Here is a 280,087-nt window from a genome sequence, read left to right as displayed (position 1 = left end):
TTTGGCAACAAAACAGGTTTTATATTTTTTTAAAATTGTTTCCCTTATACGTGACTTTACCGAAAGAAGCAAGAATATAGGTGTTAAGATGTTAAAACACCAAACTGAAACCTTTTACAAGGAATCATGTCTGCATTAACCACAATGCTTGTGGTCAGAATGCAACCAAAACATACTCTGATTATACTTGCATTATCCTTGAAACTGATTGGTCCACACCAGAGACAGCTTTCTTTTGAGCCTCGTCTCAAACGGTGTTCATTAAGAAAAACCTCGTCATGTTATTGGCCTTCCCGTGACAGTGATATCACTGTCTTATCTACCAACGATAGGCATTTATAAACAATACGACACAAAACAACAAAGCAATCAAATTCTGTTCGTTGCATAATGCTTCGTTTGCTGCACCTGCTGTCATTGATGTTGTTTCCTCTGAGAGTGTGTAAGCCGTGAGCTGCTGCTATATTTGCACACTGCAACCTCTCGTTTGTGACATCGTCATCACAGCCATGGGTGCCTTTTTCACTGCCAAACGGCGTGGCAAAAATGCGAAGTTCGTCACATAGAACAGGGATGGGGAACCTTTTTTTCTGCCAAGGGCCATTTGGATATTTATGACATCATTCCCGGGCCATACAAAAATGATCAACTTAAAAATGAGCCTGTTATATTTGTTCAAACATTTAATTAACTCGCCCCTAATGTGATGGCTGGAACTGCTTCTCTTTGGTGAGGCGTGTGATGATGTTAGCTGGTATTGATGATGTTGTTGCTACTCGCAACTGCTTTTCCAGGTTTGCTCTACCTAGATTTATTGAATTTCGAGTCCCGTCTGCGGTTGCCTTGGCAGGGCCACAACAAATGATTTCGCGGGCCCTATACGGCCCGCGGGCCGGACGTTCCCCACCCCTGGGGGAGGGGGGGGGGACGTCCGGCCCGAGACCTCCCCGAGGCAAACATTTGGCTGTGGCGTTGCAGCGGTTACGAATGTGAACAACTTAAAATGTTACGTTCATTAGGAAATTCACGTTGAAAGAATCATCACATTTTTAATTGTTTTTAATAAACGCAACAAAATAATTTACAGAAATGTATGTTTCATTAGAAAAATGTTTTATCATCCCCATCTGCTTGGTGGAGCGGCGCGCCACCGCCCCCTAGTGGACGAACCGCGCCTGGACTATTCATTACTTCACTATCATTCCGTGCATCAATCCGAACCGTGATAGGCAAGGACCCGTGCCGTGCTGGCACGGCTCGGCAGGACTAGGCACGTGTAGCCGTTCCCGCCCTGTGCCTCTTCTCCTCCCGCGAATCCCAACGAGGGGAACAGGTCGGCTAAATAAACAGCAATAAATTTAATAAAGAGCCGAGATGATGAGTCGGTTACTACGCGTTGTGCACCAGGAGTTTGTGAAACGGCGACTGCGTGTCTGCAATAGCGATCATAAACACCCTCCCACGTCACGTTCACAGCATCTCAATGTCTCTGTTAATTGGATTGAGCGCCAGTGTTAATATTCTAGACCCAATTATTATGAGTATTTTATATATTGAAATCAACTTTAACATCAATGTCTTAATTGTGCATACCTTCATTACAACCATCAACAAGTCAATTAACAGGCAATTAACATGACAGAGTTCCTGTCAATATATTCACATTCAAGTAATATAAATTTTACAGTTGTATATTACTACTGTCTTAGCCAGGCAAAAGTTTTCGATAAATATAATTAACCTGATATGATTTTTTAAGATTTGTATCTACGATCAGACACGAACAACTACTCCAATAATGTGTAATTTTCCAGAAGAAAATAAACTGTTGACGACTTTATTAAACTTCTTATATTTAAAGACGTATCCATCAGAAACTGCTCAATTTAATGATTCTGTTCTTTTTTTTATTAGAAAGGACAAACATTTATGATCTTAATACTCTATGAGGGGAAGCTTCTATCTTTTACCGTTTTCGAATTATTCAGATTTGAACTTAATCTGTGAATTTTTCGTTCAAATCCGCTTTAGGGGCCGTCCATAAATGACGTCACGCACCTAGGGGGGGCGTCACAAAAAGTCAGACCCCCCCTCAAATATGACGTCACAAAGCTCTGCCCCCCCGCCCCAAAAATAAAACATGCTTCAAATCGCTTTAAACTATTGTCATTGTAGTGCGTATTTAATGTGGCGCTGCACTCTGATGTTGTAGGAGAAAACATTTATTAAAAAGTCTATTTAATTAAGTAGAACGTGTTGTCTATATTTATTTAAAGTTGCGCATTATGACGTGACGTCACATTTCTAAACTCACCCCCCCTCGTCACACATCGTCACAAATGTCTGACCCCCCCCACCCCTAGGTGCATGACGTCATTTATGAACGGCCCCTTAATCCGAAATATATATTTAAAAAATTTAAAGATAGAACAATGGTTCTCACATTATTTGTATTTGCTGTTTAATGCTCTATCAAACGAAAACAACCCGTATTCTTATTTTTTGAAAGGTTTCTGAATGACGCACAAATATTTTCATGGGGCACTTAAAATCGAGATTTGGATTTTCAGATGTTTCCTGTTTGTGTCCAAATTTCAGCTTTCTACCTTGTCGGAAAGCAGCATCGAGGTTTTGGAGACGTACATACAGATTCAAGTATTTATTACCTACTTTAATCACCCAGAAATGTCTGTCCGTCCCGTGCGTGACGTCACTCCACATGAGGCCCACCCCCCCGCCTGACGTCACTCCACATGAGGCCCACCCCCCCGCCTGACGTCACTCCACATGAGGCCCACTCCCCTTCATTAATATTCATGAGTGGATGGATTTTTACACTAACGCAAAGGAAGGTCGAGCTGAATTAAATAATTTATTTCGCAAAATCGCCTCAAATATGACGTTTCTTTACAGAAAGTGACGGTATAAAATGAATCTACGCAGCACAGTGCTACATCCGTGCGTGACGTCACTGCAAAAAAGCCCCCTCCCCCCCGTCATTAATATTCATGCCCGCGTGTAAATTCACACTAACGCACAAGGTCGCTCACTCCACATGCTGCACTCCTCCCTTCATTAATAATCATGAGCGGGTGACGTCACTCCACATGCCGCACCCCTCCACAATAACCATGAGGGGGTGACGTCACTCCAGAAGGCCGCACCCCTCCACAATAACCATGAGGGGGTGACGTCACTCCACATGCCGCACCCCTCCACAATAACCATGAGGGGGTGACGTCACTCTACATGCCGCACCCCTCCACAATAACCATTAGTGGGTGACGTCACTCCACTACAACCCCCCCTCCCTCCCTCAATAATCAAGAGCTGAACAATTTTCCTACTTAATATTTCACATTTACTGCAACATACACCCGTACTAGGACGGCACAAAAAAGCGAGTTTTGTTACATAGATTGGAGCTAATTTAGCGAAGCAGCTCACCAGCCCAGACCTCAATCGGGGGGCGTGTCCCCCGTTACCTCGCTGAGCACGTGGTGGCTTCGCGGTCCAATCGCTGAACCACCGTTGCCTTCTCTTAGAATAAAAAAAACACTCACCTGGCCACCCGCAGCGATACGAGATGGTCTCCTAGGTTCGCACACGCTGCGGAGTGCACACTTATTACGCGCGGTTGATCTCTGGTGAGCTCACAACCGGCTCCACGCGACGCGGCTCGATACGGCTCGGCACGGCACGGCACGGCTCGCTTCCCCGGGGTCGTGGAGACGCCGCTTGGGCCGCGAAGGGAAACCCCCGTAATCTGGCAACCGCGCGCCGAGCCAGCGTCGCCTCGACAAACCTGGCTCCCCGCCGCTTAGACACAATGCCGCTGAGCCGCGACACGAGCGCGTGGGGCGGCGAGGTGGAGGCGGAGAAGCAGAGAGAGGGCAAGAAGGAAGATGACTTTGCGAGGTGAGGAGAGGGAGGCGGTATGCGTCGTGCTCGCAGCCCGGTGCGGCGATCGCGTGCCCGGGCCCGGTGTTTAGGCGAGGCCGAGGCTTCGGTCTGGCCTTGACCCCGGGTTCCCGAACATTGAAACAGAGCGAAACGTAACGAGAAGCGTGAGCTGCAACGAGAAGTGATGGGGAACTTTGGCAACCCACAGTGTGGCTCTACGAGCCTCGGTGACTCCCGATATATAGGATCCCATATAAACTACAGAGTTACTCCGGAATATAGGATCCCATATAAACTACAGAGTAACTCCGGAATATAGGATCCCATATAAACTACAGAGTAACTCCAGAATGTAGGATCCCATATAAACTACAGAGTAACTCCGGAATATAGGATCCCATATAAACTACAGAGTAACTCCAGAATGTAGGATCCCATATAAACTACAGAGTTACTCCGGAATATAGGATCCCATATAAACTACAGAGTTACTCCGGAATATAGGATCCCATATAAACTACAGAGTGACTCCGGAATATAGGATCCCATATAAACTACAGAGTTACTCCGGAATATAGGATCCCATATAAACTACAGTGACTCCGGAATATAGGATCCCATATAAACTACAGAGTGACTCCGGAATATAGGATCCCATATAAACTACAGAGTGACTCCGGAATATAGGATCCCATATAAACTACAGTGACTCCGGAATATAGGATCCCATATAAACTACAGAGTGACTCCGGAATATAGGATCCCATATAAACTACAGTGACTCCGGAATATAGGATCCCATATAAACTACAGAGTAACTCCGGAATATAGGATCCCATATAAACTACAGAGTGACTCCGGAATATAGGATCCCATATAAACTACAGTGACTCCGGAATATAGGATCCCATATAAACTACAGTGACTCCGGAATATAGGATCCCATATAAACTACAGAGGGACTCCGGAATATAGGATCCCATATAAACTACAGAGTAACTCCGGAATATAGGATCCCATATAAACTGCAGAGTGACTCCGGAATATAGGATCCCATATAAACTACAGTGACTCCGGAATATAGGATCCCATATAAACTACAGAGTGACTCCGGAATATAGGATCCCATATAAACTACAGAGTTACTCCGGAATATAGGATCCCATATAAACTACAGTGACTCCGGAATGTAGGATCCCATATAAACTACAGTGACTCCGGAATATAGGATCCCATATAAACTACAGTGACTCCGGAATATAGGATCCCATATAAACTACAGAGTGGCTCAATGAGCAGCTGTGACTCTGGGATGTTGAGTGCTTGGCATCGCCACGGAGTAACAGACACTCGCGCACATTTTAAATCTAAAAGTTATACAGAACGACGCTTAAATCTGTACATCTGAAGGGGTTTTTAGTGGCGTGTAGTACAGTATTTCACTTCCTCGGTGATTCAGGGAATTTTGATTTGGTGTCTTGGTTTCATGAAATGAGTGGTGCTGTTTGTCTTCATTATACTGTTTCGTTCCATCTCGTGTGGCCACATTTGACTCTTCCTTCATCCCAAGTGCAACGTTAGCCCAACAATTTTCACCAACTTAAAATAATTACTGCGAGCGAAAGATTTGATACATGTACGTACGTGGGTGGAGCGTAACTAGAATCTAGGACAACGTTTAACCTGATGTCACCGAGTCTGGGGCATGAGTACGGAACAGGCCATAAATTCTATATGGGTGTTTTTATCTGTTGTATGGTCTTTGAGCCTTGTACTTTTGAACATCATAGGTATGTAAAAACAAACCATGTATATCTACGTCCCAGCACTTGTAAACAGTGGTATAACACATCTTAGACGTGAAATTTAAACACTTCTCTGCTTTTAATGTCACCATTATTTATAGTCCCACGATTCATAACCAAATGGGAAGGGTAATTTAATCAGACGAAGCTACATGCAATCTGGAAATGACTAAGAATATCAAACAACTGATTTTGTTGGCATTAGCCACGCCCCTGAGTGTAGGAGTGGGGATTGCATATTAGGGGATTCCCACAGACAGACCTTTGCAGCAGTGAGCACGGGTCACTATATACTGTTTCGTACTGATCTCCATATATATAAAAGGCAAAGTTGTGAATGTGTCTGTTCAAAATGTTTAGCGTACTTCCCGACATGCAACAAACTTGACATTTGCCATGTGGGTACTTTCCAGAATTTACACCATGCAATAATTATAAAAATACACTTTTTTTGGGGGGGGGGAGGGGGGGAGCCCAACAATGTATATATTTTTGCACGGCAAGTGAGCTGTGACGTCAAATCTGTCACGTGACCCGCGAATGTGGAAGCGTAACGCATTGTAGTGTAGTGGTTAGCGCGCCGCGCTACGAACCCGGCGACCCGAGTTCGATTCCCACTCACGGCCACCACCGGTGACGATTATTTGAACCGGTCCTGGGCCTCCCCTAGATCGACTCGGCCTCAAACGAGTAACTGGTGTGGTGTGTGAACATCGCCACTGGGGAGACAAAGGCGGCCGGACGTGATGAATCCAAGTCCCGGGCGAAGCCGGGTAGTAAAGCTAGTTAGTTATAAAATGAATGAAATCGGTCTGCAGACTTTCAGTCGGGAAGTGTTTGCTCAGATTTATTTTGATGGTGACTCAAGACAAGGCGACCACAGTGCAATTCTTCAGGCACTGCTGATAACAGACAAACACCGAGTGCTTTTTGTATGCATTTTTGCATGTTTTTGTTACCTTTTTGGGCGTTCAGCAGATAACACATTCCCCCCTGCGTACAAACCACTGCCCGTGAAAGAGTACAGTTTGTAATGTACATGGGTCAGCAACCAAAATAACAAGTAGAGATATTTTCTTTAATTTCGTTAGAAAAAAAAAACCTCCACTTCTCGTTAATTCTCGTTGTATACTCTTTGTTGTAAAAATGTCAGGTTCTCCAGACGTCTGAACAGGCTCTCATGTCATGACGCGTTCATTGCATCAGCCGTTCGTGCTTGTTTGACTCCCTGCTCTCTTCAATTCTAGGCTCGAGACCTTCCTTTTGTTCCTGTGCCTATGATCGAGACTGCGTTGTCACAATTAATGCAGCACAGAGCAATGCACGAGTTGTGTGCTAAGCGCAACACAGCATGCTCCCTGCGCGCGCGTAAACCGTGGCGCGTGTGCGTGTGTATGAACATATGCACGTGTGTGCTCGCCGGATTCAGCCAGGAGCGCTGGCAGCTGCTGAGCCGGTTGAAGTCGACGGTGGAGGTGCTGGTGGGCGTAGGCCATGCCGGCGTGTGGACGTGCTACGGCGGGCTGGAGCACCTCACGGCAGCCATGCACGCCATCCTCGTGCACGGCCTGCATGCCGCCAAGGTGGGGACACCTGCCGAGGGCTGAGTCCTGGGCTCAAGGTGGAGAGACGTGGAGAGACGTGGAGAGACGTGGAGAGGGGTGGAGAGAGTCACTGAGATGCACTTGCTTCGTTTCTACCCTACACGTGGTTTTAGTGAACATGTGCCATAGCTGAGCAGCACCTTTTAACAAAGCATATCGAGTGAAATTACCTGCCGAGCACCTGTTCATTTGTTGACATATAGTGGCATATGATAATATTTTGTATAGAGTATATTAATATTTATGTCAAAAACTAAAAAACAGATTCTATTCTTGTAAATGGCAATACGTCCAAGAACCTGAATGCCATTGTCAAAGTCTTCTAGCCATGGGAAGCCTTCAGGAAAAAAGTTTGTGTTGTTTGGCAATTCTTCCTTTGAGGCAGTGCAGACTCCAGTGATTGATATGGATGGAAGATGGCATTTTTCTCGTGGTGGCTCCCCTGTTACACGTTTTTGTGTCTCCTTAAACACAACTTATCAGAGTGGAACAAAGCGGACGTCCAAAATAAACACCTCATTTGAGACAACAAGCATCGCGTCTTCTGCCTCTGACATTCCTCGAAGACATTGGTAGAACTATTTACCATAAAAGGCACCAATAGACTAATGCGCACATCTTCTTTATGAATGAAAAATTAAAGACAGGCCACAGTAGTATGACTGGCCATGCAACCCAAACTGTTTAACTTATAGTAAATCACTGTAACCTGCGGTCCTTCAATGGAGGAGAAATAGCAAAACGATACGAACCCGCTCTCCTGAAGCCCTCTCGTCGTGGCTGGCAAAACTCGACGTTGGCATTTAGCTTCCGAACATTGCAATGCACAAGAATAGAATCTAAGGCGAAATGGATGTCACTAATTTGAACAAAACAGATGAACAGAATGCATACTGATGTGACTGATTTATGAAAATACCTCTCTTTCGGGGGGAGACTTAAAGCAGCTGAAGGTGTAACAGAGGCCGGTTTTGCGCTTGTGTCGTTTGTGCTCTTCAGTGTCGGCCCTCATCCGATGTGCAGTACTGGCCATTCATCCTGAGCCTGCAAAGCGTGGCACCCCAAGTGTGTCCCTGCATCGTCCAGGACTCTGCAATTGTGAGTGAAACCTTTCTGGCATCCTCTGCATTGTAATAAAGTTAACTTGCGATGCGTCGCCGCACAGTATTCGCTCTCGCTCTCCCGAGAGAGAGAGAGGGCAACGCAGAGGCGCGAGGAGGATTAACAGATACGTGGGAAAAGTGGACAAGCGGTGAGCCAGTGCCAATTCCCCCCCACCCTCCCCTCAAGCTCTGCAGTCCTCTATATATATATGGTGTTGTTGGCCAATTAACTTTCTCCTATTCCAATGACGTATGCGTACGTCACCCAGCTTTCTTCCAATTCCGTTCCGATGGCGTACACGTACGTACACCTCCTTCATCACGGAATCGGAATAAAAGCTAAAATTAAATAACTTTGTCGGTTCCGAGGCTCCCACAAGCACATGCGGTAGGGCGTGCTGCATGCAACCGTTGATTTAAAAAAAAATTATATAAGAAATGAGAGTTTGCTTGAAGTAATTTCGAGCGAAGTAGCATTTCCCAGGAACACATCCTCTACATATAGCAGGGGATTCCTGTGTTACCCATAATCCTGCATGACAGCGCATCTGAGCAAGACATACTTGTAACTCGCTGACATGTCCCTCCTGGACATTTGTGAAAAAGAGCTTCGTAACTCATAGGATTCCTCCAGGATAAATAAAGATGATGATATTTCGCATCATACGCAAAAGGTACACTGAGCCAGAAAGGGACCGGTTGAGTTCTGATGTGAGTCGTGCGTGGAGCCAACCCGGCTGAATTGTAAAACACTTTTAACAGCTGAGATTGACTCTTTAAGGTGCAGACTACTGTTTTCACTCAAATTTGAGGTCATCAGCAGAACATATTCTGCTTATCCATTACGTATTAACATAGCTACCACTCTTCACCCATTACCTGTTGAAGTTAAAGTATGACTATGTAGTGATTTATTGATCCGTTGATTATAGTCGGTAATTTTTTTAATTGAGGTTTTGAGCCAGGCTGGTCAAGATTGGGCAAGGACATAGCCTCACTACTTTTCATCCAGGAGAACACAAACCGAGAGCTTTCCTGACTTATTGCTATTACAGCAAACAATGACACATATTTAAGACCGCGTAATAAAAATAAAAAAAAAAACACTAAGAAGTAGAGAAATAATTAAACGAACATTTAAAATGTTTTATATCTTATCCCATAATGTTGGTATTGCCCAGGACAATACATACGCTCACAATTCTACAATCAAATCGCGTATTCAACAATCAGTTACCTTCAGTTTATGCAAATTATGTAAATACTACTGAATATGTGTAGGCTAATTTAGTGAATGAAACGACACAAACCAGATGAAACAAATGCCATACAATAGAAATTGAATGAGAAAAAAAGATACAAGATGAACTGATTCTTTAGTCAAGTTGTGACCATGAATCGTGACGATCGTCTCACAGAAGGGTGAGTCGGTGCATGTCTAACGGTCTGGTTAAAACACGCAGTCAGTGAGAGCGCCCGGCGTGTAAAAAATGTGCAACCTTCGTCAGCGTGGCAAGACGCTGTCCGGCAAAGCGACACTCGAATGTGACGTAGATGCAGTGGGCGAGTGGATACTGCATGGCACCGCGTTACCAGTTCACGTGATATTTTTTTTTTTCATATAAACGAGCAGAGAGGCACGCTGAATGCGACCTTGCATGCCTGGCGTGAGCAGGGCGGGGCGCTGGAGGAAGTGGCGGCGCCTCCTGGCACGGTGACGTCAGGGAGTGGGAGCTCCTCCCCCGGTGCTCGCTGGCTCAGGGAGAGCCTGGAGAGGCTAGGCCTCGCGTCGCAACTACGGCCACTGCTCGCAAACAGGGCCCACGTCCTTGCCTTTTACTCCGGTCAGTGTCTTGTGTCGGCAATACTGAGAGCTCTTAGCCATTGTGTGTACTCAACCGTGCTAATCGCAGGTGCGGGGGAACGACAACAAATTTAACACAAAAAGCAGTTCTGAAGACAGGAGTCTTCAAGAGAGATACCTTGAAAGTGCATAGCTCCAGTGGTTTCCTAATATCGGACGGAAGAGTGTTCCAGATGGCTGCAGAAGCGCATCTGAAAGCGTGCGAAGCAGTGGCTGTCTTTGATGGCTATTTAAATGCCATGCAATTGGATCATCATCATCATCATCCTCTTCATTGTCAGCCATGATAAGTCCACTGCTGTATGAAGGATTCCCCAAGCACAGAGTCCGTGCTATGTAACAATTCTCCCAGCTCCCCGCCCTCTATTCAGTGATTCATCGTGTGCTGTGTAGGTGTTGTGTGGTGAGGTGTATTGAGCGGCCGGGTTTATTGTGTGGTGCGCTGTGTTGTGTAAGTGTTATGTGGTGAGGCACACGTGGAGGTGAGTTGCATGGTGAGGTGTATTGCATGGTGAGGTGCATTGCGTGATGAAGCATGGTGAGGTGTGTTGCGTGGTAAGGTGTGTTGCGTGATGAAGCATGGTGAGGTGTGTTGCGTTATGAAGCATGGTGAGGTGTGTTGCGTGGTGAGGTGTCTTGCATTAGCGCTGTGCAGCGGTGCCGATTGAGTCATCTGTCCGCAGAGTCGGCGTTTGTGCTGAGCGACGTGCACGTCACCGCCATGCTGCATTGCCTGGACGCGCTGGAACAAAACAGCATGGACCTGCTCACTGAAATCAGCACCGCGCTGGTGAGAGACACGCAGCCGAGTTTTCGGTATTTTTCTGAAAAAAATATCTACGCGGAACATTTCTAGCTATAAGTTCCGGCCCGACAAAAATGGCCAATCTCTTCCATACAGAGGAACACGAGGGTTGGTCATCAGTCACGTGATGGCATGCCCTCCGTGCCTCAGCTGTGGCCAGGTCGCTTCTGAAAAAAAGAAGTTACTGCCTCAGTGGGCCTTACCTTAGTGATATAAACTAAATCAACCGCGCAACAAAACTAAATAGTTTATCTTACTACGTAGGCTTTCTCGACCAATATCCATAATAGAGTTTATTTTGGGTTAGATCGCGTAAATATATAATTGTGTCGTTAAAACCCGCCACCACCCGACACAGCCAACTAGTAAGGGTTGTCACGTAAACAGAACGTCGCCAATTCGTCACTAGTACAGCACTAACCGGTGTGTTGGAGAGCCAAGCCACAACATTTACAAACTGAGTACGACGTTTCGCCAGTAATTACAACTAACTTCATCAGGCGACAGACAGATTGGTGGCGAAGTCTGTTTCGTTCCTTATATAGAGGCGTAGATGTTGGTGACCACGCTTCTGCGCTCTTGTGCAAAGTTGTGGCGGTGGGGGGGGGGATTACTGAGTCAAGTACATGATGTATGTGCATTATGCGAGCCCTTTAATCTTGTCCTTCCTGTCTATTGTGTGTATTAAAACTGCCGTACCAACGGTAATCCCTATTGAAGTATGCTGCTTTTTATAGGCATGCATTTAAATAATGTACTATTTGATGATTCGCTTCCACGCAGCACTCATGGCTTTCATAATGCACATGCATAATGTACGTTGACTCGGTAATTTCCCCCCACTTTGCACAAGAGCGCAGAAGCGTTGTCAACACATCTACGCCTCTATGTAAGGAACGAAACAGTTACACTTCTCCACAAATCTGTCTGTCGCCTGATGAAGCTAGTTGTAATTACTGGCGAAACGTCGTACTCAGTTTGTAAATGTTGTGGCTTGGCTCTCCAACACACCGGCGTGCTGTACTAGTGACGAATTGGCCACGTTCTGTTTACCTGACAACCCTTTCTAGTTGGCTGTGTCGGGTGGTGGCGGGTTTTAACAACACATTTATATGTTTACGTGATCTAACCCAAAAACTAAATATTTTAGTTTTATTTGTATATTTTTAAGTGATTTTTTTTTACTACCTTTCCTATACTTTGCAGTCCTATTGTGTTTTTGTATTATTTGTTGTTGTAACGTTACAGCTCATCGGATTCCCATCAATAAATATTCTGATTCTAAATCTGATCAGCTGTGCAAGGGGAGCGTGGGTCTGGTGGCGAAAGGGAGCCGCCACTCCGGTGCCGCCCTCTCGGGCAGAGCCATACCATTGGCTGTTGGCGGAACTCCTGTGGCCGCCAGGCGGAGGAGCCGGAGCCTCGCGGTGTCTCCGGGTGCGGGGCGTGGGGCCGGCCCGGGTGACGCGCGCCCGCGCCGCCACACCCTAACTCATGCGGTGCACGGCATTGCCGCCACCACCGGCACCACCAGCACCACCACCGGCACGACCGCCGCCAGCCTGACCGTCGCACCTCCTTCAGCCGGTGGTGAGCTTCACGGCTGGCTTCTAGCAGCAGCTTCAGATCACTCTGTTGGGATTACGCACGTCATCACCCACTAGTGGTAGATGAATATCCCCAGGTCACTCTGCAAATCAGACTCATCGTGGTCTCTTCCTGAACGCAGCTAACATGAGTGTGTGGGTGTATGAGGAGGGGCGTGGTGGTGCAGCGGTTAGCACGCTGCGCTATGAACCCGGCGACCCAAGTTCGATTCCCGTTCACGACCAACACCAGTGACCATTATCTTAACCGGTCCTGGGCCTCCTGTAAGTCGACTCGGCCTCAAATGAGTACCTGGTGTGGTGTGTAAACATCACCACTAGGGAGACAAAGGTCGCCGGGCGTGATGCTGGCCACCCACCCTCTCGTGTACCGTGCCGACCTTAGGGCTCTACGGGGGACCTTGTTTTGGGGTGGGAGTGGTAGGCTTGTGGTAAGCGCATTGCGCTATAAATCCGGTGATCCGAGTTTGATTCCTGCTCACGGTGCAAGTTCCTTTGTCTAGTGCCGCGCCAGAAGCAGGTTCATTCTTTTTAATAAAAAGTTGAAAGCATCATTCATCTACAATGTTTTTATATTCACATTTGGGATGCATGCAGTGATGGAAATGGAAAATGAGAATCGCCGGAATGGAAACTATTTGTCCCGAGGCTCACGTTCGCTTCTGTTTCCCCTCTGCGGAGACGTCGCAGTTTCGGAATAGGAACAGTCCCAGAACGTGCCGGTGTGATACGAGTGCAAGTTTGTTGTTCTGAGAAGTGCCGGTATGGTGTCGCTGTCGTATACCGGCTCATTTCCACCACTGGGTACTTGTATATGTCACTTGAAAATAAGGGATGTTTGCTGTTAAACAATTTGAGACACCAGAGGCCCCTAAGTAACTGGGGATTCGTTCATTGAAGAATAGCAGTGACAGACACTGGAAGGATGCACTGCACGATCTGCTTTAACTCTTTTATTAAAGCATTTCATACTTAAATTCGAAATAAATTTCGAATTTGAATCCTCGCACCCTTCACGTCACGCACGAGCTTCAATCGGTTCCTACCTCCGATTAGCACGGTTGGCTACGTACTCTGCGAAAGAAGTTCTACATACAGTAAAACCTTGGATTGCGAGTAACTTGGTCTGCGAGTGTTTTGCAAGACGAGCAAAAATGTTAAATAAATATTAATTTGATAAACGAGCGAGGGTCTTGCAATACGAGTAATACGTATATGCTCTGTCTGCCGAGCGTCACGTGCTCACAACTGATATACGAGTGCTTTGATATACGAATGCTTTCGATTACAAACACGTTTCCGGAACGAATTATGCTCGCAATCCAAGGTTTTACTGTACATACATACTGCACATGTTCAGGGGTTAAATGCCGATGGCGATGTCTGCTAGCCTTGTAAGGAATGAGATGGATCCACATTTAATCAGATGCTGAAGGTTGAGACTGGTCCAGAGTTTGCCTGCGTGAACAAGTTAACAAATCGGGAATAAAAAAGAAAAAATTCCCTGCAGCCAAAGGCTAAAAAGTGTAGCACTGTGTCGGTGTGTTGATTGGTCTCCATCGCGTCGAACTGGTGGAGGAGGTGGGGTTGGGGAGACGGAGGAGTGACCTCTAGCTGATCGTAGAGACGGGGCCAGCTTGGAGCCGGCGACACCTGCTCGTGGGAGCGCACGCAGGGCGAGGATAGGTCACGTGGTCATTTGTCTTGCAGGCGCGGAACTCGAGGGGGACCCGCGCGGCGACGCTCAGGGAGCACCAGCGGGCGAGCGGCACGTGGGGACGCGCCCCGTGGGAAACTCGCTGTGTGCCGGCACCGGCGCGGAGCAGGAGATGAGCTGGCTGGAGATGTCGCACTCTCCCATTGGAGGCGGAGATGGCGCCACCGCCGCTGCCCCCTGTTCGTCCACGCCAGCGGATCCACGCACCGCGGGCTCTGCCCCCTTCAGCGCCGCGTCCTCCCCCAGGGACGCAGACGACGGGCCGGAGTACTTCGCCGTCGGAGGCTCGAGCCGCGGCCGTTCCTGCTCATCCTCCTCTTCCTCGTCGTCGTCCTCAACGTCCACGTCGTCCTCGCTGGCCTCGCTGCCCTCGCAGGCCTCGCTCCCCATCGCCGTCAACAGCGGTGCCGCGGCGGCGGCTGCGGAGGCCCGGCGGCAGCAGCAGCAGCAGCAGCAGGAGGGGATGCAGCCGTGGAGGAAGGGAAAGCAGCACAAGCGCTCGCAGTCGGACGTGGGGCCCGCACGGGACCACCGCCACGGTGAGCGCACGCACGGCCACTCGGAGACACGGCCGCAAGGGGACACGGCCGCACGGGGACACGGCCACTCGGAGACACGGCCACTCGGCTCACACCGCCACTCGGAGACACAGCCACTCGGCTCACACCGCCACTCGGAGACACGGCCACACGGGGACACGGCCGCACGGGGACACGACCGCTCGGAGACACGGCCACACGGGGACACGACCGCTCGGAGACACGGCCACATGGGGACACGGCCGCAAGGAGACACGGCCGCACGGGGACACGGCCACTCGGAGACACGGCCGCACGGGGACATGGCCGCAAGGGGACACAGCCACACGAAGACACCGCCACTCGGCTCACACGGCCGCACGGGGACACGGTCACTCGGCTCACTTGCCAGCTATTGTGTTCCTGCACCCACGGTTGTAATTTTCGACCTGTGGCTCACATGTATCTTTTTCCTTCATGCTGACGAAAGGCGGATTTTGGAAAATCCCTGCAATAGTTGAAGATCCCTATGAAGGTTTGATGTTCAAAGTATTCCTTAGCCATCATGATGTTTTGCATATATAATATATTGATACCTGTATGCTCATTTCAACATAATAACCACTCGTTTATTTCCACTGAAATCAAAGCACATATTCTGCTATTTTCTTATAGTATTAATAATGATTTACAGCAGGACCACATACATGCTGAAGAACATTGGTACCCAGAGTGTTAGCTAGCTTTACATCTTTACTTGTATTTAGGAAATGGGATGGATTTACCATAGCTGGCGATCAGAGTCAGATGTTGCCCGATCTATGCAATCTAGATCTGGATGCAGATATGGATCCGGTATCAATAGGAATGATTGCATGGGGATTTTGAAGGGCCTGCTCCATATAAGTGCGAAATATCATGAGTTTGCCGATTTGTGCATCATACAGTTGCACACATTTGTACAAACCCTCATACCCGACTCACAGGAAACCCAAGCTGCATGCATTTATGTTTAACTTCTTCCACACCTTACGTAGCCAATCGTGCTAATCGGAGGTGCGAAGTGTGGCCCTTGTCTCACGTGTGCCGCTCCACCTGCCTCGCTGCAGACGGAGCGTTCTCCTCCAGCAGGGAGGCGTGCAGCCAGGCGCTGCGCTCCGACACCGCCCCAAGGCCTGCAGGTGGTGCATAGTCCCGCCCGCTCCCACCCGCTCACTCGCCTGCTCCCTCACCTGGCCACTCCATCCAACTTTTCATTATAAAGGTTTTTTTTTTGGCTTAGATCGCGTAAATATAAACGTGTCATTAACCCGCCACCTGGCCACAATTCTGGTAATTCACCTGATAAAGCCGGGAAGGAACAATTGCCCGAGCTTTGCAATCCCCTATATATCAAGGCATTTTCGGTCAATTTATGAGCATTTATACGATTTGATTGTCGCAGCAGATGGGGCATACGGCTGGAGCAGGATGTTGGGGGAAGGCCTGCAGCTTCGCCGGCCGTCGGAGGGACAGTCGCTCCTCAGCTACCTCTCGGAGCAGGACTTTGCGATGTGCGCCGATCTGGAGAAGGTATTCTGGCGCGGGCATCGTCACTGTGTGTGTGCGCGCAACAGGGCCTCGCCTGCACGCGGCCCTTGCAACGGATGCGTGTGGCCGCATCGGGGCTGTCGGCCCGCTTTTTAAAAACGCACCACAAATAATTAGGTGCCGATCTGAATGTAAAAACTCAAGAACTCTCCCAGCCACGAACCGGCTTGGCAGTTGGACCACTTCACACGCAAGGTCAGGGTGAATACACCAGCAGTACTGGGCCAATTTGCGTGGCTGAATGGATGTTTTCTTTATATTACCTTACCACCTTTTACCCTGCATATATTCACCCTGTATAGCAAGCTGAAGTTTGCAACGTTATGAGGTTATTAATCCATTCGATCGCCTCTGTTGAAGGCTTGGTTGGATGTCGGTGATGTTGCCCGCGAATTGGCGGACCAGGGGCCAGTTTTAGATCGTGCGACCCTTGGTCTGTGAATCGGTGATGGGGGCAGCGTGGGATCACGTGACGCGTGGTCTGTGGCGGCGAGGCGGGGGCGTTGATGGCATCCCCACGTCCCTGCGTCTCTCCCCGCTGCAGGAGAACGCGCACTTCAGCATCTCCGAGTCGCTCATCGCCGCCATTGAGCTCATGAAGTGCAACCTGCTGGGCGACCGCGGCTGGGAGCTGGAGGTGGCGGCGTTGGCGGCGAACGAGGCGGAGACTGCGGAGACGGCGGCGGTGGGGGCCGCGTCAGGGCCCGAGTGCCTGGACGAGAGCGACGGCTGGGCGGAGTGCAACGCGGCCGGCGCGGAGCTGAGGGTGGAGGAGGCCGGAGCGGTGGACGCCACCGAACCACTCGAGGGTGAGGGGCCGCCTCGGCGCTCGTGACCCCCTCGGCGCTCGTGACCCCCTCGGCGCTCGTGACCCCATCATCCCCCACGTCCCCTGCACCGACGGTTCGCGGGCAGTGTCGCCAACATCCACCAAGCCCCCACGGAGGCTACTCAATGGCTTAAGCCTTTCGCATTTCGATGACGAACACGTGTACGTTATCGGAACGGTATCGTAAGAAAAAATAAAATACATTCATCGGTCTTCTTTGGTTCTTTCGGTAAAGTCGCGTAGAATGAGAATAAAATAATAAAATAAAATAAGACAATAAAATTCTCACGACGTTTCGGGACAAGGCTCCCACAAGGCCATGCAGGAGGGCGTGTGGAAAAGTTTGGCGCCAGCAATCGTAGCGTGCGTTCATGTCGCTACGGTTCTCTGCGGCGAGTACAACGTCTTTAAAAACAAAGGCGCTACGCATCTCTAAATTAAATTAACGCTTAGCCGCTTGCGCGTTCCGAGATTGAGCGGTGAACGGGACACCACTCGCCCTGCAACTTGCAGATGTCTCGGAACAGGAAATGGTTAATAGCCTCAATATCCACACAAGTAGTGTCGTGAGTTCACCTCGAAACATCTCCCGATTCCTCGTTGCGGTACCGTTGTTTCTGTTTTTATTTCTATTTGCATCAACGCTCTACTTTTTTTCTGTCAGTTTTCCTTTTTCCACTTTGGTGACCCCAGGTCACTTCGCTCTTGCAAACGAGACTCTTCTCACTTGGTCTCATGAGTTCCTCACCTGCTTAAAAAGCAACAAAACTTTAAACTTTTGAACCCGGTGTGTCGCGTGTCAGCCGCCCTGCCGGCAGCCAGCAGCCCCTCGGAAAGTTCGGAGCTCTTCGTGTCCACGGAATCTTGCCTCTCCAGCTGCCAGAGCTGGAAAAACTGCGACACAGAGATGGCAGGTGAGGGACCGCAGCGTCGCATTGCTCCTTACATCCATGGGATCTTTTTGGCAGTCGGTTTAACACTTAGTAGTAGGGCTTTCGCGACCAATATCCACAATAAAGGTTTTGTTTTTTTTGGGTTGGATCACGTAAATATGAACGTGTCGTTAAACCCGCCACCACCCGCGACACAGCCAATTAGTAAGGTTTGTCACGTAAACAACCCGTGCGAATTAGTTACTAGTACAGCACACCGATGGGTGTTGGAGAGTAAACTCACAACGTTTACAATTCGAGTTCACGACGTTTCACTGGTGATTACAACAACCAGCCTCATCAGGCGAAAAATTCCTCCTCCTGTTTTGGTCTGAAATAGGGGAGTCAAGGTGATGTCATCACTGGGGACCAGGTGGACTTTTTGGCAGTATCAAAAATGACGAAAAAAGAATAGGCTTAAACCCTTTCTGGCAAAAAAAACAGGAGGTGTTAAGATGTTCAAACGCCACATAGGTACCTATTGCGAGGCATGAAAAGGTCTGTATTAACCACGCATACTTTTGGCAAAACATGCAAACAAATATGCTCTGATAATATATGCATTGTCTTGGAAACTGATTGGCCTTGTCGTACCTGTGTGAGACAATATACTAAATAGTTTAGTTTTATTTGTGTATATATTTAAATTCACTTGTTTACCTTTCCAATACTTTGCACTACTATCGTGTTTTTGTATTGTTCGTCATTGTAATGTTCTGACCCCGTGCCCTGACTGGAAATCTGTGAAAAAGAGCATTAAAGCTCATCGTATTCCTCCGGTATTCTGATTTTGTAACGCCCGCTGTGGTTTAATCTTCTCCGCAGGGAGCGTGCGGGAGGCGAGCAGTCCCTTGGGCAGCCTAACTTCGTCGCTGCAGAGCTCTGAGTCATTGTGAGTGTTGCCTGCGACCGCCGTCTCCCGGGTTAATGCTGGGATTCTAGTTCCTAGTCCCACATAGCCCCACCCCATCGTGGTGTATGCAGGGGTGCTTCTAACCCAACAAGGGCACTAAGTTAAAATAATTGTTCTTGGATCTTGGGAAGCTAAGCGGTCTTGAGTCTGGTTAATCCTTGGAAAGTTGACCGCGGGGGGATTTGTCAATTGCTGTAGGCATGGGGCTGTGAAATATACACGAGTGTTGTGTGCCACCTCCTCCGTGTGTGTGGGATTTTTTGGGCACTCTAATTTGCTCCTACGACCCAAACAAACGATCTTGAATGGAATTGGCCAAACTCAAATGTTGGAACCCTCCTGAAAAAGAGTCTTGAAACTCGGCGAGGCATTCCCGAGTAAATACTTGCCATTGTCATCATTATTTCTGTGCGTAGAAGATTGCGCGTAAAACAAATGGAACCGTTGCACTTTGTCACTTGACTATATCTACAAGCCTATTGTTGGTCGTGGCTTGGGGGAAGGCCTTCTTCCACGAGTGGGTTGACCCTGGCTGCTGCAGCTGCTGGTGATGGTGATTTTCCGATTTAAAGCTTTCGTGACTGCAAGGATTAATCTTCTTTGGTTCTTTCGGTAAAGTCACGTAGAATGAGAATAAAATAATACATTGATAAAATAAAATAACACATAGGAATAGGTTTTACCCTTTTAACTGGCACAAAAACTGACACCTTTATTCAAGGCCTTTTGGCGTCTTCTGGTCCAACACCAATGGAGACTAGGCTCTAAGAAAAGCTGTCTCGGGTGTGGACCAATCAAATTCAAGGACAGTGCATATTATTATCAGAGTTGTCTTTTTTGTTTGCATTTTGACTGCTTGTGTTGTGGTGATGCCTTGAATAAAGGTGTCAGTTTTTGTGCCAGTTAAAAGGGTAAAACCTATTCCTATATCTTGTTTCTGGCAAAGGAGGTCTCATAATGCTAAAATAACACAATAAAATTCTCACGACGTTTCGGCCACAATTCTCATTCTTATTCTACGTGACTTTACCGAAAGAACCAAAGAAGATGATGGTGATTATTTAAATGAGTATAAATTTCGCACATTTTTGAACACACCATTTACATGCATGGCATGTATCTATTTGAGCGTTGGCTCACGTCCCAATGCACTTTTAAATCATCCACAGCCCGCAGGCGTTGAGCGCAAGTGTGTGTGCACTCGTGTGTGTGTGTGCCTGTGTCTGCGCGGTGATGCAGCGGTGAGCGTGCTTTGCTATGAACCCGGCGACCCGAGTGCGATTCCCGCTCACGCCAACACCAGTAACGATTATATGAACCTTTCCTGGGCCTCCCCTAGGTCGACTAAGCCTCAAATGAGTACCTGGTGCAACGTGTAAACGTTGCCACTAGGGAGACAAAGGTGGCCGGGCCTGGCGTTGGCCACCCACCCCCTGGTGAGCCGTTCCGGCATTCATACGTGCTCGCTAACAACACTTGCCCCTTCAGTCTGTTAAGGCTGTACGGGGGATCTTTGTATTTGTGCCCGCGTGTGCAGGATGTCCCTGAGTGGGCCCCCCAGCTGCTGTGCCAACTCCGCTGAGGCTGTGGCCATGGGGCTGCTGCGGCGATTCCAGGGCATGCAGCTCCCTGCTGCCTCGGAGCTCGACTGGCTGGTCACCGAGGAGGACGCGCCACAGAAGGTCGGCACAGCATTGTGGCCCAGCACTTTGGGACTATGGGGCCCCGGGACTCTGGGACTCTGGGCACGGGACTTTTGGACTCTGGGACACTGGATTCTGGGAACTGGACTCTGGACACTGCACACTGGGACCCTGGGACTCTGGGCATGGGACTCTGGGACTTGGCATGGGACTCTGGGGGGGTCTGGGACTGGGCACGAGCTTTAGAACCCTGGGCATGGGGAACTTTCGTGCCTTACCAGTAAGGCATGAAAGTGTTGCAGAGCACAGGCAGCTGAGAAAACACAGCATGTGACTGCCGTGTGGGCGACAGTTGGTTACGACGCAGGCGCCGTGTTGACGTCTCCACCTATTACTACTGAGATTCCCACGACCGATTTGATCATCTGGGTGCCCTTCAGGATGACTCTCGGCCGTCCACATCCATGGAGAGGCGTGCCGCATGCCTTGGGTCTTGTGGAGCAGCAGGTCGGACAGTGCTCCCGACCGCCGCTTGGCGTTTTCGAACCGAGTCCTCTTTTGTCTTCCGCTCTTCAGTTTTCCTTTCACTGCTTCCTGAAGTACTCTTCTTTTGAGAGGCTGCTCCACCTCGTGACCCGGCCCACAACCATCGCAGTTTCCTCTTTTTGATGGCATTCAGGATGGGCCCTTTTTTTCCTGCTGAAAAGTTCCTCGTCTGCTGCACATTTATCGCTTGTGGTGAACGACGGGGTGTGTTGGTGTGTTAACATTTCGCCGTGGTGGCACCTGGTATACAGGAGGTTGTGGGTTCAATCTCGACCCTGACGCCTGTATATTTGGAGTTTGTGTGTCTCTCGCCCCGTGGTCGTGTGGATTTTTCTCTGGGTCCTCCCGGTTTTTCCCTCCACATTTAGAAACAACGTGCGTTTAGAGTATTTGGCTGTTTTATGTTTCCACATGATAAGCTGCTTCGTTGAGCTATCACTTTCAGATGCACTCCTGTGGCCGTCTGGAACGCTCTTCCATACGAAATTAGAAAGCCACTAGAGCAATGCACGAGATTAAGAACTCTTCTTCAGAACCGCTTTTTGTCTTTAGTTTGTTCTCCTTCCACCGCACCTCCGATTAGCTCGGTTGGCTACGTATGGTGCGTAAGAAGTTCAACGTAAATATCACTTGTGATAGCCAAGCCGATTCTGAAAAAAGAGCTATATAGCTTAGTGTGCCTTACCCGGTGAAATAAAACGTTTTTTTTTAGTTTAGTCTGTTATGTGCGTTCACCACAGCTGCTGCCCATGCCGGGCTCCGTACCGGTTTGCCCGGACGATGGGGAGCACTCGGACGTCTACAAGCTCCGAATTCGAGTGCGCGGCAACCTGGAGTGGGCGCCACCACGCGCGCAGATCATATTCGACATCCACCCCAGCACCAAGTAAGCCCCGGTTGGTCCTCGTTCCACCGAATGCTGGTGGCAAACTGCCCTTCCGCCAGCGGATGACTAAGAGTTTGTGTGACGGTTTATGCTCCTGGACGAGATCAGCGAGATACAATAGCATGTTTATGCCGGTGGTTTAATTCATTTAATGTCTATGGGAAGCGCCCGAAGGCATTCGTGAGTAAGCATTGGCTCACAAACGGATCTCTTGTGTGCCACAGGAAGAAGGTGATCCTGGCCAAGCAGAACAGCAGGTGTGCGGGGTGCGGGACCAAGGTGGATCCAAGTGAGTGGGCGCTGCTCTTGCTGCTGCTGCTGCTGCTGCCATCGCCAAGGCTCGATTATTGCAACTCAATACTCTACGGGACGTCTGGCAAAGACATTACCAAGCTGCAGCTTGTACAAAATTGTCTGGCACGTGTCGTGATGGATACTACAAGATCTGACCAAGTCCTTCCAGTGCTCGCCGAACTGCATTGGCTTTTGGATGCCGAGCGAATACATTATTAGGTCACACTCATCACAGTTACACAAAGTGCTTGCCACAAATGAACCATACTACTTCGCTGATATCGTCAAGGAGCATAAGCCATCACATGAACTCCAGTCATCCTCGCAGCAGCGCCAGTTGACTAGCCATGGAACAAAGACGGTCCCTGGATCGCACGCTTTCAGATGCACTCCTGTGGCCGTCTGGAACGCTCTTCCTTACGAAATTAGGAAGCAACTCGAGCAATGTACTAGATTAAGAACTCTTCTTTAGAACCGCTTTTTGTGTTTAGTTTGTTCTCCTTCCACCGCACCTCCGATTATCACGGTTGGCTACGTACGGTGCGTAAGAAGTTCAACATACATACATACAAACATACAGAAACATTCTCAAGAGCAGCTTCATGAGGGTGGCCAATGACCTGTTTGGGAAACCCTGACCTCACAAACCTTCATGCCTCCCTCCCACCCACCCCCACTTCCCACACCTCCCCCAGGTTATATAAAGCGACTGCGTTACTGCGAGTACCTGGGGAAGCTCTTCTGCCAGTGCTGCCAGTCGGGCTCCGTGGCCGTGGTGCCCGGGCGGCTGCTGCGCCGCTGGGACGCGTCGCGCTACCCCGTGAGCAACTTCGCCCGGGAGCTGCTCGTGCGCATCGGCCACGACCCCCTCTACAACCTCCTGGACATCAACCCCCAGCTCTACCGCAGGGTTAAGGCCCTCACCGTCGTGCAGGTATGCGTCCCCACGCCAGTCCTGCCCGGGCCTCCCCTGCCCTTCCCTCCCATACCCTGTCCTGCTGTCTTATACTCTGCCATGCCCAGCCTTGCTCTCCCTTGCCCTGACTTTCCCTTCCCTGCTCTTTCTTGCCTGCCCCTGCCTTGCCCTGTCCTTCACTTCTCATCCCTGCCCTGGCCTCTCCTGCCCTTCTATTGCCTGCCCTCTCATCCTATGGCCGCCCATGCACCGCCCTGCTAGTTTAGAAGTGAATGGGATTATTTAATTTGCACATAAGTGGTGAGAGCTAAGCGCTAGCAGGGGTGGGATGTTGAAACAGGGTAGGGTTACGCGCGCTCTTCCTGGTCCCCTGTGGAGTGAGATTTACAAACTTCTGTCTGAGCCAGTGTTCTTCACTAATTTTCAGAGGGGGGCCACTTTTACCAATAAGACATCAGCGTGAGGACCCCACCACACATTTGAAACCATTAGGGTCTGACAGCATGATGGGTGTTTTCACGTGTTTGTGTATTGTCGGCGGCCGCACGTCAGCAGCCGCACTAAAGGCCACCAGGGGGCGCTAGTGCCCCGCGGGTCTTGCAGTGAAGAACGCGGCTCTGAGAGAAGACTCTGCGTGCGATTGTGAGAAAAATTGAGAGGCCGTGCTCTGCGATGCAGCCTGAGCGACTCAAACTCCCGGTGCTCAGCACCAAGTCGCCCAGTCCGGTTCCACAGAGTTGACTCTTTGGTGCGATGGTGGCGAATTGTTAACGTCACCTGGTATAGAGGAGGTGGTAGGTTCGAATCCGACCCCGATGCCTGTATGTTTGCATGTTTTCCATGTGGCCGTGTGGATTTTTCTCCGGGTCCTCTGGTTTTTCCCTCTACATTTAAAATCAACATGCGTTTAGAGTATTCGCCTGCTAGAAATTTCCACATAGCCACTCTGTTGAGCGATCATTTCTGATGGCCAGGTCGATTCTGAAAAAGAGCGACGCAGCACAGTGGGCCTTACCTGGTAAAATAAAATAAAAGCTGCCTAGCTTTAGTCATTTAATAGCTTAAAGAGTAACCGATTGACGCTTAAGCAGTTTGGAGTACAGACAGCAGCCTGGGTGGACCGTGCGTGTGCAGCGATGAGATCTTACGAGCGCGTGCCTGCCCCGTTTGTTTTACAGGAGCTGAGGAAGCAGCTGGTCCACCTCAAGCACCTCCTTCAGACGTGCCGGCTTGCAGAGAGGCGAGTGCCTGAATGCTCGATTTAGTTGTCGTTTCAAACGACATTCACGCGTGCTTTGGTAGATCGCTATCTCAAAAATATTTATCCTCTCTCCAAATTTTAAAATAAGAGGATTAGACCATTGAAAGAGTGACGTTTGTAGTGTTGTTGCATCAATGGATTAATGTTATCGGTTCTCTCTCACTCACGTACACAAAGACGCAAACTCGCCCAACATTACACGCAGGCTTTCACACCCAGTAATATTCATTATTAAATTTTTATTTAAAGCTTTCGTGACTGCAGGGATTCATATTCTTGGTTCTATTGGTAAAGTCACGTAGAAGGGAAACAATAAAATAATAAAAATATAAAACAATAAAATTATCACGACGTTTCGACTGCAACACGAGCAATCATCATCAGGTGTGAAAACCACAGCAAGAAAATTAGAAGAAAAAAAAACGCCACTTTTTAAAATTTTCTTGCTGTGGTTTTCACACCTGATGATGATTGCTTGTGTTGCAGTCGAAATGTCGTGATATTGTATTGTTTTATATTTTTATTATTTGATTGTTTCCCTTCTACGTGACTTTACCGAAAGAACCAAGAATATTCATAATTAGTTTATTGTGGCTTAGATCACCGTGTAGGTATAATTTAGTGTACATATTTTAACTATAACCCACCACCTGACAGCCAATCAACTCAAGTTTTCACGTCATGGGCAAACACGCCGATTTGTTTGGTTCATCAGCAAACCAGAGGAAGAGGAGGAAAATCCACTTCAGCAAAACATTTTTTTGCTGTGGTTTTCCCACCTGATGATGATGGCTTGTGTTGCAATCGAAACGTCGTGATTTATTTTATTGTATACCTACGTGACTTTACCGAAAGAACCAAAGAATAAGAGGAGGAAAGTTGAGCAGGCCAACTAAACTTTGGGCAGTTTTGTTGTACTCTACAATGTTCCGCTGCAGATGACGCTCAGCATTGTCACGCATTAACTGCTGACGCGATGAGAGCTGCGTTTCTCTTAACACCTGACGATGCCCGATGTAATTGCGAGCGAAACTTAGTACTAAACTGCCCAAACGTTTGCCCGATTTTTTTACTTTTTACTCCAGTTTGTGGATAAACCAAATCCATCGGCGTGTTTGCCCCTCGATGTGATAAATTGATTTAATTGGTTCTATTTTCAGGTGGTGGAGGGCTATAGTTATACAATTAACATTATTGTATGTACGTATGTTGAGCTTCTTTCGCACCATACATAGGCAACTGTGCTAATCGGAGGTGCGGGGGAAAGACAACAAAATAAACCCAAAAAGCAGTTCTAAAGAAATTAGTTTTTCGATTTACATGATCTAACCTAGGGTTGGCAATCTGCGGCTCCAGAGCCGCATGCGGCTTTTTGAGAACTAGTTCGTGACGTTATTTATTAAAGACCGTCACATATTTACAAATTATTACAACAACAAAAAATCCGAATTTGAAAAAAATGGCTCTTGTTTACTTTGGTTGCCAATCCCCTGATCTCACCCAAAACAAACTCATCCTGAATCACAAAAAAACACCTGTTTAGCCTTTTGTGCTGTTAGTGAGCACCTGCGATGGCTGGCATGACACGTGAGAGCTGCCTTGGGCTTCCATCGCAGAGGTGTTTTGTGTGCTTCTGTGTTTGTGTGTAAACAAAATCACAAGGTGCTGCCGTTGAGTGGCACACAGTCTCTTCTTATTCCCAGCCAAAAGGTCCCATTATTGTTCGTGGTCAGCTGCTCAGATGTTCTTCCTCCTTGTAAAAATCGTTTTATGCCATGAAGATACCGGTGATTCCCATCAAAGAATCGTATTCCATTCCAATAATTCGACCGCAATTCCTAGCTGTAATCAAGTTGGTCAAGCATCCCATCATCATAGGACCACAGAGCTTGGGCAATAGTTTCCGCCGGTTCTGGCCGACCGCCTTCCTTCTTTCGCACCGTACGTAGCCAACCGTGCTAATCGGAGGTGTCATTTCCCGCTCCTCCGTACGAAAACTGCGTGCGTTGCATTTTGAGATACAATTTGCATGAATGTTGCCGCTTCTTAAAAATAGAACAATCATAAAAGAATGAGTGTGTGTGGGAGTGGTAGTGTAGCGGTTAGCGTGCTGCAATACGAACCCAGCGACCCTATTTCAATTCCTGCTCACTTCCAGCACCATTGACGAATATCTGAACCGGTCCTGGGTTTCCCCTAGGTCGACTCAGCCTTAAATGATTCCGTGGTGTGGAGACAAAGGTGGTCGGGCGTGATGCTGGCCACCCACCCCCTCGTGTGCCATGCTGGCCTTCATAGGTGCTACTTGCTAACGGCACTTGCCCCAAGAGTCTGTGAAGCCTACAAGGGGGGTCTTTGTCTTTGGGTTGCAGCATTCTGGAGACTCTGAGCTCCACCGTGCCAGGACACCTGACGGAGGAGGTGGACCTCTACTCCCTGGAGGACTTGCTGGCAGTCAGACGTGGCGAGCTGGCCCCCACCTTGCGCCAGGTGGTCACCCAGACCACGCAGCACGTGCGCGCGTGCCAGGTAAATACAGGAGATCATGCGGTATCCGGCGGCTTAGGGAGGAATGGAGCGCCGGATTTTCAAAAACGCCGGATAATCACTACATCATCATTATTTAAAATAGCTTATGTTTGCACATTCTTGAAAACACGTTTTAAAGTATTTTGTATATATATTTAGCATTTAAATGTAATTAACTCTATGAAATAAATTAACATACAATTATAAATATCCTGCTATAAAAAGTTACTGTATTCACTGTACTGTACTTATCACTCCAATCTCGAAGACTGCCCCAATGGGATGATGATAGAGGGGGGTGTAGAATTGGAGGTGGTTATTCAGAGTCTGAATCCAACTCCCATCAGCTGTGATGGAGGTTCGCCAGGTTGGCCTGGGACCACCGGATAATGTTGGAAGCCGGATAATCGCGTGCTGGATTATGGATGATCTACTGTATGTATGTTGAACTTCTTTTGCACCGTACTTAGCCAACTGTGCTAATCAGAGGTGCGGGGGCTATGCAGCCTGGGCAGCTGAAACTCCCGGTGCTTAGCACTGAGTCGTCCAGTCCGGTTCCACAGAGTTGCCTCTGCGGTGCCACGTTGGCGAGATCTTATCTATCTCGTCTGGTATACAGGATGTCGTGGGTTTGATCCCGACCCTAATGATGCCTGTATATTTGGATTTTGCATGTCTCTGCCCGTGGTCACGTGGATTTATCTCCGGGTCCTCCGGGTTTTCCCTCCACATTTAGAATCGACGTGCGTTCAGAGTATTTGGCTGCTATAAATTTCCACGTGATGTGCTGTCATTTGTGGCCCGGTCGATTCTGAAAAAAAGCTAAATAGCTCAGTGGGCCTTAACTGCTAAAATAGAACGATTTCATAGCTTGTAATCGTGAGCGATCCGCACCGGCGCTGCGCCGCATCATCATCGCGAAGGGGAGCGTCGTGCAGACCGTGTGCACCTGACAAATCTGAGGCTCCGCTACCCATATCCACCCCCGTACCCTTGCCCACCGTGCAGCTCTGCCAGGCCAGAGGCTTCATCTGCGAGTTCTGCCAGAAGGAAGAGGATATCCTGTTCCCGTTTGAGCTGACACGCTGCCAACAGTGTCCGGGTAAGTGTGTGTTTGGTGCTGATCACTACTACGGAACACTCCCTTCATCTGCACGGAACACAATCTCTGGCTCCACTAGCCCACAGTCTCTGGCTCCACCAGCCCACAGTCTCTGGCTCCACTAGCCCACAATCTCTGGCTCCACTAGCCCACAGTCTCTGGCTCCACTAGCCCACAGTCTCTGGCTCCACTAGCCCACAATCTCTGGCTCCACTAGCCCACAGTCTCTGGCTCCACCAGACCACAATCTCTGGCTCCACTAGCCCACAGTCTCTGGCTCCACTAGCCCACAATCTCTGGCTCCACCAGCCCACAGTCTCTGGCTCCACTAGCCCACAATCTCTGGCTCCACTAGCCCACAGTCTCTGGCTCCACCAGCCCAAAGTCTCTGGCTCCACTAGCCCACAATCTCTGGCTCCACTAGCCCACAGTCTCTGGCTCCACTAGCCCACAATCTCTGGCTCCACCAGCCCGCAGTCTCTGGCTCCACTAGCCCACAGTCTCTGGCTCCACTAGCCCACAATCTCTGGCTCCACTAGCCCACAATCTCTGGCTCCACTAGCCCACAGTCTCTGGCTCCACGAGCCCACAATCTCTGGCTCCACTAGCCCACAGTCTCTGGCTCCACTAGCCCACAGTCTCTGGCTCCACCAGGCCACAATCTCTGGCTCCACTAGCCCACAGTCTCTGGCTCCACCAGACCACAATCTCTGGCTCCACCAGACCACAATCTCTGGCTCCACCAGCCCACAGTTTCTGGCTCCACTAGCCCACAGTCTCTGGCTCCACCAGATCACAATCTCTGGCTCCACCAGGCCACCATCTCTGGCTCCACTAGGCCACAATCTCTGGCTCCACTAGCCCACAGTCTCTGGCTCCACCAGCCCCCACAGTCTCTGGCTCCACCAGATCACAATCTCTGGCTCCACCAGACCACAATCTCTGGCGCCACCAGCCCACAGTCTCCGGCTCCCCAGCCTGTGCAGGCGGTGTGGGTGACAGTGGGATGGGACGCTGTGCTGTGTCTCCGCCAGGCTGCCGTGCCTGCTACCACAAGTGCTGTTTCGCGGCCGCCCGGGAGGACTGCCCCCGCTGCAAGCGCATCCTGGCTCGGCGGCAGCGGCTTGCGCAGCCGGACATTGACGGTTGAGCGCGATATGGGGGTAGGGGCAGGGGTGGGGGGGTGCGGGGGGGCATGGGAAGCCAGCATCTCGACTTGAAGACGGAGCCGCCCCTTCACTGTGACCTTTGTTTTGATTAAACCAGGTAAGGCCCACTGAGCTACATAGCTCTTTTTCAGAAGCGACCCATGATAGCTCAATGAAGTGGCTTATTGTGTGTATATTTAAAGCAACCAAATACTCTAAACCAGAGGATCCAGTGAAAAATCAACACGACCACGGGGAGAGAAACATGCAAACTCCTTTTGTGCAGACGTCAGGGTCGGGATTGAACCTACGACCTACGACCTCCGACATACCAGGCCAGGGAAATAACATCTCGTCACGGTGATCGGCCCGGTGTCACTGCGGCGAGTTCGCCATCCTCGTGAGGTCGCCACCTTTGACGTTGTAGCCTCTCTCCACCGCGGTCCTTGTCAGGATGCCACCGAAGAGGTCACAATGCCTCTTCGACGTTGACCCCGTCAGCTTGGTCGCCCTCCCGGGGTCTCCGCCGGCTTGACGCGGCGCCAGAAGAGAAGGGGGGGGACCCCCTGTGGGATGGCGACTACGAGCCCGTCACCGTGATCGACGTCCGCCGCTGTCGCCAATGCCGCCTACTTGATTGCGTGACCTTGCAACCTCTCAAGCGAAGAAACGGATACCAAGGCCCGTCCTAGGGAAATGTCGGGAGTGTGCCGTGCTCGTCCGGCGTGCTGGCACATAACCAGGCATGGCAAATGGTTTACCTCTTGCCCGACGAGAGTGCAATTGCGCTATTGTCGTGTGCCACGACCCCCTCTCTTGGGCACTGCTGCTCAGGCTGCCATTCACCCGCTCGCCACAATGCGTGGGTGGGGGGGGCTGCGGGAAAAAGAAAAAAAAATTCACAAACGTTCCCGGCTACGTCCGCCTTGTACCGTTTGCACGCACGCTGCCTCGCCGATTAAGATTGGAAACAACACTTCGCTTGCCAATTACCATCGTTACAAGGGGGCTGTAAGGGTTGAACGGGGTTTGTCTTTCAGTGTTGGAGTGTTTTGGGTGCTGCGTTTAAATGCAGGTCTTACAGTGTTACAAACCTTGATGGTGAGCTCGGATGTTTTTGATTCATCGCAGGTAGTCTTGCATCGGCCAGCCTCGGCAAGCGATCGCATTACACCAGAAAAAACGTGTTGTCCCGTTGCCATTGCTTATGGGTTCCTTGCTAGCTCGCAGCTTTAATAGTTGCTCGCGTGATCAAGTGTACGATTACGTGACATTTTTCCCTGGTGTCGCTTGAAAGTATTCTAAAATGTTATGTTCTCTGGATTCTAAGATGCTCTGGAGAGAAAGGTGCCACCCCAAACTTGTGCCCGGTGTCAATAAAGTTACACAAATGTGGTCACACACAGACAAAGCTCCGCCGTATAGCCTTAACAGGCTGTTAAGGCAAATGTTACTCGCGAGCACCTACGATGGCCACCATGGCACATGAAGGAGTGGGTGGCCAGCACCATGCCCGGCCACCTTTGTCTCCCTAGTGGCGATGTTTACACATGAGACTAGGTACTCATGTGAGGCTGAGTCGACCTAGGGGAGGCCCAAGACCGATTTCGATGATCATTACCGGTGTTGGTCACGAGCAGAACTTAGAGATGGAAAACACAGCTTCTCATTGCCGAGTTCTGCCATGCTGCCAAAACAAAGGGTGGATAATATAGGTTACTTGGATTAGATTGCGTAATTATAAATGTGTCGCCGTTAAACCCGCCATCACCCGACACGGCCAATTAGCAAGGTTTGACACGTAAACAGAACGTGCCAATTCGTTACTAGTGGAGAGCAAATCCACAACATTTACAATCTGGTACTCAGATGTGTTGCCGTGAAACCCGCCACCAGATTGTAGATGTTGTGGATTTTCTCTCCAGCACACCGGTGTGCTGTACTAGTAACGAATTGGCATTTTATTTTCACGTGACAAACCTTACTAATTGGCTGTGCCGAGTGGTGGCGGGTTTAACGACGTTTATATAGTCACGCGATCTAACCCAAAAAACCCATATTACGGATTATATTGGTCGTGAAAGCCTACGTGTTAAACCAACAATGTGTGGGTTGGGATGTTTTATTGTGAGATCGCGTGAGTCGAGCGGGGATGTCCTCGCTTGTATCGCAGAGATGCCCACGTGGAAGATCACGAGAGAGCGTGCCTCTCGCCGCCAAATGAGCGTCTAAGCGACACGTTACTGCGCGTCAGCGTCCAGGTCCAAATGCAGAACTGTACGCCATATTTGAAAATTATCTGCGGTCACAAAAATGATACCTTGCATTGGTTGCTTAAGCATCATAGATTCTGTTGAGATTGATAGAAAATTCCGTCTACGTGACTTTACCGAAAGAAACAACGAGTATGGATTCCTACAGTCACAAAATCTTCAAATCAAGATTTGTATTGTTGTAAAGGGGACTTTTGAGACAGCATATTTCAACTAAACTAATTTTATTAAACTAGGTAAGGCCCACTGATCTATATAGCTGTTTTTCAGAAGAGGCCTGGACACATGATAACTCAACGAAGTGGCATATCATGTGGACATTTAATAATAAAAATTTATGAAGCGCCCTTAATTGTTCTCGGGGTGCTAACGCTAACGCCCCGAGAACAATTGCCGCCAAATACTAAATGTGAACATGCAAACAAATATTAAGACGATTGAATAACGTACATTTTAAACACAAACAATTCACCTTTTCAGGGAGCTCGCCAAAAAATCTGCTGCATGTTGGAATGCCTGGCAAGGCGATGTGGAAGCGTTCCTGTGGCACCGCAGGGACGCCGTGATGCTGTGACGGATGGATGATGATCTCGTGGCGCGTGGCCGTTGTGAATCGTTCACGCGGAGATTTGATTTTGTTCATCGAAAAGTGTCCATAATCTGCCAATTGCGTGAACCTGAAATTTAGTAAACCGAACGTTCGTAAAATCGAGCGATACCTGTAATTGAACATCTAGGAACGGCTGCCGAATATTTCGTTTTCTATGAGGGTTGCCGATGGCCCATTATCGTGTGCTCACACTTGCACAAGTGGTGGTGTGGTGTTCCACCGATCCATCCAGTAGTGAATAGTAGCTGCGTCCGTCTTCGGTGGCCAGTGAAGCGGCATCGTCATTGACTGAACCTGCCCAATCACAGCTCAGTGGAAGAAAAAGAACTACTGTATTATTTAATGTCTTCCTGTTTAATACATATTGCAAGAATTTGCAATTGTCATATGTGTATATAATGCGGTCTTACATGCTTGTGATTGTTGTATTTATATTTTTTATATAATTTCAAGAAAAAAATATCGATATGTTCTTCTGCCACACACTGTTACATGTTTTTAGTTTGATTATTTATAGTACAATTTAGTTGGTGCTGTTAAGGTACAGACCAGTGGCAATTTTATTTGGGGCTTGAGTACAGAATTACGCAATTCAAAAAATAGCGGAAGTTAGGACTTGTTAAAGCTAGTTCCATAAGGGTGTTAAGACAGTGAATTGTCGTAAATTTCGGAGAGAACTTGGGGGTGGTCAGGACCACCATGCACGTTAATTGTCAAAGTAATACAATAAAACACTAACTAATAACATCGCATAATTAATAACAATGTATATTGATTACATTTAACAACGAATATCCACATAAAATGCTTACATTGGCCATAGACGAGCTGAACCTAACAGAGCTATGATGTCATACCGGCCATGTTGCATGGGTGAATTCATGGTGGCCATATTGCATGGGGGTTTTTGCCTGGCCGATGATTGGCTGGTGCAGCGAGAATGAAGGCAATCCCTAGTAATTGCCGCCACGCCCCTATAAGCTTAGCGATCTCGCTAGGACCTGCATATTTCCTTTGGATTTGTGTCAGCTTCCTCTACGAGCGGTTTGGATATTACTACAGTCGCAGCCTGCCAGATCGCGCACATGTGGTGGTTGGGGAATGACCTCGGAAGAGATCACGAGACTCTTCCTCATTTGGCGTCAATAGGTTGCCTCTCTAGCAACTGTCACCAGTGTCGGTGAGTGTGCAGCATTCTGTAGTTATTGGCTGGTTACTATGTCAGAGCTGGGACAATGAAGCGAAGGCAGAAATATATACACCAAGAACGTGTTGTTTTGCAGTTGACATTTTACTCAGGGAAGCGTCACCGATTCTTCAGGATGTGCGCTATTCGTTATTTCCGTCCGCCTCTGCGTCCAAAGCGATGGAGGAGGTGGAGGCACTATAACTCTCCTAAACTTGATCCAATTTGAACAGAAACTTTCGTATAAAGTTGCGTTGCTATTAGGCAATGGCCCTATTGAAACGGATTAAATTGATAAAATGCTTTCCCAAAAACTTAGAGACAAACCAGAGCAAAAAGCGCTATCCTACGGTGTCCATACTTCGAATTAAAATTAAGTACTTACAAAAACAAACGCATGTTGGAGAGCGTTACGTAACCCATGCGTTTGAATGGTTTTTCAACATTTCTTGCAGAATCAGAAGTATTTAGACTGCAGGGATGAGCTATAAAGCTCTCTTTCACAGATGTCAGCGGGGGCGGGTCACAACGTTCCAACAAACAATACAAATAACACGATAGAAGTTCAAGGTATAGGAAAGGTAATAAATTTACTGAAAGCATTGTGTTTTTTTATTTACCAGCTACAGCCCACAGCTGTTAGCGTCTGTGTACAAGTTATAGCTCTACGAGGTGGCTTATGTGGAAATTTCTTGCAGCCTTCCGGTTTGGGACACTTGACCAGTTCCCTTTTGAAAACTTTGTTTTGGACGTTGTGAACCCGCGTGCACGGCGAGAATTGAAGCAATTGGCGGGACCCCGGGGTCCCATCACTGCCCCGGGGTGGGAAAAACCGCATAGCGACAGGAGTCTTGGTGCCTTACCGACAACAAAAGTAGTGTCAATCGATTGGCCTCGTCGAGAGCTACTCGGGGCACTAAGTTTCGTAAAAAGTTGAAAAATTACATAAACACATTAAATTCACTGCCTGGGGGCGGCGGGCTCGCCTTGGCAAAGAAGCTGAGGATCGACGGCTGACCGGAGGGCGTCGTCGCCGCGCGCGACTGCGGCGGACGCCCCCCGGGGGCTCGCGTTTGGCCGGTGGGGTGGCGCCCATCGTGTCGATCGCCGCATGCTGCTGGCGCTTGTTGGCGCGAGTCTGGGCGGGCGGCGCGTTGCTGTCGGGATCACGACTGGGCGGACTGAAAAATAATAATTATTGACCTGATTTTTGCGGGACCCCACAGGGGGGTCCCGCCAAAATGATTCAATTATCCGATGGAATTCGTGGGGTCACTACTCTACCCGACGTGAGATTGATTACCCAAGGTGATTATGGGAAATAAACGCCTTTGAGTGTTACACTTGACACCCGGAGCACAATCGGACCGTATTTGCTTTCGCGTTTAAAATGTGTGCCTGTGTAGAACTTACTTTTGCACCGTTTGTATCCAACCGTGCAAATCGGAGGTGCAAAATATAATTGGCGCCTCCGCCTCAACACGTACTTGATGCCATAACAGTTGCATTATTAATCCTGCCTAGGGGGCAATGCACGCTTTCTAAGTGCGCGTGCAAGGGTGCGTGTGTTTCGTCCTTGAACAACAAGTAGGCCTGCACGGTGTAATGTGGGCCTACAATATCAGGTTAACTCTTGTTAAGGGGTTGGCCTAAAAAAAAAAAATCTGTACCACCTTAAGTCACTCGTAAATGTTGTTTCTACATGATTGACACAAACCACCTCCCCACACCCAATCAGTCTTGATCAGAGTCTTTCTATCTTGATTTGAAGCTTTCGTGACTGCAGGAATCCATATTCTTTGGTTCTTTCGGTAAAGTCACGTGATCTGTTATTTTTCTACCTACGTGACTTTACCGAAAGAAGCAACGAGTACAGAGTCTTTCTGTTACCGTTACTTGGACCAACAAAAACCCTCTCATCCGTCGCCACTTTCTGTATTTGCGTTTTAACTAATGATCGCGACGATGCGTGCAGTGTGCTGTTTTAACGAAACCCCGGTGTTAAGTGAAATCTCATTCAAATTGCCAATGAAAAGGTTTGGAGGAATTCAACCAAGGAACGATTTTAAGTGATTTACTTTGCTTATATGTGCTTTGTTTACGAATTTGAATCGATTCGGATAGAATCTCTTTTAAAAGGATCGGAGATGTGGGGTTGGCGGTTCGCATGGGGACTGCCCCTCCCCCAGCCGCCGGCTCAAAATACACATTTTTGGTTTCGAGGCGATTAGTATATTTTTTTAATTCATTTAGCGTATATATAGCCATTTGCAAGGTTTTACTTGAGACATTAGCCAAATTCACAATATCCGTGACCTCTGGTCGTGCCAATGTCGTAGCCTTAGTTATTGATTATGCATCGCGAGGCACAAGCTGCTGCTGTTGTGTTTCTCTACTCGGTGGGGGTGGTTGGATTGTCAATGGTGGTTGCTTTAGTTACACTTGTTGACCTGGAAAGCCCTTGAATGTTGCGTTAACACGTTTGGTGATGATCATTTTTTGACCTTCCTTTCCATGAAGAAGGGCAGCATTGGGGTGGGTTGCGTCTCCGTACGAACAGTTCAACACTGCCTAAACGCCAGTGCAATACAAACTCATTATGGAAATGAGGCATTAGTGTTCAGGCTTTGAACACTAATTTATTGAACTACTTTTTGTTTTAAGTTTGTTGTCCTTACTCCTCCGATCAGCACGGTTGGCTATGTACGGTGCGAAGGAAGTTCAACATACATTCAGAATTGTAACTTAACCATATCTGTGTATGTCTGCTATAAATTGTCTGGCAAGGTTGCATATATATGCTTGGTTATTTCGGTAAAGTCACGTAGAAGGGAAACAAAATAATAAAAATATAAAACAATACAATTCTCACGACGTTTCGACTGCAACACAAGCAATCATCATCAGGTGTGAAAACCACAGCTAGAAAATTTGAAAAAAGTGGCGTTTTTTAACGTTAGTACCACGGAGAGCGATTTGACAGTTTGTTCAGATGGACGAGTCCATCTATGTTCGGAAAAGAGGAAGGGGGGAGACGAAAATAATGGATGCGGTCTGAAAGCCACCGTAAGCGTGAACAATCAATTAAGACCCGAAATGGTTTATCAAATCATTCCAATGATTGCTAAGCCAGAATCCATCTTCTCGGTTGCAATTGTCTGTGTTTGTATATGTGGGCACCCTAGTTAATGCTTTCGGGTGTAGTAACCTTAAACAATTACCACGCGCTATCAGTTTCACAGTGGACGTTAAAGATCCCGTGACGTCATTCGCAAAGAGTAGGCCACGGTCCAAAACTTGCCGAAATACACCGCAAGTTACTCAATTGGGATTGTGCACCTCGGGTGAGCGTGGCTGGCTACGTATGGTGCGAAATAAATTCAACAGCAGAGCAATCATTGTGCCCTACTGAGAAGACTTTGCAGGACCCTCCTGAGAACGAGTCCTGAGACTCGGCAATGCTTTCCTGGATAAACGAGCATAGTAATAAAACAACCATGACATTCTTGAACGACCGTTTACATCCCATCCTAGTGGGGAATGTGGCATATGGGGCCATCCATTTAGTGAGTACGCAAAAATATGTCAACTTGACCCCTCCTCCCTGTACGCACGCGAACTCTTTACCCCCCCCCACCTGCGTACGTATGCCAGACGCCCCCCCCCCGCCCCCACCGAATCCTATAGAATGGCCGATATTTAATCCACGCAGAAACGATCAAGGATTCATAATATTAACGTGTTTAAGCAAACATTGTCCACCGCCCGGCTGCATTAAATAATTGTTGCGTACCTTGGGCACTTATTTTGCTCAGCTGCCTGATAGCGAACAGTCAGGGGTATGGTGGCACAAGTGACACCTCTCCCACAGGTCCACCTCTCCCGGTGGTACTTGTTGTCTGACAGCTGAAGAAGCTGAACTGTGGCTCATTTGAAGGCCAATGTCGACAAATTATTATCGAGGCTTCACCCCCCCCCCCCCCGTTTCCTATGCGTACATTGTAAGTAGACCCCCCATACGCAAGCTACGCATTTGGGTTAACTCCCCCTCCATGCGTACGTACTAAATGGATGGCCTCTATCTGGGCATTTCAATTCATGTACCGCGTGTGTATGTTCATTATTTACCAAATTACTTAAAGCTAAGTGAATTCCATAAGAGGTTTTTGGGTTGAATCGCGTAAATATATAAATGTGTCGTTAAAACCCGCCATCACCCGACAGCCAACTAGTAAGGGTTGTCACGTAAACAGAACGTGGCCAATTCGTCACTAGTACAGCACATCGGTGTGTTGGAGAGCCAAGCCACAACATTTACAACCTGATTACGACGTTTCGCCAGTAATTACAACTAACTTCATCAGGCGACAGCCAGATTTGTTGGCTGTGCCTTGCAAGTTGGCTGTGTCGGGTGGTGGCGGGTTTTAACGACACATATTTACGCGATCTAACCCAAAAACCTCTCATGGATGATATTGGTCGCGAAAGCCTACGTGTTAAACTAAGTTAATTCCATTGTTTCCAAGTTCAAAAGATTATGATCCCAATTGTCTCGAATATTTTTTCTCTGGGACCTAATTGAAAAATACCTTTTGAATGTAACTTCTGAATCTTCTCAGTCGACCATGGAATGTGGTGATGTTACTCCGCACACGTGAAGTGCGCTTTGTGGGAATGTGATGTCGTGTTTTCGTTTCTGCTTTTAAATGTTTTGTGCAGGGCCCACCTATGGATCCACGTTATAACCCAGGTGTGCATGGAAGTATTGCCTATGTTGATTTCACAAGTGCATTTTATGATAAAAAAAAAAATATATAACCGTCTCTTGTCGACTGATAATTTTGTTGCCTTCGGAAATGTTTATTTCGTACATGTACAGCCCTTTTATCGGTCCACGACTGAGGTTCTCCCTATGTCGTGCCGGTAATGGGGGGGTTATACTGGTAGGAACCTCCTGGTTACTACACCAGCCCACATGGGATTATTGTGTCCGTCCGTCGTGCATCCAAAAATGGGAGGGGCTGGGTGGAGAGGGGAGGGAGGGGCTGGGTGGGGAGGGGCTGGGTGGGGAGGGTGGGGAGGGGCTGGGTGAGGAGGGGCTGGGTGGGGAGGGTGGGGAGGGGCTGGGTGGGGAGGGGCTGGGTGGGGAGGGTGGGGAGGGGCTGGGTGGGGATGGTGGGGAGGGGCTGGGTGGGGAGGGGCTGGGTGGGGAGGGGCTGGGTGGGGTGGGGAGGGTGGGGAGGGGCTGGGTGGGGAGGGGTGGGGAGGGTGGGGAGGGGCTGGGTGGGGAGGGTGGGGAGGGGCTGGGAGGGGAGGGTGGGGAGGGTGGGGAGGGGCTGGTCACCCCGTGGTGCCCTTATAAAACTCAACGTTTAACCAACTCACGCCGACTTGTGCCCGCCCTCACAGTCGGGCATATTGTGCTGAACGCACCACGTGGTGCCGCCGTTGACCCTGGCCATTGACCGAGCAACCCAACCTTCCTACCAGCTCCCTCCGCAGGAATGTGTTTTGACTTCTTCACCACGATGGTCCAGTACGGGTCGGTTAAGGTGGAGAGCACCGTCGTGGGAGTGTAGTGCACCACAACAATGGATTCTGTTGCACTGCGCTTTATGCACGTATTTTGAACTTCTTTCGCACCGTACCTAGCCTACCGGCCTCATCGGAGGTGCGGATGGAGAAGAAACTAAACACAAAAAGCAGTTCAAAATAAATGAGTTTTCAATCGAATTTTAAAAGGGGCCGTCCGTAAATGACGTCACGCGCCTGTGGGGGGGGGGGGGGGCAGACATTTGTGACGAGAGGGGGGGGGGGGTGAGATATGTGAGGTCACATCAAATGCGCAACTTTAAATAAATATAGAATTGTTATAACACTCCTACAACATCAGAGTGCAGCGTCACATTAAATACACACTACAATGACAATAGTTTAAAGCGATTTGAAGCATGTTTTATTTTCAATATGGAAATGTGTTTTTTTTGGGGGGAGGGGTAGAGCTTTGTGACGTCATATTTGAGGGGTGGTCGGACTTTTTGTGACGCCGTGTGACGAGGGGGGTTCAAAAATCGTCCAAAATCGCGTGACGTCATTTATGGACGGCCCCAAAGTGCATAACATAGCACCAGTGGCTTGCTAATGTCGGTAGGAAGAGCGTTCACCACATATCCTTGCAGTCAATAGGCTACAACACCTGTCATGCGTCGTGTTCACACATCGAGCACTAATCAATCTCAACCCCACATGGTTTGTGAGAACTGGTGACATCGGGCGGTGTTCTGGGTGGAGTTTTCATTGACGAAAAAATGGGCGACTTTATGGAAAAGTCTGTGCGGAGAAGATCGGAAAGATTCGCGTTGGTTGAAGTAACGAGAGGGAGAATGTCAGCGTACTTAATAGTTGGCAGCCAGAAAAGACACGAATACAATGAAATAATCCAATAAATGGTGGAGAAACCCGGGTGGTCGAGAGAGAGAGGAGTGAGACTGGCGTTACCCAGCATGCATAGATGTGTCGCGGATTTATTTGCATAGAAGGAAAGGACAATTTAATGCTATGGATTTTTGTTTGAAAGAGACACTCCCAATATTTTGAGTTTGTACTGAATCAATGTCGTTGAAATTATGCACTCTCAGAAGGCCGCGCGGCTGATGGGTTGCATATGAAATATGTTTTTTTTATGTGAAGGAGACATTGTCCGCTTTTCTATTCTGTTGTGTCAGAATAAGAATATTTATACAGGAGGAATCCGATGAACTATACAGCTCTTTTTCACAGATGTCCAGCCGGGGCAGGTCAGAACGTTACAACTGATTGGCCGTGTCGGGTGGTGGAGGGTTACGACACATTTATAAATAATCGCGATCTAACCCAAAAACCTTTATTATGAATAGAAACAATACAAAAAACGATAGGCGTTAAAAGTATAGGAAAGGTAAACAAATCACTTATATACAAATACAACTATATTTTTAAATCTTACCAGGTAAAGCCCACTGAGCTTTTTTTTTTAAAGTTACTTGGCCACAAATTGTACTCACCGCAGAGAACTGTAGCGACACGACCACCGCACTCTACGATAGCCAGCGCCAAACTGCCACACGCCCTCGCATGACCTTGTGGGAGCCTCTGTACCGATACAGTTATTTAAGTTAAATTTTTCTTCCGATTCCGTTCCAATGATGTACGCGGTATGTTAATTGTGCTTTGTGCACCACTGCTGGTGCAGAGTCTCCAGATACATTGTTTTAATTATAAACAGTCTGAGTGGTGAGTTAATCAACATAGCTGATGAACTCTCCTTCAGGAAGCTCGCTGCCTCCATAGGTGAGCTGCTCACACGCATAATCTGGGCGTGAGCCGCCAACCCCACATCCACCCCCATGACAGTTTCATCTGGATAAGTGGACTTTTTTTGTGTTCCACACCGGGTTATCTTTCTTTCAAAGGAGAATGTTGTACTTCGGTTTCAGAGATTAAGGATTAGGTTAAATGCCCTCCAGCCATAGTTTTTTTTATTGTTAATAAACTAAAGGAAAATGGATTTCAGAATATGACTCAATACCTCTCGCGCCAAACCCGTTCAACCTTACCCACTGGGAGTTGCGAAAGCGACCGGGATGCTGCCACCCCAATCACAGACGATGAAAACGCATGGATGCTATTCCATATTTAGTATCTTAAATCGTTTTTTTTGGCAGGTAAGATCCACTGAGCTACGATATACTGTAGCTCTTTTTCAGAAACAAACTGACAGCTCAACGAAGTGGCTTATCATCATGTGGAAATGTATCGCCAAATACTCTAAAACGCAGGTTAATTCTCTAAATGTGGAGGGGAAAACCCGGAGGAGCCGGAGAAAACAATCTCCCTCAATGACGCTCGTGATTATTTTGAGTTGTGCAAAGTTTGGGGTCGTTCAAAAAAGTTTCAATTTGTATTTTGTGGAGCAAGGTGAGGACTCCAGGATGAGTTTGTAAGAGCGTCCTGGTTCGCCAACATGAATAGAGCAAAATGACAAATACTGATACGCAAATTGCGCAAATGAAACGCATGGAAATCGGTACAAAAACAACCGTCACGTGAGAAATCGAAAATACCGTGCACTAACATCAGGAGAATACGCTTTTGCTATCGAGAGCCGTCTTGCAGAAATTACTTTTGGTGACGCTGCTGCGTTGGCATTGGTGTAACAAGCATGGTTAGCAAAAATAAACCCTCAGCACATTCGTCAATAACACTCCCCTCAGCAGAAAAAAAAACATAAGAGGCGACGTTTCGGGCAGTGGTCCTTCTTCATAGCACACAAATATCGAGGATAGAGTGGATAATTCGAGTTGGCGACGGGCAATTATATACACCGTGGGATCTCATGAGAATTTAAGTTTTCTGTCCAGTAAAGTCACGTGTAGAACGTAAAGAAATTAAATAATAGAGTACGACGTTTCGATTGCAACACAAGCAACCGTCATCAGGTAGAACTACATTTGAGAGAGAGACAAAACACAGACACGGAGACACACAGACAGACACACAAGCAGAGAGAGAGAGACAACAGTTCTACCTGATAACGGTTGCTTGTGTTGCAATCGAAACGTCGTACTCTATTGTTTAATTCATTTTCTTTCCACACGTGACTTTACCGAAAGACCCAAAGAGACTGGATTCCTCAAGTCACGAAAGCTTCACATCAAGTTTTTTTCTGTCCAGTTTTTTTATTGACATTAATAGTTTTACTAATAGCAGCTGTTGAGCAACAGACAAATCCTTCAATACTCACAAGGTATTTTACTCGTAAATAAATACATTTACATTAAAGAATATATATTTAATGTTGCTGGTACATTGCATTTTGGGAAGATTGGTTCTTGTGAGTGCAAGGCTCAGTAATTGCATTTTAGACGTTGATTCTGCACAGTCGGATTAAAACACGTATTATGAAAGACAATGTGTCATTTAGCATGATAAGACGCACACCCAACATTTGCTTTAAAATGCAGGTACAATACAATGCGCATGATAAGCCGGTGATAGCCACACCACTCATGCCCACCGTTCCTATGATCACTGTTACATTGTTTCGATTTAAAGCTTTCGTGACCGCAGGGATTCATCTTCCTAGTTCTTAAAGTCACGTAGAAGGGAAATAATAAAATAATAAAAATAAAACAATGAAATGAAATTCCAACGACGTTTCGGCCACGACACAAGCAGCCGTCCTCAGGTGTTACATTGTTTTTATAGCTTGATTTTTGGTGATTTCGAAAACGTTTTTGTTTAGCCATATTTGTTTGTTGTAGTACAGAGCTAGACTGATGACTTTAATCCAAATTGTCTTATGGTTGTTATTGTTTGATTTGCATCCCACTGGGATTTTTGCACACAGCGCTGACATACGGTGCTTTTTCTGGAAGACTTTGCTGGTTTTTCCTGGATTTTTGTGTTTGCGCGTAGTCACTTTAAGGCGTGTCTTGTTCATGTTTGTGTTTGTTGAGGTTGCACCCGATTCAAGAGCCGAATGGCTCACAGGGCTATACCTAATAAATGAAATCAAAACTGAAATCATAAAATGGAAAAGTCCATCCGAATTCCGTCACTTCCACCACCCCTCGGCTTAACCATGGAATGGGAACGTCCACCCACCCACCCTGCCCAGCCCCCAGCGGGAGTAGCCCCGCCCCTTCTCCTCGCGGTTACCATGGTGACGGGGGGGCTTGGGCCATGGGCGTTTGGGCCGCGGCCATTTTACTAGAGGAAAAGTTGTACGGGGTGTGTGTAGGGGGGGAGATTTGGCTCCTTTAAATTTGCGCACGGTAAACCAATTAGTTGAGTTGTTATTTTTGGCCGGGTCTCTTGAAAAATTAGTTAATATCTCGATGGGCTTTACCTCGTAACATAAAAAGTTTATATTTAGTGAGTTTTGCTTAGCTTTCCTGTACTTTGACACTCATATCGTGTTTTTGTATCGTTCGTTGTAACTTTCTGCCCCGCCCCGTACTGGACATCTGAGAAGAAGAGCTTCATAGCTCATCGGATCCCTCCTGCAAGTCTAAATAACAAAAAACAAACCTCGATTATGACGGCGTACCAACCTCGCCCCCCCCCCCATCCCCTACGTAAGATGGCGGCGAGGAGTCGAGCGCGTGACGTCACCGCCCATCCGTGCAGAGCATTCCTCGCGGGCAAGAGGCGCGGCGGGGCGGCCCTCTCTGGCCCTCCCTCACCCTCCTCCCTCCTCCCTCACCCCTCACCCTCCCACTCCTCCCCCTGTGCTGCTGCTGCTGCGCTCATTCTCGCCGCCTTCAGCGCCACCAGCGCACGGACGAAACAGCCCCGCCAGCAGCAGCAGCGCGCGCTCGTGTGTGTGTGCGCACCCCCTCTCTCAGGTAAAGGCCACCGCGCCGACATCGCTCGCTGGCCTTGCCCAGGGTCGTCGGGGCAGTCGGGGTGCGAGGCTTTGAGGCTCGCGACCCGTTCGTTCATTCGCGACTCGCTCACGATTCGTCGCTGGCAAAACTCGCTCACGGGTCGCTCGCCACCACATTCTGGACGTCTGTGAAAAAGCGCTTCTTAGCTCATCGGATTCTTCCCCCCCCCCACCCCGATAAACACGGGTTCTGGTTCACTCAACCATTCACTCGCCTCTCTCCGCTCTTTCAATCCTCGCTCACGACTCCTCACTGCTCACCACAAATTCACCGCTCACCACTGATTCACTCACCAGTGACTCCAAACTACTCACCATAGTCCCTTGCCCACCCCACCCCTAATTCTTCACGAGCTCATCACCACCATAGTCCACTCTTCTAGTCCCTCGCCACGAATTCCTCACTCACTCAAGCCCTCCCTGCCTACCCCCATGCCCCAGTCCCTCGCTAACGCCCTCCTCAGCCCACCACCATCATAATCACCTGGGTCTGGCTTCCCTCCACCCTCGGGCGTGTGTGCACGCCTCTTCACTCTCGTCACCCTCTTCCATTCTCCCCCTCTTCTCTCTCCCCTTCTCCCCCCGTGCCTGTGCCGTTCTCCGTTTCTTCAGGACCCACGCTCCCTGCCATCCTCCCATCCCCCCCCTTGCCTCCTTCCCCTCTCTCCTTCTTCCCCTCTCTCCTCCTTCCTCTCTCTCCTCCCTCCCCTCTCTTCTCCTCGCTGCTGCTCGGCACCTCCCGCTGTGCGCTCCGCCCTGATCCGTGCTACGCGTGACGCCTCATCCTCATCACATCCTCAGCAGAGCCTCATCACATCCTCAGCAGAGCCTCATCACATCCTCAGCAGAGCCTCATCACATCCTCATCACATCCTCAGCAGAGCCTCATCACATCCTCAGCAGAGCCTCATCACATCCTCAGCAGAGCCTCATCACATCCTCAGCAGAGCCTCAGCAGAGCCTCATCACAACCTCAGCAGAGCCTCATCACATCCTCAGCAGAGCCTCATCACATCCTCAGCAGAGCCTCATCACATCCTCAGCAGAGCCTCATCACATCCTCAGCAGAGCCTCAGCAGAGCCTCATCACATCCTCGGCAGAGCCTCATCACATCCTCAGCAGAGCCTCATCACATCCTCATCACATCCTCGGCAGAGCCTCATCACATCCTCGGCAGAGCCTCATCACATCCTCGGCAGAGCCTCATCACGTCCTCGGCAGAGCCTCATCACGTCCTCGGCAGAGCCTCATCACATCCTCATCACAACCTCATCGCACCCCCCTCCCGGCACCTCCGATTAGCACGTTTGGCTACGTACGATGCAAGAGAAGTTCAACATACTGTACATACTCATCATCATCCTCAGCATTAATAATAAGGACCACGAGTTCAAATCTGGTCCAGGGTGGACTAAAACAGCATCTTCGTATGTCCGATGGTTTGTAAAGCAAACGAACTATAATTCTAATGAGCCAGATGATTGTTGTCAGGAGTAGCGAGCGGAGTGTTGAATCGCTGCGCTGATGACGCCTTCTTCCCCCCAGTATTTGTGAACCTTGGCGATGTTCGTGAGGTCGTTTCATCTTCCACGGTTCCTGTTCTGGCTGGTGATCACATTAGCCGCACAACTGACCGAGACTTATATTTTTGTAATGTTCAATATGTGCATCATCATCCTCATCATTAAGTGTCCGCATCATCCGTTGCCATGGTTTGTTTGCGGATGCGGTTTTAGGGGATTGATTGTGGTCCCATCATAATCTTTCGCGAAAGATCGAATCCGGAGCCTCTTCTGCGTCGGGTCTCTCGCGAGTTTGCGACTCCGCGTGTGTGAGTCGCTCAAATCAACTCGGACGTATTGAGGTCGCGTCGCGCGGGGTGGGATATCAATCAACACGGTTTTAAAACATGTAGTTCCCTGCTCAAAATAACTTGATCTACCGAGGTCGCAACGCCCGTGCCTCCAAAAGATGCATTGTTAATCCGCCTCGACGGCTATTTCCATCTTCTGGTCAAATAATGGATAATAATCAGCGATTGTTCCCCAGACTGCATGAGAAACGTGTAATTACAAACCAGCAGTGGCCGCGTGGCGCAATGTGGACACGGAGCGAATGCTGTTGTTAATTGATCCGAGTCCTCTGCACTGCGGATGAGTCAATGAGATTCATGTTTTTTCAAAGAGTGCTCAGAAACGGCTCTGAAATTCTGCGATCATTGTTATCGAGTTGTGTTGGTCTGTAGCCGAGGTAGGGTTTCGGTTGAGGCGAGGTTTTCATTGTAATGACCAAAGCAGATGCCCGCCACTCGCGCGTGACTCACTGGCGCCTTGCTGCCAGAGCAGCGATGGTGCTTTGGGCGTGGTGCAGAATACAGCTCTGCTGAGCAGCCCTCGGTGATAATAAACGTGGCCACCACCCCACAGGGCTGGGCGTAGTTGGTGTGTCCAGCAGGGAAGAAAGGTGGGGAGGGGGGGGGGCAGCATTTCTATACCAGGGGTTGGCAACCTAAATAACAATAAGTGACATTTTCTTCGAATTGGGTAAAAAATAAAACTAAATATTTCGAGGGCCACAGTGCGTGTGAATACGAGACGGTAACTTAATGAAAAATGTCAAACCATATATATTTTTTTATCACTATTTTAAGAACAGCACATGGTGCACTCATTGGTAATGCCACATTACAAATCATTGTTGGGCTTGTGAGACGTTCACCGTTTATTGAAAATAATTAGGAGGGGGTTTTTTTTACTTTGAAATAATAGTTTTGGGAGCCACGCAGTAGTCCTTGAAGAGCCGCAGGTTTGCTGACCCCTGATCTATTCTGAACACACCTTACAGATGTTAGCCCAGTGGTCCGTGTAGAGCCGGTATCCATGAGGTTGTCGATGGTTGTCGTCTCCATTATTATGTAATTTCATCTCGGCTGTGTGCTACCGCTGTGGGAAGTTTCAAGTTAGTTTTGTTTAACCAGATGAGAACTCAAGGGACGAAGATGAGTCTCATTTGCAAGAGCGACCTGGATCACATGCAGAATGATTGACATGATATACCAGTCGACATGGAGAGACTGGGAATGTGGACTTTCCACCACTGACTCAAGGCCACCAATGTTGCATCCCAGCAAATTGTCGTACTCAAATTGTGAATGTTGTGGGTTGACTCTCCAACACACCGGTGTGCTGCAGTAGTAACTAATTAGCACGTTTTGTTCACGTGACAAATCTTGACTTAAAGCTTTCGTGACTGCAGGAATTCATGTTCTTGGGTCATTCGGTATGAATGGATATATGTGTGTGGTCTGAATGGATATATATCCAGACCACACAATCCGTAAAGCTATCACCCCAACCGTTGGAAAGAAACCATCTGAGGACCCAATCAAAACCATCACCTTGCCATACATTGCAGGGGGCACTAAAAATATTTCCAAAATCATGAGCAAACACAAAATCCAGGTTCGTAGGCTGTGTCTGCGGCAGTAGTTACATTGGGGAAACTAAGCGATATGTCTTGGACCTTGTTCGTGAACATAAGGCACATCTGAAACACGGTAGGACCAATACCTCGGCCATGGCTGATCATTGTTTTAATGCGGTGGGCTCACACGAAATGTATTTCTCGAAGACGAAGGTACTTTGCAAGCCCACTGGCTATCAACAAAGATTAGTTCATGAAGTCATCCATTTGTATAGACACAGATGCAATTTAAACCGAGAAGATGGGTACAAATTGAGCAATCATTGGAAGGACGTTATTAACCAGTTTAAGTCAACCAGCTGTGATGTTTCCATCCCACCTTCCGATGTTAGTAGTTATTTTCGACTGTCTCGTTTGACATTAACGGGTTAAATGTCTCACTAACACAGCCACCGTTGCTCGTTTTCCTCGATGTGGCGGTGGCTCTGCGATCTCACATTGACGTGCTAATCTCTCACAATACAATGGCCACCCCCGCAGCTTCGTCGTCATGGAGGTAGCTCTCCGATCTTACATTTACATGCAAATGTATCACTTTAACATCACTAGCCCCGCCCACTTCGCTTATGACCCTTGGGCTACACCCATTTCAAACCTGACTCAGCAGCTTTCCCGCTATTTCTTTCTCGCCTGATGACGAATGCTTGTGTTGCGATCGAAACGTCGTAGTTTTTTTTGTTATTTTCTTTGAACCTATCTACGTGACTTTACCGAAAGACCCAAGAATGTGACAAATCTTGCTAGTTGGCTGTCGGTGGGTTAACGAAACATTTACACAGTCTAACCCAACAACCTTTTATGATGAATAATATTGGTCGCGAAAGCCTGCATGTTCAACGGAATATAGAAATGTTGACTGTTACATCTAGATTGTGCCATCAGTCTAAGGAAGGCGAACTTGGATGATTTTTTTCGCATCGGCATTATTTATTAAGGTAAACAACGTAAAAAAACTAATTTCATGAAGATAATGTACTACACAGTCACAAGTTATACTTATGCGAGTTATCAGCTGGCTTTCACCTTGTTTAAATACATCATACTTGGGTTTTTATCATGCACCCTTCTCGGATTGTTTTTTAAAGGTTATAATACTAATGATAATAACGTGACTCGATGTAAGAAAATGCTGGAAATTGCTGACAAGGCTGTAAAGGCGAATCGTAGTTTTGATGCTTCTCTGACTTTTGTTTAGTGCAGTACAGTACGTGGGAGGAATACAGTGCCCGGACAATTGTCAATCATACGAGAAAACCTCCCCCCCCCCCATACATAACAAAATAAATAAGCAGATTTGACATGTCCGTCTTTCACAGCCTTCCGGGAGTGCAGGATTTCAGCAGCATTAATTAAGTTTAAGCAAACTCTGGACCTGTTTGAACATGCCATGTCTCATCAGCAGTGCCAGGCTCGCTTGCATCAATGCTGGAGAACTGCCCGATGTGAAAGGCAGAGACCTCCCTCTCTTTACGATGTGGGTCCAAATTGGATACAAATGTCATAATCCATAACTCATTCTGATCATTAGCATCGTTGTGGAAACCTGCTTTCTGTGCTGCCCCCAACAAGCATTTCATTACTCTTTGGTTCTTTCAGTAAAGTCACGTAGGTATAAAATAAAATAAATCACGTTTCGGGCGCAACACAAGCGTCCGTCATCAGGTGGGAAAGCCTTGGTCTGCTGCTGAGGCAGACTGTTTTTAAAGGTTCGAAATGGGTGTAGGCCAAGGGGCATAAAGAAGTGGCCAGGGCTAGTGATGTTAATGTGAGAAATTAGCATGTAACTGTAAGATAGGAAAGCGGCCTCCACAGGTGAGAAGCAGCACGATCATCTTCAATCGTAGGCTAACATTGCAATTGCAATGTTGGAAAATTAAAACTCTCCAGTGTGCGACTGTGGTCATCCAGAACAGGCCGTAACAACGTATAGCGACGCAATGCCGGATCCACAAATATCATCACAGCGATGATACACTCTGCTGCGGTTATCTGGCTTGACCACCAGCATGTGGAATTGGAGTTGTTGCTCTGCATCTATATCAACCATATGAAAGAAGAAGCATTTAATTGCCTGACAGGTGGGTGTCTCGTACGAAATACGCCATCGTAGTGTGGCCCACAAACCCCATTCGTAATAATAAGTCCGATATACAACACGTGCAGCGAGTCGCAGACAAGTCGGAGGCGCTGGGCACGATTCCCAACTTCAGCGTCCGTCGCCGCCACACCTTGCCACGCGCGGTTATGCATTTACCACGGGGGCAGCGCCTGCGGCACGGTTGATTTCCTGTAGCGAGCGCTGCCGTCCTTACACTGTGCGTTCTGTTTTACCGTGAGTGCGGCCGCTGGGTCGGGTGGCACCGAGTGGCGGTGGCACGAAGAAGTGGGAGGGGCGGAGACTGCTCGAGTGGGTCCTTGTAACGCGCAACGTCTCGTCTGGAGAGCGCCCTCGGTGATGTCGCGCGCCCTCGGTGATGTCGCGCGCCCTCGGTGATGTCGCGCGCCCTCGGTGATGTCGCGCGCCCTCGGTGATGTCGCGCGCCCTCGGTGATGTCGCGCGCCCTCGGTGATGTCGCGCGCCCTCGGTGATGTCGCGCGCCCTCGGTGATGTCGCGCGCCGTCGGTGATGTCGCGCGCCCTCGGTGATGTCGCGCGCCCTCGGTGATGTCGCGCGCCCTCGGTGATGTCGCGCGCCCTCGGTGATGTCACGCGCCGTCGGTGATGTCACGCGCCCTCGGTGATGTCTCGCGCCCTCGGTGATGTCACGCGCCCTCGGTGATGTCACGCGCCATCGGTGATGTCACGTGCCCATGTCCTCTGCTGCAGAACTTTGTATGTTTTGGCCAGAATTTCGTCAATCCACTGCTGGGTGAAGGCCTTCCCATGCCATGCCATGTCAGGGCTGGGGGTTGTTTAACCCATACGTCACCTTGCGAGTCAGTGTGCATTGGGCTTCCAGTAATAAACATAATCCCAAACGTAGCATATTATCATACCTATACTCCGAAATGAAAGCTATAAACCTGTTGCCTATCCTCAGCCTAAAACTTAGTCTTAACTTCAGCCTACCCCAATTCCATCATCTTATTGTTTTATATAAAGGCTGTGTGCAAATTTCACTCTTACTATAAACATTACCTCCCTTTAGGGGCTACTGTGGGGCACAAGCACAGGTGAGAAGCAGCACTGTATCATCTTCAATCGTAGGCTAACATTGCAATTGCAATGTTGGAAAAATTAAAACTCTCCAGTGTGCGACTGCGGTCATCCAGAACAGACCGTAACAACGTATAGCGGCGCAATGCCGGACCCACAAATATGAAGGAGATGACATCTCAGCGATGATACTCTGGTGCTCATTATGCGGTTATCTGGCTTGACCACCAGCATGTGGTATTGTAGTTGTTGCTCTGCATCTACATCAACCAGATGAAAGAAGAAAATTGCAATAGTGCTCATTCAGAGGAACTATTTAAAATTCTTCCACGGTGCTTTGAAGACAGCTGCACAATGTGAATTGCTTTATCCAATGGTGTCAATCAAAATCCTGTGATTGGGGTTTTTTTCTGTTGTGAAGAAGGGCATTTGTCCATTGATGTTTCCTGTAATAAGGCTGAATGAACAAGCTTCAAGTGTATTTGTTTGACCAGATGAGATCTCAAGAGATCAGGAAAGTTTCATTTGCAGGAGTGACCTTGGTCACCAAATTGACAAAATCAAATTACATGAAGTACAGCAATTAAGCAAATATAAATCAGCAAAACAAACAACCGTGTCACATGGGAAATTGAAAATACAGCACGAACAAAAATGATTGTTAAGTAATTCATTCTAAATTCCCTTCAGGTAAGTCAGCTCCAGCAGATTATTTGTTGACTGATCGCAGTACAATTAACAAAAAAACTCCATACATTGGTCAATACTAGAACATGTTTCAGGCAAAAATATGTTTTACTTTTAAGGCCACAGCGTTACTGACAAATGTGTTTAGTTTTTGTTTGTTGTGTGTTTGTGCACCACTTGCCAATGCAGCAGCAGCAGCATCACAAAATAATTCCCACAATTTAAAAAAATGTGTTACACAGAAGCATTGAATAGATATCGGATGACTAATATGTTATGTAGTGGCGTGGTGCTTCAACGGAATCTCGTGCCGACTGCACACTCGCTCGGTAGACAGATGTTTTTTATGGTGCAACTTCACCGAATGTCTTTTTTTTACACTTCCCCCAGATGGGCAGGCACCAAATGTTCTTGTGCGTTAAAATATTTTCCACCGAAGAAGAATAGTTTCATAAACTGCTATTTTGAAGGAAAGAAAAACAAACCCTTGAACCGTGTGTCCAAATTAAGGGAACGGAAATCTCGCCATTTCCTCAACTCCTCTACGAAGTCACTGCCAGGGGTTTCTCATGCCGGTTTCCCCACCGTGTCGCTTGACCTTTCCTCGCGCGGTCGCTCGATTGCTTCGCGCGCGCACACGCAACCCATCGGCGCCCCCCTCGCGCCTCTGCGGTGCCACGCTTGGAGCGGTTATGGGGGGCACTATCACTGGAAAAGGGGGGGGGGAGCTTCGTGCTGATGTGGCTGGGTGGCCACAGCAGCTCAACTATTTAAACTTAAAACTAAACCATTTTTTTTATTTTACCAGGTAAGGGCCCACTGAGCTTGTATCGCTCTTATTGAGAAGCAACCAGGCCACAAATGATAGTTCAACGAAGTGGCTTATCATGTGGAAATGTAAACCAGCCAAATACTTTAAACGCATTTTTCTAAATGTGGAGAGAAAAACCGGAGGACCCAGCGAAAAATTAACGTGACCACCTGGAGAACATACAAACTCCAGATGTATAGGCGGTGGGGTCAGGATCGAACCCACGACATCCTGTACACGAGGTCAGGGGGTCAACATCTCGCCACTGTGGCGCCTCCCGACAACACTGACGCCCAGCACCCCACTGACCTCCAAAATATTAATTCCACGCATGCTCATAGGCGATGTAGACTGTTGTAAATTGTCACGTGGCCACCGATGACCGCGCTAAAACCCCCATCGTGTGTATTGCATACGTAAAATAACTTGACCTAATTTTTGTCCGAGGACTCTTATCTAAAAAGCATGGCATGATAAAAAAACATCCTGCGAAAACAGCCGTGTCAAGACTATGTGAGCAATCCATCGGGTGGCTCCATCATCGCCTGTGATGTCATTCTCTCTGGGGGTCGGTCCACGTGGTGATGGCGTCGTTTCACCGCGATCGCGTTCTCTGGAATGGATACTTTTACCTTGTAACCTGACTCTCGCTTGCACAATTGTGATTTATAATCGTGATAAACTAACAGATTAACGATTAGAAACGCGATAAGTGGTTAAACAACATTGAATGAAATAATAGCTTGGTGGAAACACAGCTCTTGATCGTGAGTGTAATGTCGGCGTGACCCAAAGTTGTGAGTTCTCCAACACGCTCCTGTGTGAATATGAAGCCGGCGGAATCCTACACCATTGGGAACACGTGGACAATGTATTTGTCAAGCAACGGATCAAAATTACATGTTATTAAAAATATATTTATACCAAGAGAAGCCCCTGACTTATCAATTTATATTGCAATATTCAATTGAGTTGTTAAAATAATATCTTTTTCATATTACCGGCAATCGCATGAACAAAACCGGTAAAAACTGGTTGCCAGTTTGGCACAAGCATAGAAATGTGGAGAGCAATAAACGTGAATGTGTTTACCTCTTTAACTGAGAAGCGAAGGGAGCCTGCCACAGTGGTGTAAGGGTTGGCCGCGCATGGGACCTGCATGCCAGACGTCGCCGGCTCGACTCCATCTCCCGGCGCGGCGGTTGAAACGACTGGGCAATCCCCTCCCGCCGCCTTTGTCCACCCAGCAGCAAAAACCGGGTTCAGCACAGTTGGTGTGGCTCGTGGGGTGAAGCGTGGGTATGCCCGCCCTCTTCCTACTAAAATACCACTGTGAACGACAACCACTTCCTGACTGTGGGAACTCGTAGTCGGTCCTCGAAACGGTTGCCAGTTCAAGAACCCCGAGTATTTAATCACACGAGGTTAGAAGACGACGCGTAGATCGTGGCGTGCGCGTGTCAAGGTAAAAGCAGGGCTGCTTGACAACACGCACGGTCTAACGCGGGCTCGAGCGGCGCGGATGTCGTGCTTGAGAGCAGAGGCAGGGAAACACTTTTGTGCGTCGCAGATGGGGACACGGGGAGGTGCGCAGACGATGACTGTGCGTGGTGTCAGGCTTGGGGGCAGTGCAGAGTTCGACATTGCACCGAGGCCGGACACAGGCACCTTTAAGGTTAACTTTTTTTTGAAGCGAATTCGATGCCACTGGGGTTGGGTTCATGCACCTTTGTCACAGATGTCGGTGGGTAGTGAGAATGTGGAGCTGGAAGATAAATGTGCATTGAAGTAGTGATTTACCTAATGCAGGGTTTTGTGAGATAGAGGTCAAGAGACGTATTGCATTAGCAGGACAGATTACCGATTGACTATATAGAGTTAAACCACTTTTTTTAAGAGTGTTAAGGTCAACTTTACTTTTAAAAGATGGGTGTTTGGAAAAAAAATGTCTAAGGCCTATTTCCTACAGGGGTCTGAGAAAAGAAATGTAACTCAAGCAAGTGGAAACGATACTTTTGGCCTTTGAGTTCGGGTACGTTTGGAGGATGTTGGGTATTTCGTGGACGGGATATGGTCACTTAAAAGTGCGGAATAGAACTATTTGTGGTGCAGTCTTGGGCACCCTGCAGTCTTAATTGGTAGAGTAATTACACTCATCACTACCTGTTTTTCATTGTCCGTGTAGTGCAGTGCATAACATTGACTAAGTATTAAACGTTGCACAAACGGTTATGTGCAGCCCTTTGTACCCCGGAGCGTTTCATCAAGCCTTAAGCCTTTTTGTGAAAGTCTCCTACATTTGGATGTTTGGCTGCCTTAAAAGAAAAAAATATATGATCGGTGATATTTTGGGCAATAGCCCTTCTCAATAGCACGTGGCATTGCCTGAAGAAGGCCCGCTGCTCAAAAGCGTTGCCAATTATATATATTTTTCTTTTAAGGCAGTGTTGTTGACAAGAGTGAGTTGTTTTGTTAACCGTTTCCGGTTCTGAGATGCTGCACTCGTGAGGGTCTCAGCGTTAATTTTATTTAGAGGTGCAGCGCCGTTGTTTTTAAAGACATTGTACTCACCGCAGAGAACTGTAGCGACACGACCACCGCACTCTACGATAGCCAGTGCCAAACTGCCACGCCCTCTCGCATGACCTTGTGGGAGCCTCTGTACCGATAAAGTTATTTAAGTTAAATTTTTCTTCCAATTCCGTTCCAGTGATGTACTCGGTATGTTAATTGTGCTTTGTGCACCACTGCTGGTGCAGAGTCTCCAGATACATTGTTTTAATTATAAACAGTCTGAGTGGTGAGTTAATCAACATAGCTGATGAACGCTCCTTCAGGAAGCTCGCTGCCTCCATAGGTGGGCTGCTCGCACGCATAATCTGGGCGTGAGCCGCCAACCCCACATCCACCCCCATTACAGTTTCATCTGGATAAGTGGACTTTCTTTGTGTTCCACACCGGGTTATCTGTCTTTCAAAGGAGAATGTTGTACTTCGGTTTCAGAGATTAAGGATTAGGTTAAATGCCCTCCAGCCATAGTTTTTTTTATTGTTAATAAACTAAAGGAAAATGGATTTCAGAATAGATTCAATACCTCTCTCGCCAAACCCGTTCAACCTTAACCCACTGGGAGTTGCGAAAGCGACCGGGATGCTGCCACCCCAATCACAGACAATGAAAACGCATGGATGCTATTCCATATTTAGTATTTTAAATCGTTTTTTTGGCAGGTAAGGCCCACTGAGCTACGATATACTGTAGCTCTTTTTCAGAAACAAACTGGCTATCACAACTGACAGCTCAACGGAAGTGGCTTATCAGGTGGAAATGTATAGCAGTAGCCAAATACTCAATGAGCGCTTGTTGATTCCAGTGGATGCAATGTATCTGCGATGTCGATGGTGGAGCCCCGAGTCTTCTTCTTGCATTGCCATCACCTCTTCCTGGATGACACAGCGTTTCCGCATATATTTCAGTTTTAAGCCGCAGATTTCTTCCCTCTTTTTGCTCACTTCCTTATTTCTCACCTTTGTCTCGTTCAACACGGTTGTCTCTACGAGCCCGAAACCAACTTGGAGCCCGATTTGTGCTGTGACGCACGTCCGCTGCCCGCCTTCGCTTAAGTTACGCGTGCTGCGCTATTGCAGCCACATTCAATAAAACACTTTCGGGTTAAGATTCATAATTAGTTTATTTTAAGTTAGGTCGTTCTGTCAGTTTATCAACTATAGCTCTCAACCACCCAACAACCGAGCCAATCGATTCAAGTTGCCACGTCGTGGGCAAACACGCAGTTTGATTTGAGTGATCGGCAAAACCGGAGATAAGTAGAATAGCAAGCACAATATTTATTGGCACTTTTGTCCTACCAGGTTTTTGCTTGAGGTGCTATCGAGCATCATCAGGTGTTAACAAAAGCTCAGCACTCAATACACACAAAGTGCTTCCCACAAATGAACCACAGTGCCTTGCTGGTCTCGTCACGCAAAGACCGGTCATCCTCACAGCAGCGGTTTATGGCTAGCCACCGAACGAAGATGGTAACTGCATCGTGCGCTGTCAGATCCGCTTCTGCGGCCGTCTGGAACGCTCTTCCGATATCAGGAAGCCACTGGAGCTATGTATTTTTAAATCTCGATTGAAAACTCATGTCTTTAGAACTGCTTTTTGTGTTTAGTTTGTCCTTACCCGCACCTCCCATTGGCTATGTTCAACATCCATACAAAGAAATAGATACAAAGAGCTTCTCAGTCCAGGTTAATTTGTCCCCCCAACAGCAGTGTCACCTGCTGGGCCATTACACTCGATATATTTAGTTTGTGCAGACGCATTATGAGCGGTGTAAAAAGAGCAGATGTGTCTATAGGTGATGGGATTTACAATCACCAAGACATCCGCAACTATTGACACAACACGTATACATATGAGCAATGTTAAACATGCAGTACTGTATTTACTTTGCATGACCTATGTCTCAAACCCGGAGAATGGCGGTGCAGTGGTTAGTATCGCCCGTGCTATGAAACATTTGACATCATGGGTTTGACTGCCGGTCAAAGCTTACCACAAGTGGTGAGTGATATCTGATCCCCTCTTTCTCCAATACACACTGACTAGCATGGTGAAGTATAGTCGAAGGACAACCATGATTGATATGGTATGGAGAGGCCTTCATCCAGCAGTGGATATAAGACAAATGACTGTAAATTATCACGACACATTTTTTTTCTAGTCGGCCAACAGCTTGTTTAAATGCTGTCATTAAATCAAGTCATAATAATATTTACAATATATGTTATCGCGGAGCGAGAGGCTGATGCGTTGCGAACAGATGTTTGCATTTTAATTGAAGGTTGATGTGCTGAGGTTGCAATTGCAAAGTAATCGCAGTGGAGCAAAACGTCAACAAAAATGTTGCAAACATGACGTACAGTGCGACCAGCTACGTTTATGCAATTCGCTTAGCGATCGCCTTGGACCACAGCAATCCATTTCCAGCCCCCATTGCCTCGCGCAGTTTGATGGCGGGTTGAGAGAGAAAAATCTCTTTTGGAGTGCCAAGCTCTGAAATTAAGGGTAAGTGGAAATGAGGTCGGAGAGGTGAGAACGAGCCATGCCACGAGGTGATGTGGCTGATGTGCAGCTGATTGGAAGCCAGTGGAGCTGGAAGTGCAGCACTTTAACGCGCACGTAAAGCCAGAGGATGCGAGTTTGTCCGATAACTCTGTCCACTTTATTCGTCTTCTCGTGCCTTCAGCTGTCTTCGTAACCACAGCCGTACGAGCGGTACGCAGCTGCTGTATTCATTTTATGCCCCATGTATGAAGGGCAATTTCCTGATGTGTTGCCTATTTTATATTTTTACACTTTTAAAGCCACACAGCGTTACTCCAGAGTGTGTTGAGCTGCTTTGGTATTGTCGCTCGTGCACCACTGCCATCGCAGCAGCATTGGCAAATCATTTGTTGTGTCCTCGGATTTATTTCATATCCAGAACACCGAAACCAATTTCCGTCGGCGGCAGGCGCTTCACGTCTCCACTCAGCGTCTCAGGAAGCCACCAAGTGAATTGCAAAACTAGACGTTCCATCGTCAACTTCTCGCGCTGTACAAGAGAACTGAAGATTCACAGTAGAGACAGACTCGACTCTCAAGCATCGATCCGCTCGGCCACCTGTAGCAACGCATTTTGTCAGGTGCTGCACTTTTGCATACTGCGATCGGTCATTGCGATGCTGAATGCGCCATTTCACTTCTTTTTTGCCGAATTGCTCGCTCAAATGCGGGCAAAGAAGTCGCGGGTGGTTTAAATTGAGCGGTGATTTCGAGAGCGATCTGATTTCACAAACTTATCGCTCACATGTAGATTTAATATCAGGAGGTGGAGGAGGTAGAGGTGGAGTCGTCCTTCTGGAGCTCGTGAGTGTGTGTGTGTGATGTCAGATAGCAGCCCTGAAAGTCACTCCGTTGTTGCACCCCACTGCACTCTGGGAGGCACTTCCTCGACAGGTCCCTCATGTCCTGTATCGCCAGCCTTCCCTCGCCCTGTATCGCCAGCCTTCCCTCGCCCTGTAACGCCAGCCTTCCCTCGGCTTGCATCGCCAGCCTTCCCTCGCCCTGTATCGCCAGCCTTCCCTCATGCCCTGTAACGCCAGCCTTCCCTCGGCATGTATCACCAGCCTTCCCTCGCCCTGTATCGCCAGCCTTCCCTCATGCCCTGTATCGCCAGCCTTCCCTCATGCCCTGTAGCGCCAGCCTTCCCTCATGCCCTGTATCGCCAGCCTTCCCTCATGCCCTGTATCGCCAGCCTTCCCTTGCCCTGTATCGCCAGCCTTCCCTCATGCCCTGTATCGCCAGCCTTCCCTCATGCCCTGTATCGCCAGCCTCCCCTCGCTCTGTAGCGCCAGCCTTCCCTCGCTCTGTATCGCCAGCCTTCCCTCGCCCTGTAACGCCAGCCTTCCCTCGGTTTGTATCGCCAACCTTCCCTCACCCCTGTAACGCCAGCCTTCCCTCGCTCTGTATCGCCAGCCTTCCCTCGCCCTGTATCGCCAGCCTTCCCTCATGCCCTGTATCGCCAGCCTTCCCTCATGCCCTGTATCGCCAGCCTTCCCTCGCCCTGTAACGCCAGCCTTCCCTCATGCCCTGTATCGCCAGCCTTCCCTCATGCCCTGTATCGCCAGCCTTCCCTCATGCCCTGTAACGCCAGCCTTCCCTCATGCCCTGTAACGCCAGCCTTCCCTCGCCCTGTAACGCCAGCCTTCCCTCATGCCCTGTATCGCCAGCCTTCCCTCGCCCTGTATCGCCAGCCTTCCCTCGCCCTGTATCGCCAGCCTTCCCTCGCCCTGTATCGCCAGCCTTCCCTCGCCCTGTATCGCCAGCCTTCCCTCGCCCTGTATCGCCAACCTTCCCTCGCCCTGTATCGCCAGCCTTCCCTCGCCCTGTATCGCCAGCCTTCCCTCGCCCTGTATCGCCAGCCTTCCCTCGCCCTGTATCGCCAACCTTCCCTCGCCCTGTATCGCCAGCCTTCCCTCGCCCTGTATCGCCAACCTTCCCTCGCCCTGTATCGCCAGCCTTCCCTCGCCCTGTATCGCCAGCCTTCCCTCGCCCTGTATCGCCAACCTTCCCTCGCCCTGTATCGCCAGCCTTCCCTCGCCCTGTATCGCCAGCCTTCCCTCGCCCTGTATCGCCAGCCTTCCCTCGCCCTGTATCGCCAGCCTTCCCTCGCCCTGTATCGCCAGCCTTCCCTCGCCCTGTATCGCCAGCCTTCCCTCGCCCTGTAACGCCAGCCTTCCCTCGCCCTGTAACGCCAGCCTTCCCTCGCCCTGTATCGCCAGCCTTCCCTCATGCCCTGTATCGCCAGACTTCCCTCGCCCTGTATCGCCAGCCTTCCCTCATGCCCTGTATCGCCAGACTTCCCTCGCCCTGTAACGCCAGCCTTCCCTCGGCTTGCATCGCCAGCCTTCCCTCGCCCTGTATCGCCAGCCTTCCCTCAGCTTGCATCGCCAGCCTTCCCTCATGCCCTGTATCGCCAGCCTTCCCTCATACCCTGTATCGCCAGACTTCCCTCATGCCCTGTATCGCCAGCCTTCCCTCGCTCTGTATCGCCAGCCTTCCCTCGCCCTGTATCGCCAGCCTTCCCTCGCCCTGTATCGCCAGCCTTCCCTCGCCCTGTAACGCCAGCCTTCCCTCGCCCTGTATCGCCAGCCTTCCCTCGCTCTGTATCGCCAGCCTTCCCTCGCCCTGTATCGCCAGCCTTCCCTCGCCCTGTATCGCCAGCCTTCCCTCGCCCTGTAACGCCAGCCTTCCCTCGCCCTGTATCGCCAGCCTTCCCTCGCTCTGTATCGCCAGCCTTCCCTCGCTCTGTATCGCCAGCCTTCCCTCGCCCTGTATCGCCAGCCTTCCCTCGCCCTGTATCGCCAGCCTTCCCTCGCCCTGTAACGCCAGCCTTCCCTCGCCCTGTATCGCCAGCCTTCCCTCGCTCTGTATCGCCAGCCTTCCCTCACCCTGTATCGCCAGCCTTCCCTCGCCCTGTATCGCCAGCCTTCCCTCGCCCTGTATTGCCAGCCTTCCCTCGCCCTGTATCGCCAGCCTTCCCTCATGCCGCGCGGAGTAGTTGACTGCGTGTTGGCAGTCCGACTTGCGGTGCTGAGCCAGGCCCAGTCAAGTGGAATTTCATTGTGATATGACAACTTCTGTGCAGTTACAAACTCGAACTCCAGTAAATCCCCGCAGCGGCTTTTGACTAACCATCAAACAAAGACGGTCACTGCATCGCGTGCTTTCAGATGCACTTTTGCTGCAGTCTGGAACGCTCTTCCGATATTAGGAAGCCACTGGAGCTATCCACTTTTAAATCTAGATTGAAAACTAATTTCTTTAGAACTGCTTTTTGTTTCGTTTTTGTCCTTCCACACCTCAGATTAGCACTGTTGACCACGTAGGGTGTGAAAGAAGTTCGACATACATGACATACAAGCTGCACTTGAGAAGGTTGTTAAATAATGGCTAGCAATATCTGTATTTGAACAAATTATTTGGTGATTCTGCTGCATTGGCAGTGGTGAGAAAAGCAAAAATAACAAACTAACACATTTCTGCGGAGGGAGCTGGTAGGAACGTTGGGTTGCTAGGTCAATGGCCAGGGTCAACGGCGGCACGTGGTGCATCCCGCAAATATGCCTGACTGTGAGGGCGGGCACAAGCCGGCGTGAGTTGGTTAAACGTTGAGTTTTATAAGGGCACCACGGGGTTACCAGCCCCTCCTTACCCAGCCCCACCCCTCCCACCCCCCACCCAGCCCCTCCCCACCCTCCCCACCCAGCCCCTCCCCTCTCCACCCAGCCCCTCCCCACCCAGCCCCTCCCCACCCAGCCCATCCCTCCCCACCCAGCCCCTCCCTCCTCACCCAGCCCCTCTCCACCCTCCCCTCTCCACCCAGCCCCACCCCTCCCATTTTTGGATGCACGACGGACGGACACAATAATCCCCTGTGGGCTGGTGTAGTAACCAGGAGGTTCGTACCAGTAAAAGTTCTCAACACGTTACTCGGTAACACCGTTCGGCCTTAAACATAGGCAACGCTTTACAGCACAGAGTGGAGCCAGAGAGGGAGAATGGGGACAATAAAGTGACTACCTCTCTGGCCTCTCTTTGTGCTCTAAAGAAGGGCCATTGCCTGAAACGTTGTCTGTTCTATATTTATTCTTTTAAGGGCCACGGTGACATTTCACACACATACACACATACACACCCTGGAAATTTCGCTCAATGTGGAAGTCATCGTCCCGCCCTCTACGCAGTCGTTTAGTGGGGTGTTGACACGGGCGGTGCCACATTACCTCATTCGACTGCTCGTCATGCTGCTTCGGTAACTTCAGTGTTATTTATAGGTTTCTGCCGACTTTGATCCCCTTCGTAGAAGCGGAGAAACAAACGCAAACCCCGCCGTTCTACACTTTTAGATGACAATTGCAGGCAGCCGAACAGATAATTGGGAACGGGGAAATGCGCCAAGGGTAATAACGCACCGCCACTGGACTCTCACGAGGGAGCAGTCTTACAGGAGTGGTGCCCACAGATGCCATCGACTCCCTCCGCTGGAGGAAGACTGATGAAGCTGCTGTCATTGCAATCACTTCATTTGTTTAAACCTCCTGCACTTGTTCCCCAAACGTGAGGAAATCGTGTGAAGCAGCAAGTGCCTCTTGTGCGTGATATTAAAATAACGATCATAATTTAATTTCAACTAGTAATGCACCGCAGGGTATTCGCTCGCTTTCGACGAGAGAGAACGACTCGGAGACGCAAGGAACAGCAGACGGCAGTCACGTGGTGAACTGGTGCCAACAATTGCCCACACTCTGCTGCAGTCCTCTACATATTAAGATGTTTTCAACCAATGAATTGAGTGTTTGGTATTAAAATAATGTGGGAGGAAACCAGAGACTGCAGGAGAAAACGCGCGTGGGTGAGGGGGCAACACTCTCTCACCATACAGTAGGCATAGGTGGTATTTTCCATAATAGAGGTTTTTAAACCGTAAGACTTCTCCACAAATGTGGCTGTCGCCAGATGAAGCTAGTTGTAATTACTGGCGAAACGTCGTACTCAGTTTGTAAATGTTGTGGCTTGGCTCTCCAACACACCGGTGTGCTGTACTAGTGACGAATTGGCCACGTTCTGTTCACGTGGCAACCCTTACCAGTTGGCTGTGTCGGGTGGCGGCGGGTTTTAACGACACATTTATATATTTACGCGATCTAACCCAAAAACCTCTATTGTGGAAGATATTGGTCGCGAAAGCCTACGTGTTATATAGGTGGTATTAGTTCACTTTTTTTTTCTGTACTGCCTTCTCCTTGCGGGCCAGGGTGCGGCTCCTCAATGCCCACAGGAAGGGCGTATCGCAAACCATCTGAGTGCGATCCACCAACCCTCGCTGCTGCCTCCGGAGCGCGGGATTCTAGGCAGCCGCGTGCATAGCCACCGACTGCTCAGGAAATTGGAGGCACTGGTGATCCGCACCGATAATGGCCCCACGGCAGTGGAGTTGGTGGTAGCCTTTGTGCAAATTGTCACCGCCGGTCTTTTCGCCAAGCCCAACTAAGCTGCGTTGTATTGTGTGGCTCGCTTTCCTCTCCATTGTACGTACGGCGTACGTTGAACTTCTTCCGCACCGTACGTAGCCACCCGTGCTCATCGGAAAGCTCCACGGCTCGGTGTTGAAAGAAGTGGATGTGATGGTCGCAGATCCGATTATCACGGTGGGGGCAACGTACGGTGCGAAAGGAGATCAACGTACACACAAACACACGTTGCCATTGGGCGAGGAATTTAAATTGTTGCTATAGATTGTAGAGAGCGCCTCTATCACAAAGAGGCTTAGCACGTTTCAATAACACTGTGGCCTTAAAAAAAACATCGTATACAATAGGCAACACTTCGGGAAATGGTCCTCCATAGCACATACAACGAACAGTTCTGTTAAAGTAAACGTTGAAGGGGCAGATTTGAATCATAATTTCATTATATACCGCGTCATTCATGCTAATTGCACCGCACAATGCTGTACATTCATTACCTACTATAATCACCCAGAAATGTCTGTCCGTCCCGCTCGTGGCGTCACTCCACATGAGGCCCACCGCTCTCATTCATATTCATGAGTGCTGCTCTCATTAATATTCATGAGTGGGTGGATTTTTACACAAATGCAGAGGAAGGTCAAGCCGAATTAACCAATTTATTACGCAAAGTCACTTCAAATATGACGTTTCTTTACAGAAAGTGACGGTAAAAAATAAATCTCCGCAGCACAGTGCTACATACGTGCGTGACGTCACTGCAAAAGAGCCCCCCCCCCCCCGCCTTTCATTAATATTCATGCCCGCGTGGAAATTTACACGAGCGCACAAGAAGGTCGCGCACTCCACAAGCCGCACCCCTCTCATTAATAATCATGAGCGGGTGACGTCACTCCACATGGGGCAAGCACCCCCACCCCCCCTCATTAATAATCATGAGCTGAGCAATTTTTCAATTGAATATTTCAGATTTACTTCAATATACACCCATCCTTGGACAGGCAAAGAAGTTAGTCAGAAAATAAGGTCCAAATCCTATTTATAGCAACTACTAGGTAAAATAAAACTCTCAGAAAAATTATAATTAATAAGCAACTCAAGAAATGGCACCAAAACAAATGGCCCAAACAACAAAAAATGTATCACATCAGATAAATTAGTCCATTGAGTCACATTCCAGACCACAATCCCAGGTATGCGCTAAGTTAAGACATCTGGATTTAGGCATTTATTATTTCATGGATTCCTCATGAGCTGGGAGAAGAGTCTGGAGGTTTTAAAAGTGGACACAACCTTCTTTATCCTGTGGCCTTTTGCTGATTCAACAAAGACGAAACTAAACTATTTTTTTTTTATTTTACCAGGTAAGGCCCAATGAGCTGTTTAGCTCTTTTTCCGAAGTGACCTGGACACAAATAATAGCTCAACGAAGTGGCCTATCATGTGGAAATGTCGAGCAGACATATTTTCTAAACACATGTTGATTCTACCCGGAGGAAAATGTACGCGACCATGGGGAGAGAGACACGCAAACTCCAAATATACAGCAGCAGGCGTCAGGGTCAGGATCATCGAACCCACGAGCCTCCTGCATACCAGGCGAGGGAGGTAACATCTCACCACCGTAGTGATTCGTGGATGACACAAGCCGCCAGCAGCCGTAGGCGTGGGGTTCTTCTTTATTGTTCTTAGCGTGCTCTGTTGTGACTAATCAAGCGCTTGATGCCCACGGTGGCGAGATGTTGCCATTTACTGATCAGATTCCCGACTTGGGTGCCTTGCTGTGTAGAGTTTGTTCTCCCCCCTGATGCTCGTGGGCTTTTCCTCCGAATTATCTGGTTGTTTCTTCCCTGCAGCTAAAAAGAACGTGACTGGTGTTGGCCAAACATCCCAATGTAGCAGCAGGACCCTCCTGAAAACAAATATTATTTCAAGCCACACAGAGGCTAAATACAAGTAATAATAATTGTAATTATTTTCGTCATGGGCTCTGGTGTTGAGGTAATTTTTGATGTCCCTGGTCCTTCTTATCAGCCAATCCATCCAGCCCAATCAATGTGTTTAGGCACTAGGGCTGAACGATTTGGGGAAATATTTCATTGAGATTTTTCTGACAGATGTTGCGATTTGATTTGCGATTACGTTTTTTAAAGTCAAGCTTCAGTTCGGTATTCACTGTGTAATAGATGTAAACCATGTGATGGAGCCTTACCACATGATACCATCAACAATATGAACTGCTCTATATATTATAATGCAAGGATGAGAACTTAAAATACATGAATTGCTTCTAACATGTATTTATTAACACATTTATTGAAATAGAACAATCAAACATAGAACAATTGTTCAGTTAAATAAATAAAGTTATAATAATAAAAAATGTAACAATTCCAATAAGAAAGTAATAGGACTTTTCAAATCGCAAACAATCGCAGCCTTTGCGATTTGTAATCGCATTGTTTCAAATTTCGATTTGAAATCGATGAATCGTTCAGCTCTATTAGGCACGCAAAGAGTCCGTTGAGATAGTAGATCGGCTGTCCATAAGAGCATCATACATTGCTGGTTATAATTATGCTGGGAATTTAGAAGCAGGTTCCACCATTTGCTTAGGTTTTATCAAAAGCGAAAATCCTGAGTAAGCTTCAGCAGTTCGTAGCAAAAATATTCAAAACAATCGCATCCATGATGCTGGTGAATACTTGGGACTCTCTCATCCATGATGCTGGTGAACACTTGGGACTCTCTCATCTCTGCGCGATATGTTTGCACCGCCTGGGGTAGCGAGATGTTAACTACCTCGCCTGGTATACAGGAGGTTCATAGGTTCGATTCAGACCCTGACGCCTGCTGCTGTATATTTGGAGTTTGCATACTTCTTTCCCCGTGGTAGCGTGGATTTTTCCCTTACACATTTATAAACGTGCGTTTAGAGTATTTGGCCACTATAAATTTCCACACGATAAGCCAATTCGGTGGAGCTATCATTTGTGTAGCCAGGTTGCTTCTGAAAAAGAGCTATAGAGCTCAGTGGGCCTTACTTGGTAAAATAAAAATAGTTAATTCTTTGTGTCGCCACCGCAGACATAAGGAGGATTGGAGGGATGAGAATCGCAAGGTGAAGTCTTTCACATTTCCAAGTGTCTGTGCGTCGTAGTTGTATGATCCTCGTTCAAGCTGCCCGTTTTGCAAGACATCTTTAATCATTAATGATACCGTCAACTGTGGACACACCTACGCACTGTACGTTGGTAACGCTATATTAGCCATTGTTGTATTCACAGAGACTTGCAACTTATGTAGCATTGTTGGCTACGTTCGGAGAGAAAAAGTCAACGTATATACATAAAAAAGAGATGGTGAAGAGCAATAATTATTTTGCCTTAGGTTTTGGATTCGTTCTTCATTCTTAGCCATCTTGGCTTTAGTGGCCATGGCATTGGATTAAGTTTTGACTCTCGGCTTTAGACATGGTCTTTGAATGTCTAAGCCCCAAACCCTGACTTAGTCCTGAATCCAGCAAATAGTAACATCGATGGGAGAAGTATTTTGTAAATGAGGCTGGATCCTGCCACGAGATGTTTCCACTGTGCTCCACCCGTACGTGCAAGCAATTTCATTACGTGTGCAGGTTGATTTGTAAACGCACAATGGCTTGGCACAGTTTACCCCCTTGAGGGAGAAGCGAATGCAGCCCCTTAAACACTGGCCAAATAAATCACCACAGAGGCTTGCAGTAGGTTGGGGCGTAAATAGACTGACAAGCACCAGTATGCCTGGTTACATAGTGACTGCGCATGGTAGACATTGAATTCACAGACTGCGTGCAGGTTGAGTGAAGTACCTGGGAGGCACACGTTTGTATTGGCTTCTTATTTATACAGATGCCTCATCGGGCACTGTATTCACAGTTAACCTGCACTTTATTCAGACTGGTGCTAGTCTCAACAGAGCTGAGTAAAAACAAACAAAAAATATTTCAAGAGAGAGACGAGGGTCGGAGATATCTCTCAAGCGTGTCCGTCGTCGTACCGGAGCAGTCTGGGCACGCGTGTGACAAACCTGGGCAGGGGGTGATTTGTGCGAATCTAACCGTAAATTCTGTTCGGCGTAAGTTATCGCCGCTCTCTGATGAACGAAATGGATTCTGCTAGGCTGTGGCGCTCGCGATGTGTAAACGCCGGCGCGCCTTCCCAGTCACGCCCTTCCCTTAGGCGATCTCTCTCGCCCTTTCTGCACCGGTGAGTCGTTCAATCCCCTGGCTCCTTCAGACCACTGCATTCCTCCTCTCTCTGTGTACTTGTTCTGGAGTGCCCCCACTTGCATGCCTCATGGCTCTTGCCTGCTACACCGTGACGAGCCGACGCCGGTGGCTCGAACGGCCAACTGTGGCGCCGTTACGCAAAGCCCTTGCCAGAGCAGAGTTACCCAACGTCCGCGTTCAGCCGCTTTTTTTTCATCGAAGTGAGATTGGAGATGGTTATCTGTCGGCAAAGAGGTCTTTTGCAAATGGTGTTAGGTTGACCTTTAACGTCCTCTATGAAGCAGATGGCACGTATTATTATTATGGTAGTACACTACTGCAGAATAGACTTGATTTGAAGCTTTCGTGACTGCAGGAATTACTCTTTGGTTTTTTCGGTAAAGTCACGTATAAATAATAAATAACATAATAGCGTACGACGTTTCGGTTGCAACACAAGCAGCCATCATCAGGTACAGAAGAGCTAAATTATTAGAGGGGAGACACAACCTCATGTATATACAGACACCCAAGTAGGGGGAACTAACACAGATACAACAGGGGACACAGAGTAGCATACCAAACAAACAGGGTTTAGCTAAATTTTGGAAATAAAGAAACACAGACGGTCGGTCAAAACACAATTAACGCATAATCCGGTTGATCACGCTATTTCAACGATTGCTAAATTGCAAGTTAAGTATGAAACTCAGAATACAGACCGCAGAATAACCAAGTCGGTCGCTTGTTTCGAACCGTAAGCCACGGCAACAAGCGGCGAATGCACGACCGTTGTACGTATGTACGTTGAACTTACATAGCCAACCATGCTTATTGGAAGTGTGGGGGGAAGGATGACAAACCAAACACAAAAAAACACTATCCCTGTGATTGTGTGTAGTCGCTGGCGACGGTGAATGTGGCATGAGGAAGGGTCGAGCTCACTCAGGGGAGGTGTCAAGTCTTTGCGTCGATGTTTTTGGATCTGGAGATTTGATTGGGATAATCTCACGTTGTGCACCAACAAAAACAATTGATTCCAGGTCAAGCGGTCAACACATCCAGTACCATTGGTGCCACTGCACCTGGCCACAATTCGCTTTCATCCCAGCCATGGGGACGGCCCCGCCTGTGATCCAGCGCTTCGCCGGCAAGGATCGACGGATCACGGGCATTCATGCAGTGTAGCAGGTGGTTTTGTGAACCCGTCGGTGGGGACCTTTGACTGTTATCTCATGGTATTCGTGGGTTTCCTCCAGATAACTCAATTCCATTCTAACCCTATGGAATTATTTTTCAGGAACTAAATGCCAATGTCGTGGTCTGCTGCTCGTCACGACGAGAGGGCTTCAGCGCAGATAGAGTTGGTGTCGTTTTGCGGTTCCTCTTCCTCCTCCATTGAAGGAGTGCAGACCACGGTGGTTTTATTCAAACAGGTGCGAGTCTCAACAAAGATGAGAAAAACAAGCAAAACAGTGCAAAAGAGAAGCGGGTTGAGATATTCCTCAAGCGTGTTGTCGTGCGAGTGATTATAGCTCCGAGCACTCTGGGCACGCGTATGACAAATGGGCTGGGGGTGATTTGTGCGACTCTATAACCGTAAATCCCACTGGGTTGTCTTTCATTTCATAAGAGACTTCAGTGTTCTCCCAGCTCTAAAACATTAAAATGAGAATGGCCTAAACATCGCCAATGCAGAACCTTCCTGAGAAAGAGTCTTGAGACCACTTTCTTGAGCCCGTCCTGGGTGAATGTGGCATTGTGATTATTAGCCCCTAGCAGTCGATCCCCTTGCCCGGAGAGCCACTCACTCTCTGCTGTGAAGAAGGATCACTGTCCAGAACATCTCCTGTTACATATTTGTTTCCTTTTAGGGCGAGTGTTATTGGCGAGTGAGTTTTTGTCATTTGTACACCTTGGCCAATCGAACACGTATAGCATCATGGACATCATTCCTGTCTTAGAGTTCCCATCGTTTAAGCCCTGCAGTTTACGCATCCACTTTTAAAAAAGAGGTTTATGTAGTCCATAAAAATTCATCCGGAAAACAAACTAACACTCTTGTTTCTTCACCAACTTCTCATAGCACCCCCCTCTACTGCCTTATGCCACTATTATAAAGGCAAGGTTGGGGCTTCATTATAAGCCACGAGGTTTGTGTTTATGTGTAACCATATTATGGGGGGGTGGAGCGGTAGTGCAGTGGTTGGCGCACTACACTATCAACCCGGTGATCCAAGTTCCGTTCCCACTCTCAGACCAACTGTGACGAATATCCGAACCAGTCCTGTCCTCCTCTAGGTCGACTCAACCTTAAATGAGTACCTGGTGCCGTGTCTAAATGTTTGCACAATCCGGCTGGGCGTGGTGCTGGCCACCCACCCCTTGGAGCGCCACGTCGGTCTTCATAGGCGCTCACTCACAGCACTTGCCCCATTAGCCTGTTAAAGGCTATCTGGGGGGGGGACTTTTGCCATTTTTGCGACAAGATTTGAATAACTTTCTTTGACCCAGCACAAGTTTTGGGTGCTTGTTTTTCACGCCTCTGATTAGCACGGTTGGCTACCTACGGTGCGAAAGAAGTTCTACATACATACATTATAATCGGGTGCATCCACATTTTCTCTGCCCACTGGTACCTGCGTTAAAGCTGTAAAGGTCATCCCTTAACACGGCCATGAACTTTGTTTCTGCCATGAACTTTGTTTCTGCCATGAACTTTGTTTCTGCCATGAACTTTGCTGTTGGCAAGCAGTGGTGGCATCATTACGACATAATGATTACGATCTTGACTTCTTGCCTTACTGGATTTCAGTTTGCTGATACTGATGTTTCAATTCCTTTTCCGGTTATTTCTTTGTCCAGCTCTTATGCAAATTATTTTGCCTCTTGTCGCATATTTTCCATTGATTCGTTGAGATTTCTGTAGGCCTTTCCTGTTCAAAAGCCGATTAAACGAACTTTGCTAAACGTCCGTGACGGTCATCTTTTTCTTCGTCTCAATTTTTTTCACACTTCTATGCATATTGAACTTATTTCGCACCGTACGTAGCCAACCTTGCTATCGAAGCTAGGACCGGTTCAGAATTCACTCGCCACTGGTGTCAGCCATGGCTGGAATCGAACTCCGGGCACTGGGTTCACAGCATAACACGCCACGCTAAGGTTTTCCACTTTTGCAAATATTTTAACTTATTTCAATAACTCGGCAGCCATGGTGCCCTATCTGACAACGTCCGTCAGGGCAATTGGACACGGGCCAAGGTCATGTTTTCCAAAGGCCTGTGGTGGAACTCCATTTGTGTTTGCTCATGTGAAAAAATATGTCGTAACAGAGAATAACCTACTCGAGATGACAGGGTAGAAGCATCGTATGATAAGTTCCGTGGTATTTTCCCACAGCATGTTTGTGTACTACACTAATATTTTCTTATTTCAGATAAAAAAACGGCTCAAACGCGAGTAGTCCTCGCCCGCAACATGGTGGTGGCTATGCACGTGGCCTGTAATTCGGCATTCTGGAGGTAGCGAGGGTCGGTAGATCGTACAAATATTCTGAAACTCCCTTCCTGTGGGTGTCAAAGGCGTTATATCCTGGCTTGCCAGGAGGAGGCGGTACAGCAAAATGTGGACGAATATATAATCTGTCTCTTCTGTATGGGAATAGTGTGTTGCCCTCAAACACATGTGAGTTTTGTCCAAGCGCTCTTCAACATGTAAGCACTCAATAATGAGCTGAAAACATGTTAATAGCTTGGGCCAGAGGTGGGAAAAAATTTTGACTTGCGGGCCACAATGGGTTCTAAAATTTGACAGAGGGACCGGGCCAGGAACAGATGGATGGAGCGTTTGCGTGAACTAATATAAATGACGTGTTAAAAATCATTACATGAAAGGATTTGGCCTTTAACAGGTAGCGAAGCATTTAATTGCAAGGCAATTTATCAAATTGCACAAACAGGAACAATACAAAAACATGTAACTCCCGGTCAAAGTGCGCCATCTAATGGGGAAATGGGGGCATTACAGGGGAAAGGTAAAATTTAATTTAATGATTATATTTGGACAAGTTCGGCAGGCCGGATTAAAAAGCCCAATGGGCCGTATACGGCCCGGGAGCCGTACTTTGCCCGTGTCTGGCTTGGGCTATCGTTGATGCCGGCTCACCGCTCGACTGCTGCTGCCAAGCCACTTGTCCGTGGCTCCTCGCACCTCCTAAAGTCTCTCCCTCTTCGTTGGTGAGTGAATGCTGTGCGTGAATAAAAAGTTAAAATTATTATTACTACAATTATGATACGTACCCAAAGCAGTCCTGTTTTTAATTTTTTACGTTGCAACAAAAAACGCGAGCACTGGTTACGACGCGCCCGTGGCCATTAGGAGTTTCCAAACGAGACGACGGGGACCATACTTAGGGGAGAGAGGGTTGGACTCACTGCCCAACCAAGTGGGGCCTCCGTGTGGGGGGGAGGGGGGTTGAAGATTTATATGGGGGAAGAGAGGGGAGGGGAGAGATAACGAACATACTAAGGGAAGAGCAGCAATAGTGGAGGTGCAACCCATCTTGTTAAAAAAAAGAATGTGCTTCAATCACTTCGTGGAATGTACACGCACCGGCAATGTGTCATAGCAGCAGGCATGAGCACGGTTGGCTACGTACGGTGCGAAATAAGTTCAATATGCATACGTACAGGCATGCGTGAGATGCGCAAGTGAGATTGGTTGGGCGCTGGATGTGTGGAGCACGCAAGACGCGCTCGCAACGCACACGCACAGGAGAACCGGACACATGATCGACGTATACACTCACGGGGGTCAGTTGTGAGGGTGCCGCGGTGGCGAGATGTTCGCTCCCTTGCCTGGTATGCATGAGGTTGTGGTTTCGATCCCAAGCTTAACGACGTCTGTATATTTGGAACTTGTGTGTGTGTGTGTCTCTCTCACTGGTTGTGTGAGATTTTCTCCGGGTCCTTCGGTTATTCCCTCCACAATTAGAATCCACAAGACGCATTTAGAGCATTTGGCCGCTATAAATGTCCACATCACGAGACACTTAGTTGAGCCATTGTTTGCGGCCAGGTCGCTTCTGATAAGGAGCTACACGGCTCAGTGATCCTTAACTGTAAAAATTAAAATAGTTAAAATAAAAATAGTTTGTTCGTTTTGGTGAATAGTTAGGACGTGTTACAGCAAATAAAAACGGACTTCATAAGCCGAACCTCGTCTGGATCTTCTTTCACGTGAAAGACAATTGGCCAAACAAATAATCACATCTCCATAATACGTGTTCAACCCAACAATCAGATCTGCTCATGACGAGGAAATCCCATCCTGGCTGAATAACAGTGCAGGTCGGAAAAAAAAAACTATGAAATACACACAACACGCAACATTGTGTAAGAAGCCCGCAGCCATATGTGCGAAACGCCAAAAAACATCAGCATTTGTGGTCCTCTTTTCTCTTCGATCGTCATTATTCAAAATTACTGTGAGCTCATGTGACCGACTGACGGCAGCAGCGGCAGCAGCGATGAAACCAGTCCACAGTTTGTCTATCGCTGCATCACTGCTGCTGACAGTCGCTAACATCTGCTCAAATTTGTTTCGATGGTGACCAAAGATAGGTGGACCACCAGTGAACATCTCCGGGGGAGTGCTGATACTTTTTGCACGATGCATCGAGGTTGTGTGCTTCGTACCCATTTTTATATATATATTTTTTACATTTGGCTGAACACGTGCACGATAAATGTCCAAAGATCCAGTTGACGTGATGATCTTACCGGGTAAATCTAGTCAACCAAAACGATGGTGATGTTGCTGTAGAATGAGGTTAGTTAGTTTTAAAGCGAGTTGGAACTTGGTCGATGATTACCTCCACAGGCATGTTTCTCTGCTACACCCCGTGGTTAGACTGGCTTCCGGATGAATGTTTTGAGCAACTCCCTAGTTGAAGAAATGTAATAATTTGTATCTGTATTTAAAGGTGAAACTGTTGGGGTTGCTGCGTTTTGTAATCTGGTCGAGGGATCTCTGTGACCAGATTTATATCCACTTTATTGACACCGGCACGAGTTAGGGGCTGGTCTTTCTGGAACGTCTTGTAATCTGGATAATGTATCATATTGTATTCGTGACATTTTCCTGTGTACAACCCTTAGCCGGTGGTGACAATTCGACATTCCTTTGGCGGGGGTGACGAGTCTATGCAAAGCACAAACGCTGTTGACTTCCCCACAAAAGTGGCACCTAATTTGATGACCCTGAAAGAATAATGGGCCGAGAAAACCCCCCCCCCCCCCAACCATCACTTGAAGTCTCAACCTTCTTCTCGCGGGCCGCTCGCAGAACCACCCTGGGTACTCTGAAGGGGAACATTCTGCATGTGGCTCACAAATTATGAATGGCGGTGGCGGTAGCACCCGCCGGGTGGTGCAGCTGCCGTTCACGCGAGCGGGCTGGCGGGGGGGCTGGCTGGGTGGGGGCTGGGTGGGCACCGCGGGTGGCCGCTCCGCACGTGGCTCACGCCATCTGTCAGTTGCGTCCGAGCCCTCTGTGATATTCACGAGCCGCTCATCCCAGTTGCTGTGTAACGCCTACGGGGCGGGGTGGGGAGGGGGGGAAATGACACGGCGACATCGCAGTGACATCACGCCTGCCCGCCCTCTCGCGCTAATTAATATTCATGACGTCGTGCCTTTAGCCGTGACAATTGGGGCTCCAAGGCAGGCAGCGCCCAAGACTTAAGAGGAGCCAAAAGACACGGTGGGTGGAACTTATCAGCGTGTTGCTTCGATCCGCTTGGCTGCTTTGTTTTAACTAGTTTTTATAACGTGTTATTACTGTCGTGCGAATAACGTAACACATTGAGACGTTGCTTGTCCAGTAACGCCTTCTGCTCACTGCTCATGCTCTCTGTCTCTCTCTCGCTCTGCATGGGAAAAGGAAATGTACTTTCAGACTCAACGTTAGTCCGCTGTTCCGCAGCATTAGTGGCCATTATCCCCAGGACCCTGCCCTTTTAGACAAAATTTGGTTACAAGATATATCCGTGCGTAACGCTAATGGACGGAAACGGAGTGAGCTTGTACATCAAACGATGGGCAAACCTGAGACGTAGCAGAGGAACACGCAGCGCTGAAGGATGCATCTTGTTTACATCCATTGAACATTGACAGCAAAGCTGCGTTACAAATGATGGCGCCCAAATTTGAAAGGGTTAAAGTGTAATGAACGCGTGCTTAGCCACAGAGAAATGAAAACGTGATTCTTAGTCCGAGTGGTTTGCATTTCAAGAAGCCTTTGGGGTAAGAACATTGGAGTATAATTGGTTGCCATCGCAGCCATTGAAATAAAGTCTTTATTCTTACAAAGTCCGCGTAAGTTCTGGTTGAAGTCGCTCAGGCAGGATCTCTCATCCCTGGTCACGGTTATTTGCTGAACGAGGTGAGAACTCGCAAGACCAGGATTGTCTCATTTGCAAGGGTGACCCAGAGCAATCGTCTGCCAGTAGGGAGCGATTATCGCTCTGTAAGATCTAAATTGATTCGTATGCAGGTACATCTTCACATTTCGAAAAATTGGATCCTGATGCCGCCACACGATGATGGCCTACCTATGCGAATGTCATCAGGGGATCTTTAACGTCTTATGTCAAGCAGATGGTGCATATGATCATTTAAGTCATTACACCCGCAGTATTAATCAGGGTGACCGCTGATTTCGAACCGTGACGCTTTGCAACGGCAGCGAACAGTCTTGATCGGTCTCGTTTTTTTACAGTTTGCTGGTAAATAAACATCACCATCGCGGCATCTGCAGACCTCAGCACATGCGTCAAATAACTCTGCCTTAAGAGGTCGTATATGCATAATGGGTGAAGTTTTTGGGAAATCATCCCTTACAGCGTATGTTTTTTTTCCTTTTAAGGCAGTGTTATTGATGCACGTGAATGTATTGCTATTTGTGCTTGTACACCCACCGCCAACGCAGCAGCAACATCACCAAATAATTTGTTTAATCTGTAGACTTGCGTTGCTGCCAAGCCAGCAATGCAGGGAGTGTGGCCGGCTTTGCCATCAGTGGTCACTCCTACAGCTGTGAGTAAGTGGTGTACTGACCACTTGGGCTGTCAGATCTTATCTTATATAGTACCTTGTTCCAAGGCGCTTTACAGCAATTATACAACTCTACATAATATGGCAGTGGTTGACGTAAAGAGTTGGGTTATTAATAGTGGTGGTGTAGTTGTGGTAACAGGAGAATGCGTGGGAGAGGTTAAGGAGGGGTTGGGGTAGTGATAGGGATTGGGGTAGTGATAAGAGTTGGGATAGTGATGGGGATTGAGGTAGCTATAGTGATTGGGGTTAGGGTCGTGATAGTGATTGGGGTAGTGATAAGGGTTGGGGTAGTGATAGTGGTTGGGGTAGTGATTGGGGTTATGGTCATGATAGTGGTTGGGGTAGTGATAGGGGTTGGGGTAGTGATAGGAGTTGGGATAGTGATAGGGGTTGTGATAGGGATTGAGGTAGCTATAGTGATTGGGGTTAGGGTAGTGATAGGGGTTGGAGTAGTGATAGTGGTTGGGGTAGTGATAGTGGTTGGGTTAGTGATAGAGGTTGGGGTAGTGATAGGGGTTGGGGTAGGGATAGGGGTTGGGGTAGTGATAGTGGTCGGGTTAGTGATAGGGGTTTGGTTAGTGATAGGGGTAGGGGTAGTGATAGTGGTTGGGTTAGTGATAGAGGTTGGGGTAGTGATAGGGGTTGGGTTAGTGATAGGGGTTGGGGTAGTTTTCAGAAGCGACCTGGCCACAAATGATAGGTCAACTTAGTGGCTTATCATTTGGAAACGTATTACAGCAAAATACTCCCAAGATAAATCCACTCAACCACAGGGAGAGAGAGAGAGACAGAATCGAACCCATGTTCCTCCTGCATGCCAGGCGAGGTAGTTGACATCTCACATTGCTCGAAACGGGGCTGGACGATGGCCAAGAATAATAACAGAGTGACAACTGAGGAATGGAACACGTCCAAAGGGTCGTCCACAAAGCAGATGAAGCAATGAAATCGGTTACGTGCAGGTGCTGGGTGCATCGTTACATCAAAAGTTCCTGAGATGCGGCGGTGGCTTGGGGAGGCCTTCATCCAGCAGTGTTCTTAGCACACTGCGCTACAAAATCGGCAGCCCAGTTCAATTCCCACTCACTACCAACAACGTATGTAACTCCCTTGTTTAGTTTAAGTTCAAATTGAATGGAGTGTCCGTGTTGGTGGTGGCGTGCAACCACGAATATAAAACACACCACTCTTGGTAATACTGCCACAGCTCCATTATCTCTAACTGTATGTTTTCCCATTGCTTAAACCGCTTTCACAGGGAATGCGGTCGGTTGGTAATGTTAAGCTAGAGGTGACCGGGTGGCTACAGGAACTGAACTATTCACCCTGTGCCAGCCGGCTTGTGGCGAGCGTTCTGACCGCTGTGCGCCGTTCTTTCCATCTGTTACGTGCGAGGCGGGAGGGTGGCGGCGAATCTGAGCGTCGATTCTCAGCATCAGCCAACATCCGTGACCAATGACATTTTGAACCACCGGACCTGCTTCTGGTTTGACCAACCCACGCTGACCAGCATAGTGAAGTATGGTCAAACAACCCCCCGTGACCGACACGGTGATCGGGAGGTCTTCAATCGTTCTTGACGACCGATGGATAAGAGTGTAACAGTAAGGTCGGGATCCATAGTGACCTCGTGACTATGCTGGTCACTGCGAGTTTGATACGGTGGGTGGCTGTTGCAGTGGGAGTGGCCAGGTTAGGGTCGCTGGGTTCATTTTGTAGCGCACTGAGCACTGCGCCTTTGCTCCATTACACAGTGACTCCGCAAACCACAGCAATGGGGTTGCAGAAATTTGGAGTGTTTGCACAACTTTCCTGCAAATGCGAATCGGAGCCAGCCGACCGGCGTGTTGGGCATCAGGGGTCTTGCTGCGTCGCCCGCTTGGAGTTGCCCTGTCGGCCGTGTGCTGCGGTCGCCCTGAGTCACCGGAACATTTGTTAGGGAGCCTCCATGAACGCGAGCTGGGCAGTCAGCGTGGCCACAGCACCAGCGTCCATGGATCCGTTCACACCGCACCCGCGCTTCCGATCAACACGGTTGGCTACGCACGGTGTGGAAGAAGTTCAACTCGCGTACGTACATTCCATCCGGTAGTTTTCCCGGGGAAGTGACTTCCCAAAGCAATGCCATCTGCTTAATGAACAGCGTCACGGGGTCTCAACTCAACCAGGCTCAGCCGAGTGGCGGCGACTGCGGTGCTCGCTCTGACATCTCGTGACGTTTCTCTCGTGTGCCTTCAGCTCGCCAGTTGGAAACCGCAGCCCGTGCACCAGGACCAGGCTCGGTGTGACTCCTCGTCAGGCTCGGTGTGACTCCTCGTCAGGCTCGGTGTGACTCCTCGTGCCTCCACCGCCACGGCAGCGACGCAACGGTGACTTCATCAAGCAACCACTCGCGCGATTTACCTACGAGTCACACAGCATCCACCTACGATACACAGTGATTCACTCACAGAGCATGAACCTACTATACACAGTGATTCACTCACACGCAGCATGCACCTACTATACACAGCGATTCACTCACACACAGCATCCACCTATATACACAGTGATTCACTCACACACAGTATCCACCTACTATACACAGTGATTCACTCACACACAGCATCCACCTACTATACACAGTGATTCACTCACACACACCATCCACCTACTATACACAGCGATTCACTCACACAGCATGCACCTACGATACACAATGATTCACTCACACAGCATGCACCTACGATACAGTGATTCACTCACACGCAGCATGCACCTACTATACACAGTGATTCACTCACACACACCATCTACCTACTATACACAATGATTCACTCACACAGCATCCGCCTACGATACACAGTGATTCACTCACATGCAGTATCCACCTATATACACAGTGATTCACTCACACGCAGCATCCACCTACTATACAGTGATTCACTCACACACAGCATCCGCCTACGATACACAGTGATTCACTCACACACAGCATCCGCCTTCGATACACAGTGATTCACTCACACACACCATCCACCTACTATACACAGTGATTCACTCACACACTGCATGCACCTACTATACACAATGATTCACTCACAGAGCATCCGCCTACGATACACAGCGATTAACTCGCACAGCATCCACCTACTATACACAGTGATTCACTCACACAGCATGCACCTACTATACACAGTGATTCACTCACACGCAGCATGCACCTACTATACACGGTGATTCACTCGCACAGCATCCGCCTACGATACACAGTGATTCACTCTCACGCAGCATGCACCTACTATACACAGTGATTCACTCACACAGCATCCGCCTACGATACACAGTGATTCACTCTCATGCAGCATGCACCTACTATACACAGTGATTCACTCACACCATTCACCTACTATACACAGTGATTCACTCACACACAGCACCCACCTACTATACACAGTCATTCACTCACACACAGCATCCACCTACTATACACAGTGATTCACTCACACACAGCACCCACCTACTATACATAGTGATTCACTCACACACAGCATCCACCTACTATACACAGTGATTCACTCACACAGCATCCACCTATTATACACAGTCATTCACTTACACACAGCATCCACCTACTATACACAGTGATTCACTCACACATAGCATCCCCTTACTATACACAGTGATTCACTCACACACAGCATCCACCTACTATACACAGTGATTCACTCACACACAGCATCCACCTACTAAGCACAGTGATTCACTCACACAGCATCCACCTACTATACACAGTGATTCACTCACACACAGCATCCACCTACTAAGCACAGTGATTCACTCACACAGCATCCACCTACGATACACAGTGATTCACTCACACAGCATGCACCTGCTATACACAGTGATTCACTCACACACAGCATCCACCTACTAAGCACACATTGATTCACTCACACACAGCATCCACCTACTAAGCACACAGTGATTCACTCACACACAGCATCCACCTACTAAGCACACAGTGATTCACTCACACACAGCATCCACCTACTATACACAGTCATTCACTCACACACAGCATCCACCTACTATACACAGTGATTCACTCACACACAGGACCCACCTACTATACACAGTGATTCACTCACACAGCATCCACCTATTATACACAGTCATTCACTCACACACAGCATCCACCTACTATACACAGTGATTCACTCACACATAGCATCCCCTTACTATACACAGTGATTCACTCACACACAGCATCCACCTACTATACACAGTGATTCACTCACACACAGCATCCACCTACTAAGCACAGTGATTCACTCACACAGCATCTACCTACTATACACAGTGATTCACTCACACACAGCATCCACCTACTAAGCACAGTGATTCACTCACACAGCATCCACCTACGATACACAGTGATTCACTCACACAGCATGCACCTGCTATACACAGTGATTCACTCACACACAGCATCCACCTACTAAGCACACAGTGATTCACTCACACACAGCAGCCACCTACTAAGCACACAGTGATTCACTCACACAGCATCCACCTACTAAGCACACAGTGATTCACTCACACACAGCATCCACCTACTATACACAGTCATTCACTCACACACAGCATCCACCTACTATACACAGTGATTCACTCACACACAGCATCCACCTACTATACACAGTCATTCACTCACACACAGCATCCACCTACTAAGCACAGTGATTCACTCACACACAGCATCCACCTACTAAGCACACAGTGATTCACTCACACACAGCATCCACCTACTATACACAGTGATTCACTCACACACAGCATCCACCTACTAAGCACAGTGATTCACTCACACACAACATCCACCTACTAAGCACACAGTGATTCACTCACACACAGCATCCACCTACTATACACAGTGATTCACTCACACAGCATCCACCTACTATACACAGTGATTCACTCACACACAGCATCCACCTACTATACACAGTGATTCACTCACACACAGCATCCACCTACTATACACAGTGATTCACTCACACACAGCATCCACCTACTATACACAGTGATTCACACACACAGCATCCACCTACTAAGCACAGTGATTCACTCACACACAGCATCCACCTACTATACACAGTGATTCACTCACACACAGCATCCACCTACTATGCACAGTGATTCACTCACACCATTCACCTACTATACACAGTGATTCACTCACACACAGCACCCACCTACTATACACAGTGATTCACTCACACACAGCACCCACCTACTATACACAGTGATTCACTCACACACAGCATCCACCTACTATACACAGTGATTCACTCACACAGCATCCACCTATTATACACAGTCATTCACTCACACACAGCATCCACCTACTAAGCACAAAGTGATTCACTCACACACAGCATCCACCTACTATACACAGTCATTCACTCACACACAGCATCCACCTACTATACACAGTCATTCACTCACACACAGCATCCACCTACTATACACAGTCATTCACTCACACACAGGACCCACCTACTATACACAGTGATTCACTCACACACAGCATTCACCTACTATACACAGTGATTCACTCACACAGCATCCACCTATTATACACAGTCATTCACTCACACACAGCATCCACCTGCTATACACAGTGATTCACTCACACATAGCATCCCCTTACTATACACAGTGATTCACTCACACACAGCATCCACCTACTATACACAGTGATTCACTCACACACAGCATCCACCTACTAAGCACAGTGATTCACTCACACAGCATCCACCTACTATACAACAACAACAACAACCGCCATTCGCCACTAAGTGGCGGTGACGTCACCACGACGCTTGTGCCAGGCTATGTGCACCCTGAGGCCACGTGAAGTGTCGAACGCCCGCTGGCAGGAGGTCACGGGGCAGACCCAGGTGCCACGGGTCGACTGACTGAGATGACTGGCTGATGCACCACCTGTGCCCCCTACTGTGCCAACCTGCTGTGCTTTAGCCACCCGGCGCTCCGCTCGCTGTTGTGAGCGTCGCTCCTCCGCCCTCCGTTGTTGTTGGAGGGCGACTGCCTCCAACTGCCCAGTAGCATCCTTCACGAGCCTCCTCCACAGAGGCCGATCTTGACACCGCTGGTACCAGTCATCGGCAAGTCCACTCAGCTCCACGTCCTCCTGTACCACATCACTCCATCTCTTCTCTAGCCCGTGCCGCGCCCGCTTAGCCCCCTCAATCCGGCCAAACAAAAGCTGTTTCGGCATGCGGTGGCTGGGCATGCGGGCTACATGACCCAGCCATCGCAGCCTTGCCTGCCGGAGGAGCTCACCGATGGGACCCTGCCCAGATCTTTCAAGGATCTGTGAGCTCCTCACACAATCCAGTCTGGTTAAACCCAGGATGGATCGTAGGCAGGTCAGCCTAAATGTTTCTAACCGGCGAAGATGTTCCATTAGGGGGGTCCACGTTTCGCAAGCGTAGAGAAGGGAGGGAATGACCGTGGCCGAGAAGACCTGAAGCTTAGTGCGGAGCGACAGACCAGGTAGCTTCCACACAGCGTTACGCAACCGATGAAAAGATATTGCCGCTCGACTGATTCGGAGTGAGACCTCTGCTGTTAAACTGGAGCCAGTCATAAGCACACTGCCCAGGTATGGGAAACTCTCCACTCTCTCCACAACTGCCCCATCACCGATTGGGAGTTGTGGGGGTGGAGTGTCCGATGGTACAAAATACCCAGGCAGGTGCTTAGTTTTGGTGGGGCTGATGGTAAGGCCCCACCTCTTAGTGGCACGCTCCAGTCTCAGCAGCAGCGTCTGCAACTCCTCCTCTGACTGAGCAGCTATTACCAAGTCATCAGCATACATAACGTGGTTGAGCAATAGGGAGCCATCCCTTGACCGCACCCGGGCATCGATTAGCCTCCCATTATATCTGTACCATATGGAGATTCCCCCGGTACAGCTATTGAAGGCTTCACGAACTACGTGGTCAAAATAGATGTTAAATAATGTGGGAGCCAGAGGACATCCCTGTCGCACCCCAAGGTGTACAGGGAATGGCTCTGACTCCCGGCCACGTAGTTTTACCCGGGCCCGCTCACCATCATGAAGGTCCTTAATGATCGTGAGCAGAGGGTCAGGTACTCCAAAAGCACGAAGAACGACCCAGAGCCCAGGCCTACTGATGGTATCATAGGCCTTGACCAGGTCAATAAAGCAGAGATGTAGGTCTTGTTGGAATTCCCTACACCTCTGCTGTAGCAGACGGACAGAAAATATGGCATCTGTGCAGGACCGCCCTTTCCTGAAACCGCATTGGGGCTCCGCAAGCCTCTCCTCAGCGTGCCTGGCAAGGCGATGCTGAATAATCCTTGCCAGGACCTTTCCCGGCACACTGAGGAGTGAGATGCCCCTGTAGTTGTTACAGTCTGTGCGGTCCCCCTTCTTAAAAAGGGGGACCACCAGGGCATCCTTCCAATCCTGCGGAACCCGTCCAGTGGTCCAGACTGTTGTTATGATGTCATATAGGGCAGTCTGTGCACAAACGCCACCCTCCCTCAGCATTTCGCTTGGGAGATCATCTCTGCCCGCTGCCTTTCCTGGTCTCAGACTCCGGATCGCCTTCAATACTTCCTCAGCAGATGGCACCTCAGCCAGCCACTCACAGGGGGTGACTTCATCCAATATTTGAGGCACCGCAGCCTCAGCAGGGTCATCCTCACTTTGTGCCACGATGTTTTCCTGGCTGTGGGATTTTCCCTCCCCCAGGACCTCACAGAAATGCTCAGCAAATCTGCGAACCTGTTCCTGGGGGTCGGAAATTGGATCACCGTTTTTTCCCCTAATGATGGTAATAGGTGTGGCGCTGCAGGTTACTTTTTTGATGGAGTTAAATAGCGATTTGTGATCACGGGCCACTGAGGCAGACTCCATCTCCTCAGCAACCCGCGACCACCACCCATCCTTGCAGCGCCTCACGGCTCTCCGAACCTCCGAGCGAAGGCTGCGGTAAGCCTCCTCATTCTCTGACGTGGGATTCTGTAGCCGATGACAGTGGGCCTGTCGCTTTTTCTCAACCATCCTGAACAACTCCTCTGTCATCCAGGGTGTCTGGGGAGGTCTGGACCGCGTACCCAAAGCAGCCATTGCAGCTGCATGAGTCACAGTCCTAAACCTCGCCCATTTACCCTCGACATCAGGAGGAGTCGGGGACGATGCCAATCCCAGCCGCAAGCGATGATGAAATTCTCGCTTGCAACTTTCATCAGATAACTGAGACCAGGCCACTTTAGGTTGGAATGGGGTCCTGGGTGTACACCCACCACCGGAGTGGAAGAATGGCAGGCGCATCTTACAGATGACTAGTCGATGGTCAGAGGGCAGATCAGCTCCACGGTAGGTCCTGGTGTCAAGGACATGGGCTCGCATTCGCTGGTCCGTCACTATGTAGTCCAGCAGATGTTCTTGCTTGGACCCGGCATGCATCCATGATGTTGTGTGGATGCGCCGATGCCGGAACAGCGTGTTGGTAATTACAAGCCCATGGGCTGCACAAAAATCTAGCAGCCTCCTACCATTGTTATTGAGCTGATCTGGCCCATGCCCTCCAATCACTCCAGACCAGGTGCCAGTATCATGACCAACTCGGGCATTGAAGTCACCCAACATGATGACTCTATCCCGAGGGGCCACTTTAGCCAGCACCTGTGACAGGAGGTCATAGAAGGCATCTGACTCATCGGCTTTGCCTGCATCCCTCCACGGATGTTCATCTTCGGTGGGGGCATAAGTAACCACGACCACCATTCCTCGCCTCCGGTTGATGGGAAGGCGAGCCCAAAGTAGCCTGGGGCTTACAGCTTCCCACACCTCACCGCCACGCTCCCACGCCCCCTTCATTCTTTTGTTCAAAAGAAGACCCACACCCTGTTGTTTGGCAGTCTGCTGCCCCGAGTAGAGGACTGTCCACCCCTCATGGTGGCAGGAGCCAGAGCCGGTCCACCGGACCTCCTGAATGCCGCATAGATCCAGGCGGTACCGGTCCAGCTCCCGACAGAGGAGTGGCAGCCTCTCCTCTGCAGTGAGCGTTCGAACATTCCACGTGGCCACCCGTAGTGGCTTTTCGTTGTTTCTGGAGTAGCCCCGAGGGTAGGTATTCAATCTCCTGGCTCCGCCAATTGGGGTTTGGCCAGGAGACGTCATAGACGCCTGGCCCCCCGGGGCCTCCGGCACAAGCTTAGTTGTTACATATTTCACTTTAATTCGTGGTTTTGTGGTAATTAATTGAAGGTGGAGGGGTTACCAGCCCCTCGCACCCGTCCAGAGCCCCCGTTTAGCCCCTGTGGTGGACACATATGCCATGAGGGGAGGAGCCAATCAAAATTGGAACTCCCCCCACAGCACTGTCCACGACAGAGTTGCCCGTCCGGCACCGCGAGGAGGTAGGGGGTTGTTTTGCCGGACCCACCTACTATACACAGTGATTCACTCACACACAGCATCCACCTACTAAGCACAGTGATTCACTCACACAGCATCCACCTACGATACACAGTGATTCACTCACACAGCATGCACCTGCTACACACAGTGATTCACTCACACACAGCATCCACCTACTAAGCACACAGTGATTCACTCACACACAGCATCCACCTACTAAGCACACAGTGATTCACTCACACACAGCATCCACCTACTAAGCACAGTGATTCACTCACACACAGCATCCACCTACTATACACAGTCATTCACTCACACACAGCATCCACCTACTATACACAGTGATTCACTCACACACAGCATCCACCTACTATACACAGTCATTCACTCACACACAGCATCCACCTACTATACACAGTGATTCACTCACACAGCATCCACCTACTAAGCACACAGTGATTCACTCACACACAGCATCCACCTACTAAGCACAGTGATTCACTCACACACAGCATCCACCTACTAAGCACACAGTGATTCACTCACACACAGCATCCACCTACTATACACAGTGATTCACTCACACACAGCATCCACCTACTAAGCACAGTGATTCACTCACACACAGCATCCACCTACTAAGCACACAGTGATTCACTCACACACAGCATCCACCTACTATACACAGTGATTCACTCACACAGCATCCACCTACTATACACAGTGATTCACTCACACACAGCATCCACCTACTATACACAGTGATTCACTCACACACAGCATCCACCTACTATACACAGTGATTCACACACACAGCATCCACCTACTAAGCACAGTGATTCACTCACACACAGCATCCACCTACTAAGCACACAGTGATTCACCGCCCAGCAATTTGACAAATTGGCGCTCTTCGATGTCGCCGCTTGATTCGAGCATCAATAATTGTCTCACTTTTGTATCCTCTCCCATTTGCCTCCTTGTATCATTGTACAGTGTTGTAACAACGTAACAGATTGCAAACTGTCGGTTGTTGTGCCAGCGATTAATTGGCTGTTCGTTATATCGTCGGCGCTGCTGTCGCCCGTTGACGAGCGATGGCCCCGCGGGCCATGAGCGTGTGCAGGGAAAGGCGTTTTGATGCGCGGGCACCGAGTGCCACCAGCCCCCTGCCAGCCGTTTTACGCCGTCCTGTTCCCACAATTGAAGCAATTGGCGGGACCCCGGGGTCCCATCACTGCCCCGGGGTGGGAAAAACCGCGTAGCGACACGAGTCTTGTTGCCTTACCGACAACAACAAAACTAGCGGTCAATCGATCGGCCTCGTCGAGAGCTACTCGGGGCACTAAGTTTCGTAAAAAGTTGAAAAATTACATAAACACGTTAAATTCACTGCCTGGGGGGCGGCGGGCTCGCCTTGGCAAAGAAGCTGAGGATCGACGGCTGACCGGAGGGCGTCGTCGCCGCGCGCGACTGCGGCGGACGCCCCCCCGGGGGCTCGCGTTTGGCCGGTGGGGTGGCGCCCATCGTGTCGATCGCCGCCTGCTGCTGCTGCTGGCGCTTGTTGGCGCGAGTCTGGGCGGGCGGCGCGTTGCTGTCGGGATCACGAGTGGGCGGACTGAAAAATAATATAAGAATAGGGTTTTTCCCCTTTTTTCTGGCAACAAAACTGAAACCTTTTTACGAGGATTCATGTTACTGCATTAACCACAATACCTGCAGTCAAAATGCAAACAAAAAACATCCTATGATAATATATGCATTGTCCTTGAAACTGATTGGTCCACACCAAGGGACGGCTTTCTTTTGAGCCTCGACCCAATTGGTGCTCGACCAGATGACGCCAAAAGGCTCAAAAGAAAGCCGTCCCTTGGTGTGGACCAATCAGTTTCAAGGACAATGCATATATTATAATAGTATGTTTTTTGTTTGCATTTTGACTGCAGGTATTGTGGTTAATGCAGACATGAATCCTTGTAAAAAGGTTTCAGTTTTGTTGCCAGAAAAAAAAGGGGAAAAACCCTATTCTTATATTTTGGTACTGGCAAAGGAGGTCTAATGATGAAAAATAAGAATTATTGACCTGATATTTTGCGGGACCCCGGGGTCCCGCCAAATGATTCAGTTGATTGATTGGTACCCCGGTCACGGAGTTAAGCTCACCCCTGGATAAAAATAGTGTCCGAGAAATAAAATATTTAAATGCCTCGGCCGTTTTGTATTATTTGGTACCCTGGGGAACCGCCATGAGGATCAAACGCACGTCATAATTAACTTTTGCATTGCGCTGTGGCAATGATCTGACCAGATGTGTGTCGTTAAGACCCTCCACCACCTGACACAACCAGATTCAAATGTCATGTGTACAAGTGTTTACCATGGCAATTTTGTTATATTTAAGTTCACCGTGGGTAAATTGAAGATGACATTCTCACGATCAAGTTTAGCAATCTGATACGACGTTTCTCTTAAAAAAAAACGATCTAGGTTTCAACATCATCGTAATATATACTTTTCCAAATGTACGAACAATAAATGGCAGTGGTTTAATGTAATAAAGAAATGCTATTGCTGGGAATAGAAAGTCCCAGTGCGGAAAGATCGATGTTGGTTAATGGTGCAAATATAGAACTTGATCAATACTGTGGGAAAAACAAAACCCACTTCCTTTTTTTGTGACCTATAATAGCACAAGCCGCTGTTTGCCTGCAGCTGGATTTCCAAACATCCATGCATCGTCACCATCATCACCGTAGTTAATGTACCTGTAGGGCACCTTCACCAATAAAGCTCAGTCATGGCAATGGTTCGTCACGCGACTTGAACGTCAATGTGTGTACGTACGTGTTGAACTTCTTTCGCACCGTACGTAGCCAACCGCACTTATCGGAGGTGCGGGGGGGGGGGGGAGGACAAAGAAACTAAACACAAAAAGCAGTTCCCAAGAAATGAGTTTTCAATCCAGATGATTTAAAAGAGCGTGGCTTCCATTGTAAGCCTAATATCGGAAGGGAGAGCAATTCAGCGTGGCGCAGAAGCGTATCTGAAAGCGCGCGATGCAGTGACCGTCTTTGTTTGATGGCTAGACACAAGACACTGCTGTGAGGATGATGGAGAGTGTGTGCTGATGGTTTATGGTCCTTAATGAGATCAGAGGTCAATACGGGTAATGGGGATGATGCTTGAAAAGGGAGAGATGTAGAGAGAGGGAGAGACATCTGGAAATTCAATCCACATTTCCCTATAGAACCCTTGAAATGTTATTTATACCACAACTTTGCGGCCTGCACTGTAGTAGCAGGGGTTTGCCCTGCGTTAATGGTGTTAACTGATGCGAGTGCCTCGTAAATTAATAAAACCATTGATGTTTCCTGTATTATGGTCGTGGGAGGAAGCTGGGATGATGATGATGATGATGTACATCTAAATAGCCAAGGCCATAATTGTGTGTAATGGGAAGCCTAATGCCGAGTTGTAAAGTGAATATAAATTTGATGAGCTATGTTCGGGGTTGTGGCAGCGGGGTTGTGGCAGCGGTGCTGTAAATATAAACAAGTGCTGATTACTCTCACCACCACCCCCACACATTCCTGGCGGTCTCTGAAATAATTCTCACCAACGGCTCTATCAGATACAGACGGCATTGATCTTCCCTTAATCTATTGGCCATTCACCCCATCTCGGATCTATAAATCTTCTAGAGATATCTCTTGCACCGTATTTTATGTCGCACCCTCGCTGTGTAGTTGAAGGGCCCAAGATACAACGGAGAAGGCGCAGGGGCGGCAGCATAATGTAGCTTCTTCCGATTGGTGAGAACGTGACATTCAAACTAGGGATGTTAACGTCACTGTTCACACTTTGCCGGTAAGCGACGTTTGGGGACGGTGATTTGGTGCTGCGGCGTTGGCAGCGGTGCACAACCACAGTGAACAAAAAAAAACCTCAACACATTCGTCAATAACACTCTGGCTTTAAAGAACACTGCCACTCTACTACGTATGTGCTGTGAAGAAGGGCCGTTGCATGAAATGTCGCCGATTGTGCTATTGCAGAGTAATAGTTTTTTACCGAAAATTTGATCTGAAAACGGTTACCGGCTTGCCCTGTTTATCGTTTAACATCCGGTAGTTCAAACGCACGATTCGCTCAACCCATTATAATCGTCGCCATCAACCCTCTGGGGTCCTAACACTCATTAGCACCACCGATCCAGGCTGTGGAACTTCGTGGTCTGTCCCTGTTGGGTTGCCGGCAGGGATGACCACTGCTCAACACTTCGCCATTCAACGAACGTGCGGAGGAGCAGTCTGACCTCTCTCTCGTTCGCAGTCATCACCACCGCCGCATGGATGATTGTGTTTGTGGCTCGCGCTGCTGCTGCTGCTGCAGCCGGAGAGAAACGCGTGCTTTTTTGCCACAGAGGAAAAGGGAGGTGCGCGCGAGGGAGGAGTGCAACTCTTACCATTGCCATATAAAGGCAAAAGCAGGGGCAAGTTGAGCCTCCCATCCATTGCCCCCCCCCCCCCTTCATTGAGTCACCTCGTGCCGCGCCCCAGGCTGTGATCTCGCCCAGCTAGAATGGGCACAATCCAGTGAGCCCAGCGGATCACTCCACCGCCGCTTGCTTGTGTTGTTGGCCTCTCCGCTGTGTGCGTGCGTTTCCTTGTTTCACGCGGGCTGCATTCTGAAGTGGGATCAAGCGCAAGGTGGTCATCGGTTCAGACGATTGCTGTGCACGTGTGCGGGTGATGGCGGGCAGATAGAATCGAGATGAAGAATGCAGGTTAACAAGGAACCATTAAATCTTGACTGAAAGCTTTCGTGACTGCAGGAATGACTATTCACACAAGCGATCGAAACGTCGTAGTTTTTTGTTATTTTCTTTGAACCTATCAACGTGACTTTACCGAAAGACCCAAAGAATAAGGAATCATTATCCAGTCACTTCCTCTCCTTCCCTACCACCCCGCCCCCACCCATCCCATTCTTGCGTGCCCTGTAATGCAGGAAAGTGTTAGCGCGCAAAATGAGTGGCCCAGTGGAATTCAAATGTAAACAGGCGCGGCTCTTGCGGAACCTCATGGCACTCCAACAAGCAGCACAACGGCCCTGTGCAATATGATTTCGCGTTAACTAGCACGGCCAGTGCAATTGCGTGGGGTACATGGCCCTGGATGGAGGGTGGCGGGGGGGTGGATGGGGGAGCGATACGTCAGCACTATGCTTGAATCCGGTTCAATGCAGCGGCATGTGGTTGATATTGTCGCGCAGATGTAGCGGTCACTTGATTGCCGTGCGCTTTCCCGCACGCCAGCCAGCAAGACTTTTTCTTTAATATAAAGATGAGCCTGGTTCTGAAGCTTATAGTTTTTTTTAACTAAAACTAGTGTAGGCCTTGCATTACATATGTACATGAAGAGCACTGCGGAATCTTGACGGCATGTAATGAGCCTACCCTCATGGACTCTTAACAAAACTAATGACTCTAATGAACCGGGGCCGTGAAGAAGACCCATTTTACCTATGATGTATTATTTTATTTTAAAGCCACCGTTGTAATGACTCTTTACACTGCTGGGCCTGTCCTCGGCTCATAGCCCTACCCACCAACTCCGCCCATCCTTACCCCCCCCCCCCCTCCCCAGAGAGCATGAGGCCAGAAAACGTGAAACCGGGACAAAAAATCCTAACTTTTGCGAATGCTTTGGGGTGTAGCCGGGACAGCCTTGACTGAAACCGCCGGTATAGTTGCCGTACGCAAAGCAACCCAGATAACGACACCGCCAGATGAGTATATATTTTTTAAATAGATCGCTCTTCCTAAGTCACACGTGTTTGCGACACCGTAATATTTACACACGCATAGAAGGAGAACCAAACTCCCCCCCGCCTCCTCCTCCTCCCGATTTCCCAGGGGGTTGCGATTGTGCTGTCGGTGTCTCGTCGTGAGATGACGAACCTGTGAACGATTGGCGGAGCAGTCCGACAGCCCTCCTGCTGTAGAGCCGTCCACGGACGATCTGCTCCTGGGCTCCCTTCAAGTGACGTCGTGTCTACCCTGGCGAGGAAACTCTTCCCACCGCCCTGCAGCGGAGAGAGATGTTCGTCGCATGACTATATTTTCCCCGTGATATTTTTATTTCTCAGACCTGGAATTTATCCAAATCAAGTGGAGAAAAAAAATGCATATTGTGGGATTTGTTTTTGGAGCAGTCGCCGGCTAAGGCCATCAACGGGCTGCACTTGGGAACTCGGGTTGGTCATGGGCAGCTGGTACCTGGGTTCGAACCTAGACTCTCAACAATGCCAGTTCAGTTCCCAGACCTGAGCCAGCAGGCTACCGTATGTGGGTAACATTCTTAAGACTCGTTCATATTCCATAGGCCTGGTGTTACAACGAGGATTCTTTTACTGTACGTAAAATAACATTCCTGTGATGGGAGGGAGAATTCCATTATAAATTTTACTTTTATATCTTAATTAAAACTCTCTTGTGCTATTTATATTTGAGTGTTTCGTTCCCCATTCTATACAAACGCAGCCATATCAGCTGGCTCAGGAGTGACATGACTATTGTTTTTGTGCTCTGCTTGAGTAGTAAATCGTCTGGCCCCAGTGTGGACGAGTGGATGATTCGTAAACTGCCCGCCCGGCTGCCAAATAACCCCCCTCGGAGCTGGGTATGACTGACACTGAGTCGAAAGACGTTCAATGTACATATAAAGCAGGCTTTTATCGTGCTCTCCGTGTGAAGTCTCGACACTCAACCTTGGAGCACGGTAGATCTTGGTCGGGTAGGGCATGGGGCGCAAACCCAGGGGGTCTCCACACTGCCAACTCACTTTTTCAACAACAACAACCGCCGTTCGCCACTCAATGGCGATGACGTCACCACGGCGCTTATGCCTGCCAGGCTAGGTGCACCTTGAGGGCAAGTGAAGTGTCAAAGGCCAGCTGGTCGGATGTCACGGGACAGTCCGAGATGACTGGCAGATGCACATTCTGGCTGCTCCCCACTCTGCCGACTTCTTCCAACACAGCCACACGTTCACCCATTTCAGCTTCGGCAGCATTACTTTTGTTGCGAGCCAGTGCCCCAGCGCAGCTTTCCGCCGCACAGCGCAAATCGGCGCTCTTTCACCGGTAATCACCGTGACGCCTCGGGACCACCGCGGCGGCGGCGGCGGCGGCACTGCCCCGCACCGCGTGCCGAGCTCGCGGCTCCGCGCGTCATCCCGGCACGGCCGCGTGGCGGCGCCCACTCAGGAGGGTGTCACGTGCCCGCGGCCGGCAAGGGGAGCGCTCTCCGCTGCTATTTCCTGTGGCCGCCCCTTCTCCCGGGCTCCCCAACAACAAAAGGGCTTTTATTCGCGAGGCTGCTGTGGTCCATCACAAGGCCGTCCAGGCAACCCCGCCTTCTCTCCCCCCCCACCCCATCAACCACCTCCGGCTGTGGCTGCTGCCGACGCCACCGCCGCTGTTGAGCTCTGAGACTGGCGGTGAAGAGAGAGAGAGGGGGAGAGAGAGAGGGAGAGAGATTGGCTCCTGTCTCGTTCGCCAACCCGCACTTTGGCTAAGAGCAGCGTTGCACGGCTGGCCGGTAACATATTGCTGTGCGTGTGTGTGTGGGTGTCTTGCTTGTTGGACCGTTGTGCTGTCTGTCTGGCAGAGGTTCTTGCGTTTGTGCTTAGCAGGTGATGTTATAGGATCTAGAGGGGCAGCGTGGGAGTGGTTTTCAACTTGCTTCTGTTTGCGACTGCGTGTAATGATACTACTCCAGCTGTAAATGTTCTCGTTGTACACTTGCTTTTTAGAGTCGTTGTGTGTACGCTTAAAACTGAAACATTATCGAGTTGTTGCTTTTGTTCTTTTAAGTTTAAGCCGTCAGTCTTAACCCCTGCTTTGGCAGCTGTGAGAAAACGACTCGACCTATGGCAGCGGTGGCATGTGTGGTGCGGCATAAGGTACAAGCAATGATGGTTACACGCCGGTCGGCGATGTGCGGTTGGGTTGGTCAGTTCAGCGGCTCTGACAGCCGGTTTCCTGCGACGCTCATCGCCGCTCGCCGCGTCGTATTTCTTGACCAAATGTTTGGGCGAGCATTTCGTTTGGTCTTGGGGGGATGCGTTTCTGGTGCGCGTTCCGTGCGCCATCACTGCCTGCCGATTTCATGCCCTGGAACAAAGAGACTTTGGGAAGAGTGCCACAAATCTGCCGGAGTAGTCCGCGGAGCCAACCGTGTGGATGATCTTGAACCTCTCTCAACCCCTTCCCTGTAAAATTTATTTGAAGATTTGTTTTTGTCAAAGATTGCGAAAGATTATTTACAGCACCCAGTGAGAGAATCCATTGATCCAGGACCAATGATGGTCGATGGTCCAGCGTTGTGCGTCATCAAGAGGGAGCGGTTTGCTGGCCGAAAAGTTAATTGTGGGGTGGGGAAATCTTAACACGTCCACCAAACATGGGCACGTGACAACTCATTTCAAAGGAAATCACGCGTTTTGACGGAGTAACACCACTCCTTTTTAATCACGCTGAAAGTTTGTTAACTTTCAATGGCTTGAAAGTCAGGCAAGCGAGAAAATGGGTAACGCAAGCGGAAACATTTAGGAGGACGTAGGCGAGAGAAACGATCAATGCAAAAAACTCAACACGTTGCTCGTCGACAATTATATGTGGCAAAAAAAAAAACGATTGCCTCGATGTGCCACGAAGAAGGGCCACTGCATGAAACGCCAAAAAATGATACAAAATATTCCTTAGAAGTCCACGCAGTTTTGTTGACGAATTAGTTTTTTATTTGTTCATGGTGCTTGTGCACCGCTGCCAGAGCAACAGTAGCAGCAGCATCCAGCAGTATCACCAGATACATCGACTTTTAATAGTCGGGTAATTGCTGATAGCGAGCACATTTAATGTTTGCTTTATGTGCTACATCTCAGGTTTTTATTTATTATCAAGCCGTGCAGTGACACTTATCTGCAAACCGCATGTAGGCGTGCGGGTGAGTTTTGCGCCACTCTTAATTACGGGCACGCATTGCCGCGATCGGTCAAAGCCGTGCACAGATAGACGCGCTGTTGAACGTTTGTTAACATTCCCTATTGGCTGCCCGGTCTCGCCTTGTGCTCCGTGCATTTCCCAGAGGGATTTGTTTTTGCACGAAAGTGGAAGTTTTACCCAGCCCATCGTTTCTCTCTTAAACCCCCTCGTAGCCTGCGCTCTTTCAACGGAGGAATCGCAAAAGGACACGAAGCCTGTCCCGAAGCCCTCTCTTCGTGGCGAGCAGACCTCGACATTGGCTTTCACCTCCTGAACGTATTGCCCGACGATAGAAAAAGATTATAATTTATGTAAATGTCATAATACTTTATTTATATGACTCATTCCTCAACCCAAATCTATTTCCAGCAAATGTGAGTTGGCCAAATAAATCTGGCCAGGTTCCTCTTTGTTACGTGTGTTCGTTAATGGTTAGGGAAGGCTGGAGAAGATACGTGTCATATACAAGGTGGATGGGGATAACCGTCAAAGGTCGCTGTAGATAGATCGGTTCACAAACCTCAGAATCTTCTTTGGATCTTTCGGTAAAGTCACGTAGAATGAGAATAAAATAATAAATTAATAAAATAAAATTACACAATAAAATTCTCACGACGTTTCGGCCACAACACAAGTAGCCTTCTTCAGGTGAAAGGAACAGACCCGTCGGGGCGACAGAGCTTCAATGAACGTTGTTAAGATTCGTAGCGTCTTTTAAGCTGGTTTAGAGAAGTGAGGCACCTTGACAAAGGGGTTTACATATCAAACAGGAGAATTTAGCATTGAAATAGCCGAGTGATTAGCTTGTGACTGGTCATAGAAATAGCTGTGTTATTTTATTTTATTAATTTATTATTTGATTCTCATTCTACGCGACTTTACCGAAAGAACCAAAGAAGATGAATCCTTGCAGTCACGAAAGCTTTAGATCGAAATTAAACCTCAGACTAATGTAACTTTATTGAGACTGGAGGAGGAATCCGTCCAGCCGGGGTGGGTCAGCGAGTTCCATCAACAAAACGCGATATCAGAGCAAGATAGGAAAAAAAGGTAAGCAAGTCGCCAAAATAAATAGATCACGATAGGTAAAGTATAGCGGTAGACATTGCACAAAGACTGTACATACGTTCCTGCCGATTTGTGAACACCAAGTGGAAGCTTTTCGTGCGGCCATTTCCCAGCCATTTCACTGCCCGGCTTAGCGTTGGATCCTCCTCACAGCAGGCAAAAAACAATTGCTTGCTTGTCCCCTCTGACGTCACAAAGGCACACAGGTGTGTGTGTGTGTGCGTGTGCGCGTGCGTGCGCGCACTGCCTCAACCACGGGGGTGGGGGGCGGGGTGTGGTCTGAGTGAAAGTAAGAAGCACGGCGCAACGAGCTGGTTGAGAAACGGACAGACGACGCTTTGGCGTGCGGCAGACATCGGCATTCGCCGGAGCGATCCGAGGTGGGTCTCTCGTGGTTGAGGCGTTGAGGTTTTAGGGTTGTACCGATCGCGAGCCCACGCGCGGCTCGCGGTCTGAATCCCGGCCTCGTTCCTTCTGTGTGTGCGGGTAAACGCGGCGGTGTTTTGTGTGAAAACGTGGCGTGGGCATACGACGTCACCGTGCGCACGTTTGTGCTCATGCAGGTGATGTTCCGTGTGTACGCCAGGTACGGGAAATGTTTGTGTGTCTGTTAGCATGGGGGAGTGGCTACAAATCCTGCGTTCGATTCCCGCTTGCAGTCAACACCAGTGACGATTATCTGAACCGGTCCTGGGCCTCCCCTTGGTTGACTCAGCCTCAAATTAGTACTTGGTGTGGTGTGTAAACATCGCCACTGGGGAAACAAAGGCGGACGCGCGCGGTGCTGGCCACCCACCCCCCTCGTGTGCCGTGCCGGCCTTCGTAGGTGCTCGCGAACAGCACTTGCCCCAGCGGTCTGTTAGGGCTACACGGGGCATATTTGTATGTCGGTACAGGAAATGTTGTGCGTCTGTTAGGATGGGAGTGTGTGTGGGACGTGCGAGTGTTCGTGCAGTGTCTTGGTGTGTTCGTTGGTGTGGGTTCGTGCGGATGTCTGTGTTCAGGCGTGTTGCATCATGGCGCAGGAATCCAGACAGGCCACAAGGGACGTGGGGGGGGGGTGTGGGGGCCGGGCGTGCTGTGAGTGCGGCTCCTCCTGTTGCTGCTGTTGCTGCTGCTGCTGTTTCCCTCTACTCGTGGCTGTGCCAGCTGTTGTGCTCGGGGAGTGTTTCCCGGGACACTCCCCCCCCACCCACCTCTCTCTCCCTAAGCTTCCCGCTGCTGCTGTTGCTGCTGCGGCGCTGAATCCCGGTAACGTCTTCGTCGGCGAAACCAGCTCACCGAAGTTACAGACTTGACGCTTGCTCGCTCCTCCTGTATCCCAGGGGCCATTCCAACCACACATTTATGGCTGCTATAAATTTAAGAGTATTTGGATGCTGCTATAAATTTAGAGTTATTTGGATGATATGCCACTTTGTTGAGATGTCGTTTTGTGGCCAGGTCGCTTCTGAAAAATATATTTTTTTAGCTCGGCGGGCTCTCGCCTTGTAAAAAATAAAAAAAATGCGGTTCGAATAGCTGGCACCGTTCAGGGCCAGTTTGCTTGCTTGCTTGCTGCTGAGTCACTTTGCAGGGTGTGGACAGTTTGACACAGCCTGGCCACCCGGCGCTGTCTGTAGAGAACGTGTAAATCTCTCCTTCCAGCGCCACCTGCTTGTCAAATACCACGTTAGTCTTGATTCATTCATTTCACTTCGTACTTGTAGAGGAGGGAGGCCTTTTGCTGTCAGTTGGCTAATTGTTATAACCCTTTAGCTAAGTCCTGTTTTTTTTTTGCTGGCCGCTCGACGTTTTGGGCCCTTTAGACGGCAGCTTCAGTCAAGGCAGATTATTCAAGGAAATAGAATTAAGCCAATATGAGCGATTCATGCACACACACACACACGCGCGCGTGTGTTTGCGTGCGTCTGTGCAATAGTCCAATCATTCATGCGCATTATTTAACCAGGTGTGTGTGAGCCCATTGAGGTGGCTGGCGTATGTGAAGTTGCCAAGGAACTTGCCTTTATTATTTTGGGGGACAGCGATGGTCGAAGATGAAAGAACCCGCCGTGAAATACGGCAAAGGTGCAGCAGTCGCGTTTCTCATCGGCCGCATCACCGCATCCAATACTGTGGGTGTCGTAACGTTTGGTTGGCAGTTGTGGCACAGTTACCCTAGGGTAGTATGGCGAATCGTGGTCGACTGCCCAGGGCCCCGCGCGGTGGGGGGCCCCATGTTTCGACGCCACGGTGTCGGATGTAACACTTCCGGTTTAGTTTAAAGGCGTCGGGGGAGGCCAACACGGTGGGATTTGCCACAGGCCCTACCCCCCCCCCATGGGCGGCCTTGGCAAGAAGGGTCTTGATTGGTTCCCAACTTGGATCCCTGCTCTGTGTGGAGTTTGTATGTATGTTGAACTTCTTTCACACCGTACGTAGCCAAGCCGTGCTACGAAGCCAACCTCTGTGTTCTCTCTCTCCCCCCCCCCCCCCCCTGTTCTGCATGAGTTTCTTCTGGGTTCTCCAGTTTTACTCCATTGGGCAAAACCATCCCAATGCTGAAACAATTTGCCACCAAATCACTCGATTAGGATCGCATACAGCAGCAGTAGCAGCAGCAGCACCGTCTACTACGGAGAATAGCTTGGCAGGACCCTCCTGAAAAGAAGTTGAGCGACAGTGAGGCTTTCTTGGGTAAACAGGCAGAGTAATAATAATGATAGCATCATTATTATTATGATGATGCCATCATTATTATGCTGTTAAGCAGCACATGATTTTGGGATTGAAAATCATAAAAAATAATTATTTCTCAAACCCCTTTATGACCCAATCAATAAACAATGTTATTAAATTGGTTACCCTGTCCACCTTGTTTAAAAGATGTTGAGTCGCATGACGCTTTTCGCCTGGTGTGATAGACTATTAGCATACACAGTATAATACACGTAACCCTTCCGTAGTGTTGCCCCAGAGAGGAAATCCAATTTTAGAACAACGCATTCAATTGGGCGTGCCGTCTATGTAATATACAGTATAAATATCTCTCTAGTTGTAATGCTGTTCAATGTCTGCTCAATTTTGTTTGGACGCCTGCTATGATTTTGACGAGTCCTGCCATGTCCAGAAAGTAACAACGCGTTGTCTTTACGATTTTTGGGACTGAATGTGGTGCGATTTTTTTTAATTGCGTCCCCACTGCTGTGGCGTGTCACGAAGGCGAGGATCGGTGGGATAAAGAGACGACACGCCTCTGGGGGTTGTGGCGGAGACGTTGCTCAGCTGACTCGGCCCATCAGCCCTTCGCGGTCAATAAAATAAAGCAGGGCTTTGTGAGGAGGTCAACAGTGGTTATCTTGTGGATAGACTCGCCCTCACGCCGTAGGAACGTGGCATTTCCACCCACTGGCTCAGAGCTGTTAAAATGAAGATGGATGTGCTTGCATTGAACTTTCTTTTGCACCGTGCGTAGCCAACCCCGTTAATCGGAGTTGCGGGGGAAGGACAACAAACTGAACACAACGCAGTTCTGAAGAAATTCGTTTTAAATCTAGATGATGTGAAAGTGCATAGCTCCAGTGAGCTTCCTAACATCGGAAGGTAGAGCGGTCCAGGCGGTCCCACAGAAGTGCATCTGAAAACGCGCAATGCGGCGACCGTCTTTGCTCGAGATGAGCACCAGTGCATCGACGCTCATTTTGAGCAGGAAGTCACTTTGGACTGTGGGAGGGTCACGTGCAGGGCACGAACTTGCAAGCGTGTGTGGGAAGCTCTCTCGCTGCGCGCGTGCGTGTGTGTTTGTGCGTATCATACATTTAGCCTCGGTCGAGGCTTTTCCTCGCATCTTAACCGACAGTATTCGCCTGTCGGCTTCGCTTGGTGTCAGAGGGAGCTTCGTGCTGATGCCAGCATACGCAATACACTTGGGTGGCTCAGCAGGCTCTTGTGTTTGTGCCAATGCTGCAACAGCGTCACTGAGATCATGGTAGCGCTGTTCTAAATGTATATAGCGTCGTCATTCATGCAAATTACAGTCCAAAATACGGCTTCAGTGAACTAAATTTTTAAACGAAGCATATTTTTTTTTATTTTACCAGGAAAGGCCCACAGAGAGATGTATAGCTTTTTTTTTCAGAAGCTACCTGGCCACAAATCATAGTTCAACGAAGTGGCTTATCATCACTTGGAAATTTATAGCAGCCACAAACTCTGAATGCGTGTTGCTTCTAAATGTGGAGGGAAAAACCGGAGGACCTGGAGAACACGCAAACTCCAAATTTACAGGGGTCAGAGTCGGGATTGAACCCACAAACTTCTGTATACCAAATCTTGACTTGAAGCTTTCGTGACTGCAGGAATTCATAATCTTTGGTTCTTTCGGTAAAGTCACGTAGATGGTTCAAAGAAAATAACAAAACTACGACGTTTCGATGACAATACAAACGATGGTCATCAGGAGGAAAGCGGAGGAAAGCTGTTGAATGCAAACTGTGTTATAGGGTGTAGTGCTAGGGTCATAGACGAAGTGGGCGGGGCTAGTGATGTTAATGTGAGAGATTAGCATGTTAATGTGAGAGATTGGCGTGTTAATGTGAGAGATTGGCATGTTAATGTGAGAGATTAGCGTGTTAATGTGAGAGATTGGCGTGTTAATGTGAGAGATTGGCGTGTTAATGTGAGAGATTAGCGTGTTAATGTGAGAGATTAGCGTGTTAATGTGAGAGATTTTAGCGTGTTAATGTGAGAGATTAGCGTGTTAATGTGAGAGATTAGCGTGTTAATGTGAGTGAGTAGCGTGTTAATGTGAGAGATTAGCGTGTTAATGTGAGAGATTAGCGTGTTAATGTGAGAGATTAGCGTGTTAATGTGAGAGATTAGCGTGTTAATGTGAGAGATTAGCGTGTTAATGGGAGATCGCAGAGCCACTGTGACACAGAGATTTGCGTCCGTAGGTGGCCACGTTGGCGCGAGAAATTCAACCTGCTCATGTGAAATCGGAGAGCCGAAACCATGGTGAATTTTTTTTTTTACATCGGAAAGTGGCAGGAAGGTAACATCACAGGCAGTTATGACATGAACTGGTTAATAACGTCCTTCCAATGATTGCTAAGTTTGTATCCATCTTCTTGGTTGAAATTGTGTCTGTGTCTATATATATGGATGGCTTCATGAATGAATCTTTGTTGATAGCCAGTGGGTTTGCAGAGTACCTTCGTCGTAGAGAAATACATTTCGTGTGCCCACCGCATTAAAACAATGTTCAGCCACGGCCGAGGTATTGGTCCTACAGTGTTTCAGATCTGCCTTATGTTGACGAACACGGTCTGAGACATGTCGCTTAGTTTCCCCAATGTAACTACTGCCGCAGACACAGCTTAGTTTGTATGTCAGGGATCACATTTTCTTTGGTTCTTTTGGTAAAGTCACGTAGAATGATAATAAAATAATAAATTGATAAAATAAAATAACACAACGTCGTGAGAATATTATTGTGTTATTTTATTTTATCAATTTATTATTTTATTATCATTCTACGTGACTTTACCGAAAGAACCAAAGAAGATGAATCATTGCAGTCACGAAAGCTTTAAATAGGGATCACATTCTTGACAGATGGGATCAGATCACGAATTTTATGTACTGTGTTAAATCGAACCTGAATCTTGTGTTTGTTCATTATTTTGGAAATATTTTTGGTGACCCCTGCTATGTATGGCAAGGTAATGGTTTGGATTGGGTCCTCAGGTGGTTCTCTCCCAACGGTTGGGGTGATAGCTTTATGGATTGTGTAGTCTGAATGTCCATTCATCTTGAGAGCTTGGTGTATGTGTTCCAGTTCACTGGCTAGGTGATGATGGTCGGAAATGCATCGAGCTCTATGGTGGAGAGTTTTGATGAGGGAATTATTCTGGGATGGATGGTGGTGGGAGTCAGGTTTTAGGTAGGGATTTGTATGGGTGGCTTTTCTGTAGACAGTGTCCCATTGAGCCATCAGGTCTCTTTTCGATTAAAACATCCAAGAATGGTAGCTTGCCATCCTTTTCCACCTCCATGGTGAATTTTATGGCTGGGTGTATGGAATTTATGTGGTTGAGGAATTGGTTCAGAGCTGGTAGGCCATGTGGCCAGATGACGAACGTGTCATATACGTACCTCTTCCACAAGGAAGGACGTAGGGTGGATGTCTGGATGGCATCTGTCTAAATTTTTTCCATTACAATATTGGCTACAACTGGAGATAAGGGAGAACCCATTGGGGTACCTTCAACTTGTTTGTAGAATGTTCCATTCCAGGTCAAGTCAGTGTTGGTGAGGCAGTGTCTCACCAGGGCCGGTACATCAGCATTCAGTCCTTGTTGGACCTAATCTTCAATGATTGCAATGGTGTCAGGCACAGGAACTTTGGTAAACAAAGAGACTCCATCGAAACTAACAAGCAAATCACCTGGAGATAGTGAGATGTCCTTCATTAATGATACTTAGTGAGCTGAGTTAAGTACAGCTGAGGCAGTCTTACCATTGAATGGTTGTAAGGTCTCAAACATAAATCGGGCCGGTTTATAGGTGGGTGAGTCAATGGTGGAGACGATAGGCCGAAGTGGTTTACCTTCTTTATGGATTTTTGGTAAGCCATAAAATCTGGGTGGTCTAGCAGCAGAGGGTTTTAAGGAAAATCGCTTGGTTGGTTCGATTAAACATGTCGAATCGGTAATGATATTGTTGGTTTTCATAACGAGGCTGTTGGTGGGATCTTTTTTTAATTTTGTATATCTACCATCATTAAGTAGGTCCTGAATTTTGTTATTGTTGGTGGGTATGTCCATGATGACTGTGGCCATTGCCCTTGTTTGGCTGAGAGAAGGACTATGTCATCTCTCTTTTTTAATTGAGAAAGCTCAAAGCGCTCATCATTACCGATGTTGCTAATAGGTGTTTTAGTGTTTTTCAGGATTGCAGCGATTTCCAATCTTGCCACGTCTGAAGTAATGTGTCCCAAACCCTTAAGGGCTATGTAAATCTGGGCAATGATATCATCCACTGGGATGTGTTTAGGGGTGACTGCGAAATTCAACCCTTTAGCTAGAACCGATTTTAGGCTGTCTGAAATTGGACTGTTACTCTGATTGATAACAATCTTGTCAACGTCTAACTTTTTAACGTGTGGATCTGGCTTCTTCTTGGAAAGGAGGTTGAACTTGGAAATCAGGTTATCTGTGCATTTAGCTGACATTGAGGTGGCTGAAGAGGCTGTCATCTTATCTACATGTTCCCAATCAGATGTAGACATCTTCTCCGGCAATGTTAACTGTGATTTCAGGAGAGTCTTGTCTAAAATATCTAGTTCAAATCGGAGCAATCTTATTCTCTCTGAGGCTCATCTCTGAGGATTATCTCATCGAGTCACTCACATTTCTGAAGAGATGCCGCGACACTAAGGTAATACTGATCGCCTTTATACTGACATCTGCTGCTCTCACACCTCCTAATGCTAAACGGATCTTGTTCAGGGCCGGCTTAGCCCTGATCTCAGAGAGAGTAAGATTGCTCCGATTTGAACTAGATATTTTAGACAAGCCACCCATACGGATGCCTACCTAAAACCTGATTCCCACCACCATCTATCTCAGAAGAATTCCCTCATCAAAACTCCACCACAGAGCTCAATGCATTTCCGACCATCATCACCGAGCCAGTGAACTGGAACACGTACACCAAGCTCTCGAGATGAATAGATATTCAGTCTACACAATCCATAAAGCTATCACCCCAACCACTGGGAAAGAACCATATGAGGATCCAATCCAAACCATCACCTTTCCATACATAGCAGGGGTCACCATAAATATTTCCAAAATAATGAACAAACCCAAGATCCAGGTTCGATTTAACACAGTACATACAATTCTTGATCTGATCCCATCTATGAAGGATGTGATCCCTGACATACAAACTAAGCTGTGTCTGCGGCAGTAGTTACATTGGGGAAACTAAGCGACATGTTTCAGACCGTGTTCGTCAACATAAGGCAGATCTGAAACACTGTAGGACCAATACCTCGGCCGTGGCTGATCATTGTTTTAATGCGGTGGGCTCACACGAAATGTATTTCTCTAAGACGAAGGTACTCTGCAAACCCACTGGCTATCAACAAAGATTCATTCATGAAGCCATCCATATATATAGACAGACACAATTTTAACCGAGAAGATGGGTTCAAACTTAGAAATCATTGGAAGGACGTTATCAACCAGTTTACGTCATAACTGGCTGTAATGTTCCCTTCCTGCCACCTTCCGATGTACATTTTTTTTTCTCGTAAGCCTCGGCTCTCCGATTTCACATGAGCAGGTTGAATTTCTCGCGCCAACGTGGCCACCTATGGACGCCGATCTCTCCCTCACGGTGGCTCTGCGATCTCACATTAACACGCTAATCTCTCACATTAACACGCTAATCTCTCACATTAACACGCTAATCTCTCACATTAACACGCTAATCTCTCACATTAACACGCCAATCTCTCACATTAACACGCTAATCTCTCACATTAACACGCTAAAATCTCTCACATTAACACGCTAAAATCTCTCACATTAACACGCTAATCTCTCACATTAACATGCTAATCTCTCACATTAACACGCTAATCTCTCACATTAACACGCTAATCTCTCACATTAACACGCTAATCTCTCACATTAACACGCTAATCTCTCACATTAACACGCTAATCTCTCACATTAACACGCTAAAATCTCTCACATTAACATCACTAGCCCCGCCCACTTCGTCTATGACCCTAGTACTACACCCTATAACACAGTCTGCATTCAGCAGCTTTCCTCTGCTTTCCTCCTTATGACGATCGCTTGTGTTGCCATCGAAACGTTGTAGTTTTGTTATTTTCTTTGAACCATCTACGTGACTTTACCGAAAGACCCAAAGATGATGAATTCCTGTATACCAGGCGAGGTCGTTAACATCTGCTGACTGTGGCGACCCCAAATAGAAATTTGTAACGCGCATTTTTTTTGCACGTAGCCACGGGAGACCACCGGTAATGCGGGAAAGCAGCCAGAACCTGCATCAGAAATATCCCAAGCTCTGCGTGTCCTGTATTGGCATGCTTTGCCAACTCCATTTAATGAGCGCTTATGGGGAGGAAACTCTAGTCCCATGTGCGGTCATCTCGTGGAACAGATATGCGAAGGAAGTATATTGATCGTCTTCTTCATTTACTTAAGTGAAATAAAGGATCCGTTTAGGACGGGTCTTTTGTGGTAACATGGCCTAGTGGTTAGCACATGCGTCGTTTGTTTGCAGAAGTTCACGGTTCAAATCCAGCGGCCGCTCTGATTTAAATTGTTACCGCTGGTGTAATAATGTAATGATACCACGCACCGTCCCCTTAACATCGGACATTAAAGATCCCCCCCCCAGACGTCACTCAATTGGGGTTATACGTATCAATCATCGCCCCCTACTGGCACACTAGGTCACGCTTGCAAAATGAGACCATTCGTGGTCTCTTGAGTTCTCACCTGGTTCAACTGAATAAAGTTGAACCGGGGCGAGAGATGGGGGACAGCACGTGGGAGCGACCTATGATGGCCTTATCAAATAACTCATTGTGCAATCACAGCAAGTTATAACCTGCTGGCTTCATCCTCTGGACTCGTCTCCAGTGCAGTCGCCACTGCCATCGCGTGTCGAAACATTCTCGTGAGCACTGCTGTCCACGTGGTTCAATTTCCAGCGCAGTCTGTGGTAACAGTGTGCTGTTCTGCCCGAGTACCGCTTTACACCCGCCTGTACAATCTGGTATGTACTTGCAGAACCAGGAATCTTGATCGAAATCAAAGCAAAATTGCTTCGGGGTCGAACCACCGCGTGAAGTTTTTTCGCGTGAACTTCCTGCCGATGGCAAGCGGAAAAATGCTTGGCGCTGCTCAGGACCACGCAGTTACTCTGGTAGCGACTCCCTCTGCTAGCAGCACGGGCACAAGATACGATGTGGGGAGCAGTAACAGACTCTAGCTCTTCACCCTGACTAGCAGTAACAGACTCTAGCTCTTCACCCATAACACGAGCAGTAACAGACTCTAGCTCTTCACCCTGACTAGCAGTAACAGACTCTAGCTCTTCACCCTGACTAGCAGTAACAGACTCTAGCTCTTCACCCATAACACGAGCAGCAACAGACTCTAGCTCTTCACCCTGACTAGCAGTGGAAAGGGGATTTGGAGAGTGACTGTGGTTAAAAATAGTCATATTTTGATTTAAAGCTTTCGTGACTGCAGTGATTCATATTCTTGGTTCTTTCGGTAAAGTCACGTTGAAGGGAAACAATAAAATATATATAAAACAATACAATTCTCACGACGTTTCGACTGCAACACAAGCAGTCGAAACGTCGTGAGAATTTTATTGTTTTATATATATTTTATTACTTTATTGCTTCCCTTCAACGTGACTTTACCGAAAGAACTGACAGTAATTATGTGTATTTAGTGATTGTATAGTGATTGAGTGTGATGTAGTTTATATATAGTGACCGTGCTTGAGAGTGACTGTGATTGTGTCGTGCAGAGTTAGGGCAGTGAGAGACGGAGCTGCTGTTGTCTCCGGTCACAGTGGTAGCAGCGTCCTTCGCTGCTACCAGAGAAATGCCATCCGTCTGGTTCCAATGCAACTCCACCACAGTGCCGGGCAACAATCGGCAGCAGCAGAGGGAGGCGGTGGGAACTATAAGATCCCCGGGACCTCCCCGTGTTTCGCCGCTGCACTCACGCCCCAAGATGTAACACGGGGGGGGGGGGTGGGAGGGGTATACTCTTCCATTTCTGTGATTATCTGCGAATCCTACTACCAGAATGCACCAGGGTATCTGATAATCTGCCTGTAAGCTGTGGATCCGGTAAATAAACGAGTCCTGGATCTAACGTACCGTCGCTATTGCCAGCTCTCACGGTTGTATAATAATCATAATAATTCAGGATACAAAGCCCCCTTTCATCAAGGATCTCAAAACACTGTACGAGTCACTGCAGTAGACACTCAGCAACAGCAATCACGAATGAAACTAAAAACGAATAAATAGCAGAAATGGTAAATTTAATACGAAAAACTGTTTAACATTTGAACAATTTTTCGATTTAAAGCTTTCGTGACTGCAAGGATTCATCTTCTTTGGTTCTTTCGGTAAAGTCACGTAGAATGAGAATAAAATAATAAAATAAAACAAAATTCTCACGACGTTTCGGCCACAACACAAGTGACCTTCTTCAGGTGAAAGGAACAAACCTGTCGGGACCTGAAGAAGGCCACTTGTGTTGTGGCTGAAACGTCGTGAGAATTTTATTGTTTTATTTTATTATTTTATTCTCATTCTACGTGGTGACTTTACCGAAAGAACCACAGAAGATTTGAACAATTATTTCAACATTCTTACTTCAATGCGTCGGTAATTGGGCGTGACGTCGTCGGATTATCTTTTCGATTTTTGGCTCGTGGTGTGCCCTGAAGGATAGCTACATGGATCTCAAATGACTTCCATGCCCGAAGAGACATCGACCACGTACTGACCAAGCGGCGAGCGCTCTTTAAGCCCTACAGGGTTGATAGGGATGCTGAGGCAGCAGCAGCAGCAGCAGCAAACACTGCCCATTGCCTCGTCACGACAGAAACAATCTTTCTGCCCATGCTGTAAAAACCCAAGGATTTGGAATCCCAAACGACCGGATACGGAGTCACAACGCAACTTGCGCCGGCGGTGTCTGGAGGCTCGCTTTCTTATTGTGCAGCCGTCACCAAGGCGTCTCGCGTGGCGCTCGCTCACTGTCACTACGGCGTTGAGGTTACGTGGACGTCGCTGCGCTGTAGCGTTCTCTTTGCAGCTGCTGTTGCTGCTGCAGACACCACGACCCCTGAGCATAACTCAAGAAGCGGGCCATGGCCAGATGGGACGCCTCGGTGGCTAGGAGATGTTAACCACCTCGCCTGGTATACAGGACGTCGTGGGTTCGATCCCGACCCTGACGCCTGCTGTATGTTTGGAGTTTGCGCGTCTCTCTCTCTCTCCCTGTAGTCGTGTGGATTTTTCGCCGGGCTTTCTCCAGTTTTTCGCTCCACATGCGCTTGAGAGTACAGTAAAACCTTGGATTGCGAGTAACTTGGTCTGCGAGTGTTTTGCAAGACGAGCAAATTTTTTAAATAAATATTAATTTTATAAACGAGCGAGGGTCTTGCAATACGAGCAGTACGTATATGCTCTGTCTGCCGAGCGTCACGTGATCACAACTGATATACGAGTGCTTTGGATTACAAACACGTTTCCGGAACGAATTATGCTCGCAATCCAAGGCTTTACTGTATTTGGGTGATATACATTTCCAGATGATAAGCCACTTTGTTGAACTATCGTTTGTGATAGCCAGGTCACTTCTGAAAAAGAGTTGGGCCTTACCTTACCTGGTAAAATAAAACAATAGTTTCTCAGCAGGTAGGCCGACTGCTCGGTAAGAGCACAGCTGCTCGGCTTATGGGTGCGCTGATTGAATGGCACAAACTCAAAAGACATTTTAAAAGCGAAGTCCAAGGTTGATCTTGAGGCTTAATAAAGTCAGCTCGCGGATGTGTGCATGTATGTTGAACTTCTGTCACACCGTATGTAGCCAACGGCGCTAATCGGAGGTGCGGGTGGAGAGTGGAGTGTCATAATCGTGAGCAAACCGTGCATCATTCCCTATATTTAGAAGAGTTTGGTAAAGTTACATTTCCCATTCTGAATAAAGTCTCAAATTGCTTTCCTTGGGTCATTCTCATCAGTGGGTGTGAGTAGAATTATGAAACTTAAGATAAATTAGAGCAGGTTGCTTAGCTTATTCATTTGTAAGGTCAGACATGTTCAAGGCTACAATGTCGTGCCATCTTTTATGTATTAACATAACATACATATTTTAAACTACATCTGTACCAGTTTTTGTTGGCCTTATCACATTTCTCCTGTTGTCTGGCTCTTCCCAGCTCTATAATCTACCCACTGGTCATGACTGGAGTACAGTATTACCTCGTTCGCGATGGGTACCTACTGGAGATGCTCGTGAATTGCAAATGTAGTCGATCATGATATTGGTCTACGAAATCTTTTATCTCTCATCACATTCTCTCTCATCAATCTCTTTCTCTCCGTCCATGCAGTCGTGTAGAGTTCCAGATGCCATCCGCAGATAGCCAAAACCTGGGATATCAATTTCGCGAATAACTAGGGAATGCTGTAATTGGTTGGCAGTGCAATGAGGAGTCCTCTAATCCGCTAATTGGCCGACCTTACACTACCCCACCCCCATCTAACGGGTGTAAAGCCAGCCGGCTCCACACTTGAACCAAGCCAAGCAGTTGCGCAAACCAAATCGCTCGCACAATCGCTCGCGCAACTTAAATCGCCTGCGAGTAGTTTGGAGAATGTCTCAAATTAAGCGGCGCATTCGGCATCGTTACGACCAATCACAGTTCACGAATGTGCAGCACGTGACGATCGCTTGAGCGTATTGTTGCTTGATAGTCGAGTCTGCATCTGCTGTAAGCAACTGGTTGCGTCATGTACACAACCAGGGGTTACGTAACTGTGTGCTCAGGTGTGGACTTGGTTTATGAAGAGTTTAAATGTAATTATGTAATAATTTACTGTAATATCTTATAACTGTGACTGCATGCTTTAGGTGCACAGTACCCAGCTTGTTATACACGTTCCTCGTGCCTAGAATAGTTTTAATCAGTGCTCATCTTTACTGGAAGATGATCTGAAACATTGGTGAAAACACCACATTCCTCTATGCCAAGGGGCTTCCATTGGACGAACACTCCAATTTCCATCCAATGGGTGCCGCAGCCTCAGCAGCTGATGCTCACGTGTCTGACCTTGGAGGCATGAAGGGGCCAAGTTCACCTTGGCTGACATTTGAATCCCGTAAGATAATTGAGTACATTTTATATTCACCCCATACTTAACAGCGCGCCAGGCTATTACGAAAGAAGGCGATACATTTCGTAGACAGTCGCCGAGTGTGGGTAGGTTTATAGGGGAGGCGATAATCGCCGCATGTAATTTGCGGGCACTTAAAGTTTTATTTATTTATTTGGCAAACCTGTACCACGACTCCGGCACGTGTGCCATACTCTCTTTTGAATTACGTCACGGACAAACCTTTGGGTAGAACAACCCCCAGCGTTAACCAGGGTGGCCGTGGGACTCGAACCATGAACATCGTCTGCAAGAAGCGGCAAAACACGATACCGCTCGGTCAAGTCACCGCCCACGATCTTATTGGTTCTTTTCGTTGCTGGCTTTGCACGTGGCCATTAATCCTGCACTGGAGGCGAGGGTTGTTGGATCGCCACTCAAATGTTGTGAAACTCCCTTCCAGTGGGCGCCGAGGAGTCGTACCCTGGCTCACCAGGAGACGACAGTACAGCAGGAAAGTGGACAGTTTGGTTTGTGTGGGATAATGCTTCCCCGTGCATTGCTTGGGTTTTCTCCGGGTGGTCTGGTTTCAATGCCACGTGTAAACACTCGTGAATCGGTCAATGACGCATTCACGTTCATAGGATCACAGAGTTTGGGCAATTTGTTGGCGCTGGATCACCACATTGGCTGCCGTCCCAATTGTTTGTGTTCTTCGCTATCATCCTGTTATCTGCGATGTAAATAAAAAGGTTCCTCTTTAACCATGGCAGAACTTGGTGACCTTTGCTAAACTCGGCCGCGCACTGCTTGGGTTTTCAGAGCGGCTGTTGTTCGTTTCACGTTTCCCACCAAGTTCATGCGAGACGTTCGTTTTAAAAGCAGTTGCGAGTCCGCGGTGTTGACGGATCTGCCCCACGTTTTGCCGTTAAGCCTCGCACACACATGGTGTTGCGATGCGGGGCGTCGGCGGTCTCACGCTGCACAACCCCCGGCACGGCGTGAACGTCGTCCCGTGGCGCCCGTTGGGTTTGCCCGGTGCTGCAATCTGTGTTCAGCTGCTGTGCTATGGGGTCGGCGTGCGGTTACTGTGGGATCACCGTGGGTCTCTGGCAGACCGGGTCACGGCTTGGGGCACAGCTGTGTGAACTCTATTTTCGTTCAGTGAGAATTCGTACTCCGCCTAATTGGGCCAAAATGTTTTTTTATTTTTTCCGTCGTCTCGGCATTGTCAGCCCTGAGCCGGTGGTGGCAATTCCATTTGTCTATGACAGTGTCCCCAAGTCTCACCAGATGACAACTACTGTAGACTCACCGCCAAGTGGTGCGGCCTCATCGGGCGAGGAATTGCCGATGATTTTGACCATTGCCCAGGATTTAATTTGCGACCAACGATGTCATTAGCCAATTGCTCGGGAGTGTTGGCCTGCACGGACTGTGCTGGATTCAACCATGTCCACGCGCGTTCATTATGTGGGGTTGCTGCCACGTGTTACATTACAGATGCTGTGCAGCAGCTTGGGGTTAGTGATTGGGCACCGCAGTGAGTGGGATCGTGAGTCGATTCAGGAATCCATTCCTTGTTTTGTTTAAAGTTGACAGGTTTTTTTCGTGTAATTTCTCAGGTTTTTCTGCCCTGTTTATACATTCTCGTTTGCTTCGTGAGCCCGAGTGTGGCGTTCGCTTATGAACTGCATATACGGTAAATTGCAGATATTCTAAATAATTTGTTTTCACGCGCGCAACTCACTGCCGTCTATCGTGAGCAAAATTAATAAATGTACGTGAATGAAGCAGCACATCACTAACTTTCCTAATTAGCACCTGCTAGTGATTAATTGCAGCTGTCCCTACGTGAAGTGTTGTATGTATATGACAGCTTTGCATGTTAGCCTGTGTTAGCATGGATAGTTTTACATCAGTGTTAATTAGAATCGGAAGTAATTAGTATTGCGACTTGTCCTGGGTGACCCAGAGTATGGAATGAGTTGCTGGTGTGTCTGTGTGTGTGTGTTACCACACACTTCAGCCCACTGTGCTACAAACCCGGCGACCAGAGTTCGATTCCTGCTCATGGACACCACCAGTGACGATTACCTGAACTGGTCCTAGGCCTCCTTTAGGTCGACTCTGCCTTACATGAGTATCTGGTGCAGTGTGTAAACATCGCCGCTTGGGGAGACAAAGGCGGTCGGGCGGCGTGTTGGCCACCCATCCCCTCGGGGTACCGTTCTGCCCTCGTAGCTGCTCGCTAACGGCACTTGCCCCAACAGTCGGTTGAAGGCTATATAGGAGATCTTTGTCTTTGTTACCACCAGCATGGGGATGCAAATGCTGGCCTACTGCAGCTTTAACCGGCCAGGTGGCTCCATGGTAGACCGAGCGGCCCACAACCAGAAGGTTACGAGTTCAAATCCTGGTTGGAGGTGGGATGACTCGGCTCATCATCTCTCCCGCGTAGTGAGTTCAACGGAGTTGCACACGTACTTTTTGGAGGCAACACATTTATTAAAACCAACGCACAAGATAACAACCTTATTGTGGTGGACTACCAGGCTAGCTACACTAATTACACTGGAACTAGCTGCGACACACCGGACCCTAGCTTGGGTCCCGGTCCACGTGTTGGTGACTCTTGTAGGATGTATAACGTAGATTCTTCAGGATGAACAACGGCAGCCGGTCCCTCTCGGGGACCCGGCTTATATCCTCTGTGGCGGGGCTGGCTCCGCCCTTAGCCACGACCACCTTCTAGAATCCTCGAGCAGGATCTCGACCCTGTCACGTGACCACCCCTAGCCCCCACCTGGGGCCCCTGTGTAGACTTTACCGGTCACGTGTCCTCTAGGGTCAACCAGAGTGCCATGGCCCTTGGGAACCCCATTCCCGTGGCCGACACCCTGACACCCCGTCCTGTAGGGGTCGGCACTGCACGCAGAGCGTGGTGCCATCCAGCGCTGTCGGTCAGAGCTCACCAAGCCCCTCCAGGGCCGGTACTGCACCCACATGTGAGTGGTGGCCGCGATGTCAATACATCGCACGCCGTGCCTCTCGAGAGCCGGCATTACACAGTGACATCCGCGATGTCACTACATATGTACCAATTGGTGCAGAAGTTCATATTGGTTGTCCTATGGATAGACCTCCTGCCCCCTGCCACTCTCCCTGCCGTAGGAATGAGGAATCTCCACTACTGCCTTTTTTTAAGCTGGACCATTTAGTAAACTGTGAACCATATTGTAAATGACTGTGGTCTGTACTCCTTCAACGGAGGAAGAATAGAATAACAACATCAAGTCTGAAGCCCTTTTGTCGTGGCCAGAAGACCCTTACATTGTCTGTATGTTGAACTTCTTTCTGAATGTACGTGGCCAACCTTTCTAATCGGAGGTGCGGGGGGATGGGCCACAAACCATCTAGCTCCTGAACGTATTGCCGCCGTACACAACGACAGAATATAATTTGAGCGGGAAATAACATCGACTTTAAAGGGGCACTCGTGAAACAACCCTGTGGCCCCGGGCTGAACGAGCAATGTCCGTGTCCCGTGTTGGTGCGTGCAGTGCAGAGTAGTGGAGCAGCAGCAGCAGGATGGCGAAGAAGGCAATCATCTCCAAGGACGACTTGGAGGAGCTTCGGGAGGCGTTCTCCAAAGTTGGTGAGTGCGTGCGTGCAATCGCAGCGGGACAGGGTTCAGTCGTGCTGTTCGTCAACGGCGGCTCGGACATGTTAACTACCTCGCCTGGTATACAGGAGGTCGATCCTGACCCCAACGCCTCTATATTTGGAGTTTGTGTGTCTCTGCCCGTGGTCGCATGGATTTCTCTCCGGGTCCTCCGGGCTTTTACCTTCTACGTTTCGAGTCGACGTGCATTTAGAGTATCTGGCTGCTATTTTCTGTTTTACTCGGTAAGGCCCACTGAGCTACGTAGCTCTTTTGTTTGGAAGCGACCTGGCCACAAAAATGATAGCTCAACGAAGTGGCTTATCACGTGGAAATTGATTGCAGCCAAATACTCTAAACGCACGTTGATTCCAAATGCGGAGAGAAAATCCGGATCAACAGGCATCGTCAGGGTCGGCATCGAACCCATGACCTCCTGCATACCAGGCGATATCTCGCCACCGCGGTGCCCCTCATGAGTGAAGAACACTGTTGGGTTCTGTGCCCTAATTACCTGCCCCCGTGCCCCTAGACATGGATGGCAATGGCTACGTCAATGACTATGAGCTGCAGGAGCTCTTCAAGGAGGCCAATCTGCCGCTGCCCGGCTACAAGGTGCGCGAGATCATCACCCACCTCATGTCCGAAAGCGACACCAACCGGGATGGCAAGATCAGCTTCGAGGAGTTTGTGTCGGTAAGGATTCGGCGATGGGGGGGGGGGGTTGGGGAAGGGGGGGTGGGAGGTATGGCTACATTTCGGCGTGATGTAGGTGCAGTAAGGGGTCGTTAAACCCGCCACCCGACACAGCCAATCAGTAATGTTTGTCACGTAAACAAAGATTGGTAATTCGTTACTAGAACAGCACACCGGTGTGTTGGAGAGTAAGCCCACAACATTTACAATTCGAGTTCGCGACGTTTCGTCGGTAATTACAACCAGCCACATCGGGTGACAGCCACCTCACTCTGGCTGTCGCCTGCTAGTTTATTTGCATTTGAGTAAAAGCCAAAGGGCTCCCTTAATGATAATAATAATAATCATAAACACAATTCCTAGCATGCATATTTCGTGTGATGTTCGTTCGGGAGCTCGGGAGGCGCGGAGCCCAAACTCAAATCCCCTCTAAGCCAGGCTGAATAGATGAAGAGACAAAATATATTTGCGAGATGCGAGAGACGCGCTAAGAGCTCACCGGGTCGAGCTTGTGGTAAACCGACCGTCGGGTGACGTCGATGCTGGGGGGTGGGCTGGCGCTCACGCAGGTTCCTGGTGTGTGCCAGGCACTCGCCTGCCGGACAAAGAGGCGGTGCCTCGAGAGGAGGTGAAGAGCCGCACGTAAGCTCCTGTGTCGTGCAGAGCTTGAGTGTCATTTCCTGCCTGGTGTTACCCTGGCACCCTGGCTTCCTCTGCCTACGTGCAAAAAAGACGCTCGCGAGAGAAATTTGACGAACGCAACAACTGCAGGTTTCCCTCGCTCTACGCGGTGGTAGTCGCAGTGGTAGATGCTTAAAAAAAAAAAAGCGCGCACAAAGCGAAATCGCACGAGGAGACAGCTGTGCCTGCTGAGTAGCGTGCACAGTACACGCAGTACACACACACACAGTACGCGCGCAGTACACAAAGTACACACACCATACAGTACACATGCAGAACAAACGGTGCACACACAGTACACACACAGTACACAAGGTACACAATATTGTGCCGCTTCCGACCGCATAGCTGCATGAAGAGTGAATTTAAACGGTAGTAAGATAGTGAGATTTGGGTAGAAATAGGTTCGTCGTATATATGGCCTGTAATCGCACAACCAGAACCTGCATAGAGTGAGGGAAGCCTGTCGTACACTTATAAAATATTATTGGGTCTCAAGTGATGCCTTCTTTGGAAACCAGTTCGTGCCACGATGTTTTTACCCATAACCCAGCTGTGTTTTCTGTTGTGTATTCTACAGTTCGTTGTCCCTGCATGTCTTTTGTCTAAACGCTGCTTGTTCATACACCTTACTCCAGTCACGGGTGAACTCCATCCTGTACCAGCACGATGGTGTTCATCTGTACTGAAGTTCACCGGCATTGATTCATGAGACACTGCGTGTCGAAACCGGTCCAGAGTTTGCTTGTCTTGAAACAATACTGCTGGAAATTGCACTCTCAGAAGGCCGTGGAGCTGAGGGATAGTGTAACAGATACTTCTGTTTTGTATGTGGGCAAACGGACATCTGTGAAAAAGAGCTTCATAGCTCACCGGATTTCTCCAGGATAAATAAAGATTCTGATTCTTGACATTGGAAGGAGGAGTATCGTCCGCTTATCTATTCTGCACCGGAGTATGGAGCCTCTCTCCGGCCACCTGTCAGTCCCAGGCTTAACTTTCGCGACTAAAGCCACGATTTGTTTGTGTGGTGACAACGTGTGCTTTGTGTGAGCTGCTGTGCTGTGTGATTAAACACCTATTTAAGAACAATGTATAACCAATGTGCTATTACAAGGACATAAGCCTCATCGCAGCACATGGCATAAGCTCCATTCCTGTGAACGCCTTTGTGTGAAATGTGTTTTAAATTAATGTACTGTCAATGTTAAAAGTGGAGGCATGTTATGTTCTTATTTTTAAAATGGAAAATAGCACAATTATATTCATTCTATTTGGATGTATGAAAACTTTTTTGAACTCGCCTGCATTTCTACGATCAACGTCATTGCGTGGTTACAGTTGACGGCCACGTGTTTTGTTGTGTTTTATGGACGCTGAGCTTGTGGTCACGCGTTGATTTAGGGTGCCACGGTGGCGAGATGTTAACTACCTTGCCTGCTGTACATGAGGTCGTGGGTTCGATCCTGACCGATGCCTGTGTATTTGGAGTTTACGTGTCTCTCTCCCCGTGGTCACATGGATTTTTCTCTGGGTCCTCCGGTTTTCACTCCATATGCTGCATCAATAAATTTCCACGTGATTAGCCAATTCGTTGAGCTCTCGTTGTGGCCAGGTCGCTTCCAAAATGAGAGCTATACAGCTCAGTGGGCCTTACCCAGAATCCAGTGGGGATTTTTAAACGGAGGGAAAAACAACAGATAACGTGTAACAGGCCAGGATTAATGCACCCTCAAGATTAGTGAACTAAGGAGGGGAGTGTCCGGGCTAGGGGTAACGACCACGAGCAGCGTATCTAAGGGGGAGGGGGGGGGGGGATGAATAATGTAATCAAACAGAACATAACGGTTACCATGTGCAAGACAGGGTGGTGTAGTATCCAGAGTCCACCCCGTCTCCCTTCTCCCCCATTTTTCCAGCTATTCATGCTGGGTGTCTGCCGAATTCAACCCTTCCTCCCCCCCCGTCTGGCCAGATCTTCCACGGGCTGAAGAGCAGCGAGGTGAGCAAGACGTTCCGCCGGGCCATCAACAAGAAGGAGGGCATTTGTGCCATGGGTGGCCTGTCGGAGCTGTCCAGCGCAGGGACGCAGCACTCCTACTCTGGTGCGCTCCTGTCAGCGTCGGTGCTAGACAAAGATCTCCCCTGCCATGTAGCCTCCCAACGGGCTGTTGGAGCGGGTGCGAGTTAGCGAGCAACCTATGATGGCCGCCACGGCGCACGAGGGAGTGGGTGGCCAGCACCACGGCCGGCTGGCGATGTTTAACACACACCGCACCACCACATCAAGTACTCATTCGAGGCTGAGTTTGACCTCGGAGACCATTTCAGATAACCGTCGCCGGTGTTGGCCGTGAAGGGGAATCGTAGTCGCCTTCGCTGGGTTCGTAGCACAGTGCGCTGATCACTGCACGACTGCTGCCCCACAAACAGTGGCCACACTGACGCTGATCACCAGCACGGCTCGCCAGCACAGGTCAAGTTTACGAGCCGCTGCTAGACGTTTCACTCTCCAACTCACTGGTTCTGAATCTGTTCGCTACGCCGCCCCCCCCCCCCCGCCAATGCAACTCATTTTATGATCCGGTCGTGCCTTGTGTAGGTTATTTGACGTCACTTTCAAATTGCTGCGCGCTGTTTGTTATTATGGTATTTGTATTGGTAAAACCCAGGCCTCCCTTGAGTCTTAACACCCAGTAGAATTAATCAAGGAACTGAACATTTCTACACTGTAACGTAAGGACACATCCTGGAAGTGAATTTAGCCAACACCCTTTAAGGACCCTCAAGGGGCCTGTCTTACCACAGCCTCCAGCTGTGCAGAAGACTAGTTTTTAAAATAGATTTATATATTTTACAAGGTAAGGGCCCACTGAGCTTTACAACTCTTTTTCAGAAGCGACCTGGCCACAAATGATAGCTCAACGAGGTAGCTTATCATCGCTTGGAAATTATTAGCGTCAAAATACTCGAAATGCATGTTGATTCAAAATGTGGGGGGAAAAAAAAATCAGAGGACCCGGACAAAGGTCTACACAACCACTTGGAGAGAGAACACACAAACTCTAAATATACATGCGTAAGGGTCGAGATCGAACCCATGACCTCCTGCATACCAGGCGAGGTAGTTAACATCTCGCCACCAAAAGAGCTCGGCTTGGCCAAATGACAGAACGTGAAATATCAAACTCCAAGTCATTTATCATTTTGCACACTCAGTGCGGACGAGGCCAATATGTGAGCCTCGCCAAAGGTGAGATTTGAACCTCGGGTGGCCTCTCCCGCTGGCTTACACCGAGCACCTCCTCCGCCGCGACGCTGGCCGACTGCTCGTGTAACGGAGGCCAGTGTGGGCACCCTGTGTAACCACGCGGCCGCCTCTTGCCGCGCGCTCACTCCGTGCGCTTGTGTGGCGGGCGTACGGTGCAGAGGAAGAGAAGTTTGCGTTTGTGAATTGGATCAACAAGGCCCTGGAGTCGGACCCGGACTGCCGGCACGTGCTGCCAACCAACCCCAACACGGAGGCGCTCTTCCAGGCCATGGGCGACGGCATCGTCCTCTGGTGAGAGCGCCGCAGCACGGCCTGCAGGTGCCGGCCACCAGCACCGCCGTCACGGCCAGTCCTTCTCGCCTGTGGCACCTGCCAGCAGCAGCAGCAGCAGCTGCAAGAACAATATGTTGTTTAACACGTAGGCTTTCGCGACCAATATTATTCACAATAAAGGTTTTTGGGTTAGATCGCGTTATTTATATTGTGACTGATGTACATGTCGATCTTGGTTGCATTTTTGGGATGATCCGGGGGTTTACTTTGGTGCTCTCCTCCCCACTTTGTGGAACTCCCTCCTGCTGGCCCCCCACTTTGTGGAACTCCCTCCTGCTGGAGATTCTCACACGATGTTGAGGGAGGGGGGCACACTGAGCGCCTGCCTCCCCCCCCCCTCCTCCCGTTGGCCACCACGAGTAATAACGAATCAAACGAGGTGTAAACCAAAAAAAAAAGCATTTAATTTATGACGAACGTCGTAGCAAATCTTTGTCAAGCAAGTGATTGTATATCGGGGTACACCTCTATTATTATAATAATTATGTTGATAGCGGTGGCTCAGTCGATGTCCAGCGGAGTGAAGAGTGCCTGTCCTGCTGTGTTCTCCAGTAAGATGATCAACCACTCGGTGCCGGACACCATTGACGAGAGGACCATCAACAAGAAGAAGCTCACTCCGTTCACCATCCAGGTCCGTGTCCTTGGCGACGGGCCGTCGTGCCTCTGTCGTCAGTGCTCTGTGCTCAGTGCGAGTGCTGTGTGCTGTTTGCTGTGTGCTGTTTGCTGTGTGCTGTTTGCTGTGTGCTGTTTGCTGTGTGCTGTTTGCTGTGTGCTGTTTGCTGTGTGCTGTTTGCTGTGTGCTGTTTGCTGTGTGCTGTTTGCTGTGTGCTGTTTGCTGTGTGCTGTTTGCTGTGTGCTGCTGCTACATGCTGGTGTTGTGTGCTGCACACTTTTTTCTATGCGCTGCACTGTCTGCTGCGTGCTTTGTGCTGTGTGCTAGTGCTGTGTGCTTGCTGCTTGTGCTGTGTGCTAGTGCTGTGTACTATGTGCTAGTGCTGTGTACTATGTGCTAGTGCTGTGTACTATGTGCTAGTGCTGTGTGCTTGCTGCTAGTGCTGTGTACTATGTGCTAGTGCTGTGTACTATGTGCTAGTGCTGTGTACTATGTGCTAGTGCTGTGTGCTATGTGCTAGTGCTGTGTACTATGTGCTAGTGCTGTGTACTATGTGCTAGTGCTGTGTACTATGTGCTAGTGCTGTGTACTATGTGCTAGTGCTGTGTACTATGTGCTAGTGCTGTGTACTATGTGCTAGTGCTGTGTACTAGTGCTGTGTGTTATGTGCCATGTGCTAGTGCTGTGTGTTATGTGCCATGTGCTAGTGCTGTGTGCTATGTGCTTGGTGCTAGTGCTGCATACTAGTACTGTGTCCTTGTGCTGAGCGCCATGTACTATGTGATTGGTGCTGTGTGCTGTGTGCTGGTGCTAAGTACTGTGTGCTGGTGCTGTGTGCTCGTGCTGTGTGCTATGTGCCGTGTGCTATGTGCTGGTGCTGCGTGCTATGTGCTGGTGCTGTGTGCTATGTGCCGTGTGCTGTGCGCTGACCGGGAGTCTCTGCGCTGCTGACCGCCGCTCGCCTCGCCCGCAGGAGAACCTGAACCTGGCGCTGAACTCGGCATCGGCGATCGGCTGCCACGTGGTGAACATCGGCGCGGAGGATCTGCGCGAGGGCAAGCCCCACCTGGTACTGGGCCTGCTGTGGCAGATCATCAAGATCGGCCTCTTCGCAGACATCGAGCTCACGCGCAACGAGGGTGAGCCACCTCGCTCAGCCACTCACCTCCACTCACCACTGTCACTCACCACCACTCACTCACAACTCGCTCATCGCTCTCACTCAAGCATAATGAGGGTGAGCCACCTCGCTCACCCACTCTCTCACCCACTCTCTCACCCACTCTCTCACTCACCACTCTCACTCACCACCACTCACAACTCTCACTCACCACCACTCACTCACAACTCACTCATCGCTCTCACTCACGCATAATGAGGGTGAGCCACCTCGCTCACCCACTCACTGCCACTCACCACTCTCACTTTCCACTCTCACCCCTCTAACTCACGCACAGCGAGGGTGAGCCACCTCGCTCACCCACACTCTCACTCACCACTCTCACTCACCCACAACGAGGGTGAGCCACTTGGCTCTACCACTCTCCACTCACTCACAGCGACCCACCCACCCCATTCACTCACCCACCCCACTCGCTCACCCCTCTCACTCACCTTCCCACTCACCCGCAACGGGGGTGAGCCGCCTTGCTCACCTCTCCCACTTGCCACTCCCACTCAACAGCCACTCACCCACCCCACTCACTCACTCACCCCTTACACCCGCCCTCTCGCCCGCCTCTCGTGCCTAACTCACCCACCCCTCTCTCGCCTGTATCAGCCTTAAATGAGTACTGGGTGCGGTGTGTAAACGTCACCACGTGAAAGGCAATGGCAGCCGAGTTTGTTCCTGTCCACAGCGCCGCCTCGTGCGCCGTGCCGATCCTGATAGGTTCTAGATTTAAAGCTTTCGTGACTGCAAGGATCCATACTCTTTGGTTCTATTCGGTAAAGTCACGTAGGTAAAAAATAAAACAACAAAAATCACGTCGTTTCGGCCACAACACCTACGTGACTTTACCGAATAGAACCAAAGAGTATGGATCCTGATAGGTGCTCGCCGACATCACTTGCCCCAAGCATCGCTGTGTGGGCTACACAGGGGCGGAGGGCGCTGCATTTTTGAGCATTTGCCCACCGACGCGTGTCACGCAGCCCTCATCGCTCTGCTGCGTGACGGCGAGAGCCTGGAGGAGCTGATGAAGCTCTCCCCCGAGGAGCTGCTCCTCCGCTGGGTCAACCACCACCTGGAGAATGCCGGCTGGAACAAGATCTCCAACTTCTCCTCGGACATCAAGGTGAGCGTTGGTGCTTGGGTCAGGGGCGGCGGCGCCTCTCTTGGCGCTCTCGCACGGGGCCGCTACCGTCGCCCCGCCGTTAGCCCCTCCTCTGCCCCCCAATTCACGCCGAACGGCAAGGTGTTCTGGGCGCCGCCGCGGTGGGCGAGGCGTTGGCTACCTCACCTGGTGTGCAGGAGGAGGTCGTGGGTTCCATTCCGACCCTGACGTCTGTTGTACATTTGGAGTTTGCGTGTCTCGCTTCCCATGGCCGCGTGGATTTTCGGTTTTAGCCTCCACATTTAGAAACATGCGTTGAGAGTATTTGGCTGCTATAAATTTCCATAAAATAAGCCACTCCCTTGAGCTATCAATTGTGGCCAGGTCACTTCGGAAAAAGAGCTATGTAGCTCGGTGGGCCTTATCTGGTAAAATAAAAACAGTTTTAGTATATATATTTTTTTTAGGGTTGTATTCTCTTGCCAGTCACGTTTCCAAAGTCTGCTGCGTGTATTCTTCTACTTCCTTTACAGCCAATGTCGATGCACAGCGACAACCGCACTGTCCCATTCAGGTGGTCTCAAGCCAGATAGTCGTGTGAGGAACAGCGGCGTGTATTACTGTCATATCCCCTTCGTATTCATGCATTTGGCATTGCATCGTTATATGTTGTTCGGTCTGTTCCGGATGACCCCAGTCAAGCGCCAGAGAGTTTTTAATTTTCCGTTTGTGCATCGGGTATCCACATTTGTCGTGGTTTGTACGAACGCGGTTTAGAGGTGGACCATGAGCTTCGTGGAATTTTAAAACCAGGGATCTTCTGCGTTGGGTCTTTTACGAGGTGTATGTGAGTTCTTTTGAACTCGACTCAGCTCTCCAAGATTCATCGGGGGGGTTGATTTCGCATTGTTGCGGGTGAAGCGCACGGGTCCAAGAGGGGCTTGCGTGACTTCAAGCGATGACGAGGGGCGTTATTGAGGTCCCGATGTCATATTGAACGCGTATCGAGTGGCTGGATAACATTGTGCTCGGTGCTTCTTGTCACGAAGGCCCACAGGGCTCCCGTGCGCCCTCCGCTGCCGCCCTGTGAACTCGGTGGGCAGTTCCCAAAGGGATAACGTCCGCTCGCTGCACGGCGTCAAATATTTATAGGGTGTAAGCCGTGCGCGTGTGTGTGTGCGTTAGCCACGTCTTTTATGGCCAGTTAGTTTTTTTTGCAATTTGCCAGTTAATGCTGCGAAAATGCAACACAAATGTTTTAGCCTTGGACGAACCGACAAAATGTCGTATTGTTTGGTGATGCTGCTGCTGCGATGGCAGTGGTGCGCGAGCACAGTTAACAGCAACAACAAGAACAACAACTCAACATACTCGTCAACAACACATCAACATTACTGTGTGTCCTTAAAAGAAAATCATCTATAATTGGTGACGTTTTGGGCAACGGCCCTTCACGGAAAAAAACAAAAACGGCAGGGCCGTGACTAAAGGCCGTTGATGATTATGTACTTTTTTTTAAGGCCCACAATTATGTTGATGAATGTGTTGAGATAAAAAAAAAACTACACGATAAACTGGTCGTGCAAAGTGAACACGCCATAAAATGAACGCCATTCATTCGCCTGTCACTTAAACAGCTGGGAACCAACCCTGCGCGGGGTGGGGGGGGGGGGGGAAGAGGCGCTCGCTGGCTCACGGAGCGCTCGCTGACTCACGGCGAGCTCTCGGAGCGCTCGCTGGCTCACAGAGTCCTCGCTGACTCACGGCGAGCTCTCGGAGCGCTCGCTGACTCACGGAGCGCTCGCTGGCTCACGGAGCGCTCCCTGACTCTCTGAGCGCTCTCGGAGCGCTCGCTGACTCTCGGAGCGCTCGCTGACTCTCGGAGCGCTTGCTGGCTCTTTGAGTGCTCGCTGGCTCACGGAGCGCTTGCTGGCTCTTTGAGTGCTCTCGGAGCGCTCGCTGGCTCACGGAGCGCTCTCGGAGCGCTTGTTGGCTCACGGAGCGCTCTCGGAGCGTTCGCTGACTCTCTGAGCGCTCGCTGACTCTCTGAGCGCTCGCTGGCTCTCTGAGCGCTCTCGGAGCGCTTGCTGGCTCACGGAGTGCTCGCTGGCTCTCGCCGCGTGCGTGCCCACTCTTGTTTACCCCGTGTGTGCCCGGGGGCCTTCCTGTGCTCACCTCTTCTCCAATTTCCCTCTGCTGCTTTCCCGGGGGACTCTGCCTGGCTCCGAATGCCCAGACGGTGGCTGACTTTTGCAACGCCATCAAGGTACGGCGTGCCGGCCCTGTCGACGGCCGCCCTCCTCCCCCCTGCGTGCGTTTCGCCGTGCCCCCACCCCCCCCCCCCTCAACGTATCGGAATATCGGGCAAACGCCGAGCGTGCATTTTTACACCCAGAAGAACGCTCTCTCGCGTATGGCCTTAACAGGCTTTTGGGACAAGTGCTGTTTCGAGTAGGACTGGTGCACAAGATGGGTGGGTGGCCAGCGCAGCACCACGCCCGGCCACCTTTGTCGCCCTCGTGGCGATGTTTACACACCGCGCCAAGTACACATTAGAGGCCGAGTTGACCTCCGGGAGGCCCGGGACCGGTTCAGATAATCGTTACTGGTGTTGGCCATGAACGGGAATTGGACTCGGGTCGGCAGGTTCGAAGCGCAGCGTAGCGCTGACCGCTACACTGCCGTTCCCATACACACACACATCCCCACACACACATCCCCACGCACACATCCCCACGCACACATCCCCACACACACATCCTCACACACACATCCCCACACACACATCCCCACACACACATCCCCACGCACACATCCCCACGCACACATCCCCACGCACACATCCCCACGCACACATCCCCACACACACATCCCCACACACACATCCCCACACACACATTCCCACACACACATCCCCACACACACATCCCCACACACACATCCCCACACATGCGCGCACATATACACCATCAGACAGAGGCAGCCTATTCAGGGAAACATTGATTAATTATTGATGTCTCGTCAGCCATGCTATCTCTTCAGGAGCGGGTGACAGACATGAATCACTGCTCATCTGTCTTAACACTACTGCACCCTCAGTGTTATCAATCCATTCCTGCCCAAGTCATCTCTCGCCTCCTATTTCCTTGCTGTTAGGTTTTCCTTTAAATTGGTAAGCGGGCAGAAAATGTTCAACAAATATATACTTCTGTGCACCCACAACATGAATATATACAGTACCCACACGACGTACAAATACACAAAGACAAAGAACCCCATATATATATAGCTTTAACAGACTATTAGGGCAAATAACACACACGTGCACATTTTGTACACGGCATGCGTACATGTTATAGACAGCATACACAGCATGTGCACACACCGTGTACACTTGTACATGTACGCACAACACACACCGTATATAACACAACGTCACGTGCAGACACGCACTTTGTAAACGCAAACACACATGCTGTGTACGCACTGCACTAAGTGGTCACCAATTCCTTCACTGTGCTCGCAACCGGTGGGGATTTGCACGTGTGTGTGTGTGTGCCATTATGTAAGCGGACGGATTCAAATTTTTAGGTGACTCAACACCGCTTGACTTCTCGACCCCTTGACCCCCAGGACTCGCGGGCGTACTTCCACCTGCTCAACCAGATTGCGCCGAAGGGGGACAAGGAGGGTCAGCCGCGAGTGGATATCGACTTCTCTGGGTTCAATGTGAGCCCCCTCCCTTCCTCCATCCCCTCCCTCCCCTTCCCCTGCCTCCATCTCTCCCCCTTCCCCTCCCTTCATCCCAGCACCTCGTGTCACCTCGGACTTTACATTTGTGGAGAGCACTTCGCTCCTCGCTCGTTGTTTTGCCCAGGAAAGGTTGGTCACGTCCGTTGGCCGGAGAAACGATTCGTATACGATTCATAAATGTTTTATGGGTCAGATCGCCGTCTAAGTAAAATGTGTGCCATGCGCCCTTCTCCACCCGACATGGCCAATGTAATAAAGTTGCCACGTGTTGCATCTGACTGTGCAGCCCTCCTCCGCTGCCATTGCCGCATTCACTGCCTGACGAAGCTCAGCGCGGTTTGAGTGAAACGCCACCGAAAGTGCGTTGATGTTGAATTCAGCTGCGAAAAGCCCTTAGGCCACTGCCGCCGAGGAGTGCTCTCGGTCGGAATTTTACCAATGCATTGCCGCCTGTTAATAATAAATACCCTTGCAGAACGTGCCAGTCCTGCCCGGGTAGTGGAGGGTTAGCGACAAGCTTTTTGGCACAACATTTAAATTACGTCCTTATGTTGAACTTCTTTTCACACCGTACGTAGTAGTCAGCTATGATGATCGGAGGTGCGGGGGAAGGACAACAAACTGAACAAATGAAAGTATTTAAAACTGCCACGTGTCCTAACTCAGGAATTAAAATGGAATCATTGTACTGGCGTTGAAGAACCTATGTTTTAAGTTACTGTCTCACATTGTCCTCCTTACACACCTTCTTTGGATGCAATTATGTGGCCTATGAATCCCTCTAACAACGTTCAGCCTCCCTTAATGGACTGGTTTACTTTCTCGTTTTAACACACGTGTTATGTTACAGACATCGACTCTCTTTTCTCTCTCTCTCTCTGTCCTTGCCGTTTCATTTCGTTTAATTACATTGCTTCAAGCTCAGTGGGAAACTATTCGGTGGGGAGAAAAAAAAAATTAAATACATTTCCCGTTGGCATTGCATGCACAGCATGATGCGGTGGTGGTCGAGGCTACACCCCTGTGTGTCAGGCGTGGCACGGTGATGTTCGAGGGTACACCCTGTATGTCAGGCGTGGCTCGGTGATGTTCGAGGGTACACCCTGTGTGTCAGGCGTGGCACGGGATAGAGTGTTTCCCCCTTACATGTTTTAGGCTTTCTGTGGGCACTCTGGTTTCCTCTGACATGTATAAACACTCATGCATTGGCTGAAAACATCTTAATGTAGAGAGGACTGCGGAGCTTGGACAATTGTTGTTTTTGAAAGCAATTGAATACTGTGCGTTACAAGTCGACATAATAATTATTAGTATCAGCAGTTAAAATTCTCTCCCCTCTCCTAAACTAGATTTGTAATTTTGATTTAAAGCTTTCGTGACTGCAGGGATTCATATTCTTGGTTCTTTCGGTAAAGTCACGTAGAAGGGAAACAATAAAATAATAAAAAATATAAAACAATAAAATTCTCACGACGTTTCGACTGCAACACAAGCAATCATCATCAGGTGTGAAAATCACAGCAAGAAAATTTGAAAAAAGTGGCGTTTTTTTTTAACGTTAGCACCACGGAGAGCGATTTGGCAGTTATTCAGATGGACGAGTCCATCTATGACCAGGAACACATAGCCAGTGAACTCAAGCACGTACACCAAGCTCTTAAGGCTAATGGTTACTCCGACTACACAATCCGCAAAGCTATCACTCCAACCATGAAGAAGGACCCTCTTGAGGAGCCATTCAAAACCATCACTTTACCCTACATTGCGGGGATCACAAGAAAGATCTCCAAAATCTTGAATAAACACAAGATCCAGGTCCGATTCAACACATTACATAAAATACGTGATCTGGTTCCGTCTATAAAATATGTGATTCCGGACATACAGTACCCTGGCGTCTGCAAACTAAGTTGTCTCTGTGGTAGTAGTTACATTGGAGAAACCAAACGACATGTCTCGGACCGCATCCGTGAACACAAAGCAGACCTAAAACACGGTAGGACCAACACCTCGGCCGTGGCAGATCATTGTTATAATTCAGTAGGCTCACATGACATTGACTTCTCCAAGACAGAGGTTCTCTACAAGCCATCTGGCTACCATGAGAGATTCGTTCATGAGGCTATCCACATATACAAACACAGAGACAATTTCAACCGAGAAGATGGATTCTGGCTTAGCAATCATTGGAAGGATTTGATCAACTATTTCGAGTCTTAATTGATTGTTCACGCTTACGGTGGCTTTCAGACCACATCCATTATTTTCGTCTCCCCCCTCCTCTTTTCCGAACATAGATGGACTCGTCCATCTGAACAAACTATCAAATCTCTCTCCGTGGTGCTAACGTTAAAAATAACCGCCACTTTTTTCAAATTTTCTTGCTGTGGTTTTCACACCTGATGATGATTGCTTGTGTTGCAGTCGAAATGTCGTGAGAATTGTATTGTTTTATATTTTTATTGTTTCCCTTCTACGTGACTTTACCGAAAGAATCAAGAATATAAAGGAACTTTTGTTCAACCACCGGTGACCAGGCTGAGACCTCTGTGAATATCCCAGTGCCTCTTGCTGCACTGTTATGATACCACCAATGTATCATATCGAATGTCCTCGAGTGATATTGAATAATGAATCTTAATGGGCCAGCGTTTAGAAAGACACGTTAAGAGGATTTTGCTGTTATAAATTTACACATGATAAGCCCCACATCATTGGGCTATGATTGGTGGCCAGGTCGCTTCTGAGAAAGAGCAACACAACTTTAGTGGGCCTTACCTTGTAAAGTAAAACATTGTTTAGTTTATCGCCCCAGAAATCCTAACTCCCAGAATTACCCTCAATTAAATGGGGGTCGACTTGGCCAAGAGTTCCCCCTGGTGTTGGTGGAGTGAACGCCGCCCCACAAGGTGGCGCCACACGGAGGTGGCAGCACGGTGGTCGAAGTCATTCCCAGCAGAAACTGTGGCATACCCTAGCAACGTGCAATTTCTACCTCTAGGCTATTAGAGAACCAACAGACAGGTTGATTGAGCCCCTTTCCTTCGGTGAGATTAATTGACGGAACTGTCTCTCTTTGAGATGGTCCGTTACCTTTGCAGCTTCTCACATCCCCGAGCGAGAGAGCTCTTGCAGTATCTCCGTTATCCCTCGCCCGGTTAGTTCGGTTGACAGTAACGTGTGCTAAAAGGGTCCCACCCAAGAAGGCAGTGTTGATGAAAACCGGGATGCACCCAGTCTGTTTTCGGGCAGTCGTTTACCGGCAGTCGTAAAGTGCGTGTGGTTTCCGTGACACAAATTTCCCTCTGTACAGAGCGGCATCTCTGTATGCTCCGTATAAGCAATCGCTCTGAGCAGCGATGCTCCGTTAAGGCTTGCGAATGAGGGTTTTCCCCGCACCCGTCTCGCTGTCGAGACAGATCTCTGACACCCTGTCATCCTTGCACACAAGCACTCACTCGGAGCGGCTAAACGCTTGATTACGGGTGCCCAAGACTTAGCCGGGTCATATCACCGCTGTGACCGCTCGTACCCTGCGCCGCGCTCGTCTCTTGCGACCCCCACCGCAGGACAAGGATGAGCTTCGCCGCGCCGAGAGCATGCTGGTGCAGGCCGACAAGCTCGGCTGCCGGCAGTTCGTCACGCCGGCCGACGTGGTGAGCGGAAACCCCAAGCTGAACCTGGCCTTCGTGGCGAACCTCTTCAACAAGTACCCGGCCCTGCACAAGCCGGCCAACCAGGACATCGACTGGGGCCTGCTGGAAGGTGCACGCTGTGGATTGCTGCCGGGGCCTGCCAGGCTGCGCCGGCGGGGACAGTAGCCAGCCACCGATGACACTCAGCACGGGAACATGCTGAGATCATTGTCTGTGTTCCTCAAATTCCAGGGTTTACACCCACACCATGAGCGGTGCGGGTTTAGTGAGACAAGGCAATTTATTTCCTGGGTCACCCGGATACCTAGCACAACATGATGATGACAGTAGTGATGGTGATGCTGACAGTGATGATAACAGTAATGCTGATGATGACAGTGGTGATGGTGATGCTGACAGTGGTGATGGTGATAACGACAGTGATAATGATATTGATGATGAACTTGGTGATGATGACGATGCACATGACGATGTTAATAATGACGATGATCTTTGTGGTGATGACAGGTGAGAGCCGGGAGGAGCGGACGTTCAGGAATTGGATGAATTCCCTGGGTGTGAACCCCTTTGTCAATCACCTGTACAGGTAGGTAGGTCGGCACTGAGATGCCCCGCTCGTGGCAGTCAAGCCCCCTCCCACGTGGAACTATCCTCACCTTCACACACACACACATACGGACACGTTGCCCCGAGCCTGCACCCACACACATGCAGCAGAAGTCCAATTGTCCACGTTGAAGTGGGGAGACCGGATTGAGCAGAATTTTTTTCCGCTGGAGCAGTGTGCCATGACTTATGGGAGGGATTAGCCGCGTGATTCCATTAGTCCAGGATACATTTACGGATTACGAGCGCTCGAGTTTTTCTAAGACACAAATGGTGCAAATCTGCCAAGATAGGTCGACGTTTAATGGGTTTGGCATTTTTCTTGGGCTTCATATCCGAGTCAACATAAAAAGCCAAAACCCCATTTTCTATACTCAAAAAATGACATTGCCACACCTCGTGTGCAATGTAAACAAATGCAAAATAACATAAATTACAATCTCACCTCCACATTTTCCCTGCAGCTCTACTCCTGCGGCCCTGCTCTTGCAGCTTTGCCTTCAGCCTTCACGCTACGGATCGCGATTTGCGTGCCGTAAATTATGGCAAATGGCCGCGCACCGTCAATAAAAATCCGCAAATAACATTGATTCGTGAATTATTGGAGCGCTGTTATTGCAATTCTGCTGCTGTTTGCTGATGTTTAATAACTTGTTTCCCCATAACCTGCACACGTGTACATATTTACATGCTACCATAGTCGGCACATGCACGTACGCGTGTACATATTCACACACGTACGTTCCAGCCGCGACAGGTGTCACCATTGTGGTTGGGGTGAGTGAGTTCAAGTTTCCAGCTTAGTTTGTGTCACCAGGTGGGAACTCGGAGACCAGGATGCGTCTCGTTTGCAAGCGTGTGACCAGGAAGGATGTTGACCACCCTTGATGTAGCATGGTGGCAAGATGTTAACTACCTCGCCTGGTATACAGGAGGTCGTGGGTTTGATCCTAACCCCCAACACCTGTATATTTGGAGTTTGCGTGTCTCTCTCCTCCCTGTGGTCACATGGATTTTTCTCCGAATCCTTCGTTTTTTTCCCTCCACATTAGAATCAACGTCACGCGTTTAGAGTATTTGTCCGCTATACATTTCCACGTGATAAGCCAATTATCTGCGTTATCATTTGTGATAGCCAGGTCGCTCCCGAATAAAAGCTCCATGACTCAATGGGCCTTACCTGGTAAAATACAAAATTCTAGTTTTAGTTTAGATGCAAGAAAGTGATAAAATCATCGTCACTGAATCCTACCTCGCAGCATCATAATTTTAGGTAAGTTCATGAATAAACTATTATTTAATCGTTAAATATTTAGTTAACGGTGCGTGCGTATGTCTGTGCGTCTCCTCCTCCTCCTCGTGCAGCGACCTCGTCGATGCCCTCGTGATCATCCAGCTGTTCGAGAAAATCAAAACGCGAGTGGACTGGAACAAAGTGAACAAGCCTCCGTACCCCAAGCTGGGCGCCAACATGAAGAAGGTGAAGCGACACGCGCGTGAGATGGCGGGCGGGCGGGCGGGCGGGCGGTACGGTTACTCGGCGTAGGTCACGTTCCAGCCGCCCCCCTCACCTCCCCCAGCTGTTCCCTGCATCGTTCCGATTCGCGGTTGCGATTCTGTTCGAGGATCGTTCGGCCTTTCGGCTCGTTTTGTCTCCTTGTCACTTCTATCCCGCTGGCACAGTTGTGCGCGATCTCCCATCGTTAGCCTCGACGTGACGTCGCCCTGTCATTTGTAGATCGCGCAGATAATTTACACGTAATCCGATCGCACACGCGCACTTCGACGCGTGCATTCTCGGCTCGTGCGATTAAGCCGATGATGGACGGGACGTTTCGTTGACGCAGCCAAGAGGTGCTCTGCACGTCGGTGGGGGGGGGGATCGTGCTCCAGGGAGCACGGAATGCGTGCTGGGAGCGAGAACGGCACTGTGCCACTGAGAACCACAGCGCCCTCGCCCGCCGGCGGTGTTCGTGGTGGCGATGACGATGTATGGAGGGGGGCGGGGGGGCAGCACTCGTAGCGAATGGTGTGTGGCGAGGGAGGTGCGTGTGTGTTGGGGGGGGGGGAGGGAGCTGTGTGGTGTGGGAGCCGTGCGGAGCCCCGGACTGTGTGGTATGGGAGCCGTGCGGCATCCAAGCTGCGTGTGCATGAGCATTGTGCTTTGGTGACGCGGTGTGGCGCTGCCTTCCCAGCTGGAGAACTGCAACTACGCCGTGGAGCTGGGCAAGACGACCAAGTTCTCCCTGGTGGGGATCGGCGGCCAGGACCTTAACGACGGCAACCCGACGCTCACGCTGGCGCTCGTGTGGCAGCTCATGCGCAAGTGAGTGCCGCCCCTTCCTGCACCACCACTGTCCACGGGGCCCGGCGCTAGGAATCGCGGCCGTTGCCGGTCGTCACCTTGCCTGGTATGCAGTAGGTCTTGGGGTCGATCCCGATGTTGACGATGCCTGCCGTATATTTGGAGTTTGCGTGCCTCTCTCCCCGTGGTGGTCGCGTGGATTTTTTTCCCGGGTCCTTCGATTTTCCTCTCCGTATTTAGGATCAACACGCATGTGTAGAGTATTTGACTACTGATATAAATTTCCACGTGATAAGCCACTTTGTTGAGCTATCATTTGTGGCCAGGCCACTTCTTAAAAAGAGCTGTACAGCTCAGTGGGCCTTACCTGGTAAAAATAAAAAAAACTTATTTTACCAGGTGAAGCTTTTTCACTGAACTATGGGGTCTTTTTCAGAGGCGACCTGGCCACACATGGTAGCTCATCACAGTGGCTGATATCATCATCATCATCACACGTGGGAATTTATAGTCATAGACAATTTATCTAAATGCCGCGTGTTGTTTGTAAATGTAGAGGGGGGCAGAACCCGGAGAACAATCCACGCGGGCTCCAAATATATAACCGGCATTGTCAGGGTCTGGGATCGAACCTACGCACTCCTGCGTAGCAGGCAAGACAGATAACATCTTGCCAACGCAGTACCCCATTGAACTCTGTAAAGGTTGATTCTTAATTAATGTTTGAGTTAGGCCACTTAATGTTCTGACCAAATATATAACGTAAATAGGTAGACAGTACGTCTCCTTTAGCTATCCATTGACCCCGCACTGCCTTCTGGGAGTGTGTAACGTCAGCAGCTTTCATTCAAGACAAGCAAAACTCTGGACCGGTTTCGACACAGTGTCTCATCAACAGAGTCCGGTTTTCTTGAATCAATGATGGTGACGAATATGTGGAGACCCATTGCCTGCTGATTTTTTTTGTTATTTTTTTTTCCCCACAACAAAACGATTATTTTGAATTGGGGGACCACATTCATGTCGTGAAACCCTTTGCCACCAAATGGAGCCCAAACCCCAAAGTGAAACCACTATATTCTTCCTGAGCCCGACTCTTGGAATGCGATGCGGGGCACCGTCAGCTGACCTCAACGCACGCCACGGCTGATGGGGAAACGATTACTGTGTGTGCTCGCAGGTACACGATTCAAGTCCTGGAGGACCTGGGTGAGGGAGAGAAGGTAAACGATGAGATCATCGTGAACTGGGTGAACCACACGCTTCGCGACGCCGGGAAGAGCTCCTCCATCGCCAGCTTCAAGGTGCCGCCCACGGCTCTCTCGACCGCCTCTCATCCTTTCAACCTTTTGACCTCGATCTCTTGATCTCTTGGCCTCCCTTCAGACCGGACCTCGCACGCATCTTTCACTGAGAGTCCACGACCAGTTGTGACACACGGTCATGGGGAGCCGTGTCTGCTTGTGTGTGTGTGTACGTTCGGTGGCTGTGGTGTGGAGAGAATACTGGTCCAGCGGTTAGTGCAGCTCTTTGCTAATCCGGTGACCCGAATTCGATTCCCACTCACGGCCAACATCACGTGATATCTGAACTGATCCTGGGCTCTCCCCTTGGTCGACTCGGCCTTAAATGAGTACCTCGTGCAGCGTGTAAACATCGGCACTGGGGAAGCAAAGGTGGCCAGGCGTGGTGTTGGCCAAAATGAATCGAGCGGTGCAGGCACCTAGGAGGGGGAAGACGTGTGTGGACAGGGACACGTGAACACGACGTGCGAGCGCCTCTCGTTACGAGGCACGACGTGCGTGGCTGCGTGGGCCACGAGAGTTTACGAGGTCTCGACAGTTGCAACGCTCGGCTTCACAGCGACCGTTGTGCCGCTACTGCCGCTGCCGCTGCTGCTGCTATGCGCACCGCTCTGCTGGCCTCGGCGAGCTCTGTAAGTGGTTGGCTGTTCCCTGCGGCAGGACAAGAACATCAGCTCCAGCCAGCCCGTGCTGGACCTCATCGACGCCATCCAGCCGGGCTCCATCCGCTACGACCTCGTCAAGGAGGAGCCCTTGACCGACGACGACCGGCTCGACAATGCAAAGTGAGCCTCCCAAAGACAAAGACTCCCCCCCCCCCCCGTATAGCCTTAACAGACCGTTGGGGCAAGTGCTGTTAGCGAGCACCTATGAAGTCCGGCACAGCGCACGAGGGGATGGATAGCCAGTACAACGCCCGGGCCGCCTTTGTCTCCCCAGTGACGATGTTTACACACCGCACCGGGTACTCGTATGAGGCCGAGTCGACCCAGGGGAGGCCCAGGAGCGGTTCAGATAATCGTCACCGGTGTTGGCCATGAGCGGGAATCGAACTTGGGTCGCCGGGTTCGTAGCGCAGCCTAGCGCGAACCGCTAAACCACCGCTCCCCCGCCCATTCCCCCCCTCCAAGCCCCCCCCCACCACCGCTGGTGAGCCTGTGGCGCTTTGCCACCGACACGGTGGCACTGTCAGCGTCTCCATTGTGGAAGCAGCCCCCCCCACCCTCCACCCCAGTCCTCTCTGAGCTGCGTGGTTACGCTGCGGTGGTTACGCTGTGCGTGGTTACGCTGAAATTAAACTCTTGAAATTTTTCCAGGTAAGGCCCATTGAGCGATGTAACTCTTTTTCAGAATCGACCTGGCCACGAGTGATAGCTCAACGCAGTGGCTTATCACGTAGATATTTATGGCAGCCAAAAACTCGTGTTTCTAAATGTGGAGAGAGACACGCAAACTCCACATATGCAGGCGTGAGGGTCAGCATCAAAGCCACGACCTCCTGTATACCAGGCGAGGTAGTTGACATCTCGCCACCGTGGCGAATGCTGCGAAAATCAATTTCCGTGGGCTGTGCCAGGTGAAGGGGCTACAGCAAAAATGTGGGACACCACCTGTTCCGTCTCTGTGGGATAGAGTGTTTCCCCCTCGCACACATGGGTTTTCTCCAGGTGCTCCGGTTTCTTCCCACATGTATGTGGACGCTCATTAATTGGCCGATAGCACCTTGATATTTAGAGGACGGCAGAGCTTGGGCAATTGTTGGTAACGCCGGCTTGCCGGCTGGCTGCCGTTTTCCCGCTTGTCTGCAGTTCCTCCTCTACGGGAGCGAGAAGCGAATACTTTGCAGCACGCTACAAGTTGTTGACCTGTCGTAGTCTCAGTGCTGCGCGAGCGTGCACACTTTGCTCGGAACCTCCGGGGCACAAGTCCAGTCCCGGACGGGGGTCGGCTCGGCGCGTCGCCTCCGCAGGGGTCGATAAGACAGCGAAGTTACTGCCTTGCGCTCAGTCAGCAGAGTTTGTCTTGTGGAGTGCCCGGCCCCTGTCATGGGAACGTGGAAGTTCTAACTGCAACGGTGGGGGGGGTGGGGCACGCGCGTGACTCGCCCGGCAGGTACGCCATCTCGATGGCGCGCAAGATTGGCGCGCGCGTCTACGCGCTGCCCGACGACCTCGTGGAGGTGAAGCCCAAGATGGTGATGACCATGTTCGCCTGCCTCATGGGGCGCGGCATGAAGAAGGTGTGACGCGCCGCAACACCGCAACTGCTGCGCCAGGCCTACGCACATGCACCCACGCGCACGCACGCACGCGCACACACGCACCGCTGCAGCAACCAACGATACAACCGCAACCTGCACCGCATGCAGGCGGACGCGAGAACCACAGCGCACCACAGCGCACGTTGCGCGCCAACGGCATGTCCTCCGCACGCTCCCCGCAATGCTTCACAGCTCGCTACGTCGCGCACGCTGCACGCTCCTCCTGCCACACGCCGTGGCATGGTAAATGCCTCCCTTACCAGTGGTGGCCCATGCCGCACTCGGGCACCGCAGTCGCCAGAGCCGCTCGCAGCTCGTGGAACACCGTGGCACGCACCGTGGCACACCGTGGCACGCACAGTGGCGCACTGGTACAGTGGCAGCCTTGCCACATCATGGCACACCGTGGCGTGATGTGGCAATGTCGTGGTCCACCGTGGCACGCATCTTGCCACGCATCTTGCCATGCTGCGTCACAGCAATGCACGCGGCACGCTTGCCAATCTACTGCAGATCTCGCACCACAGTGGCGCACAAGCATGTAAAACACACACACGTCACACACGCATCGTACACAATCCACACCCGACACGAAGATACGTCGCACATTGCACGGGCACAGTTCACGCACGTGCACATGCAAACTCATCATGTACGCACACACTTGGCACACTTCCACTGCACTCGCTATCGCAGGACACGCGCAGACACCACTCCCGCGGACATCGCTTCCGCAGACATCACGCACATCACTCGCACGCGCACCACCGCGGTCACAGTACGTTGAGGAGGCGTCCTTGGTCCCCTGTGGGGCAGCCGCAGCCTGGGCGGCCAGGCGCACTGGGGGAGGGTCGGAGTTGGGTCGGAACACTTACTGGGGAGCATTCCTCTCATCGTAGAACAGCAACATTCAGAAACGTGCTTTGCAAGCTTCCCCCAGCGGATTAACGTGTACAATACTACGAGCGGAGAAGAGTCGACACTTTTCCCAGCCCCCGGGAGTTCCGTGGACCGGCCCGTCGGTCGGCTTGTTACGTGTGTTTTTTTTCTGCATTTTATGGCAATGTTTATACGTAACCACCCTGGTAAATAATTACAATCAACGACGCGGAGAGAGGAAAGGTGTCGTGAAAATCGGTTGTAAAAGTGGAAATCCTGGGAATGAAATTGCGTCGAGAATTTTGATGTTTGGGGAGGTATGACCCGTGCGTCCTATCATGACCTATGACCTATGCAAGGTAACGAAAAATAAAGTGAGTTTGAATGAAATTGCGACAATTGGGTTTTATGCTGCAAAAATTTACACCAAAGGCGAAAACGACGCTCAGGCGTACGAATTTGTGAATGTGACGACGCGCGACTACGTATTGTCTGTATGTGCAAGGACACGGTACGAGTGAAGCGTGTTAACGTGGGACTGGGGGGGGGGGGAGGGGGGGGGTAAGCTGTGTGTCGGACGATGGGGCCAGGCGACCCTCGGTGGCTGCGTCGTGGCACCGGCACTGCAAAGCCACAAAGGGGCACGCAAGGGAGGAGGGAAATCCCCCCCCCCCTCGGACAACACCGCCGCGACTTGCTCGCCCCGCCAGTCCGACGTGAATCGGAAGTTTTAAACACCCCGGCGGTCGTGCCCGTTGCTGTCGCTGATCGACAATCCTGTCCCCCGCGGTGAGGAAATTTTCCGCCGCGTGAATTCCAACGCGCTTCGGGAAGATCGATCTCGCCCCTCTCTCTCTCTCTCACTCGACAGAATAAATAAATACGTCTCGCTTGGGCCCGCCACCTGGCACTCGCGAGGGCGCCCGTGTTTACACCGCGAAGGAGCTCACCGCTGCCACGCGACGCTCCATATCTGGGGAGCATTTGTGGGAGAGCAGCCTCGTGATTCGTTGGCTTGAGTTGAATACATACAAATTTGATGTCGCCCCCCCCCACCCCCCTTCAAATGACACCTGCAGGGCACCCCCTCCCCCACCGCTGCTCCCGCCGAGTGCTGCGCTGTCCGATGTGAGCGTTCCCATTCATTCGCCAGCACGACCGTCGGCTGTTGGCGACCGTCATTCGTACGCCGTTTGCCAACACGCTGCGACCAGCAACCACTGAACTCCATCTGTGGTGGTGTGGGTGGTGGGGAAGGAGGAGGAGAGGTGGGGGGGGCCCCCCCCCCCCCCCCACCCAGCGCTGGGGGGGCGCTGCTCAATTGTCCCAACACCGATAGGTGCAAAGTTTCTGTGGAGTGTCCGGCACAGGATGGGGTTGGATGGTTGCGAGTCGCAGCGTGTCGGTCACCACCTGCGGCAACCAGTACAGTGTGGCCCTCCTTATTTGCGACGAGGCGATGCCCGTGACCAGCAGATTTCGCGGATATTATTGGCCTACGAAAACCTCTTTTTAATGAATTACCTTAAATAAAGAATCTATTAAAGACATGAACATAAAATGGGTTATAATAAAGTAAATAAAAATCAGTATTTAACGATTAAATGATTGTTTATTAATGAGCTTACCTGAAATTGATGCAGTAACGATGACCTCACCACTTTTGTGCATCTAAACTAAAACTCAACAATATTTTATTTTACCAGGTGTAAGGCCCACTGAGCAATGTTGTAGCTCTTTCTCAGAAACGACCTGGCCACAAATGATAGCTCGACGAAGCGGCTTATCGCGTGGAAATTTATATCAGTCAAATACTCTAAAACGCATCACATTATCTCTCATCACCTTCTCCGTCTCTCTCGATGCAGAAGTCGCGTAAAGTTCCACATGCGATTCGCGGACAGCCAGCTTGAGAATAACGAGGCAATACTGTACTGTAATCTGGTTCGCCCGAAGGCGTTTAGCTCAACGCGACGCGCATTCGGAGATCTGATGCGCTCTAAACGTTCATCCCCCTCTGCCCCCCCCCTCCCTCCCCCATGTGAAACGTGCGCATTGCATCGTCGTGACGAACCCGCGTCGCGTCCCGTGGGTGGAGCCACCGACGCCGCGAGCGGTTGTGCACGCTTTTAAGAGATGCATCGGTGACGGGGGGGGGGAGGGGGGATGGGAGGTGACCTTGGGGACATTTTGGTTACATTTGCCTCCATCCAGAAGCGTGCTGGGGTTTTGTCACCGCGTGTCGGCCGCGATGTACGCCTGGCGGAGCGCACAGAGAGACAGAGAGAGAGAGCAGCGCTCTCCATCCTCCCGACATCGTGTGAACGCTGCCTCCGGCAATATCGGGCGGTCGCGCCCGTTGATTCGTAAGCGCAGCTCCATTGTCGGGGTGGCGGGCGACGGCTACGCTGCTGCTGCTGCTGCTCCACGTGGCTGCCCGTCAACCAGCGCCTCGGAGGCAGCAGCAGCAGCGAGGATTGGTGGATCGCCGCACAAATGACGCATTTCTGTGGGCGTCGAAGAGCCGTACCCTGGCGCGCCAGGAGAAAACAGTACAGCAAGTGTGGACTAATCTCCATCAGTTCCGTCTGTATTGGATAGCGTTGCACCTTCGCACCGCGTGCGTTTCCTCCCACACGTGTAAACGCTCGTTAATTGGTCGAAAAACATCTTAATGTATAGAGGAGCGCAGAGCTTGGGCAATTGTCGGCAGTGCCGGCTCACCGCCTGGCTGGGATTGTGAGATTCACTTTGCATGAACGACGATGCTACATACAAAACTTAACATGAATTAAGAGTTTTACTTTTAAAATGTATCCTGTATTTGGACCCAGTATCTTGCCAATAAACTGTTCATGGGATTCGAATTGTGATGTTCAAAGCAGAGTATGGGACCGCAGTACGAAAACCAAGCTTCTGGTCGTGTTCATGACATTTTTTTGTTTTTCTAGAATGTTGACGTCTTATTGTTTTACAATCATGTTGCCATTGCTAGCTTTGAAGTTAACGTTTTACTTAACAGTACAAGGCTAGACATTGCTATTTTGTTCTTTGAGGTCTTTATATAAATATACTATTAAAAAAAAAACACCCCTTGACAAAGTTCATTGTTTTGCTTGCAAATACAACATTGTGTCTACAGGATGAATGATAACAACCCTTGCTGATGATGGCAGCCTACACTCCTTAAACAGCGGAATAGCAAAGCTACGCAAACTTCAATTCCCGCTCACGACCAACACCGGGCGACGAATATTTGAACCAGTTCTGAGCCCTCTGCAAGGATGGCATGTTTGACTTGGGTGCCACGGTGGCGATGTTAACTACCTTGCCTGGTGTACAGGAGGTCGTGGGTTCGATTCTGACCCTGATGCCTGTATATTTGGATGTTCTCCCTGTGGTTGCGTGGTTTTTTTCTCTGGTCCCTCCGGTTTTTTCCCACAACATTTAGAATCGACATGCGTGCAGAGTATTTGGCTGCTATAAAATTCCACAAGCTATTTGTGGTCAGGCTGCTTATGAAAAAGAGCTATGCAGCTCAGTGGGCCTTACCTGGTAAAATCTTTTTTTGTTTTAAAGACTTGGCGGACAGAATCAACAGCGCGGGCTTCAGAGAACACCCCTCCTGGGAACCGTGTACCCATCGCACAAATCCTTTATTTCCTTAAAATGTCACAGTTCATTCGATTGCTGCACGGGAATTGGCACTTTAAAGATAGACGCACGTTTAAAAGTAACGCGTAACAACCGATGTATTGTGGCAAAACATCCCTGGGCAGTGAACGTAATTATTACCGCTTGAACGTTTCTCTCTCTCTCTCTATGGTGCTGCTGCTGGTCTCCCAACTTGAATGCACGAGCCAACGCGGCATCGACGTCAACCCTGGTGGCACGGATCTCATCATCCTCAGCCGTTATGCCCAAGCGCGTGCGTCGATACGTTCTCCGCTCCCATAATCCCCCATTCCCATAATCCCCCGTTCCCATAATTCTGCACGGCTATCCTGTGTCTTCTTTACTATGGCGGTGGCCTTCTTCATCGTGGTTGTGAGCATCACCGTCGTTGTAGCCGCCCTGCTGGGTGACGATGGCAGCGGCGTTCTGGTGGAGTGGCGGCGGCTCCGTGTTGGGCACGGCTTCCCCGGGGGCGGCCACCTGCCGCACCGTCACGTTGACGCGTGACTCGCGCAGGTAGCGCGCGCACACCTCCCAGTCGGCGGCGCTCACGGCGTCCGGCTCCGTGGCACTCGCCCCGGGGTCGCCCCGGGCCAAGGGATCCGGCTCCGCGTGGCCGCCCGCCTCTCCGCCCGCCTCTCCGCCCGCGGCTTCCCGTGGGCACGAGGGCTCCCGCAGGCACTCCGGGAGCGTGCCGCCCGAGTCGAGGATGCGTGGCACGGCGTGGTAGCGCAGCCGCGACTCCCCCGACATCACCATGACATCGCCGCTGTGCATGAAGATTGGCAGCGCCGGGTCTTCGCGCCGCAGCCCACCGAGCAGGAACACCGCAGAGCAGCCAAAACTACGCGCGGCACGAACACCGCGGTGAAGCACGGTGTACGAGTGAGAGGCGAGCGAGTGTGTGAGTGGGCCTGTGAGCGAATGGGTGAGTGTAAATGGACGTCCGAGTGAGCGTGTGACGGTAAATGAATGGGGGGCGAGCGAACGAATGGGCGTGCGGGTGAGGCGCGTGCCTGAAGGAGACGAGCGGCTGGCTGAGGTCCAGTTCCGACTCGTCCACGTGAGGCCCCAGGGCCGAGTCGGCACGGTAGAAGTTCAAGATGGCCGCCTCGGCACAGAACGTGGGGAAGCCGCAGGCGGCGGCGAGGATCGCGGCCAGCGCGGAGACCTCCACGGGGAGACTCGAGCGGTGGTGCGCAGAGTAGCGCTGCACACACCACACACACACCGCACACACACACCACCCACACACACACCACACATACACACACACCACACACACACCACACACACACACCACACACACACACCACACACACACACCACACGTACACACACACACCACACACACACACACCACACACACACACACACCACACACACACACACACCACACGCACCACACACACACACACCACACACACACACACCACACACACACCACACACACACACACACCACACGTACACACACACACCACACACACACACCACACACACACCACGCACACACCACCCACACACACCACACGTACACACACACACCACACACACACACCACACACACACACCACACACACACCACGCACACACACACACACCACACGTACACACACACACCACACACACACACCACACGTACACACACCACACATACACACACCACACGTACACACACCACGCACACACCACACACACACACCACGCACACACCACACACACACACACCACACACACCACCCACACACACACACACCACCCACACACACACCACACACACACACCACACACACACACACACCACACACACACACCACACGTACACCGCGCACACGCATGCATCGCACGCTTTCAGTTGCGCTTCATGTCTGTCCAGTGCTCGTCGAGCGACATTGGCTTCGGGTTGCCAAACAAATACGTCATAAGGTCGCACTCATGACACACAAAGTGCTTGCCACAATTGAACCACGATACCTCGCTGATCTCGTCAAGGAGCATAAAACCATCGCACTTGGTCAGCGTAGGTTTGTGAAGCGGGAGCCCATGATCCGTTTCGGACATAGCACCACCGATGTTTAGCCGTGGCCGGGAATAGAAGTTCACACACATACAGCAGCGGACACTGCACACACCACGGCACTCACCGTGCTCACATTATTAGAGGCTCGGCAATACCGCGCTTTCACCCTCTACTGGAGTGAGTGGGAGCGAGCGAGTGGATCACTCACTGGAGTGAGTGGGAGTGAGCGAGTGGGGAGGCTGCGGCCCACCTTGGTATCCCAGTTGTAGTGGTACCCCAGCGTGACCCAGCGCAGCTTCTCCAGGAGGCTCCGCGGCTCCCGCGGGCTCTTGCCGGCCCTGGGGGAACGGAACGCAAGGCAGCAAAACGGACAGATCGCTCCGCCACGTGGTGCTCAATCGCAGCTCCTCCACAGAGTTACACCGCGGGGAATGTGACCACCTCCCCCGCCGGCTCCCCGTGGTCACGCCGGTTTGGCCGTAGCTGCCACACAGGGGATCTTCGTTTTTTTGTTGTTGTGGGGAGCTCCCTCACCTGATGCCTGAGGCCCACACGTCGTCGCGCTGCGGATCGTGAGCGTCCAGGTTGCACACGTTGGGCTTCCGCGGGTACAGCTTGAGGCACTGGCGCACCCAGAAGCGCTGGCCGCTCGGCAGGAAGGGGTTTACGATGAAGATGAAACCTGCGGGGTCACGTGTCACGCCCCCGGCTCCGTTTGTAACAATGCCGTGCTTCTCTGCGTAGTCCCCAAACGCAGGCGATCCATGACCAGCATGAACATTCGTAATCGGTTTCTTCGCGGGCTAGATCGCCGTGCAGGTACGATGATGTTTCTTCAACGATAACCCGCCACCACCCGACAGAGCGAACAAAATCAAGTTGCCACCTGGGAAAATATCCCAATTGGTTTGTCTTTACCCCCCTCCAACCCTTCTCTCCCCTCCCCCCGTGGCCCCTCCTCCCGTGCCCCCCGCGGCCCCCGTACCGGGGTATCCGTTGAGGCCGTAGGCCCTCCACTGCGACGCAGGCTGCAGGCCCACTCGCTGGGCCTCATCGTCGAGTGCCGAGGCCTCTAGCCGGGTGCGGTAAACCTGGGGCAGTATCCAGGCACGCACGGACGCACGGTGAGACTCCTGTTGCCATGAGAGACTGCGGGGTTACGGGGATGGCAGAACGGCTCGCAGCACCGGAACGGGTAGGGGGGGCGGGGGTCACGTAAGTGCATCGTCTTAGTTATTACTTTATTTTGAGACAGCTGGCCAGCATTGGTGAATTATTACACAACTGGCAGTAACCGTGACCGGGACGTCGATCCACGTCTGAAAGATTCCCTGGAGGTCTGGACCAACGAGCGGCAGATCCTGCCAGGACGGGTAGCGGTCCCGTGTGAAACTCGGGGCTTAACCGGGACTTTCTGGCCGAGTCACGGAAAATCTCTCTCCCTGCTCCCTCCTCAGGGTCCAGGAGGGGGTTGGGGGTTCAGGGGGGGTGGTTTCCAGAAATGTTTAATCCTGGCGAGACCCTTCTTGATATCAGGGCTCCACGACAACATTCGACCACTGTCGAGTCGTGACACAGCCAACACGTTGGCGTGTCGCATGGTATCGACATTATTGCAACTCGCTACTCTATGGGACGTCTGGCAAAACCATTCCCAGGCTGCAGCGTTCACAAAATTGTCTGGCACGTGCCGTGACGAGTCCTGCAAGATCCGACCGTGTCCGTCCAGTGCTCGCCGAGCTGCAATGACTTCCGGTTGCTGAACGATTAAATTATAAAGTTGCACTCATTACGTACAACGTGCTTGCCACGAATGAACCACAATACCTAGCCGATCTCGTCAAGGACCATAAACCATAATCGCATGAACTCCGGTCATCCTCACAGCAGCGGCTTTTGGCTGGCCATCAAACAAAGACGGTCACTGGATCGCACGCTTTCGGATGCGCTTCTGTGGCCGTCTGGAATGCTCTTCTCTCCGATATCAGGAAGCCACTGGAGCTATACATTTTTTAATCTAGAAAACGTATTTCTTTCGAACTGCTTTATGTTTAGTTTGTTGTCCTTCCCCCACACCTCCGATTAGCGCGGTTGGCTACGGATGGTGCAAAAGAAGTCCTACATACATACATACATCCTGTACAGACACCCATTGGAGTGGCCAGGAGACAGAACAGCAAGTGTGTTCATCACCCATCTGTGTCGACGTTGTTTTTAGTGTTACCATAAATACCGGGGTCCGGCGTGGGGGGGGCCCTCACCGTGTCCGGGTGCCGTGCAGCCTCGCGCAGGTCGAGCACGCCGCCCAGGTCGGGCGCTGGGCAGCGCCGGCGGTAGAACTTGAAGAGTTGCCGCATGGCCTCCTCGCCGGGCTCCACCATCACCGCCGGCACCGCCACTGCGGGGACACGCGCAGTGGCCGTCGTGAGCAACGGAGGGGGGCGGTTGCATGCAGCTGAATCTCCTGGACACCTGCGAACAAGAGCTTGAGAGCTCGGATTCCTCCAGTGTGAAGAAATATTCTGAATCGCGTGTACACAATACTCTTAATGATACACGTGGTGTTCTATCACAGCACAAATTGCACGAGGTCTCAAAGCGCTTGACATGAAGCTTGCTACGTGATAGAGAAAGCCTCGCGTACAAACCGGTGAGTTTTAAGACGCGATTTAAAAATGTAAACACTCAAAGATTTCCAAACATTTCACCAAGGTGTGAAGCTGTTAACTACCTCGCCTGGTATACAGGAGGCCGTGGGTTCGATCCCCACTACGACACCTGCTGTATATTTGGAGTTTGCGTGTCCCTCTCCCCGTGGTCGCGTGCATTTTTCTCCTGGTCCTGCGGTTTTCCCCTCCACATTTAGAATCAACATCACGCGTTTAGAGTATTTGTCTGCTATACATTTCCACATGATGATAAGCCACTTCACTGAGCTATCATTTGTGGCCAGGTCACTTCTGAAAAAGAGCTACATAGCTCAGTAGGCCTTACCTGGCAACCAGGTAGGGTGTTGACTGTTGTGTTAGCCGACTCTCTGTGTTGTATTGCATTATATTTCTAAGTTTACTAGGTTTGTTTTCTCGTTCATTTGCACCTGACGACTGCTTGTGTTGCAATCGAAACGTCGTATGCTATTATTTAAGTTATTATTTTCTCTTTTCTACACATGACTTTACCGAAAGAACCAAAGAGTAATTCCTGCAGTCACGAAAGCTCCAAATCAAGTTTAAGTAGTTTTCACAGTTTGGTTTAACACCACAATCGTGGAGCCTGGTTGCAAAAATCTCCCTCTCCCATAGAACAACAGGGAACCGATTCAGGGAACTGATTCCAAAGGCCAGTGGACTATACAACTTAAGCCATATCGGTGAGATTATTTAGGAGCCAACTCATTCAAGGCATTGAAACGTGAGAAGAAGCATCTTGAAGTCTATTCTGTGATTTACAGAGAGCCAGTGCAGGGAGGAAAATAGTGATATGGTCACATGGTTTCGTCGCGAGCACCTACATCGGCTATATGGAAGAGGTGCTGCTCGCCAACAGCACTTGCCCGATGCAGCCTGTTGCAGGCTACACGGGGTGTAGCGTCTTCGTGCGCGTGCTCGTACTTACCTCCTGGCAGCTTTGTAGCCTTGGCCAATAATGTGCAACAACAATTAGACGTTACCTACAATTTGACGTTGCCCAACTGGTGTGGCTCAGGACACCGTCATCAGCTGCGCGCGTGCGATTGCTGCAGTAGTCGCTGTGCGACCGAGGCAACCAAATCGCAAACGGCCCAAGGTTTAAAGCTTTCGTGACTGCAGGGATTCATATTCTTGGTTCTTTCGGATAAAGTCACGTAGAAGGGAAATAATAAAATAATAAAAATAAAACATAAAATTCTCACGACGTTTCGGCCACAACGCAAGCAGCCGTCCTCAGGTGAAGAACAGAGCTGTCGGAAAGACAGCTTTCGGAAAGACAGCTCTGTTCTTCACCTGAGGACGGCTGCTTGCGTTGTGTCGGAAAGACAGCTCTGTTCTTTACCTGAGGACGGCTGCTTGCGTTGTGGCTGAAACGTCGTGAGAGTTTTATTGCTTTATTTTTATTATTTACCTTCTACGCGACTTTATCCGAAAGAACCAGGAAAACGGCCGAAGGCTCGAGCGGGGGAGTGAGGTGTCGCCCTCGGTGGGCAGAGACGAACCAGATCCGTGGTACGCGAGCGATCCCCGCTAAGGCGGGCGGGGTTTGCAAAGATCTGAGCGTGGACGAGAAGCTTCAGCCCTGCGTGCCAGTGTGATTGGTGTGCCCCGGTGGTGAGATGTTATCTCCCTCTCCTGGTATACGAGGTCGTGGATTTCTATTCCGACCACGACACCTGTATATTTGGGGTTTGCCTGTCTCTCTCTCTCCTGTGGATTTTTCTCCGGGTCCTCTGGTTTTTTTCTCCACATTTAGAAACGTGCGTTCAGAGTATTTGGCTGCTCTACATTTCCACGTGATAAGCCACTTCGTTGAGCCATCATTTGTGGCCAGGTCGTGTCTAAAAAAAGAGCTACATAGCTCAGTGGGTCTTACCCGTTAAAAAAATAAATAGTACAATCGTTTAGTTTAAAGTTCAAATAAATGCCGGAAGAAGATGCGTACGAGTTCAGATGAAGTGGTTCTGGACAGCACTCGAACTGCTGCGCTCTGAACGCACGGCAGACGACTGAGAAGCGTTTCAGCACGCACGCCTGGCAAGAGGTCGCCACAATCGTCACTCGCCGCTGGAAACACCCAGAGGTGGCGGCGTCGGAGGTTACCCGATGCTTTGACTTAACGAGAATATAAAAAAAAACTCAATTCAAATGGACAATATTTTAAGCAGCCATTGTTTTTATTATATTATTATGTCTTTGATGTTTCAGTGCAATCCTCTCACTCAGTTCGACATTTTCAAGCATTCGGTTAGAATGGAAATTAGTTTACACATGCATACATGCCCACAGTGCACACACACACACTGCTGCATTGGAATTGTGCTAAAATTAAATATTGTACCCATGGCACACACCAAAGTATGGAGAGGAGTAGACTCAAGGGGGTGGGGGATGGGAGCGGGAAGAGAGACGAGAAAGAATGGGGAAAATAAGAAAACAAGGAACGGAGAATCAGGAGCAGAGGAACACCGTACAGGAAGAAGAAGAGGAATGACTGGGCCATGTTGTCGGGGATGAGATGATGAGAGGGAAGAGAGGAGCGAGCACAAGTTCTCACAGGGGGCGGGGAGAGGGGAAGGGTTCAGAGTGGGGGTAGCCACACAGAAGTCACGTGATCTACGGGAGGCTTGAGATGAATTATATATACTGAGATATAAAAAAAAAATCGGTTTCTCCTGTTTGAGTGAACAGCGTGTACTACACTGTTTAAGCAACATTTACCAGCTCTACCAAACTTGTTAAATGCATGCGTGGCAGCTGTCGGGCATGTTGTTACGAGGGTTGGCACCGGTCTGTTCCCAACTGTTTCCCAACCCCACCTTTGTTTCCCTAACAGCAAATAGACGCGGCAGCCTGGTGACGGTGCTGCCAACGTGACCCGGGCGTGCAAAACACAACGGAGCGATTAAAAGGCATGGATTGGCTCGCGATTGCACGCGAGCGAAAGGCGGCTATTGTCTTTGCGTTTCTGCCTTGGTTCAAGTGACCCCCCCCCCCGCCCCCCCGCCGCAGCCACTTCATCTCGCCGGCGCTAAATGAGATTCCATTCGAGAATCGAAAGGGCGACCTCTGAATCGTGGCGATGCGTTGAATTGCGTGGGGCAAGGTGGGTGGAACTGTGACAGGCCTAACACGCACCGCTTGCAGTTGAGAATTCACCGCGTACGCCAGAGAACGGTAAAACCAACGCCGATTACTGCATCACGCAGCCTCGAATAACGAACGCACGTGTATAAGGTTTACACCAAGAACCTTCGTAATGATTTGCGCCCGGGAAAAAGTGCTATCGTTCGGGTAAATCCACAAATCAGATCTCTCAATCGAATCTAAATGGCGCGCAATGCAGAATTGTCTCTACTCATACGTGAACAAAAGCAGACCATGAATATAAATGTGTCGCTTGAAACGTTGCGCGTACAATGCACAATGCGCATAAACAAAAGACGAACCTGTCCCAGTGTAGATCAACTGTTAGCCTACGACGGGCGAACGCCACTTAACGCGGCTCGTACGGAGCGAGCGCTGCCCTCTACCGCGCGAAGGCGTCTCGGCGGTAGCTCCGCGGCATCCGCTTCCCGCGGGCCGTTCTGCAAGGCGACCCCGTCGGGTCGCCACCGCTCTGCGAGTGATCCCAGTGGACGCTTCGTCCCGTGGTCGACGCCACGCCAACAGCGCAATCGGGATAACAATTGGCAGGACAAAAATAATAATAACAGTTGAGGACGGACAATGTCTGGCTGTTAAGAAGCTGCGGGGGGGGGGGTGGGTGGGTGGGTGGGGGGGGTTGTGATTCCAGGAACGCCAGGATCACGCTGCGGCCGCCCCTCGCGGACGCTGGAAACCAGACGCTGGCTCTCCGCCAGTCGCGGACGCTAGCGCTCCGCCCCGGCCGCCTCGGCGTTGGCGGTGCCGGCGTCGGGGAGCCGGCACTTGGCGACGAGCGCGGCGAGCCGGCCCTGCTGGCTCAGGCGCTGCGTCTCCGTGCCGCCCCCGATGCAGCGCCCGTTGACGAAGACTTGCGGCACGGTGCGAGCGCCCGTGGCCAGCGCCAGCGCCTGCTGCAGGGCACGGCCGTCGGCGCGCCGGTCCAGCTCCACGGCGAGGTAGCGCGCGCCGATCTCGTCGAACGCCCGCTTGGCCATGGTGCAGTAGGGGCACGCGGTCTTGGAGAAGATGACGACGCAGTTGGAGGCCACCGTGTCCCGCACGTACTCGCCCTCCGCCGTGTCGGGCGGCCGCGTCCACAGCGCGTTCCCCATCCTCGCCGCCCGGGACCGCTGAGCGCAAACGGGCGGCACGACAACGCCGTCCGGCCTTTTAGAGCGGACGCGGCCAACTTCCACAAGCGCGCCCGGGCGCTTGGGTCACACGTTAACTCGCAGCGTCACGACAGCCGCGGCGACGCCGCGCCGCCGCCCGGCGTTCGCTCTCCGAGAGGGAGGAAGCCCGAAGAGGTGGCAGCACAGGGACCACGGACACGAGCGGGAACGGCGGCGGCCTGGTGGGGAGCCATCGCTAACAACTGCCCAAGCTCTGTTGGTCCTCTGTATGTTAAGATGTTTTCAGAAGGTAACCGAAGCACCCGGGGAAAACCCCATGCAGACACGGGGGACAACACTGGATGGACATTTGCTGTACCGCCTTCTCCTTGCAGAGCCAGGGTATGGAAACTCGATGCGCACGGGAAGGGCGCTTCAGGTTTTTGTGTTATCAAACAATCCTCGTTTCCTCCACAGTGCTGGATTGCAGACCAAAGTGCACACCACCACCACCACCACTTCCTGGCTTTGCCACGTCACGTGGCCTGTACGATATTTTACCATTTAAAATTTTTCGCAACTCCCTTGTAGCTGACTGTAGGGCATGGTCCTTCCCTTTATTTTCTTTGGGGAATAAACAAAACGCATCCCAAATTTTTTCAAAAATGTTAATTTTCCCACACTGTACGCACAGAGAAAGGCAAGGCCAACTGAGCTATGCAACTATTTTTTCAGAAGCAACTTGACCACATTATGATAGCCCAATGAAGTGGCTTATCGTGTGGAAATTTATAGCAGCCAAATTTTTATAAACATGTTGATTCTAAATGTAAAGAGAAAAACCGGACGACCTGGAGAAAAATCCACGCGACCATGGGGAGAGACAAGCAAACAGCAAATATACAGCAGCAGGCGTCAGGGTCGGAATCAAACCCACGACCTCCTGCATACCTGGCGAGTTAGTTAACATCTCCTAGCCACTGTGGCCTCTAGGTCAGGGCGCCGAGATGGCACCCCACGGATCCCGTGCTCAACCGGGAGAACCACCAGGCCCTTAGGGGCACGCGAGTTCATGGCCTCAGGCTGGTCATCAATTAATCAAATTAACTCAATTCTGGAACTTGAGGATCAACAAATACCAGTTGAACTGCCACGTGATGAACAATCAGCCGGGTGGCGGTGGTGGCGGTGCACGGGGCTGACTGTAATCCAGGAGGCAGCAGCGAGCTGGGTTGGTGGATCACCGTACACTGATGTTGAGCAACTCCCTTACCGTGGGCATCGAGGAGGTGTCGTACCCTGGGCTCGCCAGGAGGTGGCGGTACGGCAAAACGTGGCCTCCGCCTGTTCCACTTGCATGGGTTAGCGTGTTCTGCTCGCGCGCGTTGGTTTACTCTGGGCGTTCGGGTTTTCTCAAACATGTAAACTTTCATTAAGTGGCCGAATACATCTTTAGAGGACCGCAGAGCTTGGGCAAATGTCGATAGCGCTGGCACCTCCGGCTGATCGACTGCCTTCCCGCCCTTCCGTGATTCCTCCTCGTGCCTCACGAGTCGTTCTCTCTCTACGACAGCGAGCAGATAATGGGCGGCTTCCGCATTACGAGTTGACGTTATTGCTATTCCAACAGCAGGCTGCTTGGGAAAGTGCAGTGGCCCCTTTGCAAATACAAGAGCCAAGCGCTGATCACAGAGGCAGTTTTGTGAGATCTTCTTCCCACGCGGGACATCCCACGCGGGGCATCCCACGCGGGGCATCCCACGCGGGGCATCCCACGCGGACATCCCACAGGGACATCCCACGCGGGACATCCCTCGCGGACATCCCACGCGGACATGCCACACGTCAGGTAACGCGACGCCGTGAGCCATGCCACAGACGGTGCCTGCAGGGCACTCTGGACAGAGGAAGCCGACGGCGTGCGCTGCCCCGACACAAAGTGGTGTTCGTTTTAGCGACCCGGCGGGGATAATGGGGACGAGTCAACCCCCCACCCCAACCCGACTGCGAGCCCTTCACTCTTACCGCCGAGCCACGTGGCTGGTTTTCACCTGCATGGGAGCCCGTGGACAACACCGCAGGGATGAGTTTGCTCTCTCTAATGAAGGTGATGAGTCGGCTCCCTGGCCCACCACAGTCTGAACCGTCCCCACGTGCCCGCTCACAGGCAGCGCACAACGGATCGAAGTACGGCACAGACAATAATGTACGTTGGTATGGCGGGACCACGTTGCGGAGTTTGTGGTCTGTGGCGCACAACCACGGCGGCCAAACCTACAAGCGGTGTGCCGCGGGTTACAGGAGGAAAGAGCCGTGTGGTTCCGTTAATCCGCGACAGATTTGCGGATTAAGAGGGAAATAGGTTGTTTACACTCAAATGGTGGAAATCTGTCAATGGGTCTGCGCAAAAGGCTTATTTTTGCATATTTTCGACTTGATGGTCAAATCTAAAACATGCTAAATTATTTTCTTTCAAACAAATCACATAAGCACGAGTTAGTCAGTGCTTATGTGTAGTGTTGTAAGGACGAGCAGACTTCTTTAGGAGGCACACTCTGTTTATTGTATTATTTCCTTATGCAACGCTTAACACACACAGGGGGATATTCGGTCCCCTCACCCGATACCCTAGGGAGGTACAGCCTCCGTACCTGGCGGGACTCACACGTCTACCGCTAACCTCCTTGATACCTAAGGAGGTACAACCTCCGGACTTGGCGGGACTCACACGTCTACCGCTATCCTAGTCCTCCGGCTAGGACCTAGGGGAGGCTATCTGACCCACCGCTGGCCCGGTGGGTCCTGACCACTGGGTATGCAGAGCCTTAGCCCTTAGAAGGGCTGAAAGGCTGGTCCAGGGTCCTAGCTAGGCTTCAGCCCAGTCTTGTCTTCGTGCAGGGAGAGAACTCTTCGAGGTCCGTTGGGTCACCCGTCTTATACCCCTTCGTGGCCAGGTAGAACCAATCATACATTCCCACGTGGAACCGTCTGATTGGTTCGCACCAAACCCTGGCCACGATCCGTTTCACCTCGACTGACCCCAACCGTTGTACCCAGGGGTAATGCTGCACTGCCCTGGTGGCAACGAAGGTTACACAACAGCGCGTAGTTAACACCTCTACATATGCAAAACAAAAAAATGCTAATTAAAAAAAAACTCACCAGAGCATTTCCCTACAGCTCTCGCTTCTGCAGCTCCGCATGAGGCCTGCACACTAATAATAATGCATAGAAATAGGTTTTACCCTTTTAACTGGCACAAAAACTGACACCTTTATTCAAGGCATCATGTTTGCAATAACCACAAGCAGTCAAAATGCAAACAAAAGAGACAGAGTTGTCTCTTTTGTTTGCATTTTGACTGCTTGTGTTGTGGTTATTGCAAACATGATGCCTTGAATAAAGGTGTCAGTTTTTGTGCCAGTTAAAAGGGTAAAACCTATTTCTATATCTTGTTACTGGCAAAGGAGGTCTCATAATGAAAATAATAAAGCAGTTTGTAACGCGCGCAAATTTGCGGACGGAACGGCCGCAACTCAGGAGGCGTGGAGTCAAGCTCAGGGTCATTCAAAAGCGAGGTTGTGGAGGTGAATTTTTAAGTGTCTCTTGAAGGAGACGATGGAGGTGATGCTGCGAATGTGCAGAGGGATGGCGTTCCAGACTGTTGGGGCAGTCTGGAATGCCATCGCATTCTGCAGCTCCGCAAAACTTTTCCAATCTCCCGCGGTGTGCGGTGCCAGTTCCACACGGACATGCGTGGGAAGTCCGTGCGGTGGTAATAATTGGTGGTTCGCACAGTCGCAAGTTATTGACATTCTGCCGACTGGAACTCTAAACCGTGCCCTTTCCCTTACACGCTCTCAACCGTCCCACACACATGAAACAAGGCCCACTCAGCTACCTGCAGAAGCACTATTTTATTCAATTACAACCGGACTTTCTCGAACCGAGACACAGGCATTGCTCGAGCTGCGTTTTTAACACGGACTTAATTGTTGTCAAGTTGAAAATGTGAAACAACGCCCACAGTCCGAGTACTACTTCGCCTGCACGTAACGGAGCGCCTCATTGATCAATATTGAAACTTTTGCAATGACAAAAGAAAATGAAACATTGCAAACCACCACGACCAGCTTGTGGAATGAAAAGATTTAAAGCTACGTGTAGAGTTCATGTCAAGTAAACAAACCCTGAGGCAGCTCTGTGAAGTGAGAATGACCCGTCTAGACCAGGGGTTGGCAACCAAAACAACAAGGGACATTGTTTTCAAATGCGTTTAAAAAAAACAACCCTAAATAATTTAAGAGTTGCACACGCGGTGAATACGCGAGACGGTGGTCCTTAATAAATGACGTCACGAGGCAGTCCTTGAGGAGCCGCTCTCACCTCTAGAGCCGCAGGCTGCCAAACCCTGCGCTAGGCCCAGCCTTTGGATCACTCCTCTCAGGCACTTCCCCAAGCAAAGGGCTCTCGAACTTCCAGTGCGCACGCCCGCACAAACTCACCACAATGCTCCCAATTAAATGCACGTTTAATAATAATAATTTGAACTTGCACGGTATTCGCGCGCCGCTCTCGTGGAGAGAGAACGATTAGGGGGGGGGCGCGACGAGGAACCACAGTCAGGCGGTGATTGGCAGCCACGCTGTGAGTCGGCGCCGACAACTGTCCAAGCTCTGTGGTCCTCTAACGCGGTGGTGGTTCTCAACCTTGTCGAGCTACTTTACCCCCTTGTTGAATTTATTTTCAAACAAGTAACCCCCTCGCCTGACCCAACACGGTTCTGAGAAATACATTTATGAATAATCAACAGCAATATTTTCACCAATTGTCCATTGGGTGAGGTATCCTAACTAGCTAGGAACTGCAAACGAATAAAAACAAATTCAACAGACACCCCCTGGATGCGCGACGTCATTTGTTCACGCTCACTGGTTACTCTTGGAAACCACATTGTGTACGATCAATGGGTTTATAAAGGTCGTTTTTATTGTTCGAGGTTACCATAGGGATTTAAAATTTATAAGCGTTATTTTATTGGCAGATTCATATATGATTATTCACCAATGACTCTCATGAATGACATAATTTCACACATTTATAAATCACCTCATCACGTACCCCTGGCTATATATTCAGGTGTTATCGGCTAACTAATGAGTGTATACACATTACGTCATTGCAGATCGGCAGTAAGTTGTGACGAACGCAAGACTGCGTTGGTGCTGGAGTGTGGGGCTGGCCTGACCTAGCCAGTGGCAGCTCCGGTCATATAGAGAGGCACACTCATGGGGAAATGCATCTCTTCACTCAAAATTTCTTGCACGTGCCATTGAAAATGTAATTACTCATCCGTCAGTCCCTGCTCTCGATATAGTCTCTTCTCGATCACACAGCCGAAACGCCCCCTTGTCAATTGCGTAAGTGTACACTTTTTACATGATCTGATATTTCAATGCAGTGCTGTGCCGATGGATAAACCGCTACCTACACTTACTCCTCATCTACACTTGGCTCTATGGGTCCCTTGTCATGACTTGAATTCCTGTCCACAATATGAACACAGTAATGTTTGGGCAGAGATTTCTTGCTCCGATCATGATCGGTAGACCCGCCGTGCCTGTGAATAGCATTGCGTACCGATGCTACGCGTAGCTGTGATTATAGGAAAGTGCAGAGGTGCTCGCCAACTTCAGGAAGCTGCCGATCTCCAAAAATGCCAAAAGCTGCAGAATCCTCAATCAGTGGCCACTGCCCACATTCAATTGCAAGCAGAGAACCCGCCGACTTCCTACAGTAATACAAATAAAGACGCTGCAAATGGACAAATGTGACACGGATACGTTGAACGGGGACACTTAACAGTTATATATACGCACAGGTCGAGAAATTAGAATTTATAAAACGGCAGACGCGGTCCGACGCAAATGCTCGAAGTCGTGTTGTGTTTTAACGGTTACTTTCAGATGCTACAGCAAGTCTCTACGGAGAGATGCGCTGACACAACCGGACCCTAAAACTCTGCGAGCCAACCTCATTGGGCAGGAGTGGAGTTGGCGTGTGCGTGGGGCGCTGGGCAATGGCACCTGCGCCAATTAATATCATCATCATCCCGTCATATCTGTATTACAGCACGTCCCATGTAAACCGCCGAGTTAAATCGACTTTACGCAGGCGGACACTTTCCACAACAATGATCCGCGTGAGCTGAAATCAACGAGCATAAATAAAAACCGCTTGCGAGCATTTGTGCGTTGCACCTCGACTCTTCCAGGTTTGTGCACGTGCAGCGGTCCGAGGCTCGGCGATGCCAGAAGCAGCAAGAGGAGACGACGCGTGACCTCTGTGTATCGCGAGCAGCAGCAGCAGCAGTAGCAGGCAAGTCCCTCCCCGCCTCCACCCCCCCCCCGACCCCCAAGCGGCGTAAGAATCCTGACGCGAGCGAGCGTGCTCCCTTCTATGATGCTTCATATGGACCCGCAGGGCGTGCCGGGCCGGTCCCGCGTCCTCGCTCGCCACACCCCGGGGGAGTCTGCCGGCCATAATTCCGCGGATTCCTCCGTCACGCCGTGTGCAACGACTTTGCGGCCGGCGCCGGCGCCGTCACCACCTCGCCCTTCATGAACAGGTCCTTGTCGTAAACGACTCGCACGAGCAGGGAGCAGCTGGGGCACGTGGCGACGTCCTCTCCGTTCTCCAGGTCCTCCTTGCTGATGGCAAAGCGGTCGCCGCATGGGCACGGGTAGTAGTAGGTGTCCGTCTCCTCGTCGAACTCAAAGTCCTCGATCTCCACCTCGTCGTGAAACGTCCCCTCGGGCTCGGCCATCTTGGGTGCGGGCGCGTCAGAAGGAGTCAAGGCGTCTGTTGACCGGGAAGAAACAATTCGGGGTTGAAATTTGCAGCCATCTTCCAAGGGTCTACAAACTCAAGTTGCCCGCGTACGGAACCTTCGTGCAGCGATCGTTTTGACCGGCTGTACGCGTGCCCGCATTGAGGGACTGCGCGGAGGCGGATGGAGCAAAGGGTCATCTCGTACGGGGCAAAGGCACGGTCACAGACGCGCAAATCTGTGGGTAAGAGGGGTCGCGCTCGCAGGTCGCCACAGACAATCTTTTGGCCGAGTTCATCTGTGGCACCACTGTGGCCGTTGCCACGGCCAGATGCCGAGAGTGAGAGCAACGCTACAGGGAACGATAAACACCGGCAGGGGGTTCCCTCTACTCCTCGACCCGGCAAGAGCCGAAGTCTGCCGTGTTCACGTTGGTCGACGTCATGCGCTCCCCAATTCCGTGGCCCTGGTGGCACCTCGCACGGGGGCTCCGTGCGCTCGCGCTCCGCCGCAGGAGACGACGTTCGAGTCCCGCGGAGACACGCGGGGAAGAGAAGCGATACACCAGAGGCGTGCAGACTCCCTCCACGTGCGATTACCATCAAGTGCTTCTCAAAAAACTGTACATCAGTTTTGGATTTGTTTTTCTGTTCCCAGCCATGAGACGCGGACACGACACGGGAGAATTCTCATCTGCCGCCGTGTGTAGGAGGCCGTGCCTCTACCAAAGCTCAGGGCAGAGACCGCTCTTGCAGCAGACCAAGCACTTCTGAATTCCGACCACCATCGACTCCCGACCACCACAATAGTTCGCCCGCAGTGGCTGAACACGTTCGCATGGGACTTGTGTTGTAGACGAATGGCCCAATCGCGGCCATTCGTGAGCGCCCTGCTGCATTTCACAGGCGTATAGGGAACTGTGTGACTCACGATGCGGAATACATGAGGGATGACCAAAGGGCCGCTGGGACTTGTGCATTTAATATATTATATATTTATATAAATATGTACTCTATTTACATACTATATAATATCTTCTTGGTTCTTTCGGTAAAGTCACGTAGAAGGGAAATAATAAGATAACAAAAAATAAAACATAATAAAAATAAAATGCGCTGTGAAGAAGGGGCAGCCTATTATATAGTAGGCTACAGTGCAGAGCAATGCCCCTTCTTCACAGCGCATGGTGAGGCAAGTGAGGTGGTAGTGCCACTGCGCTCCCTCTCTGACCTCTCTATGTGCTGTGAAGAAGGCCCATTGCCCAAAACGTTGCCTATTTGATATATATTTATGTTTAAAGCAAGTGTTTTTTTTGTTTTGTAACAGCACACACAGCTCTACCACTCAGGACTCTTCTCTCGTAGCCACACTCCCAGGTTGTGCCAACTCGGCTGTCACCTGCACCCCCTTTGATGCCGAGTTAATGAGCAGTGGTAAACAACAACAACAATTTAAAATCAGAGTGGGGGCGCTGATTCCTCATGTCGCCCTGGTCACGTGGCTGCAGCGGCGTTTACAACACAACCAGGCCCCTACCGCCTGGCCGTGACGTCGCTGGCTCCCAAGTCGTGTGGTCTGGTGGCCCCCCAATCAAGGCCACTAGTACCCCCCCCTCCCCCCACAGCCCCAAAAACACAACTACGTTTCCGACTGCCACTGTCAATACGGAGGTATTCATTATGTCGATGGCACCAGTCAACACGGCGTTAGCAAGGTTATTTCACGTCGTGTTTTGTCGTCGCACCGTGGAGCTAACGTTATCTCGAGCATATTTTAATATTTCCCTGCACAGTTTCCATGCCGCAGCCACGCCTGAAGGCTTTTGCACTCCGTGCGTCCCACAGGTTAGGTGACGCTGCTTTCGAGTGTGTTTCCATCACTAAGCGCTTACCCTCACTGTGACTTTAGATTTTAAAAAAAATTATCAACTAAACATTTTTTTACATTTTTACCAGGTAAGGCCCACTGAGCTATGTAGCTCTTTTTTAAGAAGCGACCTGGCAATCACAAATTATAACTCAACGAAGTGGCTTATCGTCATGTGGAAATGTATAGCAGCTAAATACTCTAAAACACGCGTGATGCTGTTCTAAATGCGGAGGAAAAAACCGGAGGACCCGGAGAAAAATCCACACGACAACGGGGAGAGAGACACGCAAACTCAAAATATACAGCAGCAGCAGCAGCCGGCGTCAGGGTCGGGATCGAACCCACGACCTCCTGTAGACCAGGCGAGGGAGTTAACATCTCGCGAGATATTCTTAGTTCTTTCGGTAAAGTCACGTTGAAGGGAAACAATAAAATATATATAAAACAATAAAAATTCTCACGACGTTTCGACCATAACACAAACGGTCGTCATCAGGTGTGTCGGTTTGCATACATTTATTTATTTGTAAACGGTGTATTTATTTATTTATAAAAAAACGTTAGCGCCACGCGCAGCGATTTGGCAATTTATTTAGAAGGACTAGTCCATCTATGTTCTGAAAAGAGGAGGGGGGAGACGAAAAATTTAATGTATGCTGTCTGAAAGCCACTGTAAGCGTGAACAATCAATTAAGACCTGAAATGGTTTATCAAGTCTTTCCAATGATTGCTAAGCCAGAATCCATCTTCTCGGTTGAAATTGTGCTTGTATATGTGGATAGCCTCATGAACGAATCTCTCATGGTAGCCAGATGGCTTACAAAGAACCTCTGTCTTGGAAAAGTCAATGTCATGTGAGCCTACTGAATTATAACAATGATCTGCCATGGCCGAGGTGTTGGTCCTACCGTGTTTAAGGTCTGCTTTGTGTTCACGAATGCGGCCCGAGACATGGCGTTTGGTTTCTCCAATGTAACTACTACCACAGAGGCAACTTAGTTTGTAGACACCAGGGTATTGTATGTCCGGAATCACATCTTTTACAGACGGAACCAGATCACGGATTTTATGTAATGTGTTGAAACGGACCTGGATCTTGTGTTTATTCAAGATTTTGGAGATCTTTTTTGTGATCCCCGCAATGTAGGGTAAAGTGATTGTTTTGAAAGGCTCCTCAAGAGGGTCTTTCTTCATGATTTGAGTGATAGCTTTGCAGATTGTATAGTCGGAGTAACCATTAGCCTTAAGAGCTTGGTGTACGTGCTTGAGTTCACTGCCTATGTGTTCCTGGTCGGATATGCATTGGGCTCTATGATACAGAGTCTTGATGAGAGAATTCTTCTGTGATGGATGGTGGTGGGAATCCGGTTTCAGATAAGCATCCGTATGGGTAGCTTACCTGTAGACAGTGTGGCACATTGAACCATCAGGTCTCTTTTTAATTAGGACATCCAAAAAAGGTAGCTTGCCATCTTTTTCGACTTCCATGGTAAATCTGATGGCTGGGTGTATGGAATTGATGTGGTCGAAGAATTGGTCTAGAGCAGGCCGGCCATGTGGCCAGATGACAAAAGTGTCATCCACGTACCTCTTCCATAAGGTTGGGCGCAAAGTGGCAGTCTGGATGGCGTCAGTCTCAAATTTCTCCATGAAAATGTTAGCTATAACCGGAGATAGGGGGGAGCCCATTGGGGTGCCCTCAGTTTGTTTGTAGAAAGTTCCATTCCAAGTGAAGTATGTATTGGTTAAACAGTGTCTCACCAGGGGGGGTACCTCAGTGTTTAGTCCTTGATGAACCAAGTCTTCAATGATTGCGATGGTGTCAGGTACAGGAACCTTGGTGAATAAGGAAACTACATCAAAACTGACAAGCAGGTCGTCTGGGGACAGGGAAATACCCTTGATTGTCGATACCAGGTGAGTAGAATTTTGTACCGCAGAGGTGGTTTTTCCAGTGAAAGGACGCAGGATTTCAGACAAAAAACGAGCCAGTTTGTAGGTGGGGGAGTTGATAGTAGAGACGATGGGACGAAGGGGTGTATCTACTTTATGTATTTTTGGTAAGCCGTATAATCTTGGCCGGCCTGGCAGCAGAAGGTTTCAACGAAAACTGTTTAGATTGATCAATTAATGCGGTTGAATCAGAACTTATTTTGTTGGTTTGTGTGACGAGGCTGTTGGTGGGATCTTTTTATTTTTGTATAACTACCATCGTCGAGTAATTCTTTAATTTTGTTGTTGTATTCTATTTTATCCATGATGACAGTAGCATTGCCCTTGTCAGCTGAGAGGACTACAATATCATCCCTCTTTTTTAATTTATATAATTCAAAACGCTCATCTTTGCTGAGGTTGCTAGCTGGCATCTTAGCGTTTTTGAGGGTTGCAGTGATTTCAGATCTTGCTACGTCTGCAGCAATGTGACCCAGGCCCCTGAGAGCAACGTCTACTTGGGCAATTATATCATTAACTGGTATGTGTTTAGGTGTGACTGCAAAGTTTAGACCTTTAGCTAAAACGGATTTCAGACCATCGGAAATAGAACTGTTACTGCGATTAATTACGACTTTGTTAACGTCTAACTTTACATAAAATCCGTGATCTGGTTCCGTCTGTAAAAGATGTGATTCCGGACATACAATACCCTGGTGTCTACAAACTAAGTTGCCTCTGTGGTAGTAGTTACATTGGAGAAACCAAACGCCATGTCTCGGACCGCATTCGTGAACACAAAGCAGACCTTAAACACGGTAGGACCAACACCTCGGCCGTGGCAGATCATTGTTATAATTCAGTAGGCTCACATGACATTGACTTTTCCAAGACAGAGGTTCTTTGTAAGCCATCTGGCTACCATGAGAGATTCGTTCATGAGGCTATCCACATATACAAGCACAATTTCAACCGAGAAGATGGATTCTGGCTTAGCAATCATTGGAAAGATTTGATAAACCATTTCAGGTCTTAATTGATTGTTCACGCTTACAGTGGCTTTCAGACAGCATACATTAAATTTTTCGTCTCCCCCCTCTTCTTTTCAGAACATAGATGGACTAGTCCTTCTAAATAAACTGCCAAATCGCTGCGCGTGGCGCTAACGTTTTTTTTTATAAATAAATACGTTTAAAAATAAATAAATGTATGCAAACCGACACACCTGATGACGACCGTTTGTGTTATGGTCGAAACGTCGTGAGAATTTTTATTGTTATATATATTTTATTATTTTATTGTTTCCCTTCAACGTGACTTTACCGAAAGAACTAAGAATATGAATTACTGCAGTCACGAAAGCTTTAAATCAAAATCTCGCGAGATGTTCCTGAAGCGCTTCCTCTAATCCAGCGCTAGGGGCAGCAGAGATGGCCTCGCGCACGCACGGAGGCGTCTCTCACGGGAAGGAGTCGGCGATCTCGTGTCCGTAGCTCGCGTCGCAAACTTTTTTTTTGCCGCTGGGAGACAAAAATCCCAGGCATATCGGCTCAGTGCGCAATGGGTCTATCCATGAACCCTGCGCAGTTAAAGCTATGATCAAGTTCAACAGGGGGAAAACCCCGGTGCCGGATCTCGATGCAAATTAATTCCTGCCGCCACCCGAACGCGGATGCCAATTCCCCGACCGGTGGCTACCCGACAGAGTGAGCGGGTTACTGACAAGGCAAATGAGAACGAGTGACAGGGGTGGTTGCTTTCTTTGCTGGAGACCAAACCCGGACATTGTCCGCACAACACCTCGCGTCTATGATTACAGTACAGTCCAGTCTTTTTATAACGAAGCGCAACACGACACGCGGTACCTGATCTGAGTAGGGCACAAACAAATTCCTGCCACCCAAACACAGATGGCACTTTCCAGACAGGTGCCAATACTAATTGGTGGTGGTGGTTTATTTGGCTGGCCAAGACGGTCACGGCATCGCGCGTTTTAGGATTCGCTTCTGCGGCCGTCTGGAACGTTCTTCCTTCCGATTTTCGCAAGCCACCGTAGCTATGCACTTTTACATCGAGATTGAAAACTCATTTATTTAGCACTGCGCTTTGTGTTTAGTTTGCCGTCCTTCCACCGCACCTCCGACTACCACGGTTGGTTACGTACGGCGCGAAAAAGTTCAACATACACACAACCGACCAGGCGAATTAAAGAGCGGGTGAGTGTTAAGGCCGCAAGCTCTCCCACTCACTGTAGGCCACACACGGACACGGTTCAGTCCGCTCGAGGTCTGTCATCAACACTGTGCAGGATCCTGTAATGAAGCTCTCGGCACAGCAGTACCGGTACCAGACCTCGACTCAAACCACCAACTCCCGCTGCCAAACTCGCAGCACGGCCAGTTGGCGCTTTACCGACAGAGGCAGCTATCCCGGCATACGCGCATGGGGATCGTACGGTGCCAAAGAAGTTAAATACAGTACATACCACATACAGTACATACACGCAGAGGTGCCAACTACCGCGAGGTGCCCGCGGGGCCCCACGTGGCGTCCACGCCGAGACGCGGCCACCAGCCGGCAACGAGGCGTCTCGCACGCAGGGTCGGGATGGTGGTGGTGGTGTGGGATGGTGGTGGTGGGGGGGGATGGTGGTGGTGGTGTGGGGTGGTGGTGGTGGTGGGGGAGGGTCGAGATGCGAAGGTCGAGGTGAGGAGATCGACAAGGTGTGAAAGTCGCGGTGAGAACGGCGAGCTATGAAGGCGGAGTCGAAAAGGTGAAGGCCGCGTCGGGGTGAAAGTCGAGGAGAGAAGGTCGAGCCGTGACAGTCAAGGTGAGAACGGCGGGACGAGAGAAGGTGGAGGTAGGAAGGTGGAGGTAGGAAGGTGGAGTCGAGGCGGTGGAGGTGTCGAGGTTGACTCACCGCGAGGACGAGGAGGAGGCGATGGACTCCGCGCGCAAACTCGCTCGGCAACGTCATCCCCAGAGGGCCTCGACTACGGCAAGCGCGGAGCGGTCACCCGCGCGCACTTTTACAAACGCGTTCCGGGGCCGCTCGCAACCGCGCATGCCCATTGGACGACTCGACGACAATAAAAATAATAATCTATCGTTGAATAATATAACTTATATATTCTTGGTTCTTTCGTGTAAAGTCACCACGTAGAAGGGAAACAATAAAATAATAATATATATAAAACAATAAAATTCTCACGACGTTTCGACTGCAACACAAGCAGTCATCATCAGGTGTGAAAACCAACGGCAAGAATCATTTGAAAGAAGTGGCGGTTTAATTTGTATTTAAAGCTTTCGTGACTGCAGTGATTCATATTCTTGGTTCTTTCGGTAAAGTCACGTAGAAGGGAAACAATAAATAATAATATATATATAAAACAATAAAATAATAATATATTACTTCTTCTTTCAAATGTTTCTTGCCGTTGGTTTTTCACACCTGATGATGACTGTTTGCGTTACAGTCGAAACGTCCTGAGAATTTTATTGTTTTATATATATTTTATTATTTTATTGTTTCCCTTCAACGTGACTTTGCCGAAAGAACCAAGAATATGAATCACTGCAGTCACGAAAGCTTTAAATACAAATTTTATATTTCAAGTTTCATTTATTTGGTATAGCCCTGTGAGCCATGCGGCTCTTAAGTCGGGTGCAACCGCAACAAACAAAATTTGAACACAGAACATCTTAAAGCGACAACGCGTAACAGAAACATCCTGGAATAAACCAGCAAATATTCCACACAAAAAAAACGTTAAAATATAACTTAGTTGTCAAATCCTTATCAGTGTCTAGCTTATTACAGACCAATTCAGACCTTATTGGTCATCCCGTGCCCCTTGTAAATCTCAACGTGCATCCTACAAAGTCTCATCATCAAGGGAGAAACACAAATAAGACGCAAAGAATATAAATAAGGGGCCGTCCATAAATGACGTCACGCGATTTTGGACCATTTTTGACCCCCCCCCCATCGTCACACGGCGTCACAAAAAGTCAGACCCGCCCTCAAATATGACGTCACAAAGCTCTCCCCCCCCCCCCCCCCAAAGCATATTTCCATTTTGAAAATAAAACATGCTTCAAATCGCTTTAAACAATTGTCATTGCAGTGCGTATTTAATGTGGCGCTGCACTCTGATGTTGTAGGAGAAAACATTTATTAAAAAGTCTATTTAATTAAGTAGAACGTGTTGTCTATATTTATTTAAAGTTGCGCATTTTGATGTGACGTCACATTTCTCACCCCCCCCCCCTCTCGTCACACATCGTCACAAATGTCTGACCCCCCCCCACCCCGAGGCGCGTGACGTCATTTATGGACGGCCCCTAAGACAGATTTAAAATCGTTGCCCGTATTGAAACGGCTGTACGCCTTATGGACCTGGAAAACATTTTCTTGCTGTGGTCTTCACACCTGATGATGATTGCTTGTGTTGCAGTCGAAACGTCGTGAGAATTTTATTGTTTTATATTTTTATTATTTTATTGTTTCCCTTCCGCGTGACTTTACCGAAAGAACCAAGAATATGGCTATGATATAAATAACGATATAAGCAGACTTGGTGTGTCCGTCTCTACACCTAGACAACAAACTAAGGACTCCTGGCTCTTTCGGTAAAGTCACGTAGTTAGAAAATAAAATAAATCACGACGTTTCGGGCGCAACACAAGCGTCCGTCATCAGGTGTGTTGCGCCCGAAACGTCGTGATTAATTTTTTTATTTTATACCTACGTGACTTAACCGAAAGAACCAAAGAGTATGGATTACTGCAGTCACGAAAGCTTCAAATCAAGATTAATGATTCCTGCTGAAACAACAGATAATCCCACCACGACCTCTCTTGCAGGGCACCACCTCTGGACCAAGTTTCGACATGCTGCTGAAAACGTGCGCTCTCAGAAATGCCGCGAGGTTCTGGAGGAAGTAACACATTGTAATTGTTGGCCTGTACGAGCGCAGCGGATCGCGAGCGACGGAGAACAACATCACCTTGATTTGGAGCTTTCGTGACTGCAGGAATTGCTTTTTGGTTCTTTCGGTAAAGTCGACGTGTAGAAAGAAAATCAATTAATAACAGAATACGACGTTTCCATTCCAACACCACAGGCAGTCGTCATCAGGTAGAACTACATTTGAGAGAGAGAGACAGAACACAGACACGGAGACACACAGACAGACAGACAGACACACAAGTAGAGAGACAACACAGTGACACACAGAGAGAGACACACAACATAGACACTGTCTACCTGATGACGATTGCTTGTGTTGCAATCGAAACGTCGTATTCTATTATTTATTTTATTTCTACGTGACTTCACCGTTTATTTATTTATTGAACGGTGCGATCCACGATTCACTGCCAACGAACCACAGAAACTTCTCCAAGCCGGATCGATGAATTCCCCACCCGCATCCACTCGGCCGCGTGGCTGATGGGATGTGGAGTCCAAAAGTCTCCCGATCATCCAGCAGCGCATAAATAACGGCTGATGCTGATGATGCCACGGTGGCAAGGAGATGTTAACCACCTCGTCTGGTCTACAGGCGGTCGTGGGTTCGATCTCGACCCTGACGCCTGCTGCTGTATATTTGGAGTCTGCGTGTGTCTCTCTCTCTCCCCGTGGTCGCGTGGATTTTTCTCCGGCTCCTCCGGTTTTTTTCCCTTCCACATTTAGAATCAACATCACGCGTTTGGAGTATTTGGCAGCTATAAATGTCCACACGATAAGCCACTTCGTTGAGCTATCGTTTGTGGCCAGGTCGCTTCTGAAAAAGAGCTACATAGCTCAGTGGGCCTTGGTAAAATAAAAAAAAGTAATATTTTCTATCTACGTGACTTTACCGAAAGAACCAAATAATATAAAAAAAGTGTTAATAGTTTAACACCAATGACTGCAGCATCCGGCAGAGGGCGCGACACTCAAAGAAAATAAACACGCGGACACTCCAAAGATGGGCCCCTCTACAGATATATATTTTTTTACAAATTCCATCAGCCACACCGATTTATTATTTCAGCAGGATTGGTGCAACGCAAGCAACATTTTGGACCGGTTTCGACGTTCAGTGAGCTCATCAGCAGTAAGGCTTGTTTAACACACGGGGAGTCGGAGCCGGTGCGCCTTATAAACCTGATGCTGTTATCAAGCCCATATCTTCCTCCCAAAGATCTGCAAAGATGGGTCCATGATCCCACTGGCTTTAATATACCATAAACTAGATTCAGACCTCCTCAGTCCAGCTGTGCTTGGGACTTTCACAAATCTTCACAACCTTCCAGCGCTCATTACCTCCACATAGATGTATCGCAGGCACGTGACACTACAGCCTCTAATTAGCTCGCTCGCTCGCATTAGTTTCATCATTTAGTGTCCAATCGCTTGAAACACCTTAAGTTACTGTTCTTTACTCATTTTCGAAGGGGTAAACTTTCCCCGATAAGACATGATCAGCGTGAGGACCGCCACACATTTGACACTATTGGGGTTTAACAGCAGCATGATGGGGTGTTTCCACTTTTGTATGTTGTCTGGGGCCGCACGAAATGTCACCGGGACCTGCCAGTGGCCCGCGGGCCTTGCAATGAAGAACACTGCCTTAAGTGAAACATCTCCCTGGATTGCTGCTGATTTAAATAGGAGATCAGCTAATCGTGTACTTACTATCGCTCTCTACTGGATTGGCAGACTGATGCCCGATTGCAGGCCTGCGTGCTGACTCACCTCGTGCCGCACAGAGACTGCTGCCACTGGGAGTCCCCTCGGCTAGGCCGCATGCAATCATCGCCCCCGACTCGCAGACTGATGCCCGTTTGGCAGAGCCAGCTTCTCAGTCACCTTGTGCCGCGCAGGGACAGCTGCCACCGGGGGATGCACTTCAATTTGTTTGAGATTAGATGAAATTCGCTTGAAGCGTGTAATGCACTATCAAAAACATATCAACGTTGTAAAGCTGTATTATGTAACTGACCCCATGTCCTTTCTGCAGACATCTGTAACCTCATTCTCAGTCACCGTGCACGGGGGTTGGTGGATCACACCGAGACTGCGTAACCTTCCCGTCGCGAGAAGGAGCCATACCCTGGCTCGCCAGGAGAAAACAGTAAAGCAAACACGGAGGGGCGCTCGTCCCCTCTGTATGATGATGGAGCGTTGCCCACCCAGCGAGTGCGGGATTACTCCGGGCCCTCCGATTTCCTCCCACGTGTAAACCACTCATCGTCAATTGGCCGGTAACACCTTAATGTAAATATATAGGGGACCGCAGAGCTCGGGCAATTGTTGGTTGGCGTTGGCTCACCGCGTGCCTGCCGCGGGTTCTCCTCCCGGCGCCTTCTGAGTCGTCCTCCCTCTCTCGGCGAGAGCGAGCGAATGCCGCACGGCGACAGGATGACATGACTATAACGGTATTATCATTATTATTCTTATTGTCATGATCTACACAGTTCTACTATCAGCACCGCGCGGTGTAACCAAACCCGTTCGCATTGTTCATTGTTCGCGCACGACGGCCGCCGGACACCGCCCGGGTTATTTCTGCGCCGTGTTGAGCGCCGCGCGGCTCTCCGCGGTTATTTCGGTCCGGGCGCGCGCCCTTGATGAGCCATCACAGCAGCGTGCGGGGCGCCACGGATTCATGGCAAGCTGTTAATAATTGCCACGTGTGATATTCCTAACTCTTCTTACTCGACGGGTTGCAACCTAAAAGCGTCGCCAGACTCACTGAGCGCCAGCCCGGCTCTCGTATCCTAAACTAAAAACTAAACTATTTTTTATTCTTTACCAGGTAAAGCCCACTGAGCTATATACTGTAGCTCTTTTTTCAGAAGCGACCTGGCCACAAATGATAGCCCAACGAAGTGGCTTATTATCATGTGGACATTTATAGCAGCCAAACACTCTAAATTCGTGTTTCTAAATGTGGAGGGGAAAACCGGAGGACCCGGAGAAACATCCACGCGACCACGGGAAGAGAGACGCCCAAACTCCAAATATACAGCAGCAGCAGGCGTCAGGGTCGGGATCGAACCCACGACCTCCTGTATACAAGGCGAGGTAGTTAACATCTCCTGACCACCGTGATGATGAGAGAGAGAGAGAGACGCCCAAACTCCAAATATAAAGCAGCAGGGGTCGGGATCGAACCCACGACCTCCTGTATACAAGGCGAGGTAGTTAACATCTCCTGGCCACCGTGATGATGATGAGAGAGACACGCAAACTCCAAATATACAGCAGCAGGCGTCAGGGTCGGGATCGAACCCACGACCTCCTGTATACAAGGCGAGGTAGTTAACATCTCCTGACCACCGTGATGATGATGAGAGAGAGAGACGCCCAAACTCCAAATATACAGCAGCAGGGGTCGGGATCGAACCCACGACCTCCTGTATACAAGGCGAGGTAGTTAACATCTCCTGGCCACCGTGATGATGATGAGAGAGACACGCAAACTCCAAATATACAGCAGCAGGCGTCAGGGTTGGGATCAAACCCACGACCTCCTGTATACCAGGCGAGGGAATTAACATCTGGCCACCGTATCCTCTCCATTGGCCGCCCCTCCCCTAAGCCAGCGGTGGAAATTCCACATTGCGATGCCAATTTTCCACACATGATCGTAGAAGGATGAAGCAACTTAACACACGTTCGTCAACAACGCTGTGGCCTTAAAAGGGAAACATATATATTAGGCGACGTTATAGGCAATGTCCCTTCTTCATGAATGATACGGTACACGGCGGCGTATCCTCATCGCAGTTCTTTGATCCGCCGTGCGATGACTGCAGGCTGATTTTACAGCCTGCAGTGATTACAATTAGCATTGTTTAACGTATTTATGTATTGATTCCCTGTACTGTATATACAGTACAGTATAATCTGATGATTTAGTTTTTTCACCATAGATTTTGCTGCACCTTGAAAATCCAGTTTCTGACCTTGTGCGAAAGCCCTCTGCGACACGCGACCCGAGCCCTAGCTGTCAGTGAACGGATATGATTATTATTATTTGCAGCGAATGAAAATCCAAATGGTTGGTCATCACGGCCACTGCCATCAAACCCCCCAGGCGCTTCACCTTCGCTTCCTTCTCTCAAATCTTTCAGCTGTGGACAATTCCTCTTCACACCACAGAGGTCTGCTCTTAGAGTCTCATCATCATCATCACCACTCCCACGTGGCCTTGGGTCTTCTTTTCCACTTCGTCGCCGGGCGCGACTTCAGTGGCCGTCTCGGTTACCTGCCCTCCCCCTCGTCCACCCTGCACACCACGTGTCCCACCCATCACAACATCATCCTTCTATCCTCAACCTCCCAGTTGCTTACCCTATCATCATCCTCCTCCTCCACCACCCCACGGGACCCACTCACCACAACCTCCTCTTCCTCCTTGCTACAGCTACAATCCTTTCCTGCCACGTTATGTTTTTAACTTTGAAGTTTCCTACCCTATCATCCTCCACCATATGCAGGTGTCCCAGCCATCACAACCTCCTGATTGCATCTGCAATGCAACCGACAAGTTATTTACCCTATCCTCCACCATCCACACCACGTGTCCCACTCATCACAACTTCCTCCTGATGACATCTACAATTTATATCCATTACCTATAAAGTTGTTCTAGTTCTCCATGATACGACTGGCATCCCTCGCGCAGACAAACCTCTCTCGTCGAGAGCGAGGAGTGAACGCTGCGCCGCGCCGCCTTTACAAGTTGACATCATCATTATCACGAGGGGGTTGCTTTGACCATACTTCACCACGCTTGGTCAGCGCGGAGTTTGTAAAGCGGGAGCCAGCGATCCGTTTCGGATATCGCGCCACCGATGTTTAGCCGTGGCCAGGAATTTAAGTCAGGTCACGGGGTTCATCATGAGAGGCAGGCGGCCCGTGAACCACGTGCATCGCACCTCTCCAAATGATCTCGTCAAGGAGCAGAAACCATCAGGCAGACTCCGATAATGCTCGCGGCGGCTTTTGGCTAACCGTAAAACAAAGACGGTCACCACATCGCACAGCTTTCAGATGCGCTTCTGCGGTCATTTGTTGTGACATAGCCACCACCGTGGCGTGTAGCCACCGTGTTTGCGAGCGTGCACACAATTCTCTGGCGCCTGTCGTGACGGGCACTGCAAGATCCGACCGTGCCCGTCCAGCAGCTCGCCGACCCGCATTGGCTTCCGGTTGCCGAACGAATTCGTTGTTCTAAGGTCGCACTCATTACACACAAAGCGCTCGCCTCAAATGAACCACAATACCTCGCTGGTCTCGTCAACGACAATAAACCATCATCACGCGAACTCCGATCATCCTCGCAGCAGCGGCTTTTGGCTGGCCATCGAGCAAAGACGATGGTCACCGCATCGCGCGCTCTCAGATGCGCGCCTGCGACCGTCTGGAACGCTCTTTCGATATTACGAAGGCGCCGAAGCCATGCACTTAGAGAGCTAAATTGAACACTAATTCCTTTAGAAATGTTGTCCTTCTCCCGCACCTCCGATTAGCACGGGCGGCTACGTTCAAGGTACACAGATTCATTGCCCGCTCGACGGTCCTCAACCGTTGGCTCATGCGTTTATATTTATTGTGCCACTAAATTCTATTTGTTGCGGCGAGAATGGTCGCTTATAATAACCGCTTGGCTGGCATGGCAAGGACGCGTGTATGTGTGTGTTGGGTCTTTTTGTACAATTCATTAGCCGTTGCACCCTTGCCCCGTCATGGGAAAGAATGTGTGGGCATCTCAGCTGTTTGGCATAGCGAGAACAAGGGGTTATTTCTGCAGCAGGGCCGGCCACGGGGCGGAGAGGGCAGGGGACGAGGTGGATCCATAATGCTCCGACGTTTGCGGAATCCCGCGTGTTATTTTCGTAGGTGCTAATTTGGTAATGAGCAGCAATAAGTGTCTGTCAGGCGTTTAAATCAACCAGCCCTCCCCACACCCCGGGCGCTATTTGGATCTGATTGTTGAACGAGCTTCACCTTTTACAAGCGAGGCTCAAAACAAACTACTGCTGTGAAGGGGCCGTGTTTGGTGGCTGCGAGCCTGAGACGCGTTTTAAACACCTCTATTGATTATAGAGGTGTTATATCCTTGCTTTCCTGCATTTGTGTTGTGCTGTTCACGTGGCAATGATAACATCTGCCACCGCTCCGTCATACGGGGTGTGGGCCAATGCTTCTTATCGGGTTATTCTATTTATTTTAACAAATCACAGAGGGGTTATTTAATTTATTTTAACTGAACGTTCAAACTAGCTTCCACTAACATCAATGCAGGATACATTAATTATTATGTTTTAATTCATTTAGTATTTAAAACAAATGTCCAGCTGCCTTCTTTAGGATACTTAAAAACAGTAATTTAACTCGTTCGACTTAAATCAAATGTCTTTCTATTTTAAAATATAATCTGAAAGGGACGAAGACACACAGACATTAATAATGATATAGATTCAATATTTACTTAAGGAATAAACAATTTAAATGTTTTAATGCTGGTGTTAAAAAAAAAAAACCTGACTTTGGGGCCACCCTGCTGTATATGCCACCCTGCATATACAGCGCAAAAACAAATTCCGAAATGATTAAAAATATATATTTACCGCTCGATCAGTTCAGTTTGTTGTCTTTGCCCCACACCTCCGATGAGCACGGCTGACGAATCGGGGCGACTGCCCCAGGCCCCGCGTTTTGGGGGGTGGCCCGCGCTTCGACGTCACGGTGTCCGATGTAATACTCCCAGGGTTAGTTTGAAGGCGTTGGGGGTGCCACACCCCCTATGGACGGCCCTCATTACGAAGATCCTACAATGCAAACTATAATCAACATTTTTTTTTAATGAAGGATGTTAAACATTTCACGGACAGACGACATGAGCAATGTAGATTTATTACGGACAGCAGCAGATACACACAAAGAAAATGAATGAGAATAATTCGAGAAAAAGCAGAATTCGATTTCTGGGACACGTGATGAGAAAACAAGAGACTGAATATGCGTGTGGGGTTTGACTGGGAAAATGTTCGGTACTTCAAGAAGCCTCGAAAGACAGTGAATTAAGAAATTGCATGAGCGATTTGAACAAATGGAAACAGCTGCGAGTGTCTGTTGCATATTTCTTGGTGAATATCATGGGCAGAGTTGAATGGAAGGAAGGTGATGATAACCAACGCCTTGAGAAAAGACACGGCACATAGAGAGATCGACTATCATTGCCCATAGACTAACATTGCCCATAGATTAACATTGCCCATAGCCTAACATTGCCCATAGACTAACATTGCCCATAGATTAACATTGCCCATAGACTATCATTGCCCATAGACTAACATTGTCCATAGATTAACATTGCCCATAGCCTAACATTGCTCATAACCTAACATTGCCCATATAAATAATATTGCCCATAGACTAACATTCCCCATAGACTAATTTTGCTCATAAACTAACATTGCTCATCGACTAACATGGATCATATACTAACCTTGCCCATATACTAACATTGCCCAAATAATAACATTGCCCATAGACTAACATGGATCATATACTAACATTTCCCATAGACTAACACGTCCTTGAGTAAATATAATGGATTGAGCTGAATGGAAGCGCACGATCGCCTACGACTTTGCCAAGGGACACGGCTCACGGTTAGAGGCAGGGTTGAGAGGCGGACTGATGCCCGTTTCAAAACACAGCCGCAACTTACCGCCACTTTGTTAATCCACTGCTGGATGAAGGCCTCCCTCCTGCGTGTCGGTCATGGAGGTCGTTTGACCATACGTCACCACGCTGCTCGATGGGCGTCCGTGAAGGGTGTACAGGGATATCTCTGGCCACTATAATTTAATCGCGGTTAGGAATCGAACTCATACGTCTGGGTCGTCACATCTGAACAATGCGGTGGCATGATGAATGAGTGTTAATTGGTGGGTGAAGTCATTCCTGGTGGTTGAGTAACACCAGCTCGCAAGTCGATTTACACCCAATGCCAAGAACAATTAGAATATACTGTTAGGGACAGTCCATAAATTACGTCACGCACCTGGGGGGGGGGGGGGTTTGAGAAATGTGACATCACATCAAAATGTGAAACTTTCAATAAATATAGACAACACGTTTTACTTAATTCAATAGACTTTTTAAATACATTCCTGCGGAGGGGGCTGGTAGGAACGTTGGTTGCTCGGTCAGTGGCCAGGGTCAACGGCGGCACCACGTGGTGTATTCCGCAAATATGCCCGACTGTGAGGGCGGGCACAAGCCGGCGTGAGTAGGTTAAACGTTCAGTTTTAGAAGGGCACCACGGGGTGACCAGCCCCTCCCCACCCAGCCCCACCCCACCCAGCCCCACCCCTCCCACCCCCCACCCAGCCCCACCCTCCTCACCCTCCCCTCCCTACCCAGCCCCTCCCCACCCAGCCCCTCCCTACCTCCACCCAGCCCCACCCCTCCCACGTGGACAGACATCCACAGACATACACAATTAATCCCCTGCCTCCTGTGAATTAATCCCGGTTGGGCTTCCAGTCCACTACGTTTCCTACCAGTATAATTGTTTTCTCCTACAACATCAGAGTGCAGCTCCACATTAAATACGCACTACAATGACAATAGTCTAAAGCGATTTGAAGCATGTTTAATTTTTTGGGGTGGCGGGGGGCAGAGCTTTATGACGTCATTTTTGAGGGGGGGTTGACTTTTTGTGACGTCGTGTGACGAAGGGGGGGGTCAAAAATCGTCCAAAATCGCGTGACGTCATTTATGGACGGCCCCTTAATAGGTGTTCGCTAAGAGCACTTCCGCCAGTGGTCGTGATGCGCCAACGCCCTCCAACGCCTGCCACCACTCCTCATGCCCCCTCCCCCACACCGCCACCACTCCCCATGCGCCCCTCCTTCTCAATCCTCCATAGCTGATTGTGTTCGCACGTGTTCGTGTCCAGCCAAGCGTTCGCGAATTCCCCTTTCACGCGACAGTCCACCCCCCCGTCATTAGCGCCGTTCGTTAATCGCGGCTCCCATTGGCAGTCCTCGGGCACTTTGGCGAGTTACATCAGCGAGCCGCTCGCTCTGAGCACCGACAATGAAACGGAGTCGGTTAACGCTGTCAGTGGTCAGTGGAGCGGTGGTGTAGCGGGTAACGCGCTGCGCTCGCTGCACAACGAATTCGATTCCCGCTCACGGTCACCAACACCAGAGACGATTATCTGAACCGGTCCTGGGCCTCCCCTAGGTCGACTCAGCCTCAAATGAGTACCTGGTGCGGGTGTGTAAACACCGCCACTAAGAAGACAAAGGCGGCCGGGCGTGGTGCTGGCCACCCACCCCCTCGTGTGCCGTGCCGGCCTTCATAGGGTGCTACTACTCGCTAACAGCACTTGCTGCTGCGAGGACAGGCGTGCACAAACAAAAATAACTTAACAATTTTCTTGTTGTGGTTTTCACACCTGATGATGATGATTGCTTGTGTTGCAGTCGAAACGTCGTGAGAATTGTATTGTTTTATATTTTTATTATTTTATCGTTTCCCTTCTACGTGGTGACTTTACCGAAAGAACCAAGAATATGAATCCCTGCAGTCACGAAAGCTTTAAATAAAAATTTAACAATGTCTGTCAACAACACTGTGTGGCCCATAATGAAATACACAATCGGTGACGTTACGGCCAATCACTCTTCTTCATAGCACATAAACAGAGAAGCTAGCGGAGCAGAGTGGATGATAAGAGTTGGAGACTGCGTTTAACACCACGGGGACACGATGAGAATTACAATAGTTTTCTGATGATATGTTTTTCAATGGCCACGTAAATAGTTACACGAATATCTGTTGAGAAACAATATAATCCCCATCAATGATACAAAACAAAAGTATTACGAAGAAAGAAACTAACTTATATCGAATTAAAAAAAATGATCAAATGTCTCTAAGTATTCGCAGTGTCCTCGGGAACCTGCTCATTGTAATAGGCGGCCCAGGCAGAGGGAATTGTGGTTGTAAGAGAACGTTGTTGTGATTGTCAGGTTCTGGGCTTCTATGCGGCCACACCAGAGATCAGATGCTCTGCCAAATCCATCGTCCGCTGAGTTCCTGATTCAAATTATTCCCGAATTGCGAGGTCCGCAATGTAGCGGAGAACGTTGGATTTGTCATTCAAATGGCCTTTGTGGCAATCCTGCAGGTAGCTGAGATTTTCCATTGTATCCATCCAACGCCGATTTTTTTTTGCGTCAATTTAAGGCTCAAAATCGCCTGGAGGACATTTGAACGATTCTGGCAATTGTTGATGATGTCGGTTGTTACTACCAGTCCGTACCCAATTGTTAAATGCGTGTGGATTGCTCTTCAGCCCACCGGGTGTGCTACAGCAATCATCAATTGTCAGTGTTTGTTCACTTGACAACGCTATTGATTTGGCTGTGTTGGGTGGAGGAGGGTGAACGACACACTTTTGAATTTTACTCACGCGGCGAAATAACTCCCCCCGCTTCCCCCCCCAAAAAAAATTAGTTATGAATCTTAACATTGCTCCTCGATGCATGTTAAACTTATCTTCTGTTGTTCAGTAAACGTATTTCAAACTTTGATTTAAAGCTTTCGTGACTGCAGGGATTCATATTCTTGGTTCTTTCGGTAAAGTCACCACGTAGAAGGGAAACAATAAAATAATAAAAATATATTATTTTATTCTACGTGACTTTACCAAAAGAACCAAGAATATATATTTAAAACTGTTTATATGTTCCTTGAGTCCACCTTTGCAGCCATCTGTAACGCCTTAAATAATTTGCTAAAGGTTGAATCTTGTACGTAAGCTTTCACGACCCATATAACGACTCACAATTGGTTGATTCTGGATTACATCGTGCAGGTATGATGTCAATAAAACCTCCCTATGAGTAAAATAAATAAATAAACATCTCTAAATTAATCCCTTTATACCAACACGCTATTGCTGTAGTTTGTCGACCAATCTCGGAATCGTCAAAGCTTCATCTGTTCATGCTCAAGGCTTTATGTCTTCAAACCACTTTTGTAAGAAGAAAACATTTATTATAATAATATTGAGTGCAACTGCACCACACATGCGCTGCGTTATGCGCAACACACGGAGGCTCAGAGGTCGCGATGATTTCAGCCAATGTGGCGGAGTGTGCACGCGCCAGGGACGAAGCTGGAGCACCCTGAAGAAACCCATGTGTGAGGGGGGGGGGGAACCGGAGAAACCCATGAATAAAAGCCACGTATGCGAGGGGGAAACTCTCTATCCCGTACAGACGGAAGAGGAGGAGTCTACAGTCTGCTGCATCGCTTTCTCCAGGCAGAGCCAGGGTGAAGGCTCCTCCTCGACGCGCAAGGGAAGTGAGTTTCGCAACATCTGTGCGGTGATCCACCAACCCCTGCTGCTGCTGCTGCAGACACCACAGTGCAGGATTACAGGCGGCAGTCACGCGCGGTAGCGTAGCCACAACTACCGTCGTTATTACGACCGTACCCACTCCCACTTTAGCCACCAACCACCGTAGCCACCACCACCACCGTAGCCACCACCACCGTAGCCACCACCACCACCGTAGCCACCACTACCGCCTGGCTTAACGGTACCGTGGATGGCCTTGGTAGCTCCCCGTCTGACACCCGCCTGAGAGACTTTCGGCATTGTTCGTGTCTCAGCAACTCAAGGTGCCTTATGTGGCAGCTTTTCTAAAAAAATCGGCGGGCACCCCCAGTGGCAGCTGTCCCTGTACAGCACGAGGTGACTCAGCATTTGGCCTACAAGTGGTCATTGTGTCAGTGGGGGTGGAGGGGACGATTGCTGCTGTGTGGAACGTACGGATGTACATGTATGTACGTTGAACTTCTTTCGCACCGTACGTAGCCAACCGTGCTAATCGCAGGTGCGGGGGAAGGACAACAAACTGAACACAAATACCCCAAATTGAGTACAGCAATTCCTCGTTTAGCGCGGGAGATGCATTCATGGAAATTGCCGCATCAAGGGAGGAATTACTGAGTTACACGATCACATTCGCATGGTAAACTCGGCCTGCAGCCATCTTACGGTGGCACAAAGAACTCGAGATGTGCGTACGCCACTGCGTATTGTATCATCACACATACTGCATTACTCCGCGTACTGTACCATACCGCTCAACCGCGTAGCTCAAGAAAGTAGTTCTACGTCGACTGTTTATAAACCGCGTTATAACGGGACACGTTCCTCGTTACAACGGGCGCTGTGCCAGAAGTGTTCCCTAATAGACGAACAACGTTATAGCGGAAACGCTTTGCGTGAACACGCATTTAGTTGAGTTCTTAGAGTAGTTTTTGCGATGTCATTTGTTTTCCAATTTGGCAAATTTGGACTGTGACGCCGTCACACGATGGCCAATTCGTTTCGAATGGCGCCTGATCCACCACTGTCAGTGAGTCAGGCGGCGCGTAGTGTTTTACCGTGAATACACACACACACCGCGGTATTAACCGGGGCGGGCTGCCAGATTCTAACCACGAACCTCTGCAAGAAAGCGACGGACACGCTCCCGCCAGTGTGGGGGGGAGGGGGGGGTGAGCGGGGGCCAGGTCACCGCCCCGTAACCTGCGTCACGTAGACGTGCTGTGGAGTAGACTCATTGTCGCATATTGTAGAGGTCGTCATCTAGGGTATTAATACGTCATCTAGGGTACTAATACGTCATCTAGGGTATTAATACGTCATCTAGGGTATTAATACGTCATCTAGGGTATTAATTAATACGTCATCTAGGGTATTAATACGTCATCTAGGGTATTCATACGCCATCTAGGGTATAAATACGTCATCTAGGGTATTAATACGTCATCTAGGGTATTAATACGTCATCTAAGGTATTAATACGTCATCTAGGGTATTGATACGTCATCTAGGGTATTCATACGCCATCTAGGGTATGAATTCGTCATCTAGGGTATTAATACGTCATCTAGGGTATTAATACGTCATCTAGGGTATTGATACGTCACCTAGGGTATTAATACGTCATCTAGGGTATAAATACGTCATCTAGGGTTTTAATACGTCACCTAGGGTATTAATACGTCATCTAGGGTATTAATACGTCATCTAGGGTATTAATACGAGTCACGCGGTGCCACCCCTGGGCTGGCAGCGAGCACCACAAGCGCCCCTCCCCCCTCAACCCCCGGAGCGAGGAACGAAAACCCCGAGGGATGAAAGCGGCAAATCCTCTGCGGTTGTTTTCACGAGCAAAACGATTCGGTGGCGATGTCAACAAACGCTCACGAGGAGGAGAAGAGCGACGCGGAAGATGACCCCTCCGCGGGGTCAAGTGAGGGGGGGTGGGCGGAGGGGAGAGGTGGGGGGGGGGTCAGAAGGATGGACGTGATCACAGTCGGCAGGTGTTGCGCGGCTCGCAAGCACCGCTCGCGTTTAATTTTAGGTATTGTTTAAAGTATCACTTACGCGTGGCGGTTACGAGCGTTGAGCGGGCCACGGGGTGACGGTGGGACGGCGGTCCATGGCAATTACCGTGGAATGCCACCGCCGATTGCCTCGTCCTGTGGTCCGTGCGGGCGTGCGGGCGTGGGTGGTGGTGAGTTTGTGTTTCACTGACGTGGCGGGTGGTGCTGTAGCCTGCGGATAAATCGCCTGTAACTCGCCTGAGCTGGGCACACCTCGCACGCTAAGCAAGAGCGAGCCTGGACAATTGCTTGGGTGGGTCACTCACCACCCGGTCACCCACCACCTGGTCACTCACCACCTGGTCACCCACGACCCGGTCACCCACCACCCGGTCACTCACCACCCGGTCACTCACCACCCGGTCACCCACCACCTGGTCACCCACGACCCGGTCACTCACCACCGGTGAATCTTTTCAAGCACAGGTCACCGATAGAAGAGACGATGACCGATGGTCGAGATGAACTAACTTATTTTTATTTTACCAGGCAAGCTCATGGTCCATCCTAAACCGCATCTCGACAAACCATGGCACTCAATGCGGATGACTGACGCACAAATGGAACATTAAAAAAAAACCTCTCCAGCAGTGTGCGACTGTGGTCATGCAGAGCAGACCGTATGACGTACAACGACGCAACGCCCGATCCACAAGTGCGAAGAAGACATCATCACGGCGACTATACACTCCGCTGTTCCTGACGTGGTTATCTGGCATGATCACCTGAATGTGAGATTCTAATTCTAGATTTGAAGCTTTCGTGACTGCAAGGATCCATACTCTTTGGTTCTATTCGGTAAAGTCACGTAGGTAAAAAAATAAAACAACAAAAATCACGACGTTTCGGCCACAACACAAGTGGCCTTCATCAGCATGGTCCCTTCACCTGGTGAAGGCCACTTGTGTTGCGTCCGAAACGTCGTGATTTTTGTTGTTTTATTTTTTACCTACGTGACTTTACCGAATAGAACCAAAGAGTAGAGATTCTAATTGTTGCTCTGCATCTACATCAGCAGCCGTATGGAAGAAGATGAATAAGTGCAACGTGGAATTCCCGTCACTTGCGCCCACGGTCGGCCAGTGGAGCTGAGCGTGTGCGACGTGGCCGCGTGAACAACAAAAACGTTGCTCCTGTTGTTGTTGTTGTTTACGGGGGAGGGAGGTCGCTCTGGCTCGCAGCCTCGGCCCCCAAACCCTGCGGGCAGTCTGAGCCCCGTGGCTCCGGCAGCCAGGGTCACGTCCGTGCTCGCCAACGGTCAATTCGCAGCTGCCGTGCTCGACGTACGACTGAGCAGGGCGGAGTAAATGCTGACTGATGATGACAATCGTCGTTGTTATTATTATTATTACAAACGAGCCTTTTGCCCGTCCAAGGACGGGTGTATCACAGTAAATGTGAAACTTGCAAGCGAAAAGCACAGAGCGAGACGTGATATATTCACTGCATCAATGCGTGTGCAATTTGTAAGGGCGCGGTGACACAGACCTATTTCATGTAAAGGTTATAATCCCTTGTTCATCACGACGTCCTTTTTACTTTGATGTCTCAACAACAGCGTCACGGAGACCACGTGACGTGAGGGTTCTGCCTTTGTAGTGAGGGTTGTCAGTTGACGCCGAGGAGGGGGAAGGATGCGCCTCGCCCCCCCCCCCCCATGTGGAGTGACGTCAGCCGTTAATTATTATTAATGGGGGGGGGGGGGTCCATGTGGAACCTATAATCTTTGGTTCTTTTGGTAAAGTCACGTAGGTATAAAAGTAAATTAATCACGACGTTTCGATCGCAACACAAGCGGTCGTACTCAGCAGTTCCACTGCTGGATTATTATTTTTGTTTCCGCCTGAGGACGACCGCTATTGTGTTGCGATCGAAACGTCGTGAATTGTTTTATTTTATACCCACGTGACTTTTACCGAAAGAACCAAGGAGTATGGATTCCTGCAGTCACGAAAGCTTCAAATCAAGACGTAACCTGTTCATGATTATGAATGAGGGGGGCTGGTCGATGTGGAGTGACGTCACGAGCGTTAAGGACAGACATTCCTGGGTGATTACAGTAGGAATATAGTGTCAACTTGGAACGCTGCTCATTCGATCGCTCTCATCGCGAGCGAGGGAACGCCTCACAAGGGGATCGAGGAGGAACCGCAGACATGCCGGAAAGGCTGCAGCAGCAGCAGCCAGGCGGTGAGCCCGGCGCTACCAATTATTTCCCGAGCTCTGCTGTCCTCTATATATTATGATGTTACGGGCGAATTTTTGATGAGTATCTACGTGTGGGCGAAAACCGGAGCAACCCAGAAAAAAAAGCCACGCATGCGATGGAGCAACCCTCGATCCCGTACAGATGGAACAGGTGCATTCTACATTTTTGCCGTTCCGCTTTCACCTGGCAGAGCCAGGGAATGGTTCCACCTCGACGCCGACGGGAAAGCAGTTTCACAATATTTGTGCGATACACATTTGACTATCAGCCCATCATCACACCACTCTGTGGGGTAATAAAACAGTGGTCGTCCTCTGGATAGACTCGCCCCTACCATACGAGCGTGGAATTTCCACCACTGGGTCGAGGACTGTAAAACGGGTGATGATCACCCAAATCCTCAAAACTCATTTTAACAGGAAACCTCTTAGACCATTTGAGTCTTGATAAATACATAACGTCAGGGTATGACCCAACCACCATCAATATATACTCCACTGCTAGATTATATATTTTTTTCATCCTGAGGACGACCGTTTGTGTTGCGATCGAAACGTCGTGATTTATTTGATTTTCTACCTACGTGACTTTACCGAAAGAACCACAGAGTATGGATTCCTGCAGTGACGAAAGCTTCAGAACACCATCAATATGTTTACAAATGAATCTGTCGCTTCAAATAAGTTTGGCCTGTGATGTGTGTTTTGCTTTTCAAAACCCGTGACACATTGGTATCATGCCCTGAACATTTCGGCCTAGTGGTATCAGTTCGGCCTAGTGTTGACATACGGTGCTATTTCTGGAAGACTTTGCTGTTATTTCCTGGATTTTTCTGTTTGCGCGTAGTCACTTTTCATTTTCACGTTTTTGTTTGTTGCGGTTGCACCCGATTCAAGAGCCGCATGGCTCACAGGGCTATTCCTAATTAATAAACTGAAACTGGTGGTATCAGTTCGGCCTCGTGACGACAATGATCAGCTCAGGGGGGTGTGGTAAACTGTCAGGTGGGCCCCCCCCCCCCAATATTTGATTTGTCCCCCACGGTCGCACCTAGAGGCTATTCTATATCGCGGCTCCACTTGCCCTAATCGCGTCGTCCTTACGCCCACGGTCTCGAACAAATGTGCCGCTGTAAGGACGCTCCGTTTTCGCAAAATGCAGCCACTACATAATTTAACGAAATAAACATTTCAGGAACCGATGTCTACGTGCAATGTTATTTTACTCAAGATTGTCAAGGCAGCCCCAACTCGTAGCTTTGGCCACCAGAGGTGACAAGCCCCCCCCCCCCGCCCGCCTGCCCAAGGCTGCTCGTCATCCTCCAGGTCTCGCTCATTGTTGGTTCGCCACACAAACAATGGTCCCGGTGCGGGCGAAATGAACGAGGACGCAGCAGCAGCAGCGCCCACTAGGCGCTGCTCTTCACCACAAAACTCCCAGAGCTCGAGTTACAAACCACAACCTCAACATATTCGTCAACAACAACCCACACTCTGCGTGTGTGTGGCCTGAGAAAAAATAGTCGACGTTTCGAGCAATGGCCCTTCTTGTTGTTGTTGTTGTTGTTGTTATTTACCCGCCCCTACTGGACATCTGTCAATGAGAGCTTCATAGCTCATCGGACTCCTCGTGCTGTCTAAAACAAAATGTTCTGAGTGATAGCGCGTGAAGAAGGGCTGATTGCTCTCAGCCCGTAGCTTGGCCGGACATCGCCTTAGGGGCCGTCCATAAATGACGTCACGCGATTTTTGACGATTTTTGACCCCTCCCCCTCGTCACACGGCGTCACAAAAAGTCAGACCCCCCCTCAAATATGACGTCACAAAGCTCTGCCCCCCCCCAAACCATATTTCCATTTTGAAAAGAGAACATGCTTCAAATCGCTTTAAACTATTGCCATTGTAGTGCGTATTTAATGTGGCGTTGCACTCTGATGTTGTAGGAGAAAACATTTATTAAAAAGTCAATTGAATTAAGTAGAACGTGTCGTCTATATTTATTTAAAGTTGCGCATTTTGACGTGACGTCACATTTCTCAAACACCCCCCCCCCCTCGTCACACATCGTCACAAATGTCTGACTCCCCCCCCCCCCAGGTGCGTGACGTCATTTATGGACGGCCCCATAACTCGGCCGGACATCGCCTTACCCCCCTCCCCTCCCCCCTGTCTCTATCCCGTCAACTCGTGGCTGTGGTGATTCACGAAGAGGCGCGCCTGGTGGGTGCTCGCACGGCGCCCTTCTCCGGGAGCGGCCCGGACATCGGAATGTTCGTCCCAAATTCCTCTTGGCAAAGAGTTGCCGTGCACGCGGGTAGAGGCGCAGCCCCTGCAATATCCTCGCTCGCACCGCCGCTGACGGAGGTTGCCTCCGCTTCGCGCTGGCCAGATACGATTTTGCGAGATGTTGGAGTGCCCACGCTTTAACCGCATCGCAGCCGGTCGACTGCAGTGCGGTTGGCTACGTACGGTGCGAAGCGATCGTGACTGCTAGGATCCATACTCTTTGGTTCTATTGGGTAAAGTCACGAGGGTTTTCACCTATCTGTTAGAGCTTTTAACAGACAACGGGACAAGAAGTCGCAACTCATCGAGACGCTGACCTTCCTCAAAAGATGCCGCGATCACAAGGCGCTTTGTTTCTTCTCACACAGCTTAAAGGTCGTGATCTAAGCGTGGCTTCTTCCACTCCAGCGCTGTCCTCCAGACAGTCTCGTCCCTTCACCTGATGAAGGCCGCTTGTGTTGTGGCCGAAACGTCGTGATTTTTTTTGTTATTTTATTTTCACCTACGTGACTTTACCCAATAGAACCAAAGAGTACGGGGCGAAGTGAGTTGAACATACATACGTGCGGTATACCTCACTGTCGTGCACCCAATAACATTGAGAAATAAACACGCCTTCAGAGTATTTGGCTGCTGTACATTTCCACGTGATGATAAGCCACTTCGTTTGGCTATACTTTGTGAGAGCCAGGTCGATTCTTTAAAATAGCTACGTAGCTCAGTGGGCCTTAGGGGCCGTCCATAAATGACGTCACGCACCTGGGGGGGGGGGGGGTTGAGAAATGTGACGTCACATCAAAATGCGCAACTTTCAATAAATATAGACAACACGTTCTACTTAATTGAATAGACTTTTAAATAAATGTTTTCTCCTACAACATCAGAGTGCAGCGCCACTTTAAATACGCACTACAATGACAATAGTTTAAAGCAATTTGAAGGATGTTTAAAAAAATTGGGGGGGGGGCAGAGCTGTGACGTCATATTTGAGGGGGGTCTGACTTTTTGTGACGCCGTGTGACGAAGGGGGGGGGGGTCAAAAATCGTCCAAAATCGCGTGACGTCATTTATGGACGGTCCCTTACCTGCTAAAATAAACTAAATGCTCTCCGTGGGGACATCGAAGTGATGGGGCGGGAGAGAGGTGGGTTACTGACTAAGCTTGCTCATGAAACCATCTAGCGCGTCGGGAATTGGAACCGGCGATTCCTCTGCTTTGCAAGCCGACGCGCGTGAACGAGTTCACCGCGGCAGCTTCCGGGACATACTGAGACGCAAATAACCTGCGAAGCAATGCCTCTGCGAGTGTCCGTGTGTGTGTGATTCTAGCGCGCGCGTGTCTGTGTGTGTGAGGAGCGGTGGTGCATCGGTTAGCGCGCAGCGCTTACGAACCCGGCGACCCGAATTTGATTCCCGCTCACGGTCACCAACACCAGTTACGATTATCTGAACCAGTCCTGGGCCTCCCCTAGGTCGACTCAGCCTCAAATGAGTACCTGGTGCGGTGTGTAAACATCGCCACTGGGGGAGACAAAGGCGGTCGGGCGTGGTGCTGGCTCAACCCACCCCATCGTGTGCCGTGCCGGCCTTCATAGGTGCTACTCGCTGACAGCACTTGTCTCAAAAAGTATCTTGAGGCTACACGGGGGATCTTTGTACAAAGCACGTGGCCGATTCTCCGCCGCGGCAATTAGAAACAATGTGATGCCAACGTTTTTAACTTCCACCCCATGTAGTCCACCCAGAAGCACAATTGGGTTCGCGACACTTAGTCTATGGTCGCGTGTGGTAGGGTAAAGTGTGGGCATTCTTGTGTCACGACTGTCACGACGTCTGAAACGGTGCGGAAGAGTAGGCCAAGTATCCCATAGCGATGCACGCGCTCTCTAATAGATGTTGCGCTGTAGTTGTAACCGCCAGCAGTGGCGTGAGAGATATTGCAGGGGCTGAACCTTTGTCTTGTGACCCTTTTGAATGTTGTGGTGTTCATGAAGTTGTACAAATCTGGTTACAAATACAAAGGTCCGACGTATAGCCTGTCACAGACTGTTAGGGCAAGTGCACATATGAAGGCCGGCACGGCACACGAGGGTGGCCAGCACCACGCCTGGCCGGCCGCCTTTGTCTCTCGAGTGGCGATGTTTACATACCACACCAGGTACCCGTTTGAGGCTGAGTCGACTTGGGTGACGCCCAGCACCGGTTCAGACAATCGTCAATGGGTGTTGTTGGTGGCCGTGAGCGGGGAATCGAACGCAGGTGGCCGGGTCAGCAGCGCCACCAAAGATAAAGATCCCCCGTATAGCCTCAACAGACTGTTGGGGCAAGTGCGAGCGTCACCGAACCCACACGCACACACCTGCAGGATTATAAGACGCACCCCAACGCCAAACTCGGTGGTGGGGTGCGTCTTATAATCCATTCGGGGAGGGCGGCACTTGGTGACGCGTCTCGTTTACCGTAGCAGCTGGTCTGAGCAGGGAGACCTGACTCGTTGTTTTACGCGACGAACCTTACCGGCCGTGTCGGGTGGTGGAGGGTTACGACACATTTATACTGACGCGATCTTAACCCAAAAAACCTTATTATGAATACTATTGGTCGCGAAAGTCTACGTGTTAAATCGACTCTTCAATTAACGTTTCTGAATATACCGTACAGGTGTAGTGACATAGAATCGGTCACGTAGCACCATAGCGCTGGCTGCTGGCAGGGGAAGGGGATCTGCAGCTCACAGCAGCCCTGACTAACAACAGGTCACGTGATAGACCAGAGAGGGATCTAGGGGAAGGGTCACGGAAGGGCCCCATCGAGAACCCGCTCGGAGGTTCCAGAAGGGGGCGTGGCCGGGGGCGTGGCCGGGGGCGGAGCCAGGCCACGCTGACAGTATAAAAGAGGGGCCCCTTGAGGGGACCTCAGGGCTGTCGTGTGGAGTGGGGTCCCCATCGTGCTGCTGCTGCAGGAGTCTTCACCGTCGTCTCTGTCTTCACCATCTCGGTGTCACCAGTGAGGCAGTCGACCAGCTGTCCTGGTAGACTGCCTGACTGATTGGGAACCGTAGTCACTAAGTGTTCACTGTCAGGCCGTGTTAGTAAACAGAGTGCCTCCTACTCTTAGTGTCTCTGAGTCAGTCACTACACATACGTATACTGCGTTGGGAATGGTGGCTCAGTGGTCAGAAGCCGGTCACCGCTGGCGTGCACCAGTGGTGAGCGATGCTATCTGAACCGCTCACGGGTCTCTTGCTCGGCTTCACCAACCCGCACTGACCCTCGTGGTGAAGTATGGTCAATCAATGCTCCGCGACTGTTACGGCGTGGAGAGGAAGTCGTCGCCCTGTAGTGGATAGAGAAATTACTTTCTCGTAACTTTCTTACCCCGTGCCCCATACTGGACATTTGTGAAAAGGAGCTTTATAGCTCATCGGATTCTTTCAGTATGAACAAATATTTTGATTCTGACTGTAGATCGGTTTAGCGTTGCACTGTGGAACGAGGGCAGTCAGTGGCGGGTTTTACTTAATCTTCATCACAATGATGCAGATGTGGTGAGATGATGACACTGCCGGGGAGAGAGGCGTCTTGCGGGGTGCAAGCAAGTTTCCTCTTCATTGGGAGTCATCAGAATTACACTTGCGTGCGAGAGGGCCAACGTTCTATCCCCGTACACGTGGAACAAGTGAAGTTCACGGTTCATAGCAATGTCCGGCGAGTCAAAATCTTTGTTTATCCTGGAGAAATCCGATGAACAGATGTGAAGAGGTGTGATGCTCATTTGACTGTCAGCCCATCATCCTTTTGGGGTCGATACAACGAGCACTACTTTGTGGGGAAGCCAACAATGTTGTACTACGGTGAGATTCTCCGCCATAGAGATGCATTGAAGCAACTCTGCGAATTCCGGGTTAATTCAACCGCAGGTCGAGAACCCGTTTTTGTTGTAACGTCACTAGCAGGGAAATAAAAAGATCCCGATGTTTCGGATGACCGGCTTTTTTTGTTGTTCAAGAGACGTTGAGATTGACGCTCAGAGTGTGTGCCGTCTCTCTGCAACTACCACTTTCATTACTACAGCCGCTGTTTCATCATCGCTCTGTCATCTGTGACCCATGCAGTGAGCACGGAGTGATGGCCTGTGGGCTCTGTAGTGATGGTCTGTGGGCTCTGTAGTGAGCCCTGTAGTGAGCCCTGTAGTGAGCTCTGTAGTGATGACCTGTGAGCTCTGTAGTGAGCTCTGTAGTAATGACCTGTGGGCTCTGTAGTGAGCTCTGTAGTGATGACCTGTGGGCTCTGTAGTGAGCTCTGTAGTAATGACCTGTGAGCTCTGTAGTGATGACCTTTGGGCTCTGTAGTGAGCTCTGTAGTGATGACCTGTGAGCTCTGTAGTGATGACCTTTGGGCTCTGTAGTGAGCTCTGTAGTAATGACCTGTGGGCTCTGTAGTGAGCTCTGTAGTGAGCACTGTAGTGATGACCTGTGAGCTCTGTAGTGAGCTCTGTAGTGATGACCTTTGGGCTCTGTAGTGAGCTCTGTAGTAATGACCTGTGGGCTCTGTAGTGAGCTCTGTAGTGAGCTCTGTAGTGATGACCTGTGAGCTCTGTAGTGAGCTCTGTAGTGATGACCTGTGGGCTCTGTAGTGAGCTCTGTAGTGATGACCTGTGGGCTCTGTAGTGAGCTCTGTAGTGAGCTCTGTAGTGATGACCTGTGAGCTCTGTAGTGAGCTCTGTAGTGATGACCTGTGAGCTCTGTAGTGAGCTCTGTAGTGAGCCATGTAGTGAGCTTTGTAGTGATGACCTGTGAGCTCTGTAGTGAGCTCTGTAGTGACCTCTGTAGTGAGCTCTGTAGTGACCTCTGTAGTGAGCTCTGTAGTGAGCTCTTTAGTGATGACCTGTGGGCTCTGTAGTGAGCCCTGTAGTGATGACCTGTGGGCTCTGTAGTGAGCTCTGTAGTGAGCTCTGTAGTGAGCTCTGTAGTGATGACCTGTGGACTCTGTAGTGAGCTCTGTAGTGAGCTCTGTAGTGATGACCTGTGAGCTCTGTAGTGAGCTCTGTAGTGATGACCTGTGAGCTCTGTAGTGAGCTCTGTAGTGAGCTCTGTAGTGATGACCTGTGGGCTCTGTAGTGAGCTCTGTAGTGAGCTCTGTAGTGATGACCTGTGGACTCTGTAGTGAGCTCTGTAGTGAGCTCTGTAGTGATGACCTGTGGACTCTGTAGTGAGCTCTGTAGTGAGCTCTGTAGTGAGCTCTGTAGTGAGCCCTGTAGTGAGCTCTGTAGTGATGACCTGTGGGCTCTGTAGTGAGCCCTGTAGTGAGCTCTGTAGTGAGCTCTGTAGTGATGACCTGTGGGCTCTGTAGTGAACCCCGTAGTGAGCCCCTGGGCTGGCCCGGGGTAGGAATTATGGGCGTCAGGCAGTAGCACGAGTAGAAGATACGCCTATTAATGATCATAATCCTACGTATTGTTATTATTCTTGTAGCCCATACCCTTGAAGCACACCACGCTGAAGTACACCACTCTTCACGCACGTTAACGGCACATACGACCGCATATCCCACCCCACACACAAAGATCCCCCATATAGCCTTTAACAGACTTTAGAGGCAAGTGCTGTTAGAGTGTGCCTGTTAAGGACGTGAGGTACACGAGGAGGTGAGTAGCCAGCATCACGGTCGGCCGCCTTTGTCTCCCTCGTGGCGAAGTTCACACACCGCACCAGGTACTCATTTGGGGCTGAGTCGACCTAGGGGAGGTCCAGGACATATTCAGATGATAGTCACACTGGTGTTTGTGGCCTTGAGCGGGAAATTGAACTCGGTTCGTCGGGTTCGTGGCGCCCTGCCCTGACTACCACACACACACACAACAACAACAACAGCCGCCATTGGCCACTAAGTCGCGCTGATGTTACGACGGCGCTTGTGCTAGGCCAGGTGCACTCCGAGGCCACGTGAAGTGTCGAAGGCTCGCCTCTGGCAGGAAGTCACCGGACAGAGCCAGTTGCCTTGGGTTGTGGACTGACTGAGACGACTGGCAGATGCCGCTCAAACGCCACCGCGTGATGCTGGGGACAACACGAGGCAAGGAAGACGTGGAGCGCCGCCAAATTGTGTCTGTGTCTCCACGTGTGTGGATAGGTCGATTCAGTCGTGCACGAGTTGCTGATGCGGTGTGTGAACATCGCCACGGGGGGAGACAAAGGCGGCGGGGCGTGGTGCTGGCCAACAACCCCCTCATGTGCCGGCCGTGGCTATATAGGTGCTCGCGAGCAGGCACTTGCCCCAAAAGTCTGGTAAAGGCTACACGGGCGATCTTTGTCTTTGTTGTGTGTATGTAAAGGTGGGGGAGCGGTAGCGCAGTGGTCAGCTAAGAACCCGGAGACCCCCAAGTTCGATTCCCTTCTCAAAGAAAAAAACTCCTACCAGCGACGAATAACTGATCCGGTTCTGGGCCTCTCCTATGTCGATTCAGCCTTAAAATGAGTACCTGGTGCGGTGTGTAAACATCAGTATTGGCGAGACAAATGCGGCCACGTCGCTCATCGTGTTCACCTCCGCCATCCAGCTACCGCGCTCGAATTATTAAAAAGGCGCTCGCCAATTTCACTTGACCCAACAGTCTGGTTTTATCTATACGGGGGACCTTTGTATGTGTGTTGAGGCGCCTGGAAAGTCGGTCAAGATGACCCCGCGATCACGCTCTCTCCAGTTGGCAACTACCTTTTCCTGGATTCACCCAACCAGCTATTCATTTTAGGCTGAGCCGACCTAGGGGTGGCCTGGGTTAAACTCAATTACTCCTGGCTATGAGTGGCAAACTGGGTTACTTGTTTTTTGCAATGTGAGTTTTGACTCTGAACAGGCCGCGTAAAGCGAAGCACTTCAACTAATGGGCAGTGGCATTGTGACGACATCATCAGTTCAGGGGGTGAAGCAACCGGCCAGATGCGGCCCCCCAATATTTGAGTCGTCTCTTCGCACGGTCGAAGAGACAACTCAAAGGCTATTTATTATTATTATTCAACATCGCGGATTATCTTGCCTAATCACACCGTCACGGTCTCGAACGTCTACCGCTGTAGGGGCGCTCCGTCTTCGCAAAGTGTCGTTGTTCGTTGACAATGTTGTTTGAAAACATTTCTCATGGGTAGCTTTGGCCACCGGCGGGGGGGGGGGGCAAGGCACCCCCTGGCTGCCCCACGCTCGCTACGCTCCTGCTCATCGAGTACAGTACTTGCATATCCCGAGTACTGTCTCAGAACAAGCGTCCACTCAATCCCCCCCACGCCCTCTCCCCAGTTTCGGGGATCCACTCAGTCCATCATCATCATCGTTCTTCCAGAATCTATCAATCACGTACCACTTAGTGAAACCGTCAGCAAAGTACCATCCAATACAGATAAGGCAATGGATAGATAGATGGATCAACTGGTACCCTCCATGTGAATGTGGAATTTCCACACGCGTGACTCGCGCCTCCGACTCGACGCCGAGAGGCAGAGGGCCCCTTCAAGAAGGCCGCTGACCGACATCCTCCACGACCCCCCTCGAGTAAGATGCTGGGGGTGACTGGGGGGGGGGGGTGTCAACACTTCACCCCACCACAGACGAGGAAGGCGACCGAGCGAGCTGTCGTCCACGTGTTCTGACTGCTGCTGGGTGGACGGAGGCGTGAGGCTGGGGGGGGTGGGGTTGGAGATGCCGTACACACACTTTACCCCACCACCAGCGCAATGTTGAAATAACGCATTGATGCTGCTACTGCTGCTACTGTTGTTGTTGTTGCTGCTACTGCTGCTGCTACTGTTGTTGTTGTTGGTGCTACTGCTGATACTGTTGTTGTTGATGCTGCTACTGCTGCTACTGTTGTTGTTGTTGCTGCTACTGTTGCTGTTGCTGCTGCTACTGCTGCTACTGTTGTTGTTGCTGCTACTGTTGTTGTTGCTGCTACTGCTGATACTGCTGCTACTGTTGTTGTTGCTGCTACTGCTGATACTGCTGCTACTGTTGTTGTTGCTGCTACTGCTGATACTGTTGTTGCTGATATTGCTGCCACGACTGTTGCTGTTACTGCTGCTACTGTTGTTGCTAATACTCCTGCTCGTGTTGCTACTACTGCTGTAACTACTGCTGCTACGACTACTGCTGCTACTGTTGTTGCTGTTACTGCTGTTGCTGTTACTACTGTTGCGACTGCTACCACTGCTGCTACTGCTGCTACTGATACTACTGCTGCTACTGTTGTTGCTGCTACGACTGTTGCTGTTACTACTGCTGCGACTGCTACCACTGCTGCTACTGTTACTTTTACTACTGCTGCTACTGTTACTACAGCTGCTGTTACTGTTACCACTGCTACTACTACTGCTGTTACTGTTACTACTGCTGCTACTGTTACTACTGCTACTGTTACTACTGCTGCGACTGTTGCTACTGGTACTACTGCTGCTACTATTGCTGCTACCACTGCTGCTGCTGCTACTACTACTGCTGCGACTGTTACTACTGCTGCTACTACTACTGCTGCTACTACTACTGCTGCTACTGGTACTACTACTACTGCTGCGACTGTTACTACTGCTGCTACTACTACTGCTGCTACTACTACTGCTGCTACTGTTACTACTGTTACTACTGGTGCTACTGTTACTACTGCTGCTACTACTACTGCTGCTACTACTGCTACTGTTACTACTGCTGCTACTGTTACTACTGCTACTGGTACTACTGCTGCGACTGTTACTACTGCTGCTACTGTTACTACTGCTGCTACTACTACTGCTACTACTGCTGCTACTGTTACTACTGCTGCTACTGTTACTACTGCTGCTACTACTGCTGCTGCTACTACTGCTGCTGCTACTGTTACTACAGCTGCTGTTACTACTGCTGCTGCTGTTACTACTGCTACTACTACTGCTGCTGTTACTACTGCTGCTACTACTACTGCTGCTACTGCTACTACAGCTGCTGTTACTACTGCTACTGTTACTACTGCTGCTAATGTTACTACTGCTGCTACTGTTACTGTTACTACTGCTGCTAATGTTACTACTGCTGCTACTGCTACTACTACTGCTGCTACTGCTACTACTACTGCTACTACAGCTGCTGTTACTACTGCTACTGTTACTACTGCTGCTACTGTTACTACTGCTGCTACTGTTACTGCTACTACTGCTGCTACTGTTGCTGCTACCACTGATGCTGCTCCCGCCCTCTCCGCGGCGTGAGTCCGTGATGAACTCTCCGTGCCCCCCACCTCTCTCTCACCGTAACGCGGCCCAAGCTCAACCCTCAATGTGGAGCTGTCGTCACATCGCAGCCAATTAGCGGCTGAATGGAAGAGGCTGTCCCCCCCACCCACCCACAGCCCAGCACCTCCCTCCTCCTCATCCACCACCACCTCCTCCTGTCGCTGCTGCGATCATTGCACAGAGAGAGAGAACTCATCCCGACACTGCGTGGTCGCGTCCCAGTGAAGTTGCTCGCTCCGTCCCCACTGCTGCCGCTACTCCCTTCCCTCCATCCCTTCCCTCCATCCCTTCCCCTAAATCTCTCAGCAGCACTTCGCGAGTGATTGGCACCACCAGTCGGCACCCCCTCTCCTCTCTCTCTCTGGCAGACAGAGCCGGGCATGGCGACCCAGTCGGCCAAGAGCGTGCATTGCTCCCGGGAGCTCGCGAAGATGTCGGAGGAGAAAAGTAAATTGGCTTCTCCGAGCGGACACTTGAAATCGTCGTACTGCATCGACAGCATCCTGGGAAGACTGCCGGCGCAGAAGGCCGGCTCCGAGGAGATGGGTGGGGGAGGAGGAGCAGGAGCAGGACTCGAGGGAAGATTCTTTGGCGAGCATTGCTCGGAAGGTAAAGATGCTGGTGACATCCGTGCGTAATGTCACTCTGTGTGTGTACAGCCACTGCTGTGTGTAACCATAACGCGTCACTCTGTGTACGGCTAATGCTGTGTGTAACCACGACTCGTCACTCTGTGTGTACAGCCAATGCTGTGTGTAACCATGACTCGTCACTCTGTGTACAGCTAATGCTGTGTGTAACCATAACGCGTCACTCTGTGTACAACCAGTGCTGTGTGTAACCATAACGCGTCACTCTGTGTACAGCCAGTGCTGTGTGTAACCACGACTCGTCACTCTGTGTGTGTACAGCCAGTGCTGTGTGTAACCATGACTCGTCACTCTGTGTACAGCTAATGCTGTGTGTAACCATAACGCGTCACTCTGTGTACAGCCAGTGCTGTGTGTAACCACGACTCGTCACTCTGTGTGTGTACAGCCACTGCTGTGTGTAACCATGACTCGTCACTCTGTGTACAGCTAATGCTGTGTGTAACCATGACTCGTCACTCTGTGTACAGCCAGTGCTGTGTGTAACCATAACGCGTCACTCTGTACAGCCAATGCTGTGTGTACACATGACTCGTCACTCTGTGTGTACAGCCAGTGCTGTGTGTAACCATAACGCGTCACTCTGTGTACAGCCAGTGCTGTGTGTAACCACGACTCGTCACTCTGTGTGTGTACAGCCAGTGCTGTGTGTAACCATGACTCGTCACTCTGTGTACAGCTAATGCTGTGTGTAACCATAACGCGTCACTCTGTGTACAGCCAGTGCTGTGTGTAACCACGACTCGTCACTCTGTGTGTGTACAGCCACTGCTGTGTGTAACCATGACTCGTCACTCTGTGTACAGCTAATGCTGTGTGTAACCATGACTCGTCACTCTGTGTACAGCCAGTGCTGTGTGTAACCATAACGCGTCACTCTGTGTACAACCAGTGCTGTGTGTAACCATAACGCGTCACTGTGTACAGACAGTGCTGTGTGGAACCATAACGCGTCACTCTGCGTACAGAAAGTGCTGTGTGTAACCATAACGCGTCACTGTTTGTGTACAGACAGTGCTGTGTGTAACCATAACGCGTCACTGTGTACAGAAAGTGCTGTGTGTAACCATAACGCGTCACTGTGTACAGAGAGTGATGTGTGTAACCATAACGCGTCACTCTGTGTACAGAAAGTGCTGTGTGTAACCATAACGCGTCACTCTCTGTACAGCCACTGCTGTGTGTAACCATAACGCGTCACTCTTTGTGTACGGAGAGTGCTGTGTGTAACCATAACGCGTCACTCTGTGTACAGCCAGTGCTGTGTGGAACCATAACGCGTCACTCTGTGTACAGCCAATGCTGTGTGGAACCATAACGCGTCACTCTTTGTATACGGAGAGTGCTGTGTGTAACCATAACGCGTCACTCTGTGTACAGCCAATGCTGTGTGGAACCATAACGCGTCACTCTGTGTACAGCCAATGCTGTGTGGAACCATAACGCGTCGTTAACCTGTTGTGTTTGGCAGTGGAGTACGGGTTAACGTTTCGGGCGATGAGCCGTCAGCAGAGAGAGATAGAGAGCAGAGTGGCCGCACAGTGAAAGCGCGATGTTCTAACGATCGTAAAATAACCAATTACTCGCTCTGCTGCTCCCTTCTCTGAAGAAGACTCGGCGACTGAAACGTCGCCCTGTAAGGTAGACAGTTTTACATTACTGCAGTGCTAAGAACGGAGGTTGATGAAACGGAACGGCTTCCCTAGTGTCTTACACATGCCCCTCTCTCTCTCTTTCCGTTTAAACTCGTACTCCGTGATGTCTGTATGTGTTCATATATGTTCACGCGCGAGGCAAGTTGCCTAAAACGTCGGGTTTTCACACTTTAGAAATGAAGAGAGAATAGCACTCATTTTCACTTTAACTCATTCATTCATTTTCACTTCAACTAATTCATTCATTTTCACTGTAACTCATTAATTTTCACTTCAACTCATTCATTCATTTTCACTGTAACTCATTAATTTTCACTTCAACTCATTCATTCATTTTCACTTTAACTCATTCATTCATTTTCACTTCAACTCATTCATTCATTTTCACTTTAACTCATTCATTTATTTTCACTTTAACTCATTCATTAATTTGCACTTCAACTCATTCATTCATTTTCACTTTAACTCATTCATTCATTTTCACTTTAACTCATTCATTTTCACTTCAACTCATTAATTCATTTTCACTTTAACTAATTTATTTTCACTTTAACTCATTCATTCATTTTCACTTAATCTCATTTATTCATTTTCACTTTAACTCATTCATTAATTTTCACTTTAAGTTATTCATTCATTTTCACTTTAACTCATTCATTCATTTTCACTTTAACTCATTCATTTTCACTTTAACTCATTCATTCATTGTCACTTTAACTCATTCATTCATTTTCACTTTAACTCATTAATTAATTTTCACTTTAACTCATTAATTTTCACTTTAACTCATTCATTCATTTTCACTTTAACTCATTAATTTTCACTTTAACTCATTCATTTATTTTCACTTTAACTCATTCATTTTCACTTTAACTCATTCATTCATTTTCACTTTAAGTCATTCATTCATTTTCACTTTAACTCATTCATTCATTTTCACTTTAACTAATTCATTTTCACTTGAACTCATTCATTCATTTTCACTTTAACTCATTCATTCATTTTCACTTCAACTCATTCATTTTCACGTTAACTCATTCATTTTCACTTTAACTCATTCATTCGGAGTGTGACCACTCGAGGGAATGAAACCAGAAAAAAAAATTCACTCTGAGATCGACGTACAAATACAAATATCTCCCGTACAGACCACATCAGCTACTGGGGCAAGTGCTGTTAACGAAACCGATGTAACACGCACTGCGTGTCTGTGTGCCTATATGTACGCACGTCTATGCAGTCTGTGGCTGTGTTTGTCTGCTCCTATTAGTCTGTTATGGCTATAGGATGATATTTGTATATATATATTTGCGTGCGTGTGTATACAGGTCGTGTGTCTGTGCGTTAGTGGGGAGCGGTGGTGCAGCGGTTAGCGCGCTGCGCTACGAACCCAGCGAACCGAGTCGAATCCCGCTCACAACCAACACCGGTGACGGTTATCTGAACCGGTCCTGGGCCTCCCCTTGGTCGACTCAGCCTCAAATCAGTAGCTGTTGCGGCGTGTAAACATCCCCACTGGGGAGACAAAGGCGGCCGGGCGTGGTGCTGGCCACCCAACCCCCTCTTACGCCATGTCTGCCTTCATAGGTGCTCACTAACAGCACTTGCCCCAAAAGTCTGTCAAGACTATACGGTGGGGGCGGGGGGGGTCTTTATCTTTGTTTATTTTGTGTATGCGTGTATGTCTGTGTGTATTTGTCTTATACACGCAGTGTGTTTGTGTATATATGTGTATGTATGTTTGTGTATATATGTGTATGTATGTTTGTGTATATATGTGTATGTATGTTTGTGTATATATGTGTATGTATGTTTGTGTATATATGTGTATGTATGTTTGTGTATATATGTGTATGTATGTTTGTGTATATATGTGTATGTATGTTTGTGTATATATGTGTATGTGCAACACGTCTTGTCTGTTCGTCTTTGCGTGTATGTGCATACACGGTGTGTGTGTGTTATTGTGTGTAGTCTATATGTGTAGTATATGTGTATATTGTGTGTATGTTATTGTGTCAGTAGTCTATGCGTATATTGTGTCATTGTGTTGTGTGGTCTATGTGTATATTGTGTGTATGTTATTGTGTCAGTAGTCTATGTGTTATTGTGTGTGTTATTGTATGTGTGGTCTATGTGTATATTGTGTGTATGTTATTGTGTCAGTAGTCTATGTGTTATTGTGTGTGTGTTATTGTATGTGTGGTCTGTGTATATTGTGTGTATGTTATTGTGTTAGTAGTCTATGTGTTATTGTGTGTGTGTTATTGTATGTGTGGTCTATGTGTATATTGTGTGTATGTTATTGTGTTAGTAGTCTATGTGTTATTGTGTGTGTGTTATTGTATGTGTGGTCTATGTGTATATTGTGTGTATGTTATTGTGTTAGTAGTCTATGTGTTATTGTGTGTGTGTTATTGTATGTGTGATCTATGTGTATATTGTGTGTATGTTATTGTGTTAGTAGTCTATGTGTTATTGTGTGTGTGTTATTGTATGTGTGGTCTATGTGTATATTGTGTGTATGTTATTGTGTTAGTAGTCTATGTGTTATTGTGTGTGTGTTATTGTATGTGTGGTCTATGTGTATATTGTGTGTATCTTATTGTGTGTGTGGTCTATGTGTATATTGTGTATATTATTATGTGTGTGCTCTATGTGTACATTGTGTATATTATTGTGCGTGTGGTCTATGTGTATATTGTGTATAGTATTGTGTGTGGTCTATGTGTATATTGTGTATAGTATTGTGTGTGTGGTCTATGTGTATATTGTGTATATTATTGTGTGTGTGGTCTATATGTGAATATTGTGTATATTATCGTGTGTGTGGTCTGTGTATATTGTGTGTATATTATCGTGTGTGTGGTCTATGTTTATATTGTGTATATTATTGTGTGTGTGGTCTATATGTGTATATTGTGTATATTATTGTGTGTGTGGTCTATATGTGTATATTGTGTATATTATTGTGAGTGTGGTATATGTGTGTATATTGTGTGTATGTTATTGTGTGTGTGGTCTATATGTGTATATTGTGTGTATGTTATTGTGTGTGTGGTCTATATGTGTATATTGTGTATATGTTATTGTGTGTGTGGTCTATATGTGTATATTGTGTATGTTATTGTGTGTGTGGTCTATATGTGTATATTGTGTATGTTATTGTGAGTGTGGTCTATATGTGTATATTGTGTATATTATTGTGAGTGTGGTCTATATGTGTATATTGTGTGTATGTTATTGTGTGTGTGGTTTATGTGTGTATATTGTGTGTATGTTATTGTGTGTGTGGTCTATATGTGTATATTGTGTATATTATTGTGAGTGTGGTCTATATGTGTATATTGTGTATGTTATTGTGAGTGTGGTCTATATGTGTATATTGTGTATATTATTGTGAGTGTGGTCTATATGTGTATATTGTGTGTATGTTATTGTGTGTGCTGTCTTTATGTGTATATTATCCTAACCCTTTGTACAGTCAGAGCAGTTAGCGCGCTGCGCTACGAACCCGGCTTCTCGAGTTTGATTCAACGCCGGTGACGATAATTATCTGAACCGGTCATGGGCCTCCCCAAGGTCGACTCCATCGAGCACCTGGTGCGGTGTGTAAACATCGCTTCTAGGAAGACAAAGGCGGCCGGGCGTGGTGCCGTTCAATTTATCCCATCATGTGCCGTGCCGGCCTTCATAGGTGCTCGCTAACAGCACTTGTTCCAAAAGTATGTTGCGGTTATACGGGGGATAGAAAATAAAATAAATAAAATAAAATGTTATCTAAATTTTATTTTATTATAAAAAAATTCTATCTACGTGACTTTACCGAAAGAACCAAGAATATGAATTCCTGCAGTTATGAAAGTTATTAAGTCAACATTTTAGTCTCATTATTATGTGTGTAAATATGATAACCTTGCCGGGTGGTGGAGGGGTTGACGACAAGTATTCGGCATAGAGCCACCGACACGTGGGCCTACAACAAATACGAACTCATTGGGATGATTTCAGCTCGTTGTGTATTATTATTGTTATTGCTATCGGCTGTTTATCTCAATACCTGCCCAATGATTAAAGCAACACCAGCATCTACGATTAGCGCGGTTAGCTGCATACGGTGTTAAAGAAGTTCACACATTTATAAATAACGCGATCTAACCCAAAAACGTGTATTATGAAGTTCAACATACATACATTTACCTTATTAAGAAATTAGTGGAGTTATATGTTCTTAAGTTTACTTCTCGGTAAAGGCTTTCAATCCAAAGAACGGTAGAATATCATCATGTTTTATTGGATAGATTCATTTGAAACATCGATGCTAAATTCATAACCCGTAAATCAATTAAAACACCAAGGAACCGCATTGGCAGTTACCCAGGCTAACGTTAATAACACATTTGCCACTAATCACTTTTTTTTTATATAACGGAAGATGATGGAGATATACAGAGATACATGCTGTGTTCGGGCCGACGTTTCGTTCAACGCACCTTCTTCAGAGGGCATACAGATGGTAGGGTAGGGATGCACCGCAGAATGACGTGGACTTAAAATCCAATCAATTTCTGTGCACTCTCTGAAAGAAAGGGCCTGTTGGCCAAAACGTCGGCCAACCCGTCTATGTGTAGTTGCTGTGTAAAGGAGTGTTGCTGAGGCTCACGGTGTACGGGCGATTCGCTCGGTGGGGCTTGAATGTGAACAGGGGGCACAGGAAATGCCTTGTCAGCTACTCGGCACGCCGTACACTCAGTGCCGAGTGTTGATATTTGTAGGAGATGTTAACTACCTCGCCCGGTACACAGGATGGTCGTGGGTTCGATTCCGACCCCGACGCCTGCTGCTGTATATTTGGAGTTTGTGTGTCTCTCTCATCATCATCACGGTGGCTAGGAGATGTTAACTACCTCGCCTGGTACACAGGATGGTCGTGGGTTCGATTCCGACCCAGGCGCCTGCTATTGTATATTTGGAGTTTGTGTGTCGCTCTCATCATCACCGTGGCTAGGAGATGTTAACTACCTCGCCTGGTATACAGATGGTCGTGGGTTCGATTCCGACCCAGGCGCCTGCTATTGTATATTTGGAGTTTGTGTGTCTCTCTTATCATCATCACGGTGGCTAGGAGATGTTAACTACCTCGCCTGGTATACAGGATGGTCGTGGGTTCGATTCCGACCCAGGCGCCTGCTATTGTATATTTGGAGTTTGCGTTTCTTTCTCTCTCCTCGTAGTTGCGTGGATTTTTCTCCGGGTCCTCCGTTTTTTTTGCTCCACATTTGGAATCAACATCACGCGTTTAGAGTATTTTAGCTGTTATCCTCGTTATAAGCCACTTCGTTGAGCTATCATTGTGATAGCCAGGTCGATCTTGATTTGAAGCTTTCGTGACTGCAGGAATCCATACTCTCTGGTTATTTCGGTAAAGTCACGTAGGTAGAAAAAAATTATAAAAGAAAACACGACGTTTCGGTCGCAACACAAGCGGCCGAAACGTCGTCTTTTCTTTTATTATTTTTTCTATCTACGTGACTTTACCGAAAGAACCAGAGAGTATAGCCAAGTCGCTTCTGAAAAAAGAGTTACATAGCTCAGTGGGCCTTACCTGGTAAAAAAAAAACCCCGTCGTTTAAGTTTTCGTTTTAATAATGTGGCCCAAATGTGCGTAGTTGGCATCACGCAACTACAGCCGTGAGTGTTCTTTATAGGGCTGTGTCGGGTGGCGGAGGGTTATAACGACACGCCACACAACATTTACCAGATCATTGTACGTGGCGGAGGTGGTGATGGAGGCTTAACCCCCCCCCCCCAAATATAAATAAATAAATACTCGTCCAACTCATCGTTTCAATCTCAGCTTCAAGTGGACATCAATCGCCGGGCTTATTAGAGGCGGGGTTGGGTTGTGCGGTGTGGTGTGCTGTGGATGGTGTGGGGTGGCTTTGTTTGATGTGGTGTGGGATGGTGTGGAGTGGTGTGGTGTGGGGTGGTTTGTGGGTGGTGTGTGGGTGGGTCGGTGGTGTGGTGGTGTGTGGGGTGGTGTGTGGGTGGTGTGGTGGTGTGTGGTGTGGTGTGTGGGTGGTGTGTGGGTGGTGTGTTGGGTGGTGTGTGGGTGGGGTGGTGGTGTGTGGGTGGTGTGTGGGTGGTGTGTGGTGTGGTGTGTGGGTGGTGTGGTGGTGTGTTGGGTGGTGTGTGGGTGGGGTGGTGGTGTGTGGGTGGTGTGTGGGTGGTGTGTGGGTGGTGTGTGTGGGTGGTGTGTGTGGGTGGTGGTGTGTGTGGGTGGTGTGTGGGTGGTGTGTGGGTGGGGTGGTGGGTCGGGAGGCACTGCCGCTGAGTGCGTCTGACAGTGGCGCTGCCTTCCCCTCCGGCTCTTCTCGCACGGAGGCCACGCGCGCCGCTCGCGACGACACTGGCGGATGATGATGATGATGTCACGTCAATGACAATCAAAGGCAATTCATTAAGGACTAATTATTATCAATGTATAATAATTATTATTTACACTTACACGCGCAAAAAAGATGGTGATCCGTGTTCAGTCTCGCCGTGTATAAATCGCGGTTTGCGAGGGTTGTGCCAGGAAGAAGTGGAGGAGTTTGCGCCACTCTTTGGGGACGCGTTCACTCCACTCCCAGTAACAGCCAGGATCTATCCACTGCTGGACGCGCTCACTCCACTCCCAGTAACAGCCAGGGTCTATCCACTGCTGGACGCGTTCACTCCACTCCCAGTAACAGCCAGGGTCTATCCACTGCTGGACGCGTTCACTCCACTCCCAGTAACAGCCAGGATCTATCCACTGCTGGACGCGTTCACTCCACTCCCAGTAACAGCCAGGGTCTATCCACTGCTGGACGCGTTCACTCCACTCCCAGTAACAGCCAGGGTCTATCCACTGCTGGACGCGCTCACTCCACTCCCAGTAACAGCCAGGGTCTATCCATTGCTGGACGCGCTCACTCCACTCCCAGTAACAGCCAGGGTCTATCCACTGCTGGACGCGTTCACTCCACTCCCAGTAACAGCAGCAGCAGCCAGGATCTATCCACTGCTGGACGCGTTCGCTCCGCTCCCAGTAACAGCCAGGGTCTATCCACTGCTGGACGCGCTCACTCCACTCCCAGTAACAGCCAGGGTCTATCCACTGCTGGACGCGTTCACTCCACTCCCAGTAACAGCAGCCAGGGTCTATCCACTGCTGAACGCGCTCACTCCACTCCCAGTAATAGCCAGGGTCTATCCACTGCTGGACGCGTTCACTCTACTCCCAGCAGCAGCCAGGGTCTCTCCACTGCTGAACGCTCTCACTCTGTTGCCATCAGCCGCCAGGGTCTATCCACTGCTGGATGAAGGTCTCTTGCGATGCTACGCTCTCATCTCGCTCGTGTGCACGAGGCTGACCCTCGCCGCTCCATCTCCGCGTCTCCTGCCACCTTGCACCGCTGCCGCTGTTCCATCATCAGCCGTGCGCATCCGACTCCAGACCCATCGGGCTCTTAACTCTTAAACGATTTACTATGTCAGGTTCACACGGACGTGTCCTCTTCGCAACGCTTGTACAATGTTGACTTAATAATTATAAAATAACAACTGAACATTGTTTATGTGCAATGAATTTCCCGAAACGTCGCTTATTATATATGTGTTTTACTTTTAAGGCCGATTTACGGTGTGATTGACAAATGCGTTGAGTGTTGTTGTTGTTGTTCATTGTGCTGTACGTGTGCACCACTGCCGACTCAGCAGTAACACGGTTGGCTACGTACGGTGCGAAAGAAGTTCAACATACATACACGAGTCGTTTAACTTCAAATGTAGACGACAGGGTTAGGCCACGTTATAATCTGCGAAACGTTGTGTCGTTGTGACCCTCCACCACCCAACACAAATTAAGCTCCGCCGTTGATGAGTTGAAGTGCAGTCCTCACAAACAGCCACGTGTGTATCTACACAATCCCCTCGCTCTACGCAAATATAGTGCAACCTATTTATTATCCAAATTTCGCTACGTTATGCGGTTTGAATTCATTCGGCATGCGGCTGTGCCGTCGGACGTGGGACAACAATGTGTACGGTGTGTGTGCGCACTGTGTGTACTGCTTGTATACTGTATGCGTACTGTGTGTGTGTACTGCGCGTGTACTGTGTGTGTACTTTGTACACTGCGCGTGTACTGCGTTTATACTGTGTGTGTACTGTGTATAAAACTGCGTGTGTACTGTGTGTCTGTACTGCGTGTGTACTGTGTATACTGCGTGTGTGGTGTGTGTGTACTGCGTGTGTAACGTGTATACTGTGTGTACTGTGTGTGTAATGTGTGTACTGTGTATACCGCGTGTGTACTGTGTGTAATGTGTGTACTGTGTATACTGCGTGTGTACTGTGTGTATACTGCGTGTGTACTGTGTATACTGCGTGTGTACTGTGTGTATACTGTATATACTGCGTGTGTACTGTGTGTATACTGTGTGTACTGTGTGTAATGTGTATACTGCGTGTGTACTGTGTGTACTGTGTGTGTAATGTGTATACTGTGTGTACTGTGTGTGTAATGTGTATACTGTGTATACTGCGTGTGTACTGTGTGTGTAATGTGTATACTGTGTGTACTGTGTGTGTAATGTGTATACTGTGTATACTGCGTGTGTACTGTGTGTGTAATGTGTATACTGTGTGTACTGCGTGTGTACTGTGTGTGTACTGTGTGTACTGTGTGTGTACTGTGTGTACTGTGTGTGTACTGCGTGTGTACTGTGTGTGTACTGTGTGTGTGTACTGTGTGTGTACTGTGTGTGTACTGTGCGCGCTACTCGGCAAGCAGCTGTCTCCTCGTGCGCTTTCGCTTCGTGCACCCTTTTTTGGAACGCATCTACCACCACCACTACCACCACAACCACCACTACTACCACCACTACTATCACCACCACTACCACCACCACTACCACCACAACCACCACTACTACCACCACCACTACTACCACTACTACCGCGTAGAGCGAGGGGGACACGGGTGGTTGCTAAGTTACTTTGCGATAAATTCGTACTCTAAACTTGTGTACTTTCGTGACAGTTGAATTGCTTTGTCTGTGTCGGGTGGCGGAGGGTCTTGACGACACAACTTTTGGCCAGATCATTACGTGGCCGAACCCAAACTTCTATTGCGAATAACAAAAATAATAATATTAAAGTAGCTGGGATCACGTGCATGATAGGTTTTTACTAATTTGGGATCACGCGTCTGTGTATAACCCTCACTCAGACAGGGCATCTATGGCATTGTGTCTTACCATGCCGGCCTACATATAGGTGCTACTCGCTCACAGCACTTGCCCCACAAGTCTGTTAAGGCTACACGGGGGATCTTTGTGCATGCTCGTGATGATGTAGCGTATAGAACAGTCTATAAACACAGACATATATATGTTTATGTCCGTCCAAAAGTATATGTCAGTTCAATATATGTGTAAATGTCTGTGTGAGTCTGTGTGTATATGTCCACGTGATTCTATCTGTGTACATGTCTATGTGAGTCTATCTGTGTATATGTCCATGTGATTCTATATGTGTATATATGTCTGAGTACAGAACATGTGTGTCTATCTATATGGGTATATATGTATATACATGTGAGTATATGTGCGTCGATTTGTATATGTGAATATTCGTGCGTATGTCTTTGTGTGTATCTTTCTATAGGAGTGTATGTGTATTTATATCTACGTGGATATGTGTGTATACACATGAGTATATGTTCGTATATATGTCAATACATGTGTGTGTATCTTTATATGTCAATACATGTGTGTGTGTCTGTGTGTGTGTATCTTTATATGTCAATACATGTGTGTGTGTCTGTGTGTGTATCTTTATATGTAAATACATGTGTGTGTCTGTGTATCTTTATATGTCAATACATGTGTGTGTGTCTGTGTGTGTATCTTTATATGTAAATACATGTGTGTGTCTGTGTATCTTTATATGTCAATACATGTGTGTGTGTCTGTGTGTGTATCTTTATATGTAAATACATGTGTGTGTGTCTGTGTGTGTATCTTTATATGTAAATACATGTGTGTGTCTGTGTGTGTATCTTTATATGTCAATACATGTGTGTGTCTGTGTGTGTAGCTTTATATGTAAATACATGTGTGTGTATCTTTATATGTAAATACATGTGTGTTTCTGTGTGTATCTTTATATGGTGGGGAGCGGTAGTGTAGCGGTCAGCGCACTGCACTGAACCTGGCGACCCGGGTTCGATTCCTGCTCACGGCCAACAACAGTGACGATTATCTGAACCGGTCCTGGGCCTCCCTTAGGTCGACTCAGCCTCAAATGAGTACTTGGTGCGGTGTGTAAACATCGTCACTAGGGAGACAAAGGCGGTCGGGCGTGGTGCTGGCCACCCACCCCCTCGTGTACCGTTACGGCCTTCATAGGTGCTCGCTAACAGCACATGCCCCTACAGTCTGTTAAGGCTATACGGGGGATCTTTATCTTTATATGTAAATACATGTGTGTGTCTGTGTATCTTTATATGTCAATACATGTGTGTGTCTGTGTGTGTATCTTTATATATCAATATATGCGTGTGGGGAGCGGTGGTTCAGCGGTTCGAGTGCGATGTGTAAACATCATCGCCACTAGGGAGACAAAGGCGGCCTGGCGTGGTGCTGGCCACCCACCCCCCCCCCCCGTGCCTAACAACACTTGCCCCTACAGTCTGCTCGGGCTATATGGGTGATCTTTGTCTCTCTGTATATATGTTTATTAAAATATGCGTGCACGTTTCTCGCGCACGCATGTTTTAAGGAACGAAATCTGGAGGAGAATTTCTCCACAAATCTGTCTGCTGTCCGCCTGATGAAGCTAGTTGTAATTCCGAGCGAAACGTCGCACTCGCATTGTTAATGTTGTGGATTTGCTCTCCAACACACCGGTTAGTGCTGTACTAGCAACGAATTGTCATGTTCTATTTACGTGACAAACCTGTGGTGGCGGGTTTAACGACACATCCATCATATATTTACGCGAACTAACCCAACAACAAAAACCTCTATGATGGATGATATTAGTCGCTAAAGCCAACGGCGTGTTAAACTGATGTTTTTCTTATGTGTACAAGTGAATGTGTGTACGTGTACTTGCGTGTGTATCAGTATACCCAGTGTGTGTACTGTATGTGTGAGTGCACGTGGGCCGCCTTAATAGGTGCTCGCTAACAACACTTGCCCAACAGTTTGTCAAAGGCTATACGGGGGATCTTTGTCTTTGTGTGTGCGTGTGTATATACGTGTGTCTACACGGGTAAATGAGCCTCCCCTAGGTCGACTCGGCCTCAAATGAGTTCCTGGTGCGGTGTGTAAACATCGCCACTGGGGAGACAAAGGCGGCCGGGCGTGGTGTTGGCCACCTACCCCCACGTGCGCCGTTCCGGTCTTACATAGGTGCTCGCTAACCGCACTTGCCCCAACAGTTTGTTACAGGCTACACGCGGGGGTGGTTGTCTTGGCCTTTATACACGTGTGCAGTCTATTACAGATAGGCCTGTTTATTTAACTTACAGTGCTAATCCACGACTGGATGAAACGGCTCCACACATCACCGCTTGACCATACTTCACCAAGCGAGGGTAAAGGGGTGGTGGTGGTGGGGGGGTGAGCAGGACCGGTTCAGATGCCACTTGCTACTGGCGGTAGCCGTTGCCGGGACTCGAACTCACACCGTTACCGTGCTCAGCAGAGCGCAGTGCTGGCAACCGCTGCACCACCGCTCCTCCACACGCATCGGCGTAGTCGCGTTTGCGCGTAACAGCAAGCGTGGATATTTTATAATATAACAATGATAATTATACAGCAATACATCCATGCGCGTCTATTCCATAAAGGAAGTTTTGGTATCAGGAACTTTGAATGTATTACCATTATTTTACACAGAAAGCTAAGAAGAAAAAAATACTCTGAAATAATTAAATAAATCGTGAGACCAACGAAATCCGGCACCAGATCAATTACGTATGTTCGCTATGTTTATTTTGTATTTAAGTTTGTTCTTTTAATACTGTACAGTATAAAATATTGTTATTTTCAACATTCATTGCCTTTGTTTACAACATAAATGGTAACCTACGAAGTGTTAATAGTATGAAACGGTAATGTAGGAAGGCTGGGAACGCATCCTCGAAGTACTAACGTTCAACGCTGTTCCATATACCAAGTTTCAATATACGGACGAAGCTCCGGGAACGCATCTACTTTGAGTTTGTTGTCCTTCCCCGCACCTCCGATTACCGCGGTTGGCTACGTACGGTGCGAAAGAAGTCCAACATACGTACATAATCTACTTCGTATATGGAGGTATAACTGTAATTACGATAATAATTATTCATTATCCAGGAGAGTCCAAGCACTCCCTTTCAGGAGGGTCCTGCCACATTGGTTTGGTTTTTAAAAAAAATATTTTATTTGTGTGCGTTTGTCTATCTGCGCCTAAGCGAGCGCGTGTGTGTGTGTGCGTGCGTTGTGGGGAGCGGTGGCGCAGTGATTAGCGCACTGCGTTGCGAACCCAACGACCATAGTTCGACTCCCGCTCACGACCAACAACAGCGGTGAATATTTAAACCGGTCGACTCACCCTTGAAATTAGTACCTAGTGCATTGTATAAACATTAGCATGGGGGAGACAAAGGCGGCCGGGCGTGGTACTGGCAACCAACCCCATCGTGCGCCGTTCCAGCCTTCATAGCTGCTCACGAACAGCACTTGACCCAACAGCCTGTTAAGGCTATAGAGGGGATCTTTGCCTTTGTACATATTATGAGTACAGACAGGTCGTTTAAACATCGGGATTATATTTATTTACGCAACCGGTAACCGCATGATAAAAACCGTATGGAAACCGGTTACCGGATTGCCATGACATATAGAAACGTCTAGCAAGCAACGTGATGCGTTTAGCTGCTGGGGGTGGGAGTCTCTTCAATCACCCCCCCCACCACTACCACAGGTGTAAGTCGGTCGGCAGGTGGTGGGGCAGAGAGTGGGCACGCCCACCTCTTCCAAGACATCTGGGCAGCGTGGAAGAGTAGGCAGAAGGACCACTCTAGAGCTGCCTCTAAGCGGAGGCGCTTCGACCAGCGGGTTCGTGGACATCTCTGAAACAATGGACATCTGTCAAAAGAGCTTCATGGCTAATCGGATTCCTCCAATATAAATGAATATTCCGATTCTCTTCCTTCAGATTCCGATTGTGAGTGAGCGAACAAGCAATGCAATTGCATGGCTGCGCCTTTATCCTTTAGCCGAGGAACGATGGCAGATGTGAGACGTGGCGCCACGCGGTGGCTTGGGCCCACCGTGCCGTTTGTAGCTTCGCGCGTGCCGATCGGCGCGTTCGTCGATAGAATTCAACTGAAAAAAACGGTTACTGATTAATGACTCTCCGAACCGGTAACCGGTTACCGGTTTTGCCGGCTATCGTTTAACAAAGCCTAGCGTACGAGCGAGTGCATGCGTGTACACGCACGTGCGTGTGGTGTGTAAGCGTACGTCGTGGAGTGTGTCTGTGTGTGTGTGCACGTCTCTGTCATGTTGTGTGTGGTGCAGGGGTTAGCGCGCCGCGCTAAGAACCCGCTTCCTGCTCACGATCAACACCTGCACTGATGATCATCTCAACCGGTCCTGAGCCCCCGTTAGGTCGACTCAGCCTCAAATGAGTACCTGGTGCGGTGTGTCGTAAACATCGCCAGACGGGAGACAAAGGCGACCGGGCGTGGTGTTGGCCACTGACCCCCGTGTAGGCGCTCGCTGACAGTACCTGCCCCAACAGTCTGTTGGGGCTATATATCACTATATGAGTATTCGTGTGTCAATGTGTTTATATTACAATGTGTATATATGTGACTATATATGTGTGTGTGTATACGTCTAAGTGACTATGTGAGTGAGTATATGTGAGTATGTGTGTGTATATATGTCTATATGAGTATATATGTGTGTATGTTTAAGTGTGTATATCTGAGTATTTGTGTGTGTATTTGTGAGTATGTGTATATATGTGTGTACACCGGTGGCATATACGAGCTATGGACAGCGAGATTCGCCATCTATTTATTGGCTTTAGTGTCACACGCTTCGACAAAGCACCCGCAAATTAAGTCACCAACAATATTTCCTATTGTAATTCAGAACACACGCGCATATATATTTAAAATGCCCACTTAAATATGCTCGTAGGCTTATCGTCTAAAGCGAACGTTAAAATTACTTCCTGTCGCATATATTCCTCGTGCCTATTATAACGATAAGCGTCACTGTTTGTGGCACGATTCAGGCGTCTGCACTCTGCATCACTCTCCGTCATTCGCTCGCCGCGGGCTACAGACGCCGTGCGTCTCTATTCTGGCTGCGTAATTGAGTTATTTGTGCGTGCGCGTTTAGATCTGGGGGGGGGGGGGGGTGGAATGTAAGGCGAGAGTGTGCGTGGGGAGCGGTGGCGCAATGGTTAACGCACTGCGCTACGAACACAAGCGCATATCCGAGTTCAGTTTCCGCTCGCTGCCAAATAACAGCGGCGAGTAATTTGAACGGGTCCTGTGGGGGCTCCCCGTAGGTCTACTCGGCCTTAAAAACGAGTACCCGTTGCGATGTGTGAACATACGCACCGGGGAGACAAAGGCGGCCTGGCGTGGTGTTGGCCACCCACCCACCCCCTTCGTGTGCTGTGCGTGCCTTCATAGATGCTCGCTAACGGCACTTGCCCCGACAGTCTGTTAAAAGGCCACACAGGGGAACTTTGCCTTTGCGAAGGGAGGTAACGTTTCTATGACATCGCCACACGTCAATATAAATGCCGAGAATATTAATATGCGGGACAATATTAACCGCAGCAGAGGTTATTATTATTGTTATATTATTGATTTCACGGGTATTTGTGGCTCCTCCTCGCGCTACCAGTCGTCCTCTCTCTCTCTCTCCCCCCCCGGAGAGTGAGCGACTACTGTGTTGCGTTACAACTTGACGTTTATCATTTTTATCTACATTATATAAGCCTCATATCAATTCATTACAACTATCTAAACAATGTTAAAACTATTAAACTTTTTGGTATTTTATTTTAGCAGATAAGGCCCACTGAGCTATGAAGCTCTTTTTCAGAAGCGACCTGGTTAAAGATAGTAGCCCGACGAAGCGGCTTATCACGTGGACATTTATAGGAGCAGCGAAATATTCTGAACGCGTGATGTTGATTCTAAATGCGGAGGGAAAACCGGAGAACCCGGAGAAAAATCCACGCAAACCACGGGCAGATCGAACATTCAAACTCCAAATATACAGCAGGCATCGGGGGTCGGGATTGAACCCTCGACTTCCTTGCATACCTGGTGAGGCATATATAATCTCGCCACCGCGTCGTCTGATATATCAACTTAATAGACATACATGGACATGTGATGCGAAAAAAAGAGACTCAGTATACACGTGGGTCCGACTGGGAACATTCGAGGTACCACAAGATGCCAGGGGAAGACAGCGAATGAAGTCACAGAAGCAATTTAAACAACTGGGATGCAATTGGGAGGAGAGAATCCGATGCAGAGTTTCTGAGTAAATATCACGGACAGAGCTGATTTGAAGGAAGGCAACGATCGCCGACGTCTTGAGAAAGGACACGGCTCATGGAGAGATAGAGACTAACATTGCCCATCGACTACAATTGCCTATAGACTATCACAATCTTTCTTTTGACTGGAGGAATCCAATTAGCGATGGAGCTCTTTCTCACAGATTTCCAGTAGGGGCGGGTCAGCAAGTTTCAACAACAATACTAAAAGAAACAGTTCCCATCGACTAAAATTGCCCATAGACTAACAGTTCCAAAAGACTAACATTGCCCATAGACTAACATTACCCATAGACTGACATTATCCATATACTAACATTGCCCATAGACTAACATTACCCATAGACCAGACACGGGCAAAGTACGGCCCCCGGGCCGTATACGGCCCGTTGGGCTTTTTAATCCGGCCCGCCGAACTTGTCCAAATATTATTATTATTATTAAATTAAATTTTACCTTTCTCCTGTAATGCCCCCATTTCCCCATTAGATGGCGCACTTTGACCGGGAGTGTGGTAATTGGTTTGGGCGCAGGCCTCAGATGTTTTCATGATGTTTGATCAGTCACATTACGACATGTTTTTGTATTGTTCATGTTCGTGCAATTTGTTCAACTGCCTTGCAAATAAATGCTTCGCTACCTGTTGAAGGCCAAATCCTTTCATGTAATGATTTTTACACGTCATTTATGTTAGTTCACACAAACACTCCATCCATCTGTTCCTGGCCCGGCCCCTCTGTCAAATTTTAGAACCCATTGTGGCCCGCGAGTCAAAAAATGTGCCCACCCCTGCCATAGACTGACATTATCCATATACTAACATTGCCCATAGACTAACATTGCCCATAGACTGGTATTGCCCATTGACTTGGTCAAGAGTGAGATACATGAACTAGCCGAGATGTAACTTAGTGCCCAGTCATTGCAGTCCCAAGCAAATTAAGTGAGCTAGCCAGGAGGACGATGGGGCAACGCGCAAACGACGGGCGAGGCAAATCGAGGCTGGGGGCTCGGTGTCGATGCGAGCATCACAAACAATGGGGGCACGCGCCGCAGCGATTAGCCAATCAGGTGGCGAGACATCAACACGTGTGCGCCTGGTGCCTCGGGAGCAACGGTTGAAGGCGCGCTGGGGATAAAAGCGGGACCGCGTGCTGTGCGTGAACTCCATCAATAATTGCTTTGGTTCTTCGTTTACGTTATATCTGTTAATTATTTGCAGTTACAGTAGACTTTTTGAGTGTTCCTGCCCACTCGTAAGATTTCTCGTAAATTTATTAAAGGCCCACGCGTTTCTGCGGCAGTCTGGAACGTTCTTCCTTCCAATATTAGGAAGCCACTGGAGCTATGCACTTTTAAATAATCTAGATTGACAAACTAATGTCTTTAGAACTGATTTTTGTGTTGAGTTTGTTGTTCTTCTCAACTCACTATACGATCATACATGTTAACTCACTCTACGATCACGCATGTCAACTCATTGTATGATCATGCATGTCAACTCACTGTACGATCATGCATATTAACGCAATGTACGGTCATGCATGTTAACTCACTGTATGGTCATGCATGCTAACTTCCTGTTCAGACACGCATGTAACTCACTGTACGGTCATTAATGTCAACTCATTCACTGTAGATCATGCATGTCAACTCACTGCACGGTCATGCATGTCAACTCACTGTAGATCATGCATGTCAACTCACTGTACGATCATGTATGTCAACTCACTGCACGGTCATGCATGTCAACTTATGGGCTATGAAGACGGTCCACTGCCTAAAACGTCACGCGTTACATTATCCATTTTAAAGCCACAGCAGTTTTTACGAATGCCTTTTTTGTGTGGTTGGTTAATCGTGCTTGGTCACCAGCTGTCCACGCAGCAGCGTCACCAATACATCAATGATTGTTATGATAGTCATTGTCGTCATCACGATCCATGGGCAGATAGCCCCCACTGCACATTATCGTCATTTATTTCCACTTTGGGGCCATCCATTTAGTACGTGCGCAAAAATCTGTCAAAACTTGACCCCTCCCCCCCCCCTCCCTGTAAACACGCGTACTTTTTACCCCCCATCCCACTTGAGTACGAACGCCTGACGCACCACCCCCCCTCCCCCCCCGAATCCCATAGAACGGACGATATTTCATCCACGCAGAAATGATCAAGGATTAATAATATTGTAGTGGATTCAACTGAGTCGCAGACGTACTCTTTGGAGGCAACACATTTGTTGATACCAACACAAAGAGGTAACTGCCCCTTTACCAGATAACAACCTACGGTGGTGGACCACCAGGCTAACTACACTAATCACACCGTAATTAGCTACGTAACCACCAGGCTAACTACACTAATTACACTGTAACTAGCTACATAACCACCAGGCTAACTTTTACACTAATTACACCGTAACTAGCTACGTGACCACCAGGCTAACTACACTAATTACACCGTAACTAGCTATGTAACCACCAGGCTAACTACACTAATTACACCGTAACTAGCTACGTGACCACCAGGCTAACTACACTAATTACACCATAACTAGCTACGTCACCACCAGGCTAACTGCACTAATTACACCGTAACTAGCTACGTAACCACCAGGCTAACTACACTAATTACACCATAACTAGCTACGTAACCACCAGGCTAACTACCCTAATCACACCGTAATTAGCTACGTAACTACCAGGCTAACTACACTAATTACACTGTAACTAGCTACGTAACCACCAAGCTAACTACACTAATCACACCGTAATTAGCTACATAATCACCAGGCTACTACGCTAATTACACTCTAACTAGCTACGTAACCACCAGGCTAACTACACTTATCACACCGTAATTAGCTACGTAACCACCAAGGTTAACTACACTAATTACACTGTAACTAGCTACGTAACCACCAGGCTAACTACACTAATCACACCGTAATTAGCTACGTAACCACCAGGGTAACTACACTAATCACACCGTAATTAGCTACGTAACCACCAGGGTAACTACACTAATCACACCGTAATTAGCTACGTAACCACCAGGCTAACTACACTAATTACACTGTAACTAGCTACGTAACCACCAGGCTAACTACACTAATCATACCGTAATTAGCTACGTAACCACCAGGCTAACCGCACTAATTACACCGTAACTAGCTACGTAACCACCCGGCTAACTAAACTAATTACACTGGGAGTAGCTTCAATGGACAGGACCCCGTCTTGGGTCCAGGTTCACGTGTTGGTGACTCTTCTTGGACGTCGAACTTAGATCTTCAAGATGACAACAGCAACGCTGAACTTAGGTCCCTCTGGGGACCCGGCTTATATCCTCACTGGTTGTGGCTGGCCCCACCCTTGGCCACGACCACCTTCTCGAATCCTCGAGCAGGATCTCGCCCAACACGTGACCACCCCTAGCCCCCACATGGGGCCCCTGTGTAGACTTTATCCGTCAAGTGCCTTCCAGGGTCAACCAGAGTGCCTTGACCTACATTAACCCCATTCACGGCCGGTACCCTCACACAGTGACATCTACAATGTCACTACACACGTGATGTCCGTGATGTGAGTACATTGCACGCCGTGCCTTGCTAGAGCCAGCATTACCCAGTGACATCCACAATGTCGCTACATACGTGATATCCGCGATGGAAGTACATCACACGCCGTGCCTCTCTAGGGCTGGCACCACACAGTAACATCCGCGATGTCACTACATCACGCCCCCCCCCCCCCCCTTCATTGCATTCAGCCGTCCCGGCTGTCAACTCCCCCTAAAAATGAACCAAGTGAATAAAAGTGACTTAAATGCTATGTGTGCCCCAACAATAACAATTACCAATTAAATATCCAAGCCCACCTATACAATATATACACTACCTACAAATGTGCATTAAAAACGGGGAAAAGGGTGTAAGTACAGAACAACAACATGAGAAAAAATGCAGTAGACCACGAACGCTCGGAATCCCCGACATCACCAACATCTCCCACCCTCACCGTGTAACAACACCCGCAAGCACAATAAAGGCTAGGTTCAGCCAATAGCCGATAAGGCCTACAAAGTGTGACAACTAACTGACGGTGTGGGAGTGTGTGTGCATGGGGATCACGAAAACCAAAGAGTTTTTGATTGAGCCCTTGTGGCCGGGCCTCCAGGGGAGGTGGGCTCGCTCTCCCTGGAGGTTCTGGGGGGAATATGCAAATGTCCCGTTGAACCTGGCTCATGAAGAGCAGTAGGCCGGGTTTATGGGTTCTCCTCTCCCGAATCCAGTGGAGACGGCACAGGCGGCGGCTTGGGGGACATCAGGCGCGCGGCACCTGAGGATGGGATCACACGACTCCGCTGAGGACCAACCTCAGTGGGCACACACCTCAACTCGCCGGACACATCTGACACTCGGCCCCTGTGGTGTGGAGATGGAACGAACTCGTGCGGAGCAATGAAAGGCTTGAGGCGTGAAGGATGTACAAACCAACTCCGCCGCCCCAAGCGGATCTGGACAAACTGTGGTCGAACGACCCCGAATCACATCAACCGGCCCTCTCCAGGGTTTGAACAATTTGGGCGACGTACCCACCGGTACCTGTGGACAGTGCAAGAAGGATCTGTTTTCAGGTGCCCACTCATGTGCAGAAGCATGGAAACCCCTAAGCCGCTCATTAGCCAATTGGCGCAAATTGGAATATACCTTGGAAGCTTCCCATGCTTCGGAAAGCTTTTGAAGGGTGAAGCGCAAGGAGTCAGAAATTTTAGATTTCGCCTTGTTGAATGTGGCTTGTAACTGAACATCAATCGGGGGGTAGTGTTATCTTCCGTACATAATAAAAAAAACGGTGAGTAGCTGGTGGATGCATGAGGGACCATCCTATATGCAGATAGGACTCTGGGAATATGCACATCCCAGTCGAGTTGGGACTCGCTGACCTGATGGCTCAACATGGAGGTCAGAGTCCTGTGCAGCGGTTCACCCATGCCATCTGTCTGCGGGTGGTACAGTGACATGCGTACTTTATTTGTTCCCAACAAATCGCACACCTCTCACAACAATTTTGAAGAACATTTTTTGCCCTGATCGGTCAGAAGACGTTCGGGAGCACCCTTGTCCATTGAGGAACGCCTGAGTAATCGTCGCCGCCGACTGGTTGGGGAGCGGCCAGGCCACGGGCCATCATGAAAAATATTCGACTCCCACTAGCAAGTACTTATTCCCACGAGGGGTAGTGGGAAATGGACCAATGATGTCCAGAGTAACTCGTTCATTTATCGATTGCAATGGTGGACAACAGGGTTTCGCCGGTGGCTTCCGCTGCACGCACTGCACACACCCCTTTCAACAAATTAGCGACATCCTCAGCCAGGCCAGGCCAGAAAAAGTCCAACTTAAGTGTGGCCAACGTCTTATGCAGACCCAGGTGCATCAGGCGATCGTGTACTGACCAAATGACCTTACCCCGCAGGGCAGTGGGCACAACAATGTTATAACGGCGCAACCCTCCATCCCAATGCATGAGCAATCCGCCTCTAAGAATGACAGAGGCGACACCTTGTTGATCCTCGCCCCCACCAGTCTCTCTGAAACGGCATCACAATTTAAGCAGGGAAGCGTCCTCAACCTGGAGTCGCCCCCATTCTTCGTGGTCCAGCCCTATGACGGCGTCACGCACCACCAAACCCTCGGCCACCTCAGATGTTACAACCTCGGCCGACGCCGCAAGGGGAGGGGGCGAGGGCTCGTTGGGCGGCTTACAGCGCCCGGAGCACCCGCCGCTCGTTGGTAATCACAACAGGGCGTCAGCGTTCGTGCGACGGGAGCCTTTGAGATAGGTAACCTTAAAGGAGTAGTCCTGGAGGACCTCCAACCAGCGTGAAAGTTGTCCAGATGGTTGATCAACACGCAGCGCGTACTGTAGCACTCAACGCCATTGACAACTTGGGACAGAACAGCTCCAATTCTGGTGTTATTAGCGTCTGTTTCAAGGACGAATGGCAAGTAAAAGTCGAGGTAGCGGAGGGGAGGGGCGTTCACCAAGCCATCCCGGAGCGCAACAAATGCGGCCTCCTCCTCATCCCCCCAATAGAATTTATTACCCTTTACCGTCAAGGCATGGAGAGGTTTAGCAATGGTGGCGAACCTGGCGACAAAATGGCGTAAATAGGATGCGAATCCTTTGAAACTGTGCACCTCTCCCACCAACGTGGGGGTCGGCCAAGTTCGAACACACGCAGTTTTGTCTGGGCCAGTCGCAATACCTGATTCACTTACTACGTGGCCAAGATACAGAACCGATTTCTGGAGGAAGTGACACGTCTGTGGTTTCAATTTCAGGTTGGCCGCACGCATTTTGAGAAAGACAGCGCGTAGCCGTTCCAGGTGTTTGACAAACGTACGGCTGAAAACGATAACATTGTTGAGATATAGCAAGCATGAGTCCCACTGGAGACCAGCCAGAACCAGTTCCATTAATTACTGGAACGTAGCCGGCGCGGATTGAAGACCCATCGGAAGCCGATTGAATTCTAACAAGCTTTGTGGTGTACGAAAAGCTGTTTCGGGCTTATGGGCTTTGTCTAGCGGCAACTGCCAGAACCCGGATTGGAGATCAAGTGTGGAAAAGAACCGCGCTCCTGCTAGAGCATCCAGTGAGTCATCCATTCGAGGTAGAGGGTACGCATCAGCAACAGAGACCTTATTAAGCTTACGGAAGTCAACACAAAAGCGCAAGCTACCATCGTGCTTTTTAACAAGTACAATTGGGGCTCCCCATGGGCTGGTGGACGGTGAAATAATGTCGGTAGGGATACTGCCGGATGGGAGCGGCATCACCCGTATCAATGTGATGACTCAAATGCGTAGTGCGGCAAATATCAAATATCCCTTTGCTAAAAACATCCGAAAATTTGCGCAAAAGCGCCATCCATTTCCCCCTCTGGACCTCGGACAATTCCGCATCCTCTGAACAAGGCTTATCCATCCACCCCTCATCAGGATTCTGGTGCGGCCGCGTATTCGAAGCGGCACCCACGTTGCCAAAGATACTTCCCTCATGAAGCAATGGCGACGCATGAGCTAGCACGGTACCTTCCTGGATGACCGACGTGTCTAACCCTGCGTTAATAACCTGAATGAAGGGTTCCTGATTGTTGGATACCAAGGTCTGTGCCCCTATTCACGTCAGTCCACGACTGGCTTTATTAGAAGGTCCCAAAAGGATGCCTCCCCCCATCGCCCCCTGGTCTAGCGGCTTTCGCAATTGTAGGGGGACCAACATTTGCGTGCCGGAGGGAATCTTAACCATCCTACGTGCAAGCGCTTGCACGGTAGCGTTAGCTGTGCATGAGCGAGTGGGAGAAGGCAAGAATGCCATTCGACGGCCGGATGGTAATTCCAGGCACCCTTGGTCAATCAAAATTTTCAGGGGCATCCTTCCCAGAAAATCAGTCCCGAGCAAGCAAGGAACAGCAAGGGACGTTGAAACAAGAACCTGTCCCATCAATTTAACATCCGCAATGCACACCTCCACTGTTATTCTCCAAATAAGGCCCAATGAGCTGCTGTTTGCGGCGAAGCACGGAGCTTCGACAGGGCATAAGGAACGACATTTAGGGGGCAAGATATTATTAATAAACTCTGAAATGATGGTCGCTGAAGCACCGGTGTCAACGAGCATCCTAATTTCCACCCCTTCTATCAATCCAATAACAGCGGGCGAACCTGCGGTCGCGGCCACCACTCGATGGGCCAGCTCCGACCACTGACCCGGTCAGAGCAGCCAGCCGGCCCGATAAAAATCAAAATCCTCCCGCACCGATGCACGACTGGCACGGAAACCGAACACACTAGATAAGTGAGGTGGATTCAGGGGCCGATTGTAGAATGTGTTGCGACTCTTCTTAGGGTGCAGTAGAGCGAAGGAATAGTCGGGCGGATGATGGCGGCGGTCCGGTGAGGCGTCAATCGTGGTACGCGGCAGCCTGACAAGACGTGCCCTGGCAGACCGCACCTGTGCACACGACGGGGCTGCTCCCGGGATGAGGAGATGTCGTCCCCTCACCCGCCTCTGCTCTGGGTCGATGCGCAGGCTGGGATGGGCTCCACATCTTCAGGTGTATCCGACGCCTCATGGGGTGCGGTACATGCCGCCAACCCCTTGTGCCATTGCAAGAGCTATTGAGCCTGAATGCATCTTGCAACCTTGATGGATGAAAGATCGTCGTTGTCTACAGCTGGCAGGACGATGTTGAGGGCCTTAGCCAAACCCAGCAGTCTCTCGAGAACCAACGAGTCGACTCCGTCGTGGTCCATCCTCGGAAAGGTAGCCATCGCTCGCGTCAAAAGTGTGCTACGGAAGGCGAGGGGCATCTCGGTTTCCCCTCTCTTTCGCGTAGCGAACTTGTGGCGCACGTTGGACGGTGGCTCGTAAATTGCCGCCAATTGGTTGAAGGTTTGAGTCAGCGTGGCCCTCTCCGACGGCGGGATGATAAGAAACACCGCCAGGGCATCGTCATAAAGGGTGGCGGGCAGTGCTCTCAGTGCCTCCGCCTCCATCCACCCCGCCAAGTCGGCGTTCGTCATGAACCGCCGCTTCAAGGTCACCCAGTCGCCTCCGGCGGCTGTAAAATCTTTCACAAAGGGAAGTCGTCACCGGAGAAATGGAATGTCCATCGGCGATTTCGACACAGCTTCGGATTTGGCAGGCCTGCGCTCCGCTCTTCCGAGAAGATGGCGGCTGCAAGCGCAGGTTGTGCCACAGAGGTTCCCCCTTGGCGGGAAATGGCAGTGGGAACTTTATCCCCGCATTGCTCCCTTTACCACCACTGGCTCAGCGGGGTGGAGCTCCGTGAGGATGGACGCCGTGGCTAGGAAGAGCTCTGCCAGCGCGGGCGTGTGCTGCCTGGAGCTCCCTCCCCGCCGGTAGTGAGCTGTCGCGTGCCCGGTCGGTGCTCTTCTCCGCCGGCATCGCTTTGCCTCCATCTTCTGGGGTCGCCATCCCCGGGGCTGTTTGCGGGATGTGATCTTCATCTTCGTCGTCCGACATCCTGGTACGTATTCTGCAGCGCGTAGACTAAACGCCTAGCTAAGTAAAATAGCGTTTGGCCACTTCCCACACCAGTTGTAGTGGAGTCAACTGAGTCGCAGACGTACTCTTTGGAGGCAACATATTTATTGATACCAACACAAAGAGGTAATTGCCCTTTCACCAGATAACAACCTATGGTGGTGGACCACCAGGCTAACTACACTAATTACACTGGGAGTAGCTACAACGGACAGCACTCTGGCTTGAGTCCAGGTCCACGTGTTGGTGACTGTTCTCGGATGTAGATCAGAGGTGGGCAAATTTTTTGACTCGCGGGCCACAATGGGTTCTAAAATTTGACAGAGGGGCCGGGCCAGGAACAGATGGATGGAGTGTTTGTGTAAACTAATATAAATGACGTGTAAAAATCATTACATGAAAAGATTTGGCCTTTAACAGGTAGCAAAGCATTTATTTGCAAGGCAATTTAACAAATTGCATGAACATGAACAATACAAAAACATGTCATAACTCCCGGTCAAAGTGCGCCATCTAATGGGGGAAATGGGGGCATTACAGGAGAAGGGGAAAATTTAATTTAATAATAATAATATTTGGACAAGCTCGGGGGGCCGGATTAAAAAGCCCAACGGGCCATATATAGCCCGGGGGCCATACTTTGCCCATGTCTGACGTAGATCGTAGATCTTCAGGATAACAATAGCAACACTGAACCACGGTCCCTCTGGGGACCCGGTTTATATCCTCACTGGTCGTGGCTGGGCCTGTCCTTGGCCATGACCGCCTTCTCAAATCCTCTAGCAGGATCTCGCCCAACACGTGACCACCCTTCGCCCCCACTTGGGGCCCCTGTGTAGACTTTACCCATCACATGCCTTCCACGGTCAACCAGAGTGCCTTGACCTACATTAACCCCATTCACGGCCGGCACCCTCACACCCCCTCCTGTAGGGGACAGCACTGCACGCCGAGCGTGATGTCACTCAGCGTTCTCTATCAGCGCTCACCGAGCCCCTCTAGGGCTGGTACTACACCCACATGTACGGGGTGTCCGCGATGGCAATGCCTCGCTAGAGCCGGCATTACCCAGTGACATCTACGATGTCGCTACATACGTCATGTCCACGATGTAAGTACATCGCACGCCGTACCTCGCTAGAGCCGGCATTACCCAGTGACATCTACGATGTCGCTACATACGTCATGTCCGCGATGTCAATACATCACACGCCGTGCCTCGCTAGAGCCGGCATTACCCAGTGACATCCGTGATGTCACTATGTGGTGCCGTGATGTCACTACAATATGAACGTATTTAAGCAAACAGATAGTCCACCGCCAGACTATCTAACTCATTTGAAGGCCAATGTAGACAAATTATCATTATCGAAGCTTCACCCCCCCCCCTCCGTTTCCTATGCATACGTGCATTGTCAGTAGACCCCCCCCATACGCAAGCGTACGCGTTTGGGTTAACCCCCCCTCCCCCCTCCATGCGTACGTATTCAATGGATGGCCCCTGTCCTCTCTGTCTCGTACTGCCAATCTGCTCAAGTAGTGGCCACATCTTTCTGGCATCAATCTCTCTGTGTAGTCGTCAAGCTGTTCTCTGTGAGGTCTTCCTCTCTTTCTGGTTCCTTACATTTTTCCCGACAACGCACTTTTTAACAATCCTGTTGTTGACCACACTACATAGTGCCAGTTTCCTTCTAATCACTGCCCTCATCATCACCAGGTTTGTCTTCTTCTGTGTGAAACCTTTTTCTTACTTCTACGTTGGTCATTCTTTGGGTCCAACTGCAATAGTTATTGTAGTTATTGTTACGTGGCAATGGGAGCATTCGAGTGCAGCCTTGTCAACTGCGTAATGCGGCCGAGTACCACGGTGGCGAGATGTTTACTACCTTGCCTGGTATGCAAGAGGTCGTGGGTTCGATATCGACCTTGAAGCCTGCTGTCTATTTGTAGTTTGTTTGTCTCTCCTTCTGGCTTTTCTCTCCACATTTAGAATCATTATCACGCGTTTAGACTATCTGGCTGCTATGAATTGGCACGCGATAAGCCACTTCGTTGCGCTATTATTTGTGGCCAGGTTGCTTTGAAAAAGAGCCAAACAGCTCAGTGGGCCTTCACTGGTAATAAAAAAAGGTTATTTTTAGTTTAGTTATCACACAACACACGCAGGGTTGAGCGTCACCACCAACTCTCGTGAAAGTCGTGTGAGGCTGCTCTCCTACTCCCTTACATATGACGGGCAGATCTCTGATTGGTGATTTTGTCGTGTGTCCGATATTATTATAGAGGCGCCACAGTGGCAAGATGTTTACTACCTCACCTGGTATGCAGGATATCGTGGGTTCGATCCTGATCCTAACGCCTGATGTATATTTGGAGTTTGCATGTTCTTTCTCTCTCCCCCGTGGTCGCGTGGAGTTTTCCTCCACGTTTAGAATCAACATGCATTCAGAGCGGTGTTTTTCATTGCACGGCCCGCGGGTCACTGGCGGGCCCTGGTGGCCTATAGTGCGACAATACCCCCCTCATCATCATAGTCATCGTGCTGCTGTCAAACCACCAATGGTTTCAAACGTGTGGCAGCCCTCGCATTGGTGTCTTATCGACGAAAGTTGCCACTCTCTGAAAATTTGTGAAGAACACTGTCCTAGAGTATTTGGCTGCTATGCATTTCCACGTGATGATAACCCACTTCGTTTGGCCATGATTTATGGCCAGTTGCGCTTCTGAAAAAAGAGTTACATAGCTTAGTGGGGCCTTATCTGGTCAAATAAAAATAGTGTAATTCGTTTTAGTTGCATTGTACTACAGCGCCCCGTGTCCCCCTTGACAGGGCCTTCAGCTAAGGATGCCACCACCATCCACGCGCTCTCCATCCACGTCAAGTCGCAGAGGCACTGCGAGCAGGAGGCGTTCGGCAAGGCGAAGCTGAGAGACGTCGTCGAGCAGACGAGGGACGCGGCCGCGATGCCGGCCGAGCTGCCCCTTGCCCTCGGCCAGACGCCACGGGCCCACCCCGGGCGCGCCAAGCCGTACGGCCACGCCGCCGGGGCGGGCGCCGCATTCCCCAAGCACAGCGGCGACAAGCGCGGCCAGGGCGCGCCGCCGGAACTTCTCGGCGGCGTGAACCAGGAGGAGGAGGAGGAGGAGATGGCAAGGAAAGGATGCGAGCTGGCCAAGGAGGAGCGCGACCCCTATGCGGTGGAGGCGGCGGCGGCGGCGGCCACGTCGCTGGATGCGGACGAGGCGGAGGAGGGCGAGGCGAAGTGCGCCAAGGAGCGGGACGAGGGCCACGCGCTGTCGGCTGGCAGCGACGGCGAGGAAGGGCTCATGAAGCGCAAGCAGCGGCGCTACCGGACCACATTCACGAGCTACCAGCTCGAGGAGCTGGAGCGCGCCTTCCAGAAGACGCACTACCCCGACGTGTTCACCAGGTACGGTGGGGCTCATCGTGCCATTGTTTGGGCAGAGCACTGTCTTGCCTGGTATACAGGAGCGCGTGAGATTTATCCTGACCCTGACGCCTGCTGTATATTTGTCGTTTGCTGGTCTCTGTCTCTCTCTCTGGCCCCATAGTTGCATGGATTTTTCTCCGGATCCTCCGGTTTTCCCTCTTCATTTAGGATCGACGTGCGTTTAGAGTATTTGGCCGCCATACATTTCCACGTGACAAGCCACTTCGTTGAGCCATCATGCATGGCCAGGTCGCTTCTGGAAAAGAGCTACACAGCTCGGTGGGCCTTACCTGGTGAAATAAAAATAGTTTATAGTTTAGATATTGTGTAGTGCCCCCCCCCTCCCTTACCTGCCCCCTGCTTCGTCCTTCTGGCCCACGTGGTTCTCTGTTGATGCGTGATGCGCAGCGAACGCGCTATCACACGCTGAGTAGCAAACGAACTGAGCAAGGCAGTGGCGGTCGGGCAGTGGCGGTCGAGCAGTGGCGTCGAATCATCAAACTCGCCACGCCTGGTCACGGCTATTGCCTTATAGCCAGATGGCATACGTTATAACATCACACTCATTACACACAAAGCGCTTGCTGCAAATGAACCACAACACCTCGCTGATCTCGTCAAGGAGCATAAACCACCATCACGCGAACACCGGTCATCCTCGCAGCAGCGGCGTTTGGCTGGCCATCAAACGAAGGCGATGGTCACCGCATCGCGCGCTTTCAGATGCGCTTCTGCGCTCTTCCAATATCAGGAAGCCACTGGAGCTATGCACTTTTAAATCATCATTTAGATTTCTTGAGAACTGATTTTTGTGTTTAGTTTGTTGTCCTTCCCCGCGCCTCCGATTAGCACGGTTGGCTACATACGGTGCGAAAAAAGTTAAACATACAGATAAATGCATCTTGTTAGCTGATGTTTCAGGCAGGGGCCGTCCTTAAGAGCAGAGAAGTTGCGTTGTTTTAGTATTAAATGTGAGTGTTATTGTTGATGACGACACGGTAGTTTGTACGCACAGCGTTGTTGAAGCAAATTCGCGTAGGTTTTCCGTTCAATCAATGAATGTTGATTTTGTTACAAGTGTAGTGAGTCCAACTGAGTCGCAGAAGTTTCTCTTTAGAGGCAACACATTTATTGTAACATCAACACGTTAACACAAAGGGGTAACTGCCCCTTCACCGGATACAGCCTTGGGTGGTGACCACCCAGCTAACTACTCTATACGTAGGAGTTACAGCTACGACGGGTCAGACCCTCGCTCGGGTCCCTGACCACGTGTTGATGCCTCGTAGGATGTAGAGCTTCCAGCGTGTAGACGTGGAGCTTCCAACTTGTAGAACGAAGTGACCCCGGTCCCTCTCAGAGACCCACCTTATATCCTCCCGGATCGGGGCCAGGTCCGCCCTCGGCCCCGCCCGCCTTCTCGAGCGTTCTAGCTCCCTCTCGATCCCCCTCGAGAGCTCCCCCTGGACACGTGATCACCCCCTAACCCCCCCCCCCCACCTGGGGCCTTCTCTGTGGACACTCTAAATTACGTGTCAACAGGGTCAACCAGAGTGCCATGGCCCGGGGCAACCCTGCCCCTGGGCTGACACTCTCCTACTCCCCCCTGGTGGGAGCCCGCACTCCACGCTATGCGTGGTGCCCGCGCTATCCCAGCGCTCACCAAGCCCCGCTAGGGCTGGTACTACAGCCGCCCACGGGGTGTACGCGTTGACGGTGCATTGCACGCCATGCTGCGCTAGAGCCGGCCTCGCATAGCAACTCACCCAGTGCTGTCTGCGACGTAGGTACATCGCACGCCACGGCCCCTCCATACAGTGACATCCTCGATGTCGCTACATCACCCCCCTCCACCTTCGTAGCATTCAGTCGTCCCAGCTGCAAGTCCCCCCTCCAAACAAGCTATTTATTGAAATGCAAGAAAAACATAGTGTGCCTCAACAATACCCCAACTGACAGCGTGGGAGCGTGTGTGCAAGGGGATCACGAAAACGAGTCTTTGAGCAAGTGCGTGATGCTGGGCCCCCAGGGGAGGTGGGCTCGCTCACCCTGGAGGTCCCGGGGGGAATGATTTAATTTTACGCAGTGTTCTGTTCTAGCGCATGGTGGTGCAGCAATACTTTCAGAAGCTTGATGCCAATATCGAGGTCTGCTGCTCAACCCCGACAAGAGGGGCTTCAGGAGGTGGAGTTGGTGTCATTTTGCTGTTCCTCTCCCTCCTTCGTTGAAGGAGCGCAGACCACAGTGGGTTTGCTATATGGCCCACTAGCGGGAAGTACTCGGCGTTGCCCGGCCGAAAAAGACACACACCCATGGACTTACACACAGACATGGACCCACAAACACATGGACACACACACATGGATTCACACACACACACACACATAGACTCACACACACATCGACAGACACACACATATATGCACTTACACACACACATATTGAGTAGCGCACACACATCGACTTACACACGCACATAGAGCCACACATACATCCACTTACACGCAGACATATCGACGTACACACACAGCGACTCACACACACACATCGACTTACACACATACATGGACTTAGACGCGCACATTATTATTAATTATTAAATATTAGTTGTCTACACACACCACGCACACACATTGACTAACACACACACATTGACTGACACACACACACACATCGAATCACGCACACACACAGCGACTTGCACACACACACATCGACTTATACACACACGCACGGACGTACACATACACACATCGATGCACACGCAAACACATCGACTTACATACACACCCACATCTAATGACACACATACATATCGACTGACGCACACACACATCGGCTTGCACACACACATCGACTTATACACACACATCGACTTGCACACACACATACATAGACTCACTCATACATCGACCGACACACACATATGGACTTACACATACATATCGACAAAGAAACACACACATGGACTTACACACACATGGACCCACGTGCACACATGGACTTATACACACACACATCGGCTCACACACACACATCGACTTTCACACACACGTACACAGAGACTCACGCACACACATCGATCTACACACACAAACATCGACTTACACACACACATATGGACTTACACACACACACATCGATGCGCACACACATGGACTCACACACACACGTGGACTTATGCACACACACATCGACTCACACACACATGGACTTACACACACACATCGACTTACACACACACACCTTGCCTTACACACACACAGACATCGACCCACACACACAGACATCGACCCACACACACAAACACATCGACTTACACACACACAAATACATCGACCCACACAGACACATATCGACTTACACACACACACACACATATGGACTTACACACACATCGATTCACACATACATCGACCCACACACACACACATCGACTTGCACACACATGCATCGATCTACACACACAAACATCGACTTACACACACACATATGGACTTACACACACACACACATCGATGCGCACACACATGGACTCACACACACACGTGGACTTATACACACACATGGACTTACACATACACATCGACTCGCACACACATATACATCAACTCATGCACACACATGGACTCACACACACACATCGACTACACACGCACATATCGACGTACAGACACACAGTGACACACACACATCGACTTACACACACACACACATGGACTTCAGCACACACATATGTAGTGTTCACCACGCGGGTAACAGTGAACGTAACTCGGGTTCTATAGTAGGTGATGTGGCTCACTGTGCGAGTAGCGAGTTAACTCGAGATGAAGACCCGGAGACGACGAGACGCGGGACCCAGGCTTGATTCCACCGACGAATGAAGAACGTGACTGCCCCTTGATGCTCCTGGGCGTGGCCTCGCTCCGCCTTCGGCCACGCCCCCTTCGAGACCTTTCCCGAAGGATCCCGACCGAGCATCACGTGCCCCGCTCAGGCTACCACGTCCTCACTTGCCCTCTCTCTCAGCCCATCATCAGGACTATGCCCCCTAGAGCTGGCTGACATGCCGTACTTACTCTGGTGCTAGAGAGAGGCTCCAGGACGCACAGTTGCACCACTGTAACAGTAGCTGGCGCGAACACCCTAGTGACACCATTTATGTCACCACATACAGAGTCACACACACATCGACCTACACACACACATATGGACTCTCACACACACACATATCGACACACACACACATCAACTGACACACATTGCGACGTACACACACGCATACACATCGACTGACACACATGGACCCACACATACAGACACATCGACTAACACCACAAACACATCGACTTAAACACGCACATACATAGACTAACACGCACATGGAACTACGCACACACACATCGACTGACACACACACATGGACTCATACACACATTGACGCACACACACGCACGGACTCGCACAGACACAACGCACACACATATATGTGTAGGGGTGCTATGGGGAATAAACACATGGCACGGGAAGGTGTGGTTCACCCACACCTTGGTGGCTACAACAACGTCCGCTAAGGCTCCAGTGGGTATAAAGTGCGGGGAGCCAGGGAGCTCGGGGCAGAGTGTGGGGCCCGAGGCTGAAGCAACCAGTGAAGAAAGAAGGCCAGCTAGGTGAGACCCTGGGACTCCTGTGACCGCTGCCCTTTTCAGGGCCGGCACAGCAAGCCAGTGGTGCGGCCCCAGAGCCCCAGAGTCAGAGTCCTTCTAAGGGCCGGTCTGGTCGGCGGGGTGCCGAGATCTGTGCCTAACCAGGGCCGGATCCGATAGCCTCCCTTAGAGCCCTACCAGGAGGAAACGGGGCGCCTAGAGCTTAGGCTAGAGGGCCTGGGGTGTGTTCCTGAGTTATACGGGTGGAGGGGACGCTACCCCTTCTAGTGTAACCCTTGTTAAGGTTTAAATAAATAGTGCTGCTTCTATTCTGCCGTCTCCGTGTCCTGGAACCCACTACATATGGACTCACACGCACAAATGGACGTACACACGCACACTCTAACTTTTATAAAGACTAAATAAGTTTGTAAATAATAGTTTTCTATGTACGTGACTTAAGCGAAAGAAGCAAGGGAGAGGGGAAATGCACGCGTGTATAATAAGTAATCAGGAGCGACCATGAGGGTGTTCATTTTGGTGCAAACATTTTCCGCGAGCAAGAGCGGAAAAATGAAAGTCAACGAATACAAAATGAACCGAAGCTACCTGTAACTATGAGCAGATGCGCACCAATCAAGCGTCATTGACATAACGTCACTGCTCAACCCCCGTACTGATGGGGCAAGTGTAAATATGATAGAATGAAGACGTAATAGCAGTGAGTATAGTTATTGGTCTGCCCCTGTGCAGCAAGTGATATTACGTGGCTGGTTATGCATCAAGAGTACAGAAAAAAGGCTATTCTTCCCCTCAAACCTGTTTTTTGTGAGCAGGACAGTGTTATTTATAAATGTACCTATTTTAAAAGAGAAAACTTGTGCATAAGTGTGATGGCCCCACATAACGACGTGGTCACTAAAGCAAAGATAGTGGTAGTCGGGGAGAAAAAGCATGCTACTTAGGGTGAAACATTGCTTAATCCCTGTCATTAAATGAAACCTATGAAAGGCAATTTGTAATGAGTAATCAGTCAGGGTAATAAAAGTTTGGAGGGAGCTGTAAATCTGTGTATGTGTGTTACCTTGCGCAGTGTCCACACGAAAGAGAATCCCCCCTCACCCCCACCGAACGCGTGTCAGTTGGGAGGGTCGAGCACTTGATAGCTAATACATAAAAAAACAGCACTAAATCGCTAATTACACTACTTTAAAGGTGACGGACGCGAAATCGGAATAGCGCTGGCTTAGCACGGGGCTTATGGCGTGGTACCTGGATACTTTTTTAAACGTATACCCCATGGTTTGCAAGCCAAATCCTTCGCAAGTTTCGGCCACACACAGACACACCGATAGACAAAAAAATCCTTTTATAGGTAAGATAATGTGGGTTGCATAGTCACAGTCAGACTATGGCTTGTCTTCAATGTATCTTTATGGGTCTCAATGTGTCTCTATGTATCCCTATGGATATCTATGCTTCTGTATGGGTCTCTATGGGTTGACTACACACTTCATAGTTTGGGTTGCATAGCCACAATCACTCTAGCGGGCATCATCATGTATTTAATGTTCCATGTGTAGTGTCTTAAAAAAATACTCACACCGACACGTTGTAACAGGTCACCTGCTTACACTTTATTCACCTGTTCTTGCACCAGTTGTAGGCACTCACATAACTATGTTTAACTTCTCCCCACTCTTATCTACAGTACCTTCCACCTCACTTATCCTGCACTCGGCAGCTCTGCTCTCAGCGACTCCGCACACAGCGTCTCTGCACACAGCGTCTCCGCACTCAGTGACTCCACACTTAGCATCTCCACACACTGAGACTTCGCACACAGCGTCTCTGCACTCAGCGTCTCTGCACACAGCGTCTCCACACACAGTGTCTCCGCACACAGCGTCTCCACACACAGCGTCTCCACACACAGCGTCTTCACACTCAGCGTCTCCACACACAGCGTCTCCGCACACAGCGTCTTCGCACATAGCGTCTCCACACACAACGTCTCCGCACACTGCGTCTCCGCACACAACATCTCCGCACACAGCGTCTCCGCACACTGCGTCTTCACACACAGCGTCTCTCACACTCAGCGTCTTCGCACTCAGCGACTCCACACACAGCGTCTCCGCACACAGCGTCTTCGCACACAGCGTCTCCACACTCAGCGACTCTGCACACAGCGTCTCTCACACTCAGCGTCTCCACACACAGTGTCTCTGCACACAGCGTCCCCGCACACAGCGTCTCCGCACACAGCGTCTCCGCACACAGCGTCTTCACACACAGCGTCTCTCACACTCAGCGTCTTCGCACTCAGCGACTCCACACACAGCGTCTCCGCACACAGCGTCTTCGCACACAGCGTCTCCGCACTCAGCGACTCTGCACACAGCGTCTCCCACACTCAGCGTCTCCACACACAGTGTCTCCGCACACAGCGTCCCCGCACACAGCGTCTCCGCACACAGCGTCTTCGCACACAGCGTCTCCACACACAGCGTCTCTCACACACAGCGACTCCGCACACAGCAACTCTACATCTCCACCGCTGCCCTCACCTATGGTCCCTCAGACCCGCTCACTCGTCTGCCCCGGGCGGGGGGATCAGCCAACACCCGCCCGGCGACGGCGTGAGGGTTAAGGTCCCGTTGACGGCTGGAGCGTCAGCGGCGAGATGTCTTCACTCTTCATCCCCGGCAACAACAACTTCCCCTCCGCTCCCGCACGCACCCTTATATCCCTCTGCTAATTATCCGAGACCTCTCGTGTGTCTCTTTCAGCTCTCGCCAGGCCGGCGCCTGTTGGCCCATCAATCAACACTTATCTCCCGTCACCCTGGCAACACCTCCGGTCTCAATGTGCACAATTGGTCGACCCCGTTTGCAGCTGCTTCGCCCCTTAACAACTGGCGGTTGGTCCGTGCAACCCTCATGTTGCACACGAGCAACCTGTTTGCCCTCAGTTGCCCTCGGTTAACTGTGCGCACCGCGTATTTCACTCCTCTACACATGTATGAAGGAGACCGTGGTAGTGCACGCTTTAGTTGGCGCGTTATTAGCCATGCTGCTATATGACACGTTCGTAAGCATGCAACACGCCGCGTTATTAACCACGCTATATGACATGTTAGTAACCATGCTACACACCGCGTTCGTAACCACGCTATATGATGCTTCAGTAACTATGCTATACTACGCGTTCGTAACCACGCAATACGACGCGTTAGTAACCAAGCTAAATGATACGTTATTAACCACGCTATACGACGCTTCAGTAACCATGCTATACTACGCCTAGTAACCACGTTATGTGACGCGTTAGTAACTGCACGATACGACACGTTAGTAACCACACTATACAATGCGTTAGTAACTATGCTATATGATGCCTTAGTAACCACGCTATATGATGCATTAGTAATCACGCTATATGATGCATTAGTAATCACGCTATGCGATGCGTTAGTAACCACGCTATACGAAGCGTTGGTAACCACACTATACAATGCATTAGTAACCACACTATACAATGCGTTAGTAACTATGCTATGCGATGCGTTAGTAACCACGCTATACGATGCATTAGTAATCACGCTATATGATGCATTAGTAACCACGCTATACGATGCATTAGTAACCACGCTATACGATGCATTAGTAATCACGCTATACAATGCGTTAGTAACCACGCTATACGATGCATTAGTAATCACGCTATATGATGCATTAGAAATCACGCTATACGATGCATTAGTAACCACGTGATACGATGCATTAGTAATCACGCTATACGATGCATTAGTAATCACGCTATACGATGCATTAGTAATCACGCTATACGATGCATTAGTAATCACGCTATACGATGCATTAGTAATCACGCTATACGATGCATTAGTAATCACGCTATACGACGCGTTAGTAACCAAGCTATATGATGCATTAGTAATCACGCTATACGATGCATTAGTAACCACGTGATACGATGCATTAGTAATCACGCTATACGATGCATTAGTAATCACGTGATACGATGCATTAGTAATCACGCTATACGACGCGTTAGTAACCAAACTCTATGATGCATTAGTAATCACGCTATACGATGCATTAGTAATCACGCCATACGATGCGTTAGTAACCAAGCTATACGATGCATTAGTAATCACGCTATACGATGCTTTAGTAACCACGTGATACGATGCATTAGTAATCACGCTATACGATGCGTTAGTAATCACGCTATATGATGCATTAGTAACCACACTATATGATGCGTTAGTAATCACGCTATATGATGCATTAGTAACCACACTATATGATGCGTTAGTAATCACGTTATACGATGCGTTGGTAACTATGCGATGCGTTAGTAACTATGCTATACAATGCGTTAGTAACTATGCTATACGATGCATTAGTAACTATGCTATACAATGCCTTAGTAACCACGCTATACGATGCGTTAGTAACTATGCCTTGCGATGCCTTAGTAACTATGCTATGCGATGCGTTAGTAACTATGCTATGCGATGCGTTAGTAATCACGCTATACGATGCGTTAGTAACTATGCTATGCGATGCGTTAGTAACTATGCTATACAATGCGTTAGTAACTATGCTATGCGATGCTTTAGTAACTATGCTATGCGATGCCTTAGTAACTATGCTATGCGATGCCTTAGTAACTATGCTATGCGATGCCTTAGTAACTATGCTATGCGATGCGTTAGTAATCACGCTATGCGATGCGTTAGTAACTATGCTATGCGATGCGTTAGTAATCACGCTATGCTATGCGTTAGTAACTATGCTATGCGATGCGTTAGTAATCACGCTATGCGATGCCTTAGTAATCACGCTATACGATGCGTTAGTAACTATGCTATGCGATGCGTTAGTAATTATGCTATGCGATGCCTTAGCAACTATGCTATGCGATGCGTTAGTAACTATGCTATGCGATGCGTTAGTAACTATGCTATACGATGCGTTAGTAACTATGCTATGCGATGCCTTAGTAACTATGCTATGCGATGCGTTAGTAACTATGCGATGCCTTAGTAACTATGCTATGCGATGCCTTAGTAACTATGCTATGCCATGCGTTAGTAATCATGCTATGCGATACGTTAGTAACTATGCGATGCGTTAGTAATCACGCTATGCGATGCATTAGTAACTATGCTATGCGATGCGTTAGTAATCACGCTATACGATGCGTTAGTAATCACGCTATGCGATGCATTAGTAATCACGCTATGCGATGCCTTAGTAATCACGCTATACGATGCGTTAGTAACTATGCTATGCTATGCGATGCGTTAGTAACTATGCTCTGCGATGCCTTAGTAACTATGCTATACGATGCGTTAGTAACTATGCTATACGATACATTAGTAACCACGTGATACGATGCATTAGTAATCACGCTATACGATGCATTAGTAATCACGCTATACGATGCATTAGTAATCACGTTATACGATGCATTAGTAATCACGCTATATGAAGCGTTAGTAACCACGCTATATGAAGCGATGCGTTAGTAACTATGCTATACAATGCGTTAGTAACTATGCTATGCGATGCTTTAGTAACTATGCTATGCGATGCCTTAGTAACTATGCTATGCGATGCCTTAGTAACTATGCTATGCGATGCCTTAGTAACTATGCTATGCGATGCGTTAGTAATCACGCTATGCGATGCGTTAGTAACTATGCTATGCGATGCGTTAGTAATCACGCTATGCTATGCGTTAGTAACTATGCTATGCGATGCGTTAGTAATCACGCTATGCGATGCCTTAGTAATCACGCTATACGATGCGTTAGTAACTATGCTATGCGATGCGTTAGTAATTATGCTATGCGATGCCTTAGCAACTATGCTATGCGTTAGTAACTATGCTATGCGATGCGTTAGTAACTATGCTATACGATGCGTTAGTAACTATGCTATGCGATGCCTTAGTAACTATGCTATGCGATGCGTTAGTAACTATGCGATGCCTTAGTAACTATGCTATGCGATGCCTTAGTAACTATGCTATGCCATGCGTTAGTAATCATGCTATGCGATACGTTAGTAACTATGCGATGCGTTAGTAATCACGCTATGCGATGCATTAGTAACTATGCTATGCGATGCGTTAGTAATCACGCTATACGATGCGTTAGTAATCACGCTATGCGATGCATTAGTAATCACGCTATGCGATGCCTTAGTAATCACGCTATACGATGCGTTAGTAACTATGCTATGCTATGCGATGCGTTAGTAACTATGCTCTGCGATGCCTTAGTAACTATGCTATACGATGCGTTAGTAACTATGTTATACGATACATTAGTAACCACGTGATACGATGCATTAGTAATCACGCTATACGATGCATTAGTAATCACGCTATACGATGCATTAGTAATCACGTTATACGATGCATTAGTAATCACGCTATATGAAGCGTTAGTAACCACGCTATATGAAGCGTTAGTAACTATGATATACGATGCATTAGTAACCACGCTATACAATGCATTAGTAATCACGCTATGCGATGCGTTAGTAATCACGCTATACGATGCGTTAGTAATCACGCTATACGATGCATTAGTAATCACGCTATACGATGCATTAGTAATCACGCTATACGATGCGTTAGTAACCACGCTATACGATGCATTAGTAATCACGCTATACGATCCATTAGTAATCACGCTATACGATGCGTTAGTAATCAAGCTATACGATGCATTAGCAATCACGCTATACGATGCATTAGTAATCATGCTATACGATGCATTAGTAATCACGCTATACAATGCATTAGTAATCACGCTATACGATGCATTAGTAATCACGCTGTACGATGCGTTAGTAATCAAGCTATACGATGCATTAGTAATCACGCTATACGATGCATTAGTAATCACGCTATATGATGCATTAGTAACCACGCTATGCGATGCATTAGTAACCACGCTATACAATGCGTTAGTAATCACGCTATACGATGCATTAGTAATCACGCTATACGATGCATTAGTAACCAAGCTATACGATGCATTAGTAATCACGCTATACGATGCATTAGTAATCACGCTATACGATGCATTAGTAATCACGCTATACGATGCATTAGTAATCACGCTATATGAAGCGTTAGTAACTATGATATACGATGCATTAGTAATCACGCTATACGATGCATTAGTAATCACGCTATACGATGCATTAGTAATCACGCTATACGAAGCGTTAGTAGCTATGATATACGATGCATTAGTAATCACGCTATACGATGCATTAGTAATCACGCTATACGAAGCGTTAGTAACTATGATATACGATGCATTAGTAATCACGCTATACGATGAATTAGTAATCACACTATACGATGCATTAGTAATCACGCTATACGATGCATTAGTAATCACGCTATACGATGCATTAGTAATCACGCTATATGATGCATTAGTAATCACGCTATACGAAGCGTTAGTATCTATGATATACGATGCATTAGTAATCACGCTATACGATGCATTAGTAATCACGCTATACGATGCATTAGTAATCACGCTATACGATGCGTTAGTAATCAAGCTATACGATGCATTAGTAATCACGCTATACGATGCATTAGTAATCACGCTATATGATGCATCAGTAACCACGCTATACGATGGATTAGTAACCATGCTATACAATGCGTTAGTAATCACGCTATATGATGCATTAGTAATCACGCTATACGATGCATTAGTAACCAAGCTATATGATGCATTAGTAATCACGCTATACGATGCATTAATCACGCTATACGATGCATTAGTAATCACGCTATACGATGCATTAGTAATCACGCTTTACGAAGCGTTAGTAGCTATGATATACGATGCATTAGTAATCACGCTATACGATGCATTAGTAATCACGCTATATGAAGCGTTAGTAACTATGATATACGATGCATTAGTAATCACGCTATACGATGCATTAGTAATCAAGCTATACGATGCATTAGTAATCACGCAATATGATGCATTAGTAATCACGCTATACGATGCATTAGTAACCACGCTATACGATGCATTAGTAATCACGCTATACGAAGCGTTAGTAACTATGATATACGATGCATTAGTAATCACGCTATACGATGCATTAGTAATCACGCTATACGATGCATTAGTAACCACGCTATACGATGCATTAGTAATCACGCTATATGAAGCGTTAGTAACTATGATATACGATGCATTAGTAATCACGCTATATGATGCATTAGTGATCACGCTATACGATGCATTAGTAACCACGCTATACGAAGCGTTAGTAACTATGATATACGATGCATTAGTAATCACGCTATACGATGCATTAGTAATCAAGCTATACGATGCATTAGTAATCACGCAATATGATGCATTAGTAATCACGCTATACGATGCATTAGTAACCACGCTATACGATGCATTAGTAATCACGCTATGTGAAGCGTTAGTAACTATGATATACGATGCATTAGTAATCACGCTATACGATGCATTAGTAATCACGCTATACGATGCATTAGTAACGACGCTATACGATGCATTAGTAATCACGCTATATGAAGCGTTAGTAACTATGATATACGATGCATTAGTAATCACGCTATATGATGCATTAGTGATCACGCTATACGATGCATTAGTAACCACGCTATACGAAGCGTTAGTAACTATGATATACGATGCATTAGTAATCACGCTATACGATCCATTAGTGATCACGCTATATGATGCATTAGTAATCACTCTATACGAAGCGTTAGTAACTATGATATACGATGCATTAGTAACTATGATATACGATGCATTAGTAATCACGCTATACGATGCATTAGTAACTATGATATACGATGCATTAGTAATCACGCAATATGCGGGTTATCCGAGTGGCTTCACAACTCGATGCAAGACAAATGGCGCGCGCGTCGTGAGGCGACACGTGCGGAGTGATCCGGAAGGAGTGGGGGGGTGATGGTGGTGGTGGTGGGGGGGCAGGAGGGGGGCTCCTCCGTGCATCTGGGGCTGCTGCTCGCTGCGCATCGTGTCTGCCACACGCATCGCTCGCAGCGGGAGATGTCTCCCCCCCCCCCCTATGGAAGAGACGTCTCCCGCGCTGCCATCAATGCATCCGTAGTGCATTGACGAGAGCGCAGCTCTTAATGTAGCGACAGCGCAGCACGTTTACGCTCGCTGCTTCACTTGCAGAGTTTCAGGCGGATCGGTCTCGAACTCTGGCACGCCACCACACGCATCCATTCCGCACTCTTTGATCCCTCACCTATACTGTACATACTGTCTTTACAGTAATAGCCCCGTGTTTTTATTGGCACTCGAAATGTATTGCTACAGAAGGCTACTGCTGCTGCTTCATCTCAGCGGGACTACAAAGAGTGACCAACGAAGAAGTAAGATAAAGTTTGCAGGTAGAAGAAGACAACCTTGTGATGATGCAGGCAGCGATGAGGAGGAAACCGGCGCTATGTGGACACCCACACGTAGGATGGAGAAAAATAGGAACATTAAGAGTGTTGTTGTTGGGAGAAATGGAAGGAACCGGAAAGAGAGGAAGACCTCAGGGCGAACTGCCTTGACGGAGACACAAAGAGATTGGTGCCAGAAAGATGTGGCTACTACTTGAGCCAGCTTGACGCTAAATTTCGATTTAAAGCTTTCGTGACTGCAAGGATGGTTCTTTCGGTAAAGTCACGTAGAATGAGGATAAAATAATAAAATAACACAGTAAAATTCTCACGACGTTTCGGCCACAACGCAAGCGGGGATGCGTTTTTGAAATGTGCAACGACGACTATCGACACGACGCAAATCAAAGTGGTAGGTGGAGGCTGAGAGGCGACGGATTCGAGAAAGGACGGACGAGGGGTCAGTAAGTGTGGGTTGAGGCGATGCAAATCGGGTAGTGGCGGTGTTAATAATACATTGACGACGTATTTGCCAAATGCTGTTAACGGGGCAGATGTAAACTCAGTGATACCTGTATACAGTGAGGGAAAACAGTATTTGATCCCCTGCTGATTTTGTACGTTTGCCCACTGACAAAGAAATGATGAGTCTATAATTTTAATGGTAGGTTTATTTGAACAGTGAGAGACAGAATAACAACAACAAAAATCCAGAAAAACGCACGTCAAAAATGTTATAAATTGATTTACATTTTAATGAGGGAAGTAAGTATTTGACCCCCTCTCAATCAGAAAGATTCCTGGCTCCCAGGTGTCTTTTATATAGGTGTAGTGTTCGATTTCACTCGGACAACTTCTGTCTTTCTTCGAACACCGCTTTATTTACAACTCTCAGCATGTCCTCCACATTCCACAGTATCCTGGTCGCCACGGCTCGCTCGCCGTGCTTCACTCGACTCGCTCGCCACCTTTGTCTCTCCACTCCCCACGATTACTTCACTTACTCCACCGCTAACTTCTTCGTCTCCGCTCTCCGCTATCACCGTCACTATGCTCTCTCCACTGCTAACTGCTTCGTCTCCGCTCTCCGCTATCACCGTCACTATGCTCTCTCCACCGCTAACCACTTCGTCTCTGCTCTCCGCTATCACCGTCACTATGCTCTCTCCCCTGCTAACTACTTCGTCTCTTCAGCTCCGCTATCGTTACGCTTTCTCTACTGCTAGCTGCTTCTCTTCTTCAGCTCCGCTATTGCTACGCTCTCTCTACTGCTAGCTGCTTCTCTTCTTCAGCTTCGCTCCACACTCTGTTTCCAAACTCCGTCTCCAACTCTGTCTCCAAACTCTGTCCCCAATATCTCCTCCAAACGCCACGTCTTGCCTCGTCCAGCTCCCAACTCCAACTCCTCACTCTAATTCCCGACTCCCCAATTTATCCACGCTCTCATCACACCCCAATTAATCAACCTGCGCCCCAACGGCGCTTCGCATGCCCTCTCCACCTGTTACCTCGCCAGACTTCAAGACGCCACTCCAGCCTTGACATCAACACCAACCAATCACAGCCGTCCTTGGCTCCCCCAGCTTAATTGCCATAACATAACCTGTACTGTATTTGCCTTCGCTACAGGCTGACCCAACATGACCCGTACTGTCTTTGTTACCATGCAATCACGCTGTTTGCACTACGCACCTTCCTACTCCACTGCACAGGTAACGAGCTGAGATTAGGAGCACACTCTTAAAGGGAGTGCTCCTAATCTCTGCTTGTTACCTATAAAAGACACCTGTCCACAGAAGCAATCAATCAGATTCCAAACTCTCCACCATGGCCAAGACCAAAGAGTTCTCCAAGGATGTCAGGGACAAGATTGTAGGCCTACACAAGGCTGGAATGGGCTACATGACCATTGCCAAGCAGCTTGGTGAGAAGGTGACAACAGTTGGTGCGATTATTCGCAAATGGAAGAAGCACAAAAGAACTGTCAATCTCCTTCGGCCTGGGGCTCCATGCAAGATCTCACCTCGTGGAGTTGCAATGATCATGAGAACGGTGAGGAATCAACCCAGAACTACACGGGAGGACCTTGTCAATGATCTCAAGGCAGCTGGGACCATAGTCACCAAGAAAACAATTGGTAACACACTACGCCGTGAAGGACTGAAATCCTGCAGCGCCCGCAAGGTCCGCCTGCTCAAGTAAGCACATATACATGCCCGTCTGAAGTTTGTCAATGAACATCTGAATGATTCAGAGGACAACTGGGTGAAAGTGTTGTGGTCAGATGAGACCAAAATTGAGCTCCTTGGCATCAACTCAACTCGCCGTGTTTGGAGGAGGAGGAATGCTACCTATGACCCCAAGAACACCATCCCCACCGTCAAACATGGAGGTGGAAACATTATGCTTTGGGGGTGTTTTTCTGCTAAGGGGACAGGACAACTTCACCGCATCAAAGGGACGATGGACGGGGCCATGTACCGTCAAATCTTGGGTGAGAACCTCCTTCCCTCAGCCAGGGCATTGAAAATGGGTCGTGGATGGGTATTCCAGCATGACAATGACCCAAAACACACGGCCAAGGCAACAAAGGAGTGGCTCAAGAAGAAGCACATTAAGGTCCTGGAGTGGCCTAGCCAGTCTCCAGACCTTAATCCCATAGAAAATCTGTGGAGGGAGCTGAAGGTTCGAGTTGCCAAACGTCAGCTTTGAAACCTTAATGACTTGGAGAAGATCTTCAAAGAGGAGTGGGACAAAATCCCTCCTGAGATGTGTGCAAACCTGGTGGCCAACTACAAGAAACGACTGACCTCTGTGATTGCAAACAAGGGTTTTGCCACCAAGTACTAAGTCATGTTTTGCAGATGGGTCAAATACTTATTTCCCTCATTCAAATGCAAATCAATTTATAACATTTTTGACATGCGTTTTTCTGGATTTTTTTGTTGTTATTCTGTCTCTCACTGTTCAAATAAACCTACCATTAAAATTATAGACTGATCATTTCTTTGTCAGTGGGCAAACGTACAAAATCAGCAGGGAATCAAATATTTTTTTCCCTCACTGTATATATATTTTTTCAATACGGTACTTAGTGTATTTGTGAATAACAACCCTGTGTGTGTGTGTGGCCTTAGAATTAAAAAAACCTCGACCTATATAATTGGTGACGTTTTGGGCAATGGCCCTTATTCATAGCATACAAATATAGAGGGCAGAAGAGAAATCGAGCGGATTATAAGAGTTGGAGTCTACACTGGTTTACATATCTGATGACCATATGCATAGTTACATGAATAGGTGTTGAGTAACAGAAAACTCTTCAACAATAAAAAATATATAGATTTGATCTATACAACAGTCCAGAGAACAATACGAATACATCCTTTAGGATAAAATAAAATACGGTTTCTATGGACAGGCGTATGTTGTACTCCAGTGGTAGTGCCTTACGCCGATAACCGCTGCTCCAAGCCAGCCTCGCGGCATTCTGGTCCCTTCCGCCCGAGTTCGATTTCCACTCACGCCCAATAATGGTGACTTGCGACTATTTGAATGAATGCCCCGGTGTGGTGGTGTGTATAAAACGCTAGCACTGGGGAGACAAAGGCGGCCGTGCGTAGTGTTTGCCACACACACAACCCCGCTCGTGTGTCGTGCCATCATTCCAGAGGTGCTCGCTTAAAGCACTACTTGCCCCAACAGTGTTGTTAAATTATCCATAACAGAGGGGTTTTTTTTGGGTTAGATCGTGTAAATATAAAACCCACCACCACGACCACCACCCGACAGTCAACTAGTAAGGATTGTCACCTAAACACAACGTGCCAATTAGTTACTGCTTCAGCGCACCCGTGTGTTGGAGAGTAAACCCACAACATTTACAATTCGAGTACTGTGACGTTTCGCCCACTTACAAAACAAGCAAAATCACCGATTATCGACAATATTGGTGGCGGAATCCGACCGCGTATGAAACAGCCTTGTTAAAGGCTATACGGGTGGGGTTGTTTATCTTTGTGAACATCTTGGCGTGGTAACACTTGGTTAATAATGTTGTCTGTCTATGTGTCTCTGTCTGTGTTTATAGAGAAGAGCTGGCCATGAGGCTCGACCTCACTGAAGCAAGGGTGCAGGTGAGAGAGACGCGTCATCGTGTTTATACAAATGGGGGGCGTGGCTAGGGGAGGGGTCACATCCGCCACGTGACTCGAGCGAGTACCAGCGCGAGGCCAGCCACGTGCGTGTGTGCCAGTGGCGTTGGTGATGTACAGCGTAGCTCAAAAGTCAGGGCACATAGGGTAATTATATTTATTTGAACAAATCGCGGAAGGTTATTTAATTTATTTTAACACATCACGTAGGAAATTTTTATTTAAAGCTTTCGTGACTGCAGGGATTCATATTCTTGGTTCTTTCGGTAAAGTCACGTAGAAGGGAAACAATAAAGTAATAAAAAAATAGAAGACATTATTTTATTTTTTATTGTATTATTTTATTGTTTCCCTTCTACGTGACTTTACATCATGTAGGGTTATTTCATTAGGTTTAACAAATCACAGAGGGTTATTTAATTTATGTTAACAAATGTTCAAACTGACTTCCATTTACATGAATGAATGATGCATGAATTCACTTTTGAAATGAATTGAGGACTTTTTAAAGATTACAGCTGCCTTTAGTATGCATAAAAAATATAAACACCTTCATCTTTAGTGATTTTATTTCCAATTTTAATTGTCATCTGAGAAGATTACAATAAATTAAATGCCCTTATGTGTCATTAGTTTTGGGCCACTTTATAACAAACGTATGTGTCCTGACTTTCGGGCCACCCTGTATAATAACAGCCCTGTGTCCTGACTTTTGGGACACCCTGTATAATAATAACAACCCTATGTGTCCAGACTTTTTGGCCACTGTATAATAACCCTATGCGTCCTGACTTTCGGGCTTCCCTGTATCATAATACAAATCCTGTCCACACTTTTGTGTCACCCTGTATAACAACCCAGTGTGTCATGACTTTTGAAGCACCCTGTACTTATGTCACTGCCCTTCTCTTTGATGCTACACGCGGGATGGTGCCCACGCTCCTCCCAAACCTCTTAACAACATCACCAGCCGTGCCTGCTTCATGAGACGTGTTACGGGGTACACCCGTGTCGTTCACAGCTTTGATAATGGTGCTGGCTGTCTCTGGTAGTTTGACGTTTTGGGTTTGCTGCTTAGCGACCGCGTTCAAACAACGTAAGATATAATTTATCTCTGAGTAGTGTACTCTGCCAATCAAGGAATTAATGCGTACACACCTGTTGCATTATACACGTGTCGTTGTTGTTGTCTGTGTGTATCTATCGTACCAGATATGTTTATAGGCAGCGATAGTGGTTATCACGCTGCGCTACGAACCTGGCGGCACGAGTTCGATTCTCGCTCATTCTTAACACCGGTGACGATTATCTGAACCAGTCCTGGGCCTCCTCTAGGTCGACTCAGCCTCAAATGAGTATCTGGACGTGGTCATGTCCACCCACCCCCTCGTGTGCCGTGCCTGCCTTCATAGGTGCTTGCTAACAGTACTTGCCCCAACAGTCTGTTAAAGGCTATACGGGGAGCTTTATCGTTGTTTATACATCATACAATATTCACATACAGTGCTGTATATTCTGTTCAACAAATGTTGCTGGACGATGTACGGGTCTGGAAGATCAATAGGCTGATGGACTGAACCATATTTGTGTATTCATCTTACGTGAACAGTTCGGGTCATTGAGTAATTTAGCCTTCAATTTAAATCCTTTATCAATGCACCTGTTGACTCCGAGTGAAATGTCATATTCCGCTGGTACAGCGTCACATTCAATTGCAGTCCTGAGTGCGATCACTGATGCCAACATTACTTTTAAGTGGCGAGTGCCTTGTGTACATGCTGTACGATCATTAATGGCAACTTATGCGCGGCTGGAGATGGACCATTGACCATTTAAAGCAGTGTGTGTGTGCGATTGATGGATTTTGCTGAGTGCTTTTGTTAATTGTGCGTGTGCACCACTGCTAGTAGCAGCAGCAGCAGCAGCAGCCTCACCAATGAGTCCGTCAGATCCGAGAGCAACGTTGGACGGTCCTATCATTTGTTGTTGGCACTACAGAATCCGTACCGCCCTGCACGGCGATCACCACGCAGGAAGGAGCTGCTGTGTTTAACAGACATAGGCTGCAGTCGTTTCGAAGTAGGGGGGAGATGTTGCTGCGGTGCTTTTCTCAATTGAGTAATTTTCCGGAAAGCATTTCAAATCTGGCACACAATGGGCTAATTTTTTAAATATATATAAAGTTAGGGGACCTTTAAAGCCAAGTGTGAGTTAAGCAAATGGCGCGTAGTGATATTGTGGTTTATCCATAATATAAACCATTTCGGGTCTTAATTCATTGTTCACGCTTACGGTGGCTTTCAGACCGCATCCATTATTTTCGTCTCCCCCCTCCTCTTTTCCGAACATAGATGGACTCGTCCATCTGAACAAACTGCCAAATCGCTCTCCGTGGTGCTAACGTAAACAAAAACCGCCACTTTTTTCAAATTTTCTTGCTGTGGTTTTCACACCTGATGATGATTGCTTGTGTTGCAGTCGAAACGTCGTGAGAATTTAAATGTTTTATATTTTAATTATTTTATTGTTTCCCTTCTACGTGACTTTACCGAAAGAACCAAAAATATACCTCGCCTGGTGTACAGGAGATCGCGGGTTCGATCCCGACCCTGACGCCTGCTGTATAATTGGAGTTTGCGTGTCTCTCTCTCTCCCCGTGGTCACGTGGATTTTTCTCTGGGTACTCCGGGGGTTCCCTCTACATTTGGAAAGATGCTTTTAGAGTATTTGGCTTCTATAAATGTCCACGTGATAAGCCACTTCGTTGAGCTATCATTTGTGGCCAGGTCGCTTCTGAGAACGAGCTACATAGCTCAGTGGGCCTTATCTGCTCAAATAGAAGATAGTTTATTCATAATAAAGGTTTTTGGGTTAGATCGCGTTTATTTATAAATGTGTCGTAACCCTCCACCACCCGACACGGCCAATCAGCAAAAAAAGTGTCACGTTGACAAAAGACAAATAATTCACTACTTCAGCCCACCGGTGTGTTGAAGAGTTAATCCACATTTACAGTTTGAGTACGACGTTTCGCTGGTAAATACATCCAGCATCATCGGGCAATTCGCCAGAATGGTAAAGCCCTCGCTTGCTCCCGGTTTTTATATAGAGCAGCAGGGTGACGTTATCACTTAACTCATATTACCATTCTGGCGAATTGCCCGATGATGCTGGATGTATTTACCAGCGAAACGTCGTACTCAAACTGTAAATGTGGATTAACTCTTCAACACACCGGTGGGCTGAAGTAGTGAATTATTTGTCTTTTGTCAACGTGACACTTTTTTTGCTGATTGGCCGTGTCGGGTGGTGGAGGGTTACGACACATTTATAAATAAACGCGATCTAACCCTAAAACCTTTATTATGAATAATATTGGTCGCGAAAGCCTACGTGTTAAACAGAAGATAGTTTAGTTTAAACTCAGGCACGCGTATTCAACCGATGGCAGCGTAACGTACACACAGACTGCACCCAGCAGCACATAGTCGGGTTGCAATGAGAAGTAGGAGGAGGAACCACTCGGCACGCTGGGCGTGTGTCCATGTGGCTACCTTCTTCCATTTCCACAACAACACGAAAACCACACACACCCGAATTTGGCCGCCACCATTCGCGCAGTGTGCTGTGATTTACGCGTCGATTTTGCGTAAAAAGCGTATTCCCGATGTTAAATTCTTCTCCTCTTGAATGGCTGCTCATGTCGATGCATGGCAACGACTACAATTTCACATTCAGGTGGTCAAGCCAGACAACCGCGTCAGGAGTAGCGGAGTGTATCATCGCTGTGATGTTTCCTTAGTATTTATGGATCGGGCATTGCGTCGTTATACGTTGTACGGTCCGTTCTGGATGACCGCAGTAGCACATTGGAGAGTTTATTTTTTTATTTTTCCATCCACATCTGCTGCGGATTAGGGTGGACCATGAGCTTCGTGGAAGATAAAACCTAGGGACTCTTCCGAGTGGGGTATTTCACAAGCAGAGTTTGTCTGCGAGTTATTTTGACCTCCGTAAAGATCTGCGAGCTTCATGTGGGGTTGAGCTCGCATTGTTGAAGGTATTTACTGCGACTGAATGTAGTCGACCGCGTGTGGTTTAACATACACACGGTGAATGCACGTGCCGCTGTGCTGCTCAGTGAAGTACACACACAGCGAGTGCACGTGCTGCTGCGTCAGAGTTGACGTTCTGGTCTCTACGTGTTGAGAGTCGTGATTTTGCTGCCTGTGAGTTCAGAAGTCGAGGTCGTGGTCCGTTGCGAGCTACGAGTCGAGGTTTCAGTTCAGCACCGCGGACAGCGCGCAACTCACGTTGGAGGAAAGTAGCGAGGAGCTGCGGGGGAGCAGCGGGGAGCTGCCGGGTTAGTGACCTCTAAGTGACCTCTAACCCGGCAGACAGCGAGTCGCGCCCTGCACGCGGCACAGGGGAACAGCTCCCCCCCCCCCCCTCTCTCTGTGTCGCACGCGCCGGCAGTCTGCCTGGCTACAGCCGGAACATTCGCACAGCCCGCAAAACTCGTTCAGGCAGTCTCCACAATATGCTCGTCGTGTTGTAGCGCGGCGCGGCCGCCACCACCACACGGTATTCACTCGCTGTCTGTAGAGAGAGAGACACACAACGAGAGAGAGAGAGGACGACTCAGAGGCGCGAGGAGGAGCCAGTGATGAGCGTAAATGCGGCGGCGGCGGTAGCAGCAGCCCACGCGATGAGCCAAGCACCAACAATTGCCCCCCCCAGCACCGCGGGACTCTATATATTAAGTTGTTATTGGACAGTCGAATGAGTATTCTTGGTTCTTTCGGTAAAGTCACTTTACCGAAAGAACCAAGAATATGAATCCCTGCAGTCACGAAAGCTTTAAATCAAAATTTAACCGCCTCTTCGGGGAGGGTTTCCACGTAACTTTGACGTGACTTTACCGAAAGAACCAAGAATATGAATCCCTGCAGTCACGAAAGCTTTAAATCAAAATTCATGGTCGAATGAGTGTTCATACACGTTGGAGGAAGCCGGAACACTCGGAAGAAAACCCGCGCGTGCAAGGGAGACACACTCTATTCCCTACAGACGGTACAGGTGGAGTCCTACGTGTTTATACTCCTTGGTTCTATTCGGTAAAGTCACGTAGGTATAAAATAAAATAAATCACGACGTTTCGATCGCAACACAAGCGGTCGTCCTCAGGACGTCCTCAGGACGACCGCTATTGTGTTGCGATCTAAACGTCGTGATTTATTTTATTTTATACCTACGTGACTTTACCGAAAGAACCAAAGAGTACGGATTCCTGCAGTCACGAAAGCTTCAGATCAAGAGTCTCCACATGTTTGCTGTACCACCTTCACCTGCCACAGCCAGGGTCCGGCTCCTCCTCAACGCCCACGGGGAAGGGAGTTTCACAACAACATCTGTACGGTGATCCACGGACCCTCGCAACTGCCTCCATAGCATGTACGTATGTTGAACGTCTTTCGCACCGTACGTAGCCAACCGTGCTAATCTCAGGTGCGGGGTGCTGGGTTACAGGCCACGCCACGTGTAGCGTCGCTAAGTGTTCAGGCGGCGAGGTGTTAACTACCTCGCCTGGTATACAGGAGGTCGTGGGTTCGATCCCGACCCTGACGCCAGTTTATGTGCAGTTTGCGTGGATTTTTCTCCGGGTCCTCCGGATTTTCACTTCACAATTATAAACATGCGTTTAGAGTATTTGGCTGCTAACAATTTCGACGCGATAAGCCACTTCGTTGAGCTATCATTTGTGATAACCAGGTCGTTTCTGAAAAAGAGCTATATAGCTCAGTGGGCCTTACCTGGTAAAATAAAAATTGTAATAAAAAAAATAGTTTAGTTTTAGAGCTGTCCCGCTTGGCAACCCGGAGCAGTTCAGGTGACGTACCTGGGTAGGCGTTGTCTGTGGACTGGAGTTGCAGTCACCAGTAGCGGTAACGAGCTTGGGGCAGGCAGGGGGGGGGGTCCCTTGGCCCCCCTAGTGGCCAAAGCGACAAGTTGAGGCCCCCTTGACACCCACCATGAGATGTTTCCAACGGTGCAAGAGAACAAAACACGATTTAAAAAGGAGCGCCCCTACAGCGGTAGACGTTCGAGAACGTGAGCGTAACGATGTGATTAGGCAAGAGGAGCCGCGATGTAGAATAATAATAGCGTCTAGGTGCGACCGTGCGAAGAGACAAATCAAATATTGGGGGGCTCCACCTGGCCGATTGCCGCCACTACGCCACTGGTGGTCACAAATGAAGAGGGCAGCGTGGGGTATGGACGGATTTGGTTGTGCACGGGAGGGGCGGTTGAACTCCTCAAGGCAGCGGCTCTGCCTGACTGTGACTGCACAATATGGAACTCTGATGTATACTGTGCTGGATATATAAATACATAAATACGCGTAATAAGTAAAAACACTCAACACTTTTGTCAATTTCACTGCACGTGGCCTTAATGGGAAAATATAAAATAGGCGACGTTTCGGACAATGGCCCTTATTTAGAGAAAAATATGGACATTCTGCTGGACATCTGCGAAAAAGAGCTTTATAGCTCATCAGATTCTTGATTTCTGATAAATAACAGGTGACAGGGTTATTTACTAATGTGTTGAGGAGTTCACTTCACGTACCTGCATCTTCAAGAGTGCGTGTACCCGTACAGTCCCTGTGAAATCAACACACTCTCTGGAGATGCTTATGAATGAATAGATCCGTCTTTATCACAACACGTAAGTCCACGTATGTACTGTATATGAGCTATGAACTTTGGCCATTGCCCGAAACGTCGCCCATTATATGTATATATGTTGGGTGAGCGAAGTCCCGTGTTGGGGCCGTGCGAGACGCTACAAATCAGAATATTTATACTGGAGGAATCCGGATGTCCAGTAGTTTTCCCACGCTCTAACTGAGAGTGTCGCTATTCGTTGAGCTGAGAAATTCTAGCTGCGAAAAAAAACAAAAGATCCCCAGTATAGCCTCAAAGAGGCTGTTGGGGCAAGTGCCGCTCGCGAGCACATGCCCCAACCGTCTCTATACACAACGATAGCCACTAAGTTGTGGTGACGTCCCCACAGCGCTTGTGCCAGACTAGGTGCACTTTGAGGGCACGTGAAGTGTGGAAGGCTATCGCTGCTGGCAGGAGGTCACGGGAGAGACCCCACGTGCCATGGGTTCACTGACTTAGATGATTGACAGATGCACCAATAGCGCTCCCTAGTGCGCCAACTTGCTGCGTTTTAGCCGCTCGGCGATCCGCTCGTTGTTGTGAGCGTCGCTCCTCCGCCCTCAGTTATTGTTGGAGGGCGGCTGCCTCCAACTGCCCAGCAGCGTCCTTCACGAGCCTCCTCCACAGAAGGCCGACTTTGACACCCCTGGTACCGGTCATCAGCAAGTCCACTCAGGTCCATATCCACTTGTACCACATGGGTCAATATTTTCTTTAGCCCGTGCTGCGCCCGTTAAGCCCCATCTATCCGGCCAAATAGAAACTGCTTGGGTATACAAAGAGAAATATCCCTAAATAGTACTTAACAGACTGCTGTGGAAAGTCCTCTAGGCGAGCACCTATGAAGGCCGGCACAGCACACGAGGGGGTGGGTTGCCAGAACCACGCTCTGCCGCCTTAAGCATCCCTAGTAGCGACGTTCACACATTGCACGAGGTACTGTACTTATTTACGTCTGTGTCGACCTGAGGAAGGCCCAGGATCGATTCAGATATCCGCCACCGATGTTGGCCGTGAGCGGCAATCGAACTTGGGTTCGCCGGGTTTATAGAGCGGCGCGCTAACCACTGCGCCACCGCTCCGTCACACGCACGCACGCACGAGTGGGCTCCACGTAACTGGCACCGTTTCTGTGAACGCGCGCGATGGAGCGGAAGGGCTTCAGAGTCGAGAAAGAGAGGCGCTTTCCACCGCGTTTGGTGAGAACGCCCTCACAGGGGACGTCCGCGTCAGCCCCGTGTGGTTGGTCCGCGCAAGGAGAGGGTGGCGGCGGCTTGGTGGAGGGGAAGGGCCCTTCATCCAGCAGTGGATTGACCATGGCTCACGACGATTATCGTGATGGACCTGTGCAGTGGTGCTGAGTGGAACATCTCGCCGAGTGTAATATCGGATGATGGGGGGCGCGGTGGCTAGGAGATGCTAACGAGCTCGCCTGGTACGCAGGGGTTGTGGGTTCGATCCCGACCCTGACGCCTGCTGCATATTTGGAGTGTGCGTGTCTCTCTCTCTCTCTGGGTTTTCCCCCCCACAACATTTTGAATCAACATCACGCGTGCAGAGTATTTAGGTTCCTATACATTTCCACGTGTTAAGCCCACTTCGTTGAGCTGTCATTTGTGGCCATGTCGCTTTTTAAAAAGAGCTGCAAAGCTTAAGGGGCCTTACCTGATAAAATCAAAATAGTTTAGTTTAATAATTTACTATTGATGTTAGCGGCGTTACAGCAGTCGTGACGTCGAACCATCATAACACTTCATCGTGAAATTAATATTTCACCACCACCACTGCCGTGTGCGAGATAATTGTTGGGGACAATGAAAATTGTTTTTACCGATATCGTCACGGCCCTGGCATGCATTGGGGATGAGCTGGTGACGCGGTGCGGAGGGAGGGTGGTGAGGTGGAGTGGGAAGCGGTGGAGGGGGAGGTGAGGTGGAGGGGGGAGGGGTGGAGGGAGGTGGTGAGGTGGAGGGGGGAGGGGGTGGTAAGGTGGAGGGGGTGGTAAGGTGGAGGGAGGAGGGGTGGAGGGGGTGGTGAGGTGGAGGGAGGAGGGGTGGTGAGGTGGAGGGGGTGATAAGGTGGAGGGGGTGGTGAGGTGGAGGGAGGAGGGGTGGAGGGAGGAGGGGGTGGTGAGGTGGAGTGGGAAGCGGTGGAGGGGGTGGTGAGGTGGAGGGGGTGGTGAGGTGGAGGGGGGAGGGGTGGAGGGGGAGGTGAGGTGGAGGGAGGGGGATTATAATCCCCGCCACCCGTATGATCCCACGGGAAAGACGGGGGCTATGTTTTAAAGAGAAGTGGAGGTAATCGCCATGGCGAGCCGTCTGCCAGGTAAGACTCCACGCTTCGGTCAGTGACACGTTGTGTGTGTGTGGCCGTAAACGGAAAAATAGGCGACGTTTCGGGCAATGATCCTTCTGCACAGTACGTCCTCCAGAGGATAATTATGAACGCGCTGCAGCAACCCAGAATACGTGGGTGTCACCACAGTGAGCCGATCGGCAGACAGGTCGCATATGACGGTGGGGTAAAGTGTGGGTGTCATCCACCTCTTCCAAGACGTCGGGCCAGCGTGGAAGAGTAGGCCAAGTACGCCCTAGAGCCGGTCCCTTTGCGGGGGCCCTTCCCTGGGCGGTGGCGCGGGCAAGGAATTGCAGGGCTGCGCCTTTAGCTTTTTGTCTAATTTCACTTTGACAATCGGCGTCTTCTCGCGGTGACGGTGCTCGCTGCTCCGCGTTGCTTCCTTCTGCTGCGCTCTTCGCGCCCGGGGAGCGGGAAGCACCGAATAAGCCGTGGCCTCGGCTGTTCAGCCACGGAGAAGACGTCTCGCCGTGTCCGCAGTCAACGGCGCAGTGAACATTGCACCGTGACTCGAGCGTTGCACCTCCCGATTAGCACGGTTGGCTGCGCACGGTGCGAAAGAAGTTCTACATACATACATGCATTGCATTGCAGCCGAATTCAGTCCACCAAAAGCCACGCACCAACCCACCCACGCACCCACCCATGCACCCACCCACGCACCTTCCCAACCACCCAACTCTACCCACCCATGTACCCACCCATCCACGCACTCACCCACGCACCCATCCACGGATGCACGCACTCAAGCATCCACCCACCCACCCATTTATGCACCCACGCACGCACCCACCCACGGATCCACCCAGCCCGTGGACGGACGCGCGCTTTCTCAGCGAGCGGAGAAACTCGTCCCTGACACGGCCACCCCCGCGCCCGCTGACTGAACGCGCAATAACGCGCATAATTACACGCGGGATGCAATTGCGCGTGAACGGTGTGAAAATTGCGATTTCTACCCACCCCCTCAGCCCCCCCCCCCGCCCCCCTGCAAAAAAAATCCCATACATCGGAGGAGTGGGGCCAGCTGCGTGCAGCACGAACGCGCGCGAGGCAATTGGGACTCGGGTCACGTGGCTTTCTCTGCGCTGCAGTCGAGCGGCCCGACTCCACCGTGCGGGTCACTGTGGGCTCGTGACGGCGGCACAGCGCGGCGTGGCCGATGGGAATAATAATAATCGCGGTTCAACAATGGAAGGAAGGTGTCCTTCTCGCTGGATAATTATTCGTCCGGGCTTAAATCAGTTGTTCATCCGTCGCGCAGAGTCGGCGAAGGACCGTTGCGTCAACCGCGTGAGTGAACTGCTCTTGGCTGCCGTACACGGGCGTCTCGAGTGATTTGTTTGATCCGCGGATCACGGGGGAAGGCGACCACAGAGAGGGCGGCGCCATTCCTTTGAGGGCCGCAGTCCACTTCGAAACTTGGTAAATCTGCCCCGAGCACTCATCAGCACCGCCGCCGTGCTTGGTAAAGAGGAGTGGCCAAGCGGTGTTGTGGTTCGACGCGCTGGGAGGCAGGGGCCGGCCTCCAAGGACGGGCGTCGTTGCTTCTCAAGGAACCGCCAACGATTCGTCCATTCAACGTTTATTTGCAATCGTCGACACGAAACGTTGTGTCCTCTCCGTTTTACAATCGGACGTCTCGCCCTCCTCGGATCCCTGTCGTCCTTCCACCCGCGTCCCCCCCCAACCCCTCTCTCCGCCTCGTGTCGCCCGCCGCAAACCACGTGTTGTACCCCCACGCTCGTGTAACCCACGCTGTGTGTGCGCGCGCGTGCGCGCGTGCACGTGCGTTTCCACGTCAAACAGACAGGAGCTACTGTCACCTCGCCTGCCCGCGTACCATTGGGCGCCACGGTGGCGAGATGTTAACTACCTCGCCTGGTACACAAGAGGCAGTGGGTTCGATCCGCGACCCGAACGCCTGTATATTTGGAATTTGTGTGTTCTCCCCGTGGTCGCGTGGATTCTACTCCGGGTCCTCCGGGTTTTCCTTACATATTTATAAACATGCGTTTAGAGTCTTTGGCTAATTTACACTTCCACTTTATAACCCACTCTGTTGCGCTATGATTTGTGGCCAGGTGGCTTCTGATAAAGTGCTACATAGCTCAGTGGGCGTCAGAAGCGACCTGGCCACAAATCATAGCGCAACAGAGTGGGTTATAAAGTGGAAATGTAAAGCAGCCAAATACTCTAAACGCGTCTTTCTAAATATGTAAGGAAAACCCGGAGGACCCGGAGAAGAATCCACGCGATCACGGGGAGAACACACAAATTCCAAATATACAGGCGTTCGGGTCGCGGATCGAACCCACTGCCTCTTGTGTACCAGGCGAGGTAGTTAACATCCTCAGCAGCAGACCATGCTTTCTCATCTGATGATGGACGCTTGTGTTGTGCCCGAAACGTCGTGATTTATTTTTTTATTTTATACCTACGTGACTTTACCGAAAGAACCAAAGAGTATGGATTCCTGCAGTCACGAAAGCTTCAAATCAAGATAAAATAGTTAAGTTTCGTTTTAAAATTCAGCTGCCCATGCCACGTGCACGGTGGTACCATTTGCTTTCACCTGTCACCTCAGAATCTTCATCAGAATATTTATTCAGACAGTAGAAATCCGATGAGCTATGAAGCTCTTTTTCACACATGTCCAGTATGGGCGGGTCACCTACGGAACTCCTACCAGGTCACTCTCAGGTCACTCTTTGACACCAAAAACGACGTTTCTCTACTTGGGGGTACACGCATGAAGGCAAAGGAGTCACATTTCATGAGACCATGGAATCCACTCTGAGACGACCCCCCCCCCCTCCCACGCACGTCCGGCACCGCCGGGCCAACTTCCCCTGTGACGCCCGCCTTGCCAGTGGTCTCGTTTGTTTGCTCATTGAGTTTTGTAGCCAGGCTGGGTCACGATTGGGCAAGGACTTCGTAGCTCCACCGTTGCCGCCACGACTCTTCACCCAGGGCAAGCAGAGAGCACACACACACACGCCGATGTAGACGCAGAGCGACAACTCCAAAGTCATATTCAGGTGGTTAAGCCAGATAGCCACGTCAGGAGTAGCGGAGTGTATCATCGCTGTGATGTCTCCTTCGTATTTGTGGATCGGGCATTGCGTCGTTATACGTTGTATGTTCTGTTCTGGATGACCGCAGTCGCACGCGAGAGATCTTTAAATTTTACATTTGTGCATCAGGTATCCGCATCTACTGCCATGGTTTGTGCAGTGGATCCGGATTAGTGGTGGACCATGAGCAGCTTCGTGGAAGTTCAAACCCCGGGATCTTCTTAGCACGCACTTAAAGATGTCTTGAATTACCGCTACGATCACAACAAACGATTACATATACATTTTAAGAATGCACAACCAAGGATAATTAAAATAACTCAATGCGATTATTATCATTGAACAGATTTTATATTTGTCATTAAGTTATTTTAATGGTAATTATCATATACAGTGTGTCACACTATTCCAATGTTGAACCTGCAGGCGACTGTTATACTCCACGCTCGCTCTCTTTACTCCAGCGTACATCAGCCACCCCCTCTCCTCTTCCCGACCCCGCGTGCGTTTATTCACAGAGGAGAGCGGCCGACCCTGTCACATTCCAGGCCACAGAGCTCTGTCATTAGCGACGAATATGGCCCGTAACGTTGGGCCGCGTGTTCATTGATGGAAGTTCGTACCACGCGTCGGATATCGTGAATAGGATTTTTTAATATTGGTCCCCAGCCAGTTGCATTTGATGTGTACGTCACGTCTTCATCACGAACCTCAGCGGTGTGGTGAAGAATGTCGGTTCCGCGTGAGGCTGCACACGCGGCTTGTCGAGACGCGTCTGTGCCGGGATGTGTTGACACTGTTGTTCGTCTGGAGCGGAGGTCTGTTGATTGTTTATTCTGTTGGCAGTGAGCTTCTGGCGTGGGTTTCGTGTCAATAATGTGTTGTTGTTGCTGTTGCTGCTCATTGTGGGTTGGCGAGCGATGTCCCTGTAGCTGCCCTCACTCCCGACGGGCCTGGGCTGTGGTGGTCCTTGTCACTAAAACGAAACTTTGTAGTTTACCAGGTAAGGCCCACTGAGCTATAGGGCAACAAGGGATCGAACTCACGACCTCCTGTATATTGGGCGAGATAGTTAACATCTTGCCACCTTACAAACTCCAAATAGACAGCAGCAGGCGTCAGCGTCGGGATCGAACCCCACTTCTAACGTGTACTCTGCATTGTTTATTTACGCTCTCGGTTGACATCAAGCCCCATCCACATATTCAGCAGCCCCGAAGATTCCTCCTCAATTGTGTGTGTTTGGACCCAGCCCGAACGGGGCAATTGCATCGCACGGCCGGGCCACTTGAGCCCGTTGTGTTGACAAATGGCCCTGGCACATTTTTTTGTTTAGCCAGTCCCAGTCCGTCACTGCCTGCGGTGTTGTCCACATTGGGCATGACGCTCGGTGGACGGAGGGTGGTCGGGAAGCAGGAAGCATGCGTCAAGTGTTTCAGTTGGCACGCCGGGAGATTGAATCCTCACTCCCACTGCATCTGTCCCACACCCAGCGGCATGCAGGTGGTCCCCGTTTTAGCGACGTTTACAATGCGTTCCTGGAAATGCCGTCGCAAATCAGGCCATAGTTTCCCATAGGGGCCGTCCATAAATGACGTCACGCGATTTTGGACGATTTTTTACCCCCCCCCCCCCCATCGTCACACGGCGTCACAAAAAGTCAGACCCCCTTCAAATATGACGTCACAAAGCTCTGCCCCCCCCCAAAAAAAAAATATAAAACATGCTTCAAATCGCTTTAAACTATTGGCATTGTAGTGCGTATTTAATGTGGCGCTGCACACTGATGTTGTAGGAGAAAACATTTATTAAAAAGTCTATTTAATTAAGTAGAACGTGTTGTCTATATTTATTTAAAGTTGCGCATTTTGATGTGACGTCACATTTCTCACCCTCCCCCCCTCCTCGTCACACATCGTCACAAATGTCTGACCCTCCCCCTAGGTGCGTGACGTCATTTATGGACGGCCCCATAGAAACATTAGAAACATCATTTCGCCTATGCTTTTTTTTTCTTTTAGCAGCCATATCTAACGGGGTTTCATCGGTAAACATCCACGGAAACAACTTCAGAATAACAAAAACTCCACGCAGAGTCACATCGGAAAGCAGGCGGACTCTTGTTGTTCAGATGCGTTCTCAGTGGCGTCGGAAGATGCGTCGTAAATCGAGTGCGTATGTCGTAAATAGAGTTCCGGTTGCATTGTATACACGTCGTAAATATGGGTTGTCGTAAATCAGGGAGTTGCCTGCAGACTGTAGAAGTTTCCTTCGCTGTTATGCGGGTTCGGTTTGTGCGATTTCACCTACCTAAAATTTGCTATATTATGCGGTTTTAATTCACTCGCATGCAGCTATGGGGTCGAAAGTGGAACAGCATTGTATAGTGTGTACTGTTTATTTATGTGTACTGTGCTACTGTGTGCACTGTATGTACGGTGCGTGTACTGTTTACTGTGTGTGTACTGTGTTTACTGTGTGTACCGTGCATACTGTGTGTACTGTGTGTGTACTCTGTTTACTGTGTGTGTACTGCGTGTATATTGTGTTCACTGTGTGTACTGTGTGTGTACTGTTTACTGTGTGTGTACTGTTTACTGTGTGTACTGTGTGTGTACTGTTTACTGTGTGTGTACTGTGTGTTTACTGTGTGTACTGTGTGTGTACTGTTTACTGTGTGTACTGTGTGTTACTGTGTGTGTACTGTTTACTGTTTGTACTGTGTGTGTACTGTTTACTGTGTGTGTACTGTGTGTTTACTGTGTGTACTGTGTGTGTACTGTTTACTGTGTGTGTACTGTGTGTTACTGTGTGTGTACTGTGTGTGTACTGTGCATATTGTATGTCCTACTCGACAGGCAGCGGTCCACTTAAGTTGGAACTCATCTACTACGACGACTTGCGCATGTCGTGAGTGGCAAACCTGGACATGGATACCCCAGAGATGGTGGGGTAAAGTGTGGGTACACCAAGGCCGTAGCCATGTAGTCAACATTGGAGGGGACCAAATCTTCCAGGGGGTCTGGGGGTCCACCCCCATTAAAAAAAATAAATCTAAATTTGAAAACTAATTTCGTGCCTAAAATAAAAAAAAATCACTAACACATGGGATGGACTTTTTATGTATTTATTTTTAAACAATAATGTCTAATAGTGTATTGTATTACATTGCTCTGTGTTTTTTTACCTTTTCTTGTTTCATTGTATGTAATGGCAGAGATTAGGGATTAATAAAGTACAACCGTAACCACAATCATATGAACAGAAATCTATTTTATAGCATTATATTGGGGAGGACATTTTGAGCATATTTGGATATTGGGGGGGGGGCAGATGTCTGCCCCCCAATAAATATTATATTTACCGCCTTGGGGTACACCAACTTCTTCATGCATGGAAGAGTAGACCAAACACTCTAGAGAGCAGGCTTTCCCCAACTCCACGCCTCGCGGCCCACCAGCACTCTATGGCCTTCCGCGATTACCAATGTCCTCCCCATTCAAATTAACTCTCTTGCACGCTGCACGCGCCTGATGATTGTTAAACACGCCCCACGCGACGCGCGAAGCAATTAACGCTGCCTGCGTTAACAGTGCAGATCCCCCACCCTAGTGTGCGTGTACACGTGTTCCGTGTGTTTACACGTGTTCCGTGTGTGTGTGCATGTGTTGAGTGTGTACACGTTCTCCACGTGTGTGCACGTGCTCCACGTGTGTGCATGTGTTTAGTGTGTACACGTGCTCCACGTGTGTGCATGTGTTGAGTGTGTACACGTGTTCCACGTGTGTGTGCATGTGTTGTGTGTGTGCACACGTGTCCCGCGTGTGTGTACACGTGTCTCACGTGTGTGTACACGTGTCCCACGTGTGTGTACACGTGTCCCGCGTGTGCGCGCACGTTGTTCCGCCTGGCGCAGACGGCGGTTCATTGCTCAACGCGTCACCTGGGGACGTGTTTAACAATCATCGGGCGCGTGCGGCGTGGAACGAGTTAACGCGGCGAGACGCAGCGCGGTGGGCCGCGAGGAGTGGAGTTTGGAAACGTCTGGGCTAAAGATGATGCTGCTCACCGCCACGTGCATCATTTCTGTGGAACTGCTGCTGGTTGTGTGTCGTCTGTTGTCCCCCCCCCTCCGCCGCCGCACCACCTCCGATCAACACGGTTGGCTCTCCGTACGGTGCGAAAGAAGTTCCACAGACATGCGTAGCACCAGACAGGGCAATAGCATACACGGGCGTGAGAGTGACAAACAACAAGGGCTTTGCTGTATCTGTTCCCAAGACAACAGCATTCCTTACAGTTCTTTGAAAGTATTATTATTATTCTCTTATTGACTTAAAGCTTTCGTGACTGCAGGAATTCATATTCTTTGGGTCTTTCGGTAAAGTCACGTAGATATGTTAAAATTAATAATAATAAAAAACTTAATAAAATAAAATAACTAAAAAATATTAACAAAATTAACAAAAAAAAACTACGACGCTTCGATCACAACGCAAGCTTGTGTTGTGATCGAAACGTCGTGTTTTTTTGGTTTAATTTTTTTTTAAAATTAATTTTAACATATCTACGTGACTTTACCGAAAGACCCAAAGAATATGCATTCCTGCAGTCACGAGAGCTTTAAGTCAATATGTATTATTCTCTTCCTTTCAGGCTGCAGCTCAAGTGCTCTAACGAGACAATTCTGTCAATCATGTTGGAGACACACTCTCTCCGAGTTGGTGGTTTGGAAATCTTTGCACTTACAGAGGGACCTTGAAAAGAAAAAATATATAAACATCTGGCTGATGAGCCCTTGAATGTCGAAACCGGTCGTGGGTTTGCCGCTTTTGAACAAACGCTGCAGGAAAACACAGTGGTCCGGATGGCAGATATAGTCCGACAAACAATTCTGTGCTTGCGTATGGCAATATGGTTAAGGAGCTAGATGCCAATGCCTGCTCATCAGTACGAGTGGCCTTCAGGAGAGAGTTTGCGACAATCTCTAGGCGGATGGACCACACCGATTAGCGCGGTTGGCTATGTATGGTGTGAAAGAAGTTCAACGTTCATCCATGTCATTTTGACGTGGAGACTTTGGGGTTTTCACATTTTCTGCCACAAACCAATCCAGGCCTTGTCTCTCTCAGTCAGCCTAAACCTTACAACAACGGTGCAGTTATACTGTCTTAAAGATCAACACAATACCGTTACCAAATCTCGGTATAAACAAATTCCTGCCACATGACAGATGCCAATTCATTGACAGATGGAAATCCAAGTAAGTGGGTGAGCGACTGAGTGGGTAAGTGGGTGGGTGGATGAGTGTTAGGGGTCAGCACCTTTGATACCACAGACCAATCCCGAACATATTCTCTCCGTCAGCACCAGGTCTATTATCAACACTGCAGTTTCCTGTAATCAACTTTAACACAGCACAATACCGGTACCAGATCTCGGCACAAATCAATCCCTGCCACTTGAACATTATCAATTCCTGGACAGTCCGGGTCAAACATGGACAGGTGGTGACCCGATTGGAGACACATCCGTGTCTCGTGGTTTGTTTTCCACACCGCCACCACGTCAGTAAGTGATTAATGTTGTGCTCACTGCCACATATATCAGATGTTCCATGCAGTTGTGAAAACTTTAGGTCCGATGTCAGAAGCTGAATTGATACATCCCAACTACACTTCAACATATGATCTCTGAAAATTGGAAGCTGGTGACGCGACTGAACAAAATGGGTGGATCCGGGTTCCCCTATCGTCATCTCTCTCGAAATCAGCTCAAGCCTCCAGTAAACCACGTGACTTATGTGTGGCCACCCACACTCTGAACCCCTCCCCTCTCCCCACCAGCTACGAAAACAGACGCTTCTCCGTGCTGCAGCGTTGAGGCCCTGATGTAGCCTCCTCCTCCCTCTCCTCATCTCTCCTAACCCTTTGCTCCAGTTTCTCTCTTTCTAGATTAAGCACTACTTTCTCTATAACTGATGTGTTTAATTTGCTGTCCTTACCCCGCACCTCCGATTAGCGCGGTAGGCTACATACGGTGCGAAAGCAGTTCAACATACATACGTATCTTAATTACTCACACATTGCCTCCTATTTTCAAATAATTTATTTCCTCTTCCCTTTATCTTTTTTATCCCCAAGCATAACATTATTGACTCTACTCTCCATCCCCTGCGTGGTGTACCACAGGAAAACGAAACAAAGTTGCTCATATTTTTCATGTTAAGGCCACGGTATTCTTGCCGAAATGTGTTGAGTTGTTTTGTTAATTATCGTTGTGTACCACCACCAGCACAGCAGCAAACACTTTTGCGAGTTAATAGCTCTCGAGATAATAATAATAAATGCAGCAGTCAATTATTACATGACTACGACTAAACTATTTTTATTTAACCAGGTAAGACCCGCTGAGCTATATACTGTAGCCCGTTTTCAGAAGCAACCTGGCCACAAATAACAGCTTAACGAAGTGGCTTATCGTTTTGTGGAAATGTATAGCAACCAAATACTCTAAACGCGTGACGTTGATTCTAAATGTAGAGAGAAAAACTGAAGGACCTGGAAAAATATCCACGTGACCACAGAGAGAGAGAGACACGCAAACACCAAATATACAGGAGGCGTCAGGGTCAGGATCGAATCCAAAACCTCCTGTATACCATGGGAGGTGGTTAAAATCTCGCCACGTTGGCACCATTAGATACCACCCTACTCTTTGTTTTTTTCAGTAAAGTCACGTAGGTAAAAAATCAACAAAATAAATGAAAAATAAATTAAATCACTTATTTTTCATTTATTTTGTTTATTTTTTACCTACGTGACTTTACCGAAAAAACCAAAGAGTATGAATCCTTGCAGTCACGAAAGCTTCAAATCTAGAAATAGATACCACCCTACTCTTGTGCGCATTCCAGCTTGGGTTCTGATTTTGCAGAGTTTGCCAGCGGTGAATGAGCAGATAATTTTACGCTTCCTTCCATCGTCAAACCATCAACCCTAGCCACGGCGCTCCTTGGCTCCAGCTCAGCGTGTAACCTGGCACACGATTGCACAGCTGCAGGCCGTAATTATGACAATTTTCACAAGCGTGCTATTAGTAATGTTTGCTCATAAAATCTCTTGCTAATATAAAAATTACGATGATTGTGGCCGCGGCTGAGCATATTGGTGAACTTTCGTTGGCCAAAAAGCAGAGTTATGATTATCGCCAAAGCCAAACGCTGCCGTGAATATCGCCAATCCGAATCAACGAATTATTTGGTGACTCTCCATCTGCTCCTATTGCTGGGTTGGCAGTGGTACACACGCACAGTCAACAACAACAACAACTCAATACGTTCGTCAATAACAACATTGTGGCCTTAAAATAAACATTTTAAATAAAAACTATTTTCGTCTGAATGCATGTGCCTTTGAATGCCGTGCATTTGAATGTTTGCTAAAATATTACTTTCTGGATGAAATAGATGTAATAGGCGAAGCTTTGAGCAATGGGCCTTCTTCACGGCACATGTGCCCAATGGAGGGCCATTGCCCGAAAGGCCGCCTCTTGTATACATTTTACTCTCTTAAGGCCGCAGGGTCATTGACGAATGTGTTACGTTTGTATAAAGTGCAGCGCCGCTTTAATTGGCTGCTACTTAACGCGAATGGAATATAGAATAACGGTTGCAGCTGTCCAAACGATCCGTCGTGGAGCGACGAGGTTTTATTTTATCCGGCGCACTGCATGCGCCAGCCACTGGACCCAATCCCACTCAGAGGGCGCAACAACAGCCACCGTCCGCCACTAAATGGCGGTGACGCCACCACGGCACTTGTGCCAGGCCTAGGTGAACTCCGAGGCCACGTGAAGTGTGGAAGGCTCTCGCTGTGGGCAAGCGGTCACTGGACAGACCCAGCAGGTGCCATGTGTTGACTGACTTGAGATGATTGGCAGATGTATGTTAAACTTATTTCGCACAGTACGTAACCAACCTACTGTGCTAACTTACTTCGTTTTATCCGCCCGGCGCTTCACGCGTTGTTGTGAGCGTCCCTCCTCTGTGCCCTCCGCTGTTGCTGGAGGGCGACTGCCTCCCAACTACCGAGCCTCCTTCTCCACAGAGGCCGATCTTGACCCCACTGGTACCGGTCATCAGCAAGTCCACACAGCCCTAGACCCACACGCAGTGCCCCAGTATCCATGTCAGTTTCCATAGGCTTCCTCCACCGTCACCGCTTCAGGGCCTCGTAACCATGCCGGGGAGATCGAAGTTGCACTGGGCAGGAATCGAGACGAGGTCGGGTGAGTTAGCCGTCGAAGGTGGAAGTTCGTTAAGGTTTAATGTGTAGGCATGCGGAGTAAAGTTAAGGTGAAGCCAGAATCTATACTGAACATTAAAAAAAAACCTCTCTCCATGAGCCGTGGCTTTTCTCAAAAACGTCGGCCATCCATGTTCTTCCGTTCAGCTCTGCCCATATTTAACAAATTCTTCTGCGGAGGGAGCTGGTAGGAACGCTGGGTTGCTCGGTCAGTGGCCAGGGTCAGCGGCGGCACCACGTGGTGTATTCCGCAAATATGCCTGACTGTGAGGGCGGGCACAAGCCAGCGTGAGTAGGTTAAACGTTGAGTTTTATAAGGGCACCACGGGGTGACCAGCCCCTCCCCACCCAGCCACAACCCACCCAGCCCCACCCCTCCCACCCCTCACCCAGCCCCACCCTCCCCACCCAGCCCCTCCCCACCCTCCCCTCTCCACCCAGCCCCACCCCTCCCATTTTTTTTTATATCCGAATGTCCGGATACACGTGGAAGACATCGACAGACATACACAATTAATCCCCTGCCTCCTGTGAGAATTAATCCCGGTTGGGCTTCCAGTCCACTACGTTTCCTACCAGTAATGCCCACTAGGAGCGCATTTGTTATATATCCGGGTGTCTGGATACACGTGGACAGACATCCACAGACATACACAATTAATCCCCTGCCTCTTGTGAATTAATCTCGGTTGGGCTTCCAGTCCACTACGTTTCCTACCAGTATTATTTACTTACGTGAGACTTACTATGTACTCATATCACATTTACTGATATGATATTGACTTTTTACTAGATGATATTGACTTTTTACTAAGATATGATATTGACTTTTTACTAGGATATGATATTGACTTTTTACTAAGATATTGACTTTTTACTAAGATGATATTGACTCTTTACTGATATGATATTGACTTTTTACTAAGATGATATTGACTCTTTACTGATATGATATTGACTTTTTACTAAGATATGATATTGACTTTTTACTAAGATATGATATTGACTCAACAAACCTTGCAGATACTCCCAGTCGCATGCAATTCTTCAAGTTGCTTCTGCAAATCTTGACGACTGAAAGCTTTCGTGACTGCAGGAATTCATACTCTTTGGGTCTTTCGGTAAAGTCACGTAGATCGAAAAATAATAATAAAAAATCACGACGTTTCGATCGCAACGCAAGCAATCGTCTTCAGGTGACAAAATACATCGAGAGAGCTGCTGAAGCAGCAGGCTGTTATATAGGCCTGAGATGGGTGCAGCCCAAGGGTAAGTGGGCGGGGTTACATCGAGGGCGGGCCATTGTATAGTGAGAGATTAGCATGTCAATGTAGCTACCGCCACATCGAGGCCTGAGATGGGTGCAGCCCAAGGGTAAGTAGGCGGGGCTAGAGATGGTATTTGCATGTCAATGTAAGATCGGAGGGCGCCCTGTTGCTGTGGGGGTGGCCATTGTATTGAGAGAGATTAGCATGTCAATGTATTATTGTGAGAACTGTGGGCGCCCTGAGGCTGTGAAGGTAGCCATTGTATTGAGAGAGATTAGCATGTCAATGTATTATTGTGAGAACGGTGGGCGCCCTGAGGCTGTGAAGGTAGCCATTGTATTGAGAGAGATTAGCATGTCAATGTATTATTGTGAGAACGGTGGGCGCCCTGAGGCTGTGAAGGTAGCCATTGTATTGTGAAAAAACGAGAGCCACCGCCACATGGAGGGAAAAATAGCATCGGTGACTGTACTAGTAAGACATCCAGCCTGTCAATGCAAAGAACTCTGCAACTTAATTCACTATCTTTTGACCATAACAGTGGTCTATAAAACTGACACGGCCGGCTGGTCGGCTGGTATGAGCACGTACAGGAAGTCATTGACTTACGAACACAGTTCCTGAGACCGGTTCGTAAGTCGACCGGTTCGTAAGTCGAGCCGTTCGTAAGTCGGAACACAGTAGTCTCCTATATTTAAATGCCCACACACACAACCACTCCCAGCACGAGGCAGACCCCATTACACCTCGCGGAGAACCGCTCAGCTGGACAAAATATTACCGCGGTTCAATTAGCAAGTGAGAATTCCCGTTTTAAGTCGATGTTAAAAAACATTGAATGGAAGCTGGTTCGTGAGTCGGGTGTTCGTAAGTCGCGGACTGCCTATACTGGATTCGTGTCGTTGTGGGTTAGTCTGATTCGCTATATCTGAAAACGGTGTTTACGTTTTACTCGCTTTATACAAAGAGAGGGACAGTGGAGCGGGAACAGTGGAAGGGGGAGGAGCAGGCGAGGAGATATAAGAGGGGGCTGGAGGGGGCGAACTGGTGGGAAACGGACGGAGAAGGCTGGGGACGAGTGTGGACTGGGGGAAGAAATTAAGGACGGAACCCCCTGCAACCTCGTGTCGGCTCTCCTTTACACAATGTTGCTGTAGCAGGCGAGCGACAAACGTTGCGACCTGGGACAATCACATTGAGCGGTTCCCGTTGTGTGTGTATGCATCAGTTGACCACGTGTGATGATAATTGGTAAATTGTTTCGTGACATTGTTTGCAACTTTAGAAGGCCTATCCTCTGTGCTATGAACAAGAGCCATTGCCTGAAACGTCACCTATTGTAAATCAACTCTCAAGGCTCCCGTAAATCATGTGACTTCTGTGAAAAAGACGCCGCTGCTCCGTGCAGTAGCAGCATCGAGGCCCTGACGCAGCCTCCTCCACCTCCGTATCCTCATCTCTCCTGCACCCTCTGCTCTCGTTTCTCTGTTCGTTTTTCCCTTTTATTCCCATTCTTCGTCTTCCCTTTCCCGTTCCGTTTTCTTCTCCCCATGAATTGCATCCCTGATTATATTCACCTTCCCGTGGTGTGTAGCCAGCACTTTTCATTTTACGCATTTCATTTTACGCAGTGTGTGTTGCTGACGAATGTTGTTGAATTTTGCTGTTATTGTTATTTGTGCTTGTGGCCCACAGCTAGCCGCAGCAGGAGCAGCAGCAGCAGCAAATCGTGTCTCTCCAATAGTGACATCTAAAAACGTGTTTAAGTACATTTGGCGACGATCTGCGTCGTTCATTACACACAAAGTGCTTGCCACAAATGAACAAGCAATGCCTCGCTGATCTCGTTTAAGAGCATAAACCATCATCGCGTGAACTCCGGTCATCCTCGCAGCGACTTTTGGCTGCCCTTCGAACAAAGACGGTCACCGCATCAACTCGCTTTCAGATGCGCTTCTGCGCTCTTCCGCTATTCGGAAGCCACTGGAGTTATGCACTTTTAAATCTACTTTTAAAACTAATTTCTCGAGAACTGCATTTTGTGTTTAGTTTGTTGTCCTTCCACCACGCCTGCGTTTAGCACGGTTGGTTACATGCGGTGCGAGAGAAGTTCAACATCCATACATACACGATTTGGCAACATTGGTGCGAATCCCACAGTAGCATTTGTGCCGAACTACCACGGCGAGAACGCGGCTCCAGGTTGAAACCTCCCAACCCGACAGGCCGCCCTGGTTAACACTGCAGGGGGCTTCATCGTGAAATACCAACGCGCCGCCCGCTTCACCCCCAGTGGACGTCTTTGGAAGATCCCGTGACCTCATTCCAAAAGGGAGGGGCCGCTATGTGCCAACTGGTGTCACGGTCCAAAGTAACCTCATTTCGAAAAATTACTCAATCGGGGATTACACGAAGAAACATCGCCCCCACCACACTGTGAAACTCGCACGGGTTGTGCCAGCGCAACAGAGTCGTGATGACAGGCTCGTGCCATAAGGATGACAGCGGCAAACGCCAAACGCACTGGATTATTGCCATTGTTCATTTCCCATTGGGCCCCAGCGCCTCCACGGAGCGTGCGGCGTTACGGGGGCCCCGGTCGCCGACTTGGCCACGAAGCTTCTCTCACCACAAACCCTCGCCGCCTCGGCCTCCCGCGTAGCCGCACACCCGCCGACGAGCCCGGCACGCACGCCGGCGTGCGCTGACGTTAGTGACGTTCCCGCACGTGCTGCCACCGCGTTCTTAACGCACCGCCGCCGCCGCTGCCGCCGCTCCCCACACCGCCCCTCGCAGGTCTGGTTCCAGAACCGGCGAGCCAAGTGGAGGAAGCGCGAGAAGGCGGGCGTCGCGGGCCACCACCCGCACGTCATGCCGTTCGCTGGCGCCGCGGGGCTGCACGCCATCGCCCCGTACCTCGACGGCTCCATCTCCCACCCGGGCGCCCTCGATTCGTGGACGACGGCGGCGGCGTTCGCGGCGCTGCCCCCGCCCGCCGCCACCGCCCTGAGCCCCGCCGCCTCCATCGGCGTGTGCAGCTACCTGAGCGCCAGCGTGTTCCGCCACCCCTTCATCACGCCCATCTTCGGCAGGTACACCGCGCCGCCAGCGCCTCGGCTGCTGCTGTAGCTGCTGCCCCTGTGGAGCGTGCACTGCTGTAGCTGCTGCCCTGCAGAACGTGCACTGCTGTAGCTGCTGCCCTGCAGAACGTGCACTGCTGTAGCTGCTGCCCCTGTGGAACGTGTACTGCTGCTGTATTTGCTGCCCTGCAGAACGTGCATTGCTGTTGTAGCTGCTGCCCTGTGGAGCGTGCACTGCTGTTGTAGCTGCTGCCCTGTGGAACGTGCATTGCTGCTGTAGCTGCTGCCCCTGTGGAACGTGCATTGCTGCTGTAGCTGCTGCCCTGTGGAACGTGCACTGCTGTTGTAGCTGCTGCCCTGTGGAGCGTGCACTGCTGTTGAGGCTGCTGCCCCTGTGGAGCGTGCACTGCTGCTGCTACCGCTGTAGCTGCTGCTACTGCTGCCCTGCAGAGCGTGGCGCTGCTGCTGTAGCTGCTGTTATAGCTGCTGCCTCGTGGCATGTGCATTCCTGCTGTAGCTGCTGTTGCCCTGTGGAACGTGGCGCTCCCGCCGGTACTGCCACGGCTACTTAACACAAAGTAATAAGAAGCGACGTCGTGGAGTGATATGAATAGCAAACCAAATAGGCGGAAGATATGCCTCCTCCTCCTTCATAACATATCATTAAACAAGCGGCCTTCTGGGAGTGAGTGATGTCAGCAGCATTTGTTTAACACAAGCGACACTTATGGACTTGTTTCGACATTCGAGTCGGGATTGCTGAATATTATGCACTCCCAGGCTGTGTGGCTGATGGAATGGATAAAATATATTTTATTTTTTTATGCGGAGAGGCAGATATGTGAACGTGGCATGTTGTCCGTTTCTCTTTCTTGTTACTGCCACTGCACTTGACCGGTCGCTCACTCACAGCAGGCCTCAATGTGCACCTAGCGTGGCACAAGCGCCGTGGTGACATCGCCGCCACTGTGTGGTGAACGGCGCTTGTTGTTGTTGCTGCTGTTGGCACGGCTGAGCTGATTCCAGCACCTCCGTCTCTCGTACCCACCCCGAGCGATTCTACGGTTTGCCATCGAGGATGGCCGCATGATTATGATTCAACGCCCGATGTTGACGGCCCGGTCCGCCTAGTCGTCACGTCGGCAACGAACGCATGGTGCGGGGTTTGAAACCATCGCCACGGCGGCGAGATGTTAACTGGAGCGTGATTCCTCCCTGCCCCTCCAGGCTGTTCACGACGCTGAACCCGGCGACGGCGATATTCCGGCCACCGCCGCTGGGCGCGTCGGACTCGCTGGGGGGGCCGCTGGGCTCCGCCGACCCGTCGAACGTGGCGGCCGACCGGCGCGCCTCCAGCATCGCCGCGCTGCGCCTCAAGGCGCGGGAGCACGCGGCGGCGGCGGCGACGACGGCGGTGACGGCGCACGTGGGGGGGGAGCCCCCGGCCCCCGGCAAGGAAGAGGGCCCGGACTGACCGCCTGGGGGGGGGGGGGGGGGGGGCCCTCCCTCGACGTGTCGGCAGCCCCGGTGGCCTCGCCAGTGACGTTCGTCCACGCCCACCACCGCACCTTCCACCGGCCCGCTTTTGCTCAGAGCGGTTCTCGTTTACCGCGACGGAACGTCGACCGCACGCGTGGGGGGGGGGGGGGGGGGGGGGGGAAAGTACGACGGGTTTGTAGAATTATTATTATTATTATACATTTGTATAAAACAGAATAAAAAAAACCAATCGAGATGCATGATAAATCTAGATTTTGGTTCGGAACACGGGAGCATGGGGTGTTAATAACCTGGTCGTTTGGACAGGATGGGTCGTGCGAAGCGTAAGGAAGGTGGCTTGCTTGTCCGAGTCTCAAAGTTTTAATTCTACAACCGCTATCCCCGCTGCGGCTATCGGAGAGAGGACACGCGCAGGATACGCGCGCGCGCGCAAATAAACTTACATCACAACAACAACAAATGTTGCACTTTCACGTCATCACGCACACACGCACACGCACGCACGTTCGCGACCGGAATGTTTTTCAGATTATTTTCCTTGCTCTTAACGCATATTTATATGGTACCCTAAATTATTTTATTACGACAAAAATAGGCAATATCAGTTTTAATATGAAATAAAACCTCAGAGAGTAATGTTGCAAGTTTATTGATTATAGAGTGTTGCAAAATACTGTATATCCCAAAAACGTAACTGTTTCATATTGTACGTTATGAAAAGTGTATTAAAATTTGATAAAAAATTTCGGAGACCTTGTATTGGTTTTACTTGTAAAGAGATGTCAACATTTGGTGCATTCTTTGTAATTTTGTAACAAACCACGTAAGAAACTAATGGCGTATTTTTTTTTTTGCTATGTCACACACGTCAACCCAAAAGGGTTAAAAATCAGTGAGAACCTCTTCTGAACGAAACCTCGGTGTGAAATCCCCCAAAATTGAGGCAGAAGACCAAGAACCATGAGGTAAAAATCACAGGAAGTGAGAGGCACAATACACAGAAACCCAATAAACTGCGAGAAAAGCCCAAGAATAGGAGAAGAGTGATCCAATACATTTGGGCACAGGAATATTGATCTGTGACGCAAAGAAGGGGGGGGGGTTATAAATGGGTTTGTTTAGTCGCGATTGACTCATGTCCAGTGACGGACTGGAGCTAAAAATGAGCCAAGCCATTTGTAAACACACCAGGCCCAAGTCGCCGTGCGATTTCATTGGCCCGTTCGGGCTGGGTCCAAAAAGACAAATGGGGCCAGTGAGGAGGAATCTTTGGGGCTGCTGAATATGTGGATGGGACTTAATGCGAACCGAGAGTGTAAATAAGCAATGCAGCATACGCAGAAGTCATAAAATATCGTCATATATTTTTTTACTCTCATCACATTTGCAATTTTCCCAGACAGACCAGCCCACGGGCCCTTAGAAGGGACCGGCCCACCGGGCATTTGCCCTATAGACTGCTGCCCAATGGCCAGTCCGGGCCTGCTTATGTCCACCACTTGAGGCTGGCTGAGAAATATCTGTGGAGGAGGTGGAAACCCACCCACTCTGAGACTCAGTCACTCACTCAACGACCCACCCACTCACCTCGATAATTCAATCACTCATTCACTTCCACGGAAAAGGAGTTCCTCCTCAACATCTGTGCGGCGATCCACCTACCTGCGCTGCTGCTGCTGCTGTCTGCGCTGGAGGGTTACAAGCAGCCCACGTGCAGCAGTAGCAGCATAGCCACCACCGCCGCCACCAACCGGCCGAGACTTTACACAGGGCACCTGCGGGAATTTCATCTCAGCTGGCTGGGTCGTGGCGGGACTGGCGTGGGGCGAGAAGCGACGTTGACCAGGGAGGAAGTTCTATTCTGTTCGAGCGGATGGCAAGATGCTTCAGGAGCTCGATGCCAATGTCGAGGTCTGCTCCTCGCCACTACTAGGGGGACTTCAGGAGAGAGGGAGAGTTGGTGTCCTTTTGCTCTACCTCCTCCGCTAAAGTAGCACATGCTATATGGGCCCATAGTTTTGTTTTCCTTTGTGCGCACGTCCGATTAGCACGGTTGGATACGTACGGTTCGAAATAAGTTCACCATATTATTTGGGTCTTTCGGTAAAGTCGTGTAGATAAGTTCAAAAAGTAATAAAATAAACAAAAACCTACGACGTTTCGATTGCAACACAGGCGATCGTCATCTGGAGGAAAAAGGGGGGAAAGCTACTAAAGGCAAGCTGTTTTAAAGGTTCAAAATGGGTGTAGCCCAGGTGTCTTGGTATCAGAACGAAGTGGGCGGGGCACAAGTGCGCTGGGGCCTGCGCAAGCAGAGATGGTTATGTTAATGTGAAATCGGAATGCGGAGAGGGGGGCACATGAGACGTGGAGAAATTAACAACTTGTGGTACGCCCAATGCAGGGGCGACACCGCAGGAACTGGAATTGCTCGTCCCATCTTCGGTAAAATAAAACTAACATCGGAACGTGACAAGGTTGAAACATCACAGCCAGTTATGACTTAAACTGGTTGATGACGTCCTTCCAATGATTACTGAGTTTGTACCCATCCTCTCGGTTGAAATGGTGTCTGTGTCTGTATATATGGATGGCTTCATAAACGAATCTTTGTTGATAGCCAGTGGGCTTGCAAAGTACCTTCGTCTTAGATAAATCAATTTCGTGTCAGCTAACCACATTAAAACAATAATCAGCCACAGCTGAAGTGTTGGTTCTCCCATGTTTCAAATCTGCCTTATGCTCACGAACACGGTCCGAGACATGTCGCTTAGTTTCCCCAATCTAACTGCTGCCGCAGATACAGCTTAGTTTGTAGACGACGGGGTATTTCATGTCAGAAATCTTATCCTTCACAGATGGGATCAGATCACGATTTTTAAGCATTGTTAAATCGAACCTGGATCTTGTGTTTGTTCATGATTTTGAAAATATTTTTGGTGACCCCTGCTATGTATGGCAAGGTAATGGTTTTGATTGGGGTCCCTTTAACTTGTTTGTAGAATGTTACATTCCAGGTGAAGTAAGTGTTGGTGAGGCAGTGTCTTACCAGGGCCGGTACATCAGCATTCAGTCCTTGTTGGACCAAATCTTCAATGATTATAATGGTGTCGGGCACAGGAACATTGGTGAACAAAGAAACTACATCAAAACTAACGAGCAAATCACCTGAAGACAGTGAGATGTCCTTAATTAACGATACCAAGTGAGCTGAGTTAAGTACAGATGAGGTGGTCTTACCAGTCAATGGCTGCAAGGTCTACGACATAAATCGGGCCAGTTTGTGGGTGGGTGAGTCAATGGTGTCGACGATGGGATGAAGGGGTGTACCTTCAATCTTGATTTGAAGCTTTCGTGACTGCAGGAATCCATACTCTTTGGTTCTTTCGGTAAAGTCACATAGGTATAAAAATAATAGATCACAACGTTTTGATCGCAACACAAGCAATCGTCATCAGGTGGGACAACCACAGCAAGACAAAACTGCTGAAGTAGGCATACTACAGCATTTTTTATTATTTTTCTACCTACGTGACTTTACCGAAAGAACCAAATACTAGGGTCTACCTTCTTTATGGATTTTTGGTAAGCCATACAATCTGGGTGGTCTAGCAGCAGAGGGTTTTAAGGAAAACCGCTTGGTTTGTTCAATTAATGAAGCCGAATCAGTGATGATACTGTTGGTTTTTATAACGAGGCTGTTGGTGGGATCTCTTTTAATTTTTGCATAGCTACCATCATTAAGTAGGTCCTGAATTTTGTTATTGTATGCGGTGTTGTTCATGATGACCGTGGCATTGCCCTTGTCGACTGAGAGGATGCATATGTCATCTCTCTTTTTTAATTGAGACAGCTCAAAGCACTTATCCTTACCGATGTTGCTGATCGGTGTATTAGCGTTTTTGAGGATTTCAGCAATTTCCGATCTAGCCACGTCTGTAGCGATGTGTCCCAAACCCTTAAGGGCTACATCGACCTGGGCAATGATATCATATACTGGGATGTGTTTTGGGGCGACTGCGAAGTTCAACCCTTTAGCCAGAACCGCTTTAGGCCGTCGGAAATTGGACTATTACTCGGACTAATAACAACCTTGTCAACGTCTAACTTTTTAACGTGTGGATCTGGTTTCTTCTTAGAAAGGAGGTTGAACTTGGAAATCAGGTCAAATTTACATTTAGCGGACATTGTAGCAGCTGACGAGGCTTTCATGTTATCTACATGTTCACAATCAGATGTAGACATTTTTTCTGTCAATGTTAAGTGTGATTTCAAGAGTGTCTTGTCCACATGATCTAATACAATTCGGAGCAATCTAATTATCTCTGAGACCAAGCCTGCACTGCACAAGATTCGTTTATCATTAGAAGATGTGACAGCAGCAGATATCAGTGTAAAGGAGATCGGAATTACCTAAGTGTCGCGGCATCTCTTTAGAAATGTGAGTGACTCGATCAGATGAGACTTCCTGTCTCGAAGTTTGTTAAAAGATCTTATAGTTATGTGGAAACCCTCCCCGTAGAGGCGGTTAAATCTTGACCTAAAGCTTTCGTGACTGCAGAAATCCATATTCTTTTGGTAAAGTCACGTAGATAGGTTAAACAAATAATAAAATAAACAAAAAACTACGGCGTTTTGATCGCAACCCAAGCGACCGTCATCAGGTGGAAAAAAGGGTGGAAAATCAACGTCGTAGCTTTTGGTTTATTTTTTTATTTTTGAACCTATCTACGTGACTTTACCGAAAGACCCAAAGAATATGAATTCGTGCAGTCACGACAGCTTCAAGTCAAGTTCAACATACGTAGTTTGGGTTCCATGGCCACAAATTCACGACTGTGGCTTGTCTTAAATGCATCTCTATCGGTCTCCTAAGGCTTCTGAATCTATATGTATGTCTATGATTATAATCTAAATTTTTGCGTGTATGTATCTTCATGTATAGCCATGGGTCTATCTTTAAATGCCAATGTCGAGCTCTGCTTGCCACGACGAGAGCGCTTCAGGAGAGAGTTCGTGTCGTGTTGCTGTTCGTCCTCTGTTGAAGGAGCGCAGGCTGCAGTGGTTGACGACATAGTTCATAGTTTGGGTTTCATGGCCACAATTGCACTACCGTGGCTTGTCTATGTACAGTACTATGTTGAACTTCTTTTGTACCGTACGTAGCCAACCGTGCTAACAGAGGTTCGGGAAAGGACAACAAACTAACACATAAACCAATTCTAAGGAAAGTAGTTCTCAACAAGGCCGTAGCCATGGAGTCAACATTGGGGGGGACCAAATCTTCCAGGGGGTCTGGGGGTCCCCCCCCCCCCAGAAAAAAATCTAAATTTCAAAACGAATTTCCTGCCAATTCCCTAACACATAGGATGAACTTTTTATTTATTGTTTACAATAATGTCTAATAGTGTATTGCATTACATTGCTCTGTTTTTTTTAACCTTTTCTTGTTTCATTGTATGCAATGGCAGAGATTAGGGATTAATAAAGTACAACCATAACCACAATCATATAAACATAAATCTATTTATAGCAATATATAGGGGGGGACATCTTGAGCATATTTGAATATTGGGGGGGGACACATCCCCCCCCAATATCAAATATAATATATATTATAATTACGGCCTTGGTTCTCTATCTAGCTGATTTAAAAGTACATAGCTGCAGTGGCTTCCTAATATCGGAAGGGAGAGAGTTCCACACGTTCGCTGAAGCGCGTCTGATAATGATGTATCCCTGGTCTCCATTAGTCTCTCTCTATGTGTCTTCATGTATAGCTGCGCATCTCTTAGTATGTATCTCTCTGTGTGTCTCTATAGCTTTACTATATAGGGTCCATAGTTTGGGCTGCACGGCCACAATGGTGCTGTTGCACCGCGGCCTGTGTCTTCACGTTTCCCTGCAGGGAGAAGATGGGGTTGCGCATCGTCTCGATGATGTTCCGGTAAGCAGCAAGGGGACAGCGAGTTGGCACTGTGGTGGGACAGGAAATGCATTCCGGCCCTGAGATGAGCAGACAGGCGAGGCGGGCGGGCGCACGTGGGAATGAGTGGGGCAGTGAGGCGGCAGGTGAACCGGCGGGGAAAACAAACGGGGCGCGGGCTAGTTGATTGAGCGAGTGAGTGCGTGGCAAGGGCTGCTGGTCCATCTGCCAGTCATCTCAGTCAGTCAAGCAATGGCACCTGGGTCTGTTCCGTGACCACCTGTCAGTGGGCCTTCGACACTTCACGTGTGGCATTAAAGTGCACCTATTTATGATTTATTTCACCAGGTAAGGCCCCACTGAGCTATGTAGCTCTTTTTCAGAAGCGGCCTGGCCACAAATGATAGCTCAACGAAGCGGCTTACCACGTGGAAATGTATAGCAGCCAAATACTCTGAACGCGTGATGTTGATTCTAAATGTAGAGGGGAAAATCGGGGGACCCCGGGGGAAAATCCACACGACTACGGGGAGAGAGACACGCAAATTCCAAATATACAGCAGGGCGTCAGGATCCGGATAGAAACCACGACCTCCTGTATACCAGGCGAGGTAGTTAACATCTCGCCACCATATCGGTAGACGGTACAGGGATGGATGGATGGGGGGGGGGGTGGTGGCTGTGTGACTCTGAACCTGGCGCCGTGGTCAGTGTGCCGTGCCCTCCTCGAGCTACGCTCACAGTTATCGGAAACCCGAAATATCACCTCGCGACCGCTCCTACCTGACATTGTTCAAATCAGCTCCCCTGGTTGTTATCATCAGATTCAGAGTATTTTTTTAATATATATTGCAGGAGGAATCCGATATGCTATAAAGCTCTTTTTCACAGATGTCCTGTCGGGGCGGGGCAGAATGTCACAACAACAAACAATACAAAAAGGTAAGGAAAGGCAGGCTCTGCGTTGTGAACTACAGAACTGTCACCATTCTTACTTGGCAAGGAAAACCACTCTGACTAAGGATGCATTTCGTGATACTTTGCTGCTGTGTATGGGGTGTGGGCGCAGGTGGCTGGGTTTGCAAAGCTGACATCAGGCGGCCTGAGCTGGCGTCCCAGATGTGGCCCAGATGTAGCCTAGATGTGACCCAGATGTGAACCAGATATTACCATATTTTATCAAGATGTTGCCCAGATGTTGCCCAGATGTGGCCCAGTCGTGACCCAGATGTGACCCAGATGTTAGCCAGATGTTGCCCACATGGGGTCCGGATGGGGTCCAGATATGACCCAGATGTTGTCTAGATGTTAATCAGATGTGGTCCAGATGTGACCCAGATGTGGAGTGGCCCACGATATGGCTCACACTTATGCATGTAGAGATAACAGATGAGTGAGGTGCTGCTAGTTCATGCGTTTGTTTTCTCTCTTATTGACTTTTGTAATTCACTGTTTGCTGGCATCCCTCAAACTGTTGTCGTCTGCAACGCGTGCAGAATGCGTCAGCCAGGATTCCTACACGCAGCGTGCCTCTGGCTGAACTTATTGACCCCTGTGCTGGCGTCTCTCCGTTGGCTGCCGCTCCGGTTTCAAGATTCCTCTCCTCACCTACAAGGCCCTCGATCATGCTGCTCCCTCATGTATATAGCACCTCCTCCGTTGGTCACGTGTTCCAGCAGGCGTACTTGGGTCTTCCGAATCTGGCCCACTGTGTCGTGTGTCTATGTCACGTCTCTGCACGACGATGATGGTTGACCGGGTTCTATTCCGGCTGGTCCTCAGGCTGTGGAATTCATTATCCACCGGGCCTCAGCTCTACTAACCCCCACCCCCCACCTCGCTTCATTCATATTGCGCTTCAAGACGCAACGTATTTTCAAGGGCTATTTTTTCTATTTCTTGAATCTTTTATTTTGGGGTTGGAACTGGTTGGAGTGAGCCTGCGTATTTGTCTCCCCTGTCCATCGCGTTGTGACGTCTGGGCGGAAGGCGCCAAGAAGTGTAAACGATAATGATGATTATTATTGAGACGTTGTGTGGTTCCGCTGGAGAAATTAGTTGATGCTCTCAGTCTTGAAGTTCAGAAGTAGGGTTGCCACCCACCCACTCAATCGTTCATTTACTCACTCATTTAGGAAATCATTCAGTAACTCATCCACTCACACACTCGCTCACCCACCAATTCAGTCACCCAACTCACCGGGATTTTCACGTGTCCAGTAATCGGCATCGGTGTTCGGGTGGCAGCAGGAATTGATTTGTACCGAGATTTGGTACCGATAGTGCGTTGAACTTTATTGCACGATACTGCACAGTTTTGCGTACAGACCGAGGTCTGCCTTGAGAACTATGCCCGGGGAATTGCTCTATGGTGGAACAGGTGTCGGAGCCTGCATAGAATTGTACAGCAGCGAGAGAAACGCGTGCAGCTGGCAGATCACGTGACTGCGGGTGCGCGTGTGTGCGTGTGGCTGCCGCCTTGCATCGCGTCGTGCCTCCACAGGATGCCCGCCCGCTCGGAGCGGAATTCGTAATGAAGAGCCGCAGCCGCGCCTCCGATTCCTCGCTCTGCGCACGTCCTCGAAGCCTCACGCACGGCGTGGCTTTCATTTAACACATTGGTGTGTACAGAGAACCTCAGAGCTTGGGTAACTGTTGGTGGTGCTGGTTCATTGTGTGTCTACTGCCTTTGCGTAGGATGTATTTGTGCAATTTGTACTTCGATACTTCAGGCTACCCCATTGCTGCGATCTTTAGACAAGGTGGCCCAAAAGTTAGGACACAGCGTTATTTAATTTACTTTAACACTGGTATTTTTTTTTTTACATTTTTTAAAATTGTTTATTCTTTACGTTAATATTTCATCTATTATCATTCGGAATAATTAGTTTTTATTATGTTTCAGATGACATTTAGAAATGGAAATAGAATTAACGAAAGAAAAAAATCCTGCAGTCACGAAAGCTTTAAGTCAAGATTTAAATACGAACGAGTTACATTGTGTTTTTTTATACACATGCTAAAGAAGGCAGCTGCAATCTTATAAAAGCCCTAAATTTATTTCAAAATACAATTAATGCATCATGCATTAGTGTTAATGGAAGTCAGCTTGAAAATGTGTTATCACAGAAATAACGCTATGTGATTAGTTAAAATATATATTTAATTACCCTTTGTATCCTGAATTTTGTGGCATCCTGTGTATATATCGGGGTGCTACGTTGGAGAGATGTTAACTCCCTCGCCTGGTATACAGCATGTCTTGGGTTCGATCCCGGCCCTGACGCCTGCTGTGTATTTGGACTTTGCGCGTGTCTCTCTCTCGCCGTGATCGCGTGAATTTTTCTCCGGGTCCTCCGGTTTTCCCCTCCACGTTAAGAATCAACATCACGCGTTTAGAGTATTTGGCTGCTATAAATTTCCACGTGATGATAAGCCACTTTGTTGAGCTATTATTTGTGTCCAGGTCGTTTGTGAAAAAGAGTTATACAGCTCAATGGGCCTTACCTGGTAAAATACAAATAGTTTAGTTTTAATAGTTTAGTTTTGATATACATAGTAGCGTTTTTTGGTATATTCGTTGGTGATGCTGCTGCTGCGTTGGCAAGCACAAATAATTATTTTAAAAAAATCAACATATTCGTCAATAAGACTGTGTGCGTCGCCGTAAAAAGAAAATAAGATATGAGGCAACGTTTCGGGCAATGACCCTTCTACGAGGTCCTCTGCCATGAAGAAGGGTCAATGCGTTGAGGGTTGAGTTTCAGATGACATTTTTTTCAGATATCGGAATTTCTGATTTTGAGTCCCAGTGTGGATTTGATTTTCATAATCTTCGTATTTTCCGATTAAAAAAAGAAATCACCATTACAGTTTAATAACGTTTGTTGTATATGTCGCGATGTTTATACATTTTTAAACATTTTAGTTTTTATTTCAACAATGGCATTTTAATAGTTAACATAAAGTGGCAACAGTAAATCAATTATTTAAACGTGACATTTTTAATTGGAATATATTTTTATTTAAAGCTTTCGTGACTGCAGTCATTCATATTCTTAGCTCTTTCGGTAAAGTCACGTTGAAGGGAAACAATAAAATAATAAAATATATATAAAACAATAAAAATTCTCACGACGTTTCGACCATAACACAAACGGTCGTCATCAGGTGTGAAAAGCAACGGCTGATGACGACCGTTTGTGTTATGGTCGAAACGTCGTGAGAATTTTTATTGTTTTATATATATTTTATTATTTTATTGTTTCCCTTCAACGTGACTTTACCGAAAGAGCTAAGAATATGGAATATATTTGTCAAGGCTTAAGCGAATGTGATGCCACTTTTGGCGAAATAATCACGAGAGTGACGTCAATTCCCTTGACGTCACATTTCGGACGATTCTAAAAAAATCAGATCGTGAGAGATGTCGTCAAACTGGGCGAGATTTTTTTATTTTTCGAATTTATTCAAAAATAGCGAAGACGTCTCTAATACATATGTATGCGTATAGATATCACACATGGGGAGCGTTAGGGTAGCGGCTAACGTTTTGTGCTACGAACCTGGCGAGCCTTCTAGCCATGACGAACCGGGTTCGATTTATGCTCACGGCCGACACCAGTAAAGATGATCTGAACCGGTCCTGGGTCTCCCCTAGGTCGACTCAGCCTCAAATTACTTCCTGGCGCGGTGTGTAAACATCGCCACGAGGGACGAGCGTGATTGCTGGCCACCGATACCCTCGTGCGCCGTGCCGGCCTTCAGAGGTGCTACTCGCTCACAGCACTTACCCCAACAGTCCGTTAAAACTATTTGGGAGATTGTTGAGCCGACGTCCGGCTCTTTAAGGGCTGCTTCGTGTCGTTATTCATCAAGGACCAGCACCGTCTCGTGTTCACCACGGAGTGCATTGCGGCCCCTGAAACATCGAGTGTTTTTTTTTGTTTGCTTTTACCGAATTCGAAACAAAAATTGTCCTTCTTGTTATTTTGGTTGCCGATTCCCTGGTCGAGACTAAGAACAGAATGACAGCCAAGAGCGACCAACAGTGGAGATGGAGCGGCCAGGAACAATTCGCGTGACGCGGGCGTCGGGTGGATCGTTGCGTCGCAGGATCGTGAGAGGCTCGGGGAGGCCTTCATCCAGCAGTAGATTGACCATGGCTGCTGAGGATGCAAACATAAATATTCTGATTCTGACTCGTTCACGGCCGGTCAACACCCCGCGTGTGTTGCACCAACATCCCTTCAGGACGCCGCTGTATCCATTCTGTGCAATGTCGATGGTGTGTTGTTGCTGCTGCTGCCTGCTGTGCCCAAGCACCACGGATCTCCCGTGTAACATAGCCGGACAACTGGCTACGCGGCACCATTGCGACGTGTAACAAATGAAACGAACGTGAATGTACTCTCTCACTGTGCCCCGCTTACACGGCGGAGAGGACACAACACTCGCCCATCAATCGCATGCTCCCATCGCAGCGAGGGTAAGCGACAAGATAAGCGAGCAGGCACCAACGCCCCCTCCTGCTTCACGTAACTGTCCATATACATCAATAAAATATAAATAGATAACCTTGTTTTTACACATCACATCAGCCACGCGCATGGGCTTCTGGGAGGCGCGTAAAACGAGTAGCGTTGTGGCTCAACGCAACGGTAACTTCTGGACTGGTTTCGACTCCCAGTGTTCTCATCAGCGGAGCCACGCTCGTTTGAACCCAATTGGCTCAACAGAAGGAAATCTTCTGGACTGGTTTCGATACCCAGTGGCCTCATCAACAGAGCCAGAACCCGCCCCGAGCCAATGCTGGCGAACTGCAACAGTTACACACTGGGGAGTTTTTTTTACATTGCTATTTGTGTATCGGGTGTCAGCATCTGCCATGGTTTGTGCGGATGCGATTTAGGGCGGACCATGAGCTTCGTGGAAGATTTAAGCCAGGGATCTTCTGCGTTGGATCTTTCACGAGGTGTTTGTGAGTTCTTTTGAACTCCACTCAGCGCTCCAAGCTGCATCGGGGGGGGGGGGGGGGGGGGTGATTTCCCGTTGTTGAAGGTGAAGCGCACGGGGTCCAAGAGGAGCTTGCGTGACTTCAAGCGATGACGAGGGACGTTATTGAGGTCCTGATCAATGGGAAGAGGGCGACTGTTGCCACCGCTCTGACTGAGAGCACTTCGCGTAAATCCCCAGCTTAGAATCACATCGCCCACCTCGACGAGGCAAATTTAACTGAAAGCCAAAAGTACGTGGTCAACAACGCGGGTGAAGTAAATATATGGGGCCTGATGTTATCATCATCATCATCTGGCTGAAAATAGTGTGACGGTGTGCGAGTGTGTGGGGAGCGGTGGCGTAGCGGTTAGCGCACTGCGGTACGAACCCGGCGACCCGAGTTCGATCCCCGCTAACGGACACCAACACCAGTGGCGATTAAGTCGAACCCGCCTCAAATAGGTACCTGGGAGTGGCTGTGTGTAAAACGTCGTCGTCTAGGAGGCAAAGGCTGCCCGGCGTGGGGCTGGTTGACTCACTCCCTCGTGCGCCGTGACGGTCTTCATAGGTGCCACTTCGCTAACAGCACTTGCCCCAAAAGTCTATTGAGGCTATACGGGGGATCTTTGTCTTTATGGAGGTGACATCCCCGCGGGTCCTGTCCCGGAGAAGGGCGGCGACTTTATGATGTTTGCGACACCGGATTTGCCCAATGACGGTGATGGAGGCGGTCGTGATGATGTGGTTACGTTCGCGGTACAAGCACTTTCAAACCGCTGTTATACCGACGTCGACACAGCCCTAAAGAGCACGGCATACGCTTCGGCTCGAATTAGTAACTTATTACGAGATCTTGTCTTCAATTACGATTTGCGACAAATGCATTTGCACTGGCGTGCGACGACACACGCACACACGCGCACAAACACACGCGCGCGCGCACACACACACACGGACGCTGACACACAGACCCACCCACACAGGCACACGAACAGACACACAGACACATGCACACACACGCAGACACACGCAAACACAGCCGCGCACAGACAGACACAGACGCACACACAGACACAAAGACACACAGACACACGCACGCCAACACTAATACCATAGCCGCCATTCGCCACTAAGTGACGGTGACGTCACCACGGCGCCTGTGCCAGGCTAGGTGCACTTTGAGGCCACGTGAAGTGTCGAAGGCTCGCTGACAGGAGGCGGTCTCGGGACAGACCCAGGTAGTGCCATGGGTTGGCTGACTGAGATGACTGGTAGACGCACACCAGGTATACCCCCTATTTTGCCAAATTGCTTTATTTTATCCGCCCGGCGCTCCGCTCGTTGTTGTGAGCGAGCACACGCACGCACAAAACAAAGATTCCCCATATAGCCTGAACATACTTTTTGGGCAAATGTGTTTGCGAGCACCTATGAAGGCCGGCAGGGCACACACGTACACACGCACACACAGACACACACACAAACGCACGCACACAAACACACACGCACACACAGACACACAAACGCACGCACACAAATACACACACGCACACACAGCCACACACACACAGAACGCACGCACACAAACACGCACACACAGGCACACACACAAAAAACGCACGCACACAAACACACACGGGCACACGCACGCGTGGGCAGGCGGGCAAGGCAGCGGGACTCAAAGGGCATCATCATCATCGTCGTCATCATCATCATCGTCATCATCATAGTCGTCATCATCATCATCGTCGTCATCATCATCATCGTCATCATCATCGTCGTCATCATCATCGTCATCATTATGGTCGTCATCATCATCGTCGTCATCATCATCGCCGTCGTCGCTGCTGCTGCTACCGCGTGGTCTCGGTGTGGGCACGCGCAGCGCGCACGCGGGAGCCAGCGCCTGACAGTAAACGCAGCCTCCCGCCAATTGGCGTGTTGCGGGTCACAGGCACTCGCTAATTTGCGTCCATCCTGGCCCTCTCCCGCCACTCTGTAAATGACAGAATAATAACCCTTTTAGGTTGCAGCTGCGATAGCGAGTGGGGCTGTGTGTGTGTGTCACCTGTTTTACTGCAGAACGCGTCCCACTGCCAAAGCAGCGGCAAAGCATAAACCATAAAACCTCACTCTTACACCACCACTCTTACACCACCAGGTCAATACTCTTACACCACCAGGTCAATAGCCGCTTCGCTAATGGAAGAACAGAAAGGCAATTAGGGAGAAATTGAAGAAATATCATTGCTAATTTACTCTAAATTGTTATTTAAGCTAACATTGTACTGCTTCTATGGTGACCCTGGACCGGAATGGGTCCCATAAAGGCAATTATCGTGTCTATGTGATAGCAAAGCAAATTGACAACAAATGTGTCTGATCTTTTAACACATAGTGCATTATCAAAACAAACTATTAGGCTGCTGCCTCGGACCGAATGTACTCAGCCTGGAGCCCCCCCCCTCCATCTGTGTGCTCAAGGATAAACGCAGCAAATCAATTACTGCTGAATCAAGTCTGAACAAATAACCTAATCGCTGCTATTCGGATGCCCCACGCAAGAGCGGGCGTAGGCGCGCGATATGGAAATGTACGGATCCTGCTGCTGCTGCTGCTTCTGCTTTTTCTGTCGTACGGCTGCTGATACAG

The 280,087-nt window shown here is 49.2% G+C and overlaps 5 protein-coding genes across 12 annotated transcripts; 3 read left to right on the top strand and 2 right to left on the bottom strand.

Moving 5' to 3' along the window:
• Positions 1-3,385: 3,385 nt before the first annotated feature.
• On the top strand, positions 3,386-29,530 carry RUBCN (rubicon autophagy regulator). Of its 4 annotated transcripts, none has more exons than XM_032971792.2 (21): positions 3,386-3,918; positions 7,138-7,291; positions 8,312-8,410; positions 10,091-10,259; positions 10,963-11,069; positions 12,380-12,674; positions 14,402-14,947; positions 15,417-15,461; positions 16,036-16,107; positions 16,374-16,498; positions 17,061-17,325; positions 18,149-18,259; positions 19,103-19,169; positions 20,728-20,872; positions 22,120-22,265; positions 22,490-22,554; positions 23,255-23,493; positions 24,654-24,715; positions 27,109-27,265; positions 28,274-28,367; positions 29,402-29,530. In XM_032971792.2, the coding sequence occupies exons 1-21, from the start codon at positions 3,830-3,832 to the stop codon at positions 29,515-29,517; spliced, it is 3,168 nt and encodes a 1,055-aa protein (XP_032827683.2). In that variant the 5' UTR covers positions 3,386-3,829; the 3' UTR covers positions 29,518-29,530. The 4 variants fall into 4 exon arrangements, with proteins under 4 accessions (XP_032827683.2, XP_032827682.2, XP_032827684.2 ...); XM_032971791.2 differs by having other exon boundaries at positions 16,371-16,498; XM_032971793.2 differs by lacking the exon at positions 15,417-15,461 and having other exon boundaries at positions 3,387-3,918; positions 16,371-16,498.
• A 14,289-nt stretch (positions 29,531-43,819) lies between these two features.
• Positions 43,820-137,794, top strand: LOC116952449 (plastin-3-like). Of its 5 annotated transcripts, none has more exons than XM_032971802.2 (18): positions 43,820-43,972; positions 77,339-77,469; positions 112,191-112,285; positions 112,824-112,987; positions 115,644-115,773; positions 117,098-117,230; positions 117,825-117,906; positions 118,862-119,027; positions 120,043-120,185; positions 122,401-122,430; positions 123,798-123,893; positions 127,487-127,682; positions 128,081-128,159; positions 129,545-129,659; positions 130,375-130,505; positions 131,665-131,788; positions 132,449-132,573; positions 133,901-137,794. In XM_032971802.2, exons 3-18 carry the CDS (start codon positions 112,219-112,221, stop codon positions 134,031-134,033), a joined length of 1,914 nt encoding a protein of 637 aa, XP_032827693.1. In that variant the 5' UTR covers positions 43,820-43,972; positions 77,339-77,469; positions 112,191-112,218; the 3' UTR covers positions 134,034-137,794. The 5 variants fall into 5 exon arrangements, with proteins under 5 accessions (XP_032827693.1, XP_032827697.1, XP_032827694.1 ...); XM_032971803.2 differs by lacking the exon at positions 43,820-43,972 and adding an exon at positions 73,659-73,745; XM_032971806.2 differs by lacking the exon at positions 122,401-122,430.
• A 770-nt stretch (positions 137,795-138,564) lies between these two features.
• On the bottom strand, positions 138,565-161,229 carry ALKBH1 (alkB homolog 1, histone H2A dioxygenase). Its single transcript, XM_032971817.2, has 7 exons — positions 161,124-161,229; positions 142,886-143,022; positions 141,610-141,715; positions 141,159-141,306; positions 140,875-140,962; positions 139,619-139,812; positions 138,565-139,446 (listed from the first exon to the last, which is right to left on the bottom strand). Exons 2-7 carry the CDS (start codon positions 143,003-143,005, stop codon positions 138,927-138,929), a joined length of 1,176 nt encoding a protein of 391 aa, XP_032827708.1. The 5' UTR covers positions 143,006-143,022; positions 161,124-161,229; the 3' UTR covers positions 138,565-138,926.
• GLRX2 (glutaredoxin 2) lies at positions 145,473-154,140 on the bottom strand. Its single transcript, XM_032971821.2, has 2 exons — positions 153,834-154,140; positions 145,473-147,591 (listed from the first exon to the last, which is right to left on the bottom strand). Exon 2 carries the CDS (start codon positions 147,571-147,573, stop codon positions 147,187-147,189), a length of 387 nt encoding a protein of 128 aa, XP_032827712.1. The 5' UTR covers positions 147,574-147,591; positions 153,834-154,140; the 3' UTR covers positions 145,473-147,186.
• Positions 161,230-190,567: 29,338 nt separating the features above from the next.
• LOC116952453 (uncharacterized) lies at positions 190,568-266,257 on the top strand. The gene is made up of 5 exons (XM_032971814.2): positions 190,568-191,052; positions 220,282-220,882; positions 239,132-239,177; positions 263,729-264,024; positions 265,240-266,257. The coding sequence occupies exons 1-5, from the start codon at positions 190,824-190,826 to the stop codon at positions 265,484-265,486; spliced, it is 1,419 nt and encodes a 472-aa protein (XP_032827705.2). The 5' UTR covers positions 190,568-190,823; the 3' UTR covers positions 265,487-266,257.
• The last annotated feature ends 13,830 nt before the right edge of the window (positions 266,258-280,087 follow it).

The sequence above is a fragment of the Petromyzon marinus genome, chromosome 47 (assembly GCF_048934315.1).
Source record: "Petromyzon marinus isolate PM22_M1 ecotype Great Lakes invasive population chromosome 47, UKy_Petmar_22M1.pri1.0, whole genome shotgun sequence".
Lineage (NCBI taxonomy): Eukaryota > Metazoa > Chordata > Hyperoartia > Petromyzontiformes > Petromyzontidae > Petromyzon > Petromyzon marinus.
The sequence above is the reverse complement of the archived record's forward strand: the minus strand, read 5'-3'. Positions and strand labels throughout refer to the sequence as shown.

What these genes read in the sequence shown, in the direction of transcription:
- GLRX2 (XM_032971821.2), bottom strand. Translation starts at nt 147,573, where the DNA reads ATGGGGAACGCGCTGTGGACGCGGCCGCCCGACACGGCGGAGGGCGAG.
- LOC116952449 (XM_032971802.2), top strand. Translation starts at nt 112,219, where the DNA reads ATGGCGAAGAAGGCAATCATCTCCAAGGACGACTTGGAGGAGCTTCGG. An exon ending in ACTTCTCCTCGGACATCAAG is followed by an intron (nt 120,186 to 122,400) that starts GTGAGCGTTGGT and finishes CCGAATGCCCAG; the next exon opens with ACGGTGGCTGACTTTTGCAA. An exon ending in TGGGCGCCAACATGAAGAAG is followed by an intron (nt 129,660 to 130,374) that starts GTGAAGCGACAC and finishes CTGCCTTCCCAG; the next exon opens with CTGGAGAACTGCAACTACGC.
- LOC116952453 (XM_032971814.2), top strand. Translation starts at nt 190,824, where the DNA reads ATGGCGACCCAGTCGGCCAAGAGCGTGCATTGCTCCCGGGAGCTCGCG. An exon ending in TGGCGAGCATTGCTCGGAAG is followed by an intron (nt 191,053 to 220,281) that starts GTAAAGATGCTG and finishes CCCCCTTGACAG; the next exon opens with GGCCTTCAGCTAAGGATGCC. An exon ending in TACCCCGACGTGTTCACCAG is followed by an intron (nt 220,883 to 239,131) that starts GTACGGTGGGGC and finishes CTGTGTTTATAG; the next exon opens with AGAAGAGCTGGCCATGAGGC.
- ALKBH1 (XM_032971817.2), bottom strand. Translation starts at nt 143,005, where the DNA reads ATGGTGGAGCCCGGCGAGGAGGCCATGCGGCAACTCTTCAAGTTCTAC. An exon ending in CGGCCTCAACGGATACCCCG is followed by an intron (nt 141,307 to 141,609) that starts GTACGGGGGCCG and finishes GTGACCCCGCAG; the next exon opens with GTTTCATCTTCATCGTAAAC. An exon ending in GTGTGGGCCTCAGGCATCAG is followed by an intron (nt 140,963 to 141,158) that starts GTGAGGGAGCTC and finishes CCGTTCCCCCAG; the next exon opens with GGCCGGCAAGAGCCCGCGGG.
- RUBCN (XM_032971791.2), top strand. Translation starts at nt 3,830, where the DNA reads ATGCCGCTGAGCCGCGACACGAGCGCGTGGGGCGGCGAGGTGGAGGCG. An exon ending in TCGTCCAGGACTCTGCAATT is followed by an intron (nt 8,411 to 10,090) that starts GTGAGTGAAACC and finishes TGGCGTGAGCAG; the next exon opens with GGCGGGGCGCTGGAGGAAGT. An exon ending in AGTTGAAGATCCCTATGAAG is followed by an intron (nt 15,462 to 16,035) that starts GTTTGATGTTCA and finishes GCCTCGCTGCAG; the next exon opens with ACGGAGCGTTCTCCTCCAGC.